A 238,443-nucleotide genomic window follows, 5' to 3' on the forward strand; every position below is an offset into this window, starting at 1 on the left:
AGGTATGTATAAATATAGCTACTAGAATACAGTTAGATACCTAGGTACTATCTATATCAAGTTATCTACTAAAACTTCCCCCATAAAATACCCACTTCCACCATTTTATCGGCAAAATCAACATTAAACGTAAATTCGCAAAGTCACCGAGGTTACGTCGTTGCCTAGCAACCAAATAACAAGATCGGATTATTACACATTTGAAAATCACTTTCAGTCCAAAAAGCTCATAGAATCGAACAGCACGCGTTCCGATTTCAAAATTCAAAGTCAAAAACAACAGAACGGTTGTTGTGACGTTTTTTTACTTTTTAAACTGTATAAGGCTTGGGTGTGAGATTGCTTTTTATTTATTAATGAGTTTAAAGTGAAAATCGATCGTGTGACCTTAACATTAAAAGTGGTGCAATGTATTGATTAAAGTTTGATACGTTGAAAGTAGGCCAGGTGAGAATTAGTATGTAGGTTTATAAGACGTACCTTCTTGGATCGTTACTTTGAGTTGAGTGTTAATAAAGTTTGACTTCGCATGTTTAGAGAAAATTCTAATATGTTGTGTTATATAATGATTTATCGTGTTTATGAAACCACGGGGTAGTTACCGGAAAAAGAGGGGTGTTAATGCTTGTCTGTGGCTGCTTAGCTCTCAAATAGATGGACCGATTTCGATGCGGTTTTTCACGTGAAAGCGAGTTTCCTTGCGGTGGATTTTAGTTATTTGGGCAGCAGCAGTTTAGGGTAGGGGGTTAGGGGTTTTTGAAGTGAAAACTTCTTTAGCGGCGCTGTGCACTTTTGGTGATGGGGAAAAAATGTTAAACTCGCGACAGGTCACGTGACCGACAGATTTGACAGATTGAAAATTCGTAAGACGGACACGTGACCTGACCGAAAAACTCTTACAATGTCATTGAGGCCAGTAGACCGCAATAAATGAATATTGTATTTTGCCACATAAATGATAGTACTTTTATACTGATAATTAAAGCAATTCGTGCAAAATTCCATCAACCGCGACAATATTTCCGTCCTAACCACTTAAAAGATGGTTGGCAGTCCTCAACTGTGCGTTTCTCCAGAAACTTCCTGCCTCGCACAGCTAAACTGTGGAATGAACTATCGCCTGCGGTATTTCCGGACCGATACGACCTTCAGACCTTCAAGAAAAGAGCGTACTCCCATCTTAAAGGCCGACAACGCACTTACAACCCCTCTGGTGTTGCAGGTGTCCATGGGCAGCGGTACTCGCTTACCATCAGGTGATCCGTCTGCTCGTTTGCCTCCTGTGTCATAAAAAAATATATTCCCTAACCATTTCAAAATATCAAAAATGCAGTTTTCACTTCTGCCGGCACTCCAGGAGTGCAAACCGTTGTTTTTTTTTTAAATAAGGAACCCTTTTTTAATTGTGTCCCTTTCCGACAGACACAAATGTCAAAATGACAGATAAGTACCAGCGATAACCAAAGGCTTGTTAGACTACTAGTTAAGTATCTAGTAAGGTCGTGGTCTTATCGTAACTCAAAGATTGTTATTATTTATTTTTAATTAAGTAAAGCTCGATGGTTCCACCCGCATCCACTCCAAGTTTCCGCTTGCTCATTTAACTTTCAAATAAGGCTACAGCTTAAGATAGGGGATCTTCATACGCTTAGAGAAATTGAAAACATTTTCTTAGTGAGTTTCTGCAAAAAATTGCATATCGTTGGCGATGTTTTCAAGGGATTGTGGAGTTTAAAAAAATCCTAAATCTGAATAAAAGCATAGTATGTAGAGCTTTACATATAATGACTATTAAAAATATATAATTATATATTTCAAAATTTCCTACGTTATATGCCAACAAAATTGATTTTATGCCCAAAAATGCCTTACATCATTTTGGAATACAGTTGATAATCTTCAAATAACTGGATCGATTTTTATGAAATGGAGCTAAAAATTACCATAAGAAAACTCGCATTTTAACATAAAAAAACCACATCGAAATCGGTCTATGCGTTGGAGAGCTGCGATGCCACAGACAGAAATTAGCGTCAAACATATAACACCCATCTATTTGCGTTGGAGTTAAACAAAAGAGAGGAAACGGTCAACGCCCTGGAAGTTGCATGGGTTTATACGCTATAGTTCATAATTATTATAGTTCATAATCAAGAAAACTGTATGCTGAAGAAGAGGTGCAGTTTGACTTTTGCTAACAAGAAATGGTCCGCGTGCAAGCACTGCACTCCCGCAGCTCGGCCTTCGGCCTCGCCGTAAACTCACCGTAATTTTATTACTAAGTTATAAATTCTGAATGAATACAACCTGTTAGATTTTAATTTTTTTGCGATATTTGGCATTATGGCATTGTCAGACTAGCGGCAAAAAAGGAACTAGCTTAGCAAGGAATAAAGAAATTATAGTACCTATACTATAAATTGTTTACCTACAGCCGACTGCTCAAAAGAGTAGTGTACAGCTTTTGGAAGGTTCAGCAACGCTCATATAATACTCCTGCTAGAATTACAGGCACTCGGATGTGACTGCTTAACATCAGGCAGGCCTGGTCATATGCTTCTTTGCCACCGACATGGTTTAATAAAAAAACCTAAAAAGTTTTGGTATCGTATTATTACGCATAAAACTTTAACAGTTTCAAAATTCTAAATACACGCAACTATCGTAAAATCAAGCATGATTTTAAACGATAAACATAAAACGACGTTTTTAATTCAGTGTCGAACAAACAACTCACGCTACACAGTGTGTGATTTTGGCTTAGTTCCGGACATCATTAATTTATTTTATATTATGACGTGTTTGGTTATAAGTAAGCCTAGAAAGAAACTCCCGTTGCAATATTTTACTTAGTTTCGTAATTATATTTTTTTTTCTGAGAGGTCAACGACCTTCATAAAAAATGTTTCGATCGAAATCTCCTAAAAAAATCCAACTACCGTTTAAAATTAAATACATAATGTTTGTCAGTTTAAAACACATTAGTTGTGATAGTTTCAGGACTCTGATGGCAAAGGATAACGGTATATTAATAAATATTAAAATCATAAAAAAGTGTTAATAAATAATTTACTACAAACGGGTCGCATTTTTTTTTACTCGTAAAATTAACTTAATAAATGTATCTTTCAACTTTGAAAATTCTGTTAAATTATCTTGCAGGAACTCGGAGATATTGCGTTTCTAAGTTTTTCTCCGATTTCTATGGAAATAGGGTTGTCACAAAATTTATGTAAAATTGATTCCATTAGTGGTTGATTTGTACTGAAAGTTTAAATTAATTGTTTATCGGGATCTATGTTATGATTTCATCTGTTCTTGTTAAAGTTATGTTATCCGTTTCACTGTTCAGTGCATGATAATGAATATTATGAGACGTTACTTTCAGTAGGCGAAGTACTTTGTTTGGTATAGGCAAACGTTTTTGTTCTTTATTTCGTAAACTGATGGAAGACAAGTAGGGGTCGGACGATTCTAAGCCTCTGTGGAACAAGTCTAAAATAGTCGTACAATTTAATTTTCTAGTATGGTGCTCCTGATCATAACGCCAGTATTTATTTCTTGACTCGCCAGCTTGCTCAGACAACATACCTATCGGCAGCGTACTAGCCTCTATAATGATTCGACCATGTATCAATATCTTATGTAACGATACTGACATGTAAAACCACTTATATTTATTTATGTATTTCTTTGCAAGTGAGTTACTAAATTCTTAAATTTTTTTCTGTATCAATATGTAACCCACTCGATAGAGCTACCAATATTGTATGTAAGTCTTCTACTAGCCACATTTTTAGACCTAAGATTTCAGCAAACGTTTTTCGATGTTCGTCCGATAATGCTGTGCGTGCGGTATTCCCATCATTTGTCGTCCCTGCATTCGGGCGAACCACATCAACTAAAAGTGACATTTTTGCTCTAATTTCCGCCTGTATTAACTTTTTTCGTTCTTCGACTATCTTTCCTTCCGGGGTGTTTTTGTTTACTCGCCACTTCATAACCGCTGGTGGCAGGACGGGTCAGTGCCTGCTGAGGCAAAGCAGTGCCATGGGTCTTTAACGGCTCCATGACACCTCACCCCCGCTTCTCTAGATATTATGTATAGGAATTGGGTTTCGACTAGTGTCTAACGAGGGCGGACCCCTTCCCAATCCCACATAATATCTTTCATCGAAGATTGTTGATGAAAACTATTGAAGATGTGATGATGAGAAAGGAACACTGTCGCTCTACCATTTTTCCTAAAAACAAAATAATTAGGTTGTAGTACTTAGACTAGAGATGTGACAACCCTAACCTAAAATTTTAAAAAATTGTATCTCCCTATTCCTGCATTGGTTGCCTTTGATATTTTTTATGGTAATAGTTATAACCTTGCTTAACATTTATGCAGTGAAAAAAAATGCGACCGTGAAGGGAATAGCCGAAAAAAAAAAGTTGTCATATCATAGAAATTAATTAATTGACGACTACGTGAGAGTATATATTTATATTTATATGCGTATAATGATGCTATTAAATCATGTCTAGCATACCAGGGAGCATTTATTGATTAATCTGCTTCGACAGAGCATAGAATGCGTTTCTCTGGTTTTTATGGACTTTTCTCGATTTTTTAAATATCTCAAAAACTATGGTACTTAAAGTCTTTGGAGTTTAAAAGCTAGCTTTTTTTGGTTATCATCTATCCAAAAAGCGCGAAATATAGGGATGGCCGCAACTAAGCCAAAATCACACACTGTGCGCTACTTAACACAAGTTATATCGAATAAACGAAACAAACGAGACTAAATTGAACCTTGTGCCCTTGTTATAAAAACTGTGACATTTAAAAGTTTTATTAATTCAATTGTATCTATTCTGTAGAACCGAGTATCTTTGTCATAAAGATTTTAATATATGGAGAGTTTTGTTAATTTTATTGTACCTATTCTGGCACGCTACGCTCGTGCCAGGCCACAGCCTTACCAGCCGTTAAATAAGACAATCAAATTAGGAATTCATTTGTTTGTACAATTAACAATTTACGGTATAGACGAATTGTTTTAAGCTTCCGTTTGTCGATGTAGAAATAATTATATGGCATACTCATATACAAACCCTGGGTTGGGATAGTGACATGAAAAATACAAACATTACATTAATAATCTTAAAATAAATAATTACTACAATACAACAGAGATTATGTAGTCTCTATGGTTAATAAATTTAATAATACATTGAATCTGGAGATGTAAAAGGTCCCCAATCTCGGAATACTAATACTTATAAGATTTTTGAGGTCTGAAGTATCTCCAAGCAGGGATCGGAACCGGTTTTTTGCAAAAACATCGAAATAAGCACCTTGCCCATTGACGGCGATTTGGGCCAAATTTTTTATCTTTAGTTTAAGTTGTTAGTAAGTTTTATTTTATTATGTATGTTTATTTCTTTGTTTTTGGATATTAAAATCATTTACTTATTATGTGGAAAGGTAATTTACCTGTCTTCAAGGAAAAATTTAAGCACACTATTCACTATCTACTACAAATTCGAAATAACTATATATTTCGGTTTATTTTATACTCTAAATGTAGGACTCGGTTGTGTTTTCAGATAACGACTTCGTATTATTAGATTGCCTAATTAGAAATGAAGTAATTAACAAAGAACGAAAACATACCGTTTTCGTTCCCATACAAAAAATACCGGTTTCCGATCCCTGTCTCCAAGTGTACAAAACGATATTTTTACCCAATCAATCGCGTCTAGACTGTTAAGCAAGCAGGCTCATAAACTAATGATACAGAATACATAAATAGTATGTATCCAACAAGTCAAGTATATTATACAATATTACAGAGACGTATAGTCTCCACGGTTAATATATTAAATTTCGAGATGTATAAGGTCCCCCTCTTCATATTGGACATTTTCCATGGTTAATAAAAAAATAATTAAGAAACAATACTCTCAATGTATTTGGGTTGGCGTTGTTCATAATTATTCCAAATTTCAAATCGATAGCTTAAGTGGTTCTCGAGATATTTAGCAATGTGACAGACAGACAGACGGACGGACAGAGTCGCACCATAAGGGTTCCTTTTATACCTTTTTGGTATGGAGCCCTAAGAACCTTCGTAATAAATTACGAACCCAACTAAAGTTGGGTTCATTGTTGCCCACCAAACTTTGGCGGGGAACAATCAACGTCTACGGTTTTGACTTGGCACTTAGTAGTTTTTAAACTGACATGAAAAGTTTTTAAAAAAATGTGACATGAAAAGGATATAAATATAAAACGAAGCGCAACTGTCTCACATTAACACGAAAGAGTGATAGAGATGACTACGTTAGGTTACGGAGCGTTAACGTTAATGTTGGCTACGCGGGCAGGTTACATTTATAGTGTGTAGAAGAAATAAGAAGCGATTTTGAAAGATTCAATAAATAAAATAGGGGATGAAATGATGTAGGTTAAGTGATACAAGTTTTATTTTAAGCTAGAAACTTGAAAATTTGTGATCAACGTTTTGAAAATTCATATAGTCACGTCTAAACGAAGATATTCGAGTTATACTAGACCATTTGGACCATATTAGGATGGTTTTACAGTACCGAAAACTGCATTGCATTGCAACAGATGTGCTAATCGGCCTGGCAGGCATGGGCTTATCACCCACAGCCCTTATCAACCCAACGGGCCGTGTCTCTTGCCCTAAGCATTCGCAATTCTGATAACAGATAACGTTCGCCGAATTAATTTAGGGGTTAAGTACTTATGTCTGTGATTTTAGGGATTTGGTTAAAGCGTAGGTGATAGGAAATGGTTTTTTATGATACCTATAGGAGGCAGACGAGTCGCCTGATGCCAAGGGTGTCGCCAGCTGATAAGGTAGCAGTGTTCTACCTTATTCTAACCCTTTCGTTAGTAGTCCCCAGTAGTCTACCCTGTAAAAAGTAGTACTTTTCCAAAGAGCGAAATGAAAATCATTATTGGCCCTTTGCTTTGTATTGTATTGACCCTTTCGTTAGCCCCCTTGGTTCTCGGTTCCCTGTCGTTGTCTAATGTTAAAATATTTCTGCAGTACCTCCTTCTCCTTGCGTCGTATTCCTCAACATTGAGGGTCGTGACCTCCCTTTTGTATCACTTTCTTCCTTATGATCTTTCTCCATCTGTTTCTGTCTCTGGTGGTGTGGAGCCATGTGAACTGTGGAATCAAGAGCGGTGCGGATCTGGCCGCGTAGCCAACGTGCAAATCGCTTACGCTCCGTAGAAACGCAACTACCACTGTCGCACTAATATGGAAGAGTGATAGAGCGACAAAGCGTTCATTGTTCTTGGCTAGGCCAACCGGTCAGACCAACGTATTGAACTGCATCCGCCTCCAGGCCTTTTCCCATATACTTTGCCGGTCACAATAAGCTTTTAGAGGTTTCCACCTTCTTTGCTTGTAATATGACCGAAGTATTCAAGGACTCTGCGTAGACATTCGGATGACAGCCGCGACGAGATCTCGAGTTCTTGCAAAAAGGACCACTGTCACACACAGACGCTGTCCCTCGCGGCCGCTATAGCTATTTCATTTTCGTATACCTACTTGTTTTTTTCTCCTGCTACTTTTCTTCTCTGCACCCCTTTCACCATCTATAGTCTACAAATTGCTGTCCAGAGGATACGGAGCCTTTCTTGCAGCACCACATCTGCAATACCTAGTCCAACCTAAAAAACGTCATTAGGCACGTGCATATGACGTCGTTTGTCACGTTAGATTACTGGGATATTCATCAATTCATTAACGTATACTTGGTGCAAAACTGTCCCAATAATAGCATCTTATTAGAATGTTGAATGGAGAAGTTGATGTCGATGATTAATGGTACACTTTTGCACCGAACTATAAGTCACCTAAAAGTAACTCCAAAAATATGCCATATTAAAACAATTTCATGATGATTTTATACAGGCAGAATTTCTTCATTATGCATGGTTCCCTATTTGGAGTTTCTATTGGAGAAAATAAAAATGCCAAGTACATCATATGTTAGGCCGATCTATAGAAAATTTCAAGGAGTACTGTTATGTATTAATCATGTGCCCCTCCCCTTGATCGACATCAACTTCTTCACATTCTCCTAAGATTCTACTATTAGGACAGTTTTGCACTTAAGTGTATATATAAACTTACTGTCAGATCTTTCGAAAATAGAGTCGCTTTCCTTGTTGGATTGTTTGAAAATGACTTTTCGCCACGCCCTACCCTTACTCCGAATGTAAAAGTCAAACAGTCCTATAGTTGTGTAACGTTACGATATCTAGCAGGCCGACTGAAAGACGTCATACGTGCGTGACTGCGGTCGTTTGCCAACTAGATTATGGGGCGAGGCGAGACCCTTGTCGCGGTTAAAATATGCAGACAGTATCTTAACTCTTTTCGTCTTGGTGTATTTGTAGCCGCCGTGCAGGTCAGGATCTCGACGACTCAAATAAAATTTCGATTCTTAGTTAAGTGTTATAATTTTCCAAATTACTGGTTACAAGGGTTTAATTGCCAAAACGGTTAAATTTAGAAAGTGGTTGGTTGTTGATAGTATGGAAAATGATGAGAGAGTGATCTTGCAATATTTGATCAGCACAAAAGGTGGTTTAAATTTAGGTGCTTCTAATTGGCCGCGATACAAAATATGTGGAGCGCTCCTATTGGTGCTTTTGAAAAGCCTCCGAATATTAGCCGAGCCCGACGGCTGCGTATAGCTACTGCATTGGGAATATTTTTATATAATAATAAGTTGCAACAGTATTTACATTTATTATTATTATTTCGGGGTGTTGTGGGCCTTTGAGTGGGCCACATCGACCAATGAATGATCTATTGTGACGGCCCTTTAAAGTTCATATCTAATGCCCGTTAAATCCAGGAAGTTCCAGATTATTTGAGCCGTAATGTTCTGTATTTACATACATTCCCTTCAATATTGTCACACCGGTTAACTCGTCAAGTGGCATATGTCGTTTTTGAGTGATTGGAATTTTGATTTTATTTCAATTACACAAATTTGAAATTTAAATGACATAATCGGTTGGGAGTCGACGGCCTGCCACTCCAAGGGTTAACCAAAGCGGTAACAACGATACCAGGTGTCGATGTCGGCCGGTTATGTATAGCTCAGATCCGGAACGTATCTAGGACTGTATCCGGAACTAGGTGATGATACGGAAATCACGTTGCTGACTGACAAGGAGACCAATTCAAACTTACATTTGACATCAAAATTATATCTAAAAACTTCATTTTGTTTTATTTAGTCCGTGTGACTCACTCGCGCCAACGAATTTACGGGCAAGTATTACATAAAAGTACTTAGTTTTGTTGCCAAAGTGTAGGTTAGAATTGGCCTAAATGATTAAGCACGATATGTTTCTGCCTAGGCGCCGCCGCCGCGGCAGCGCGCTGTTAATGTACACCGCCGGTTTCGTTGCGAGATAAGTACTTGCCCGCTAGGCTACTTTTTTGACTGTACTGTGAAATAATTGTACTGTGACCAAGGCGCGGCTTCCCCGAAGGGCCGAGTGACTGTATCATTCTTTGATTTACTAGATTAAACTTGTTTTTATTTGAGAACAATGGTTTGTTATGTAAAACCCTATCTATACCTAACGGTAGCCTATGTATAAGGGCCATACATAAATTGAGTGTTACACACAAGTTAGGTATTAACGTAATTTTTTTGTCAAAAAAAAAACAGTTTTGATAGCAGCTTTTATCGCTGACTGTACTTTTATTTCAGCAGACAACTAAAACTCGTCGAGAGAATTCTAACAACCCCAAACTCAATTAGTTTTGCGTTATTTTATCACAGAGTTCCTATAGCCATCTCCTGTCTCCATCATCAGATCACCTCGATGATACCATATGATTGCATTATCTCCCAACTTAGATTTACATTTATTTCTTTCATAATATTAAATTACAATATAAATTATTTCAAGCTAATCTATATGAATTTATATTATGATCGTCAACTATTTATTATATACAATCTCAAGTCAGAAAAAATCATCAAATGTCATTAGCAAAATAAATTCATCACAATGTCAAATAAAATAATTACGGAAAAGATGTCAATATGGCTACTTATACCTAGGTATATCGTAATGATTGTCAAATTAAAGTACATTTTTTTTATACTACGTCGGTAGCAAACAAGCATACGGCCCGCCTGATGGTAAGCAGTATCCGTAGCCTATGTACGCCTGCAACTCCAGAGGAGTTACATGCGCATTGCCGACCCTAACCCCCTCCCCCCCTCGTTGAGCTCTGGCAACCTTACTCACCGGCAGGAACACAACACTATGAGTAGGGTCTAGTGTTATTTGGCTGCGATTTTCTGTAAGGTGGAGGTACTTCCCCAGTTGGGCTCTGCTCTAGATCTGGAATGACATCCTCTGTGCTGTACCCTACCACACAGAGCGAGATGACATTCACAATGCCCATACCTCTCTTGTGGACGTAGTTTAAGGACGAAATTATTTACAATATAAGAATAAAATAACAATTATCATATATTAAAATCAATTCATAATATTACATGTCATTTCCATGTATTCTTTTACGGAATATAATAGATTATCCAATAAAAAAGATCTTAATTGGCGTTAAAATGCTTCGTCAGATGGTTCGGTTCGCAATTCTGTAGGTAGACGCTAGTAATACGTCGGCCCTATATATATTTTTTTTATTTACATATATATTTATTTTTTCACCTCACAAAGAATACATTTTAACAATTACTATTATTGAAAGTTCAGAATATATTTTGAAATATGTAAGGAATTACTATTATATAGAGCAAAGGCAGATTCGATTTATACCCGTTGTGAGAGACTGGAGTCTGAACTAGGCGTAAACCGTAAACTGAAAAAGTGCCATACGACGCGGCACTGTACGTAGTCTCCCTGTAGATCGGAGTTGCCTACCCATAACCTCGATACCTACGTTAGAACATATGTAAATTATTTCTCACGAACATTACTACTTGATATATGTATAGGGAGAAGTGTCATGATGCCATTTTGTTTAAAAAGTTCTTTACACGGATGGCCAGCATATTCTTAAACTCAGAGAGTACCATTTTGTACCTTTTGGCGTTGAAACTCTAGGTCCATGGGGTCCCAGCGCGCACAAGTTTTTTGGAGAAATCGCAATACGTCTGGTTGACGTAACTGGTGACCGAAGAGCTGGCGGCTTCCTCGCACAACGTATCAGTATTGCGATACAACGAGGAAATGCCGCCAGCATCCTTGGTACAATGCCTCAAGGGCCTATTTTAGATATAAGCTAGTTATAGTAATCATCTGTATATATCCATTATGTATATTGTTATTGTCAATAAAAAGAAAAAGATAACTCTTATATATGTATGTGAAGTTACAGCTTAATGGAATAATGGGAAGTGCATCTAATTTACCTTGTAAGATTTGACCCTAACAAACATACAAACCAAAAAACATTGCAAGTTAAATCAAAACTTGTAGAAAATAAGTATCACTATTTGTATATGTGACTGTTTGTGTTCTAAATAAATTAAAAAAAAAAAACTATACGTTCATGGTGTGAGATTTGAAGAGATTTCCGATTTCTCCATCATCAGATCCATTAATTTGACACTTTGTTCCAGTAACCATCAACCATGGACGACCGCACGGTGGACCTGATCTTCTCCGGTTCCCTGAAGTCCCTGCCTCCAGTCAGCTCCAAGATCGTGAGGATATTCACCAGCTCTACCTTCACTGGTAAGGACTTAATCAATTCCAGTGCATTCACCATGGACAATGGCACAGGATTCCATACTTTTTAAACAACGGTGGCATGATTCTGTCTACTTTATTCCCGTCCTCTTTTTAGGGTTCCGTAGTCAACTAGGAACCCTTATAGTTTCGCGATGTCCGTCTGTCTGTCTGTCTGTCTGTCTGTCTGTCTGTCTGTCTGTCTGTCTGTCCGCGGCTTTGCTCCGTGGTTGTTAATGCTAGAAAGATGAAATTGGGCATGGATATATAAATTAATAAAGCCGACAAAGTCGTATAATAAAATTTAAAAATTTAATGTTTTTAGGGTACTTCCCCTACACGTAAGGTGGGGGTGGATTTTTTTTGCTTCAACCCTACAGTGTGGGGTATCGTTGGAAAGGTCTTTCAAAACTAATTGGGGTCTTTAACAAACATTTTTTTATAAAGTGAATATATTCGGAGATAATCGCTCCGAAAGAAAAAAAATGTGTCCCCCCCCCCCCCTCTAACTTTTGAACCATAGGTCCAAAAAATATGAAAAAAATCGTGGAAGTAGAGCTTCAGAAAGACATTAAATGAAAACTGTAGCGGACATGATCAGCTTAGCTGTTTTTGAGTTATCGCAGAAACTTTCCTCTTCATAGTAAAAAGACGACATTAAATGGGTTGTTAAAGTTATTTGGTATTATTCATGTAAATAAACTAAAATTTAAGAAAAAAATCTGGTACTTTAATTAATTAGTGATTATGCAAATTTGCCCATTTGTTTAACTCGGGTGAAAGGTACCGTTTCATCCCTTCGTTAACAATCTACTATACTTTAAGCTCCAGTTTAGCTTATGCGACGGAAGAGTAACTACGGAACTCTACACTGAGCATGGCCCGACATGCTCTTGGCTGATTTTTTTGTGCTATACTTGTTTTACATTTGTACCATTTCGACGACCACCATTTCGGTGACGAGGTTGACGACCTTTCTGGCCTAGTGGGTAGTGACCCTGCCTATGCCCCGGGTTCAAATCCTGCATAATAATAAGGGCATTTATTCGTGTGATGAGCATGGACATTTGTTCCTGAGTGATGGATGTTTTCTTTGTATGTAAGTATTTATAAATATGCATATATTATATATATATATATATATATATATATATTTATATATATTTTTTAAGTTAGTTTTTTTTTTGTAATTTATTATATAAATCATTCTTTTTTTAGTTTCTGTATCTATTAATTACTATTTATTTTGAATTAAATATACTTATTATAAATTATTATAATCATAATTTGCATTGAATAAAAGTATATATATATATATATATCGTTGTCTATGTACCTACCCGGCAACACAAGCCTTATTTAGCTTACCGCGGGACTTAGTCAATTTGTGTCATAATGTCCTATAATATTTATTTATTTATCTATTTATTTCCCCATAATACTATTCCATAGCGCTGTACAGAAACAACATTGTTATGATAAACAAGTAGTGCGGTTTTGTTTGAAGTGACGGTTCTTAAATTTCAAGAGCGGAAGTTACTAAACGAAACGAAGTTGAGTTTTGTACAGACAGGCCCTAGAATTTTATGACCTAATTATCTACTGTTGCACACAATGTTTTTCTAAGACAGCAGAAAATACCTAAAATAATAAGTAAGTAAATAAAATCAAAGTAAATATTGATTTATAGATCTTTACGTTCTGTGATCTTTACCTTTCTTCTTCTTTTCCGTTCTTTAAATAGAATTAAAAAAGAACAACAGTTGCATAATATTGTATGAATATTCCTAACAACACTGCTGTTAAGATCCAGATGAGGGCCCCCGCCTCCGCGCTAAGTGCTTCTTATGAAGTTGATTTTGTTATCGCTGGCAGCCATTTAATCGAAAATCGAAAAGTGCTGGAGTAGAAAAAAGTATTAATTATACTTAACAATAACAAAGTTTGATGTATGGTGACAACCTTCTTCTTTTTTTCATCCTGTTACCCCCTGCTGGGGTGTAGGGCTCGAATCATTTTCTTCCACTGACTCCGGTCCTGGGCAGCTTGGGTAACCTCCCACCCCATCCCCAATACATCCAACTCTTGTTCCACGGAACTGCGCCAAGTAGATTTAGGGCGACCATGGTTCCGTTTTCCGGACATCTTCTAGGTCAGGGCCACCTTAAATAGGTGGGTGTCAGGCTTCCTCTACAGTTAATTAGACTTTATGATTATCATGTACCTAATCTAGTATAGCCCCACGGATCCCACAGTCAAACTGTGCAAACAAATAATAATGCCATTTGCGCGTTTGGATCTCCTTATGTACGGGTGCTTGTCCGGTTATTCTCCATAAGTGATCCAGTTAGGCCAAAAGATGCGCAAAATTTTGCCTTAAGGATTTGTTCACAAATCTTGGAGTTTTGTCATTAGGTCTTTGCAGACAAATCAGGTTGCGCATCCGTACATAACACGGCCTTTACAATGAAATTGAAAATCCTCACTTTAGTTCTTCTCGTCAGGAAGAGGAGTTCTACACAGGTTTAAGCTGGCTGAATGCGGCTCGGGCTTTGTTTATTCGTGTTTCAATGTCGGCTTCCGTTCCTCCATTCTGGTCGGCAATACTGCCCAGATAACAAAAGCTAGCCACTTGGTCAATCTGATTTCCCTCGATCTGCATTGGGGTTGAATCGGTGGTGACAACCATGCAAGTCAAATTTCTATCAAAAACTCCTTTTATGAAGTAGCTTAGGTTTTTTTATACCACGTCGGCGGCAAACTAGCATACGGCCCGCCTGATGGTAAGCAGTCTCCGTAGCCTATGTACGCCTGCAACGCCAGTAGAGTTGCATGCATGTTGCCAACCCTAACAACCCTTCCTCCCCTCGTTGAGCTCTGGCAACCTTACTCACCGGCAGGAATACAACACTATGAGTAGGATCTAGTGTTATTTGGCTGCGGTTTTCTGTAAGGTGGAGGTACTTCCCCAATTGGGCTCTGCTCTAGATCTGATGGATTCTAAAAATACCTCAAATCTGCCCGGCCGCTACCTCGCCTTAAATAATTTCTGGGCATGTGCAGCTAAAGATCGATAAACGAATACAAAGTACTGGTCATTAACAGAAACATGGCCGTTGCAGGTGTTTTCAAGTTACGGCCCGCTCACGGCCCGCTTTACTACTAGTTTTAGTGCCTGTTGGAAAAGCAATAAGCTGTTATGGACTCGTTAATGTGTATTTTGACACTGTATACCTAATATTGGATTTAGTTGTGGGGTTCTGCGGCCTTAAGACAAAAGTGGACGAACGCACGAAATCTGCTTTTGCATACAATTCTTGTCTTCCATTATCTCTGGATATTAACAGAGTACAAGCTTTTATCGCTGACTGTAAGTACTTTTATTCCACAGGCTACTAATACTCGTCAAGACAATTCTAAAAAACCCCAAACACAATTAGATCGCGTTGTTTTATCACAGAGTTCCTATGGCCACCTCCTGTCTCCATCATCAGATCAGCTCGATGGTACCATAATATTGTATTGTCACCCGACTTACGTTGCAAAATTTTAGATCAACCGGAAACCGGAAAGTGGATCTAAATTAACTTCCAAGATTTGATCCATACAAACATACATAATACATACATATACAGGGCAAGTTAAATAAAAATTGGGTTAAGAACCTAATTTTGTTCATTTTCTGTCTTAACAGAACACAACCCGTTTCTTTGAAACTGAAATGAACAAAAAAACTTCACTTCCGATTCGACTTTTTCCAAACATTTTACCACCACAGACACAGACATATATCCACAATATAAACATAGACATCACGCACCTGCCATGATTTTATTAAAATCGAATTATGTTTATGTAAGTCTGCTTAGTGTGTTACAGTCGCCATCAGATATACCGGCGCGGCCAAGGTGCTCAAAACCATCTGAACACACCTCAAATGTTAAGGCGTTAAAGTGCGTGTTCAGATATTTTTGAGCACTTTGGCCGCTCCAATATATCTGATGGTGACTGTACGATCGCAGAATTTAATAGTTGATCCATTTAGGGTTCAAGCTAATTTCCTCCGTCAGGCATCCGTCGCATAAACGAAGGACGCTGGTGCGTTTCCAGCTCTGGGCACTGGAGGCCTTGGTAATTCCTTTGAATATGACATTTATTTCATTTGGTTGTCCATACTAACGATATGAAATATCCAATCATCCAATGTAAAGTAGAAGTATACAAATGCGTATTTATCGCTTTCACTTGTCAGTTAAAACTGGATTGAGAAATTAGAGAATTCACAGAAAAGAGCTTTGTTAGCAGCACTTTTATAATAGTTTAAGTCGAATAATGAACCTGAAAAAATATGTTTACTATAGTTTTACTTATTTACTTATGAGCAAAAAAATCTCCCGTCTTCCTTTTTAGCCCGATCATTTACGATCATTGATAATCTAAACATTATCTAATTAAATAATAAGTAAATATTATAGGACAATTTTACACAGAATGACCAAGTGCCAACATTAAATTCAATAAGGCTTGTGTTTTGGGTACATAGTTATATAAAGATACTTATATATATACATAGAAAACAAACTACCAAGCGCACGCACCAAGGTGCAAGACGTCGGACACGTCATTACCAAATTAAAATGGAGCTGGGCGGGACAATTGCTAGGCAGAGTGATGGCAGGTGGGCCCAAATGTTAACGGAATGGTGGCCGCTTTCAGACAAAAGGAGAGCTCGTTGTCGTGCGAGTTGGCTCGTTGGGTGGACGACAGTCGGAACAATGCGGGTCACTTCTGGATGAGATTGGCTCAGGACCGGGATAAGTGGCGTACTCAAAGAGAGGCCTATGCGCAGCAGTGGGCGATAAAAGGCTTAAATGATGATGATGATAGAAAACAAATATATGTGATAAACACACAATTAAATGCCCTTATCAGTATCCGAATGCGAAACCTTCTGCTCCGCAGGCTGGTTACTAGGCACTAGGCTAGGCCGCCGCTAGGGATCTAATTAGAAATATATCTGTGACAGACATTCTATGCGGTTAGGGGAAACCCGGGCAATATGGACAACTTTTAATTAACGCTATTATCAGATAGTGGGTTGCCAGATTTAATTCGCGTGCCCTGAATTTTAATGTTCATGGTTAGAGGAAGTGAGGGCAATTTTAACGTGAAGAATAAATTGATATCGATTTCACTGATATTTCCGAAGTGGTTCTAAATCCTAGCGCGTTATTTATTTTAAAAATAAATATCTGAAAATTCAAAAAAAAAGAACTCTATATGGCACAGGTGGGACTTGCACGCGCAACCTTGGGTCCACCAATATATACTCTTATCTTAACCCATTTACTATATTTTGTATACTAAGTCGGTAACAAACAAGCATACGGCCCGCTTGATGGTAAGCAGTCTCCGTAGCCTAGGCTAGTCATTTACAGTTGGACCTGACAACGTGAAGAAATTGTAATGTACAGTTTTTTCCGCTATGAAGCGAAAAGTGCCTACGAACAGAAATTCGCCTAGCGGGTCACTGGCAGCGCATGACTAATATGAAATGAATAAAGCAAATACTGGCTTCATTAAGAGCTAATAACTTCCCAAAGATGTCAGTCGAAAAAAATTAAAAATGTTGTAACTTACTTTGTTTTTGTTATTAATGTACTCTCTTAAATATGAATTCCTTAATAAATATATGAATTTTCCTGCAAATCTATTCCCAGTCCACTATAACTTGGACCTTTTTAAATCGAGAGTGAATAGACATCTTTTAGGTAAGCATGTTCCATCCTAGACTACATCGGCACTTTCCATCAGGTGAGATTGTGGTCAAATGCTTACCTTTTCGGAATAAAAAAAAAATATATATATATGAAATATATATATGAATTATCTTAAAATCTTTGTCAACTCGTCTACTAAAGTATTGGTATTGTGTAAATTAAGTTTTCGTATACCAAACTATGCGCGTACTTTTCGTGTACTCAACTATAAGATTCATTTCGATACACTGTAGTCTACTGTAAAAAAAAAGTCCAATCACGTGCCGCCGCGCTTCCAGAGAAAAGACTAAACGGGCGCGGGGCGTGGGGCGTTAGTTTTATGCCTACATTGTTGTCTACTGAGGTATTTACCAATTTTCATTATTTATTTAGGTTTTATACCCGGGGACGGTCAATAAGGGTCCTGTGTTTTACGCGAAACAGCCGTAAGGGGAAAAAACATTCACGGAAAAAAACTATGAGGTCGCGCGCACGTTGCATCTCAAACGCATGCCGGAAACGAACTAGTGATATGGCGCACGCGAGGTGATTGAGTGATTGATTTAGAGTGAATGTGATGAATGGTGAGTGTATGAACGGTTCACAGACGTGATGAAGGTGTGTCTACACGTCTGTGTGGAATTGTAGGTTAAGGCGGTGCTACAGTTTTTTATTTAAAAAAAAAGTATTATTTTAGAGGGCTGGTAGAAAAAGTATTGTATACAATAATGATATAATCAAGCTTTTCAATCTCGTACCTTACTTAGGCAACTCAGCTGAAAAGCTCTCTATTATCACGATTATATAAAATACTATTCTTATAAGAATTTAAACACAGATCTTAATTCATTTTCATAATAAATTTAATACCTACTAAAGTCCTGAACTGAGCAGTGTATAACACAAAGTTCCACGGCCAGACAGTGATCGATCGACACTTACAACTCAGTTCGCAAAACATTGTATTGGACTCGAGCTTAGCACATTAGCACGAAAGGTTGATTTTTTTTATACTACGTCTGTGGCAAACAAGCATACGGCCCGCCTGACGGTAAGCGGTTACCGTAGCTTATGGACGCCTGCAACTTCAGAGGAGTTACACGCGCGTTGCCGACCCTAACACTCCGCATCCTCGTTGAGCTCTGGCAACCTTACCGGCAGTAACACAACACTATGAGTAACCACAAACCACAACTCTCACACACGGGCTAACACACTCACAACTCACGGGCTAACAAAAACAATGTTTATCAAGGCGTCAACACTGCACTGGTAACGCTGTAACAGCTATCATGATGCAGTTGTTATTGGAATGGAACCTTTATACCAAGTAACACGACGAACGGTCTGGCCTAGTAGAAGCCGATGGTCCTCGGTTCGAATCCCGGCAAGGGCATTTGTTTAAGGGCTGACTGTTTTCTATGTATTTAAGTATTTGTATATTATATATATCGTTGTCTGAGTACCCTCAACATTAGCCTTATTGGCTTACTGTGGTATTTAGTCAATTTAATAAGGTTATGGCAAAAAATTCATTTTTGGTACAAGCTTTTATCGCTGACTGTACTTGTGCCACAGGCAACTAATACTTATCGAGCCAATTCCAAAAACCCCTAACACAATTAGGTTGCGTTGTTTTATCACAGAGTTCCTATGTTCACCTCTTGTCTCCATCATCAGATCAGCTCGATGGTACCATAATATTGCATTGTCACCCGACTTACATTGATTGGGAAGTGGATCAAATTTAACTTGCAAGATTTGATTACAAACAGACAACGGTCAGGTGAATATAAATAAGTTTTTGGGAAAAATTTCATTTTTGGTACAAGGTTTTATCGCTGACTGTACTTTTCTTTCCACAAATAACTAATACTCATAGAGACAATTCTAAAAACCCCAAACACAATTAGGTTGCGTTGTTTTATCACAGAGTTCCTATGTTCACCTCCTGTCTCCATCATCAGATCAGCTCGATGGTACCATAATATTGCATTGTCACCCGACTTACATATGTATGCAAATTTTCAACTTCATCGGAAACCGGGATTTTTTTTAAATCAATTTTAACCTCCAAGATTTGATTACAAACAGACAACGGTCAGGTGAAAGTAAATAAAAGCTTGTAATAGAGCTGAGCCAGCTAAATTGGCAAAAATGTTTATAGCCCAGCCTGTGTAAGTGTTAAGTAAACGTCATAATTTCATAGAAGTTTGACGTTTAAAATAACACTTGCACTATCTGGGCTGTCAAAATAGCTGCCACCTTACTTTGGTCTGACTTTCGTAACATACTTATAGTTGAATTAGTAAATAGGTTTTGACAGTACGCCTGCCACATTACGTTAAACTTCAAGAAAGTTCCACAAACGAAACGAAAACTACATACTACTACTTGGTTACCAAATACAAGGTATCTCTACCCTTTGGATATAGATGAATAGGATGTATCGATAAGGGTATTTCTAACCTATGTACAAAGTCTCATTACAAACGCCACAGTATTAAAGGAGAAATTAGTGATTTACGATTGAATACTTCGGAACAGTCTGTATGTAGATACACGGTGATTAAAGAGTATGTCATTTCACTAATATTTACTTTAATCTTATCGTCATCGTGAACGACTAATGTATGCTCCTATTTATCGATGATTTATTTGAATCAATTTAACTACTAAAATATTTTTTAAGTGAAAACTTATTTAGTGGCGCTGTGCACTTTTTGTGATGGGGAAAAAAAATGTTAAACTCGCGACAGGTCACAGATTCGTCAGATTGAAAATTCGTAAGACGGACACGTGACCTGATCGAAAAACTCCATGATGGTTCTAGTAATGATGATGGTGTAAGAGTCGTTGAAATTATGGATGGAAGTTGATTTTTCTGAGAGATAAACTTTTTAATGTTAAACAATTGTTATAGTTCTGTACCCCTAGTGTAACTTTGATCGACATCATAACGTGACGAACGCGTTTGCGTTAAGTCTCATTTTGTATAGGATTTTGAGTTTCAAAAACGTCCCGCTTGGCGCGCTCTTTCGAAATCCAATACAAAATGAGACTAAACGCAAACGCGTACGGCACGTTTGGAAATCGAATTTATTTACACTAGGGGTACTGAAGTGTTAAATATTTAATGTAATATAAATTGTCGTGTTTGTGTACGATAGCGCAATAAATGAATATTGTATTTTACCACATAAATTATAGTACTTTTATACTGATAATTAAAGCAATTCGTGCAAAATTATTCCCTAACCATTCGATAATATAAAAAATGCACAACGTTAATATTCAAGTTTTCACTTCTGCCGGCACTCCCGGAGTGCAACCCGTAGTTTCTTTTATGTTTATCTTCTCAAATAATTTACCATGTTAGAACATTCCTGAGAAGGAACTCTACTCGGGATCTCGGCCAATATACCGACACGAACAAAAGTTGTATCTTCTGCTTCTGAAAGCTGAGTTGCCTTCTGTCCGTCCGATGTGTACTGCAGATTGGCAGATGTTAAGTCATGCAGAGTTAGCTTGTTCCGACGTTAGTAGTATTTAGAGTTCAGTAGTCAACTAGGAACCCTTATAGTTTCGCAATGTTCGTCTAGCTGTCCGTCCGCAACTTTGCTCCGTGATCGTTAGTGCTAGAAAGTTGCAATTTGGCATAGATCCATACTTAAATCAAATCATACATGGCGACGGTACGGTAAAATAAAAACAAAAAAAAATTAGCGTACTCCCATACAAAATGATTTTTGATTTTTTTTTCGTTTTAAGTCAATAGTATGGGTCAAATCCCAGACCGATTTTAGCTGGGCAAAAGCACCTTTCGTTTTCTTGATCCTCTGACACTGCCTCACAGATACTTGGTGTAAAGTCTTGTAGACGTCAGGACTGATTTGATGATAACGAGGAAACACTTAATGAATCACTTAAGAAACACTTGCCCTGTTGCGTTTGAATCGTAGTGACCAAGCAGACGCAGTCAAGCAGAATGGAACTCTTCTTCGGAGGAAAATCCCATACAAAATGATTTTTGAATATTTTTTCCGCTTTAACCCAATGGTGTGGGTCAAATCCCAGACCGGTTTTAGCTGGGCAAATCACCTTTCGCTTTCTTGATCCTCGCGTCGACGTCATCAGAACCACCACTGTTGGTCACGGTGTTGCCCAGATATGTGAACTTGGCGACCGATTTCAGCGGTGTACCATTGCGTCTGATGGGTCGTTTTTCACACGTCTGAACTCTCATTTCGACGGTCTTCCAAGCATTGACTGGTAAACCCTTTCTTGAGCTTCATCTTTTAACGAGTCCAGCTTCGTTTGGAGGTCAGGCAGTGAAGACGAAACCAACACTATGTCGTCTGTGCAGTCGAGGTCCTCCAGGTGTGAGCTTTTGTTCCATGTGATGCCCCTTAGATAATAATATATTATTCGCCTTTCGATAATAATACAGATAAAGAAACTATTAGTAAAAATAAATTGCAATTTCATTGTAAATGTTAGCTTGAAATGGCAAGCGAGCTGCAGTAATACTGAGCCGTGAATCGACCTATTTCCTACTGCATCAGTCACCCAGTAATGCAGTCTCGCATTCATCTTTATTGTAACCCGCTGCGGTTTTTAACCGACTGCACTAATTAAATTAACGAATGCAACAGGACAGGGATTACGTAAAATGAATCAGGGTAGGAACGCTTTACACGGCCGATCTTATTCATGGAAGCTTCGTATTGGCGCTTGTGAAACCTAAACCACCGTATAAGGGAGATGCCTTTTTGACCCAGTTGTCCAACTTCGAACATTTTATAATCCTCGTTCGAAATTCAAAATCTCGAACGCATTTGCTAGCTAACAGTGGTCGACTTGGCCGCGCATCTTAAGGGACCACTTAGTACCAGTAAAACCAGTTCGCCGGACGATATCGGCTTGTCAGTTATTCGCAAAAGCTGACAATCGCGAATAACTGACAGGCCGATAGCGTCCGGCGAACTGGTAATCAGTGGGTCCCTTAAGCAAACCTGCTTTTAAATATGTCGCGTCTTCACTTGTGTTTTTACTCCAGATCCGCAATTATTTTTGTTAGAATTTTGACTACACTGTATAAATCGGTGTACACTGCCCAAATCTACGTTTTTAGTACAATGTTGAAAAAGGGCAATAATAGAGAGTACTCTCTGCAGGCGGGTATTGTGCCTGGACGAAAGTTCGATGAGAGTTGGTTAGGAATAATATATAGTAATAGACAATCGGAACTCCATAAGCGCGATGTAGAACGTGCTTACGCCATCTGCTAGAATATTGTGGCACGACGTTGTCAGTGATCTGTCAACGCCACATTACAATCGTCGATTACTACGGTAGATTCTGCGAGTATTCAAGGGATGAGTCTAATAATTTTACAAACTTTTTTTTAACTTGCAATGTTTGTATGTATGTATGTTCGGATTGTTCGGGTAAAATCTTGCAAGCTAAATTAGACTCGCTTCTCATTATTCAATGAAGCTAAATCTTCACATAGGTATAAAATGTAAGTTGGATGACAATGCAATATTATGGTACCATCGAGCTGATCTGATGATGGACACATGAGGTGGCCTCTGTGATAAAACAACGCAAACTAATTGTGTTCTGCTTTGTTAGAATTGTCTCGATGAGTATTACTTTCCTGTTGAAAGAAAAGTAGATACAGTCTTGTCAAAAAGTTATTTCACATTACCTTCTATTCTTTCTAATCACATTTTTAGGGTTCCGTAGTCAACTAGGAACCCTTATAGTTTCGCCATGTCCGTCTGTCTGTCTGTCTGTCTGTCTGTCCGAGGCTTTGCTCCGTGGTCGTTAGTGCTAGAAAGCTGAAATTTGGCATGGATATATAAATCAATAAAGCCGAAAAGTCGTACAATAAAATCTAAAAATTTAATTTTTTTTAGGCTCCCCTACACGTAATGTGGAGGTGAATTTTTTTTTTCGCTTCAACCCTAGAGTGTGGGATATCGTTGGAAAGGTCTTTCAAAACTAATAAGGGTTTTCAATAAACATTTTTTGATAAAGTGAATATATTCGGAGATAATCGCTCCGAAAGAAAAAACTTTTGAACCATAGGTCCAAAAAATATGAAAAAAATCGTGGAAGTAGAGCTTAAGAAAGACATTAAATGAAAACTAAGTATAGCGGACATGATCAGTTAAACTGTTTTTGAGTTATCGCAATAAGTTTTCCCTTCATAGTAAAAAGACTTACTTTAATTAGGTACTGATTATGCACATTTGCCTATTTGTTTAATTCGGGTGAAAGGTACCGTTTCATCCCTTGGTTAACAATTTACTATACTTTAAGCTCCAGTTTAGCTTATTGTGACGGAAGAGTAACTACGGAACCCTTCATTGAGCGTGGCCCGACAAGAGCATGTCGGCCGGTTTTTTTCTATTTATTTGATGTTCATTATTTAATTAAAGCATGTATCCTTTTACAGACACAACCATGGAAAGGAACACCCTTATGGCCAAATGTTACCCTCGTATCAAGGACTATTGCCGCGAAAAACATGGCCTTGAGTTTCAGGTAAGTGCAATACGTATCTTTTTATACTAAGCTGATGGCAAACAAGCATACGGTCCGCCTGATGGTAAGCAGTCACCTTAGAAGATGTTACATGTGCGTGGCCGATCCTAACATTCCGCACCCTCGTTGAGCTCTGGCAACCTTACTCACAGGCAGGGACACAGCACTATGAGTAGGATCTGGTGTTACTTGGCTGCGGTTTTCTGTAAGGTGGAGGCACTTCCGCGGTTGGGCTCTGCTCTAGATCTGGAATGACATCCGCTGTACTGTGCCCTACCAGACAAAGCGAGATGACATTCACAGTGACTATACCTTTCTTTTGTCCTATATAGCAATAAGACATATACGTAGTCTTTTGTCACCATATTGTAAATGTTTTTTTTTTTTACTTTGCCAAGCGGATTCTCTCGATGGTCAGCTGGTAGATTCGTAGATAAGGCACAAAGTAATGTACCGTATAGGGAGAGATATAAAAGATTCGTTGGTGAGGCCGAAAATTATATACCTTATAGAAAGAGGTATAAAAGTTGATGAGGCATTATGATGAGGCGTTATTTTAAAAAACGTTCTACAGTAAAGCTAGTTTTACATGGTTTTATATATTCAAATTATTAATTTCGATACTGATTTCGACTGTAAAGCTGGCCTAAGTATATACGAATTTCAAAGATAAAACATTTTTAAACCCAAAAGAAAATTGTGGAAAATTCAACCAAAACTCAAATTATTTGTTCAACCTAACTTTAAAAGTTTAAACCGCAGCTTTCTTATCCATAATGAATCAGGTAATAACCCATCGCAGGTGGCTCTTAAACAAAATTTAACCGATATCGATTATTTATTTACTCAAGTTAATATAAGCCTTGTCCCGGGTAAATAAGGTTTAAAACCGAGCCAAATGTTTAGAATTTTGATTAAAAGATACCTAAATGGTTGTAACACTTGTATAAAGTATGTCGATTTGTAGCCGACTTCAAGATTTCAAAGCGGGATGTTTCAATTGGTCGGGATCATAGAGAACGAGCATGCGAAGCGTATCGAAGTTTTGTACATTCAATTTGGAACACACCTTGCAAGGGCCACGTCCCGGCATTTCGATGTTTTTTAACTGAGCTATCAGAGGATAGTTTGTTACACAATAACTTTAGTAAATCTGGTCTAATTTAAATGAAATTGGGTAAACATATTGTTGAGGGCATTATATTTAATTCATCAATGAATGAGAAGGAACGGTCAAGGAATTATGCAGCTACAAGAGCCTAGAAGGGCAAAAGCTATTCTTGAGGGGTCTTGCTAGTCTGGTCACTTTTTTGCAGTAAAGTATGATCGAGTTTGGTATCAAATGAAAGTGCTCGGTTTACACATTTTTAATATTGTTTTTAAATTTACTATTTTAAAATAGTTAGCTAAATAAAATCGAAATAAAATGAACATAATATAGGTATTTGACATTTGAAAAGAAACATTGCGGCTTATTTTAATCTTGGAGAAAGGGCAAGTGTCAGTGATACGTGTCAGACATTATAAGTGTTAATTCAAGGGGCTAGTGGTGGAAACGGCACCACTTTTCAGCCTGGCAACATTATGTTTCTTGAGGCCTAGGAACACTTCTACAAGAATCATAAGTCAACTGCGGTCTTATAATTATGCATACGACACAGTTCTAGAGATCCTGACCCACAATAACTATTTTATAGCATGTCGATGGTAAACAGGCATACGGCCCGCCTGATGGTAGTCTCCGTAGCCTATGTACGCCTGCCTCCGGCGCGTTACCGACCCAAACACCCCGCACCCTCGTTGTTGAGCTCTGACAACCTTACTCAACGGCAGGAACACAACACTATGAGTAGGGTCTGGTGTTATTTGGCTGCGGTTTTCTGTAAAGTACTTCCCCAGTTGGGCTCTGCTTTAGATCTGGAATGACATCCGCTGTGCTGTGCCCTACCATACAAAGCGAGATGACATTCACAGTGCCCATACCTCTCTTAGGAACCACCTCAGTTAAACAGTAGACCAATCCCGATTAGTCCTAACTATAACATGCGAACTATAACGATCTGTCTGTCTGTTACCTCTTCACGCTTAACACTGAACCGATTAATAGAAAAAAATGGTATGGGGATAGTTCGTGACCCGGAGAAGGACATAGGATAGTTTTTATTGATATTCATTCCACGCAGACGAACTCGCGGGAAGAAGCTAGTAATTTAGTGATTTTCGTGAAACGCGTATGACTTCGAATTGAAAGTAAATCGGTTGAATGCTTTCTTGGAATACTGTCTGAGAAAGTATTAGGTACGGATCATAGGATATTTAAGGGGAAGTCAGCAGACTCGGAAAAAATATTAAATTTGATTTAATCTTACTACATCATCGTATAAAGTGGAGTTCAATCGAAAAAAAATATTACTATTTCTGGGCATTTTTACCAGTTTTGGTAATATGACCACTGTTATGAACTGATGATTCTTTATTTTTATAGTAAAAATATTTTTATTGCGTTACATATAGGTAATAAGTTTTTTTTGCAAAAATATATTTTTGGCAAAAGCTTTTATCGCTGACTGTACTTTTCTTCCACAGGCAACTAACTCATCGAGATAATTCTAAAAACCCCTAACACAATTAGGTTGCGTTGTTTTATCACAGAGTTCCTATGGCTACCTCCTGTCTCCGTCATCAGATCAGCTCGATGGTACCCAGGCGCGGATACAAGGGGGGGGCCATAGGGGCAATGGCCCCCCCCTAAAACCCTGGCTCTCACATTACTAAATTGAACAAATTTTTTTTTACCTTATTTTCTGTGCAAAAATATATGATTTTCTCAAAATGGCCCCCCCCTAAGCCAAATCTTGTATCCGCGCCTGATGGTACCATAATATTAGATTGTCCTCCGACATACATATGTATGCAAATTTTCAGCTCAATCGGAAACCGGGAAGTGGATCAAATTTAACTTGCAAGATTTGATTACAAACAGACAACGGTCAGGTGAAAGTAAATAAAAGCTTGTAATAAAATAAAAGCTTGTAAAAACGGCTATCCCTTAACTAAAATGAGGATCAGAATCGGATCAAGTCGATGTTTTTTACTCGATCAACGTGCTCGCAGATTTTCGTAGAATTGCCCGCTCTCGGAATATTAATAAAAACTTCCCGGATTTTGGGAATACAATTTTGGAAGAGTTGGTTTCTTATTAAAAGGGATTATTTTTAAGCTGTTTGGTGGCTTTAAACTCTTAGAAGAGAAGAGATTTAAGAATCTTTTCGGATATTGATTGTGAAATATATTTGATAGATAACAATATTCCTTTACTTGTTTAGAAGATGGCGTTAAATTTTTTGAAACGGGTAAACGTGAATAATTTTGTAACGGTTATAGTAAGCATTTAATATTTTAGAGAGTAGTTTTGGAGAGTGTTAAATTCATTATTACCTTAATTATTTACATGCCTAACCATTCTAGTGATTAAATTAATACAGGGTTGGTCCAATATTGGTTGGTAGAAAATCTTTGCGTTTGTGTGTCAAAGCCAAAGGAGGTTTCTTCAGTTTTTGTAATTTTAATTTTAATGAAATTTTGAGCAAGTTACATTTTATTCTGACCCCCACACTAGGCAAAGCCTGTCCCGTGAGGGAAATCACATGATTTACTTAAATGTATTGCATAAGCGGCTATTGGCAACCATGTTGAACAGAAAAATAAAAAGTAGAATAAGTACATTAAAATTAATAAAGCTTAGTAATAGATAATACTAGCAGATAACTTATAAAACCTAATTCTGATTTAGTGTCAACACATTGTGTGTGTATGTGTGTGTGTGTGTGTGTGTGCGTGCGTGCGCGTGTGCGTGTGTGTGTGTGTGCGTGCGTGCGCGTGTGCGTGTGTGTGTGTGTGTGTGCGTGTGTGTGTGTGTGTGTGTGTGTGTGTGTGTGTGTGTGTGTGTGTGTGTGTGTGTGTGTGACAGTGTGTGAGTATTTACTGTTAAGAGCTTTCTTGCTAAAGGTGCTGGTGCTGAACGGACGGCGAACTTAATGCCTTTAAACATTGCATTAATACTCCCAATTGTATTAATTCATGTTATAGCCCAGTGAAACCCTCTGATAAGTTAATACATTGGTGGTCCTACTCTAACGCACTGGCATATATCAACCGAGAAACGAAATTCCTATTAAAAACAAAGCGCCTATAAATACTTGACACGTGCGTCCGTTTCCGGCCCGTGTTTACAAGTGCACTATTTGTGTATTACAAACACCGTAATACTGGTGAGTAGAGATGGACCAAATATACGGAGTAATTGGTGTTCGGTATATTCGGCATTTACAATGTTCGTATTCCGCCGAAATATTCGTTTTAAAAAAATGGATTTATTTCAGACAACTTTTTGGGTCCACATATAGGTTATAGGTATTCGCGGGCTTCGTTTCCGCAACTCGACGTCATAATATCGCGCCTATTTTGCGTGGTGGGTTGTCGGCACTACTCTTGCCAACCCAACTCTACCAAGAAGCCTAGCAGACCCTTGATGCCCTTGATGTTGCCGAGGACTTCTGGGAGAGAGGGTTTTTGGGTTTGTCTGTGCGAAAAGAAAAAATACGGCTAAGTATAAACTTCAGTAGTATATGTTGAGGGTACTATCAATTAACAATTTAGGTAAAATATCGTTATTTATAGTGTGAGGAGTTAATTATCAGAATGAAAATTGTACAACAAATCCATTTTAACTTATATTTTAATTGTTTATCGTAAAAAAGAGAAAAAAACTAACATGATCTAACTGCGTTCGAGCGCCAAACTACCTCGACAGAAATTAATGCCTTTCATCCCTAGGTCAACAATCTACTATTGTCATTTTGTCTTGTAACATTGCAACACTGTAAAAAAGTAACCTCCCCCAGTACGTTTTCCTATTGTTATTATAAAAATAATGATAAGATATTTTGAATCGATAAAATGTTGCGATTATTGAGAGAATTTTGAAAATTTGTTTAATTATTACTTGCCTTTTGAGCTGTTTGTTTCTAGGGATTTGCCTAGTTAACGATCTTTAGCCGTTAATGTTATTAAGCCGTTTTCAAATGGTTTATTATAATTAAAAATGAACCGAATAATTTAACCGAATATTCAGTTCTGAACATTCTGCCAAAATATTCGTATTCGGCAAACACTATATTCGGCCCATCTCTACTGCTTAAGTGTAAGAAATAGCTGAGCAACCGATGCATTCCAATTTATGTACAACGAGCTGCAAACGTATATGGACACATTAGGTATGGCCGGAGATCATGAATTCATTATTACATTATTATTATACGATATACATACTTGTATAGATAAATACATACTTATATGCATACGTCACTTTGATTTCTGTGCCACTTTCTGCGAGATCGAATGAGGAATGAGGAGATCCGGAAGAGAACCAAGTTAGTTCACATAGCTCAAAGAGTCACCAAACTAAAATGGCGGCCACATTGCTCGTGGGACTGATGGCCGATGAGGCAGAAAGCAGATAGGAAAGGCGACCGCGGACCGAAAAACGCAGCAATTAAAGACCCACAACAAGGTTGTCCGATGACCTGGTTAAGGTCGCAGGGAGCCGATGGGTGAGAGCGACGCAAGACCGATCGTTGTGGAGATTCATGGGGGAGGCCTATGTCCAGCAGTGGACGTCTTTCGGCTGATATGATGACTGTGACAAAGTGGCACAGAAATCAAATCTCTTGACTGTGTCGTGCGGTACTTGCCCTCAATGTGGCATTACAAAGTGCGATATTTATTTTAATTTTATTTATTTGGGAAACATACAGCACATAATAATACAATAAGGTACAAGATAAAGTTAGAACATAAGCCAAAACAGTTTCCACTTACAGCTAATACAAAATTCCTTTGCTCCGAAAAAAAAGTACAATTATTGGGTATTTTTAAATTAAAGTTGAATTTAACAGTAACATTCAGTAAATAATATAATACACGACCACGATTAACAATTATAACAAGCATACTTTCGAATTTTGAAAATAACAAGCACAATTTTTAATTTAGACTTTGAAATTTCAAATAATAGGTACAATTACAATAACAATACAAGACCAGCTTACAATAAAATTTTATTACGAGCTACGAAGTAGATAACGGAATTACTATTTTTTTGTTTTGATTTGTTTTGTTTTTTATTTTGTTTTGTTTGATGACAGAATATTTTTTTTTTTTTTTTGAAGAAGAAAGATGCTGGAACAAATCAATGTGGGAATATTTCTTGTTGTAAATATTGCATGCTCTTGCTAAAAATTTGTTGTTTACATATGTTTTGCGAGTAAATGGAACGGATAGCAAAGCAGTGCACCGCGTACGATACGTAGGACATCTAAATAACACCTTGCTGAGAAGATCTTCCGAATCAATTAAATTATTTAATAATTTGTACAAGAAAATTACATCCCGCTTTTCTCTTCTCACTTGTAAGGACTCAAAATTCTCAGACTTAAAAGATGGATTACGAACTCCATAAAAGTGGTTGGTAAGAAGTAGCTGTGCAGCCAAATTATTCAAAATTGTGTATCTACAATTTCCGGTAGTACCAAGCGAAGCGCAAGGGCACTATACGTACCTTTGCTCGAAGCGCTTCGTTGTTTTTAGAACCCTCATAACTTGAGTTTCGATTATACCCGGTTAATGAAATTTCCAGAATATTGTAAATAGTAGACTAAAACGTATAGAGTTTTAATTGCATAGATATTATAGTTGAGATTTTATAGATAGTACCTAAAAAAACTACTCACTGATGATCATCAAAATTCTTAAGGTATTTCCTGAAGTCCTAGAAAGCTGAAATTTTGTATCTAAGTTAACAACAAAAAAAAACTTAAAATTAAAAATTTGTTCCTGTTCAAAGTGAAAACAACATGTGGGGCACGCTATTATGGTCGTGTGAATTTTATGAGTTGTAATGTTCTCAATTAAAATGTATTAGAACGCCATCTTTTGGCATTTTCACGAACAGCGCATGTAACAACTTGTTTAGGGCCTCGCTCACTTGCTCTAAATGGTGTTAAAAGTTGATATTTAACCCGACAGATGCCTCTTACAGCGCTGTCTTTCACGATTATTTATGTAATGTGATTTCAATCTATGAGGAATCGAGGAAACTCCTCAAATATTAAAGGCATACATATAGTGATTTTTTGTATTTACTTTATTTATATTTCTATCCTATTTATTAAATAGAAATTGTGTTTAAATATAACTGCTATGTTTTTCGAATAATTATCTGGTGCTTTATTTCATGCATGGTGTGAAATAATTTATTTTATATACAGCCGAATACCCTATTGCGGGTCTCTTACCAGTCAACCATAGGGCAAATCTGAAATGTGTCAAGGTGGGGGTGGATTTAAACATAATTAGGCGTAGGATGCTGTATTTTTAATTTCATTGAATGCAATCCAAAATCAACAATAATCTTTCTTTCACCGCTTTTACTCATTAAAGTCAGTTTTTCTCTAAAAAAATATAATTATTACATACTGTTGCGGCAAGCAAGAAAGTTTACTCAATTTCATGGTAGATGGCCCTGCTCTGCATATACGGCCTATTCCGGCGGCGGATTGTCAAGCTTTTTATTTTTGTTCTAGAATGTTCGATGCACGATGTCTATAATCTCTCGAAAACGTAATTATTTCACTGCGATTGTTGGTTTTTCACCACTAATTCAATAAATCCGGTTCGAGGGACCACTTTGTACACTCTAGTTACTCATATTTTGTGAAATAAGAATTGAGACGCCATTTACAACACACTTTATATTATTACATATAAACGCGTATACACATACGCTAGGGTGCTTTCATTAATATGTTTTCCAATATAATATTCTATGCTCTGTCTACCGGGCTCGATTGCCAGTTAAACATTACTTGGGTGAAGTAAAAAATGTACAAGACGTTTACAATTTATTTCTGGACAAAATCTCTTTAGTTTTTGAACCATAATAAGTGCAATTTTTCTGTTCGGTCACAGGTGGTTGATATGCGCTGGGGCGTCCGAGATGAAGCCACCGATGATCACATGACCACCGAGCTGTGTATGAGAGAGATAAAAAATTGTCAGAGACTCTCCATGGGACCCAACTTCGTTGTGTTCTTAGGACAGAAGTATGGTTACAGGTATGCATGTCTACTTGACTATGTCACTATATCAGAATCCTAAGAATAACCAACAGACCAAGACAAGTATTTCGCTACGCTGGCTTGATGGAATGGCTTCTTGTCCTTCTTCTGTTTTGACCTTTACCGGATCACTACTAGACTCTACGGCTGTTAACCGGGTCTCTATTGTTTCCTATAAAGTTTTAAGTGATAATGTATTGTTTGTCCACATTTTCATTAGTCAAAATTTGCTTTTTTCTCAGAAACGTGTAACTTCTCAGGATTTCCTTAAAATAAAGCTAACTAACCTATCTATAGGATAACCATACGAAAATCCTGAGAAGTTGAAGGTTTCAGAATTATGACTAATGATAATCTGATAAACATTACATTATGACTTTCAATAATTACCTATGTCAAACAAAGGGATCCGCTGTTTAGCCTATATGTGAGCTTCGTAGAGATTTTCTAAAAATATAGCGACATCAACTTGTATAATGACTTATATGAATAGCTTTCTGTTTATTATCTATGTATCTTTTTGATTTCTGTGGTTACTTTAAAACTACGTGACGTGTTTCTTGTGGTGGATATCAGAACAAAGCCTCCGATCACCACCGAGCTGTATATGAGGGGAATAAAGAACTACCAGAAGCTCTCAATGGGACCTTATTTCGTAGTGTTCTTGGGACAGAAATATAGTTACAGGTTTCTATGGCTATTCAGTATGTCAGCCGAAATATGTACACTGATGGTACTAAAAGTATCACCAAAGATGTAATTGACAGTAATCTCATACTTCGCGAGTACCGAGTCGCTGATCTGAGGGTTTTTTTAGACATTGGAGGTTTATTGATAAAAGCGAGTATATTTTACATGTCAGGGTCAGTAGTGGTGTAGTATAGAGTAGTATTACTTTTGCCTTGAGATCTTGTGTTGATCTTCCTCGCCATCATTAATCTTCATACTAAATACCAAATTTACTAAGACGCGTCGCACAAATTTTAACATTTTGAACGCCAAGAACACCTAAAGTCGTCGTTACTTGTCGTGCCCACGGCGCCAAGGACAACTATAAATGTTATGGCGGACGCTGTCAAAGTAACCTTCACACTTTCAAGTAAGGTTTACATTAGCTCTCTTGCGCCTGGGAGCTTGGTGTTTGAGTGATTTTGTGTTTATGACATAAAGCATTCAAAATAGTATAGGAGCGAGTCGGGTTCCTTAGTTTCTACAACTATTTTTGACTTCCGTGGTCTCTTATTTACAATGTTGGAATGAGTTTCTGGCGATTTACGCTACCATTTTCATAAAAAAAAATACTTTTCAGACCTATTCCCACATACGTCCTGTCATCGGAACTACAGATGCTTCGAGACGAACTCGCTGCCGGAGGCGTCGACGTCATTTTGTTGGACACTTGGTACAAAAAGGACTCGAACGCCGTACCACCTGTCTCCGTCTTACAGCCGATTTCTTCTATACTGATCAATTTTAATAACAAAGTAAGTGCGTAGACAAAATATTCCTTTTGTAATTTTTTTTTGATATTTTTATTTATCTCAATGAGACTTGTATGAGTTTTTTGTACATTGCGGTATTTGCTCCATCGACTGAATTTACTGTACAGTCGCCATCAGATATATCGGAGCGCCCGAGGTGCTCACAAATATCCGAACACGCTTCTCTTGTCAAAGTGCTAAAGTGCGTGTTCAGATATTTCATTGTATATAAAATAAAAATAAAATTTTTGAGCAGCTTGGCCGCTCTGATATATCTGATAGCGACTGTACTCTGTAGTTAGAGTTAGTAATATATCGAATATTGCATGAAAGTTCTTGTTCTGGGTAAACAGGGCTTAAAACTCATCAAGACAATTTTGCCAAACCCAAACTACGAAATACAATTAGTTGTGTTGTTTTATCACAGAGTTCCTATGGCCTTCTCCAGAAATCAGCTCGATGGTACCACAATGTTGCATAATATGTGTAAAGTTTAAGCTCCAGAGTTCTTTATTCTTTATTATTACAAGCTTTTTAGGGTTCGTAGCCAAATGGCAAAAAACAGAACCCTTATAGATTCATCATGTCCGTCTGTCTGTCCGATTATTATTAACTTGCAATGTACCTATGTACGGGTCAAATCTTGCAAGATAAATTTGACCCACTTCCTGGTCTCCGATGAAGCTGAAAATTTGCATACATATGTAAGTTGGCTTACAATGCAATATTATGGTATCATCTAGCTGATCTGATGATGGAGACAGGAGGTGGGCATAGGAACTCTGTGATAAAACAACGCAACCTAATTGTTTGGGGTTTTTAGAATTGACTCGATGAGTATTAGTTGCCTGTGGAAAGACAAGTACAGTCAGCGATAAAAGCTTGTACAGTCAGCACGTCTGAAAATATCGATACGAAAATTGTGCCAAAAATATGTATACACTAAAGTCGTGTATTAAAATTTTTGAATTTTGAATTTTGAATTTGAATTTTGAATTTATTGCAGTCTTACTCATTATACATTAGGTGTAACAATTTTAGGCTGTAGGTAAGTACACGACACCCTGTAAGGGTACTTGATATTTCTTAAGGTGCTACCAGGCCAACACTACGTTAAAGTGTTTTATTACAACAAATTACTTATAGATCTGTGAAAATGTTGTAATTGATTCATTATTATGTCAAAATCGATTTGGTAATGACATTCAAAATTCGAACATCTCTGAAAAATAAAAGCAGTTTTTCATTTGACCTCTATTGTAATATCAGTCGAGATGACATTTTATTCGAAATTAAATGTCAATAGGGAGTATTACTGCATTGTTCTGCCGCAAGAGTGCAGCACTACCACCTATCGTAAACCATAGAGTAGAGGGACCGTGCGCGTTGAAGGGTCTGCCATCTTGTGGCCTGAATCGGAATCATAAACATGTACATTTACACGTCATGTGTTTTCTTGTGCGTAGTAGGTTCTGCCATCTTATGGTCTACATCGGAACAATAAACATCACATTTACGCCTCGTGCCAAAAATCTGACGGCTCCTGTGCTGCCTCCTACAGTTTATGCACGCTACGCTCCCTGTTTTTTGACAAGTTTTCACAGATAATAAAATATGACATTGATGCATCAAGGGCTTACCGGGAAACGTAAAGTCGAAATTCAGTTATCTGCCTCTTTATCGCTCGAATATAACGACGCTCAGATTGTGATGGATCCCCCCCCCCCCCCCGCATACGCAGAGTTTCGCGTAACATTCCCTATTGCATACAGCTTTGACAAATATCGCATGTTAGTTGGTACGATGTGGCAATCGGCCAATTAATTATTTTTGTTGGTCTTAAACTAACTATAGCAAAAGTTTCGTGTACAATGAGCGATGAAGATATTTCGGAGACGTCACTTAGACAACTTAGCAAGCTTCGTTGCCGAACACTGTACTCGACTGAAAATCTCTTTATTATATCACCATTGTATAAAGTACTATTATATGGGAGCGCGGCGGCACGTGATTTGTCAATTTTTTAGGGTTCCGTAGCCAAATGGCATAAAACGGAACCCTTATAGTTTCGCCATGTCCGTCTGTCTGTCTGTCTGTCCGAGGCTTTGCTCCGTGGTCGTTAGTGCTAGAAAGCTGAAATTTGGCATGGATATATAAATCAATAAAGCCGACAAAGTCGTACAATAAAATCTAAAAATTTAATTTTTTTTAGGGTACCTCCCCTACACGTAAAGTGGGGGTGAAATTTTTTTTTCGCTTCAACCCTAGAGTGTGGGGTATCGTTAGAAAGGTCTTTCAAAACTAATAGGGGTTTTCAAGAAACATTTTTTGATAAAGTGAATATATTCGGAGATAATCGCTCCGAAAGAAAAAAAAAATGTGTCCCCCCCCTCTAACTTTTGAACCATAGGTCCAAAAAATATGAAAAAAATCGTGGAAGTAGAGCTTAAGAAAGACATTAAATGAAAACTATAGCGGACATGATCAGTTTAGCTGTTTTTGAGTTATCGCAAAAAGTTTTCCCTTCATAGTAAAAAGACTTATTTTAATTAGGTACTGATTATGCAAATTTGCCTATTTGTTTAACTCAGGTGAAAGGTACCGTTTCATCCCTTGGTTAACAATTTACTATACTTTAAGCTCCAGTTTAGCTTATTGTGACGGAAGAGTAACTACGGAACCCTACACTGAGCGTGGCCCGACATGCTCTTGGCCGGTTATTTACAGTTGACTACAGAATGCTTCGAGCAACACCGGCTTCCGACACGTCGGAAGGGAGGAGCCTAAGCGATATCTTACTGAACAAATCATTCTGCCATTTTTTGCGGGCACGTGCACACAGTCGCACTTCTGACTCACTACATACAAAATCCAATCTGTAATGACGACACAAATACATAGAAAATGACACACGTCAAAGACAAACCTTGCACACCTCGACCTCTTTAATAAATAAATAAATAGTACCTGGGCGACCGAGCTTTGCTCGGTTATAACTATTTAGTTAATATGGTGGTGTATAGGTGATAATCTTAACTAATTTTTTTTACTAAATTAAACTTGTCTAAAACAATAAAAATTAAAAAATTATATATAAACTTGAACATATAAAAAAAAAAAACAAAAGCTAGTCATCGGGCGAGATTCGAACCCGTAACACTCGTTTAGCAGTCCGCGTCTTAACCCGCTGGACTAGACGGACAGTGGCCGGAAACACGAAATTAGCGACCATATTCTGCGTCGAAAGAAAAACGTATGAAAACTCGAAAACACGCGTTTTCCCAAACATAAGACTAATCTAGATCGATTGTATACCCCCAAAAACCCCCATATACCAAATTTCAGCGAAATCGTTAGAGCCGTTTCCGAGATCCCGGAAATATATATATATATATATACAAGAATTGCTCGTTTAAAGGTATAAGATTATAGGACATTATTACACAAATTGACTAAGTCCCACAGTAAGCTCAATAAGGCTTGTGTTGAGGGTACTTAAACAACGATATATATAATATATAAATATTTATAAATACTTAAATACATAGAAAACACCCATGACTCAGGAACAAATATCCATGCTCATTACACGAATACATGCCCTTACCAGGATTTGAACCCGGGACCATCAGCTTCGTAGGCAGGGTTACTACTCACTAGGCCAAACCGGTCTTTACAGGTACAGTTGTACAGTCAGCATCAAAAGTAGCGGATCAAATAACGCTTCATAAGTATCTACCATTCTGTTACAGCTTAACAAAAAGTGATGTCTTTAATATAGTACAACAAAGACTGTGTAAAAGATATACTTTGGAACGCGAATTCTAGAAATTGATCTATATTTGGAAAAGTTATCCCGAATATCAGATACTTTTGGCGCGTTGTTTCATCCGCTACTTTTGATGCTGACTGTACCTATGCTTCGGCAGAGGGGAAATATTATGAATGCCGTCTCTTTTCCCGGTGTTGCTCGAAGACAGAGTGTATCGAAATGAATCTTATAGTTTAGTGTCCCGTATATAAGTACATTAAAAGTACGCAATTATATTTTGGTTTACAATAACTTAATAGAATGGGATTTAGAAACAGTGCGCCAAGTGGAACGTTTTGGAAACTCAAAATCCCGTACAAAATGAGACTGAACGCAAACGTGTACGTCACGTTACGCCATCGAATAAATTTACTCTAGGAGTACTGATCGAAAAACTCCATGATGGTTCTAGTAATGATGATGGTGTAAAAGTCGTTGAAATTCTGGATGGAAGTTGATTTCTCTAAAAGATAAACTTTTTAATGTTAAATAATTGTAATAGTTCTGAAGTGTTCTGGCTCTGGTCACGTCCGTCTTATGAATTTACAATCTGAGGAATCTGGCGGTCGCGAGTTTAACATTTTTTCCCCATCACAAAAAATACACAACGCCGCTAAAGAAGTTCTCACTACAAAACTACATACATATAAATAAAGCTCATCTGCAGGCCCGAGTGATGTAAAACACCAGGCCTTGCAAAAATTGCCAATAATTTCAATTATGAGTTTTGTTTGTTGTTTTAGATATATTATAATTTTATAATTATTCCAAGACGAACAAACGTTAGCGAGATGTAACAGACAGGCAGCGCCATCTATTGACATTTCTTGTACTTGTGGAGAAAGTAAAAGGGAAAGCAGAGGACTACTTACGCCATCTATCAAAGGGTGACGAACTGCGAAGAATGTTCTAAAGCATTAATCTGGTCCAGTTATTAATTAATCTGTCGCGTCTATAAATGCGCTCAAAATAGCTTCAATTTTTTTTTGAACTATAGAAAATGGCTAGCTAATTAATTGAACTATGGAAATATCTGATAAGCGAATCTGAGGACGACTAGCGTTTACAGAATTATTTCGTGTAGCATTAACGGTGAAACCCCGCGGTAGATGGCGCTAGTCGTCCTCAGATTCGCTTACTTAAATTTTCAAGATATACTGTAGTGCGATACCTAACCTGAAAAACGTATAAAAAAGTAAAAAATATTTTCCATTTTTTTTTAACTATAGAAATTGGCTAGCGTTTACAGAATTATTTCGTGTAGGATTGTAAGAACGGTAAATCCCGCGGTAGATGGCGCTAGTCGTCCTCAGATTCGCTTATCTGATATTTCCATAGTTCAATTAATTTTCAAGATATAGTGTAGTGCGATACCTAACCTGAAAAACGTATAAAAAAGTAAAAAATATTTTCCATTTTTTTTTTACTATAGAAATTGGCTAGCGTTTACAGAATTATTTCGTGTAGGATTGTAAGAACGGTAAATCCCGCGGTAGATGGCGCTAGTCGTCCTCAGATTCGCGTCTCTGATATCTCAATAGTTCAATGAATAGTTTAGGTACCAAACTAAAAAACGGGATAAAAAAAGTCGTCCGTAAAACTTAAGGCCCGGTGAATTTAGGTTCTTCTTTCACTCTCACTGAGTGTTAGACTAGTGTGAGCGAGATGGCTGTGCGTGCCCGGGATTATCATGTTTTTGAATTGTCATTTTTTGTAAATGTAACACAAAAAACCAAGGTCAAGTGCGAGTTCGTTTTACTCGCGCACCGAGGGTTCCGTACAAACTTTGAAGTATCTCGTGTAACTATAACGGCGAAAGACTTTTGATCAGAAGTACCTATACTAAGTGTAATTGTGTACAGCGCCATCTGTCGGCAAATTGTATAACTAATATGCGCGATGTAATGCACGTTTGTTGATTTTTAGAGGATGCTCTATCGTGAGAATTGATTTCAAAAAGTGTTCTTATATTTGAAATAACCGGCCAAGAGCATGTCGGGCCACGCTCAGTGTAGGGTTACGTAGTTACTCTCCCGTCACAATAAGCTAAACTGGAGCTTAAAGTGTAGTAAAGGGTACCTTTCACCCGAGTTAAACAAATAGGCAAATTTGCATAATCAGTACCTAATTAAAGTAAGTCTTTTTACTATGAAGGGAAAACTTTTTGCGATAACTCAAAAACAGCTAAACTGATCATGTCCGCTATAGTTTTCATTTAATGTCTTTTTTAAGCTCTACTTCCACGATTTTTTCCATATTTTTTGGACCTATGGTTCAAAAGTTAGAGGGGGGGGGGACACATTTTTTTTTTCTTTCGGAGCGATTATCTCCGAATATATTTACTTTATCAAAAAATGTTTTTTGAACGACCTTTCCAACGATACCCCACACTCTAGGGTTGAAGCGTTACGTGTAGGGGAGGTACCGTAAAAAATTTTTTATCTATATTTGGAAAAGTTATCCGGAATATCAGATACTTTTGGCGCGTTGTTTCATCCGCTACTTTTGATGCTGACTGTACCTATGCTTCGGCAGAGGGGAAATATTATGAATGCCGTCTCTTTTCCCGGTGTTGCTCGAAGACAGAGTGTATCGAAATGAATCTTATAGTTTAGTGTCCCGTATATAAGTACATTAAAAGTACGCAATTATATTTTGGTTTACAATAACTTAATAGAATGGGATTTAGAAACAGTGCGCCAAGTGGAACGTTTTGGAAACTCAAAATCCCGTACAAAATGAGACTGAACGCAAACGTGTACGTTACGTTACGCCATCGAATAAATTTACTCTAGGAGTACTGATCGAAAAACTCCATGATGGTTCTAGTAATGATGATGGTGTAAAAGTCGTTGAAATTCTGGATGGAAGTTGATTTCTCTAAAAGATAAACTTTTTAATGTTAAATAATTGTAATAGTTCTGAAGTGTTCTGGCTCTGGTCACGTCCGTCTTATGAATTTACAATCTGAGGAATCTGGCGGTCGCGAGTTTAACATTTTTTCCCCATCACAAAAAATACACAACGCCGCTAAAGAAGTTCTCACTACAAAACTACATACATATAAATAAAGCTCATCTGCAGGCCCGAGTGATGTAAAACACCAGGCCTTGCAAAAATTGCCAATAATTTCAATTATGAGTTTTGTTTGTTGTTTTAGATATATTATAATTTTATAATTATTCCAAGACGAACAAACGTTAGCGAGATGTAACAGACAGGCAGCGCCATCTATTGACATTTCTTGTACTTGTGGAGAAAGTAAAAGGGAAAGCAGAGGACTACTTACGCCATCTATCAAAGGGTGACGAACTGCGAAGAATGTTCTAAAGCATTAATCTGGTCCAGTTATTAATTAATCTGTCGCGTCTATAAATGCGCTCAAAATAGCTTCTATTTTTTTTTGAACTATAGAAAATGGCTAGCTAATTAATTGAACTATGGAAATATCTGATAAGCGAATCTGAGGACGACTAGCGTTTACAGAATTATTTCGTGTAGCATTAACGGTGAAACCCCGCGGTAGATGGCGCTAGTCGTCCTCAGATTCGCTTACTTAAATTTTCAAGATATACTGTAGTGCGATACCTAACCTGAAAAACGTATAAAAAAGTAAAAAATATTTTCCATTTTTTTTTAACTATAGAAATTGGCTAGCGTTTACAGAATTATTTCGTGTAGGATTGTAAGAACGGTAAATCCCGCGGTAGATGGCGCTAGTCGTCCTCAGATTCGCTTATCTGATATTTCCATAGTTCAATTAATTTTCAAGATATAGTGTAGTGCGATACCTAACCTGAAAAACGTATAAAAAAGTAAAAAATATTTTCCATTTTTTTTTAACTATATAAATTGGCTAGCGTTTACAGAATTATTTCGTGTAGGATTGTAAGAACGGTAAATCCCGCGGTAGATGGCGCTAGTCGTCCTCAGATTCGCGTCTCTGATATCTCAATAGTTCAATGAATAGTTTAGGTACCAAACTAAAAAACGGGATAAAAAAAGTCGTCCGTAAAACTTAAGGCCCGGTGAATTTAGGTTCTTCTCTCACTCTCACTGAGTGTTAGACTAGTGTGAGCGAGATGGCTGTGCGTGCCCGGGATTATCATGTTTTTGAATTGTCATTTTTTGTAAATGTAACACAAAAAACCAAGGTCAAGTGCGAGTTCGTTTTACTCGCGCACCGAGGGTTCCGTACAAACTTTGAAGTATCTCGTGTAACTATAACGGCGAAAGACTTTTGATCAGAAGTACCTATACTAAGTGTAATTGTGTACAGCGCCATCTGTCGGCAAATTGTATAACTAATATGCGCGATGTAATGCACGTTTGTTGATTTTTAGAGGATGCTCTATCGTGAGAATTGATTTCAAAAATTGTTCTTATATTTGAAAAAAGGTGTCTATTTTGTAATATCGTTGATTAATTTCAAGTGTAAAATTCTGAAATGTTTTATGTTAGTTAAAGATAACAGTTACTACCAAGATAGAGGTCTGATTATATTTTTCCTGTAAAATTTATATTAATGTTAATATTATGTAAATTTCTCATAATTTTTCTTCCATAAACTTCGGAGATAATTTACATTTTCCTTCATAACTATTTTTGTTTGACTATGAAATAAATCTTTTGGAATGTACAATTTGAGTTCTTTCAAATGATATCCCATTTGACCTAGTCACTAGACATTGAAATTTTGCCCCCTCCTATATTGAGCAAGATCCATAGTTAATAAAAATAAAAAACCTTTCAATTATTAGCATTGTTCATAACTATTCTGCATTTCAAATCGATAGCTTAAGTGGTTTTCGAGATATTTAGCACTAAGTCACACCATAAGGTTTCCTATTGTACCTTTTTAGTACGGAACCATAAAAAGTAATCGATGAGCTGGATCTAAAATAAAATTACGCATTTTAAAAAGCAATTTCCATATAGCTTTTGTGCAAAATTTGATACAGATTTTTAAGGTTTGTTTTAGACCTAAGTTCGTGATATTTTCTACCGAGCGAGTCAAGAAATCAGGTTTCGAATCAATGAAGTTACTAGAGAAATTCCTCGTTATTTTTGTTCTAATAAAGCATCCCCGGTGTATTCGTGGCAGAGGCAGACCGAGAAAGAGATGGCGGGACGACTTGGATGCGTTTCAGCGGGACGGCGGGACCTTGCTCAGCACAGGGAGGATTGGAAAGCTAGAGGGGAGGCCTTTGCCCAGCAATGGGACACACAAATAGGCTAATAAAAAAATGTTTTTTTTTTTTTTTTAAGAGGGGAAATGCTTTTCGCCTACCACCCAGGCACGGGGACAGGCCTGGGATGGTTATGTGGGACTCCCATATAGGCTGATGAGACCCATGGTTTACCCACTAAAACCCCTCTGTTGCCGCCTCCGTGCTATAGGGCGAGGTCCCAGGAACGCCGAAGTACTTTTCCGCAACCTCGCCAGCGGCCGTCCGGGCTCGAACTCGACTCGTGGGGAATAGATCACCCCTTCATCTCAGTGGGCGCGTCGATCATATGTCGCGCCCGCCCGCGCAGGGACCCTTGTGTAGGCGGCAGACGTCCCCGAGCCTGCCGCCCACAGGTACCTTTATGGGGGTAATCGGTGGTCGTATGCTAACCGCCGCCGCCCCAAGCGCTTGCGGCGCATTGGCTGAGAGGCCGGATCTTCCTCCCTGCCACGCTCCGCCGCCTCCTTCTGCGTCATCACGTCCTCGCAGAAGGAGGCCACAGCTTACACAACACTATGAGTAGGGTCTAGTGTTATTTGGCTGCGGTTTTCAGTCGAGTACCGTGTTTAGACAACGGGGCTTGCTGAGTTGCCTAAGTAAGGTATGAGACTAAAAAGCTTGATTATGTCACTATTGTTTACAATACTTTTTCTACGAGTCATCTTAAATAATACTTTTTTAACTCTAAAAGCTAAAAAATTAATGAAAATTGGTATAGTATATCAGTAGACAAAGTTGTAAGATTGAAACAACGTTTTCGGCCATAATGCATATATTTCTTTTTCATCTTACTCGTTACTTAATTCTATTTCTATCCCTTTCATTCGATCAATCATTCTTCTCTTTCTTTCTGATGTATATTCAAGCATACTGTCTCTTTCACGCAATACGTTTCTTTCTACACAACACCTTACATGCCCTCTGAAATATATATGTGCAAAGTTATTCTTTGCACATGTATATTTCACATACCTTACAAAGTTGTAGACATATACGCGCGACTCCCGCCTCGCGCTCGGTCCCATTTAGTCTTTTCTATGGGAGCGCGGCGGCACGTGATTGCTCACTTTTTTCTGTTGACTACAGCGTATCAAAATGAATCTTATAGTTGAGTGGGACCATACATGAAAAGTACGCAATTATGGTTTGGTATACGAAATCTTAATCCAAACATTACAGTCGACCAGTAGAAAAATAAATGTTACTCTCATCTTTCAGAGGGTCCCAAAACTCCAGGCAGAAGACCAGGCAGTATGGTGGGACACGCTCGGCAAGATGCAGAAGCTGTTCCGAAAAGCTTCCCTTCAACTCTACAACAGCGGAAAGATGGACAAAGACGCCATGCATAATTACTTTATGTCTGGTAATAATAAATTCTGGGTCGTTATTCTGTTTAAGATAACGAAGAAAACTTACAACTTCAAGGGCATCAAATTATTCGAATTTAAAGATTTATTCTTATCTTATTACTCTCTCCGTTGCAACCTGGAGCTGGGGTCCTCTTTGGAAATCTAATCGGAGGAATTGGTGCATACACTGGCTTTTAGAAAAACTACTGCTATCTGTGGACTGAGGAGAAAATTGATTTATTATAATATTTTCCTTTGCTGAGTAGCAATTCAGCAAAGGAAAATATTATAATAAATCAAACAGTCGCTACTGTTCAACATATCACAATCTCTCTGCTTTGCCTAAAGGTTGACTGGTAGAGAATGCCTCATGGCATTAAGTCCGCCTTTTGTACTATAAGGTTTTCTTTTGTGCAATAAAGATTAAATAAATAATAAATAAACATAATATTACATTGTAATTGGTATGACTACGTGTTAATATTACAATACAATACAATACAAATCCTCTTTATTGCACAACCTCTGAAAATAATGTACATGGAAACACATAAAAAAACATGAAGATAGAGGTAAACAACAGGCGGCCTTATCGCTACAGAGCGATCTCTTCCAGACAACCTTTAGGTAGTGGAGAACTGAAACTTAAATTAACTAATTAGGAGGTGCAAAAAAACTAAATAGCAAACTATAATATACTATAATATTTAGATTTACTTAGATTTATTTTTTACACAGCATAATATTCCAGCCTAAATTAATTTTTTGTCAATTTATAAGAACCAATATTTTGATCATATAACGTATGTTGACGATCGTCAACAATTTTTTTTTTCATTTATTTTTCAAAGGCATATAATTATACATAATCAATTTTAAAGTTACACGCCAAACTGCTTATGCGGTTTGTTGGCGAGACAGCGCTCATTTTTTACCTTTTTTTTTCATATTAAGACGATGCATTGTACATTTTGGCATCAGGTATTTTGATATATCTCAGCAATTACAAAACCCACGAAATTATTGATTGGTGAACTGGTTATTAATGGCATCGACTTCATTTCTGTAGTTACCGACACGATTTGTTAACTTTTAAAGCAGAGAAAAACGTATCAAAAGTGCCTCTTTTTATACAAACATTTTCATTGTATAGGCAATCGCAAAGGCATTGTAAAGGCAGCCGATCCAAGCCTCTAAATTTTCGATGTAGATTAGTATACACACTTCCAATTCTGTAGTCGTGATTTTTCGATTTATTCTTGTTTTTTTTAATTACATAAACGATAAGACCCGTTTTGCCGGATACGCCTGTATAGAATAAGCAAACACAAAAGCAAATTCACTACGCGCGAAAGCAAGCAAGCAAGCATTACATTTTTAGATTTTACTGTTTAACTAAGAGTCACCTTAATGAGCAATCTCCACTTCCCAGTGACCGAACGTGAAGTAATAAACGGCGTGCTCAACGTCAAAAACACCAAGAACCACTGCCTCGCTTACGTCCGCTACATCAACAACATCAACCTGCAGAACTTGAAGAAGGCCAGCAACTTCGTGGATATCCTCAACCGGTCGCTGGACAATGAGGCCTCGAAGCTGCTCGCTGATCTGAGGGACGTCAGACTCCCGAATAAGATTGAGACTACTAATATACAGAAGTAAGATATTGTAACGCTTATGCTTCAAGTTATTTGCAATTGTTAAAAACATATTACATACATTTTCTTTGAGTATTAGCGTTGAGATCCAACGATTGCAACATTCACGAACCATTTGCAAAATTATCGCTAGGTACCTAATAACGCAGCGGAAGAATAAACTTCAAAGGAATTGTATTAACATTTTAATTTTCAGATATACAGTGGAGTGGATCGGCAGAGAGGGCCTTGACAACGAAACCCACGGAGAATACCTCAACCACTTCATTTCACACTTTTACAAGAACATCATAAAGCTAGTGGATAGGTAAGTAATGTTCAGTACTAATGGTATATAGTGTTAAGTGTTTGATAAACAGGACATAGAGAGGATGGAACCTGGAGACTCCGCAGGAACCAGGAGATGGAAGATCTGTTGTCCGAGCCGAACATCATTGGAGAAACGAAAGCCGCCAGACTCCGATGGCTCGGGCACGTAGTCCGGATGGGTGAGGTTCGTGCAGTCTGGAGGGCGTACTCTGGAGTTGCAAATGGCCGAAGACCATCTGGACGCCCTAGGTACCGCTGGAGAGGTAAAGTGCAAAAAGACCTTAGCGAACTCGACGCCGTTGATTGGACAGAAAAGGCTTTGGACAGAGAAGCATGGCGGTCTTTGGTGTCGGAGGCCAAGATCCACTTCGGGTCGCTGCGCCACAGCAGTAAGTAAGTAAGTTTGATAGACACTATTTCTGACGTATAAAGGGCAATTACCTACTCCTGAGGTCATGAGGATGTGCTATGCGAATGGCGAGTAAGCATTGCTGGAATATTATTCGTTACAGCTTGGCTACGACCTCATGCAGTAGCGGCTATTTTTTACCCTGGATTAATTCTTACCTATTGTTGTGTGTTACAATTCTATCAACTTAAAAAGATCCTGCACCTACTTCTGCTTCGGCATTTGCCCTTTCGTTGACTTGCACAGAATGCTTTAAGACATTAAGTCCACAATTTCTATTATTCTGTATTTAAAAAATTTTTTTTTTTTTTTTTTTTTTTCAGAGCAATGCGCAAAGAAGACAGCAGCGCACAAGGCCAAATTGTAACAGAAATTCTTCAGCATCTCCACGCTTGTAACAACTCAGTCAAGGTGTTCCACGGTCGAGAAGATGATCTAAACTTCGTCGAGAACTACATGAAGAATGGGTCCGATAAGCCATTGGTTTTGTACGGAGAAGGTATTTATCTGATTTTGTTGTCTGTCTACTTAGGTAGTACCCCAGGTTCATTTTTCTTGACTTGATTTTATCGGTTGAATTCTATTGATCTATTTCATTTTTATTAATTATGCCATTTTAGTGTTCCACAGCTGGGCAAAGGCTTACCATCTTTTTCTATCATTTGATTCTGTCGCTTATTTCCTAACTAGAATATGAGAAATGTGTCTAACTATTCCGCCATCTCTTTTTTACCGTTTACCTGTTTCCGATATCTCCTCAGATCGCTCTCTCGCCCTCTTCCAGACATTTTTGAGGGTTTAATTACGCAAGTAATGTCTACATACGCTCTCCTAACAGCAACATGAGTATTATTTCCAAAACCTCAAGCATCAAGCTTCCAAATCTTTTCATTCAGGTGGCTGCGGTAAAACCAGTTTACTCTCAAAGAGCGCAGCAATGTGCCTAGAGTCCTGGTTTGCTGAAGTGCGGCCCACCAATATCATCAGGTTTCTTGGAACTACTCCTGACTCCAGCGCGCTTACTCCGACGCTCATATCCATTTGCCAGCAGGTAAGAAACATGAGCTATGAAGTCCATAAAAAATAGATTTAAAAAAATCGACCCTTTTTATCAGATCGGCTCGTGTCGGTCGATAACTCAAACGATTTAAATACAAAAGCACTCAACAGTAAGATTTGTTGTTTATTGTATATCAACGATTAAGTGTCGTTGATATTTTGTTAATACATTCATTGCCACCTAGCAACATTTAACGTCAATTGTAACCCAAGGTTTTAATTAGATTATAAACGTCTACCCTTTCAAATCTGCTCTCCAGATTTCCTACAACTTTGCGCTCCCCTTCGAGAGCATCCCCGATGACCTGGTGCCTCTCACAGCGCACTTCAAGCAACTCCTCACCATGGCTACAGCTCAGCAGCCTCTGCTTCTATTCCTGGATTCTGTAGACCAGTTAACAGGAATTGGGACTGAAAATAATAAGGTGTCTTGGTTGCCATCGAGATTGCCGCCACATTGCAAGGTAGAGGATTATACTAGAGATCAAATGTATCCAATATCTGAACTTCAAAAAGGTTTAAGAAGTTATATCTTAAATTTTCGCAAGTAGCATACTTGTTATTTGACAATTTTTCTGTACCATTTCCACATATATTAGCTTGCTTTTTGACACATTATGAGCAAGTGTGCACACCAAAGACCAACAAAAACAAATTTATATTTCCAAGTGGGTAGTGTGTTCTTATGGCGTTATTCATAAACGCGTTGTTGGCCTGAATTGGGAAGGAAGAAAGGGATAAACATAATTTAACTAAATCACGCCCGTAAAGTTTTATGGAAAGTTTCAGTAGACGTTGTCATACAAGCTATTTATTTATTTGACCAAATCCTACAAGCATCTTCTTTAATAGTTTTAACATCATTAAAGATGACTCATGTTAGAACGGCCAGGGTCTGGGCCGAGGCATCAGACACTTGTCATAGAAAATGAAGCGTCGGTGGCCTCGGCCCAGACCCGGGCCGTTCTAGCGTGAGTCATCCTTTATTATGTAATACGAGACATAATTACGTAGGTACCTATAAATCTCGTGGTTCTTATTAAAAAAGTTCTGTTTTAGCCATTAATAATCAGTAAAAATCTTGAAATTTTAAATCTGACTTTTAACCTCATTACAAAACTTACAGATCATAGTAACCTGTGCTTGCGAGGAAGCCAACCCTGAGGTTTCGAAGGAGTATGACGTCCTACGCCGCATGATCGACTCTGAGGAGAACTTTCTGGAAGTCACTGCGCTGGGGGAGGATCTGGCCATGCAGATCCTGAAGTAAGTATAGTCGTAACTTTCTTCGGTAGACATACAGCGTGTCTCTCACCATGGGACTTTAAATGGCTCCCTGGCGCCAATGACCTTCGATCTGAATCCCTTAGTTTTCTAATGGTTTTTGTAGCTTATCATATTAACATCAACGGCTTTAAACAATATAGTATCCCATATTTACTTCAAAGTTCGAGATAATTGGCATCAAAGTTGAACAATTTTAGGCCAAAAAACTGGTTTCCTGGCCATAACTATTGTGTGACTCGTATACCTATGTGAGATCCTGCTCAGCAATCGAGTTATGAAAAAAGTGATTTTATACACAATATTTTTAAAAAATCGTAAAAAATAAGCACTTTTTTTCAAAATCTGGCAGAAACGAATGAGATAAAAGATTGAAGAACCGATAGCCGTTTGTCTTATCTTATAATTTTATCTGAAGTGCAAAATTGCAAATGTAAGAGTACCTCAAACCTTGTCAAAAATCTATGAAAACCGCGGGGAGCCCCTAAAATGGAGGGCTCTTAGGGACTTGCTGAACCAACCTACTTTTACTATGGCACCAACCCCGAAATCACGAAAAAAATTATGGCTTTTCCATAGAAAACATCAAAATCTTATCAGCAAAAATGTATGTAAAAAGCTAATAATTTTTTCGCGATTTCGGGACTGGTCCCACAATAAAAGTAGCTCAGTTTAGCGAATAGAATAGAACTTTGTATTTAAAAAGCTGCATGGTGGGAGACACGCTATATAGTATAGTCTTTGATATAGTCTGGCAAAGGTTTTCTGGAAGAGATTCCCTTCAAGTGATAAGTTCGCATTTGTACACATTTATTGTATTCTCTTTGACAAGTACTTGTTTTGTGCAATAAAGTGTTTTACTTCTACTACAAACCAGTTTATCAGTAAAATAACACTGTCAAAAATAATATTGGACTTGAATTGCGTGTACTTACTTTTAATGATTGATTTCATTTCATATTTTCATATCATTTCATTGCACTCGCTCAGCACACCACCAGTGCGCTCCACCACGCACGTCATCATGCAGTCGTCATTCGAATGTCACCGTATTTCTTATTATTTCCAGGTTATGGATGGCATCGGCAGCTCGGGACTTATCCAACTATCAGTGGCGTTTGGTCTCCAACGCTATAGGCAGCTGTTCCCTTCCAATCTTCGTCAAGCTGGTGTTTGCTGAAGTAATTATAATTATACTGTTATCTAACACTGTGTACGGTCAACGTGGAAAATACCGTCTGGCAGCTAAGACCGGCTATAAACTCTTTCTTCACTTTTGACCCTTTCGTTTATGCACATGCTCCACTTACAGGAGGCAGCAGGTTCGAAGGAGCGAAGCTCTTCCTCTCTGTTATATACAATAACTAGCGACCCGCCCCGGCTTCACACTGTTAAACTAATTATACACCTAAACCTTCCTCAAGAATCACTATATTGATAGGTGAAACCGCATGGAAATCCGTTTAGTAGTTTTTGAGTTTATCGCAAACATACAGACACACAGACGCGGCAGGGGATCTTGTTTTATAAGGTGTAGTGATCTAACAAGAATGCGGAATCAGCGAGAAACTAGAGAGGGCTTTTGGTGTTCAACGCTATAAGCAGCTGTTCTCTTCCGATCTTCGTCAAACTGATGTTTACTGAGGTATCTAATGTAACTATAAATAAAGTCAACGTGGATAAGACCATCTATCAGGTAAGACCGTCTACAAGCTCTTTATGTCTGAAATTTCTGAGAACTTTTATAACCTGTCGTTGACAGTCTTGGCTGGCAGTCCTCAACTGTGTATTTCTCGAGAAACTCCTGCCTCGCACAGCTAAACTGTGAATGAACTGTCGTCTGCGGTATTTATGAACCGATACGACCTCCAAACCTTCAAGAAAAGAGCGTATTCCCATCTTGAAGGCCGGCATTGCCCTTACAGTACCTTTCTTTTTGACGGATTGGGAATGCATTTACGCAGTGTGTGGGACTCTCCTGGCAAGAGGAAGAACTTGGCCCTCCCCTCTCTCTTTGCCATTTGTAAGGGCGCACTGGGATCGATGACATTCCACCACGGCGCCCTCGGCTTACAATACCTCAGGTGTTGCATAGGCGTCGGTGATCGCTTACCATCAGGCGTTTCGTTTACTCTTTTGCCTCCTATATTATAAATAAACCGAAAAACTTTCCGCAACTTCACAAACCGAATGGGAGAGGATCTTAACGTGAACATCTTGTGGCGTGTGCAGCTTTTAGTATGCCGGAGTCGCGAGTTCGAGTCTCACCCGAAGCAGTGAATTTTTCAATTTTTTATTTATTTCTAAACTTCTGCTGGATGCAGATATGTGTCTGGAGTTTAAAGATATTCCTCATGTTTTTAGGGATCACTTTGTTGTCCGTCCGTTCGTCTGTCTGTCTGTCAAGACCCTTTATCTCGGGAACGTGTGGAGGTATCTAGTTGGAAGTTAAAACCATATAGTCAGGTCTACATTCCCTTATTTTATTCGCCAGGTCTGCAGATGGAGAAGCTACACGAAACCTCAGGACACCCATCTCGCTTCCACAGTCATGGACTCCATCATGATGCTGTTCGAGAGGATCGAAAAACAGGTAAACTTCAAACGATAGTGGATTGCTGCTTCATACAAACGTAGTCCCCATTTTCCTCCATGAATATTCTAGATAAATATTGATTTTACATATTTAAAAAAAAAATATTATATTACCGCATAATATCCGGACCTGTATAGCGAGGGATCGGTCCGATATCTCCTTCGAGGGGCTTTGCTTACCAAAGCCATTCCTTACTAAAACCCTTTCATTTGGTTTTTTAAGCGCTTCATACCTAATACGGGTAAGCTGATACCCGTTTTTAAGCGCTAACCGCTGAAGGGGTATCGATTATAAATTGTAACGATTATGCCATTTTGAACTTTCTCTTCATAAAAATAGAATAGAAAATTGCTTATTTATGTATAAAGTGAATGACTGTGCGTTGACAGGACAGTTGTCATATTTTTTTGAATTGGGAAGAGGATACCCTTTTATTTTTGCGGTATCGGTATATCTTCCTTGAGCTAAGTCTTAAGCAATTCAAAAGGAAAGCCAATCATTGGGGCTATTCCATAAACGACTAACCCATTTAAAGACTTTTTTCTGAGAAGGAGTGGATGGATCCCTATTAGCGCCTACATTAGCTGTCAAATCCACACTAAGGGCTATGCATGGTTCTAATACTCGTATACGAAAAAAACATTGCAGTCTTGGCCGCCATAGGCCTCAGGCCCAGTGGTAACTAACTAGCGCCCTTTCTCAGCAGCCATCACGTAGATTGCCGCCTTGCTGCCGTCCCTTATGTCTTGCCGGCCTGGGCCCGGGCCTACTGGGCCTTAGGGTAAATCCGCCAATGATTCGTTGGTACAGGCCTCTGAAGTATGCAATATGCTTATAGAGGAAATGCCCGGTGAATATAGTATTGTCTAAACTCGATTTGTACGGTGACTAAAAACGCCAAATCTCTCAAAATTATATGGAGAACATACCGAAAGATAAAGATAGTTTTTTTTCCAAGTAGGCATATTACAATGAGCTTATGAACGTCAAATAAAGCTACGCCGGCTCTAACCCTACACCCCTGCTCCGAGAAGATTTAAACCCCTCCTAAATTGTAATCCGATATCCCAATATGGGACCGGCAAAAACCTCGGTCTATCAGCGTACCCTTCCTGTTTGAAAAGTACTAATATGGGCAAGATGTCAAGTACGAGGTTCGCACTAGAATAATTTCTATAGAAGTCTGGCCAGAGCTTATAAATGATCCGTGTATTTTGTGCTGCGATGCGAGCGACTCAATACTGCGAGCAGCTTGATAACGTCAAAAATAGTAAATGCTAAACTCTGGGAGGGTAGAGGTAAGGAGAACAATCTCTTATGGGAGAATTGTTGCTAAAGTATCCAGCTGGGAGCTGTAACTAATAGTTTGAAATCTCTCCGGTGGCGTTAGGGTATCACAAGGACATGACACGAACTTAGACGTCATTGCCGGAGTGAAGTGCGCTGTCAGTGATTTGTTTTTTTTTATTAAAGCCAAAAATTTGTTCGCGATATATTGTGGCGCCACCTATTTAATGTTTTTTGATGGATACTTTTCATACACATAGATGGTTATCCTTACCGTAGAGGTATAATCCCTATGCTAAGCATGAGGTTTGACTTATCCAATCACAACTTTTTTACAAGCTTTTATTTTGGGCTGTTAGTACGAAGTGTGGGTCAAATCAAAGCTAAATATCCACTTCCCGATTGAGATGAAAATTTGCAAACATATAACTCAGATGACAATGTAATACTATGGTACCATTGAGCTGATCTGATGATGGAGACAAGAGGTGGCCATAGGAATTTTGTGATGAAACAACGCAATCTAATTGTGCTTAGGGTTTTTAGAATAGACTCGATGAGTATTAGTTGCCCGTGGGAAGAAAAGTACAATAAGCAATAAAAGAATGTACCAAAAATTTTAATTTTTACCAAAATCTTATTCAATATCGGAAAATTATGTACTGAGTACCTAATATTCGAAACTATAGGCGAGGTATATTTAGGAGATCATATGTGACGTTATCTATGAAAAGGGACCTTATTGTTCCTGTTAAACCATTCCTTCCGATACAACGCCGCGCGACGCAGTGCGGCGTAAGCGCCATCGACAATAAGGTACCTTTTCATAGATAATGCAGTCGTATGGACCGTTTCTCGATGTCAAAAATGTATCGAGTGCTATGTGTATATGTATTCCGTGTCTGTGTACGATTTATAAGAAATATATAAGAAAATACCATACATTAATAATTCTGTTTATTTCGCACAACACCAAAGTAGGACTTTATTCCAAATCGTATCCACTACGGAGCTAGAACAAAAAAAAAACATATTAAAGTTTTTATAAAGACGATGATGATCTAGAACAATTTAGTATATTGACCCGCATGTTTCTATCTCTATGGCATTAATTTATTGGAGTATTCCATGACATTGTCTACCGTTATGCCGAACTAACGCGAATTTTGTGAGTCCCAAGATACAGGCTCAGCCTAGTTTGGGACACACAGGACAGCATTTGTGCAACTTTTACTATGTATTATTTTATGATTTTATAAATTATTCTTATTCTTATTTTCTGAAGATATTCTGTGACTAATGGTCAAAAATATGCACAGAAAAATAATCACCTGCATTAACCCTTTTCCAGGCCGCACCAATCTACAAGGTTTTTCCAAAAAATCCAAATATATTCCAATCAATCCAGCTTTGATGAATCATTTGAAGACAAGTAACATTTCCAGAAAGTGTAATCTAATTTGAACCTTAAATCGGAATGCTAACGTTGAAATTCTAATGGTGCGTATGGCGGCGGTCGATAAATCGTACTATGCCCGAAAAAAAAAGTCGCAATATAGAAAATAAAATGCGTCCGTAGGGACAACCCGTGCAATACTCCATTGCTGTCCATCGGAAGGCAATTTCCAAATACGCGATAACTTCATTCATTCATTCAAAAGGCCAACCGCGAACACCGGAATTCCCAAAATGCGGGCTTATTTCTCTGTGACTCTAATTACTCGTTAATTGGAGTAAAATAATTCGGTGTTCGGGGTAGGCCCCATCATGGGCGGGACAACAATAAAATTAGGTACGCGTGTGCGATAGAGATAAGAATAGGCGAGTCAATGTACAAATTTCTACGTGCTTAGGGTCCTTACTTTATATATGTTCGGCAATTAAAATAAAAATAAAGTTTTAAGGTAATTTAAAACTGCAGCCTGGTTGAACAATTTGTTATAGTTTTTAACTGGTTTTGATTTGGCCTTGAGGATTTCGCTGATTGACGCAGGTGAAATAAAATGACCATAACAAAATGTTAAGTCTGAATCGGGCTCCGGGCCCGACAAACATTTTTCTACAATTGTTTTCTTTTTTTTTTTTTACTACGCCGGTGGCAAACAAGCATACGGCCCGTCTGATGGTAAGCACTCTTCGTAGCCTATGTACGCCTGCAACTCCAGAGGAATTGGTTTTGGTGGTAATAAAATAATAATGAAAACTTTTGGTTTTTTTTTAAACTTACGGCTGGATCGTACACCTCCTGTAACAAGTAGTAATTTATGAAAATACTTATTTATATAGAAATATTTGTGTAATGTTGATGGTCGATTTTTACTTTATTTATTTTATATTTGTAAGATTTTCTAATAAAACGATATAGGGGACATAGGGGAGAGCGGGGCTAGAAGTTACCAGGGTAAGTTGATTCGACGATAATAACTTTGTAAGGAAGAGAGATAGCAATATATTTGAAGTGCATATTAATAATGACAGGTAACGCACAGCTCTGGCAGCCATTTTGATTACATTAGCAGCGATGGTTGACAGGGGTGGATGACATAATGTTACACTTGAAAATGTTTTTGTGTTAAAAACTAGTATATGTAAAATAAATAACTAAATCCCTACAGTAAGCTCAATAAGACTTGTGTTTTGATAGGTGTGGGTTGGCTACTTAGACAACGATATATACCTTATTCAAATACTTAAATACATATAAAATACCCATGAGTCAGGTAGTCCCTAACCACTAGGCAGACAGGTAGAATGAAAATGAAAAAATGAAAATGAAAAATGATTTATTTAGGTATCAAAATTGCAGCTTATTACACAGTAGAAAAGTATTACATTTTTAGAAGCATTCTATTGTTGGAAAGCCTAGGAATAGTGTCCTGAGCCCTAAACTAGGTAAACCTGTCTTATAGGGATCAGGGAACCACCCTTGGTACACAAATTAAAAAATTGGGTAATCATTTTGCTTAATTAAGTATATACGTATACAATATCAGCTATTGTTTGTGACAACATTTTCAACTACCCGTATTATATATGTTTATATATATTTATGATAGAATGGACCGACTCGTGTAATACTTTCCTGATAGTGAGACTAGTAATCTTATTGTTAAAGTATTTTTAAATTGATTCAGTAAGTTTTTCGGTACGTTAGTCTATGAACATAAGCTTAATTAAGGGCAAAAAGTTCCCTTCTGAAGTGACTAGTTGTTAGCACATTATTGACCTAGCTCTGGGCCAAATAAAATCTTGTCAGTCTTTACATAAATACATGCATATATTACTTATTTGCCAACGAGTGTTAAAATATAACAACGTCAGTCTTGGCATTATAATTCTGTTGTGAGTACTGGGCGTCCCAGATACCGCAGGAGTGACGAAACCTTTAAATACCTGTCCGCCCTCGGAATGCCCAACTGGCGTGAAGTGGCGCAGAACAGGGCACAGTGGCGTTCTCTTGTGTCAGAGGCCAAGATCCTGTTTGAGTCACTGAGAGTACTGGGCGTCCCAGATACCGCAGGAGTGACGAAACCTTTAAATACCTGGGCCCTTATTCGACATGCTAAAAGTGACGTTTCGTGTTGATTTCCATTTGATGTGAAAAATATTGTGACTTGTCGAATTGCTATTATCACCACCTGTCAGTGAACAATATCCACACTAGAGGCGGGGCGTTGTACCGGAATAGTTTTTGGAACAGGTTATTTGTAATAGACTACTTTTAGCTTGTCGAGTATTTAAAAGTACGGACTTTGATTTCTGAAATAAAACAAATATGAAACTTTTATCACCTCGTACCTCCATTCTTACCGTTACTTTAGGTAAAATAAAATTTTGTTAACAGATGGTCGTCTGGGTGTCTGTTGTATCTAAAAATAATGTAATAATATATAACAAAAATATGACAATAGATTCATAGGCTTCACTCAAAACGTCACCATATTTCCGACCCTTACCGAAATAATAAGTCGATATTTGTATAAATAATCCTTATTTGTAAGACGCCTAAGCACGGCAAATAAGTAAACTGCCTATTGGGGGTCATACTCGTAAAACTGGTATTTTAGACGTACTTTTGGTACGAGTAACAGAGACGTACTTTTGGTACGCAGTCCCAGCTCTAGTCAGGATTCTAGTTGTCAAATATAAGCGTGTCGAATACGTATTAGTTAACTGTCAAATGAAATTAGATCAACGGTAGACTTTTTTGTCGATGGGTATGGCTGCCATGTTTGGATTTATGACATTTAAAAGGGGATCCTAAGGCAGAGAGTAGTTTTACCTGTACGATTTTGATTCTTCTACTGGACGCAAGATGGAGTTAGCTGCCAAATTCCGATCAGGCTGACACAACTAGGAAGAAAAAAGTTTTGTATGGAATTTGTTTCGCAAATCATTGCCAACGAAGAAAAAGAAAACGTCAGTGCTATTTATTCTGTCAAGTTTACATCAAGTCTACTGTCAGCCTAATTGCTTTGTTTGTTTTGAAGGCTTCAATGTTTTGTTCGGGTATTTCGTGTAATTTCTTTATTATTTAGTGCAAAAATCGAAAATAGTCAACCGTGATCAGAGTAAAGAGCGAGTTTGTTACAATGCCAGCGAGAAAACGGTTTAGTAAGTGTGAAATATGTGGCAAGCGAGCCACTCGAGAAAATCACGAAAAAAGGGATTTTATGGCGAAATTTCCCTTGGATGAAGACTGGTAAGTATTGCTTTAGATACTTTTGACCTTATTTTGGGTCAGCAGGCTATAAACACATCGAAAATTAGATGTTTTACATTATTTTTCGATGTGAACTAGGGATGTACTATAAGTATCGATAACTGTAGTTTTATTTGTATATCAGTGTAAATAATTAAATTAAATATGTGAAATTTCCTTAGAACTAGCATGCAATATGACCATAATTAATTCGTCGAAGATTAATAATGCATAAATTATCTATTACTTATGCATTAATGGTCATTAGTTAACATATTATTTTTATCTAGTGATTATTTAATATATTAACCTAAAAGTAAGAAAATTAATCTCTGTTTTTATGATAAATAAAGAAATATTATAGGACATTATTACACAGACTGACTTAGTACTAAAGTATGAATGGCATGTGTTGTGGGTACTTAGACAACGATATATATATATATATATACCCACAACACATGCCATTCATACTTTAGTATATGTACATAGACCTAATTTATAAGTATTTATAAATACATAGAAAATACCCATGTCTCAGGAACAAATATTCATGCTCATCACACTAATAAATGCCCATTCCAGGATTTGAACCTGGGACCATCGGCTTCATAGGCAGGGTCGCTGCCAACAAGGCCAGACCCGTTCTCATTATTAACAGACATATAAATACATAAAAAGTTAAAGCATTGATAAAGGGTTGTTGATAACTGGATGCCGAAAAACATGATTTATAGATGCATATTAGCGCGAAATAATCAGTTGATCATCTCATTAGCAAACACATGGAATATAAACTGTAGATAAAGTCATGTTTTTCCAAGGCTGTATGTTTTCAGATGCAGGCAGTGGGCCAAATTTGTTGGGAACGAAGACCTGATACAGCTTCCCATAGAAAAGTTACATTTATTCAAACATGTATGTGCACATCATTATGAAAATCAAGCATTTAATAAAATAAAAAAACACGACTTAAAAACTGTATTAAAATAATTCGGGTCCACATTAAGCCCGACCAGATAGTAGTCCAATTAAGAACTATCCACTATATAACATACAACTTAAATGTGGACTCGATGCTAACCTGATTTCGAGTACAAAATTTGTAGACAGGAGCCTATGTTTCAACCCTCCCCATTTTATCGATATCGATAAGAATCGTAAGCGTGTAGCGTACTACACTATTTAAATCGCTTATGTTGGTACTATGGTTCTTTGACAGTTCTTTGTCGTACATTTTGGTAATGATTTGCGAAACAAACTGATTCCACTCGCTAGTATGAAAGTCCCGTCTCTTAAAACGTAGTGATTATATGCTCTTTGACAATGACATGCAGTTGCGTCGATGTAGATCTATCATAAAAACGTACAGGTGACGCATGTGACAATTGTCCAGGATGAAAGAAATATCTTGACAATTAACATAAAGCAATACAATACCACAAAATGTCAACAAGAAAACAGATTTATTATAAAAATACAAATTATATACAAAGCTTCATTTTAAAACCAATGGTCGTGGGTTCTAACCCCGGCTCTTAACAATGTGCATCTTGTAACATGTACCGATTGCTTTTCAGTAAAGTAAAATATATTATCATGAGGAAGATGGAGTAGCCCCAATAAGGTATATTTTCCCCTCTGGGTTAGAAGGTCAGATAGTAGTGAGACAGGGAGATATAGTGAAGAATGCGGAAAAACAAGCATTTATTGTGTTGTTAGGCTAGTTCTTTTTTTCAAAATTTGAAAACGAACGCAACATCATGCTCAAAGCCCCCTGTGAGTCAGAATCTGTTAAATTCAGGCTTAAGACGAAACAGGAGCTGAGCCCGTACACAAATTTGAGATTATTAGGTAAAAGGTAAAAAATATCGCCGTCGCGCTGACGAGTGTGGCACCCCGTACCTAGCTAGAGACTATCCCTTGTGTGTGTACCAACAAACCAAATTTTAGACAAATATGATACGTCTTCTTCTTCTTTGTCGTTGTACTCTTTGCAGAGCGTCGTGGTTAACTGCTGATATCAGGCGCAGATGTTGCTTGCCGCACGATTTCTCGCCATTTTTCGCGGTTGGGGGCCATTCTGGCAAATGCGTTCAGGGGACCCTTCATGGCAGATTTGATTTGGTCAGTCCATCGCATAGGTGGCCTTTTGCGCGGTCTTTTTCCGTTTGCTCTACCCTGCACCACTAGACGCTCTATGGAGTCGTTGTTCCTCCTCGAGACATGACCGAAAAAACTGAGTATGCGGGTCTTTACGAGAGTCGAAAGGCGCTGCTTGATACGGAGTTCTTTAAGGATGGAGACATTAGTCCGAAACTCGGTCCAGGATATCCCCAGCATTTTCCTCCAGCACCATATTTCTAGGGCGTCTATCGTCTTCTCCTCTGTCTTTCGGATAGTCCAGGTCCCGCAGCGTATAAGAATATAGGAAAAACGAGGGCCCGTACAAGCCGAACCTTCGTGGTGTTTGTGACGTTTCGGTGATACGTAGCCTATACGTAAAAACTAGCCAAGACAAATCCTTTATAATTTCAGGATTTTCTACACAGCACAGAACATGGCACCCATATAGATCTCAATTCCGTTGTCGGCGAGTCAACAACGACACATATTCTTAATATTGAACTTAATTGGCTCTCATTTCACATTTATGTTTTAAATTAATTATAGGCATAGACATACCATATCCTATTGTAAGTACAAAGTTTCAGAGCAATCTAGCAAGTCATTTTAAAATGAGAGCGTAACTACATTTGTATGGAGAACCGAATTTGCTGCGGACGCACAATGTAGCATAATCGATTAGGACCAACCTCGAAATCTCTGTAACAGTCATGAAATTTATTATGTATATAAATTAAGGGCCCCTTTTTCATGCCCAAACCATTTAACATTTGGGGACCTCGAGGAATCCGAGCCATCTTGGAAAATGTGTACCATCAACACAACAGTCAACATTAAAACTTATTAAATTCTACACAAAAAAGTCCTCGATATCTTTGCAGAACAATACATCTTGTTATAGAGAATGCTTGCTGAATCTAAGTTTAACGCTTATACACTTCCAGGGGACATTCTCTTAAAAGGAAACTCGGAGGAATATGAATTCTATTTTTAACTACTTATACATTTGTACGTGGTCTACCCCAATATTAACATTTTATTCTACTGTGACTAAACCAGAAAGAAGGGTTATGGGTGTAAGTACTGATGATTCAGTACACCCAGTAGCTAGGTATTAGGATACTGGACGGATTTTTTTAAATGATGTATCGTTAGATTCCTCTTGCCATTCACAACCTACTTTTACTTGTTCTATTAAAGAAAAATCAATACAGCCGCCTTGAGAGAACTCCGAATATTAAATCATATTTTTTCTTCTAGCGCCTAAACTATTGAGCGGAGTACAGTAAAACAGACATCAGTAGATCCACAGTTAGTATACAAGTGCTATGCAATACAAAGTTACTAAAATTAACGGAAGAAAAAGGTTTAGGGCTAAATAATACGTCATTTAAAAAATCCGTCCAGTATCCTAAGCTACAGGTTGTCCTGAATCCTCAGTACTTATACCCATAACCCTACTTTCTGGTTAAGTTGCAGTCAAGTAAAATATTGATATTGGGGTAGATTATGTACAAATGTATAGTTAAAAGTGGAATTTTTATTCTTCCAAGTTTCCTATTAAGAGAATATCCCATGAAAGGGTATAAGGGCTAAATCTGGGTTTAGCAAGTATTTTTTAAAGCAAGATCATTTTTTTTCGCAAAGATGTCTAAAACTATTTTATGTAGAATTTTATAAGCTTGAATGTTGCCTTACACGATTATTGAATAAAGAACGTAGATTTAGAGTAAAACGCGAATTCCTCCTGGATGGTCCACATTTTCCAAGATGGCTGCGGTTCCTCGAGGTCCCCAAATGTCAAATGGTGTGGGCATGAAAAAGGGGCCTTTAAGGGGCGTATATACATACCAAATTTCATGACTGTTCAGACATTTCGAGTTTGGTCCTAATCCGACTGTGCTAATGCCACTATGTACGTAAACTGTAACTGTACTGCGGACTCAACCTTCACGTTATAATTTTTTAAGTATTAACGTTGACATAGTAACGAAAATAATAAACACGTCAATTGAAGTAAACAATATTATTATATGCAAGAAAATTTTGCAAAATAGGTATATTAATGATTAATATGTAAAACACCATTAATTATTGAATTAAAATTATGATTTTGTGTTAAAAAATATGAGACCAATTATACAGCCCGATTACACGGGCAACATATTAAAAATGATTATCATGGAAACAGTAAATATACACAGGTGAACAAAGTTATAGTAAAATAGGTGCATAATTTCAGAGCTTGCCTGGCCCACCTGTACCACCTACCATGACCACGGCCGTCTCCTACTATTATTTTTTTCTAATACCTATGGCCTTACTAGCGAATAGTATTCCATGTTCTTGATCCAGAATTTAAACCCTTAACTACATATTTGTAGCACTTGGGGTTGAATTTGAAACTCTAGGGCACTAGCGTGGCTCTATGAGAGCGCCTTATATAGGCTTCTGGTGACCAGAGGATCAGCATTGTTAACCAGCGCGGAAATGCACCCAGCCTTCTGGGCACCCTACCGAGCGACCAGAATATAGGGCAAATATTTTATGTATACGTTTTTGACTTAAGTGTTTTTATCATGTTTTATATTTAAACTTACAGATGTCGAACTATCAGCAAAGTTTTTGAAGAGGTGTAGTTTTTATATTTCCTGGTACCAAACTGATACAGGAAATTGGAACATCAGTAAATAATCTACACCGAAGACAGTGAATTATAGTCACATAATACTTTAATGTTTTATTTTATTAAAGAAATCGGTAAAAAAATGTGTTAACTGAAAAAGATAAATTTTATTTTATTTGTAGTTGAATAACAAAATATGTATTTAATCTCCTTTTAACATAGGAATTCTCTTTGTGTAGGTACATATAAATAATAGGTACTTAGGTCTTGGTAAGTAATATAGACAGTACAGTAGGTCTTATCTTAATAATTTGAGATCTCATACATGCGTTCCGATATATCTGATTGCGACTGTACATACAATGGGGTCGCGTATACGAGTACAAAGAGCATTAAAATAGTTGTTGATAGACCAAGTGAGCGAGCGACTATGGTACCTATCTTTATATCAATTTTATGCATTATGTAATAGCGCAATACAGAAATGTTTTTTGACAAATGTAGTATTATTTTTATAGTAATAAAGGTTATTCATGAACCATCTCGTAATTTAAAAAAAAACGGACTTTATCTCTAAATCATATGCCATATTTACAGATGTGTTAGGTTACAACTTGGTTCGTGAATGTGGTTTAGAAGCAACTTGAGACTGGGTGCGGAGTAAATTGCATCAATTTTTTTTACAATTTTGAGCGTTTATAGGAGAATATGTGGAGCGAGCATTATTCGACGTGTAGGTGTGGGTTCAACAAAAAGATCGCATGTCAATAGTTCTTTATTGTCGTTAAAATTCAATTAATAATCGCCTTTATCGACCATCAACTGTGTGGTCACTTTTTAATTGATTGACGTTGTCAGGTACAGTTTCACTACTCGCCGCCGCATTGTTCATAGCGCATTACTTATCCTATCGAATACAAGATGTCGCTGATTCCTGTAAACTTATGTTTAAAAAAAAAAGACGCTTTACTCTATGCCATATATTGTAGGAAAGGAAGGGTATTCCCTGTCGTACGTCAAAAAATCCAAGATGGTGCCCAAGCCCATGGACAATAAAGTCTAGCAATAAAATCAACACTTGTCAAAATTTGACATTAGCAATCCACAGTCAGGTGACAATCAAATCAAATCGAACCACTTCGAGTTCAGAGCCATTTCAAACTATATAGTAGTAATAAACAAAGTTGATTTTTGTTTGATTATTTTTTCTATGAATGAGTTTTGATTGTTCCAAATGATAATATCCACAGTTGATAGAATCAACACTTGATACAATCAACATGCGATAGAATCAAGTGTTGATTTGATGTGGACGCGAAATTTGACAGTTGTGCATCTCGAATAAGGCCCCTGTCCGTTCTCGCAATGCCCAACTGGCGTGAAATGGCGCAGAACGGGGCAGAGTGGCGTTCTCTTGTGTCAGAGGCCAAGATCCTGTTTGGATCACTGAGAGTACTGGGCGTCCCAGATACCGCAGGAGTGACGAAACCTTTAAATACCTGTCCGCCCTCGGACTGTCCAACTGGCGTGAAGTGGTGCAGAATAGGGCAGAGTGGCGTTATCTTGTGCCAGAGGCCAAGATCCTGTTTGGGTCACTGAGAGTACTGGGCGTCCCAGATACTGCAGGAGTGATGAAACGTTTAAATACCTGTCCGCCCTCGGAATGCCCAACGGGCGTGAAGTGGCGCAGAATAGGGCAGAATGGCGTTCTCTTGTGTCAGAGGCCAAGATCCTGTTTAGGTCACTGAGCCAGTGTAGTAAGTTGTTTATGGTGATAGTGCTATTGTATATTAACGAAACTTGCCTTTATCTGTTTCACGCAATACTGCTTTTCGGGTGTAAACATGCACAGTGTATTTTCCTTGTTAATCTGTAATAAAAGATACTTGAACAATGATAAAAGAATAAAGTATTGTCCTCATTAACGCGATAGTTATTCATGAAATAAAACTATAAACGAATTATATCAAGAATCTTCTTCTTCCTCAGCGAGGATGCGCCCATTGTTGGGCATACGCCTCTCCAAATCATCTCCAAGCAGTCCGATTTGCTGCTTCTCTCCTCCAGAGTGGGTCCGCAATCTTTGATATGGTCCTCCCATCTAGTTGGAGGTGTGTGATCTGGTCTTGTTGAACGAAGCCTCCACCCTAAGACACGCTTGCTCCACCTCCCGTCATCTCTGCGACATACGTGCCCGGCCCAGGCCCATTTCAGAGTAACAATCTGCCGACTGATTTCTACTACTTTGGTCCGTCGTCGGATCTTCTCGTTTCGGATTCTGAGATATACCGAGCGTACTGCGATCCATTGCTCTTTTTACTACTTTGAGCCTCTTCATTCTGCACATCGTTAGCGCCACGTTTCGCAAGCGTAGGTCATGACGCATGGTCATGGATATCGCGTATTTAAACGTAATTAAAACGGGAGACGATGTGCGAAAACGGCGCCGTCGACTGGGAGACGGCTTTGGACAGAGAAGCATAGCGGTCTTTGGTGTTGGAGGCCAAGATCCACTTCAGGTTCCTACGACACAGCAGTAAGTAAGTTTGACGAATTTAAAAACCATCCCAACGGCTTAGGTACGTGGTTTCATCGTTTACTAGTACTGTTTTCCGTTGACCAAGAACACTGTTTAGGATAGGACTTTAGGATTCGAAACGTCGGCAAGTATTGTGAATTAATTATACCTGCACCCGATATAACCATAATTTTAATAAAATGAAAAACTTACGCTATCCATATCCATAAATGCCTTAGATCATTTTGGAAAAGTGCTGAATCGATTTCTATAAAACATTACTAGCTAAGAACTACCGCAAGAAAACATACTTTCACGTAAAAAAACGACAGATATCTGTACCCCTAGTGTAAATTTTATCAACATCATAACGTGACGAACGCGTTTGCGTTAAGTCTCATTTTGTATAGGATTTTGAGTTTCCAAAACGTCCCGCTTGGCGCGCTCTTTCTAAATCCAATACAAAATGAGACTAAACGCAAACGCGTACGTCACGTTTCAAAATCGAATTTATTTACACTAGGGGTACAGTTATTTTTCTACCTGATATAAATATGAATTAGCTATAATTTTAGTTATTTCAGTGAACATAATTTATGATAATGAACCTCCAGGTCTTTTTTTTTTCTCTTATTATTTATTATTGCATTCCTGATATGTTTATGACTTTTTGGTTTCTAAATAATAATAAAAACCGTGTCAAAATCGGCCCATCCAACAGCTACTACGCCACAGACATACAGACGAGAGAGAGGGAGGGGAAATCCATCTTTATGGGGTTTCTGTCTGTATTTCGGTGTTTCCGGGGTTTTAAACAAGTTGGCCATACATTTTAAGACCACATTAATCCTAATTAAATTAAACAAAATATTTGTTATACCCCAGAATTTTTAGAGGATAACCGCGTCTCATCCTGCAAATAAAGATAATCAGTAAATGAGGATACAACTTCGCATTCTTTCGAAGGGAAAGGAAAAAAAAAATCAAACACCTGTATCCTTACCACGAGTTTGACTCTGACGTATTCGCTACGCGTACATAACTTACTTTCTATGCATCTGGCATATTAGCGCGAGCGCGATGTATACACGGTGCTACATGAACATTAACTTTTTATGTACAAATACGTTCAAAATTTAAAAAAAAAAATTTTTTTTGGCGAAATTTACTGAAACTCATTTTTATTCCATCTTTTGGCCACAGACGTACGTGGCTAAAAGCTTTCGGGTTCCTCATGTAGCACCGTGTACACTTACGAGGAAAGCGGTCCAAAAATAGCTAAAAAAACCTCGAGTGATTTGTGCATATGTTTTCCCTACTCTCCTACCACCAAAATAATTTTGCCATCTAATATAAATCTAGGCCAAATTAATTTTAATAAAACAAAATAGTTTCTATACCTCAAAACTATTTCCCTGTAAATAAATCAATTAATTAAACTATTAAGAAACTGTACTTTAATTTAAAATTAAGGGTGATTTAGTTTACTTTCAAAAGCAAAGGATATTGAATTACTTATATTATATTAATATTTCATGAGCGGGATAATTTTTCCCTGATAGTTACTTTTTCAAAAATAAAAATTGCATCAGTTTTCTACTTTTTCCTATTCAGCGGTCGTAGCATGGTTCCATTTATATCACTTGTCACTACACCCGTCACTTTCGCGCTTACATAATTGTTAGAACGTGACAGGCATGGTGACAAATGATAAAGAGTCGACGATGTTAGCCCTACTGCAGTGGCAGCATGGTTCCATTTTTATCGCTTGTCACTATGCCCGTCACTTTCGCACTTAGAAACTTGTTAGAACGTGACAGGCATGGTCACAAATGATAAAGAGTCGACCATCTTAGCCCTACTGATCTCGATATACTCGATAGCTAATATGTTGTTAAACGGATTCCCACTTTTTTTTCAAAAAAGTAGGTTTTTTTTTTCGCGAAATTTTTTATGGGGCAGGTCGGCCAAGATAGCCAATCCTCCATGCAAAAGCAAAAAAAAAATACTTCTATTTTTTCATTATCAAGTAAGGCTCTTAAATGGATTCCCACTATTTTAGTCACACCTTGTAGGTACTTATATAGGCGAGGTGAAATTATTTTCCATACCGAAGAATGTGAAGCTGAAAGAAACTGCAATAAAAATCAAAGATAATTATCTCAGTAGATACAGAAATGTAATAAACTCACTCACAATAAACACACACACTCACATGCCACGCGCACACACTTATACTCACTTCTACTTGTGTTATATTATAGATTATATTTGATGAAGAATATATTTTTTGGGGTATAATGGGTCAAAATTATATTCGTTGTCTTGTTTCATATCCCCAAAAAATGTGATGGATTGTAGCTTTTTGTATGAGATGAAATTTTTTACAGTACATAATATGGTGCTACTTTATCGCACTAGTGCGATAATTAGCACATTACGTAGCTATGTCGAAAATTTAAAGGGCCTGTAAAACGTTTCCCTTGGGTCGTGTTTTAATTTCCTATTTTTCGCACTTGTATCGTAATGTACTACTACAGTTAGTACAGTTCTACTTAAAAATATAAAAAAAAAACATGTAACGTTATAACACGTCAGGGTAATGTTGGATGACCGACCTGTTTTGGACGAAGTCCCTGCAAATAAAAAAATAAACTATATTTTAACGAAAAAGACGTGAAGCAAGACCCGGTCATATAGTATAATAAATATTTATTTATTTAAACTTTATTGCACAAAATATGTACACATGGCGGACTTAATGCCAAATGGCATTCTCTACCAGACAACCATAGGGCCAAACAGAGACACAATTGGTGCAGAGAGAAAAAAAAAGTGAATGAATTAAAAATAAAAGCAAACTAATATACTTATAAACTACATATATATATATCACATAAATACAAACATACATACACACTATAGATATAATATAAGACACACATACATACATATACATTACATACATACTATAAATATAATATAATAATAATAATTCAGCCTATATACGTCCCACTGCTGGGCACAGGCCTCCTCTCATGTGCAAGAGGGCTCGGGCTATAGTCCCCACGCTAGCCCAATGCGAATTGGGGACTTTACATACACCTTTGAATTTCTTCGCAGATGTATGCAGGTTTCCTCATGATGTTTTCCTTCACCGAAAAGCTAGTGGTAAATATCAAATGACATTTCGTACATAAGTTCCGAAAAACTCATTGGTACGAGCCAGGATTTGAACCCGCGACCTCCGGATTGAAAGTCGGACGTCATATCCACTCAGCCACCACCGCTTCTAAATATAATATTGATAAATATTATTAGAACTCTATATATAGTTGACGAAATATGCATACTTTGCACTGATTAGTCATATTATCGTTTTAAGTTAAAAAAGAGCGGCAAAGTACATAGTACGAATCTACGAGTAACTAGTGGATCTGTGAGCCTTAGAAAATGTAAGAGATAATACTTAGTTCGTTAAGTCGTTACCACAGTGAATTCACAATGGTATTAAGCGCCATAGAACTTTTTGGTGCTTACGTCGTTTATGCAACTAAAAAAACTACAGGTTCCGCAAATATTCCATTCATTATTCGGATTCAGAAAAAAACTCAAGGGAGATATATATTGATTTATTATCTAATTAAGTCATAAAAAATAAGAAAGATATGTCTTTTTATTAAGTCAAGATTAAAAGAGTTATTCATTTTTTTAATCAAAATAAAGATAGTTTATTTTCCAAGTATATTGCAATGTAATTATGAACGTCAAATAAAGCTACGCCGGCTCTAACCCAACAGCTCTGACCCGAGATTTAAATCCCTCCTAAATTGTAGGAGGGTATCCCAATATGGGACCGGCAAGAAACTCGGGCCAAAAAAATGAAAACTGCATACAAACTTCTATGCAGAGGTGATACAGTCGCCATCACATATATCGGAGCGGCCAAGGTGCTCAAAAATATCTGAACACGCACTCTAACTCCTTGACAATAGAGGCGTGTTCAGATATTTGTGAGCACCTTGGCCAGTCCGATATATTTGATGACGACTGTACCTTTTCTCTGCAGCTGACTACAAATGGCTGTACAATACCACAATGTTCGAAAAAATGTTTTTTCGCTTGAGTACTTACGGAGGCCAGCTGGGATTTTTCCTGAAAATTATACTTAGATGAGATTAACTATTTCTAGTTGTTATTTGGTCCCGTCGGCCAAGAGATAATAATTACTATGGACGAACTGTTATACCCTGGTCTACTATATACATTACATTACCGAAAAAGCCTAAAATAACCACAAAAATATATTTTTGATTCTTGGGTCCCTCCAGACTCAGAGTCCTTAAAATCTGGTTAAGACACAAAACGAGAATTTAAGGAGAGACCCAGGAGAACTTAACCATGATAACGAATAACAAAAAAGTTGATTCACCCTTTTAATTACTGTAGCTAGCTTAAATACAATTAATTATAATTCGTTTTGCGCTTTTTACCCACGACTGTCATCTTGTCTAAGTCTAGTTACAAATCGAAAATCACCTTCTTTGTTCCTGAACTTTGTTAATTTACTTCTGATTGCAGAAGTTTATTTCGGTTTATTATACTGGAACAGTCAATACATGTACGGACAAATACGACCGAATAACGCTAATTGAATGACCTACCTAAGTTAGATACAATTCTGATATCAGTATACGCATTACTGGGGTAAGACCAAAATGTTATGTGGGCAAGGTACATTTAGCGAGGCCCTCCGGTGGCGTAAGAAATAACGAAAATTTTTACGTTGTCTCCGAGTTGAGAAAAATGTATTCTGCAAGTAGGCCTGAAGGGCTCTTTTACAAGTCAGTAAAACATTATAGTAACATCATATAGTGACATGAAAAATACATAACAACATTTATAAATACGACAGCCAATACCTGGGTAAACATTACATAAAATAAATAAATGGAGAAATCGCGAAACGTCTGGTTGACGTAACTGGTGACCGAAGAGCTGGCGGCTCCCTCGCACAACGTATCAGTATTGCGATACAACGAGGAAATGCCGCCAGCATCCTTGGTACAATGCCTCAAGGGCCTATTTTAGATATAAGCTAGTTATAGTAATCATCAATAATTACTACAATACAATAGAGATGTATAGTCTCTATGGTTAAAAATACATTAAATCTGGAGATGTAAAAGGTCCCCAATGTCAGAGTACTAATACTAATAAGATTTGGAGGTGTAAACTCTCTCCAAGTGTCAAAATAAAATGTATACTAAATAAATAAACCGCGTCTGGACTGTTAAACTAGATATACTCATTTGAAGCGCGAGTCCCCTCGGACCGCGAGGCCGTCGGCGGTGGCCCACGCCTAACGCCACCTCTGAGTATACGTTAAAATTGTACGCATGTTATTGGAAATAAGAAGAGTATTCTTACCACAGCAGGTTGATCGGGTGCAAGCTTCAGTTTTAACTTGAGATTCTTCGTTTCTTGCTGCATAAGGGAAATGAATTATTGCAAATTAAAAGCAAGTAGAGACCGTCTAAGCTGATTTTACACTATTTTGACTGTGGAAAAGTATAGGAGTGCCACTATAAATGTTGTATTCTCATAAAGTCATAAGAATAAATGAATACCAATAAATAAATAGTAAATATAATTTATAACTTATTAGTATAAAAAAGAAGAAAAATAACTGTTAGATATTTTATTTTATTTGAATAGAGAATCAAAGTTGTAATATCTTACTTCTACCAGTGCTTCCTTTATCTGAAATGTTTTGTATAAATTATTTATCGTTGTTTAAACAACTGTTAATAAAATTTAAATTAAAAATATATATAGGTATGAATTAAAAATGGTAAATTAGTTATTTTTACGAACCAGCTGCAATAAGAATTAATTTTCGTTTAAATAAATAAAAGTATAAGGAATTTAAAAGAAACAACTTATTTATTTAAAATTATGTTGCTGACACGTTATATTAATATGTAATATTATAGTAAAATATTTTTTTAGTAATTTGTTCGTAACCTACTTCTTGTGCTTTCTGTTCCTTTTCTGTACCATGCTGAAACATAATAGAGATTGTTAGTAGGTTAATTATTTATTTACTTTGAGTTTTATTAAACTCGTTTTGAAAATAATCGTAATGCTTTGAAAAGATGTGTCCCGCCGAGTTTCCTTCCGGTCCCATATTGGGATACCCTCCTCCAATTTAGGTGGGATTTAAATCACTTGGTGGTAACTTAATGGACAGGAACTTTACTGACACAACAAAAACAATTATGTAATAGTACATTACGATACAAGTGCAAACAATAGGAAATTCGAAACAAGTGGTGATAAATTAAAACACGGCCGAAGGGAGTGTTTTAAATCGACACGAGTTGCGAATTATGTATTGTACAACGTTTTACAGTACATATGGCCCTTTAAATGTTCGACATAGTAACGTAATGTGCTAAATTTCGCATTATTGCGGCAAAGTAGGCATATCTACTGTAAAACATAAGAAATCGCTAAAATTAAAAACTTATAAATAAAAAAATTGGAAGAATGCCGCATTGTTTAGCTGGATGGCAATGCTGATCCACTGAGCAAAATATTGGCCAGCACCAGAAGCCTCTATAAGGCGCAGCTCGTCATAGAGGCGACGCACGTTGGGCCCCCATGGCCCCAGGGTTTCTACCCTAAACGCCGCAAACATGAAGCTATTACCAAAGAAAATTTGAAATATAGGTGTATTATCAAAGAAAAGTTTGTAGCCACAGTAAATTTACTGCCATCTTTCGAAACATGATTAAAACTTTTAGAACGCTATCTAACAGATCAAAGGCCAAAGGTATAGCGACATCGTTTCGAGCGATGGCGCCATAACCTTTAGGTTGTGCCCGGTAAGATGGCGCCACTTTTTGATATTTAACATATAGGTATCAGTAAAATAATAAGGATAAAAGTCTAATGGCGTTCTAAAAGTTATAATCGTGTGTCGAAAAAGATGGCAGTAAATTTACTGTGGCTACAAAATTTTCTTTGACAATCCACCTCTATTTCAAAATCTCTTTGCTACTACCTAGTGTGACATACTGTGGTAACTTTGGATACTCCAAGGTATCTCCATTTTGATTTATTGCTCGTTTTATAGGAAATACCCTGTTTTTACTATTTATTGATTGATGCGTACCGTGGGCACAACATCTTCAATGATTGACTCTAACTTCGTACTGCCAATCTAAACAAACAAATAAAAAAATATTATCTATCGTTTAATTATTTATAGAATTGCACAAAAAATATCATGAAACTAACTAAATTAAATCTAATAAAATAATAAACATAAATAAGAATATTAAAAAAACCTCCTATTCCCCCCCCCCCCCCCCCAGGTCTGTCCCCTACGGAAGGGTGCCCATAAGGCTGGCTACGTTCCCTCGTTGAATGGCGATGCCTATTCTTTGGCATGATTGAAAAAAAATATAGTCACACAAACAGACAAAATACATAAATTACACAAAATACATCATTTTAAATTTACAGCGCAGTGTTGGCCTAAGCTTTAAAGCAATTGACCAGTAACCATTACAAATTGAACCGTAAACAGTAACCGTCCGTTACGGTTTACGGTTCAATTTGTAATGGTTATTGGCCAATCGCAGTTAACGTTCGGTCAAAACTGCTACAGCGTGTATTCATGATACGAACGCATAATCAAAGGATAGTTATTTTAAGCTTTAATGAACACACTTGTAACCGTGAACAGTAACCGTCCGTTACGGTTTACGGTTCAATTTGTAATGGTTATTGGCCAATCGCAGTTAACGTTCGGTCAAAACTGCTACAGCGTGTATTCATGATACGAACGCATAATCAAAGGATTACTTTTAGCTTTAATGAACACACTTGTATAAGTTTAAAAAAAAAACGGACGACTTTTATTTTTCCCTATAAAATAATTCAGCAAGCAATCTACCACTACTTTGTTTTAACTCAAAACGTCGCATTTAATGACGCGACAACTGTCACAAGTGACTATGACGTACGAATGAAATACTTTGCTGCTCCAAAAAAAATCCAAAATTAACTATGCTCTGGTAGAGTCTGTTCGGAAAGAGAAGAGTCGTGGAATCTATTTGGGCCCCATACATTCCACGACTCTTCTCTTTCCGCACAGACTATCGAGTTGAGACTAAATAAAAAATATTTTAGGATTGTTTTAAAGCACTAAAATTTACGTCTGGTTTTAATTTGCGGTTATATCAAAATTGCACACTGTATAATTATTAAATACAAATTAAGACATAACAATAACAATAGTCTTAGCCTGAGATTTTCAATACAGTGATTTTTTTACAGTAGTTACACTTTTTTATAACCTATTTTGTGTCCCACTGCTGGGCAAAAGCCCCCCTTTTCTTCCGCCACTTATCACGGTTTGGTGCATATTCCCGCAGTTATACCTACCTACATAAAAAAGCACAGTAAAAAGAATTTATTACCTACTGCATTTAAAAAAATAAACAAAATATTGTTTACTAAAATAGATTTGTAAAAATAAACTTATATCCATATTAATGACAACTACTTACCGCGGCCATAAATACGTTGACCTAGAATTATTCAAAATTTTATTAAAACTTGTAATAGACTTCCAAAAATAAATAAAATAAATCAAGGTTATATAATTAGTCTCTCCGTAAAGTGCCTGCACACCTTTTATGTACCTACAACTTGTACCATTAAATATGTAGTTATCTGTAGTTATCGTAAATATCTTAAAATATTACATACCAACTGAAAAATAAAAACAAATAAATTATTGAGGTATTCCAAAACGGATTTAGTAAAATTACTTATTATAGAACTGTGTAGTTATGTGAAAATAAAGGTAAGTATACACATTTAAATACCTCTAGTTCATCTTTTGTTATTTCTTGGTCCTGTGAAAATTCCAAGATTTTAATCTTTTCTACATTAAAACCTGTACATACACTTTTTTTGTACAGTGCATGGTAGACTTAAGCTTTTTTTTATAAAGATTTTATTTTAAAAGAAGACTGTATCATAAGCCCAAGAAGCAGATATAAACGGCACTAATATATAATATTTAAAAAAATTGTTAAATTTTATAACAAATAGGCAAGTTATGTAAAATAATAAATAAATTATTTACAAATTACCTTTAAACTATCTATTAATGCGGAGAGTTTCGGTTCAAGTTTTTCCTGAAACGCGAAAAATATACAGTGTGTCCCTAGCTATTGGACAAAGCCGAAATGTACATATGCATTTAGAACCAGTGTACAAAGTATCATAATAACCGGTGTAGCGGTTTCGAAGAAATTAACAAATTACCATTTTTTTACTTTGGAGCAGCCTGTATGTGTTAGTAGCTCCTCAAAGAATAGTATGGAACCTTCTTCGACCTTTTTGATTATCTTTTTTATTTATGACACTAATAAGCTTCTGACTTTTGAAAAATGTCATCATTATCAAATATTTCGAACAAATTGTCAAAAACACTGCCAAAGATTAACACAGTGTGTTTCTTTTTGTTATCGATTATTGCAAATAACTTTTATTCGCAATTTTTTTTTTATCTTGTGTTCTAATTAAAAAATATTAACGTCAGAGCATTCCTGAGAAGTAGCCCTACGTGGGATTTCAGGGTTTGTCCAATGGCTAAGGTCAACCTGTATAAACACAATAGGTATTAAGCCGCATTCTTTATTTAAGTTATTTGTATTATATTATAGGGACATTCTTGCACAAATTGACTAAGTCCCACGAAAAGAAGGCTTGTGATGTAGGTACACCGACAACGATGTATATAATACACAAATACTTAGATACATAGAAAACATCAATGACTCAGGAACAAATACCTGTGCTCATCACACAAATAAATGCCCTTACCGGGATTCGAACGCGGGACCATCGGCTTCATAAGCAGGGTCACTACCCACTAGGCCAGACCGGTCGTCAATATGGTAGTAATGATAGGTGAAAATACTCACGGCTAACTAAAATAAGATGATAAATGTATGTGTAAACTATTTAAAAAATATATAATTCTATTTCGATATTTCAAGAAAAACATATATGTATTACTTAAATTAGTTATTCAGTTCTACAGTCTCAGATCCACAAGGCTATCTAAACTTTTCTTTGTGTCATTTTTACAGTAATATTTTACCTGAAAAACACTATTCTCGTAAGGCCCAAGGTCCTACCTATAGGACTTATTCAGTTCGATGAAATTTAAATCATATTCAATTAGGACAGAGTTGCATTTGTTTTGTTTCGTGCAATTTTCAAACAAAATAAAATCTACTGTATTCCGTGCACTATAGGTTCAAATTCCAGTGGCAAATTTTGAATTGTTCATTTCTATGGCTGGGCCTTAAGAGGCTATAGTTACCTCGGGTGGTTGATGCTCGACTATTTCATTCGCCAACTGCAATTAAAACTTCATACTTAAACAGGTGATACCAAATAATGGCCATGGGGTCTATTCGGAAAAAGAAGAGTCATGGAATGCAGTGGCGGATTTAGAGTCTTGGCCTCCCTAGGTCCCCGGCCATATAGTAACTAGCCGCCCATTTCTCGGTACCCATATATAGACTGCCTTGCTACCGCCCTTAATGTCTTGCTGCTTTAGGCCTGGGTTTCAATTTCAATTTATTTATTTGTAACCAAGTACAAAACACATACGACTTAATGCTAGGTGTACGAGTACAGTACGTGGACCCTGATAGGGCGCAGCAAAACCTCATGTACTACATGAAACTAATATTAATCTAATGGTAAATAATAACAGTTTTTCTTGATATAACTTTAGATTTAAAACTCCAAATACCATTTTTGTTCTGCAGAAGAGGGCTATTAGAGCAATATATAAAATGAACCATAGAGACTCACTGAGAGATAAATTTAAGGAAATTGACAAAATGACAGTGCACTGTCAATACATTTATGAGAATATTCTGTATGTGCATAAAAATTTTGCCGATTTTAAGAAAAATTGTGACATTCATAATATTAATACTAGAAATAAACATAAGCTCGCAGTGCCCTTCACTCGGCTCGGGGATCCGGCAAACCTTGTCATAACTTAGACTCCTTTTTGAGGTACTGGCTATTTGAAGCTCAAGCACTGGGGTGAGTGGAAGAAGAGGGGGGAGGCCTTTGCCCAGCAGTGGGACACAATAGGCTCGTAATAATAATTGATCGACAAAATAAAATCCAAAAAAAGTAGCTATTAATGCATAGATACACTGCATTGGAAAAAATAAATAATATCTTCTGGGCCTTAGGGCTAATCCGCCACTGACAGAATGTATTGTTTCCCTTATATTCCATGACTCTACTCTTTCCACACAGACTCTAGTAATCAAATCACCGAATAATAACTCAACAGGCAGAAACGTTGCACTGTTTGAGGATTGAAACATATTCAATAAAGATAGCGATAGCGATAAACCGACTTAAATTATGTAACACGTTTAGTAGAATCTAAAACGGCTAGAAAATAAGAAATTGCCGGCTGAGTTATAAAGAGCGGCGCTAAAGCGAAGCGTGCCGGCAATGACTTTTTGTACAATATTGCCGGCCGGTGAACTTGAGCGCGTGTCATAAGCCGTATCGTATACTTTTAGTTTATTATTGACTATTATATTGTTTATCACTGTGTAAAGCATTGTATGTATATAACATAAACCGGGATAAAAAATACCCTTTGAAGTAATAAAATTAATATATTTCAGTCTCCGGGCGTTATATTAAATTAACTTACCTTATTTGCTCCTTCTATGTCACCTGATGCCTGTCAAAAATATTATTTACCGATGAAAAATATTATTTAGGTACAGTGATGAATCCAAAATACTTAAATTTACAGTTACTTTTTGCCTGTAACAGAGACTTCGCAAAATCCAACAACATTCAACAAATATGGCCGGTGTCCAACTTAAGAACCCACGTCGCCAACGTTTTCTATACCATAGTTAGTAAATTATGGTATAGAAAAGTGGATACGCCGCAAAGCCGCGTTCAGTTTTATGTTTTATGTTTATGCCGTGTCGTACAGCTGCGTTCGTGACCCACAAATGGTCTCGCCGGAAGATCAGCGCTGACTTTTGGGTTAGCATTAATGCTGAGGCGGGACCATTTCGTGGTAAACTATTTATTTATTCTATGTTTCTTACTTTTGTTATGTTGTTATACTTTTGTATGTCATAGTTTATCACGAATAAATGCTATGATTTCTGATTTCTGATATGATACTTAAGTTAGGGCAACAACTACCCGCCGAGGTATTTCTTGTACTTAACTTATTCGTAATTTTTATATAATGTATATTTATTTATCATATGTATCACAACAATTTGTAATGTAAAAAGTATCCACGAATGGAGTGTCGATACAAACCCGACAGGGTTTCACGGCACTTTTCTGTTTAGTTCAATGTAAGATATTTTATAGAATAAATTAAAAAAAAAAAAAAAAAACTATTTACCACTTATTTATTTCAATGGACACAATATTATGCTGCGATATTGCGTCCCAGTTAATAAATAAATAAAATAGGTAAATTTTACACAAATTGACTTAGCCCCATAGTGATTTCAATAAATCTTGTGTTGTAAGACTTGTGAGTAAGCTCATCATACAAATAAATGCCGTTATCGGGATTCGAACTCTGGACCATCGGTTTCGAAGGCCCTCAATACCGACTAGGACAGACGTCGTCAAAATCGAATCAAATTGATCCTAACTTCCATACAGATCCATATCATGTTTGCATTAAAAAAGTATTTTTTACAATTACAACTACGTTTATATAATAGAGAGCTTTTCGCCGTGTTTAGGCCACGAAGCTTATCGAGTGGCCTTAGTAGTTAAGAGATTGAAAAACTTAAATGTTACTTAAACTATATTAATATATATAAGTTACTTACTGCCAGCTATGTTCAATAAATAAATATAAAGTTAAGAACATTTAAAATTTCATTGTAATAGCTTAATGCCTAGGTGTTAGCAAGAATTAAATATAAATACATACTCAGTGCGCTTGAGTAATACAACAGCTTTGCCACGCATTGCTGAGTTCATAAGGAGCAAAAATGTGACAAAAAGAAAAAGGGTGGGTTTTTTGCACACGACACGCTATTGCGTTTTACACTTTGGCGAAAGAAAAAACAACAAATAAGTAAAGTTTTTTATTTTTATTTACAGAGGAATTTCGCGAATTTCTTTTAAAACTTTAATGTTCGTCAGTAGGTAAGTCTAAACCAAGTCACATAGTGGCATCAGCGTCGCGGCCAGAAAGGCGTTTTTCACTGTGTTACAGCAACAAATTTTCACAAAATATTACCATTATCTCTAAAATAACCGACCGATGAAATACCGATTTGAAAAAACTTGGTATGACATTTTAGTCTCTAAATGCGGTCATCTTTAAAATCAGTTGGGTTACTCCAGCCTGCGGTGTATAGGTACATTTAGTATTAAGCTAATTCTACGGATTCCAATCACGTGTTTTTAGTCACTCGCGCGACATGTTTTGGTAAGCCCAGGCACAAAATAAAAAATAAACAGAAGGTCCGTTCTCGCCGTTCGTGAAAATACATACCTAAACTTGCCCGACTGCTTGCTTGGGTTGCTTCTGTATTAATTTCGAATTTAAAAAAGGAGTAGGTAATATAAGTTTAGAGACTGCATTTTGACGTACATGACAGTAGGTCGTAGCGGCGGGGACGTCAAGTGAGCAACGCGCGCACAGCCCGACTAAGCTCTGCCCGAGAGTGCCCGAGAACGCCTGTAAATGTAACGTCTGTGTGCGTAAATGTCACGTCTGTGTGCGTAAATGTCACGTCTGGGTGCGTGCGGCGAAAATGGCACTTTGTACTGAGCGGACTCTCTGCTCCGGCGGCGCGCGCCGCTCTATTTACTTTGAGGCCCAGGTGAGCCAGGTGAGAGGAATCCGTAGAATTAGTTTAATGCTAGTATGTCTCACGGGAGGCACATAAGTGTTCAAATTAACTTACCTTTATTGTTTCAGATAGTTTCCCAATGTCAGCTTCGCTGTCTTTCTAAAATACGACCAGAATACACATGAATCACAACCATGAATTAATTGATTTTTCTCAAACTTGTAATGAAATGTTGACATGACTTACTTCAAATTAGGTCCGGAAATACTACATATCAAATGCGATGAGTGACGATGATATGTAAAGGAATTTCATACAGCCTTACACACCTAGGTCTGTAAAGCAACCTTCATTTGTTTTTAACGTCAAATTATGGCACGTCTTGGCATTCAACCATAAAAAACCTTTTATAAGATTTTATTTGACTTGCACCGTTAGTATGTAGGTATGTATGTCATTACAAGCTTTTATGTAACGTTCCCTGTTGGTATGAAGTAAGGCCTGTACTGAAAAAAACTGTAAATTTCAAACCCCTGTAATTTTGTTTCTAAGCAAGATGACTACGGCATTCTTACCGCGATAAAAAGTCTTATTATTATATTATTTATTCCAATATAAATAATTCTGGTTTTACGCTGTTCGCCTTTACACCGGTAAATAGAAGAGATCACTGAAAAGTAGGCTTATCCAAAAAGCGAGAAAATTTGCAACATTCTACATGCCTGATTTCAAAACACCTAAAATTACCTCAAAGTTTCGTGCATTTCATAATAAATAACTAATTTAGTATGTTGTCTTTTGAATAGAGGCCTCGAAGCGGCAGATCTCTAGGAACAAGTGATCCAGGGCCCATCTCAAAGATTACTAATAGAATTTGCGAAGACGAAGCATATCTGTCATAATTATCGTAAAAACTGGGGTAGATATGCGGCTAAAGTGCAAAAAACTACGATGAAAGTCAATTCAGTTCTTCGTACGAAGGTTAGGATAACTTAAGTTACAGAAAATATGTGTTACTTAATTCTAGGTCAAGTCGAAAATCATACAATTTCCTTCGTACACAAATCGCATTTGGTCGTTGACATAGAATAGAGTAAGAGCTCCAAACGTCCTGTAATGCCGTTCTCTCAACCATTATTGGGCTCAAATCAAAAGTGTATTGTGAAAAGAGAAGAATGAAACAGCCAAAAAACATGAACAATTCCAGCAGGTGACGGGCTGATGCAGGCAAATATGAAAAACGGGTCCGTAAAAAGCTGCCACTGAATGCGCTAGGAAGAAGGTGCCTATCACTCCTACAAAAAAAATATAAATAAAAAAACTGACAAATATCTAAATTAAAAGTAGCTTTTTATTGTAGTCATTCTAAAAACCTTAGTTTGTTCTCAATTGCATCAGTTTTTTTTTATTTGAAATTACCAGTTTTTTTTCGGTACACGTTATTATTTTGTTATTTACATGTGATTCTGTTAGTGTGGGTCCAATTTTGGAAGCTAAATTCATCCACTTCCTGATTTCCGATTGAGCTGAAATTTTCAATACATATGTAAATCGGATGACAATGAATTTTATGATGACACTGAGCTGATCTGATGATGGAGACAGGAGGTGGCCGTGGGAACTTTGTGATAAAACAACGCAAATTGTGTTTGGTGATGTTAGAATTGCGATGAGTATTATGTGCCTGTGGAAATAAAAGTACAGTCAGCGATTAAAGCTTGTACTAAAAAGTGTGTTTTTTTTTAAATTCACTAAATGGCGAAAACGGTTTCGTGAGGTATAAAATCTCACAGAGATAATAAATATTATCATAATTATTTTGCTCTGCACTTGACAAACTATTTTACTCAACTTACTGCAAAAGCTTCCAATTTTTTAATATCCTGTAATAATAACATACATTTATTCCTTTTATAATAAATTAATATTTTATTACAAAAGGAATAAATGAATTATTTTGTTTTTATTAGATTATCAGAAATTGTTTTTATTCTTATTGTTTTTATTTATGGACATTGTTTTCTTTATCATACAGATGATCCTTATTGGGAGATACTATTTCATTGTTTTTTATATTGTTGTGTGTTGACGATTCTTATTGGGAGATATTATTTGTGTTCTTTTATTAATTTATCGTTTTGTAAGTATTTCCCTACTTACTGTTACGAGTATTCTAATTGTATTGACAATCCTTATTTGAGCTATAATTTTATTTCATTAGTATTGTTATTATTTTCATTTTATTTTGACGATCATGATAGAAATTCTTATATTTTTGACATCAATGTAAATTTATTATGTAATTGTCTTTCATGAAATAAATCATCTAATCTAATCTAATCTTAATATAATTAGGGAGTGTATGTATTTTATATCTTTATACCTACCTCTGTTGTTTTTTGATCATGATCAATAATATCCAAGGCAATCTATAAAATAACAATAACAATTTTTTTTATTTGTCGTATTACTGATTTTTCTTATATCTTATATGCATCCAACCGTAATATAGCATGGCCACTTTACGTATGAATGTGCAACGAGGGGGGTAAGTGAAATTTTGGAAACGAGGGTGGTATTCCCGACAGCTGCAGGCTGGAGGGAATTAAAGACCCGAGTTTGCAATATTATTACCCCCGGAGTTACACACAATGTTTTTCATCACACTTGCGAAGGAAAAACTAAATTTTAAACGAAATAATTCTTAAATACGGTGATATGTCAAACATTCCTCCGCCATATTGTAATTTCTTGACAGATTAGGCATCCAACCTATTCGGCATTCAGCCACGGTTGATTAATGAGATGAAAAATTATGTAAAAATATTTGAAACGGCTCTTAAATTAATCAAATTAAACATTTTTATACATAAACAAAAATATCAAATTATAAACGTCAGTATTTTAAAAGTAAAACTCATTTACACTACTTGGTTTCTATGAATTAGTGACATAACAAAAAAAAAACACTTTTTGTCACAAGCCATAACTCCCGTGGGAACATTTTTTCATGTTGTCCTGAAGGACTATGCAGTCCTAATATGATCTTTTTCGAGCAAGGTTGATGAAAATTCATATTAATATTGTGTCCATGGAATTTTGAAGCTCGTTGTACGTATTCGCTTATATAAATATAAAAAAATATAAAAATAAGTTACCCATTATATTTTTTCTTAATTTTATACAGACTGATATTTAAGTCGTGAACAGTAACCAAATTTTCCCTTAAACTAACGCGAAGCGGAAATGCAAATGACGACACTTTTGAACAGAAAACTAAATTTTAAGCGAGATAATTATTAAATACGACGACATTTCAAACATTCGTCCGCCATATTGTCATTCTTTGACAGGTTAGGCATCGAAGGCACAGACCTATCTGACGTTCAGCCACAACTGAAAATTGTGTAAAAATATTTCAAACGGCTATAAAATTAATCAAACTAAATAATTTAAAACATAAACAATAATACTAAATTATAAACGTTAATATTTTAAAAGTAAAACTCATTTATAAATAAATAAATAAATAAAATAAAATTCATTTATTTCAAGCTACAAGGCTCATAATCAATTTTAACATGTCTTAATTCTAAATCGTATTAATGTCTATCATAAAATATTGTACAAAAATATATAAACATAATCATTTAAAATTGCTCTTAATTGAAATTATCATTATTCACAATACAATATATAAAAATTAAAATTGAAACTAACATGGGTATAAATAGAACAATACAAAATAATAATAATAATACAAATGCAATAAATTTCTACTTCACTCTCTACTCTATCCTATCCCAGTCTTAATTACATGCCTGTCACAGCAGTGCATGATGTAAGGACAGTCCAGTCTGTCCCCGATCATCGCTAGGACTGTGTTGGGGCTGGCTCGCACCCGCTGGACCATGGACGCAGCGCGCAGTCGCATCGTGGTATGGAAACACGCCGTGTGTGCCGCCGCAAACATACCCGAAGCGCTGCAGTAGCGAGGCAGCCCCATCACTGCTCGAAATGCGTTGTTGTACTGGACGCGAAGTGCATTGTATGCTTTCAGCGTATAGTTGTACCTAGTTCATTCGTATTTATACCTAGTTCATTCGTATGAATTAGTAACAAAAAAAGCTTTAACTCCCTCAGGAGTTATAGATTTTTTCACATTCCATAACTCCCGCAGGAACAATTTGCCGCCTTTGTCCAATTCAGTTCACCTGCATGAAATAAGGTATTTTTCGAGCAACTGTGATGAAAAATATATTACCTTAGCAGCAGTTTTATCTACGTTTCCTACTTTGGTTAGCTGTAAAAAATATATTAAATGAAAAAATCTGCATGAAATTCTTAAAATAGGTACTTATTATGCATATAGTAAAGGAATCGAGCGTTAATAGTAGATTATTGCAGAGGCCGGGAAAGGGCAATTCGTGGATGAGGTTCGATTTCAAAGAACACGAATCCACGAATTACTGTTCCTGCCGAGGCATATATAATGCTTTTCTCCAAACATGCGAGGAAATCAGGTAAAATAATCATAATTTAAACATGAACCAGCACTGAAATCGAACCTTCACATCAAAAACAATTTCCCTCTAATTTATTTATTTTTCAGGCTAAAAAATACAAAAAAGAATATAACTAAAGTAAAGAAACATATCTAAATACATATATTTACAAATAAAAAATGGGGGCTAGCTCGTCGCCCGATGTTAGGGTGCCCAGAAGGCTGGTGGCATTACCGCGTTGTATGGCGATGCCAATTCGCTGGGCAAGGAAAGAACCAGCCCTCTGGTCACCTTCCCTCTAATTATTTTTTAAAAATTAAAGGCACAACTATTCTGTCATTCAGTACCATTCACTATTCGCTCATTCAAAATAATTGTGCAATATAAGCTGTATTTGCACTCATGAGATCCTTAAAAAAAATATAAAAGTTATATAGTGTTCGATTTTATTAAGCAATATTCATCATTCATACACGTCGGTCTTACACGAGTCTATATATATCTTGAAATGATGCTGACCTGGTCGTGTAGACGTAGCCCGCAGCTATATTAATTGTCTGTATGCGTTTTTCTTAGTGGATACATGTTTTTAAAAAGTAAAAATAATACAGTAATAACTTTCCAGTTCCCTAAAACACGACCATAATGGTTTGAATTTTTTTAATTTGAGTTTGACCTTAAGGAAGAACTTCCCGTAACAATACTAAATTAAGTAAATATGGCGCTACTTTAACGCACTAGTGCGATAATTAGCAGGTTACGTAACTATGTCGACAATTTAAAGGATTTTAATTTTATTTTTTGTACTGTAAAACGTTGCACGATACATGTGCGAATAAGTAATTCGCAACTCGTGTCGATTGAAAACACTCCCTTCGGTCGTGTTTTAATTTATCGCTTGTTTCGAATTTCCTATTTTTCGCACTTGTATCGTAGTGCACTATTGTTTTGATAATTTTGAGAGTAAAAACTAGCCGAAAATTCCAAAGATAAATAATTTACAAAATCTCTCTTAAGCAAAAATAAAATTAATTGACTTACTGCTAGCTGTATAAAAAAAAAACAATCTTATGTTATTTGGATAAAACTTCTGTGGCACTCTAATATATTTAAAACATTAAAATAGAATATACTTATTAAATTTCATGATGCGTGGAAAATTAAATTCTGATTATGACGTTAATTGTTGCAATTAATATTATTGAGTTTTTATTTCGTACATGCCTTTTTTAATGTGTTCCGAACTTTGGGTACATGTTGTTGTTGGTTTCCTGAGTTGTCACTTCTGAGTGCCTGGAATGTTAATATAAGATAATATATTAATTAAAAAAAAATCGAACGTCGGTCTGATGTTTGAGCGAGACAATGGTATAGTTGTTATATTTGTAGCTGGCCCACAACCAATCAATCAAATCATTTATTTGTTAGAATACAGTCAAGTGGATGTTATCAAATACATTTCAAAGAACAGTGTATTCAGCCAGCTAACGGGCATACAAATCTTATATTCATAAATAAAATTAATCTAATGTATACTACAAAGGGTCGTATAATTCTAATTGGCACCTGAGCGCGGGCTAGTCTAACGCTCAAAAAACCAGTGTAGGTGTGCTCTCCGATAACGCACCTTTGTTACGCATATCGAGGACACGTTTTAGGCATTTTATCAAAATACCCGATATGATCAAATTGGAACCAAATGAAAAACAGTTTCACAAAAAATTAAAAACTTTTCCTATATACATAAATGCTACTACTCAGTGGAGGAGTTTCTAAATGATGAAACCTAGTCGCATTAGAAGAGAAGGTCACTATCAAAATTTGTCATTAACCAAACATTGCCATTCAATTTAACATTAAAATTAATAAGTACCTCATACCATATACGAAAATTTGCTTTGACTCATTTTTAATTATACCTACATTAATTCAAATACTACACATAATAGTATGCATAGCCTGTAATTTAGTATTAAGCTAGATATAAGACAATTTGTGTGCCCTGACAGGGTGTCATGGAAGCTTACTGTATAACTGTAATAACATCTTATGTACATGACTTTACAAATAAACATCTTATCTTATCTTCTCTTATTTCTTAAACTAAGTATTTATTACAATATACATTATGTACTCATTATATTATGAATTATTTAAAATAATCATGAATTGAATAAAACATTTTATTTACCAGCCATTCAGGTAGTTTTCATAAAATTAATTGGCAAGCATTTAGTGTCAGGTGGAAACTTAAATATTTCTGAGTACAATTTTTAACAATTACCCTTCAATGTGTACTGAAGGGTAATTGTTAAAAATAGCAGTTTTTTTTTCATTTTAACAAAAAAAGTCTTTCACCGTTTCTGGTATTTCTAGGGTATATCACTAGCTAATCTTCAGTAATGATGTTTTAACACGGTAACTATTAATAATGAAACTACCTTATCTGTACATAAAAAAAAAATTGCCCATTTGTCATGTTGTCTTCGCCGGAAAGCGTCAACTTTTGACACGGAATCCAGAAATGTTGAATGCAAATATTTTATTTGTTTCTTTAAAAAAAGAACTCACTATTTTAGCATTATGGCCGACAACTAAAAAGTCCGCAAAAATGCCCGTAGGCAATAAACACAGTAGAACCAAGCGCATGGTTGTGAAGCTGATGGTCTTGTGAACGATTAGTTGATATCTGCGTGTGGCACTTTAATGACGTGTCAATAAAAGAGTTATTAGTAATAGAAGAGGTGTAAAGTGTATGAAAAATTCATGCTTCGAATTTGACAGTTAAAATGTTACTTTTCGGTCCTGTGAATTAAATAGGGTATTTTACTGACTAGTCAAATCAGTCCCTTTTCGAACTGTCAAAACGGTTATTCATTCATTCATTTTTAGGGTTCCGTAGCCAAATGGCAAAAAACGGAACTCTATAGATTCGTCATGTCCGTCTGTCTGTCCGATTATATCACCGCCACTTTTTTCCGAAACTATAAGAGCTATACTGTTCAAACTTGGTAAGTAGATGTATTCTATGAACCGCATTAGGATTTTTACACAAAAATAGAAAAAAAAAACATTAAATTTTTGGGGGTTCCCCATATTTAGAACTGAAATATAAAAAATCTTTTTTCATCAAACCCATACGTGTGGGTGTGTAGTTCGGCTGCTATACGGGGCACGATTTTTTTAGACTTTACACCTCTTCAAGAACTAATACTCTTTGCTTTCGACTAATAAGATATTAGTCGCGATACCCGCGATGTTACCATGAAATAGACAATCAAATCAATTTTATCATACTAATCTATGAAATTGAATAATTTCCAATTAATCTTTTTAAGAACGACAGGTAAAGTGCATGACGAATTTAAATTAAAAGTAGGAGGCCTTTTAAAAATTAAAAAAATCTTAACACACCAATTTGCGCGAGCGACATACGTATCATATTATTACAAACTTTCATTTAACTTACAATATGTAAACTATATAATTAAACAGTCAAATCTCACAAGTTAAATTTGACCCACTTCCCCACTTCTAAATGAAGCTGAAATTTTGCATACATATGTAAATCGGATTTTATTGTAATATTATGATAATATGAAGCTGATCTGATGATGGAGACAGGAGGTAGCCATGGGAACTTTTTGATAAAACAAAGCAAACTAATTGTGTTTGGGTTAGAATTGTCTGGATGAATATTTGTTGCTTGTGGACAGAAAAGTACAGCTTTATTAGACGCGCTTATGAGTCTTTAGCAACAAATATTCATCCAGACAATTCTACCTATAAATTCAGTAAAATAATCTAAAATCATTGACATAATATCTAAGGACGGGCCTTACGGGCACTAAGAAAGGTGCTAGTTCAGTGGTGTCACTCACGAATTCGAACCAATCGTGCAGTCTAACGCAACCAGTTGCGACCAATCGCGCGCGTGGGTCGAACTCGTCAACCAATCGTGTAAAGGAGCCATAAGGCCCGTCCTTATGGCTCCTTTACACGGTGGCCCAGCGTAGGCCAGTCTCCTAGGGACGCATTTATGCGTTAGAGGGAGCAAGTGATATTGCTATCTCATTTCACCGCATAGCTGCGTCCCTTAGACTGGCCTACGCTGGGCCATCGTGTAGAGGAGCCCTCAGATATATGACTATGCTTAAAATATTGGATTGTAAATTGCCTCGGATGAAATGGGTCGCTTTATGCCCTAATAGTATAATCTACTATTTATCTACAGCATGGCCGTCTCCTAGTCTTCCACGCCCTGGCATACATCACAGCCGCCCGCAGTGGCCTCTCAGAGACGGAGCTTGAAGACCTTATCTCCTTGGACGACAGGGTGCTGGATGACGTGTACCAATACCATCTGCCGCCGGTTCGGAGGATCCCACCACTGCTGTGGACTAGGTAAGCTCAGGAGTACTGAGTAAATAGCCTTGTCTGATAACTGACACATCTTATTAGACAAGAGGTATTTTTCTTTGATTTATATATGGGACTGGGCCGGTCATGTCTGCATGCACACACAGAGGTGGGCCAAAATAACCACGGTATGGGTGCCGCAAGACGAACAAGGATCTGGTAGGCCCAGACCAAGATGGCGGGACGATCTGGACGCATATCTCAACGACTGGCCGGAGATTGCTCAAAACCGAGACGAGTAGAAATCGAGGGAGGCCTTTGCCCAGCAGTGGGACACCGTATAGGCTTATTTTTTTTTTCTGTTCCCAGGATCCGCAATGATCTCCCAAACTACTTGTCCGAGCGAGAGGCCGACGGCGTCTCTGTCATGAACTGGTAGGTAACTTATAATTTATTTGCCGAGTTTCCTGCCGGTTCCATATTGAGATACCCTCCTTAGAATTTAGGAGGGATTTAAATCTTCTCGGGTCAGAGGTGTAGGGTTAGAGCCGGCGTTTCTTTATTTAACGTTTATAAGCGCATTGTAATATGCCTACTTGGAAAATAAACTATCTTTATTTCAGATACATAACCAATTTTATCAAATATATTGTTGGTTACTTTAGAGTTTTTGTCATTTTGGTGTGAGCCATCATTAGTAATTATAATAAGCTGGCCAAGTTAGTACGTTGTTATGTAACTATTGGACATATTCCCATCCCAACGTTAGATTTAGTTCTAATTTGGTAATATCGTGCTGATCGGATGATGGAAACTTAAAAGTAGCCATAGCAATAAAGGAATGAAAGAACGCAACCTGATTGAGTAGGTAGTACAATCGGCCTTAAGAGCTTGTATCAAAATCATTAAAGGCCAAGCCAAGTAATATGTACTTAAGCGTATTTTCAATATAATAATCTCGACCAACACCTAGAGAGGCTCTCGCTGAGTGGTTGGATCAAGGGTCGGAAGGCGGTAATCATGGACACGGCGCGCATAGTACGTCGGTTCCTCACTCTGCGGCCCTGACCACCGGCAGCTTGAGCTCTGCTCCGCTGCCGGCAGCACCTTAGGTTAGGTTTTTTATAATGTGTTTATATTTTGTATGGTTTTTTGTATTTTACTTTTATATCCATATTGTAAGAAAACTTACCTAAGATCAAAACTAAATAAAGGGAATAATAACAGTAAATATTCTTTATTGTACACCACATATTGAAAAGGGAACACAGAGAAAACACCAATTACAATTAATATAAAGAATATAAACACTGTTTTATTTAACAGGTACCACCGGCAGTTCCGAGACACCGCTCGCGAGCGTTACTTCAAGAACATGAACATGGCAATGTACTTTCATTCTATGATTGCTGATTATTATCTTGGTATGTGTTCTAGGCTAATCCCATTCACCTTCTTTGTCGAGATTCATCATTGGCCTTCGAGTCTATTACACACACAAGCAGTGTCAGGTAGGGCGACAACGTTTTTCATGGCTGTGTAAGCCAATACACTGCACCGCCTGGGACACAAAATAAGAGATACAGGGTTGCCCAAGACCTGTAACTATCTCTAGACCTCACCAACTAGATCCGCGGAAAAGACAAGTCAATACGCGCGGAGTCGGATCGGCTGCAGGTGCATAACGGCTGGCACCGAGCCGGGTTTGTTTCAAGTTTTCCTTCTCTGTTGCTATATTTTCCGTTAAGCATCAGGAGGACCTCGTGCAGGCTAGATAAGCCAGGGCATAAAGATGTTATTCGTGCTCCTCCTCCCGAGATTATGAACTTAGGAAAACACTATTTGAATTAGCATAACAACCAATTTCGTGATATCTTGTATCCACTACAGGGCAAAACCACCTATCAATGTATACAATCAGTTATCAGTGAATTTGCTTCTTATTAAATACTTTCCACAATAGCTTCACATTGTCACATTTACCCCGTGAAATGAGAGTACAAGACGCTAGCCGAAGCACGCACTTACAAAATCTCCATAAGGACATTGGCAGAGCCGCCTAACGCAGTAGATAGACTTGAAGCTTGATTAGACGGCCACAACTTATTTATATAGCAATTTTACTGTCCTTGGCTGCTCTCTTATTTACTCATAGCTGCAATGAGTGTCAATTCTCTATCCTTTTTTAGGTATATGGGGCGGAGGTACCCCCAAACCCTTCAAGTACACGGAGATCCAACGTCACCGTTTCAATTTAGCTGACCGTGAAGGTGTGGCCGACAGGAAGGTACCTCTACAGCCCCTGGTCTTCACATCAGCTGATGGGTCTACCAAGAGATACAATCTGAGAAAGGTACTAATTAACATACAGTACACAGATCCAACGTCACCAGTTCAACCCGGCTGACCAAAAGAGCGTGGCTGATACATCCTTGTCTTGAGCCTGATTAATACACTTGTGTCTTGCAAATTTCAAGCAGAATAATTAATAACTTACGCGGATGGACATTGTTCATTTCGGTTAACATTAAAGACATGAATAGGTTATTTTAAGACCATGGCTTTGATCATTCGTCTCAAGTGAGTACCATTATTAGCTTATTACTGAAAGTGCTGTAGGTACCTAGATGTATCGGAAGTATTACGATAGGGTTAACCTATCAATATTCAGAGGTTTTTTAACTTCTAGAAATCAATTAGGAGCTATTTTCTGTTCGCAGTTTGGTGAGCTACCCTTCCACCTGGTCCGCTCCAAACGCTTCACCGACCTCTACGCCGAAGTTCTTTTCAATTATGAGTGGCTCCATGCGAAGCTCAACTGCTGTCCCCTGCAAGCAGTTTTAGCGGATTTTGAAGACGCCAAGCTGCATGTGAGCAAAGATGCTGTCAGGTTAGTACATCTTACGTTCACTCTTCGTGTGTCAGACGCCATTTTACACATACCTAGATATATGTCTCTTTAAAGCAAGAGTACTACTGAACCTGTGAGCTCCATCTTAGGCCCTGTCTTCACTTTCCATCAGGTGTGACCAGGGCCAATCGCCGAACAGTTTATAATAAATAAAAATGCTGTGTTCTTCCGCTGCTGCCACGAAAGAATATCGGCGCGTCTGCTTTTGTCCCGCTGCGGGACATTTTTAGGTACTTTCTCTTGACGGAGCCTTGAAGATCAAAAATTGGTCCGCATCAAAATAACATACAAGCAGAAAATTACGTTACACAGAACTAACTAAATAAATAGCGTTCTAGGTCAAATTTATGAAGCTAAAATTTTTAAAGTTATAAGTAAATATAAACCGATAGTACCGATCGAAAAACCTCTCGAGATGAGTTAAATTAGTGTCAACACTGTCAACCACATCGATGTTACTGGTTTATGTACACCCAGCTGCAAAAGTGCAAGGCCATTTTATGAATTAATTCCATTTATAATATGTCCAGTCAATGTAACTTTGCAGCTCGCTGTACCTGTTTAATTGTTACTTGTACTTTAATACACCTAGAATTGTGCATTTTTAAAATAATTCTCAAAATTTTCGAAAATTTCTCGAATCTTTCATAAGAAAAGTCTCATTCAAGTGTCCACTTAGGAAGTTTTCGTTCAGATTAGAGATCATTACTAATGTTCTTAACTGTTGACGACTGTCAAGTCAACATCGAAGCTGTAATAATCAGTAGAAAAGGTTTTTTAATAACACAGCTTCCCAAGAACGAATCTTCAATGCAGGACTTTGACTATACGGTTAACGTCTTTATATCCAACATTTTATCGTCCAGAGAACTGATGCTAGTAGCTGACGCCCTTCGCCTCGGTGGGGCAATCCTGGGCACCTACCCCGACATGTTAGCCCCCCAACTAGTCGGCAGACTCCTCCCCGAAGCTCCTCACAACCCGGCCGTCGCGTCACTGTTGAAACAGTGCCATGATAAAGGAAAGAACCACTGCGCGTTGCTGCCCTCTCATCATTGTCTGCACACTCCTGGGGGACCTTTAAAGGTGAGGATCCTCATTCCCGAACTTTATGTGTCAGTAGACTGCTTAAGTACTTAAAAGAAACAATTATCTTCAATCATTCTTACTTCCTCGGTTCCTCACTGCTAATTTATGCTGATGACTGTGGCTCTAACAGAAGTGTCTCTCCTCATTTACTGCGGTATTCAGCTGTCTGTGACATTAGTATTATAATTAACTTAACTCTTGCGTCCCCTTGGTCACCTCTATATTCGTGTATGTTGTTATGGGCTAAAAATATTTTATTTTATTTTATTTTATTTATTTATACAAGGAATTCCAACAGCTATAAAAAATACATTAAACTTTTTAGATAGTAGTACAGAGCCAATTACAGGAACTCGCAAATATAATATCTTATTTTACTTCCATCACATATTGAGCAAGTCTAGTTTCACCTCTGAGGCAGCCGCTTTCCTAAAAACGACAGCTTGTGACAAATATCTTGGGATTCAGGCTCGCTTAGCGAGCCATGGGGGAGATCCGGAACAATACTAGGAAGATAATCACTCATAACTATCACTTTCTCCTTTCCAGTACTCCCTAGAAGGCCATCAGTTCGCTGTTTTCGCGTTCCGTCTCTCCTCTGACAAGCGCTACGTCGTCTCCATCTCCAGCCGAGTGATCTCCTGGGACCTGTCCACCTCGGACCTTGCCAGGGACCTGTGTCCCCAGCTGGAGGGCATCATGCAGAACTTGGAGCTGTCCCCTGATAATAAGTGGGCTGCTGCGTCTACTAATAATTCTGTGGTAGGTATTTCCATGTTTCACGTTTGTGGTATTTTGATGTTAATTATATCAGGGGTGACGATGACCGCTTCGCATCAGGCGGATCGTCTGCACGTTAACTATTAATCAATAAAAAAATGTATTTCGTGACTAGGTAAATGTCGACTCAATTTGTTTTATGCATCGTTGTTTACTTGGCAGAGGAATAACACTCTTTTAGGATTGTATTGTGTTGAAGCGCTTGATGTTTTGCTGCCCCTCGGAAGTTTGGCTACAACATTAAACGTTTCTTGACTATTTCTTTATCTGAAGTAGCTTAACTGAGGAAATACCTCTATATTCGAGAAGACCCCAAATAAATTAATGCAGATCTGAAATGTATTAAATAGTTGGTTTCAAATAGAATCAATGAATATTGAACCTATATACATACATACATACATACTTACCTACATACAAACATACATTAACTCACGCCTGTATTCCGAAAATGGTTAGGCAGAGCACATGAAACTGCTAATTTCAGTGGCACTTCTACCAATAAAGAGGTTTTAAAAAAAGTAACGAAATTGTGATATTGCACAATGTGATAGATAGGTACAACACACTTGAAACCATATCCCACAGTCGACTTCTACGACATCCACGGGAGGAAAGGGGGTGGTGAAATTCTTAACCCGACAGACACCACACGGGGGAGAAACTATATTGTAAAATATCCCAATGTTCTTTTATATTTCAGTCAATGCTGTTGAATATGCTGACCAGTGAATACGTGACGATCGAAAATCCTCTAGACGAAGGTAAATTCAACTACACCCGAAAATAATCCGAACTCTCCACTTATCTTGTCTCATCTGGAAATCAGCTCAGGCCATCTCAAACACGAAATGACAAATCTCACTCTGACTCAAATACTGAGATAAAAGCAGAGTTAGAATTCTTCCTGTTTCTTATCTGTTTAATTAATTGCAGAATACCTAAAAGGGATTTTAGAGTCAGACCACGCTAACTTTTTAGTCAGAGTGCGGAAGACAAGTAACACCATTTGTCCAATTCCACTAAAAATATGACGCTTACAGTGTCACTTCCACACTTTGTCACTTCAAAGTCAAGCCAGATGTTAGCTTAGCCGGACTGGTTCTACTGTAAATCGATTTTCACAATTTGTCAAAGAGAACTTTCAGAAATCGCAAAGTTTCCATGGAATGTTATCGGTATCCTTTTCTGAGATTTTATTGTTACGACATTTGCTAATTAGTGACGTAAATGTTAAATGAAACAGTCGTCAATTGTTAAGAACATTAAGTACTAATCCCTTATCTGTACGGGAACTTTGTGAGTGGAAACTTACATGAGAATTTTCTCATGAAAGTTTCCATAAATTTTGTAAATTTTGAGAATGTGTCCAACGTACACATTGTTATTCTCGTCATCTCTAATCGTATTAATTCTTTTAACTATGTTCAGGAGAGACAGTCCGCGGCGTATCTGTTCTCAACCATCACATGTTCATATACGGACCAAACTCCTGGGTCCGGTTCTCCATGCGAGGAGAGCACCAAGAGACCCTACCGGCCCCAGATCCGGCACCGTATGATGACGTTACGTGGGAGATACTTTGTAAGTACACAATTAAATGACCATTCTTCTCTTCCCGGCACATTGCCATGCCCATACCATGCTCATGGGAGCCTGGGGTCCGCTTGACAACTAAGCCCAAGATTTGGCGTAGGCACTAGTTTTTTACGAAAGCGACTGCCATCTGACCTTCCAACCCAGAGGGTAAACTAGGCCTTGTTGAGATTAGTCTGTAAGAAGGATGAAGTATATTAGGGGTGAAATAACCATGTCGTCATCAGGACGAGGAGTTTACATTCATAATGCATTTTCCGACTAGGCCATACCTATCATTGAGGCGCAATAATATGACTATGAATAAAGTTAGACTCATTTTTGCATGTCTTTCTTAGAGTAACCTGGAAAGTAGCTCAACAGATGTTTACAAAAGAATATACTGCATAGCTTCTGTCAAGAGAATCATCCTTCAGAAAGAAACAGCAATTCCAGTGACGTCATTCAAGGTCATATTTCGTGCCTTAACAAAATGACAGACGGGACCGGTCTTGCTTGAACAAAAGCTTCTTGTGTCAGATATATTGGTATCCTTTTTTTTTTTCAAAATGTAAGAGAAGAAAATATTTCGGAAACTGTTCGAAAATTTTAAAATTTATGGTTTTAGGTTAGATTAGATTTGAAACTGGTGGATTGAATTTGGACTGGTGCTTTATTTTAAGATTTTATTTTATTTTATTTTATTTTAGTATATAGAAAACCAACAGCGCTATATTATATATCTAGAACTTCCAATAGAATTACAGAGCCAATTACAGGTTCTCACTTATAGAAATAGAATAAATTGTAAAAAGTTTTTGCCCATCTTAATTTACACATACAAGTTCCTATAGCATAAGAACAGATCTATATATATATATATATATGATTCATTTTTACAAAAAATAAATTAAAAAAAGAAAAAGTAGTTAAATCCTGTGAGTACATATTCAATAATGCACCGAGCCTTGTCCTGCGCCAGAATTATTGTCACCCACGAAGTGTCTAATTAATTTTTTTTTATTACTGCTATGCTATCATTATATATGTCGATATCACAATTTATAGAAACTTAAAATTGTAAGCTTACATTAAATATCTTTTGTATTTTGTTCTTTATTAACTTGATTTATATCAATGTCCAAAGCCATGGAGTTCCGTGACCTGGACAACTTCCAGCTGATTATGTGGAGCGGAGACTTGGACGAAGATCGACTGCTGGTTCACTTCAAAAAAGGGGGAGAGTGGGTCAAGCCACTAAGGTGTAGAGGTGCTCTGGCCTTTAACAAGGGATGGAATAGAATTTATACCAGTGATCCAGAGAGGGGGTATCAGGTACTGGACTATGCCATTTTCTTATAGTATAGGAGCTTTGTAAGAAATTGTGCCTACACGAACGATTAGGATGAGGTTGGCGAGCAAATCAAACCTTTTTTGGGATGCGAGAGTGGAAAGAGCTGATCTCGATCCGTTTTGAAGTTGATAACAAAATAACTAATGATTCATCTTTTTCTTAGAGGAGTGTTTGATTTTTAGAATGTTTTCTTATTAAGTATAAGCCTCCTGAGCAATTGTCGGCCTAGGAGTCATTAAAACTTTTACCCTATATTTTCACTCTCGTTGAACTTTAAAAAATATTTCTTGGTGGAGGTCTTCCAATATTTAAAGCACTCATCATTAAATTTTTCACATTTGTACGACCTATCTTTAACGATTTTTGCTTAATAATTGTCAATAAGTAGTCCTTGTGCGAATCGTTGTAGGATAAATTGAGGATTTCTTTGGCAGATATCAATCTTTGAGCTTAACGAAGAACAGCTTTGCTGGGAGAAGATCCAAGAGCTTTATCATAAAGAAACTGATACTGCTGAGGCCATGTTGCAGCTGAAGCGTGGGAAGAAGGACAGAATGCTGCTAGGTAAGTTGATAGAAATACTAATTGTCTAAAGTGCTTGGGGGTGCAAAAACTGCATCATCAAGACTGATTAGGGATTGCAATCCGGATTATTCGAACTTCGAAAATCCGGATTATCCGCCAATTTTTCAAGCCGTTTCAAAATCCGGATTTTTAAACCAAAATCCGAATTTTTGGATTTTTGTCAAACTATGATACAATTGCTTTTTGCACCATTAAAATGTTCTGATTACTGAAAATACGCGTCAAGCGAGTTGTCTGGCCGTGCTGCCACTGCTGCCCGAGCGCTCGCTCACTGGCCTTAGGCCTTACCCCCTTCTTGGGATTAGGACTTCTCTACCACTGCCACTAAAACGACACCGCGTACCGTATTACATGTTTCTCCGCGATACCTGGGCGGACCGAGAGTGAAACAATGGCAAATCTGTGAGGTGCGGTTCTGGTTGTTCTTTTTTTTTCTTGATTAGCTCTCGATGCTGTCATGTTTCGCGGCGAAATATGTAACGGGGTACTGCGGTATAGGTTCCGTAGCGGAGATGTGATAAAACCCTCAATAAATTTTGATCTCAGTGTTGTGAGGATGTAGAATTCTTAATTAAAATTATTAAAGAAGATATTTTTTTGTTCCCAAGATACTTTTGTTATTAATATAACTTGTTAATGATCATAAGATATAATATAAATATATGATATTTCAATTTATTCCTAGTACCAAGAAAAAAATCCCTAAATCCGGATTTTATCCGAAGTTCGGATTTCTGCGTAAAAATTATCCGAAAATCCGGATTTGGTGAAATAGATTCGGATTTGCAATCCCTAAGACTGATACTGTTCAGGCTTATTGACCCTACCTCAAGCGGCTCAAGCCTGCGGAGTCTAAGCTGAAGTGTCGAACTTCGGTCGACAGATAGTAAGCTAACGTGCAAGAGTACCTACGTGTATGAATTCATGGGAAAGCATCTACTTCTTGATGTGAAATGTTTAAGTTTCAGATTAAGACCACGAGGACTGCCTTCATTTTCGTACTATAAGAAAATGGCATATAATAATAACTCTCTTCCCTTTTCGTCGTCGGTAAATCAAATTCAGAAATTAGCCGTAAGATTGTCACTGTTATTGACTAAGCAGGGTCTGTCTCGTTCAACTGCTTTATGTTAAAAAGTGGCATTAGCTCTAGCTATCACGCGGTTAAATGGTGGCCATGATATTCGCATTGATCACTGAGACTAAACTCAATTGGACTAAACCATATTTCTTGTCTTTTAGCCACAACAACATACAGCTTCGTGGTGTGGGATTTTGATAGCAGGATCGACAGATCCAAACACATCGACGACAGCAAGAAAAAGAAGAAAGATAATGACGACAAGAAAGAAGAAGAGGAAGAAGTAAATACATTTTCAATTGGGCGTGAACTATTAAATAAGAAATGTTATTCGTTTGGAATACATTATGTTTCATAATAATTTGTCTTCTAGTGATTTAGGTAGTTTTAAAGTAACTCATTAGAATGTGACATTGGTAAAAGTGGAATTGCTGATTAAGATATATACCAAAAATATTAGTAAAATACTTAAAAAAAAACGTTTTTTTTTTTGGTTAACTTTCAAATGATTTCATGTTTTACCTACAGGAAGAGAAATTAGGTGACGAACCGGAAAAGGATATGTCTCTGGAAGGCATTGTGCTCAAACTTCCTCACACCATCCGTAATATTTCGACCAAAATGACGCTCTCCAACTCCTTTATGATCAGCAATAACAATACTTATGCTGTCGCTGGCGTCAGGTAACTTGACTAACACACTCTCCCTCTCCCTCTCTCACACTCATCACTCAAAATTTGTCTCGTAGCATGAGACCATGGGTACATATATCATTTTACAGAACGCTCCGTAAACCTTTCTAAAAATTAACACTCTTAACTATGGTTATATCCAAACTAAATCCTACTTCCAAATTAGGTCAGGTCCTATTATAGAGCTGCTACGTGCTACATGCATGTACCATAACATTAATCAACTCAGCCACTAACCTATCTCATTCCCTTTTTCGTATCCCTTGTCCGACACGTCATTTTGTATGACGGCTGACCGGTGAGCACTTGGAGCTTCCATAGAAAACAAAGCGCCGGAAGCTCCGGCTTGGCCCCGGCCCGGTCTAGCGTGAGTCATCCTTTAATCAGACTTAAAGTCTACTTACGGAACAATTCCAGAAAAACTTTATCACTTTCAATACAATTTTTCGCGTAAAAGATCATTTTACACTGATTTAGAAGCGTTTTTAGAATGGTTCTTTCAGAATCTCTTTAAGCAGTATTACTGTATTTACATTTTGATTTCATATTCACAGGAAAAGCCTCTACGTCTGGAGCTTAGAAACCACGCAACTAATCAAAGTGCTGGACGCGCACTTCGGCCGAATTGTCCAGTTGGAACCCCTGGCTGTGGGCAGCTGGAACAACGTCATCACCTCCTCTATCGACAGGACTGTCAAGATCTGGAACATTGACAACATCTTCGAGCAGGTCCACAAGATCGATCGCCAGGAGTTGCCCATTGATGCACAAAGGTCAGACTCATTAGGCAAGATTTGCAGGTTTCAGAAACGGTCACAGGTTTTTCCATAAGCTATTTCTCGCTAAGGAAATTGTGATCCAACAGACTACCTGATCACACAAAACTATAGCGCAAGCACTGGTTATTCGGGACAGTGGATGTCATCGTATTCGATTCGCTCCAGCCCATTCTGACTGCTCGTAGCTCGCCTTCAACGATTCGTTGCTATAAGACTCGCCTCATGCTTCTCCTTTCATTTAAGTTAACGACCGATCTGGCCTAGTGGTTAGGGACCCTGCCTACGAAGCCGATGGTCCCGGGTTCAAATCCTGGTAATGGCATTTATTCGTGTGATGGGCATGGATATTTGTTCCTGAGTCATAGGTATTTTCTATGCATTTAAGTATTTATAAATATTTATATATTATATATATCGTTGTCTAGGTACCCTCAACACAAGCCTTATTGAGATTACTGTGGGACTTAGTCAATTTGTGTAATAATGTCCTATAATATTTATTTATTACTATTATTTATTAATTAAATTTTCCATTCCGTTATAATATCAGCTGCGAAATACGACCTTGAATGACGTCATACTAATTTTGCATCCCATCCCACGAGATGATTCTTTCAGAAGTAGGACGTAGGTTTGTAAGGTCATAATTCACGCCTTGAATAGTCTCCAGGGAACGTACAGTTTGTAAGGTCCTTGCTCCATATCAGCAATCTCCCTAATAATTGCCATTGGTATTGAAGAGAATCATCTCACAGAAATAAAAATAATTCCAAGGAGACATCAGTCAAGGTCGTATTCCGAGCCTAACGGAATGGCCTAGATAGATATGTATTGAACGTCCAATTTGTAAGTTCCCTCCTGCAACCATATCTTCCTTAGGAGCAGTCATTAGCAGTACTGATATTACAAACTATAACCCCCTTATTCATAAACGTGTACTAAAGATACGATGTCGCTAATCATCGTTTGTCCGTTTCCGACGTATTGGTATGATGGAAAGGGTCAAACGATGATTAGCGGCATCGTAACTTTAGTATACGTTTATGAATAAGGGGGTAACTGTCTACAGTTTGGCCCGAGACCAGCGTCTAGCAGCCACCGTGACCCGCAGCTGCTGGGGTCTCTGGGACACCAGCACTGGCCATCTTCTTGCACAATTAGCTGATGCACCTCTAGGTGCCATCGTCACCCATGCTGTGATAACTCCAAGTGGCGAGAACGTGATTACTGCTGAGTCGGGCAATGTTATTATCTGGGATACGCAAGAAAAACAGGTATTGTATTGTAGGGCTACTATTATAGATTCACCAATTCACCATTTGACTGTGGTTTGTTAAAAGATGTTTTGGTCCTGATTGAAGGCAATCAGTCCGTAGCTGTATCTTGGCTGCATGCAACAGATTTTTATTAAATTAAGGAAGTAAAGCTGAAATACATGTATCAACAATTTATAGTCTAAAAACTCTGCTAGAAAATACCAAGCAACTGGGTCATTTGAGATTATGTATCCAACTACTCATCTGAGTTTATGTGTCCAATTGGATTACTTGTTCTTGGAATGTCAATTGCCCAGCATAATGACATTCAAGCTTATATTCCCTGAAGCAATTCCATGGGCAGCAACGTTGTTGCAGTATATGATGTTTATTTTTTTCTTTCATTGCATATTCAGGTGGTCTTCAAAGAGGAGCAGAAAGGAGTGAAGCAAGTGTTGTTCCTTGAGGATGGCGCGAAATTTGTCACTATCTCCGTTGAACTGGCCCCCGACAATATGGACAATATTGCTGTTGCCAACATTATAGCAAGGACGATACCTGGTAATAAACTACTTAAATACTTGGTAAATTTGCTAAATACGTACTTGTTCTTATTTAGATGATTTTCCAATTACTGAAGGTTAGATATCAGCTGTGTTTCTATCTGTTTTTAGCGAGAACAAGTTTTATTTTTCACTTTTTTTTTCTGCTACGTTACCCATCATTATAAGTTGCTAAAGCTCACGTCATGTCTGTGAATTAGCCATAAATACGCCCTTGCAACTTGTGCTGATCGATAGTTCCCGACACCTTGCGTGATTGACGTACTTAAATGTAGAAGTAAGTTTATTTCATTATACGTCAATCATTTCTAACCAGTCCGATGTCCGATATTTTCTCATTGGTGAAAAAAAGAAGAAGAAGAAAGAAAAGACATTCATTCCATAAGAACAACAATACAACAACAAACAAATCGCATTATCTACAATCAGCAAAACCACTGACTGAATTTAAAATATCTACATCGAAGACCCACGACCAAGAACATGCATTTAGGAACGATGAAATTATGTGTCACGATATTGAAAAAAAATTTGAATTAAAATTGAATTATCTTTCAGAAGCCAAGGTGGCTTCTGAAAGATAACAACGCTTATCATTAAAAAGAACTTTCGTTTTTCTAGATGGAGAAAAAATCTATGCCGTTGACTACGAAGTGCGAGGAACAGGGTACCGTTCAGCAGTTGTGTCTGCCGATGAACATCATCTCGTCGCGCCAGGGGTAGACAAGTCCTCAAGGGACTGTCTCCATGTTCTCCATTCTAGAACTGGTGCTAGGTTACACAGGTGGGCTACGCTGTGGCTTAAGAGGCACGCTTCTTTCACTGTTTCCTCCTCTGTTATTTTCTTTCAAGTGTTTCTTTTTAGACTGCTTCTTTTGCCGACTTTCAAAATAAAACTTGCATGCACTGGCTTCTATTTAACAACAATTTTGTTATGTCATCTTAATATAGGTATTTTGCATTAGGAAGTAAATACTTGATACAAAATGTTATGAAGTCTTACGATTTACTCAACAACGGTCAAACTTGCATATAAAATCTCTCGAAGTTTGAAACGTGCGAAGTGTTTTGACCATTTCACCCGCTTAGCCACTTCAACTGCTGACTGTCCACAGTCATTCTTCCACTCTTTAACATGTACATTTGTTCTGTAGAATCCCGATAAAGAATAGCGGCATAAAGGACATGCAGTCGATAGTGGCGCTACCACACAAGCCCAACTGGGTGGCAGTCATTGGAAACGATAAGGCCGCCATATTGGACATCAAAACTAAGAGACTTGTCAGGTAAAATAAGGCCGCCATCTTGGTTTCCTTTATTTTTGGTACGGTTGCTTTAAAAAATTATATACTCTTGTCAAAATTATAAATAAGAGCCGCCATTTATTTATTTTTATTTTTCGATCTTTCCGGTCTTGGAATAAAAAACTATTATAACCATGTTTTTAAACGCAGATTCGTCCCTCGCTGGAACGGGGCCTGCACCCGCGACGGCAAGTTCGGTCTCTGCGCGCCCTCCCGCGGCGGTCTCGACCTCATCGAACTCAAGCGAGGCACTTCTGTGCAGCAACTCATCTCCAGAGCCGCTGAAGGGGTGTTCTCTATCATTACCATGTTTAGTTCGGACGACCAGTACGTGTTTTACTACCACAGCGGAAGGAAAACGCTCAGAGTGTTCAGGTAAGACTGTTTCGTCTTAGACTTAGAAGTGTCAAGTTTACTTTGACAACGTCCGCCATAACACCTATAGTTATCCTTGGCGCTGTGGGCACGAATAGTAACGACGACTTTAGGTGTTCTTGGCGATTAAAAGGTTAAAATGCTTTCTCCTACACCTTTACTTTTCCAGTCTTATACTTTTTCCAGTCTGTTTCCTTTTAAACTGTTTTTTATGTAACTCCTTTATCTTCGCATGCTTCCTCTTTGACTATTTACTCTTAGACAGGTTCCTCATAGACTTTCCTATTAGACTGTTTCTTCTTAAAATGACCTACCTGCTCCATCTCATACTGTTTCCTCTTGAAATCCAAATGTCACCTTTATCTACTTTACTACTGCTTCTTTTTACTGTTTCGTTGACCGCATTATGTGATCACTGCAATTGCACCCTACGTTTTCGTTTCCCGTATGAAATAACGTACTGCTTTCAAATACTAAACTACTACTAAATACTTACCCCCTTATTCATAAACGTGTGCTAAAGTTGACAAGCCGCTATTAACAATCGTTTCTCCTTTTCTGACGTATTGGTACGATGGAAAGGGACAAAAGATTGTTATCGCCTTGTCAACTTTAGTACACGTTTATGAATAAGGAGGCTAGGTTTTATTTTTTTTTATATTTCAGAACAATAGACGGCAAAGCAGTCGCCGAATATAGAGCACCAGCGGAAGTGACGGGCGTGGCTAGCGCCCATGGGGGCAAAGCCGTCGCCATAGCTTCCCAAGATGGCTGCCTCACTATACTTAACATCGAGGATCCTCATGCATAGATCACCCGTATACCAAGTGGTGAATGGCCCAAGTCGAAGTGACGCTACTACGCTCAGTCTTAGCACTCATGGGAGCAAAGCCGTCGCCATAGCTTCTCAAGATGGATGCCTAACCATACTTAACATCGAGGCCATGCATAGATCATTCATATAGAAAGCGGTGAATACTGGGCCCCAGCCGAAGTAATGGGCATAGCAAGCACTTATGGAGGCAAAGCCGTCATCATAGCTTCTCAAAATGGCTGCCTAACCATATTTAACATCGAGGATCGCCATGCTAAGTTCACCCATATACAGAGCAGTAAATACCGGGCCCAAACCCAAGTGACGAGCGTAGCCAGCGCCCATGGAGGCAAAGCTGTTCCCATAGCTTCCCAAGATGTCTGCCTTACCATACTTAACATCGAGGTTCATCCAACACAGTAAATACCGGGCCCAAGCTGAAATGACCCGAGCCGTCGGCATAGCTTCCCAAGATGGACGCATCACTACTACTTACCATAGTCGATACCCAAGAAGAAGATTCTCATGTGGCTGGATATCGAGCTCCAGCAGATATAACAGGCATAGCTAGCGTTCATGGGAGCAAAGCCGTCGCCATAGCTAGCGGGCATGGGGGCAGAGCCGTCGCCATAGCTTTACATAAGATAGATGCCTCACTAAACATCAAGGATCTTGATAAATAGATTTCATAAAGAGAAAATGGCTTCTGCATCTATTCAATGAAACAAAATATGTATTACCAGAATTAAATGTACATGTCGGCGGCCGATCGTAATATCCGCAAGATCATGAAATTCCTAGGCATATCGTGAAATGCGTTATTGTCTCATTCCCTGAATCGATGGAGCACCGCTGAGTGGGGTTCCTATTTCTGGACAGTTTGCCCTTCGGGCATGCCCAAAGCGCATCTGGGCCAATCTAATGAACCTATCCTATCTTTCTATTAGTTTTATCATAAAACCAATAGAAAGGTAAGATAGATAGGAACTTCACGATCGGGCGGATTTTCCGATCGGCCGCTGACATGTCCATAGCTTCCTTCTTGTGTTTACTATAGGACTTAGTTAAATTGTGTACGAATGTCATATAATATTCATTTATTGATTTACACCGTGTCCAATAAGTTCGAATACAGTTATGATCCTTAATAAAATAAATTTACGCGTAGTTTATGTTATGAAAATTATATTAAATGAAAGCCACATTTATATACAATATTGAAACCTTTATTTCATAATACAGATATACAACTTACAGACGAACACTTTAAAAAGAACAAACACAAACCAAACTTACAACTAACTATAAAACTAAACAAGCAATAACTAGATACAATTAAAATATTAAAAATTAAAAAATAAAATAAAAAAATAAACTAAATATAAAAAAACTTCCCCAAAATCACCCGCCTCCGGAAAACTCCCCAAACTGCTAGCGACAGTCCCCCTCTGAATAGCCAAGCCTAGCCTCTGGGCAAAGAACGAGCCTGCCCTAGGGTCGCCCGAGACGCCTACCAGTCGAACCGACACTTCCTTAATAAATTTTTGGTGTCGGTCGACCAAGGACCCAATGTTTCCATTGCAAGCGCCGCAAACTCGTATTCGTTCGTTAAGAATGCATACTTGCGGCGCTTGAGTGTCTGTGCCTGGTCCGCGGCCGTCCCAGGCTTTCGAGCAGATCCCTCAACGTGGGACGGGGCCAGCGTATCGACGCAGGTGGCGTCCCATGCTAAGGGGTGACCCAGGCTCCATGGCACGAGAGTGCAGCCATCAGGTCTTTTGCCGTCAGCCGCGGAGAGGCCTGATGGCTCCAAAGTCGCGGGAAGAGAGGCGGTGCTGAGGGCGCGGCGGACTAAGTCGTTCAGGGAGGAATGCCTATAAAGACGGCCAGCGCTCAACTTGCAGTGCAGGCCATGCCGTCCTAGAGCGTCCACTGGCTGGGCGCAGCGACTGCAGGCATGGGCCTCACAGATCTTCATGCCCAGACGAAGGCAAACCGCGATCTGCAGAGCATTCGGTTCTAGTGCGGTGCCAAGGTTGCGCGAAGGGAGCGCGTGTAGCCAATAGCCCGACTCCTTCTCTGACACAGCCAGGAGTCTAGCTCGCTCATGGTGGTCACGGGCTTCCCGCACGAGGAGCTGGTGTCGCAGTTTAACGTTAATAACGTCCCACGCCGCTTGGCTTGACTTTTCCTCCGGGACCAGATCGACGGAATGATCTGCCCTCCAAGCAGCTTCTGCCTCCGCCAGGCACGACACCGTCACGTCAGCGGTTGAAGAGATACGGAGAATACCGCCGACGAGAGTGACTGTGCTGTAGGCAGACGACAAAAACGCCGGGAGTGCTAGATCTCCCGCCAAACGGATACCGAGTCCACCAAACTTTATCGGGAGGGAAGCTTGAGACCAACTCGACGGAGTAAAACTTACATTTAAAATTTTACTAACCGCCTCTTTCAGAATACGGTCAACGTTTGATGTAATCATGGGAAATTTCCAAACGGGGGCACAGCGGAGAATATACATCAAACGCGGTGAGAACAAGCAAAGGCGTAGAATGTAAATTGCCATGTGCGGATTAATTTTGAACAATAGGTCTGAACACCTATTAAAATGTTCGATCTTAGAGTCTATAGACACCGGTATAGATTCCTCAAAAATCGGAGCTCCTAGAAGCGTGAGGGTGGTGCGAGACAAGATTGATATGTTTGGTGTGAGCTGGTTTATCTCGTTTATCAATACAATATTTACAACAAATGTTTTGGAATAACTCCACCTTTAACTTTTTTTACAAGTTTCAAACGTTTCTCAAAAGAGTCACAAGCGGCACGCACCGCATCCATCGGCATATCGTCCCATATTTGCATGATAACCTTTTTAAAATGGCTCAGGTTTGCGACTTTATAATTATTTAGTTTCGAGAGCATGTATGACCATACGAAATAATCTAGTACGTTTAAATCTGGAGAACTTGGTGGCCATTCAGTTTTCGGCAAAAAATCGGTCAAATTAGCCTTGCACCAAGCTTGAACAGCGTTTGCCGTATGCGACGGAGCTCCGTCTTGTTGGAAAACATAATAATCGTCTGCAAACATATTTTTTAAATTTGGGGCAACATTTTTCTCCAAAACCTCCGATTTATAGTATGCCGCATTGATTTTGACGCCTTTATCAATAAAAACTAGAGGCAGTTTGCCCCTCTTACAAAGAGCACCCCAAACCATCACTGATGGTGAGCTCTGGAACCTAGGCACATTCTTTTCATACTCTGGAATGTCTTCTATCCGTGCTGCCCACAACCGGTCGTTCTGGGCGTTATGAGGCTGCTCTAACACAAAGAGTTTCTCGTCTGAGAAAACAAATTCGTCACCTGCGTGCCAAGAAAGTATGGTGCTACATCTTTCTACTCTCTTTTTCTTGGTTGCATCTGAAATGCCATGTACTTTTCGTTTTTTATAAGCATGACATCCAAGATCTTTTTTCAATATATTATGTACAGATCCCCTGGAAATTTTCAGATCAGCAGCTAATTTTCTAATAGATCGGTGTTTTTTCCGCCGAATTCGCTCTCTTATAGCCTTTACCACTTTTTCAGTTCTAGCTGAGCGGGGGCCGACCGGATCTTTCCTGTCCTCTGTAGAAGAGATCTCTTTATACCTTTTTATAGTAGTATAAACCAGATTCCGTTTAATTCCATGCGGTTGTAACGCCTTGAATATAGCACATGGCCTGTCGCCTTTAAGGAATTTTCTAATAATTTCTTCACGAACGTACTTCATCGTGTATTCAAGCCAAACTAAAAATACGTGACTCATGAAATTATAGTACTATGTTTATGTCAATATACTTTTTAAATTAAAATAAGAATTTTATATCCAGCGATCCGTATGTCTATACAGCAAGTGCTAAAAGTTTGTATTCGAACTTATTGGACACGGTGTATAATAGTAGTTTTTGTCACTGAAAAGTGTTAAAATGAGATTTGAAATCAAATATGAAGAAAACTGTAATGTACTTACAACTTTGAAGGGCGCGGTAGTTATATGCGATAGCAGCATTGAACGCATGCGATCACACACACACACACACACACACACACACACACACACAACACACACACACACACACACACACACACACACACACACACACACACACACACACACACACACACACACACACACACACACACACACACACACGCGCGCGCACGCACGCACGCACGCACGCACCTCTGTTCTCCTTACCTCTAGAGACTCTTCTCTTTCCGCACAGACTCTACCCTCCATACCGCTGTGTTTAGGGCATAAAATAACTGTGTGCTTAAATAGCTTTAAAAGTATTTTTGTGTAGTGTTCGCAGTGGGGCGACATTCCTTCTTTCGGGCATTCTCGGTTCCGTCCGGCTCAGCATTGCTCCGAGCAAATATAAGGGTTGGCACAACTTGATATCCCTATGCGTGCACGACCACAGATAAGATAATGACTTGAATTTTGACCAAAATTCAAATTCAAAATTCAAATTCAAAAATTTATTCTGCAAGTAGGCCTCAAGGGCTCTTTTACAAGTCAATACAACATTTATAGTAACATCATATAGTGACATGAAAAATACATAACAACATTTATAAATACAACAGCCAATACCTGGGTAAACATTACATTATAATAATCTTAAAATAAATAATTAATACAATACAATAGAGATGTATAGTCTCTATGGTTAAAAACACATTAAATCTGGAGATGTAAAAGGTCCCCAATGTCAGAGTACTAATACTAATAAAATTTGGAGGTGTAAAGTCTCTCCAAGTGTCAAAATAAAATTTATACTAAATAATAAACCGCGTCTGGACTGTTAAACTAGCAGTCTCATAAACTAATTCTACATTCTGTACATAACTAGTATGTACCAAATCAAGTATATTATACAATATGACAGAGACGTATAGTCTCCACGGTTAATACATTAAGTTTGGAGATGTATAAGGTCCCCACGGTCTGAGAAAAATAATAATACCACCCTAAATAGCCGAAAGGGATAGTGCCATACATTGAAAAGGGACAGCATGATTCGTCCCTGAATCGCTGTCAAACTTCGGTTTTGAAGAAGTGTCATTTCTGTACGGTAGTACTGTACGGTAGTACAGTCAGGTCTGAAAACATCGACACAATCTAAGTGACAAAAATATATATACACGACCTTATGGCCCATATATTAGGGTAGTGTATACCTACATATTTTTGGCACTTTGTCCGTATCGATATTTTCAGACGTGACCGTACTATTATTTTTTCTGTAGTGTAGGTAGAAGTAACAGATTTGAAAGTAGTGCATGCTTCTCCTTACAGCACCTAGTTTCGTATCTAAAGTGTGTGTATTATACCTGACGCGACGAAAGTTGATCCGTATGACAGTCGCTCCAAATAACTTTTGGATATTTTTTTGGACTTTAGGTTTTAACGTATTTTTATTAGGTACTTAATTGATACTTTTCAAAATAATATAGGGGGCGTGCATGAACTGTAGGAGGCAGCACAGGATCCGTCAGACTTTTGGCGCGAGGCGTAAATGTGATGTTTATTGTTCCGATGTAGCCCACAAGATGGCAGAACCTACTATGCACAAGAAAACACGTGACGTGTACATGTACATGTTTATGGTTCCGATTCAGGCCACAAGCTGGCAGACCCTCCAACGCGCACGGTCCCTATAAAATGGGTTAAAGTACCAAAAAGTCTAAATACATTTGACAGTTACTCCATGCAAAAATAAACTGTTATAGGGACCGTGCGTGTTGGAGGGTCTGCCATCTTGTGGCCTGAATCGGAACCATAAACATGTACATTTACACGTCACGTGTTTTCTTGTTCATAGTAGGTTCTGCCATCTTGTGTGCTGCATCGGAACAAAAAAACATCACATTTACGCCTCGCGCCAAAAATCTGACGGCTCATGTGCTGCCTCCTATAGTTTATGCACGCTCCCTATAGGGATCATCATTGGTCGCGTCAAGTATAAGTCAAGGATACACTGAGGGACAAATGTCCTGCGACACATGTCGGCGATATGTCAAGTCAAAGTTGTAATGGCGTTGACGAAACTTCACCAGTAGGGTGTCCCGTATTTGACTAATTCTTGGAACCAACATCGCAATAGGGCTCAATAGCAGCGTATTTATTTATAGATTACGGGAAAAATAACTTTAAAATTCTAGACATATAGTTTTAGGGTTCTGCCAGCCAATACGAGTAAACAATGAAATTAAGGACAGTTTTCAAAAGGTACTAAAATATTTTATATGTAATTTTTTTAAATAATTTATGAAGTTAATAAATAAAAAAGACTGTAATAAAAGAAAATTATATCATTTTTATTTATATATTTCAATATAAACCACGTAACAGTGCTTCGAAAGTTGAAAGCTCAAAATAATAAGGCGCGAAATAATAAAAATTAGGAAAATAATATTATATTTTATCCAAAAAACAACTGGTAGAGCCCTCAATATATATGTAAAAAAAAAATATTATGTTTTCTGTAATCTACAAAAAAATACACAACTTTTGAATCCTGTTGGGTTCCTGAATTCAAAATTTCTTGTTCCACGGGTCACCCTATTCACCAGGCCGCGTAGTCAAAGTGCGCTTACGCTCCGTAGCGATAGAAGTGCAACTGTCTCTGTCGCACTAATATGTAAAAGTGATAGAGACAAACCAAGATAAGACTGCAACGATTTTAATAGCCCGGTGCACGGGTTATTTTAAAACGTCAAACTTCTATTAAATAATGACGTTTATTTAACACTTGCACAGCCTGGGCTTTAAAAATGGCTGCCAACTTATCTCAGTCTGACTCTATAGAGAGCGTTTCGTTGTCGAAGCGATAGCGATTGTCACCTTCGTTACGGGCGACAAATGTCGCACGATGTTGTCAGACATGTCGAATGTTTGGCAAGTTCGGCAACGTTGCGTGTTGCGGGACATATACCGCCTAGTGTATCTCTGGCTTTAATGTAATAATAAGAATCCGTGTAGTATTTTCCCTTAGTGTATCGTGAATGTTATTTTGGTATTGAAAAAATGGCTGTGATAAGGGAATTGTGTGGATCAAAACGTATTTTATTGTTTGTTGTAGATGGTTAAATGTAGAAATCGTAGAATTGTAGACTAATAACTAGATAACCTAGAAAATGTATTAACCCTTTTTCAGGCAGAGTAAGATTTATCGATCACATACGCGCCAATAGAATTTCAACCTTAGAGATCCGATGTAAGGTACAAAATAGATTGGACTTGTATTCAAATGAATCTTCAAAGTTGAATTAACACGTTGGCTGCCCACTACACTATACCTACAGTGTTCTTCCCATGCCTCATACAAATTTAGTGATTTCACCGATGATGCTCACAGCATCGGACTATTATCGAGGTTTAAAACACGTTCACAGTATATGCCCCATATATGCGTCATGCTGAACTATCTCCACACGTTCGTGCCTCACATATGGATCACGAAGATACGACCAGGTACGCACTGAGATTAGTATATCTTTATACTGCAGGATGATATTGGAATAATTCTTATATAATAATAATTTTGGTTACAGAAAGTTATTGTTCTAATTCGAGCGTGCTCGTTTTTTTTCTTAGTGAGCCGTTTTTTTCTTAGTGAGTATGGACGTGTGATTGAAATAATTTGCTTGGAGTATGGGGACTGTTAACGTGTTAATAAAGAGGTAATGAGCTTTTGATCCCACCGGTGTTGCTCATAGCCAAACAGAGAAGATTACGTGATCCCACACCGGTGACGCTCATGGCAGTCAACGTGTTAAATGGAATATATTTGGATTTTTTGGGAAAACCGTGTGTATCGGTGCAGCCTGGACAAGTGTTAAGCTATGATTTTAATATGTTAATAGAAAGAAGTTAACCTTTATATGGATATATATCTTAACTTTGGTATGTTCACGGGGAAAACGTGAACGTAATTGCTGTGTGACACATAACAATTTAGTGTCTAAAAGTGCTTCTAGAGTAGAGACAATGCATTGTAAAACAGTTTATTATATAGTATAAATAAAGAAATAAATCTTCAAAAACATATTTTATTAACTCTAAATTATTCAGGCCTAGAAGGTACTGTATATAGAACCATTGTAATTTTCAAAATGTTTTTTGAAACGTTGAAGGTTACCTTGATATGGCGTATAGTCGTTAGATTTGTAGCAGGCCCCGAGCGGCTTAGACAAAGGATTTGTCTATTGTTAACTAAAACCGCGCGTGCCACTACTTGCATAAAAATGGTCCGGTCACTTAAACTTAACCGGTTATTGAATTACAACTCCTATGGTAATTGAAATAAGATTCAAAATGAAGAAATGGAAAAATAATTTGTGATATCTTGTGTGGGCCCTCTACGGTTACAGAGTGCCGGAGAGTGGAACGCTACCCAACCAGTCTAAAACGTGTCCTCGATATGCGGAACAAAAGCGCTTTATCAGAGAGCGCACTTACACTGGTTTTTGAGCGTTGGACTAGCCCGTGCTCAGATGCCAATTAGAATTAAACGACCCTTTTTTTGCAGGTAGTGGCACGCGCGGTTTTAGTTAACAATAGACAAAAGATTAGCCACTCCGGGCCAGCTTTAAATCGAACGACTATACCATCATTTTTAGCGCCACGCGCACGATGTAGTAGTATACATCGTATTACTTTCCGTTAATTTCAAGGGTGCATCCCTGAGTTTAAATTAAGTAACTTTCTCAAAGACACCGGTGTTCTAATTAACTCAATTTAGGAGATAAGTAATCAATCATTAATTTTTATCTAATAAGGCACTTACCGAGCGTGTACACTTGAATTAGGGCATGTTTACATATTGATTAGTGTTTAGTACAAGTTCATACATTTGCTACTAAACGTAAGTACTATCTCGGACGATCGTTGTTAGAAATGACATTGATATGTCACAGTTTTCAATTGTTTGGTTGAGTTAAATGTAATGCCCGTGTTACAACAATGCTTTATGCAACATTTAATAATTTTTTATTAAAATAAAAATAGTTCATAATTTTTTTTTTTTTAATTAATTATGCCATTTAATTTCCTGCAACGTTCTTACCGATACCCCAAAATTTACGGAATTCAATAAAAACACGGTGTATAGACTTCTTACGAGGCTTTTAACCTTTTCGCCGCCATTAAAATAATATAAAGTCAAAACATTTCGTGTCCCACACGCTACGACTTCATATCAAGTCGTGGTTTTCGTGGCGTTGATGACACTTTATTACTTCATTGACGTGACTGCGAAGAGGTTAAGGGTTCTTGGCGTTCAAAGGGTTCAAATTCTGGAACCTGAATTAATTAAGATTAATTCGATCGTAAACTATTATAATTAAATACTACTCTGATCCACGTTCCGTCACACGAGAGGATGGCGAATGTGTGCCGTACTGCCGTACGGACACCGCGTCGAGCTTTTTCTAAAATAAATATTGAATACCTGATTCTTACAAATCTGGACATTCTTGGGCTAAACCTAATCATAATCGACAACATTCTCCATCCTACCATTAAAAAAGATGTCCCTAAATGTCCATTCCATTACGTCACATTTTAGTGCAAAAATAAATTCACTTATATGTGCGTGACGTAGTGGAAACTACAATTTCCATACTTTTTTTATGATAGAGGAGGCAAACGAGCATACGGATCACCTGATGGTAAGAGATTACCGCTGCCCATGGACACCTGCAACACCAGAGGGGTTTTAAGTGTGCTGCCGGCCTTTTTGGGATTCTTTTTTAGCATCAGGATTGAATACTCGTATTCTAGTGATACCGAGTTGGAAAAACCCAAAAATATAAGGATCTGTGAGAATCAAGTCTTCAATATTTTATTTTTAAAAAGCTTGCGTGCTGTTCGAGCCCTCGTGTAGAGTGAATTTTGTTTGGAATTCGAGCTATACCAATAACTATGCCAATTTTTAAAACTACACGAAATATTTCTCCTGATTTTATTAGTTTTCTACTGAGCTATTTTAACGTTTTCTTAATCAGAACACGCGGCAAACAAGCGTACAGCTCTGCCCACCTGCTGGTAAGCGGTTACCATAGCCTTTTAACGCCTAAGTTAGATGACTCAGGCGCGTTGCAGATCGTTTGAAAACCTTGAACAAGTTTTTTAGTTAAGTGAAATTTAAACTCGATTAAATTTTGTTTTTAGATTTTAATCATATAAACATTCGTAAAAACTCTATTGGCGTAAAGAAAATAAATAACAAAACAAACAGTTACAAAACATATGCACCTACACATTTACATATAAAGAAATAAGTAGAACACAATAAAACAAAAAGAATAAGACAAAATAAAATTTCAATAAAAACAAAACCTACGAGTAAAATTTATCAAAACATTCGCTTAATTGATAATTAGTAACAATATTCGTTGTCCGTTCAATAACGGTTTATGTCAGTTTCGCGTATTTAAGAACATATATTAACCGGTTAAACTGTTACCTTAGTATACTGTTAACCAGTTAAATTGTTACTTTGGTATACTGTTAAACAGTTAAACAGCGTTAAACGTTAAAATGTTAGAGTAAATGCGGGATACACTACAAAAGTCAAGTTCAATGATTTTTTTAAAAGGTTTTATGTCAAATTTGACTTGAAAAATTTACCGTTATCCATAACTATCAACAGAGGCACATTTTATAAAACTACAAGTTACAATGTTACAAGTCCGTATGTTGTTACAAATGGTAACGATGTTTTAACCTGTAAACTTGTCTCTTGTAAGTGAACCATTTCATTTAGTTGCCCACGGTACATTTTTATTTGACAAGTTTTATATTATTTCTACTTATAATCATAAGTACTTTTGATCCTAATAGAAGAAAATAAAGTGTCAGAATTTCATTTTTCTTGCTATTATACAAAGTCTATAAATATTGAAACGGATTGGAAAGAAATACAGACCATTTTTAGGCAATAGAAAAAAAAAAAACTTTTTTGTCCTACTAGAATACATAACAGGCCAAATATTTAGTGAACTCGCGTAATACAACGGTGGTAATTCAAGCCAGGGATAGACTAGGCGACAAATATCCCTCGAGATGTGTTGCGCGATGTTGCCAGACATGTCGAGCGAAGTCCGGCAACGTCGCCCCACTTAAACCGACGTCGCTGGCGACACGTGTCGTGGGACATTAGGCATTAGGCGACCTTACGAAGGTCGATGACATCGTAAAGTATATGAGAGTAAAGTCCGGAGTGAAGCGCTGGTGGCCTAGCGGTAAGAGCGTGCGACTTGCAATCCGGAGGTCGCGGGTTCAAACCCCGGCTCGTACCAATGAGTTTTTCGGAACTTATGTACGAAATATCATTTGATATTTACCAGTCGCTTTTCGGTGAAGGAAAACATCGTGAGGAAACCGGACTAATCCCAACAAGGCCTAGTTTATCCTCTGGGTTGGAAGGTCTGATGGCAGTCGCTTTCGTAAAAACTAGTGCCTACGCCAAATCTTGGGATTAGTTGTCAAGCGGACCCCAGGCTCCCATGAGCCGTGGCAAATGCCGGGACAACGCGAGGAAGAAGAAGATGAGAGTAAAGTCCGGACTCGTTCTGAGGGTGGCGAAGTTGGAATCTCGACACAATGCGAATTTTAATTCGTTTGTGGTGAGCGTTCTAAATGAATATCTAGCGACCTTCAACAGGGAGGAGTTTTGGCCGAAGGGTGTCAAGTTTCGGCGGTTCCGAGGCCAGCTCCCTGACACTGCGGGCTTGCGTCATGCATAGCAACCATAATGTCATTTGTAGAGTTTCGTTTTGGAATATATTGTGTGTTAGTTTTTAAGGTCCAAGGATTCATGGGCCACTAGTTGCCTGAAATAAAGATTTTCATTCATTTCATTCATTCATTCATTCGTTCATTCATTAGGATCGAAAGAGCTCGTAATTCTGAGTAGAAATAATATAAAAAAATCAAATTAACTAAATTTAAGTTTACAATTCTAAACAAAATGGCACAGCTTTATAAAATGGGATTCAGCACGAGGGACCAGATCCAGATCTCAGGATTATGGATTTTCAGGACCTGGTGTCGTCGCGTCTTGTGGCTTCTTCTTGAACAGCGTGAGGACGAGGTCCTTGCCGCTGACGAAGGACCCACAGAAGAGAATGAAAACTCCGAACAGCGAGAGGATAACGGCGCGCCATATCATGAACTGCTTGTTCTTACCTAGAAAAAGCAAAATAAAATATTTTTTGCCAGCTCTAATTTTTGATACAAGCTTTTATTGCTGATTGTAGGTACTTTATTAACAGGCAAGCCTTATAGATAATTCTAACAAACCCAAAAACGATTAGGCTGCGTTGTTTTATCACAGAGTTCCCATGACCACCTCCTATCTCCGTCATCAGATCAGCTCCATGTCATTTAGTTGTATGTGGAAAGAAAAGTACAGTCAGCGATAAAAGCCTCTACAGTCAGCCAAGAAAGTGGTTTACCACTTTTCGACTCTAACTTGACAAATAGAATCGAAAAGTGGTAAACCACTTTTTTGGCTGACTGTACCAAAAGTGTTTTTTTTTCCAAAAACTAATTTAAAAAAATATTTTGTCTCCGATAGTTACTAATGAAATAAAACTATGGAAACGGATTAAGTCCTGTATAATGAATTCAAATTCTTAAGTGTTCGTGGTCAGCAAGGCAGGCTCAATTTACACATTTAGATGAACGTAGTGTAAGGCCTGAATGGACGCTCGAGCTGGGCGTGCAGCGGAGCGGAGCGTGCGGCGTGCAAGTCAAACAAATGCAAACGTATTGGAGCGTCCTTAGTGCACGCTGCTCATCACTTGTGAGCCTAACGCCACGCTGCACGCCCCGCCGAACGCTCCGCTTCAAGCGTCCACTCAGGCCTTACACTTACATAGTGTAATATTAATGAATATACCTGGTCGTTCGTAGTGCACTAATACGTAGATTGTGTTCGGACAGATGAAAGCCATGTTGGAGAGGCAGAAACAGCCCAGCTGCAAAAAATATTTTATGTTATACCTTTACTGCATTTAAAATTATGGTTGTTTAATCAGATTGAGAATCGAAGAAATCATTAGAGAAATGCTTCGAGATTACTATTCATCATTTTAGAAACCTTATTATTATTATTATAATAAATAAATAAGTAATTTCTTTATTCAGACAAAGTTGTCAGTTCTAAGATTGTCCATAGACAACCCCCAAAATGTATTGTTTTTTTTTTCTATTTTTGTATGAAAATCTTAATGCGGTTCAGAGAATACATCTACTTACCAAGTTTGAACAGTATAGTTCTTATAGTTTCGGAAAAAAGTGGCTGTGACATAAACGGACAGACAGACGGACATGACGAATCTATGGACCCTTATGAGGGTTCCGTTTTTTACCATTTGGCTACGGAACCCTAAAAATGAGACTACGAAAAGAAAAACAGTAACTGAAACCTGTGAAATTTCCTAAAATGTGCAGATAAGTTATAATTTTGCGAGTATCACTCTAAGAACAAAATATATTCCCTATTTTCGTATGAAAATATTTTAGATAGATAGATAGATAAACCATTTATTCGCTTGCCACAATACACACAACTAAACAAAAAAAATAATACAAACAATAGCAACACCAAAATAAAAATTAAATAAAGAACAAAAAGCATCAATAAAAGGTAATGTGTGGTGTGTGCGTTGCAGCAAAACGAAAAGGTTCTGGCTCAGTAATACGCTCCACTCTTTCGGGTGAAGCACTGATAATTCTGCTAGAACCCAGATCACGAACGATTCACGATGTAACAAAAAAAAAACATATATATACATAAATATTTAGTAGCATGCCTATAAAATAATAATAAGTGTCGTAGTGTGGTGCGTGTTGGTGTATAGTACCTTATTATATCAGATGTCGAGTATAAAACGGCCTACAATAATATAAAGAGTTTGTACACATACAGACTAGATTCGGTAATCTGCAACCAAGTACCCGTGCGGTATTCCTGCAATTTGTTTATTTTAATTAGTAGTACTCACAAATCCCATCAACGCATCAACGCTGGGAAACGCAATAGCGACCAAGGAGATGATGATCACGATGAGCGCCCTGAAGAAGAGCTCCATCTTGAATTGGTTCTGAGGCTTAAACTTAGGCTTCAGGTAAAAGTATACGCAGTTAAACGGCATGAAGAAGTTGACCGCGTGCGTCACGTAGATCATGATTGCTATGAAACCTTTAAGGACTTTTGGGCCCCTGAAATAAATAAATGTTGGACATCCTTACACAGATTGACTAAGCCTCACAGTAAGCTCGAAAAGGCTTGTGTTGTGTGTACTCAGACAACGATATAGCTATCCTGACAAAAACATTGTTATGTAAAATGTTGCCAAGAGGAGATCATATGTAGAGCCAAGCTTCTTACTCTATACGCCCTTACTCTAGAAGCCCTGTTAAATTCACAACCTCTACACCTTAACTTGGCCGTTTCGTTACTACAAGAACTATTGTATAACAGAAAACAGAGCTCAACGAGGGGGGGGGGGGAACTCCAGAGAAGTCACATGCACGTTGCCGACCCTAGGGCAACGCGCATGTGACTTCTCTGGAGTTGCAGGCGTACATAGGCTACGGAGACTGCTTACCATCAGGCGGGCCGTATGCTTGTTTGCCACCGACGTAGTATTAAAAAAAAAGTGATGGTGGCGTATATAATATACAAGGTGCTATAGTAAATTGTAGGAGAGGCCGGAAAACCGCTCAAAGATGGACGAGTTTGATAATACGTTTCCGGCCGGGGCATTACATAATGGTTTTCACGACTACTGCGAGGAAATAAGAGTATATATATTTTATAAATTGCTCCATTAAGGTACCTAATGTATAATATTTATTTAAACTTTATTGCACACAAAGAAAAATGTACAAATGGCGAACTTAATGCCAAAAGGCATTCTCTCCCAGTCAACCATTGGGTCAAACAGAGACATTTGTGTATGTTGGTGCAGGAAAAAATAATAACAAATAATAAGGAAAAAATTAAACGTGAAGTCAAATAATATTAAAAATATATAAATAGTTAAATACTACTACTTATATAATGTATAAAAGATAGACTAATACATATAATTATGTACATATACATGACGGTGAACCTTATTTAAGTTCTGACAGAAGATGCTTGCGAAGTAGTCGTTTGAAAACGGGTATGCTTGGGGCTTGTCGAATAAAGAGAGGGAGGGAATTCCAGAGACGGATTGCCTCAATATAATATTTTCTACCATAATACGATTCATATAGATAAATTATAATATCAATCGTCAACTTATACCTACTATGAGAATTTAAAAATACAATTAATTAATCATAAGCCAAATAATAGGGTTGTTTCCATCTACAAATCTTAAGGCAGAATTGTATCCCAATAAATTCTTTTGGATTATAAGAACATGTTAAACTACTTTTAGGGGACCTGTAATGACCATATTTTTGTAAATATTGAATTTAAAATATCTTTTGGCACACGTCACGTGACCAAACTCGAAACGTCATTAAAGATTCTGATGACGTCACAATTCTCGGATTGACACTGTTGACAGTTAGGCGATAAACAACAAATGACAAATGTCAGTTGACAGTTCGTATCTTCTACGTTTGTATGTAGTTATGTGTCAAACCGTAAACTGTGACGTCACACAATTTTCAAAGAGCGTTTTGGGCGCGAAAGCATCTGTCAAAATATATTTTGTTAATTTAACATATTTAAAGCCGTTTTTAGTATAAAAGTTGAATTTTAGGGCAACTGAGTTAATATAGAACGTAATACAAGCGTTTCGTAAAATTGGAAACAACCCTATTGTTATCTTCTTCTTCTTCCTCGCGTTGTCCCGGCATTTTGCCACGGCTCATGGGAGCCTGGGGTCCGCTTGACAACTAATCCCAAGATTTGGCGTAGGCACTAGTTTTTACGAAAGCGACTGCCATCTGACCTTCCAACCCAGAGGGTAAACTAGGCCTTGTTAGGATTAGTCCGGTTTCCTCACGATGTTTTCCTTCACCGAAAAGCGAGTGGTAAATATCAAATGATATTTCGTACATAAGTTCTGAAAACTCATTGGTACGAGCCGGGGTTTGAACCCGCGACCTCCGGATTGCAAGTCGCACGCTCTTACCGCTAGGCCACCAGCGTTTCTTTTTAATAAATGTATAAGTATTTTGGAGTAATGTGAAATACTTCGACGACCGGTTTGGCCTAGTGGGTAGTGACCCTGCCTACGAAGCTGATGGTCCCGGGTTCAAATCCTGGTAAGGGCATGTATTTGTGTGATGAGCATGGATATTTGTTCCTGAGTCATGGGTGTTTTCTATGTATTTAAGTATTTATATATTATATATATCGTTGTCTAAGTACCCTCAACACAAGCCTTATTGAGCTTACTGTGGGACTTAGTCAATTTGTGTAATAATGTCCTATAATATTTATTATTTATTATTATTATTATTATTTATACTTACATTGTCAAAGGAAAATTCATCGTTATCGGTGACTCACACTTATCCAAAAACGCGGCATAACCGAAAAATGAAGCGCAGAACACAGCACCTATGATGAAGATGTAGCCTGCAAAATAATCATTTTATGTTTTAATTAATTATTTATTAATACGCAGTTGCTTGTAGTGAGCTGTTGGGGAGTAGCGACCCCACGTAATTTCTCTAAGTTTTATCACATCGAGTTAAATTAATTGACTTGAAGAATTGTCTGTGGAGTTTTTTTTACATTCTTTTAAATACAGTCTTGTAAGTAGAAATGGTTTGTACTATCATGAGATCATGACGGTATTCCCTAGTAACAGCAACGAACAACGAAACACCTACCGAAAATAGTGCGTTTCTCTTGCAGAGTTAATTTATACTCTATAACGACAGCAACACCAACAAATGAATGTTTGTTGGTGATTTTTACACCGACATATATTCACGTCTCGCACATTCTCGTCAATCCTTACTATTTCCAACGAAGATGCGATGGGAGAGGATTGAAAATACGCTATACAAATTTCAATTCTCGCCACGCGTCGTCTCGTCTCGCCTCTCCGGTGGCGACCGGCTTTAGTCGGCCATTCTGAATGGAATCGCGAAAGCTGCTCTCTCGAGGATAAGTGTGGAAACATAAGTGGCAAGTTGACTAATTTTTTAAAGTCCAGTGACACCTTATCTAATCTCAGGCCTCACACCCTTGAGCCATCCTAGATGTCGCTTTTTTGGGAATACATCTTGTGGGGGCGAGTCACCGTCTGCCGGAAATAAAATTGCGTATCGTTTTATTAGGCAGACATCCGGTTCTATATTCCATAGCCCAGTAGCCTATTTCATTTTAGATTCCATCAACTTTCATTCGTCCTTACACCCTGGCGAGTGATGCCTCTGCGTACGTCCCATGACACGGTAAAGGGCAGTATCCTTATCCACCCATCCATCCATCCAAGCATCCATCCAACCATCCCACCAACCATTCATCCATCCATACATCCAGCCATCCATATATCCATCCAACCAGCCATCCATACATCCATCCATCCATCCAAGCATCCATCCAACCATCCATCCCTCCATCCTAGGATCCATCCAAGCATCCATCCAACCATCCCACCAACCATTCATCTATCCAACTATCCATACATCCAGCCATCCATATATCCATCCACCCATCCATCCATCCAACCTTCCTACCAATCAATTATCTATCCAACCATCCATACATCCAGCAATCTATACATCTATCCAACCAGCCATCCATACATCCATCCATCTATCCATCCATCTAAGCATCGATCCAAACATCCCACCAACCTTTCATCCAAACAACCATCCATACATCCAACTATCCATCCATCCATCCTAGCATCTATCCAACCATCCCACCATCCATTCATCCATCCATACATCCAGCCATCCATATATCCATCCAACCAGCCATCCATCCAGCCATCCATTCATCCATCCAACCATCCATACATCCATCCAACCACCCATCCATCCATCCAAGCATCCATACCTCATAGTTTAAAACTTACCGCACCCCAGCACAAGAGGAAACTTCTTGGGCTCGCTCATGTTATTTTCCACAGGTATGACGACTCCTGCGCACGACATACTGAACACCGACATGCCGGTGAATTTTATCACGTCCAGAAAACTAGTCGTCGCCACCATGTTCTCGAAACCGGGGTTGTATTTGGCTGCGTAGCAGATGGTCACGATCAACGCAATCGCTGAAAATTTCAATTTTAATTTCTGTATATATTGCTACACTAGCGACCCGCCCCGGCTTTGCGCGGGTTATACAAAAACATAACAAATTATACACCTAAACGTTCGTCAAGAATCACTCTATTGATAGATGGAAACCGCATGAAAATTCGTTCAGAAGTTTTCGAGTCTATTATACTTAGGTACACACAGACAGAGGCGGCGGGGAACTTTACTCTGAGTTGGCGGTGGATAAGCGGAAGCACGGTGGTCATAACCTGTGCTACAAGGACGTGCTCAAACGGATTCTGAGCGCTTGCGCCATCGACTCTGTGCATGGCAGAAGCTTGCTGGAAGAAGGTCTTCTTGGCGTTTTACCATCCATAACGATAGCTTACTTAATACCCTGCTTTCGAAGTTACCCCAATTCACGTTGCCTAGCTACATTAAGTAATAAATACAAGAGTAAAAAATTATGTCTACTAACCTATTACAATATTTGCAACAATCGAAAATGGCGCCAAGTATTTAATTTCAGTAATTAAACAGATGATGATAAATGGAACTATCATAAAAGCAATATAAGCTCGCAAACTTGGTAAACCTGAAAACAACAATAAGGATATATTATATCTAGACACGCGGCAGCGTATCAAAGCCAAGTTCAAAAAATCGGCCAAGAGCATGTCGGGCCATTCTCAGAGTAGGTTTCCGTAGTTACTCTTCTGCCACAATAAGCTAAACTGGAGCTTAAAGTATGGTAGATTGTTAACCAAGGGATGAACTTTGGGTGTACGTCTTTTTACTATGAAGGGGAAACTTTTTGCGATAACTCAAAAACAGCTTAACTGATCATATCCGTTATAGTTTTCTTTTAATGTCTTTCTTAAGCTCTACTTTCAAGATTTTTTCATATTTTTTGGACCTATGGTTCAAAAGATAGAGGGGGGGGGGGACACATTTTTTTTTTCTTTCGGAGCAATTATCTCCGAATATATTCACTTTATCAAGAAATGTTTGTTGGAGACCCAACGATATCCCACACTATAGGGTTGAAGCGAAAAAAAAATTCACCCCCACTTTACGTGTAGGGGAGGTACCCTAAAAAAAAAAAATAGATTTTATTGTACGACTTTGTCGTCTTTATTGATTTATATATCCATGCCAAATTTCAGCTTTCTAGCACTAACGACCACGGAGCAAAGCCTCGGACAGACAGACAGACAGACAGACAGACGGACATGGCGAAACTATAAGGGTTCCGTTTTATGCCATTTGGCTACGGAACCCTAAAAAGGGAACTGACGACGCAGCGGCCGTGTGTAAATACTTACACTAACCATTTGGAGCCACTTTTGACCCCTACGTAACTCAAAATCAAACATTTCAAATTTGGCCCACTTATTAAGACCCTTATGGTTAACTAAAACCCCAAATTTCATGAATATAGCTCAACTGGTTATTAAGATACAAACATCTAAAAATCGGGATTTTTCTCACTGACTGACTGACCTAACATCAAAAACCTAACCCACTTCCAGATGACCTAGCAAGTTGAAATTTGGCATCAACATTGGTTATAAGCCTAAGGTAAAGAAGCAGTGATTTTTTAAACTATTTATAATATTTTATTAAAACAAAAAGTAACAGTAACACTAAGCGCCTGTCAAATTTGTAATAGCAAAAGGCCTAAGGCCTAGTTTCTCCGCTGGTTGGGTTGCTTTCATAAACAGGCTAATGTCGCCCATCACGACTTCGCTCAGACACACGGCTTGATTCGAACTTTAAGAAACGTTACAATTTTCCAAAAGATACGATATGATTGGATATGTCAGTGTCAAACGTGACGTTTTTGTTTGAAGAACAAGCAACCAATAGGGAGCGTGCATGAACTGTAGGAGGCAGCACAGGAGCCGTCAGATTTTTGGCGCGAGGCGTAAATGTGATGTTTATTGTTCCGATGTAGCCCACAAGATGGCAGAACCTGGCACAAGAAAACACGTGACGTGTAAATGAACATGTGTATGGTTCCGATTCAGGCCACAAGATGGCAGACCCTCCAACGCGCACAGTCCCTATACTCATCGAAACAATTGGCTACTTGACAGTTTTTTGTAAATAATGTCAATCGATCTTGATTTTCATGAATTCATGACATTTAACCTTTTCAACGCCAAAGACCACTAAAACGGTCATCGTCTGTCGTGCCCGCGACGCCAATGACCATTAAAAAGGCTATGGCGGACGTTGTCAAAGCGACTTTCATACTGTCAGTTAAGCTTCATATTCGCTCTTCACCAGTTAACTTTTTGGCGTCTATGGCATTTCTTGACACGTGTGGAAAAGCGTTGAAAAGGTTAAGCAACACAAAGGTCAGAAATGAGAGTTAAAGTCTGACGCTCGCACTCGACTATAGAAACGCCACTAAAGTCCGACCAGGAATATATGATCATTGTCAGGACGGCTCTGTTATTCTCATGTATAGGATAACAGTTCAGTTTAGTAAGAAAAATTTAGTTCCAATGAAATTTCACAATATGGCGCGTGATCATATATTACTGGTCAGACTTTAACAAAAAAATGTGACGTCGTTAGTCTGTCCTAAATGTATGAAAGATCAAGAAAATTGCTATTTTGACCGTGAAATATTGCGTTTATGTATATAGTTGTCATACAATTTATTTTTGAATAACATTTAAGGAATCGAATGGTATAATTTTCTTTTTTATATTTGAAAGTTAAAAAAATATAAATATTTTGAGCCTTTGAAGCCTTGTATTTTTTTATAATCTCAATATGTATTTTTAAATTCCATTTTGTTATAACGAATGGCCCATTTTCTATCCATTTAGCTCAATTTTGTTATAATATTCAACATAAGTATGTCAAGTACCCAATTCTTAAAACCCCAAGCACAATAAGGGCCTCCGCTAGCTGGCGCGGGTGCACGGAGCGGACGAGCGGGTTAACGAAAAAGCGGAAGCCTTTCACCTACAAATAGCAACCGCGTGCATGCGCACGCGGAGGGCGTCCGCGTCAGCTAGCGTAGGCCCTAAGATTGCGTTGTTTTATCACAGCGTTCCTATGGCCACCTCCTGTGTCCATCATCAGATCAGCTTAATGGTACCATAATATTGCATTGTCACCTAACTAACATGTACCTATGTGAAGTATCAGCTCAATCGAATAATGGAACGTGACTCAAACAAACAACATTACAAACATGTATGTTTGCACGTTAAATAAAAGCGTGTATAATACGAACCATTTCGACCCTCTAAAATGCTCTCCTGGGTGTCTTCTGCCAATTGTTTGATAGTTTTGGCCACCATCAGTTGATACGCCGCACAAGAGCCAAACAGGTTCAAACATGTTATAACATCGATCCATTTTCTACAACAATAAGCTTTATTAACCTTTTTGCCGCCGTCGACTTGATATATTCAGTCCATTTCGTGCCCCGACACGCGACTTGATATGATATACGTACGGGCTGTTTACGTGCCATTTGTGGCTTGGCGTTGATGACTCCTTATTATTTTAACTAGTACTACTTTTCTTGGCTTCGTGCTGGATGATCATTGTAGTTGAAAAACTTTTTAACAAAAAATAAAACCGACTTCAAATATTACCAAAAGCGCCATACATGTACCTATAACATTTGAAGAGTTCCCTCGATTTCTCCAAGATTCCATCATCAGACCCCGACTTGGTGCCAACGGGACCATCTCGAAGTTATACCCGTTAGATTAAAAAAAAAATTTGAAAATCGGTTCACGATTCTCAGAGATATCGAGTAACATATCTTCCTCCTACTCCTTTTTTGAAGTCGGTTAAAAACTGCATGTTGACAAGATTTGCTCTAAAACGAATCGGTTTTTCATATGTCCTATAGCGACTTATAAGAGTAGCGGATAAAAGAACCGCCTTAAGAGCATACAACGGTTTTGCAGCATCCAACTTGCGATATGAGATATTAATATGGGGAAATTCTGTACACATTTATCGTACTTTTTTAGCACAAAAGCAATGTGTAAGAGCAATAGCCAACATTCACATACTAACATCCTGCAAGTAATATTTTATTAGCTTTAAATTACTAACAGTACACTCAATGTACATTTATAAAGTGTGTATATTTCAAATTTTATATAAAGGTTTTTTTTTTTTCATTTTTTCCTTTAATATAAAATTTGGAGTATCGCTCGCAGACGTATCTGCTTGTTAAAAAAAAACTTTAGTGTGTATATTTGTTAAGCTACACAATGAGATGTTAAAAAAAGAGATATAACAAACATTAACACACGATATCTGCTTGTGTTTCCAAAAAGCCACACTCGCCATGTCTCCTCTTTCCACCATCGCTCTACGCGACATTTCCAACAACTTACGAGTATATGGTTCGCAGTCCTCAACTGTGCGTTTCTCCAGAAACTTCCTGCCTCGCACGGCTAAACTGTGGAATGAACTGTCGCCTGTGGTATTTCTGAACCGACATGACCTTCAAACCTTCAAGAAAAGAGCGTACTTCCATCTTATAGGCCGGCAATGCACTAACGACTCCTCTTGTGTTGCAGGTATCCATAGGCGACAGTAATAGCTTACCATCAGACGGTTCGTCTGCTCGTTTGTCTTCTTCGTAATAAAAAAAAACGGTTTGATGTCAGTGCACGTTCCAAGTGGCCTGTATGTTACTGTCGAACGAGAGAGCCAGAAAAAAATTGTCTCACACTCACCTGTAGCAAGTCGACCATCTTGCAACCTTGGGATTGGGGAACAGAGCGAACGCAGCTTCGCCGACGTCGGGATACGTCATCGAAGCCACGTGACATCGGCGACACAGCCTTTGTGCGGACATTACTAAAATCTGAATTAAATAAATGAGTAAGCTTTTAAAACTTTCATTTTCGGTACGAGCTTTTATCGCTGCCTGTATTTTTCTCTCCACGTGCAGCTAAATAAATAAATAATATAGGTCATTATTACACAAATTGACTAAGTCCCACAGTAAGCTCAATAAGGCTTGTGTTGAGGGTACTTAGACAACGATATATATAATATATAAATACTTATAAATACTTAAATACATAGAAAACACCCATGACTCAGGAACAAATATCCATGCTCATCACACGAATAAATGCCCTTACCAGGATTTGAACCCGGGACCATCAGCTTCGTAGGCAGGGTCACTACCCACTAGGCCAAACCGGTCGTCAAACTAATACTCATCGAGTCAATTGTAATAGCCCCAAACACAATTAGATTGCATTGTTTTATCACAGAGTTCCCATTGCCACCTCCTGTCTCCATCATCAGATCAGCTCAATGTCCTCATAATATGGCATTATCAACCAATTTACCTAATTTATTCAAATTTAGCTTCCAAGATCCAACTACAAACAGAGCAAGTTAAATAAAAGCTTTTAATATTACTCGTAAGACATGGTAGGCGATGCGATCCGTAAATCCAAATATTACGTCCAAAATTAGGCAGTGTTTTATTTTTTCCCTTTTTTCCTCACAATGGGATGGGATTACGAACTTGTGTTAAGCCCTCACCTCCGGCTTCGAGCTTCAATTCACACTCGTTCGGAAATTCTGGTTTAAGGCGCACTTAATACACAATGTACTCATGGGTGCCCCCAGAATTACTTTCGCGCTTTAGGGAGGTGCATAAATTACTTTCAGGGAGGTGCATAATAAATGGAATAGAAGAATCGATGTAGTCATTTATTTTTCTTGTGTTATATATTGTTCCCAGTTATGCTATCAAAATCATTGCAGACTTATATTGATGCTCTAATGCTGGTGCAGAGTTTCCTGCCATGCTAGGGGGGTGCAACCTCTTGCACCCCGCTGCCGGCACCCATGAATGTACAACTTATCAATTTACCACAGTTTACCATACGATACACTCTCTCTCGCTCACTACGGCTCGCCAACACTAATACGAGTATCATATGACACGTCCGCCCTGCTCGCAGCCCGATATCGACTGACTGCTAGCGATAGGTGAGTCGAGTTATTCGAAATACAGTACAGGCGAGTCTACTCGAATCAAGTCTCTGTGCAATTCAAATCAATTCGACCTTAAAAACAATTGCGAAGACTGCTCACCTTGGGGGATTTAACAACCAGAGTCGCCTTTAAGAGCTTACCCCTCAGTCGAAAACCTCGGCCAATGGTCATATGTATTGTATGAACTGACGATTAAGTTTTTCAATAGGCATACATTTGACTTGCACCTCCCCCGCAAAAATCGGCAGACAGTTTTGTCTCCAGTCCTCCAAGCTACTGTCAGTGACGTCACCATGACGCTTGAGACGTCAATATTTAACTTACGTAAAAGTTGTAGCACATGTAGACGCCGTAGATCATGTTGAGGATGATTGCGGGTAAGTAGCCGGCCGTCATGTAGGCCACGTGACCGGCCAGAACGCCTCCGCCGAGCGCGCCCTTGGCCAGGTTCATTATCGAAAACAACACCCTGGAAAATAATGCTTTATTATTGATTTTTTCCTTTAACACTTTGAACACTTTATGTCATAAACACAAACACTCAAACGCCAAGATCCCGGGTGCAAGGGAGCTAATCAAATTTAAACTGTTGTGAGACATTCCTAAACCTTTTTTTTTCTCTGGCTTTTATTCCCTGCCAATTTGCACAGGGTGAATTCGCCAATGTCGGTGTTATTCCTAGACCTTATTCGAAAGTGTGAAGGTTACTTTGACAGCGTCCGCGCTGACACCTATAGTTGTCCTTGGCGCTGTGGGCACGACTAGTCACGACGCCTTAAGTGTTCTTGGCGTTCAAAAGGTTACGGTGCATTAGGTTCGTATTCTTCTCACTCTCACTGACTGTACATGTGAGTGAGATGGAAGTACGGTTACGTCTGAAAATATCGATACGAAAAAAGTGCCAACAATATGTATACACGACTTTATTGCCCATATATTAAGGTAGTGTATACAGCGCGGATATCATGTTTTAGAATTTGTTTGACGACCGGTCTGGCCTAATGGGTAGTGTCCTGCCTATGTAGCCGATGGTCCTGGGTTCGCATCCCGGTAAGGGCGTTTGTTTAAAAGTACCGTTATTTCGGTAGAATCGCGAAGCTATTCTTCCCTCTTAAGGGCCCAGCTACACGATGGCCCAGCGCAGGCCAGTCCAAGGAACGCATTTGTGCGTTAGAGGGAGTAAGTGATATTGCTATCTCATTCCACCGCATAGCTGCGTCCCTTACACTGGCTTACGCTGGGCCATCGTCTAGAGGAGCCCTAAGATGATACATACCCGCTCCGTACTCCTTTCCTCAAAGGTCTTACGTCGAATGCATCTTCTTCGGCTAATGACCGCGACACGATTTTGAAACGGCTCTTGTTCCCCGAGTACCGTTCATCGCTCCCTGAAATATATATATATATTTCAAATTAGTCAACTTTAATGTTACATAATGTCATTTTTATTATTTATTTATTTATTTTTATTATGAATATATTATTTTTTATTAATAATTGATTTTTTCTTTATTAATATATTATCTTTTATTATTTATTAATTAAGAGAGAAGTATACCACGTGATCGACAATACAATAAGTTTTTGGCAAAAATTTCATTTTTGGTACATGCTTTTATCGCTGACAGTACTTTTCTTTCCACAGGCAACTAATACTCATCGAGACAATTCTATAACCCCCAATCACAATTAGGTTACGTTGTTTTATCACAGAGTTCCTATGGCCACCTCCTGTCTCCATCATCAGATCAGCTCGATGGTACCATAACACCTCAATTGCATTGTCATCCAACTTACATATGTATGTTAAGTTTCAACTTAATCGATTAATGGAAAGTGTGTCTAATTTCGCTTGCAAGATTTGATCCGAACAAACATATTAATAAAAAGTTAAAAGCTTGACGCTTGAAAATATCGCTACGAAAAAAGCGCCAAAAATATGTATACACGACTTTATTGTCCATATATTAAGGTAGTGTATACATATTTTTGGCACATTTTTCGTATCGATATTTTCAGACGTGACTGTACGAAGTTGGTGTGGTCGGTGATGTAAAGAGCGATATATTATACTTACGAAACAAGTATCCTCCACCGCCTTGTCCAACCTAAAGAAAAACGCAAAGAAAATTAGCCAACATGTGTGGCTTTCCACCAGAGAAGGGTCCTTATGCCTCATATGCAAGAGATCCTCAATTCGGTTGTATGTAATTCGGTTTGATCTATTTCGTACACACCACTTATACATAAGTACATAACATACATAGTCCAAAAGTAAGTATGGTCCAAAATGAACTCAAATATATTCTAATATCTAATATAAGCTCATTGTCCCCCAACACCGATCGGGTTTCATGTCCAATTCTTTCACTGTCCAGGCAATCAGACTTTGGAATGTTCTCCCACTTTCTATCAGACAAGTGCAGACCAAATTCACAATCAAGCGCATGTTGCGCAAGTATTTCATTGGCAAACTTTCTTCTTCATCAACTTAATGATTCACACTTGGTATAATTATGTATGTATAAATATATTTATGTTTATTTGTATTAATTATATGTGTTAGTTTATCAATATATAGTTTATATTCATATATAGTCTCGGTTACAAATTCATTAAAAGACTCTGCACCTACTTAATCTTTCTGGTTTAACCCATTCCCATTATTTCTGGTTGACTGGTACAGAATGCCTTAAGGCATTAAGTCCGCCATTTGTACTTTCATGTATTGTGCAATAAAGATTAAATGAATGAATGAATCTTCTTCAGGTCTGACTATTACTTGAAGTGTGAATGGTGTGATTATTAAATATTTTATTTCTATGGCAAAGATAGCTATGGTAAACTTGTTTATCGTTTAATAATCTACAATTCACTTTCAGTTTAGGTTGCTACTCACCTGATAGTATCACTCACATACACATATTCTAGTTAAGTAGTATTCTTTCAACCGTTCTCAGAAACCATTTAAACTAACATCTTTCATTTACTTCCTCAATATACACCAACACTTACCATATTTTATTCATAAAGATTCAAATATAATACTGTAAATATAAATACAAAACTTGTTAAATGGGGCCAAAATCGTTATCAAAATATATTTCAAGATGACAATATTTGTAATGAGATTCGTTGTTTAAAGTAAGTCTGTCAGAACGACTTATTTTTCTTGATGTTTACTTTCTTTTAAAGAGGTAGAGGTGAAGTATGGACGGAGACTTTTTGCAAACGTTTTCGGAATGGGACTGGGTCGTTCTCAAATTTTATGAGTGCGGTCAAACTCAACTCCGTTAAACTCTTCATACATTTATTAAGTATGGTTTGACGAAGTTTAGACGCAGGCACAAATCTGGAGAAATGATCAGACTAAAGCCTCATTCGCATGAGCGCTCTTTCAACGCGCGCTAAAAAAAAAGCGTTTGAATGACACAAATGGATAACCATGTAGGTTTGTGTTCACACGGAGGCGGTTTTTAAGCGCGGCGCTTTTTTACCGAACACTATGATTTTGGACTTTGAGCGTGACTTTACCTTAATTGTGCATATGCAACTCGTTACGATTACGTTATGCCACCTTACCGCCTGCGGGGAGTCACCCGCATGCTGCATATCGACCGAGATATCGCCTTATGAGTTTCACTAGTCGTTATACCACCTTACCGCCTGCGGGGAGTCACCCGCATGCTGCATATCGACCGAGATATCGCCTTATGAGTTTCACTAGTCGTTATATCGCCTGCGAGGAGTCCCCGCACGCTTTATATCGACCGAGTTATCGACCAATGAAACTGATGAGCCATTACTACACTGCTGAGTGACGTTGATCAGTCTGCTAAATATGGTTGCAACTGAGGTCGTGAAATAAAAAAAATGAATAATTGAAAAATATTTATTGTCCTCCCTATTGAATATAATAAAGTACTCGTATACTTTCACTTAAAAACATTGCTTAAAACTAAGTGAAACTGTTTAAGTATTTTTTTATACACAAGCAAAAATTCATTCTCACGGAGACAAAACAAAGATGTATTTTACGTACGTAAAATATGTACATTCCATAGAAAGAAATGATTTTTGAAGTGAAAACTCCTTTAGCAGCGCTGTGCACTTTTTGTGATGGGGATAAAATGTTAAACTCGCGACACGTCACGTGACCGACAGATTCGGCAGATTAAAATTTCGTAAGACGGACACGAGACCTGATCGAAAAACTGTTACAATGCCATTGAAGCCAGTAGACCGCCGGCGCGACTTGAATATTAACGTTGTGCATTTTTAATGTTAAATAATTGTAATAGTTATGTAGTGTTAAATTTTTAATGTAATATAAATTGTCATGTGTCATTTGTGTACGTTAGCGCAATAAATGAATATTGTATTTTACCACATAAATGATAGTACTTTTATACTGATAATTAAAACAATTCGTGCAAAATTATTCCCTAACCATTCCAAAATATCAAAAATGCACAACGTTAATATTCAAGTTTTCACTTCTGCCGGTACTCCCGGAGTGCAAACCGTTGTTTTTTTTTCACAAATCTGAATCAACATCTCACGATACTAGTATTCAATACTAGCCGAGCCCGACGGCTGCGTTTAGCTACTCCAATAGAAATATATTGATTTCGCAATCCGAATTCAAGGATTCGTTGTCCACAGCAAAGGCGCGTAAGTTTACCTCATACTAAAAAGTTTTTGGTCCAAATTTCTAAAGGGGTTAAATTAAAGTGACATCGTGGACTAGAACTCGTGCTCCGACACGAAGATGAATAGTTTTGCGACAGCAATGCCGCCGAAGATGTCGCCACTGTACAGTTCCATGGATAACTCCAGTTCGATGCTCTGCGGGCCCTGCAGCGGCCGGACGAGCGACACCATGCCCTGGTGCCCGGTTTTCGTTAAACTGTAATGAAACAAGTTGAATAAATTGAAAATATTCTTCGTGTTTGGGAAAATATTACTTTTTACCAGACAACGCAACACAAAAGTGAGCAACGCAAACACACATTAACGTAAACATACACGTACGTTTGTTCCTATTCATTTCTCATGATCTGAAAGTGGGTCGGTGTCCTAAAAAGCGAGCAGAAAATAATACGTTTCTTCTCTAGAGCACTGTACTTTTTACGATAATAAATTAAAATTTTGATTTTAAATGGATTTTTGTACAATTTCCTTTCTGATAATTAACTCCCCATTCCATTAACAACGATATTTATGACCTAAATTGTTAATTGAAAGTACCCTCAAAAAATACTACTGACGTTTATAGCTAGACTTAGTCGACTTTGAGGATTTAACAACTGGAGTCGTGTTTAAGAGCTTACCCATCTGTCGAAAGCCATGGCCAATCATATGTATTGTATGGACTGATGTTTATCTGACAAGACTATTTGTTACGTACAAATATCCAAACATTTGTCGTGCCGCTCGCTCACAAAAATCGGCAGACTGTTTTGTTCAGAAAATTATAGACAAGGCGTCTCCAATTGTTCAATCCTCTAGGTTAGTCGTGTTTTTTAAATGGACAGGTATTTTACTTTCCTCGTATTCGAAATGAAAAGTAGAGTGTTAACTCGGGTGAAAGGCACCATTTCAGTCTCGAACTAGCTATTGGCCTCAATAGAAATGGATGCCTTTCATCCCTTGGTTAACAATCTATTATTGTGGCGTACTAGAGATTAAACACGTGGGTTGAATTCAAAGAGTACTATAATAGGACAGCTGAATTCAATGTTTTAGACATAAACACACCCTATTGTCTGAAATCCAGTTACATCTGCGATTAAAACTTCGATGTGTCTTTCTTGTTCAAATTGTGTCTTTAAATGTCTAGTTTGTTGGTATAGTTTTATGCTAATACAAAAAAAAATCATTTATTCTGGTAAAAAACCCTGCTTTTACAATTTTTTTCTTGTGCCAAACTGCAAGACAGTTTGTTGGCAGAGGGAACTCCCTTAAATACAGATGGGTTAGCTTATTGCCTAGTTAATAAAATTCATCAGCAGATTGGCAATAGGGTATTTGACTGTATTAAAAATAAATTATTTTACACAATGCATGATATAAAACACCAGAAAATTAATAGGCAGACGTAGATAGCAGTTGTTTTTATACACAATTCTATAAATCGTATAGAACTAACAAAAGGTAACTTCACCGTGACGTAATTTGCTAGTATTTCATACAAATTCCAAAGCGTCAAATCGTTTTGACGATTCAAAAAAAGAAGCTGATTTGACCCGTAGTCAAATATCCTATACTTACAGAAAGGCGTTGATGTCAGCCTTGTCTTTGACAGTAGGCGGCGCGTTCACGTCCTTCAGTCGAAGCTCGAAGTTCTCTCTGACGTCTTTCCACGCGGGACCTTTCATGGTGAATAGGTCTACCTGTATTACAACCAAGTCGTTAGTGAACCATAGCGTTATACTTACGAAACTTTAGTTATTGTTGTAGGTATATTTAGAATTTTCTTACTTGAATATACCAAAATTCCCCCGATGTTTTAACATGTAGAGAAAAGGAGCTCTTAACACTGCAGTGCATTGGTAACATAAATTAAATTTGGATGTACCTTCTGGTCTCAAGGGACCGGGATCGAACCTTTGGTTACAATTATTGGGGTTTTCCATTTATCCAGGTCCCAATCAACCAGGTTTAATTGTAGTTGAAAGGTAAAATGTACAGATTCTCAAACCAGAAACAGGTTGTCAGGTTCATGTGGGTTCCAAACTTTAAGACATTTTTTTTGCAATCCGCAACAGGCTTCGTCATTTTCCCCCATTTTAATTATTATAATAAAGTCATTTGGTCAGGTCAGTCAAAGGACCGCCCCGAATCGCATCCCGCCCAAAGGTTCCCATTATACTAGCAGAGTTTCCACGATGTATAGCCAACGAAATCCCCTGCACCAGATGCGACCCGGACCGTGGATCGCAGGCCCTATCCCTAAAGCCGGCGATCAAGTTCATTAATATCTAAAAATTATAGTTAAAATGAAATTAAAGACCTCACATCATATATTACGAATTCTGTACCATTGAATTGGGGACTTGCCTTGTTATCAGGAATGTACAACTTGGACACGAAAGTGATAAAATTGAAGGAGTAGGTCGTAGGCTGGTGCGCACACTCCCAGTCTGTTGGCGCACAGACCTTCTCGATCTTTGTGCAGCGGCTGAGAACAAACAGAATATAAGACCAGATATAAGATAAAAGAGAAAAAATCACTACCTCGGCCAAATCATTTGCAGACGTTCCTGCTTAATACGAAGAGAGGACAAGCCGCCGGCGGCCGTATCGCAGATGTTAGCTCATTGAGCATACACTGCCGCTAGTTCCCCGTCATTATTTAAGTCGTTTCCAAGCAAAATGTCCCACTTTTTCGCTTGCCATAAGAACGCTTTGAAAGATTATTCGTATAAAAATACAAGCAAATCTCGTCGTTATGGTAAGCGACAAAGACCTTTTAACTAGACTTCGACTCATTTTTCTCTTACCGACCATTTCTGAGAAAATATGATCTAGAACCTGACCCGTAATTATGAACGTCGTTCATCGTGCTTATTTTAAATGAAAGACAGTTATTTATCTGACTTACTGTTTACTCTCGAGCTGGTACCCCCTCGGACACGTGATTCTCTCGCAACGGTACCCGCCGCGAGTGTTGAGGCAGACGTCGCTCACGCCGCCGTAGACTGTACCCGCGGTGCTGGCGCAAGGGGCTTCGCCTGTTTCGCACTCGTCGATATCTGGTAAGGAATATTATCATTTGGAAACAAGTTATTCGGAATCAAATCAGGATGGGAGGAGATTACCCTAGCTGCGAAAGGTCGGAGTCAGTGGAAGAAAATTATTCGAGCCCTACACCCCACCTAGGATGAAAAGAAGAAGAAGAAACGGACTGATCGAATATCGATGCTTGGTGTTAAGAGCATTTAAAGCTAAGATGCATAAGTTTTTGTTTTCGACTGGCTTGTTCCATACCACACTAATACAGCTCCCCTTATCATGGAAGGGGCTATATTCCATCCAGCACGTTCCTACTCGCTGTTACCAGTGTCCTCGCCTGCAACTCGAACCTGGGTTTATTTATGCTTTGAGGGATGCAATTTTGATGACGGATGAAGATGATGTAAAGGATTCTTAGTTTCTACTCATTTGTGCAAAAACGTATTCCTCGTCGCTGAATTTTTGATGATGACGGAGGAAGATGAAGGAACTTCGCATGACAAATTGAGATATTACAGATAAGTTACGGATGGTTTCAACGATCAGTTGATAGATGACAAAAATAGACTTACCAACGCAGCTTCTCTTGTCTTCAGAGAGTCTGTAACCCGCCGGACACGTACACCTATAGCTTCCAGGCTCGTTCACGCAGCGTCCAATGCAGAGGATTTTGGACTTGTATTCTGTGCATTCGTCGACATCGGAACACGTCCTGTTAATTAGGTTGATGGGTTAAATATTGACACATTATTAGGGTTGTTGTTTAATAAATAATATTGAACCAAGGTTGAACTTTAGTATTCTAAATATAAAAAGGTTGGGGTCCCCGTTCTGGTTCATACCTGGTCCAGAAAATGTCGCTGGAACTTTTGCACCGGGTACGTGTCGTCTCGGGGATTAACGTGAAGGCAAAGGTACTAGTATTAGTTTTTTGGACAAAGCTAAAGCAAACATTTTTGACGAAGCCTGTGGCAGATTATTACTGATGTAGATTGGACGAAGTTTGTTGCGTATACCGTTTAGTACCTACGCTTTTGACGAAACCTGCCCTGTGGATTTAGATGATGGTTTGTGTTTGAAATTTAGAGATTGTTTTATTCTAAAAAGGAATTTAATGGATCTATTATATTCGTGCTTTTATTGATTACTAGTCCAATTTACTGAGAAAGATCTTCGAAGGAAATTCTGACATTAAAAGGCCTATAGCATGCAAACACCTAAAGAAGTTGAAAGATGTAGAGTGACGCGGGATTTTAGAATGACAATAACAATATTAGGTACGGGTATGCTAAAAACAATCTGGAAGTAAAGCGGACTGAAAGAGTTAAGTGTTCTGTGAACCTACCTGTTGTCTTTGTTTAATCTGTACCCGCGATGACAGGAGCATTTATAGTCTCCCCATACATTGTTGCAGCGCTGTTCGCATAGAGAGCCTACTGGAGACTCTGAACATTCGTCTACGTCCACACAAACCTGAAAAATAATAAGATACTCGTAAGCATATAATTTAGATTAAGGTACTAACGTTGAAAATGAGTGCCTCATTTCGCCGTTAAACGCAAGTTTGGCGAACCTAACACAAGTTTAAAATGTACCATACTATTTGTGATAATAAATAAAAAAATAAAAAAAGTAGGCTCTGTGAATTTCGCACCAGTATAAATCCACTCACAATTTTTCACTTACTCATACATATTAAACATAATTTTACTCGAAATACTCGGCCTACAGAGTACTACGAAAAACCGGACAAGCGCGAGTCAGACTGTACATTTTTAGGGTTCCGTAGCCAAATGGCAAAAAACGGAACCCTTATAGATTCGTCATGTCCGTCTGTCTGTCCGATTATGCAGCCACTTTTTTCCGAAACTATAAGAGCTATACTGTTCAAACTTGGTAAGTAGATGTATTCTATGAACCGCATTAAGATTTTTACACAAAAATAGAAAAAAAAACAATAAATTTTAGGGGTTCCCCATACTTAGAACTGAAACTCAAAAAATCTTTTTTCATCAAACTCATACGTGTGGGGTATCTATGGATAGGTCCCCAAAAATGATATTGAGGTTTCTAATATCATTTTTTTTAAACTGAATAGTTTGCGTGAGAGACACTTCCAAAGTAGAAAAAAGCGGCCAAGTGCGAGTCGGACTCGCCCATGAAGGGTTCCGTACCATTTATGACGAATTAAAAAAACTACTTACTAGACCTGGTTCAAACCAATTTTCGGTGGAAGTTTGCATGGTAATGTATATCATATATATTTTTTTGATTTTTCATTCTGTTATTTTAGAAGTTACAGGGGGGGGGGGACACACATTTTTTCACTTTGGAAGTGTCTCTCGCGCAAACTATTCAGTTTAGAAAAAAATTATATTAGAAACCTCAATATCATTTTTTAAGACCTATAAATAGATACCCCACACGTATGGGTTTGATGAAAAAAGATTTTTTGTGTTTCAGTTTTAAGTATGGGGAACCCCCAAAATTTATTGTTTTTTTTTTCTATTTTTGTGTAAACATCATAATGCGGTTCATAGAATACATCTACTTACCAAGTTTGAACAGTATAGCTTTTATAGTTTCGGAAAAAAGTGGCTGTGACAGAATCGGACAGACAGACGGACATGACGAATCTATAAGGGTTCCGTTTTTTGCCATTTGGCTACGGAACCCTAAAAATGTGTCCCCCCCCCCTGTAACTTCTAAAATCACAGAATGAAAAATCTAAAAAAAATATATAATATACATTATCATGCAAACTTCCACCGAAAATTGGCGAGTCCGACTCGCACTTGGTCGCTTTTTATTCTCTCGGGAGTGTCGAAATCTACGTTGTTTGTGGCATAAACGAACGTATCTTTTTTACAAGCTTTTATTTAACTTGCCCTGTTAGTATGTATGGGACAAATCTTGTAAGTTAAACTTGATCCACTTCCCGGTTTCCGATGAAGCTGAAAACTTGCATACATATGTAAGTCGGGTGACAATGCAATATTATGGTACCATCAAGCTGATCTGATGATGTAGACAGGTAGCCATAGGAACTCTGTGATAAAACAAAGCAACCTAATTGTGTTTGGGGTATTTAAAATTGTCTCGATGAGTACTTATTAGTTACCTGTTGAAAAAAAGTACAGACAGCGATAAAAGCTTTTACCAAAACTGAAATTTTTGCCCGATACCCCGATAGACCCGAGTTCGTACCGAATGCCGAAAAATGTAAAATTCATTACCACCATCACCTTTCATAACAACACAACATCACCCCAGTGTCACATAATTCATTCATTAGAGATATAAAACATCCCACAGACCTTACGGATCCAGCCGCCCGTACACTTCGCGGGGACTGGACCCAAACTGTTGGGGACAAACAACCTTTTAAACGAATAATAAAAAAAAAATTTTTAGATGACAATCGTATTGAATAAGCTTACCTTGTCGTTAGCGGGTGCCGATCTGAACCCTGTGTGGCACTGACACTGGTAGGAGCCGACTGTATTCACGCAGTTGGCATTTTGAGAGCATATCGACTGAAACAAATATAAGATTAAGTACCACATGAAACCAGATCCCCTGGTAAATGATAGATCCTACGGCTGACGATTCAAGGGAAGAATTAAATGCCAGGAGTTTTGGTCAAAGAAAACACTCGTGGTTGAAAAACCTTTGTGACTAGTTCAGTTCTGGCACTCGTCGCTATGCAAACTTCGATAAAAGAGGAACTAAATGGAGGGTATGTCCTTAAACTATGTCCAAAGGAGAGGTATGGGCACTGTGAATGGCATCTTGCTTTGTGTGGTAGGGCGCAGCACAGTGGATATCATTTCAGATGTAGAGCAGAGCCCAACTGGGCAAGTACAGTCAAGTGTAAAAATATGGGTGTACACATCTTACTCAAAAATATGTCCCATAGCATCTTATTCCAGTGTAATAAGAACGTAGTACCATATTTATGAGACGATTCTTTCGATACATATTTTTGCACTTGACTATACCTCCACCTTACAGAAAACCACAGCCAAATAACACTAGACTAGACCCTACTCATAGTTTTCTGTTCCTTAGTGTTCAACAAGGGTGCGGTATGTTAGGGTCAGCAAAGCGCATATAACACCTCTGGAGTTGCAGGCGTCTATAGGCTACGGTGACTGCTTACCATCAGTCGGGCCGTATGTTAGATTTGCCACAGACGTAGTATAAAAAAAGATGAAGAAGAAGAAGGTAGACCACCAAATTGGTTACCTACCTGGTTACCAGCTAAATCACACTCGTCGACATCTGCACACTCGTGGTCACCAGCAAGTCTATGTCCTTTAGGACAACTGCACTGGTATCCGCCTGGCAGATTGGTACAGTACTGCATTGGTCCACACTTCGCTTCACCAGTTGCGCATTCGTTAACATCTAGAAATATTAAATATGTTTTTTTGTAAAATGACCGGCTGCCGTAGATTGAAACAGCGAGGGTTAAAAAGATCCACTTTGATAGGAACCGAGCGCGTTGGAAAGCCTGCATCGGAAACATTAACAAGTCCATTGACACGTCACGCCAAAGCAAGTGCTACTATCTTCCGTTCTCGTACGTTTTCTTGTGTGCCATCTTGTAGGCTACATTAGAAGCTTAAACTTACGGTTACACTTCGCGCCAAAAACCTAAAGTCTCCTGTGCTGCCCCCTACAGTTATGCACGCTCCCTATATAATTTAGACAGCATGTATGTGAACTGTAGAGGTCAGCACATAGAGTGAAGAGCCAATATCAAGTTAATAAGTTGGAATACTCGAACAAGATAAGCACACGGTCCTTATACGGCCTGGTAACATACGATCAAAGACTCACCTTCACAAATATTGTCCATTCCCAGGCGGTAGCCCCATTGGCACTCAACCTTCCTCCGGTTGCCCAAATCAGTGACTATGGGCTTGACGTACTTTGTACCCTTATTCGCTGGAGGTTCAATCTCGATTGGAGGTTGATATACTGAAAGTAATGATAATAATAGCTTATTTTGTATTGCCACAGCTAAAAGGAGCCAAGATAGACATTGAACAAGAAACAAGGCACTACAGAGGTGGAATTTGACTTAAGAACTGGATTTAGATTTAGAACTCATGGAATTCATTTGGGGGTAGTCTCAGTAATCTCTTATTTTAAACTCAGTCGAATCTGAAGTAACCTTGTCGAGGGAGTATCTTTCAAAAGACCACAGCCCTAAAACTGGTACTTTTACTGCTGTTGCCATGTCTTAGTGTTGTGTTCCTGATAGTGATGTGGTACTCCCGCGGTAAAGTCCGTTTTTGAAGTTTTAGGTTTTTTTTATCTTCTGAGTCTTTTACCCATGCAAGTTGCTAGCGTTATGTTGCTGATAATATAAAGAGTTCCTTGGTGAAAACGCACTTAATGAGGTGAGGACCACACTCACCTGGTTCATTCCCGTACCCATGCGGGAACCCATGCGCGATCCTGGCAGGTACGCATCGGTGGCGCGTCGCATCTAACACCCACTTGGGAGGACAGTCGCACCGGTAGCCGCCCTCAGTGTTCACGCAGATTTCCACGGCGGCGCAGTTGGCCTGGCCGTTCAGGCACTCGTTGACGTCTTAAAAAAAATATATATATTATCTGATCACATAGTTGAAAGATAGGGAAGGAAGAAATAAGACGTAGAATGAAGGGAGAGAGAAGAGCGAAGAAGGAAGAGTTGATCACTAAGACAAAACTGTAATACAACACGCCGATTTTTTCGTGTTAACGAACAACACAAACACATTGACAACTCGAGTACATGAGTGTTGGAAGTTCAAACTCAGAGTAGTATGAATGAAGTTCTTGGAACTTTTACATACCTACGAAATATCATGTACCAGACTACAGACTACGAATCATCGGGAGGAACTAATGACAATAAGGCCTAGTTTTCCCTCTAGTTTGGAAGCTCTGATGGCACTATTTCTGGGGTGTGGTGTCCAAGAGTACCTACTTAAACCTTAAAGACCTGAGATATCGCTAGGAAACTTCAAAATTTAGGGAGCTTCAAAATTTTGTGGTTTGCTAAGGAAGTTACCTTCGCACTGGTCCGTGGTAGGATTAAGATGGTAGCCCACATCACAGCGAATCCGAGGTCGGAATGGTCGTGGCAGCTTACGACGAGAGCCCCAATAATCATCTGCGAAATGAGTTCAATTTCTGAATAAAATTAACATTTTAAATTTTTCTTTTGTAAGCTTTCAGCTTTATCATTTTCTTACACTTTGGTGTAGTAGCTATAGTTGGAGCCATAGTTGTACTCTGAGTAGTAGCTGGCGTTGGTGGAGTAGTAACTGGTGTGGTGGGTATGGGCCCACACATGCCGGTGATCAGGTCTCTTCTGTAACCCTCGTTACAGTCACACACATAGGCCCCCATGGTGTTGCGGCAGGTCTCAAAGTTGGTGCAGATATGGCGGTTGGTGGCGCATTCGTCGATGTCTGGAATATAGGTAAATTAACATTAAGGATGATATTAACAGAAAAACTCATTGAAATCCTATAACTTAATAAGTTTTTGGCAATCATTTCATTTTTGGTAGGTACAAGCTTTTATAGTTGACTGTCCTTTTTTTCCACAGGTATCTTATACTCAAGACAATTCTAAAAACCCCAAACACAATTAGGTTGCGTTGTCTATCACAGAGTTCCCATGGCCACCTCCTGTCTCCATCATCAGTTAAATAAAAGCTTGTAAAATATCCAGTTTTATTTTTTAGGTTTTTTTGTGCATTTTCAGAACAAAAGGCTACCGAAAAATAGCACAATTTTACTTTACCAGAATTAAAATCACCATACGCAAACTAATTCGTTATTCACACCAATAAAAGTCTTGAAATATAGTGTTAAAACTTACCAAAACAAGCTCCAAAAGAATCCAACTCAAACCCAATCTGACACTGAATGGGCTTCGCATTGATCTTCGTCCACTCGCCTTCAGGCAAATTCTGTGTATCCACAAACACTGATCCATCCTGTCTCCTCTCCGCCGCTACTGTCGCCGTTTCCTCGTCTTTCTTATTAACAAATACTATTTTAGGGCTTGTTGCTGGTATCCTGACTTCTGGTGGTAGATAGACTGGTGGTTCAACTAGATCGGGTCTTGGTTCACTTGGTCTCTCTTCAGGTTTGAGTGTTTCTGGTTCTTGTGGTCTTTCTTCTTTAGGCTGTGGTTTCTCTGGTTCTTGTGGTCTTTCTTCTTTAGGCTGTGGTTTCTCTGGTTCTTGGCTGGTTTCGTAATAGGTAGATGTTGTGGGTAATGGTCCGAAGTTGAAGTCTCTGGTGTCTGGGTCTTTGTCTGTGAAGACAAAATTGTCTTCAGGGCGCTCTGATCTCGTATCTGGGGTTGTTGATGATGTTGTAGGTGAAGTAGGACTGGTTGGTATAGGTTCTGGTTTGGGGGTGGATGGCTCTGGTCTTGCACTGGTCGTTTCTGGTAGAGTTCCGTTGATTTCTTCTTCGTCACTGTAAACAAGTTTTTTTATTATCTTCAATGAAATAGATATGACCCACACAAACCACAGCACAGGCTTTTTTAAAGAATACCTTAATCTGAGTGACAAACTCAAAAATTACGCTACGTATTCAGACAATTCTAAATTTAGAGGAGGATTTACCTTATTTCCGCCGATAGAGAGTTCATTATATCTAGGCGATATTACTAACGACTATTATGGAATGTGGGTACACATTCTTCTTGACTGTATAAATATGTGGTAGTTTATATATTGTTATTATTTATTTATGTAGTTTATAAGTATGGTTTGGAGATAATGCCATTTGGCATTAAATAAGTCCGCCATTTGTACATTGTTGTATTTTTTGCAATAAAGTATAAATAAATAAATACATTCCATGGGGCGGTATGGATAGGTTGTGATTAGTTACAAATTATTCGTGAAATGACGTCAAATATTTATTAGAATTAATTAACACAATATTTGGTACTCACGAATCGTAATAATATTCATAATCCGGGTTCTGCGTAGTGGTGGTAGTGCTGGGTAAGACCCGGGAGCACCGGAAGGATCCAGGGATGTTCACACACTTGAAGTTGGGTCCGAGCCGCTTGCAGTCATCCTGGCCGAGTGCACACTCGTTTATATCTGGAAGGGCCATTCTCTTGAGAAAAAAATTCTAGTTCCATTATTGTATACGTAACAGTCTTTAACAGTAACATTTCAATCGACAGATCAATCAATTTTCTACATTTAATGCGTCAGTAAACCAGTCAATGAAAAATGTAAATGGATACTTACCCCCTTATTCATGAACGTGTACTAAAGTTACGATGCCGCTAATCATTGTTTGTCCCTTTCCATCATACCAATACGTCGGAAAAGGACAAACGATGAATAGCGGCATCGTAACTTTAGTACACGTTTATGAATAAGGGGGTTACTCTTTCCAGATTGTACAGTCGCCATCAGATATATCGGAGCGACCGAGGTGCTCAAAAACATCTGAACACGCACTCTAACGCCTTGACAATACAAGTGTGTTCACATATTTGTAAGCACCTTAGCCGCTGCAATATATTTGATGGCGACTGTACATAAATTTTGGTGGATTCAAAGATCGGGCAGCGTAATTATATATCTTACTTACGTCTTAGAAAATACTGCAACTAAATAATATTTACAGAGAAAATGTAAATTTTATCCGAGCGCATGAACTAAAAGAGGTTGCAAAACGGTTTGAAATTTCGTTCCTATTAGACATGCGTTCCTGCTGGTGTTCAACTTCCTTTTAGCGGGTCTCTTTTTCACAAATCAATCCGCTACCGCGCACCAAAAAAAGAATTGATTGTAATAGAGAGGTAGAGTCTATGAAAACAACGTGGCCCTTAGTTTGACATCCAAACTAGATGGCGCTGTATTGCGCCATATGTTTTACGGTTACTGAATTGGCAAACATCAACTTTTGAAAATCAGAGTTACCTCAAAATGTTTGGTGCTGTACAGCGCCATCTCGTTTACCTAATTCGAAGCACAAAATTGTCTTAGATTTAACGCATCTTACTTTATCAATGTACCTGCCCGCACTCTGGATACACAGCTGTGTGATTGTAGACATTCTTAAGACAGTTAGGTCTGCTACTTATTGGACATCTTTCAGTTGAATGTTACCTACGTTACTCCCACTTAGATACAAACCCACAGGGATACAAAGTGCAGTCATGGTTATACGTGGGTTTCCAGTCTGCATGCCCTGTCGGTAGTTTCTCGTTTACAACCAGCTTGCCGGTCATTTCTTTAACCTTTTGACCACCAAAGACGTCATATGACGCGCGCGGCTACAGCCCAATATCAACCTTCATGCGTACCGACAAGGTTCACGATTACGCGCCGCGTGAGATAGGAGTGGCGTTCAAAACGTTAAGAGCAATTCCTAGCTGAGCAACTTTTCAAATCTCGAATTTTTGAAGCTATGTTTCTGTCGCGCTGCGGTGGGCGGGAGCGGAAGCTATCTAAGTGTGAGTGCGCGCACACAGATGCGAGACGCGAGCGCCCGCTCATTGCGCGCCGTTCCGTTGACATTGCCGGCTCGCCGGCCGGAATTCATCCTGCGCTGCCCGACATAAGTTGTTTTTGATGTTATCACATAATTATTATTTTGACGACCAGTTTGGCCTAGTGGGTAGTGACCCTGCCTACGAAGCTGATGGTCCCGGACTCAAATCCTGGTAAGGGCATATATTCGTGTGATTAGCATGGATATTTGTTCCCGAGTCATGGGTGTTTTCTGTGTATTTAAGTATTTATAAATATTTATATATTATATATATCGTTGTCTAAGTACCCTCAACACAAGCCTTATTGAGCTTACTGTGGTACTTGTCAATTTGAGTAATAATGTCCTATAATATTTATTTATATTGATTATTTATTTATTATATTATACTGTATCTATTAATTAATTCAGATAAAGACTACAAAAAAGAATGATGCTTCAGTCGTCGTACCTATCCGTGACAATAAGTTGGGTGTGATCATACGATGGGGCTAAACTTGTGCCGTCTTATTGAAGAACGTATCGCAATGAAATCTGGGTAAGGTATGTTGGGATAATGCCGGACAATTTTGGGACCAATTGAGAGAACTCGCGATTTTTTTTTCTAGATCGTGTCAGATTCTTGATGTACGGAGCAAATCGTTAAATAATAACCGTAGATTCAGCCTGAATTTTGGTAATCTTCAATATATAAAGGTTTTAGTTTTGTACACGTGTAAAGATGAAACATACTTTTTTTAGGGTAACGAGTGTTTTGCCATCAAGGGGTAACATCGGATGGATGAATAAAAGTTGGTTTAAATGGAAAGAGAATAAGTTATCACAAAGAATAGGTCCGGTGTTTAGCCTTCTCCTACGTATATAAATTGCAGCCAACAATACAAATTTAAAAGTTGTCATCGAATGTTCTATTTTTCGTATTTTTGTATCCGATCTTAACCCTGATACAAAAATTTGGTAAAATTGTGGCTCTCAAACTTTGATACTTATATCATAAGGCAATTTGATAAGTAAACAATGTGTTAACAATTGCGATTTTGACGGTAAAATATTGCAATTATATATATAGTTGATATACAATCTTTTTTTTGGATAAAATGTAAGGATCGTATGCAAAAGGTAAAGTAATTGAATAAAATATATAGGAAAAGAGAGCCCTCTTGAAGCATTTTAAGGAAACTAATTTCGAAGTGCTATCTCTATTTTGTATCCGAAACTAACTATATATGTGTGCGTTAACATCTACATATGCATCCGTATGTGTAGGTACTTTCGTACTACATAATATTATGTCTACTTCGGCGGTATACATGTTAGTTTTTTGTTTGATTTCTTGTAACTTTCATAGTTTTTCTGTTTACAAGATATTAAACAAAATACTAAATTGTAAGCCACCCAAGTAGACCTAATGTTATGTAGAAATGTTTTAAAAAGAATGGAATAAAAAAAACATACTTTATAGTAATGCAAGAATATGTTTATTGCTTTCAATTTGGTATACAAGATAGTACTATAACTAGGTGTTGTAAGTACTTCAGCTTCTGATTTTGTTTGGAATTGTTCTTTTTTTTTTACCTATGTTCATCTTTGTGTACAAAGCTGCATTAGCTTCGTCTTCTGTGACTTGTGTCTCAGTCTGACCTAGAACTCTTTCATGTGCTCATAACTGACTTGCCTAGTTCTCTACTGAGCGTTTCTTCTTTGACCTTAATATCCAACTGGACGTGAATTCAAGATATTCCGGAGGTAAAGTAAGGACAGGTATAGTGTATGTTAGGATAATTCCTGGTAATTTCGTCGTCGTTCGTTAGAGGAATAATAAGTTCATATCAATCATACCTGTTTAAATTTTTTTTGACAGTAAACAACAGTTGCTAGGTAACAACATTATGAATGAAGATAAGTCTTGCTCTTGACATGCGAGGTTTATGCAACCTTCTTAATGTTGTATTCAGCCTTTAAATTTTGTCAATCTTATAGTGATATCTGGTGATGTAGTTTGCATAATCGGCAGCTTCAGCTTTACGCAAAAGTATGTTATCGGATCCCATTAATAGAAGTCACCGCCATCTTTACTAATGCTAACTACATTTCTAAGTGTTGCCCCCCTGATCGTATGTTACTATTACTTAATTCCTTTTTGAAAGTTAAAAAAAATTAAATTTTGAAACTTTTAGGTCCTGTATTTTTAATCATTTCCATATAGTATTTAAATATTCATTTTATTGCGAAAAATTGCTTATTTGCTACCTATTTTACTAGATTTTGTTATAAAATTCAACATGTAGAATCATCCCTATACAATACAAATACTATAAATACAGGTAAACAACATGCGGTCTAATCGCTAAAACGCAATCTCCAGGCAACCTTTGGGCAGCGGAAATTAAAAAAATGACATTGTCAGTAAGTAGGTGTACATACACATACATACAAAATAGACTACCTAAATCTTTTCCTTTTGATTTACCGTCGCATTGGTACTGGATAATAATAACGGTACGAAAGTGTGATCAAGAAAACAATAAATGTGATAATTAATAAGTAGGTAAATTGAAGAAAATTTAAAATTTGACATACACTGCTGTTTTTTAAATGTGTAAAGATCGTATTGCTTCTTTCCGATCTTTACCTGGAAGGGTCAAAATCGGATATTGGTCTACAGCAATCCTAGGTCTGTTTTTGATTGGATTGTTTTATAAATAAACATCTAAAACGAAATTATACATTAACACAATTACAAAAACAAACACATTTTCATCACAATACACAAAATAAATTACAGGGCGAAGATCGGATACACGAAATTTACCTTGCTCTATGTGATTGCGCATAGCACAAGCCCGATATCCCTGAGTGGCGCTGGGACACTGGCAGTCGAGGCAATGAAATGGCGTCTTACACAATGTTGCCAAGATTAAAAAATAAAGCCAAATTAGGGAGAAATGAATTTGCTACGTTCTTCACCCACATCCGGTATTATCCCAACATACCTTAATCGTTGAACCGCCGCATTTCAAAATGGCCCTTATTTTGATATCGGCTAGCCGTAATGTAATACGGCGGATTATACAATACGACTGCGATACTTATATATAAATCCCCTCGTCAATGTAATTTCATTAAATTTGCTATCTAGTGGCAAACATCAAAGTAGTTATCTTTTACTTGTGACGCACAAGTGTGAGCAATGTAAAATACTATATTTCTAAAAAAAATTGCCTACTACGTAATAAAAGAAAATGTGATTATTAAATTATAATACGAAAGGTGGTCAAATCGCAAAATGCTGTCGTTTTATTTAAAATAATGAAATAATTAGACCAGTTCCGAAAGTACCGAGAAATCCCGGATCTTTAAAACAGTACCGGTTCTGCAATCCCTAATAAGGATGTTATGCCCATCACTATTCCTTCTGTGTACGTATATTTAGAAACTGTCTCCGCCTCCAATTCGTGCGATAAGGACAACTGCAGCTCGGACCGAAATTCACTCGCAAAAAACTCAAAAATCGAGGTTTCGCTCTCGACTGTTTCCTCCTCCAAAACGCAACTAATCATTATGAAATTTTGGAAATTGCAAGAGGAAGAAATAATCTATGCCGCTATGTTTTGATTTTTTGGATATTTTTTGTCATATTTGTATACTGTGCCTTTTTTTACAGCCAATTCAATTGAGCCGTTTTTGCGATTTTCGAGGCGCTGTATCTTTCTTCAAAATAAAATAATCCAAAAAAGCAAAACATAGCGGCACAGATATTGATGATATTGATCTTATTTGAAAAAATCATTGCTCTAGGTTGAAAATCCAGGGAGGAATCAGTCGAGAGCGTTTGTATGGAAAAATCGCAACTAGGAATTCCTCTTAATGTATATTATTACCTTCGCATTGACCCGTGGAATGTTGAAGGATGTAGCCAGTACCGCAGGATGTGATACGGATGCATAGATAAGACCCAACGGTATTGTCACAGCGCTGCGACTGAGGGACGCAGTCGTGGCTTTCGGTCGCACATTCATTTACATCTGAAAGAAAAAGTAGGACGGTTATGATCTGAACTAGAACAATTGAAATGAGCTACTTCAAATCTAGACCTTATTTCATTAGAATAAGTTATATTTCAGTAAACAGATAAACTTCGACGGCTAATGTTTAGCCGCATCGGCACTTGCTTTTTAGGGTTCCGTACCCAAAGGGTAAAACGGGACCCTATTACTAAGACTCCGCAGTCCGTCCGTCCGTCCGTCCGTCTGTCACCAGGCTGTATATCATGAACCGTGATAGTTAGACAGTTGAAATTTTCACAGATGATGTGTTTCTGTTGCCGCTATAACAACAAATACTAAAAAACAGAATAAAATAGTTATTTAAGGGGCTCCCATACAACAAACGTAATTTTTTTGCCGTTTTTATATATGGTACTATGGTATTCGTGCGCGAGTCCGACTCGCACTTGGCCGGTTTTTTGGAGTTATGACCAATCAGTGTAAACCAAGTGTGTAAGTAGTTGATAAGAAAATAAAGAGGCTTTTTATTTATTTATTTATTTATGACCAATCAGAACTCCCGTGTCGTTGTAGTCGTAAACGCGTTGTAGTCCCAAGACTACAACACGTTTTTGCTGATCATTGTCTCGATACAATAAATAAAGGACATTCTTACACAGATTGACTAAGTCCCACGGTAAGCCAAGAAGGCTTGTGTTGTGGGTACTCAGACAACGATATATATAATATATAAACACTTAAATATATAGAAAACACCCATGACTCAGGAACAAACATCTATGCTCATCACATAAATAAATGCCCTTACCGGGATTCGAACCCAGGACCATCATGGTCTTAAATTAGAACAATGACTTTATTTAGAACAAGCCTTGCTAAACCATGCTCTAATCAGCAGATCAGCTGATTTCATCGGCATTCGTGTTTGTATTTCGTCTAATAATAGGCCTGGTATTGGTGGAGCCGTAAGATCCAAACCCACAGTAATCTAAACTTTATGTCGTTGCAATAAGACTTACCAACGCATGCTCCAGTTAACAGATCAGCTTCGAAGCCCTGCTTGCATCGGCACTCATGACTGCCGTTTGTGTTGTGACAAGTTTGGTACTGGTCGCAAAGATGGGTGCCTTCCAAACATTCGTCGATATCTGTAAAACGAAAGAGGATCTGCTATGCATATGGTGCCGGAGGTCTACTCCAAACCTCAACTATAAAATCAATCAATCACTCGATGAGCAAGAGCATTAGAGATGTAAATAGATGAACAAGTGTAGAAAACTGTTTGCGGTCCAGACTAGTATGGATCTGACAAATTCGCCGGAACTTTCAACCGATCATATACTGGATGGATATTGAATGTTATTCGGGGTGCATTGGCCAGATGTGGACGAACCTTAAGATACTTATAATGAAAAGTTAAGAATTTATGTACCTACTATATTCATCTATCTCTGTGGAAAGACATCTTACTTTTTTAGTAAATCGATGTCTTTCAATATTTATAGGGTTTTTGCAATTTGTATGGTAAAATCACCGTAAGTATTACATACCTGTTACATCTATGGTCTAAGTATATATTAACAAAGATTTAATTACCTTCGCAAATGCTAGTTCCTCTTCTAAGTCGCATACCATCGGGACATTGGTTTCTGAAAGAAAGAGAAAAAAAACAAACAAATATAGGGGCGCCACAATCTGATATTCAAGTTATATTCAATAACAATAATTGAAAATCCTTTACCTACACTCCTATATGAAACAACTAGTACCTACTACATATTTCTGTCTCTCGAGAATACTGCCGAAATATACTTATCTTATCCTATGATTTTCAGAGGCCCTTGCGGATACACTGTGATCCATAGATATTTTCGACCATCTCCATGTGCCGGATGATGGAGTTCATGGGTAGCATTTTGAATTCCTTTGGCTCCAGATAGCCTGCTCCTAAGTCCTTCATTCTTTGCCTGGCGATGGCGTGACATTCAGACATGAGGTCTTTTATTGTATCTTCCTCTTCGCCACACTTTCGACAATCGGTGTTGTCAGAGTGCCCCATTTTGGCCAAAACTGCTTTGATAACGTAATGGCCAGTAAACACCCCTGTTATAATTTGGAGTTGTCTTTTGCATATTTTTCCATAGCTTTTTGCTCCAGCCTGAGTCTACTTTTTGCATAAAGAGTTTTGATTGCTTTAGATCCGTCAGACTGTCCCATTCTTTTTGATTTTTGTACGATCTGTCTTAGTACGATCTACATACACACACTAAATGTATCGTTTTATTCAAACTGCAGGAGTAAGAATCTGGTAAGTAAATAGAACTCACTTTCTCCGGTCCCGTTTCTGCTGGCACGTATACTGTCCCAATAGATTAGTACACGTCAGATCTCCGCACAGCTCCTCGTCTTCGCATTCATTGATATCTGCAAATAATTTGTTAATGAGTTGTCAAAGAGGCTTCTGGTGACCAGAGAGCTGGCCAATATTTTGCTCAGCGGATCAACATTGCCATCCAGCGGGGCAATGCGGCCAGCCTTCTGGGCACCCTACCGAGCGACTCCGACTTAGGCCAAGTTTTGAATTTAAGTGTTTTTATTATATTTTACATACTTGGTTTTTGTTGTGTCAAAAATATAATTAATTAATTTGTTCATTCGTTTACATCCGATCATGTCTTAAGCTTATCAGGAACGTCAAGAAATTCACACTTGAACCTCAAACATCGATTCTGGATCGAAGTTTCAGAAGGATAATTAGTGGCGTGACCAGGCTTTAAAAACATTGATTCAATTCCAGGCAAACCTAAGTCTTCCTAAGCTACCTACAATATATGTTACTCTCCGAAGGCCGCAAAAATATGTGACACACTCTTATGGCTCTACAAATAAGATCGTGTCAGATATTTTTGCGTCCTTCGTTGTGTAACATATTACTGCATGCTACTATTCTATATACTACTATTCTTGCCGCTTTTTCGTTTGTTCCACAGGATTCCAGGGTATACTTTATGACAACTAGAAATTTGGGAACGATATCCAAAAATAAATTAGTTGAAACGGCAGGGATCTGGTCGCGATACACCGCAACGATTGGCATTGATTAGAGGAGTTACACACATTGTTTCTAGGATTCTAGGATTAGGATTACCTAACCGTAAAACGGTATCTTGACACTCTTATATTACCTTCACACATGTTAGTCCTAGGATCAATCTTGAAACCTGGTGGGCAGTATTTGGAAGCCTGGTCCTGGCAGTAGAAGGAGCCATGAGTGTTGATGCAAAATTGGGAGAGATGGTTGCAATCGTCTTTTTGTTCCGCACATTCGTCCACGTCTGAAAAAGAGCTGTTCATGTAATCACTATTTTTAATGCTGATAGTTACAAAGATATTTTATAATGAACTCCGGCGTGACGCGATAAGTAGGTGTGCGTTCCGCGAGCCGTCATTTCGATTCTGACCGTCCTCCCGTGGACCTGCCCCAGTCCCCGTCGCTGGCCAACCGGTCCGGTGACATGACAGTGGACGTCATCGCTGTTGCTCTGGAGTTAATTTGATGCGGCGGCGGTATTGTCGCAAACACTTTCATTTTAGATCTAAATGTTATGAACTGTCGGATTTTATTGTATCTAAAGAATTTCGGACACGTGAAAGTGACATGTTACGCTAGGCCATTTTCGGAGTACAATAAAAGCTGACGGGAATATTTACGCCCAGCGAAAGAGACTTGGTTTATCCAAGAAAATATTGGGAGTAAAATATTAGCCGCTATAACCCAAGAGCCTTACCATCGCACTCCTCATTCATGCCAGTCTTGAACCCAGTGGGGCACCTCTCTTCTACAACCCTAGGTCTGTTGGCCAGGTTCGCCGGGTCTCCCGACACGCCGTCGCATTTGTACCCCCCTATCGTGTTCTCGCAGAGATACGACGGACAGGGAGGGTTCGGGAGGAGGCATTCGTTGACGTCTGAAATAGAAAGTTCATACCGTTAACTATCAATTCGTTAACCTTAGGCCTGGGTCTCCTCATCACTCTTGACAGAGTGGTCGCAGTTATATGATGACTTGATGAGACTTATCTATTGTGGATAATGCAGCTCTCGCAATGCGCGTCTACTTGCCACGATCTTCAACATTAGAAGAACATTGGACTTCAGTGGTGTACGTGTGTGTCTCAGCTTTTAGCAGTCTGTCTAACGCGTTGGTGATCGACTTCAAGACATCTCTCAGTCGTTCTTGGACGTCCGAAGTATTCTCAATCAATTTTGTATGGGTCTTTTAGACGCGCCGTCCATGTTTTGTATAGGCATAAGATCCACCAAAGGTCGGGTAAGTGTTATACTTGAATGATGGAGATAAAATAAAAGTATCTAGCTTTTAAGCTCAAAGTACAGTCCCAATCTGAAGGAAAATGAACCTATGTGGATATATAGTGCGGAAAAAAATAATGGGCCCTGAAGGGAAAGTACCTCAAAATCTTAAGTTAGCTCATTTTACTTTCTTTTATTTTTAAAAAGAAACAAAACTGCATACAAAGATTTTTTCAATTCGCTTCTCTCGTCCAGGAATCGAACCGACTACTTTTATGGTTTTAAGGCACTTTCCCTCCAGGGCTTCATTTTTCGACACTGTATACGCTGACAGCAGTAGATCAGTCTACGAATTGTGGTTTATTTAGGTAACTGTCATTGACACTTACCATCACAAGCAAAGTTCACCAGATTCCTAGTGAACCCTGGAGGGCACTGTCCCTTCTCAGCAGCATGGTTCTTCACGGGAATACACTTGTAGGAGCCGTGGACGTTGTAACACTTCGTGCCGGGCAGGCACACTGGCGGGTCATGCGTACACTCGTCTATATCTGGAATAAAGATTAATAAGTCCTAAACCATTGGGACTTGTAAAAGAAAGATCTTCGTCGAAGTTTTTCATTTTGTTGTTGTTTTTGTGTATCATGCTACATTGGTTGCTTCAAGCCCAACCCAAACCAGGGCTTAGATTGGCGAAAGCGATTGTGGTTCAAAGGTCGCAATCGCTTTCACGCCAGGGTACTTAGCCAACATGCAAATCGCTTGCTCTTCCATATTAGTGCAACAGTGACAGTTGCGTTTCGTTCACTGCAGAGCGTAAACGATAGGCATGTTGACTACGTACCCTGGGCTCATTTAGTGAGGACTAGCAAAAATTTATTGCCTGTGCCAGTTCCTAGGATAATGTTACCAAAAGAGGAGCTGAGTCTCCTTTAGGATACAAGCGAAAGCGGACAAAATAACCAATTAGGTACACCTACCTTGACAACTCTTCCCATCCGCCATCAGCTCGTACCCCCGTTTACACGAGCACTGGACGTCAGCTCCGCCGTTATCGTAGCACTTATGCTGGCAGGGATTACGGGGTTTGCAGCGATTTTTCGTTACCTGCGAGTATGGTCAAGTTTTAATGAGTTAAAGTTAAAAAAATCTTTGATTCCTAGAAGTAATACTGAATATTCCGCACTAACTAAGATGTGTGAATGTCACGCCCTCGCCAGACAAAGAATGAAGGATTTCGGAGCAGGCTATCTGGATCTGTTTACTGGAACCAAAGGAATTCAAAAAGCTACCCATGAGCTCCATCATCCGACATATAGAGATGATTGGAAAAGCTCTTGAGTAGCTGACGGATCTTTCCTAAGGGGACAACCACACAAAAGATCCCTATGGGTCGAAGTGTATCCGCAAGGGCCCCCGAAAATCACAAGTTAAGATAAGAAGGTCGTGGGGGCAAGGCAGCCGGTATAAACATTGACTTGAAAATTAAAATGTCAAAATCGTTTATTGCATATAACATAGCCGGTTTAGGTGTTCTTAAATATAAGGCTGTTCATGTGACCCCCTTTTTGGACACGGCAACATACAGACTTTACCTATTATTTACATATATGTCTAATAATTAATTCATTATTTCATCAAGATGTGAAAACTAGAAAACTAATTCCTACGCTAATTCTCGGGATAAATTGCCAAGCGGACCCCAGGCTCCCATGCGCCGTGGCAAAATGCCGGGAGTTGTCTCGCATTAGCGAGGAAGAACCAGATTTTAAGACCTGGTCAAAGGGCTATTGTGGGACCTTCATTTCAACAGAATGTCAACATACCTCCTTGCAGTTCTTCCCATCAGGCATGAGCTTATATCCTGGGTTACACTCGCATTTATATGAGCCCGGTACTGGGATACAGTGATGCGCGCACAGCTCATTCGGGGCATACTCTTCACACAGCGAGGATACCTCTGGACAACACAATTGACGCGATACAATTATTAAGTACGCTTCTGGATTTCTTCAAAAGTGGGAAAGCAAATCCTTATTTTTTTTCTCAACAGCGATAATTTATTGCGTGACATATAAGATGATAATTTAACGACATGTAATTACACATTTAAAAAAATATTTCGGCTTCTGTACGGTCGAGTTCCCAAACATCTTTACAAGCCAAAATTCCAGGAATATATTTACGCGACCTTATTGTCAGTGCCTTAGAGGCCTGTCTATGACTTCTCTATAGGTAGAGAAATCATACCAAACAACGAAAGTGTCGCATCGCAACCTGTACCACGCGACCAAAACGCCATAAGCGCCGTAATATTCATGGCGCTTACGCGTTTAGGTCGCTAGATCCACGCTCTGCTTCTATGGTTGCAGAACAACAACTTATGGCGCAAAATACTGGTTCTATACGTAGTCGAACGAGCGAGCAGATTGCAGCGAAGTTCTTACATGGAACTTGAAACAGTGCTGGCTAGGGACACGTCCTGGCATTTCAATTATTTTAAGGAACTATCAGACGATAGTTTGATGGACAATCACTTAAGAGAATGTGTTCTAATTTACATGATATTAGGTAAACGTGTAGCTGAGGCTAGTAATTAAATTATGAGCAGGCTCGATCACATGGTCATGGAGCTAGAAGAGGCTAGAAAGCCCAAAAGCTATTTGTGAGGGGTCCCGCTATTCTGGTCACCTCCTTTTCAAGAAAATATGAGTGGCCATATCAGAGACAACAACCACTCATATTTTCAAGAAAATATGAGTGGTTGTTGATACATTTATAGGGACTGTGAGTTCCCAGTTCGGGGCGAACTTCTAGTAATAATAGTTCAATGGTAATTAGGTATATAAAGGACTAAGTGACTGTGGGATTGTTCAGGTGTCTACTAGGCTATGAGCTAAAGTAAGTCCTGATTTACCTTTTGATGAAGGTAAAGCGGGGTACACATGATGCGCGGGTTTCCCCACGGTGGTGTGGTTCAAGGGTTCTATGTGCAACTTCTTGTTGTGATCAACGGTTTTCTGAAAGTGTACAAAAAGGTTTATTTAAATTTTTCATATTATCTTATTTTAACTTTACTTTAAAGTTAAGGTTTTTGTCGCCAATTTTCGACATCCGTTAGTTGGTGATCGATTGCTTATGGCGACCAACAACTTTCGTAAAAGAGTTGATATGCAGTGGTTATTACCATGGTGCATGAAACAGTACGTCTATTTTTTCGAGATATAACCTTAATTTTCAAATTTTTGAGTTATAAAGGTAAAAATTGTACTGAATTAGAGTGAAGGGAATCATTCATTACTTCGTCATAACGAGGTTAAATATTTCAAATTATATTTCATGGGAATAGCGTTATATTTCATGTTAACGCGGATTTAACCGTATCGAGCTTCAAGTTATCGAGGTTCCACTGTATATACATCCAAGTCCAGGTGGGAAACTTACATAGGCTTACTGTAAAAACATATATTACCACACAACACTGCTTAAAAGCGTCTCCAGAAAGCAGCTGGTCCGGGCTTTCTCCTTCTGGGGCAGTGCAGGAGTTCCCACTCCCAGCAGCTTCTATCCCTCTCTTGCACTCACTGCAGCATGACTAGGAAAGAGATAAAATACCATTAAAAAAATCTGATAATGTGCACCGAAGTTGACTGGAATTTTATAATACCTAAAGGGATCGTGCGCGTTAGGTCTGCCATCTTGTGACCTGAATCGGAAACATAAACATGTACATTGACACTTCACGTCAAAGTAAGTGCTGCCATCTACCGTTCTCGTACGTTTTCTTGTGCATAGTAGATTCTGCCATCTTGTGGGCTACATTGGAAGCATAAACTTCACATTTACACCTCGCGCCAAAAATCTGACGTTTCCTGAGCTGCCCCCTACAGTTTACGCACTCTCTCTGAACATCTGAGCCGATTTTGTTGAATGAATTGTCAATCTATTTGTCAGTGACAATTATACAGCTGGTACAATTTTATCAGCCATTAAAAAAAGAATTATAGGTACGAAATAAATCCTTCATCATTAACATCTTCCTCGCGTTGTCCCGGCATTTTTCCACGGCTCATGGGAGCCTGGGGTCCGCTTGGCAATTAATCCCAAAAATTGGCGTAGACACTAGTTTTTACGAAAGCGACTGCCACCGGACCTTCCAACCCAGAGGGTAAACTAGGCTTTATTGGGATTAGTCCGGTTTCCTCGCGATGTTTTCCTTCACTGAAAAGCGGCTGGTAAATATGAAATGATATTTCGTGCATAAGTTCCGAAAAACTCATGGGTACGAGCCAGGGTTTGATCCCGCGATATCCGGAATGCAAGTCACACGCTCTTACCGCTAGGCCACCAGCACCAGCGCTTCGACAAATTAAATCCTACAATGGATTTAAATTGGTCTATTATTAATTTATTACAGTAGTGGCAGCCTGGTTCCATTTTTATCACTTGTCACTATGCCCGTCACTTTCGCACTTACATACTTGTCAGAACGTGACAGACATGGTGACAAATGATAAAGAGCCAACCATCTTAGCCCTACAGGACATAGAAGTTTTCGTGGCAAAATAAAGTGATTGACAAAATCAAATATCGACATGTCTATTATCGATGTTGCCTTAGCGTTATAGATATTTTTAACATTGTATAAAAAGATAGCTACCGCGAAATACACAACACATTCGATATCTTCTTTCATGTACCCATCGGTAGTTTTCTTATTTTTTGACACTGTATTCTACAGTTAACGTTTTTATTTTTCAATACTTAATATATGTGTTCGATATACACCTCAAATTAAGCTCTTCTGATGAAGAATGAAGAACTCCAGGATAGTACTATCGTAATTTTTTTAATTAACTTAATAAGTTTTTGATAATATATAAAATATATAAAATATGTGTAGCCGCTTCGGCTGTACGGTGCAGTCTAATTTAGGTACACGGAGCGGGGAGCCGTGACGTATGTGTGTGACGTCATGTGTCGTCAACCAGTCTTAATATGTAATAAAGAAATTATGGTCGGATTTGTAATTGATTTGCATTCTTGAAATTTCCCGGCAAAATACAGCAAGTAGAATTTACATCTTTTAATTATTAATCTATGACTTATCGATGTTATTATTTGTCGATGTTTCATTTTCTCAAGCACTCGTTTTTGCCACAAAAACTTCTATGTCTGATTATTACTTGTTTAATCCGAGATAATGCAACATTTACGTTACAATATAGTACAATATCGATGTTGACACTGACATAATTTACCACAGCACTAACCTCAACATTCTCATAATATTGTCAACACAACTTGCTCATGACAAAATGTCTTATCGTAATAAAACAATTTGTCTCTTAGACCCTTTCCTATATCAGAACGTTATCTAGTGATAAGCATTCCTAATTACCTAGTATCATGTTTAGCTAACCGATACTAGAATACGAGAATGTTAGGTAATTGGGTTAATTTAATTAGGTAACTGTAATTTCGATTTGATAAGATCTAAGTGCTTATAACGAGATTGCATGGGAATGGGTTAGGGTCGGCAAAGCACATGTAACTCCTCTGGAGTTGCAGGCGTACATAGGCTACGGAGACTGCTTACCATCAGGCGGGGCGTATGCCTGATTGCCACCGACGTAGTATTAAATAAAAGTGTATTGACCATTGACCTATATCTAAGGAGGAGCCTTATGGGCAATAGTATTGACCAAGCTAACGCTGGATTCTTAGTAATAGGATCCATTACTAAGAATTCACTGTCCCTCCGTATGTCTGTCTGTCTGTCTGTCTGTCGGTCTGTCTGTCTGTGTGTCGGTCAGACAGTGGAAATTTTCAGAGATAATGTATTTATATTGCCGCTATAACAACAAATACTAAAAACTGAATAAAATAAATATTTAAGTGGGGCTCGCATACAACAAACGTGATTTTTTTGAAACTGCAACGCTTACCAAGGCATTCTGCTTATCATTGCTTTTGCTTCTAGTTTTAAATCAAATGCTTTGCTCATTGCAGGATTGCGTTGTGTGTTAATGGCCTTACCTGTACTGTCTCAATGGTCCCGTCACAATTTTGTTCATTGGTTGCAACATCTACACCTGTGTCACACTCTTTCTTCTTCCTGAAAGTAGCAAGATGAAGGTTAAGAATCAACACTCACACTTTACAGAAAACCGCGGCCAAATAACACTAGACCATACTCATAGTCTTGTGTTCCTGCCGGTGCACGGCAGCAACTCAACGAGGGTGCAGTGTTAGGGTCAGCAACGCGCACGTAACTCCTCTGGAATTTCAGACGTACATAGGCTACGGAGACTGCTTACCATCAGGCGGGCCGTATGCTTGTTTGCCACCGACGTAGTATAAAAAAACTCACAGTGCATTTTCCTTTTGGAACATTTCCATCACAAATACAACACTACATGTACCCAACATGTTGTTATAGCTGCGGTTTCTATCACCCATCGGAACGTTAACATCAGGAACACAAATCGGAATAAATGTCATAAACTAAGAAAAAGTGACCAAGGCTTCCAGTGCCTAGGGCTGGAATCAAACCAGCGTCAAAAATACTTTAATTTTTTCTAATAGTGCCAGCGCCATCTCTCTCGCTAGCCTGGAATCACCTGAGTTGATTTGGTTAGGAGATCAAACCATAGTGACCTTAGGAATGGCCAGGGGGCGCCACACTTGAAAAAAATCGACCTACGCCTCATGGCCTGGGTAGCCGAAGGGCTGAGGCAACTACAGCGATAGCAGAGGAAGCTGGTTCGATTCCAGCCCCTGGCTCTGGAAGCTTTGGTCACTTTTTCTTAGTATATGATGTATATTTCGATTTATAATTTATATAGCAGTCTTTCTACTTGAAATAACAATTTGTTCTAATAGTCTCAGGAACACAAGTTAACGCAACTCTTTTATGGCTATGGTCTCCAATAAGATGGAGGATGGAGGTCCCCATTTGACTTTACTTACTGAAAGTATTACTTGCAACGAGAATCCATGATATAGAGTCAAAATAGCCTTAAACCCTCTGCGGATATCGCGGAAGATGTATATACATTTTGTTGTTCTTGTCATCCTAAAGGAAGACTCACACTATACCGGGCCGGGGCCGGGCCGGAGCTTCCGGCGCTTTGTTTTCTATGGAAAGCACCACGTGATCACCGATCAGCCGTCATTGAAATTGACGTGTCGGCCGCCTCGCCGGATCCTCAATGGGGTGTATTAGATGCAGAGGGCTTTCATAAGCTCGTCGCTCGTATTCCTATCCTCAGCAACATCTAAGTCCAATTGTACCAAGCTCGCTATCGACGGTGCCATGAGTGTAAGACGAGACGTTACAATCCATCCGGCGTTTACCATCCAAAAGCGATGATATTATTCCCTTCTCTAAATACGGATAATGAATAAACGGGAATGGTGATAAAAACTGGATAATCACTGACGTAACCCAAATAGCTGACGTGGCTGAAACAGCCGCCAAGCTGAAGTGGAACTGGGCGGGAGACGTTTGCCGTATACCAGATGACTTGTGTGCTAAATCAACCACCAATTGGGCCCCACAAAATAGAACCCGAGATCGCGCAAACCTCGACGGCGTTGGCGAGATAACCTTGATACTTTCGACAGGAACTGGTGGGAGACAGGTCAAAATCGGGATACATGGAAAGGGTGGAGGGAGGTTTGCCCAGCAGCGGGATACTCTAGGCTCATATAAATAAATAAATAAAATCACTTACTGGAAATACTGTTTACAGCAAGCGTCCATGGCATAAATGCACAGTGGCCCTAAATCCCGTGCCACAGGTGGGGGAGCTGATGATGAGCAGTCCTCGGAAGTATGCAGTCTGGCGTAGGACGTGCCCTGGTCGCAACATAATTTCGATATTCTGGGGATATCGTCCACGAATCCTGGGAAATAAAGACGCTGACATCAGCAGCAGCACATGAAGGTATACACAGTGGGCCAATTAAACCCCACAGATTTTAAAGTTGTATTCTTCACAATTACTGGCTCCTTTACTCCTTTTTTTACTATTTTCTACTGCATGTCTGACAACCCCGATACTTACCTAGTTCCAAAAACAATTGTTATATGTGATTTTAATTGTATACATATCTTATATTATTAGACTTACTTAAATTTTGTGTGACAATCTGTAAGTTTTGTGTGACAATCTGTAAATTAAGGAAGAGCGGTGTTGCCCAATACAGGCAAATTTTGCTTACCGGGTAGCACTATCCCCTACTTTATAAACACCTGTATATTTTAGAAAAATATTTTTTTTTTTTTTTTAATTTTAATTCTTGAAATTTAGAGAATAAAATGTCATTGATCTGGTTTTAGAGATTATGAAATTTTTTGAGAAAATTTGCTTCTATTATAACTTAGTGAAAATCTTTTTAGCTATAACGCTGCCACTATGTGACTTGGTTTAGATAATACCTGCTGACAGACATTTAAGTTTTAAAGTAAACTTGCAATTTTTATCTGTACCCCTAGTGTAAATTTTATCGACATCATAACGTGACGAACGCGTTTGCGTTAAGTCTCATTTTGTATAGGATTTTGAGTTTCCAAAACGTCCCGCTTGGCGCGCTCTTTCTAAATCCAATACAAAATGAGACTAAACGCAAACGCGTACGTCACGTTTCAAAATCGAATTTATTTACACTAGGGGTACTTTAATTAAAAAAAAAACTTATTCGTTGTTTTTTTTTTCATCCAGGTGTAAAAATAAATAACGTGTCGTGTGAAGAATTCGCAAAAAAAATAGTTAAAAATTAAAATGTGGTATTTATTGTTGTCATCTTAAATATCCCTGCACGCCAATAGTTAAGTTCATCGCAAACCACAAGACGATTATATTGAATAAACAAACATGCATCAATGTCGCATTTCTGGGTCAGTGGAATGGGAGCAGATTCTTGGGAGGAAACTTGTGCCCACGCGATATTGCAGCATATTTATGGGGAAGTTATTCTCACTCAAAATGTATGATCGGATCCTGAGTTATCTGGGAAGGTCCGACCGAGATTTGCGTCTTAAATATATTAAAAAACCGGCTAAGACCAAGTCGGGCCATGCTCAGTGTAGGATTTCGTAGTTCCCATTCTGTCATGTCAGTATCATGTACATTACAAGCATACGGGAGGGAGTACCATTGCAGCGCTTTGTACGCCTTTTTACAAAGATGAGATTTTTTTTGCAATAACTCAAATACGGCTGGGCCAATCATGTTCGCTATAGTTTTAAATGAACATTTACTGAGCTTTTGTTTCACGATTTTTTCATATTTTTTGGACCCATGGTTCAAAACATACAAAGGGGGACACATTTGTTGAAGTGAAAACTTCTTTAGCGGCGCTGTGCACTTTTTGTGATGGGGAAAAAATGTTAAACTCGCGACAAGTCACGTGTCCGACTGATTCGGCAGATTGAAAATTCGTAAGTCGGACACGAGACCTGATCGAAAAACTGTTACAATGTCATTGAAGCCAGAGACCGCCGGCGCGACTTGAATATTAACGTTGTACATTTTTAATGTTAATGATTGTAATAGTTCTGAAGTGTTAAATTATTAATGTATAATATAAATTGTCATGTTTGTGTACGATAGCGCAATAAATGAATATTGTACCTATTTTACCACTTAAACCATAGTACTTTTATACTGATAATTATAGCAATTCGTGCAAAATTATTCCCTAACCATTCCAAAATATCAAAAATGCACAACGTTAATATTCAAATTTTCACGTCAATCCGTTGTTTTTTTCTTTCGGATCGATTATTTTAGAAAATATTAACTTCATGAAAAACTAGTTTTAGGAGACCCTTATTCGTTTTGAAAACTTATCAATCGATACCCCACACTGAAAGCAAAAAAAAATAAGAAAAATATAATTTTGTATTAGGTACCCAAATTTTTTTTTTGTTTTTATTTTAACGTTCTGTCGCAATGCATTATTTATGTATCCATGCCAAATTGCAGTTTTCTAGCCCTACCGATCACGGAGAAAAGCCGCGGAAAGACGGACAGGCGGACATGAGGAAACTATACGGGTTTCTAGGTGAATACGAAACCCTAAAACGCGCGGTATCGGCAAAAATAGGTCGAGATTCTCAACTCTCTCAAGTCTCAATTCTCAAGATAGTCAACTATGCAATGATTCGACACTATTGAGTTTGAATTTTACCCAACACCTCCAAACGATGCATTGTTTGTTATTAATCAGTAAATAACATACGTCTACGTTCCAAACGAAGGTTGGAAGTGAAGCTCGTTTGATTACTACGATTACCAAACCGTGGACTAAAGACAATTAGATCATTTAATAAAGGATCTATTGAACGGAGATAGGTATGTGACCAACGGTATATACCATCGTCGACCACACCGTTAACTGTCAATTCGGAAACCTTACTGAAAATATACACCTTGTTTTTATTGGATTCCGTTAACTTCGGGGCATGAGTAAGTACGTTTAAGGAAAATAAATAGCATCGGCAAATAAATAAAAAACCGGACAAGTGCGAGTCGGACTCGCAAACCGAGGGTTCCGTACTTTTTAGTATTTGTTGTTATAGCGGCAACATAAATACATCATCTGTGAAAATTTCAACTGTCTAGCTATCACGGTTCATGAGATACAGCCTGGTGACAGACGGACGGACGGACGGACAGCGGAGTCTTAGTAATAGGGTCCCGTTTTGATACGGAGCCCTAAAAATATTTTTTTTTTAAAGTAGGTAATTAAATGTTACATGTAGCTTTGTTGTAATACGGGCATTACATTTAACTCAACCAAACAATTGAAAACGACATTTCAAACATCGATCGTCCGAGATAGTACTTAGGTTTAGTAGGTAGCAAATGTATTAACTCGTACGTGCTCGTACTAAACACTAATCAATATGTAAATAGGCCCTAAGGCAAGTGTACACGCTCTTAGGGGCCTTATAAGATAAAAATAAATTATTGATTATCTCCGAAATGAAGCTAATTAGTATACCGGTGTCCTTGAGAATTAATATAAGCTCAGGAATGCACCCTAGAAATTAACGAAGTATAAAAAAACACGGTGCATAAATAGTACGGGTCACCGATGTTCCGTTGAATAGTCTTGCGGTTAGTATACCTAAATAAACTAGTTTTATTATATTTATAAGTACCTACTTTTAATAGCTTACCGCCAAGTGACCTAATTGTTATAATCAATTAAGTAATTCATCGTAAATTGAACAATAAAAATAAATGGCAATAGTTCTCAAGTAACCTACTCATAAAATTGCAATGAATATGCATTACCTACGCAATTACAATTTAAACAGGTTAGTATTAAATCGATTACAATTGGGTTCAATTAACATCAAAAGTATTCTGTAATAATAAATTAACAATAAGTTTCTGACAAAGATTCATTTTTGGTTTTATCGCTGACTGTACTTTTCTTACCGCAAGCACACTAACTAACAAACCAACTCATATACTAACAAGGCAAGTTAAATAATAGTACATTTCGATGCTAGTGCGGAAAGTATGGAAGAATGACATTTCTGCACGTGTATCGGCGGTGTTTTGAGCTTACTGTGGGACTTAGTCAATTTGTGTAAGAATATCCTATAATATTTATTTATTTATCGGACGACGTTTTTTAATAAAGTTGCGAAAAAATAATAAAAACAACAAGTATTTTTTATGAATATTCTATAACACAGAAACAATTGTAAATATAAACATTGTACTATTATTACCTAAGTATCGTTATTGTTGATTATTTGCGTATCGTATATTTAAATTGTATAAAAACAATAACGAAACCTTTGTTTGTGTTGCCTTTGGAAACTCTAAAAATGCTTGCATTAAGAAAAAACGCCTCTTCATTTACAGGCATTTCGGCAGCTATTCCGTTCCATTCAGGCAACTTATTAAGAATTATATTTATAATAATAAAATATGAAATATGTATATTTTTATTATTCTGACATTAACAGTAGGTTTTTATGTCCATTGAGACTTTTAAAGGAAACTAACATTAACACTCATCAATAAGTAGTCTTGAATTGGAACAAGTATAAATTTAAAAAAAATGGAAAAGTGAATATCACTACATAGTTTGCGAAATCAAACTTTCCGCACGCTAAACAGCTACATAAAGTAGCACTTTTTGAGCAACTGTATTAAAAAAGCTTTTTTAAAAAGAAGTCAAGAAAACAAACGCTTATTTACGTAATGACATCTACCATTTGCGTACCTACCTATTGGGACCGTGCGAAGTGCATGGTGGGGGTAAGTAAAGCGATCCCAGCGCATAAGGTGGTAAAAATTAGAGCTGCGGATAGCGTCTCGAAGCGTTTGAGATGTCTGTGCATTTCGTACAAGTTATATGACTCGAAATGAAACTTTAATATACGATTACTCCTTAAATATTCGTTTATATTGTATGGTATAAGGACCCACTGTAATCTGTATGAAATACTTAATATAACTAACGTATTTTATTTGATAATGATTAATACTGTATCCGTGTAAATACTCGTAGCTTTGCAAATGCCTCATACTATGTGATATTTTTCTAGAAGTTAAGAATGGTTATAGTAAGTTATCCTTAAAAGATAGACATTCAACATCGCGGACTTTTTTGTAGACCCATGACAGAGAGACAACCCCACCATACATTGTGTTGTTATAGCTCAAACGGATTAGGCAGCACTTTCGATTAAGGAGCTTTAATATAGCCAGCGTGTTTTTTTCCATCAACATCGTTATATTTCAACCAATTTACACAAAACCTTAACAAGTTTTATACCTAAACGTTCCTCAAGAATCACTCTATTGATAGATGAAAGTCGTATGAAAATCCGTTCAGTAGGTTTTAGTTTTGGAGTAGTTTTATAAGATGTAGTGCATTGACGTGTTCCCCTAGACTTGCGGACGCTAGGTGTGCGACAGTAATGCACATAGCGAATAAATTCACTTAAAATATTACTAGAAGTAATAATATATAATCAATATATTAAATTTGAAATCGCGAAACGTCTGGTTGACGTAACTGGTGACCGAAGAGCGGCGGCTTCCTCGCACAACGTATCAGTATTGCGATACAACCAGGAAATGCCGCCAGCATCCTTGGTACAATGCCTCAAGGGCCTATTTTAGATATAAGCTAGTTATAGTAATCATCTCTATATATCCATTATGTATATTGTTATTGTAAATAAATATATCGTTATATCAATATTAATACCAGTGGTAGTAATTATTATTAGGTACTTAAATGTTAATATTTTCATTTTTCAACTATGGGATGTTTTAGCTAGTGTTGTGTGTTTTATTGTGTTTTGGCTAGTGCTGCGATCTGGCGGCAGAACATTGCAGTAATACTCCATATCGGTAACGCGTTGGACCGATAATTTAAAGATGTGGGATCGAGTCCCACGCTGGCCAGAAGTGATCACCGTGGATTTTTTCTTTATGATTGACATCTCCATATATAATTTATTACTTATTAGGTACTTAATAAGTAAATTATGAAGAATTTTTGAAGTGAAAACTTTTTTAGTGGCGGTGTGCTCTTTTTGTGATGGGGAAAAAATGTTAAACTCGCGACAGATCACGTGACCGACAGATTCGTCAGATTGAAAATTCGTAAGACGGACACGTGACCTGATCGAAAAACTGTTACAATGTCATTGTAGCCAGTAGACCGCCGGCGCGGCGCAGGAGAGGAAGTATTGTAATTTACCACATAAATGATAGTACTTTTATACCGATAATTATAGCAATTCGTGCAAAATTATTCCCTAACCATTCCAAAATATCAAACATGCACAACGTTAATATTCAAATTTTGACTTCTGAAGGCACTCCCGGAGTGCAACCCGTTGTTTTTTTTTACGAAGGCCACAGTTTTTATTCTCAAATCATTAATCGTAATAATGTAACATATAATCGTCTCACTGCTCTGAATTGGCCATTTTTTATAGTCACCAGATGGACTGACATCTGGATGGGTTTCAACACTCACATGTTCTTATAAAAACATTGCGAATTGCTAACAGATTGTCCTAATTGTATACCATCATCCTCACTGTTAAGGGGAGACTAACTCAAAATTGTAAAAACAAAAAAAAATTGTTTTACGGTTATATTATTTTTTACACTTTTGTGTCATTTTACTTTGTAAATTCTCTATGTATCACGTTATTTTATATGGGTGCTTGCCTGAAATAAAATCAAATTTATTTATTTCCTTTCTTTATTTATCTTGTGTCTTAGATTAGGCATTTTATTATATGAATATAAAAGTAAAATACAACAAAGCATACAAAAATAATACAAAATACATATAAACTTATAAAAAACCTAACCTAGGGTGCCGCCAGCAGCGAGGCAGGGCCCAAGCTGCCGGTGGTCAGGGCCGCAGAGAGAGGAACCGGCGGACTATCCGCGCCGTGTCCAAGATCACCGCCTTCTGCATCTGACCCTTGATCCAACCACCTAGCGAGAGTCTCTCAAGGTGTTGATCGAGACTCTTCGCTATGAGACCATTCGCTGAAACGACTATCGGGACAATGATCGTCGAATCAACATCCCACATGGCGGTTATCTCGTGGGCCAAGTCTAGGTACTTACTTATTTTATTATTAAATAAGTTTATTTCATTGATATGCATGTGGTAAGCGGACCACAAATATCGATCTGTTGTAAGCCGCATTCATTTTATGCATGTGCGCGTAAGCAAATGCAAGAGTAAAACCGGCCAAGAGCATGTCGGGCCATGCTCAGTGTAGGGTTCCGTAGTTACTCTTCCGTCACAATAAGCTAAACTGGAGCTTAAAGTATAGTAAATTGTTAACCAAGGAATGAAACGGTACCTTTCACCCGAGTTAAACAAATAGGCATATTTGCATAATCAGTACCTAATTAAAGTAAGTCTTTTTACTATGAAGGGGAAACTTTTTGCGATAACTCAAAAACAGCTAAACTGATCATGTCCACTATAGTTCTCATTTAATGTATTTCTTAAGCTTTACTTCCACGATTTTTTTCATATTTTTTGGACCTATGGTTGAAAACTTAGAGGGGGGGACACATTTTTTTTTTCTTTTGGAGCGATTATCTTCGAATATATTCACTATATCAAAAAATGTTTATTGAAGACCCCTATTAGTTTTGAAAGACCTTTCCAACGATACCCACACTGTAGGGTTGAAGCAAAAAAAAAATTCACCCCCTATTTACGTGTAGGGGAGGTGAGACTTAGTCAATTTGTGCGATAATGTCCTATAATATTTATTTATTTATAAAAAATAATATAAAATAGCTACTGATATTGCCTAGGGATCAGACAAGCAAAATTTTTAAACATAAATATAATTTTGTTTCTTTAAATCCTGGCGTTACACCCACTCTTAATCACTGTTGATTTTGGAATTTAAACCTTCCTGCTTTAACAAATGATTGACTCTTGAAAGAAGTGACGTTTAAACTTTGTTTCAAATTAATTTAATGCTTTTGACAGTTAAGTAGGTCGGACTGTCAAGGTCAATGCTCAGAATAAATAACAGTACTACTGTACAGAAATGACACTTCCTACAAAACCGAAGTTTGACAGCGATTCAAGGACGAATCATGTTGTCCCTTTCTAATGTATAGCATAGTAAATAGACTCTCTCATAGGACATTTCAACATCAGACCAGCAAAATGTATGATACAGCAAAATTTTTTTTCGCGTTTTCATGGTTGGTCTCATATTAAAAGTTGTTCAGAATGACCTATATCTTCTTTTCTTCCTCAGCAAGTATGCGCACACTGTTCGGCATACGCCTCTCCAAATCACCTCCAAGCAGCCCGATTTGCTGCTATATTTTGACCATATCATGATTATGACATTTATGACAAGAACGTTGATTTAAGAAAAAACGGCCTTGCCATGTTTAAGAATACCGAAGATGTTAATAAAAGTTTGGAGGTCACTTTAGTTAACACATGTATGTTAGAAAGTGATATTCTCATTAAGTTTGAGCTACAAGCTACATTAGGATCGCTAATCCGGAAAATAACAGCCGTTGACGGTTGACGGATTACAGAGGTTTTCGGATTATCATCTGCAAAATGCTCAATTGACAACATTTCAATTTTTCAGACCCTATAATTTTATTGGTTCTCTACATTTTAATTAAAACGAGGAATACGCTAATAGTTTATTTTTTTCACTAGGATTTGTATTTACTTTTTTTTTAATGTGTACTTATTCTAAAATGGTGGAGGGTTGCCGACTGGATTAAGCTGGGCAAGGACAGGGAGGCATGGAAGAGGATGGAGGAGGCCTTTACCCAGAAGGGGTCCATATTTCATTAGCATTAAGACTAACAAATTAATTTATGTACTTTTTTTTTTCTTTCTACTACAACCAACTAACAAAATTTAAATGTACCTATATATGCGAAATATGGAATAAATGGCTTTATTATTATTCTAAAATGGCGTAACTCCAGTTCTACGCTAGAAGCTAGGTCTTATAATCTGACGTTGTCTGTCATTTTCAATGTTTTAAACTGGTCCGTTGTTGTTTTAAAACAATTTAGACAAAATATCAGATTTCTACGACGATTTGGATATTATAACGGATACTGATACACGAATACGATACCAGGCTTTCATACGGATACGACGGATCAACGGATAAACACTAACGAATGTAATGTAATTAATTGTTTGTACCTATCGATATCTTCGACGAATCATTTTTGCTATTTTTGCAGTAGGTAAGGGACGAAACAGTATTTGGTATGCTTCGGCTTTGTCAATTTTAAAAACGATTAGTAGATAGTAACTTAACTATCTATAAATAAATTTATCTTTGTTTTGAAATTCAATCAATACGTCGTATTTAATTGACAATGTCAAATCCAATATTATGACAGTTAATTTTTTTTCGTGATGAATGGCAATGGCATTTTACGTATTGTGCCGTAGAATTGTTACCAATTACAACATTTTTTTTTATTCTTATGTAATTTTTGAAATTAGCCATATTAATATATTGCAGTGTTCAGGAAGCAAAATACTTACAAATTATATATAAAATTTCAGGTTTTATAAAAATGAAATGTCAATTATGTTATAATAGTACATTACAATATAAGTGCGAAAGATAGAAAATTCGCAACTAGTGTTTTAAATCGACACGAGTTGCGAATTGCCTATTCGCTCGTATATCGCACAACGTTTTACAGCACATATGGCCTTTTAAATTTTTGACATAGTTAAGAAATGTGCTAATTATCGCACTAGTGCGATAAAGTAGCACCATATTACTGTAAAATTGGTTATAATGATAAACTTTGTAAATGCTAACGTAACATTTTTAATGTTGTCCTTGTGTCTAAAATACCTATTGATCGGTTAGTTGCGTACCTATTCTGTTTAAAACGTCTTTAAATGTTAATGTATTTATTACTGACCGAGCGTTAGCCAAGGTATCCGTTTCTTGGGCAAAAATGCTTTCGAATGTTCGGATATTCTGTTCTGCAGGTCGCAATTTCTCACTCGATTCTAGAGATTTTTTGTGAGCAGGTTTGTGTGTCATTTTATTTAAAACTTAAGCGGCAGTATGGACTATGACGTGTACGACTATTGCGAGGTCGCTGTGAGAATGAATGACTACCCCAAGTAAATGTTTCTTATTTTTTAAACTTTTGGCGAGGTCTACAACTCAAGGAAAATACTAACTATGAAATACCAAAAAAACCGGCAAAGTGCGAGTCGGACTCGCGCACCGAGGGTTCCGTACAAACATGTAGGTATAAGTAAAAGTTCACCCATCACGACAATCGAGTCATATCAATTATTAAAAATATTTTTATTATATGATGTAACTAAAAATTTAGGGTTATCGCAATTTTTTTTATCTGTGCTCTAAGACGTTACTTCGTACCAAATTTCAAGAATCTGAGTTCACGGGAAGTACCATGTAGGTTTTGATTCCCTTGCGAGTGTCGAAAATTTGCGGAAATTTGCGGCATAAACGGCTCTATCTTTTGATTGCGTTGACTTAGAAGTTTGATTTTTTTCACAGCTCCAAGGGACAGCATTTGAGTATTTGATATAAATTTCAGCTTGATACCTCCACGCGTTCCTGGGGAAAAGGGTCTTGAGAGACAGACAGACGGACGGACGGACGGACAACAAAGTGATCCTATAAGGGTTCCGTTTTTTTCCTTTCGTGGCACGGAACCCTAAAAATCAAACCAAATCAAATCCAAATGAACGCAATAAAAAAATTATCATCATTTAGAGTATTTGTATTGTATTGTATCATTCAAATTTATCATTTAAAAGTCAATTCTGCCCGCTAACATAAGGAAACAACTCAAAATATGCATCTGATTACTTTGCCCCACATGTGGATAAAATGCAACTTTCTCATTAGTTTTACCAGTTGGTGTGGTGGAAAAAAAATCTAACCATATTGTGACAAGGGGATGGGCTGCGCACATCTTACAAATCGTGATATCACATGTAAAACTCTGTAGAACACAATCCTCGGTGCGCGAGTCGAGGTTATTGTCCGAAAAATAACAAATATTTAAAAAAAAAAAGTTAGTTAGAACTCCTACTTATTACTGGACTTAATATTAAACAGTTAGTGATTTCGATATGAACTCTCAAGAAAAAGGGGGGGGGGGGGGGGGGGGGGGGGGGTGGGTTGTTATAAAATCACAAAATTCGTAATTTTGGATTAATTTTTTCGTGGCGTAACTTTTGAATGACCTCTTATGTTGTTTTTTTCAGGCGCACCTAATCTTACAATTCGATTTATTTTTTTCCCTTAATCTGTCCTTTATAATTAAGTGATCGTCACAGCCTAAAAATAATTAATTATATTAATTTAAGCTATATTCATTCATTCCTTCAAATTTAAATATGAAGTAATTAATAACTTTGCCGCTCAATCATTCAATTAAACGTTTCATTAATTAATTTAAATAGCGAATGTGTGATGAATGAAATAAGCAAAATAATTGCATTAATTCCAACTTAATCAGCGCAATGTAACCCAATGCACTATTTACGCAAGAATTATCAGCACTATCATAAAGTAAACAATACATACCGTAAGCAAAACTACATAACACGAATACACACACAACACTTAACTTCTTATTAAATTCCATTTTGTTCACTTAACAGTTATTTTGATCGAGAGAATTCTATAAAGAGTTCCATTTCAGTTTGAAAGTTCGATTTTTAAATTAGGAACGCTCCATGGATCCTTGCGCGAACGGCGTGCGCCTGAGTCGATCTATTTCGGTCGCGCATGCACCTCTCTGTCTTGGCAAAGATTAGGAAAATACAGACAGCCTAGTGAGACAAAGGCTTATCATAAGAAGTAGTGACCCTGCCTACGAAGCCGATGGTCCCGGGTTCAAATCCTGGTAAGGACATTTATTCGTGTGATGAGCCCATGCTCATCACACGAATATTTGTTCCTGAGTCATGGGTGTTTTCTATGTATTTAAGTATTTATAAATATTTATATATTATTTATATCGTTGTCTAAGTACCCTCAACACAAGCCTTATTGAGCTTACTAAATAATGTCCTATAATATTTATTTTTTATTTATTTATTTTATTTTAAATGCATTTCTTATTCTCATAAAGTTTTTTGTTTAGGTTTTATTGCAATCTTAGGCTAGATATGCCTCTTAATTGCCTGTTTACCCGCGAAGAGAAACAGTACTTAAAGAAAATTTTAATAGCATCTCCTGTGAATAATGTATAGACACTTGACTTAACATCTGGCTCTTAATTATCAGCAGCAGGCATACGTAGTCGGCCGGGCATGATTGTCTCGGAAGTTGGTTTTCACAACGACCATAATATGAATAATATAAGCCACTAAATTCATGACAAAGTCCATCGACTCATCCATTTCATACATTGTAGAAGGAGGCCTCTTGCAATCTTTCGACGCCGGTAAATTACCTTTTTTAATCCGTTTAGTTGTTTATACCTAATGGCTGCTGTGACAACCAACTATATCCGCATGGATTGTGATTACAACAGAGCCCCTAGTGTAAATCTATTCGATTTCGTGACGTGACGTACGCGTTTGCGTTAAGTCTCACTTAGTATGGGATTTAGAAACAGCGCGCCAAGCGAGACATTTAGAAACTCAAAACTCCCCATACAAAATGAGACTAAACGCAAACGCGTACGTCACGTTTCGCTATCGAATAAATGTACACTAGGGGTACAGTACAGTATTATAATAAATAATAAATCTTTATTGCTTTAAACCTTACATTACAATTCATATTGTAAAATTTTGTAGGTAAGACAGGTGTATTAGGTTTGTAACACATTTAGGTAGTGGGGTTGAGCCTCTGCCTCCCGAAGTAGGTCTAAGCCTGTGACTCGGGAGTCAGCGATTCCTCCTTGATTTGGTAACAATGGTATCAGCAAATAAATTCGATTTTGAAACGTGACGTACGCGTTTGCGTTTAGTCTCATTTTGTATTGGATTTAGAAAGAGCGCGCCAAGTGGGACGTTTTGGAAACTCAAAATCCTATACAAAATGAGACTTAACGCAAACGCGTTCGTCACGTTATGATGTCGATAAAAATATACACTAGGGGTACAGGTATCAATGAATGTCGCCGAAACCGAAAATCCAATTCACATCGTGTATGTTACGTGCTGACCTGATCAATCAATCAATCATATCATTTATTTCAGGTCAAAATAGGCCCATTAGTCTGATAGTTATTACTTAAAATACTAGATTAGATTATACATTAACATTATTCAAAATATAAAATCATATCCGTTTTTGATGAGTAAGTAAATGTTAAATGTACATTATAGGAACAAACTGATAAAAATGGAATATAAGTTTAAATAATATTATATGCAGATGACACGACAATTATTGTAAATGATGAATGTGATGACAAATTAACTAATAAAATACATTCATTATAAATTAAACTTAACCTAAACTAAAGCCTAAAAACTATTCGAACAACCCACCCCGCATCGTTCCCGGCGCAAAGGTGCCCATTACGCTTGCCGCGTTTCCGCGTTGAACCGCGATAGACAATCTCTGCGCCAGGAACGACCCGGAGCGGGGGTCGAGACCTCTCTCCCGCAGGCGACGCCCCAGCTCCCCGAGAAAAATTTTCCCCTCCGCGCACCAGCAAATATAAAATTGGCATTAAAATAAAACAATATATTAAATTGGTAATCAGATTAAAACAATAATCATACCTTCATTGCAGTTAAATATAAAAAGGGACAAAATGAATAATTAAATTAAATCGTAATTATTTTTGTAAAAGGTCAAATATGTACCTATAGACATGCATATACAAGTATTTATGTCGATAATTGTAAATTCAATTAAAATGATCAAGTTGATAAATTAGGTCAAAACATTCGCAACTAGATATCTCAATAACCTATCCCAGTTGCTAAGGTTAGCTAGAATCTCTCCCTTTACTATTCTCATGTGTGTAATGGTCAAAAATCATTGGTTCAAAGTGTTCAAACTTCTAAGCATAACATGTCTTGATAAAAAAGAAACACTAAAAATTCGGCCAGGATTTCTGAGGGGTTCGGTCGTTCACCAATTTATTTCGGTTATTGTCTAATGATAAAAACATGTGTCGCATCTGCTTATTATTTTAATCTTTGCACCTCCCACTCGGTTGCAGCCTGAGTTATGGGACGCTCAGGACGTTCTACGTCTTCAGAAGAACAAGGTCCTAACTCTCTACCAGCTGCATATATTCTTAGGCCTTTTTAATTTGTCTAGTTGCATTTTGCTACACAGGAGAAGAAAGTAGTAACAGTCTGTGATATTCATACGTTGTTAGTTCTTTTTTGTTTGGTTAGTTATCTCAGGGCTTATAGTTTTGTATTTTGTTTATCTTAAAGACAAAAGCAAACAAAAAATATATGGAAGGTAGAGACAAGGAACAAAATCTCGATATACCAAAAAGTGTCCGACAAAAAACCATAAATAGGTGGCGCTACAATACCTAGAATACTTGAGAAAAAAATCTAATCATAGACAGCGCACTTCACTCCGTCAATAACGCCTAGGTTCTTAGCTACTCTAGCGCTACTCGGGAGAGGTTTGGAACTATTATTTATAGCTGACAGCTGGACACTTTTGCAACAGTTCTGCCTAAGGAGATTCTGTTCCTTGCCTCTACCTTCCATAAAAACATACTTTAACGGTGAACTTTTGACAGGTTTGAGATTAGAAGCCAAATGTCAAAGAAGATAAGTATACCGTATATTTAGTATGGTACCGAACTATTTGGCCACTTTGACTGCTACAAAGTATTTGACGCTGACTGTACAGCAAGAGCATTGATAAAAATTTCACCTCACCAATTGGTAAAGGCCCTCTTGAGTGTTCAAAAACTAATGGGAAAATTGCATTTTATCCACATGTGGGGCACATGCACATTTTGAGTTGTTTCTTTGTGTCAATGGTGGAATTGACTTTTAAATGATGATTTTGAATGATAATTTTTTTTTATTACTTTTATTTGGATTTGATTTGATTTTTTTTTGTTTTTGGTATTTTATAGTTAGTATTATCCTCGCGTTGGTGTCTGTCGTGAAAATTTTGTGTTTCATTAGGAGGCAATGTTGTATTTAACATTTAACCCTAGTGGGTTGAGCTAACATAAATAAACAACTCAAAATTTGCATCTGATTACTTTGCCCAACATGTGGATAAAATGCAACTTTCTCATTCGTTTTTGAACAATGAAGAGGGCCTTTACCAGTTAGTGTGGTGAAAACCTATTTAATCAATCCACTGTATAAACATAAAAGTGTCAGACCATGTACCGTCGCCATCAGATATATCGGAGCGACCAAGGTGGTCAGAAATATCTGAACACGCCTCTATTGCCAAGGCGTTAGAGTGCGTGTTCAGATATTTGTGACCACCTTGGCTGCTCCGATATATCTGATGGCGACTGTACCTAACCGCGAAGTGATTCTTGGAACAGTTAAACCGTACTGACATCAACCATTTTAAATGATTCTAAGTGAACCTTAATGCCTTTAAAATAAGGTGTAATATCAGTGAACAATGGACAATTATATCTAAACAACATTTAATTGCTTCCAGTTGGATTGTGTTTATGTCTGACTTGTCTGATTTATTTCTGTTCATTATTTGCGTAATGTTTGATGAGTTTCTTGGAATTTTACGTGAGAAACATTATCATTTGATATTTACCAGTCGTTTTTAGGGTTCCGTAGTTTGGTGAAGGAAAACAGCATGAGGTTTCGTCAGGACAGCAGGAGATAATACGTATTATTATATGTTTATTAAAGAAATGCAAAGGAAGATGAGAAGGAAGGAAACCAAATTTCAATTGATTATCATAAAAAAGGTACTTGCAAAGTAAAAAGCCCTAGTGCACAAACGTATCACTTTCTGCACACTTTTTAGAACAAGAATGACCCTCTTTCAGAGCATGAGAAATGAAAAATGTTCTTCATCACACTTGCCCGAAATAGATCTTATTTCATGCAGGTATACTGAAGGACAAAGGCATGTATTGTTCCCGTAGGAGTTATGGATTGAAAAAGCTATAACTCCTGAGGGAAAGGCACTCATTTCTGCCAGGTAGTTTGGTGCTGGAAAGCAGTAAGAGCGCTTACAGTCCGGGGCTGAAATGATGCCTTTCACCCGAGTTAAATGCTCTACTTTTTATTTCAAATACGAGGAAAGTAAAATATATGAGTTTTTTTTAAACATGACTAAGTATAATATTTTATAGCATTTCTTGAAAGTACTATCAATTAACCATTTAGGTAAAAGTATCGTTATTTATGGAATGAGGAGTAATATCAGATTGGAAATTGCATAAAATCCATTTAAAATCAAATTTTAATTGGGTATCGTAAAAAAAAAAACCTTACTTGGAAAGTGAAATGCTCTAGTGCAGAAACATATCACTTTTTGCATACTTTTTAGATCAACAATGACCCTGTTTCAGAGCATGAGAAATGTAAAGTGTCTTACAATAATAATAGGTAATGATCAATAACCATAATTTATTTTGTCATAATGTTTTTATTGTCCTAATATTATTTCTCCTAAGATCACCCGTATAAATGCGTTGATAGGTTTATTTATAGGCTTTTCACATAACTTGGGTACGGTGACAGCTGTCATCTCAATACAATTTTGCATTAAGGATATAAATTGTATGTAGATGACAGCTGTCTCCATACTCAAGCTATGCAAAACATAGTCCTTCTTCCTCGCGTTGTCCCGGCATTTTGCCATGGCTCAAGGGAGCCTGGGGTCCGCTTGACAAATAATCTCAAGATTTGGCGTAGGCACTAGTTTTTAAGAAAGCGACTGCCATCTGACCTTCCAACCCAGAGCGTAAACTAGGCCTGGTTGGGATTAGTTCGGTTTCCTCACGATGTTTTCCTTCACCGAGAAGCGACTGGTAAATATCAAATGCTATTTCATTCATAAGTTTCGAAAAACTCATTGGTACGAGCCGGGTTTGAATTTGAACCCGCGACCTCCGTATTGCAAGTCGCACGCTCTTACCGCTAGGCCACCAGCGCCCTACGCAAAACATATTATAGTAATGTTTTAAATAACTTGGGGTTTCAAATAAGCTTCTAGATTACTGAAGAATTCGCTCTAAATATATAAAATTAATATGAAAATACCACAAATCAGTCTGAGCGTGTCTCACCTTAAATGAAACCTGAATTTGCATGAATTTTAAATACCCAAGGTCTCTGTGAATGAATTAAATACAATAGTATTAATTTTATGACTTCCATATGAATACAATTTAATGGCTATCGTCAAGGCGATGTTACATCACCCCCCTTATAAGGAGTGTCTGGTTATTATTTAGAATACCTTCCAAACTTTTGGAGGACCAGTATAATAAGATCCCCTAGGCAGGTAGGTACAGAACGGTGCACAGAATACATCATCAGACCTCGATCTTGACAAAAACGTGGCTTCAAAACCTGCATGCTCAATAAACATAACGAAGAGAACACGCCAACCGTGAACTATGCGTCGTTGAAGAGTTCCGCTCTGATCATCATCAGCAGTTCCACTTCATCAAATGTCACTTCTACAAATGTAAATACTTTGTTGTATGAATAATTGTTGATGAAAATGCAAAAATTACTACATGTCTGTCTATAAGATTTGAGGAGTTCCTTCGGTTCTTCATGGATCCCATCATCAGAACTAGAGCTTGGCTAAAAAACCTAACTTGCTTAACAAACGTAACGAAGAGGACTAATCGCCAAACGTGAACTATGCGTCGTTGAAGAGTTCCGTTTTTATCATCATCAGCAGTTCCACTTCATCAAATGTCACTTTCTTTTAATGTAAATCCTTGATTTGCTAATGAAAATACAATAATCACTATATGTATGCCTTTAAGAGGGGGAGCGCTGGTGGCCTAGCGGTAAGAGCGTGCGACTTGCAATCCGGAGGTCGCGGGTTCAAACCCTGGCTCGTACCAATGAGTTTTTCGGAACTTACGTACGAAATATCATTTGATATTTACCAGTCGCTTTTCGGTGAAGGAAAACATCGTGAGGAAACCGGACTAATCCCAACAAGGCCGTGTTTACCCCTCTGGGTTGGAAGGTCAGGTGGCAGTCGCTTTCGTAAAAACTAGTGCCTACGCCAAATCTTGGGATTAGTTGTCAAGCGGACCCCAGGCTCCCATGAGCCGTGGCAAAATGCCGGGACAACGCGAGGAAGAAGAAGATGTATGCCTTTAAGATTTGAGGAGTTCCATCGGTTCCTTACAGAAATGGATCCAATTTGAGATCTTGAAGTCAATTGATAAATATTTACCCAAATCGGCTAATCATACTTAACTATTTTTGCCTCATCCATGCACGATTATAAGCTATTAGTAACTTATTATTTTGTTACTAACCATGCTATGGAACGTACACGTGTTCTGAAAATAAAGTGAAATGAATTGAATGAAGCTTTTTAAATACTTCGGGTTTCTCCCGAGCATTCTGTCAATAAATAAATAAATAAATAAATATTATAGGACCTTATTACACAAATTGACTAAGTCCCACAGTAAGCTCAATAAGGCTTGTGTTGAGGGTACTTAGACAACGATATATATAATATATAAATATTTATAAATACTTAAATACATAGAAAACACCCATGACTCAGGAACAAATATCCATGCTCATCACACGAATAAATGCCCTTACCAGGATTTGAACCCGGGACCATCAGCTTCGTAGGCAGGGTCACTACCCACTAGGCCAAACCGGTAGTAAATATATATTAGAATGAGGCGAGTGGACGGTAAGCTGTAGAAATCACAGGGTCTGAGCAGATGTGCTAAAAGGTCCGAAAGCTACTAATTTTTTGACCAAACTTTTCTGACACAGTCTCCTGGCCTCTGCAAAATTACGAAAATGCACAGATTAAAGCAGCGTAGGTGATCATAAGGTACCCAAGGTACCAAGCAGGCCAGTCGTATTTTTAGGGTTCCGTAGCCAAATGGCAAAAAACGGAACCCTTATACTCGTAGATTCGTCATGTCCGTCTGTATTGTTATATTGTTCAAACTTGGCAAGTAGATGTATTCTATGAACCGCATTAAGATTTTTACACAAAAATAGAAAAAAATACAATAAATTTTGGGGGTTCCCCATATTTAGAACTGAAACTCAAAAAATCTTTTTTCATCAAACCGTATGGGTGTGGGATAGGTCTTCGAAACTGATATTGAGGTTTCTAATATAATTTTTTTCTAAACTGAATAGTTTGCGCAAGAGACCTTCCAAAGTGGTAAAATGTGTGCCCCCCCCCCTCCCCCCTGTAACTTCGAAAATAACAGAATGAAAAATCTAAAAAATATATATATTACCATGCAAACTTCCACCGAAAATTGATTTGAACGAGATCTAGTGAGTAGTTTTTTTTAATACGTCACAAATGGTACGGAACCCTTCATGGGCGAGTCCGACTCGCACTTGGCCGCTTTTTCTTGAGTTTAATATTAACATGCAGTTTTGTTTACTATGGTACCTATTAGCGAACATGGACGCAATATTTGAACCTTTTTACACCCAATTACAACCCACACTTATAAAAGTATGATATTATGAAAGCAGTATCTCCTTCTGTATGGCTATCCAAATTTATAACCAGCTGCCTAAATGTATCTTAGAATGTCCTACAAACCACTTTAAGAAAACACTAACCACTTACTTGCTTTTGGTAACTGTAGTTACCAGCTGTCACCCTTATTTTATTATAATAATAAATTCTTTATTTCGAAGCAAGTAACTCCATAGGTGTTAGTGTACAAATTCGAAATTAGAATAATTAAAAACTATGTTAGTACTTAGACTAAGATAGATTAAAATTAAAACTACGAACATATTAAATATAAGTATAAGTATAGCTAAATATATGTATATATATATATATATATATATATATATATATATATATATATATATATATATACATACACATATATTTAGCTAATCAATAAAATTTACAGCTACACTCTTTACTTGCCCTATCCAGTAAGCAAGAATCGGGCAATAAAACTTGACAGCAATCACATTCAGAATGCTATTGGGACTCTGTCTCACTCGCGTCAGCAGGGATGCAATCTTTTTTCGCATGATTGCAGGAAACCCATCAGTGCGTGCCTCGCAAAACATGCCTGACGCGCTACACCTGCTGGGCAAGCCCAACAACATTCTGAATGTGTTGTTGTACTGGACTCTCAGGGCACTGTAGGCACGCTTGGTATACCTCACCCACAGGCTGCTCGAGTAAAAAGATTGGCAATAAGCTTTAAAAAGCGTTATTTTTACTTCATTGGAACATCGAGCAAACCTGCGGGCAAGCATATTTCCACGTACCGCCAGTGCCCTGCGCTCTCGCTCTATATCCCGGTCATCACTCAAGTCATCTGTAATAATAGAAGTCACTGAAAAATATGAAGCATGTGAGTGGCTAACGGAATGGCTACTAGACTAATGTTTTTAACTCAGTAAAGGACTATTTAGCAAATGTACCAAATATCTAATCGCCACGAATTATTACTATAAAATTGTTACCTATTTTTTTGACTTGTAAATAATTATTGTTAAATATTGCATGCCTTCGGTGGTAGAACATAAGACACTTTTTCTAATCACCACCTTATGTAATTTAATTATGTTCTTGCAATAAATTATATTGATTGATTGATAGGCAAGCTTAAAAACCGTGCCTTTGACGCACGTACCTTACTTACAAATAAAACTGGGGAAATTCACATTATTATAAAAAAACACGATTTGTCCAGCATCAAAATGTTTGGTATATTTCGAATAGAACAAATTTATATAGGTGTCCAACTATTTGCCACAAAATATTGAGATAAACACTTTTAGTTTCCCTTCAAGAACATTCGTATTCTGTGAATTTCCGATTTTTTTTTATGAAAACTATGTCACAACCTCATTTAAGTTTTATCGACTAGGTACCATAATGTAATAAGTTTAAAATTTTGATTGAATTTTGAATTTTGTAGCAAAGTAGCCATATTTTACGGTAGCATGTCTCCCTCTATTAACTTCATCCTAAAACTAGTTAATGATTTCTGTACCCCTAGTGTAAATAAATTCGATTTCTAAACGTGACGTACGCGTTTGCGTTTAGTCTCATTTTGTATTGGTTTTAGAAAGAGCGCGCCAAGCGGGACGTTTTGGAAACTCAAAATCCTATACAAAATGAGACTTAACGCAAACGCGTTCGTCACGTTATGATGTCGATTAAATTTACACTAGGGGTACTGTTCTTAAAATAAATTTAAAAGTGGAAAAAATTATTGCCTTGGGTAAGACTTGAACTCACGGCCTCTGGATTTCTATTCTGACGAAGCGAAGAGACTAATAATTTATAAACGAAACTAGCTGTAATTAAGATAGCTGTGACAAATCACACGTGGGCGATAACATCAAACAAACGTGTATGATATAAATATAATACACGTTACTGGCTACAGATACGACACTCTTTAACAAATGGTCGGTTTTTTTTATTTAGTTATAGTATATAATAATTTTTATTTATATACGTGAGATATTTTACATATGCGCATCATAAACTGAACATGTAGCAAAAGATGGGACGATTCTATAATTTTTGACGACCGGTTTGGCCTAGTGGGTAGTGACCCTGCCTGCGAAGCTGATGGTCCCGGGTTCAAATCCTGGTAAGGGCATTTCTTCGTGTGATGAGGATGGATATTTGTTCCTGAGTCATGGGTGTTTTCTATGTATTTAAGTATTTATAAATATTTATATATTATATATATCGTTTTCTAAGTACCCTCAACACAAGCTTATTGAGCTTACTGTGGGGCTTAGTCAATTTGTGTAATAATGTCCTATAATATTTATTTATTTATTTATAATTGGACCCTGAGCGCAGTGAGAAATTCAAGTGCTAACGCCCAAGGTGGAAATAATATTAATGATTTTGTTCAGTATTTTTGTCTCATTAATTATCTGGGGGCACGGCAGTGCCCCCACCAAGTCGAGCAAAAAAGCACGGCCGTACCATCCTTTTCTCGAAGCAATTCAGACCATTTTCGACCCCCTGTAACTTCGTTGTGGATAAAACTAGAAGACTGAACAGCATCTTATAGTGACGCATATCAATATTAAAATTCTTTAATGTTTTATATAAATATATTGAGACTTGGCCATCGCACTAAATAATTGAATTTACATGTGTTTTCAGGCGATTGAATTTACACGTGTTTTCAGGCGATGGCCAAGTCTCAATATATTTATATAAAACATTAAAGAATTTTAATATTGATATGCGTCACTATAAGATGCTGTTAATTATTACGTAACAACTTAATGCTTCGAGTACGGAGATTCCAGACACAATTGATTTTCAATTGTTATGGACCACGATCGTGGTCTTAGAGACTGGACGTATTAAGACAGAAAGTCGCTTAAGTAGAGACTGAATAAATTAATAACCGACTTGGTATTACATGGATCTCACAACTTTTTACCGCAGAACAACTGAGTTGCGAGACTTGGTTTTTTTGACAAGTATTGTTTTTGATGGGATTCCTCTTAGACGTAACTAGTTTTCTTATTTGTGTACACGTCTCTCATTTCTGGTGGTTTTTATAAATAAATAAATAGGATAATTTTACAGAGATCGACCTAGTCTCACAATTAGCTCAATAAGGCTTGTGTTGTGGGTAGTACACTATATAATATATACTTATATATAAATACTGATACACACAGAAAACATCTATAACTCAGGAACAAATATTTGTGATAAGCACACAAAAAAATGCCCTTACCAGGATTCGAACCCTCCTGCTTCATAGGCAGGGTCACTACCGACTAACAAATTTAACACATACCAGTGAAAGAATAAGATTCAAAGTCAAATGGCGTTATAAAAGTTATCATGTGTTGAAAGATGGCAGTAAATATACGGGGCTACAAAGTTTTCTTTGACAATACAACTCTATTTCAAATTCTCTTTGCTAAGGAGTAGGCTAGTAGCGTATAAAGTATTAGTATGGCGGTTTTACCTTAAGAAGTCCCGCCCAGCTCCATTAAAGCTAAAGATATTTAGAATTAAAGACAAACACGATTTATTAACTATTTAATGAAATATATAAATTACGTTGTTTACTATTTCTGTTATGGCAACACTTAAAAATATAATATGAATGTATAACGATAAAACACAACATTTGATATGTGACAGTTTTTGGATGTACAACAAAAATTCAGATCATGTTTTAAGTTTCATATTTTTTCACATAATTTTAATTGACATAATTTGTCATATTCTTTCACAATTGTAGCGTAATTTATTACTTAGATTAAAATAAAGTACACAAAAGTATGCAACTAAATTTAAATCTAAAATATCTATATTTTAGTATTTAAAATACATGGAAGCACATTCATCTTAAACCACATTGCTCGCTAGGCTGAAATAAGTATATTGTCATAATATCTTTCGTTAAAAGTTCACAATTAGTCGAAAAAATATTATCAGAAATGTAGAGTTCAAAAATTATAGTATTTTTGGGGTTTCATTTAAATTACATCAAATTCAATTGCCAGTTTCTAAATGAATTACATTTATAATTTGAAGTTATATAATATTATAAATAAGTCTAAATTGGCACTAAACATAAGTAAATGGATTGTATTAAGCAAAGTAGGAATATATTTTTATAATAATTTACTACCATAATACATTTATACTTTATATCTTCTAATAAACAACTACGAATGTTCACTATATTTTATATCATTATTTAATTAAATTGACGATAGTACAATAAGTGAAAAGTTAATTATAATTTGAACACGATTTAAGTTCTTTGTGTTTATAAGAGTATTTTTATTGGACTAGTGACAATCTCCGATGGTTTTGAACATCTAATTTTTGATACGGTTTCGTTGTCATATCTTTTGGCCGATTTTGCTCCTCTATTAAAAGCCCTGTATACAACTTCACTCGACTATTAGTACATTTATTGTAATTGTTCTATTTGTGTAGAAAATCTACAGTAGATGTCATCTGAAATATAATTTATAGAATTTTGGTCTCTGACGGAACACGAAATTTTACTACAAATACCCTTACGAAAAATATGATTAGGTAAAACGCATTTATATATAAAACGAAATCATTAGGAATTACAAAATAAATATTAAAATGCATTTTATCGGATATGCAAAATAATTAGCGATTATTTAATCGACTAGTAACATAAACTAATACAATAATTAAAGCTGATTAACCAAATACGAGTAAATAGGTATAAAAAATAACAATAAAACTAAAATAACAATTATATCGTAATTTATATCTCGACTTATCTATTTAAATATTTGTATTCATTCAAGATTATGTAAAACAATTTGTAAATAATATTAATATCATTTAAACTCTTGCATTCGTGTAAATAATTTAGTGATTAAATAGTTTCAGTTATAGACAATATATTATCTTAAAATACTTTTCCTAAAACACCATACAGATTCAAAAACACGCGTCCCGTTGCGTTTATAATATTTTTAATTTAAACATTTAAACTACCAAAACACCAATCAAAACTATACCTAATTCCTTTAAGGATAACAAGATTAAATAGCAGGACACACACACAAACAGGCGTTTATATACTGTATTATATCTGATCCATTTACGAACACATAAAGTCAATACGTTCATCACTACATCTCTTTTCTAGATAAAATTGTAATATTTAATTTTGGCAACTTTGCTTGTTAAACGCTCACAGGTTACTGGACTCTTAGAAATATTGACTATAATTATAAAATACAATTGAATACAAGCTTAAATACAATCTAAGCACTAAGCTTCATGGAAGACAACAATAGTAACAGAGTTTATACTTCGTAACATAGTCCCACACATACGGTTCGCTTAAATTTTAAATGTTCTTAAAACACAACTTCTAAATATAGAAATATAGCATAAAAATCTAACATACATGAACGCGTCGCAACGCACCCAAAAGAGTCACAAATTAAAATTACATTAACTCATAAAAATATTTTAAATATTTCTGAGTATTTAATCAAACCGAGTAGTTCATCGAGTTCCTACAACGGTAATTAATTATTATTTCTAATTTATGACACATTACACACCGAATAAGGTGTTAAAATTGTGCGTGGATTTAGAATATCATTTCAACTCTTGTTCGAACTTGTGTAGTCAAATTTAAGATTAGATGAAACTAAATTATATCATCTCAGAATCGTTCTAAAGAGAATCTTATGTCAAACTACACAAGGTTGGAATCCCGAAAGTCCTTGAGATCGCGGTCATAAGACTACTCGTAGCTTAAGCTGAAGCTGCCCCGTGCTTCTGAATCTCCTCGGCCTGCATCTTGGTGCGCAGCGACGGCACATCCTCGGGGATGCGGACAATCTTGTGGAATTTCTGGAAATACAAATAAGTTTTTGGCACTAATTCCATTTTTTGTACGAGCTTTTATCGCTGACTGTACTTTTGTTTCCACAGATAACTAATGCACATCGAGATAATTCTGACCACCCCAAAATCCCCAAATACAATTATTTTGCGTTGTTTTATCACACAGTTCCCATGGCTACTTCCTGAGTCCATCATCAGATCAGCTCGATGGTTCCATAATACTGCACTCTCACCCAACTTACACATGTACTGCTAAGTTTCAGCTCAATCGAATAATAAGAAGTGGGCCTAATTAAGCTTGCAAAATTTGATTCGAAAACATACACATAAGTTAAATAAAAGCCTGAAAATAAAAAAAACATACCTAAATTTCCAAATCAAATAGTGGTTTGTACAATTTCCATAACAGTAATCAAGAATTTTGGAAGTGTGTTAATAGAGGAAATGTTTGTCTCTAAAATATACATTTACACGGAGTACGATCAAAAGCTTGACATTTAATGACTCAAAGACTCATTTAATATCCAAGGGCTTCTGTCCAAATATAACAGCAGTAGTATTTTTGGGACAGGCACAGTAATTTGAATATCAACAGTAGTAGCTAAGTAACATCAAAATTGGACGACATCAAGAATCTCAATAAAGGTATTGGCTTATAAGATTAAGATGGCAAAGTCAGAGTCTTGAAATGGACTTTCGGAAATGCCACATCTCTATGGTCGCTATTTATTCTCTTTTACCAGGACATTGATAGTATTGATACATGGAATAAACGCACCTCGCTCGTAGTACCCGGCGTGACTCGCCACAGATACACCATGTACCCTGGGATACACAGCATGGAGGACAACGCCGTGAACCAGCCGAACGCGTGCGCCCACCACGGGTACTCGTAGTTCATGTATTTGATTGGAGTCCATTGCACCAAGTTGAAAATGAACACGCTCTGTTGGAGGAAGAAAACGATATATTTAGTTTATTATTCTCATATTATTTATTTAATCGTATGGCGTTTCATATAGTAGGCATATAATATAATATAAATAAAAAATAGACTTATATATCCAAATCGAGATAGCACAACCAATCCACGGCTTCTGGTGTTAGATTATAGAGGTCCCCAGGATCGCCCTGATAGCATCTTTTAGGGCATCGTTTCACGATATGGTCTATGGTTTGATCTTCTATACCGCAGTCACACAATGGGCTGTCTGTTCATCCCCATATTCTCATATTCATATTTTATTGTGTATTCTCATATTAAGAAATACTGTTAAAACTAAAAACAAAAGCTTATTTAATTTACAATATTTTGAGAAAATCATTAACATTTACTCTATGTTAAACTTTTGGAATGCTGGTCAATAGAGCAACTACGTACGAGTATTAAAGTGTCCTGGTTTTAAATACATGTAATCAGAAGTCTTAGCACATTTTGGTAACAAAGGACAAGAGTTTAACACCGTTTCAATCTATTTGATGAATGTATACTGTTCATCAAATGTATCTAAATTTCAATCCACTTTGCCACAAGTGGGGATGGAGCGAATCCGGATAAGACTATACACCACATGGTGTTCGAGTGACCCATCACCAAATACACTGAAGATTTCAAAAACCTAAATGCATAATTTAAATTTTGAATACTTTCTGTATTTTCTTTTAACCAGTCTGTAACCGCCATACGATTAATAATCCAAACTAAGCGATAATTACCAATACATATATATTACACATACTTGCGATCATTTATTACCTATTCATTAATATATACCCTGTACATGTAATATTTTCAGTTAAAGTTGTACCGTTTACTTTTTTCCAAAAACCATCAACTTTTCGGTTATTTCTACTCAAAATCACGAGGTCTATCGATTTAAAAAGGAAAAAAAATACAGTTTTGTGACGCATTTTTCCATACATTTTGTAAAACACCCCCAAAATTTGTATGAAAAACTGGGGAGTCTTTTTTTCTTTGTTTCAATTAATAGTCCTCGTAATTCTGAACGAAATAACCCAAAAGTGTTTAGGTTATGGAAAAAAGTAAATGATACACTTTTTTTCTGAAAATCCACATAAATGTTCATCCGTTGCACTTTTTTAATTTGGGGTCTGTACAGCTTCTGACTGATATGATCCAAAAGATTAACTTACAAGCAGAACTATTTTAAGAAATTGACACAAACGGAAAAAAACTTACAATACAAATAGCAGGCGTGAATCCGACCCAGCAGAACTTCCACCAAATAGTGGGGTAGTAACCGATCATCTCCTTGATGCCGTCGTAGAAGCGGTTGACGCCGAAGGCCCAGGAGATGGAGACGCACTCGAAGAAGATGAGGAACAGCAGACAGAAGCCGGACACGGCGTACGAGTCCAGGATTTGGAACACGTACATACCGCCCTGGAGAAATAACATGATATTTCAAATACCTAACTTACCGCCACCTATCAAAAACTTAAATACAATTAGTACTTTAAAATTTAAACTCAAACAACAACTTCTAGAATTTCAAAGCATGCTACCTCCTGGTACTAGAGTAAAGCCGTCGTATCTGTAGTGGTCGAAATCGTTCTTATGCGCCGTTCAACTTTGTTAATCTCGGTACTTACTTATAGTAAAATTATTACATTCATTTATTTCCTCAATATATACTTTATTACCCAACGTATTTATTTAGCCTAAACATTAAACCTACTATCACATATGTCATAGTATCATACAGTATAATCTTATAAATATATCCATAAACATAAACATATATTTGCATACCTATATTATTTTCTACACAAACTAAAACAGTCTTAGCCATACAGTTTCCGACAAGCAGCAAGTAAATTCGTATTGTACGAAGGGTCGGCCTGAAAACCAGCGTTGTAGTAGGTAAGCCTGCTGCAACACATGCTGAGGTTCGCTCCTTTTTAGCATCATAATTTTAAAAGTTTTTTATATCTACATGTAAACATAAATTTGTGCCTAATTAAGTTTCATTTTAAGGCTTGTAATGTTTTGTAGTATTGCCTGTAAACATGTTTCAATGTGGTGTTAAATAAATAAATTCTATGTCTATGTCTAACCTAATGCAATACACACAAAATATTGAAGGAATTATATGCAATACATTCAATGTATTAATATTACATAATTATATTATAACATACCAAAATAAGTGATTTATCTGTTGACGAAGGTTTCATTTTACCTAATCATTCAAGGTTATAATTTAATTTTCAAATACCACAACTCATAGTAATATCGTCAAAGTTAGAGAATTAGACCATATAAACTCATCTATTTCTAACTATTTTAAATCTTGGTATAGTTCCTAACTCGCATTTAACTATAGCCCCAACTCTCGGCTTAACTGTAGTCAGTAGTAGTAAGATCAGCATCAAAAATGGCGGATCAAATAACGATATGCTTTTTAACGTGAATTTTAGAGATTTATCTGTATTGGGAAAAGTTATACGGTACGTCAGATAATTTTGGAGCGTTGTTTTATACGCTACTATTGATACTGACTATACGTATAGAAGTTGAGAATGATGATAACAAATATTTAATCATAAAGTAACCTCTCACCTCAGATATACAAGACAGCCCAACCAAATACGAAATGACACACGTAATCGCAATGAAAATTTCCTTCCTCCTCCTCAGTAGCTTCGGCCACTCATCAATAACGGCTGTGATGAAGCCCTCCATGGTGCAGAACTGGCTGTCCAGGCCGATGAGGAGCAGCATGAAGAAGAAGAGGCAGGACCAGAGCGGGGCACCCGGGAGCTGGAGAACCGCCGATGGGTAGGCGAGGAAGGCTAGACCAGGACCTGGAATGTAAGGGGATTCATGTAATATTCGCCAACAAACTGTCTTCAGTTTGGCGAAAATATTGTATTGTATACCTAACCTTGACCCAGATGAGCTGGCTCTGAGTTGAAAGGTCAGATGGTCTATCGCAATTATTGGGATCAGTAGCCAAGCGGCACTCAGTCTCCCAGCATGAGCCGGGAGAACGCGAGGTAGATGATGATTGTATGCTTAGCCTTAAGTATTTTTTTAATAAATCTATTTAAAAAATGTAGTGACTGAAGTAATTAAAGGAAATATGAGAATTTTGAATAAAATGTATAATTATTGTGATCAGCTTCGAAATATAGCAGGACTTTTTAATGACGATATTCATTTGTCATTGTACTAGAACATTATTTGCATTCCAAAGGATTCAAGCATTCTCTGCATTCTCGAAGACAAACTCACGATTGTAACCTATGCCTACCGGCATCGAAAGTATCTGAATTACCTTTCAGCAAGAGATTCTTTTAAAAAGATCCTACAGATTTTTAAAGGCATCATTAGCCCTGATATTTCAAGGGTCCAGAGGCTGTGGTTACCGATTTTCACCAAGTAGGCTTTTAACGGTGTGGCATTGTATAACCTGCCCTTAATTCTTCGACCGCTTCCATTAATAGTAAACTTTGGATTGAAAATGATAATCTGAAATTGTGTTAATTTTTTTTTAAATATTGGAGGCAACTAACAGACTAATCGTCTGATGGTTAGCAATCACCATAGCCCAGGAACGCCTGCAACACCTGAGGGGTTGCAATTTCGTTGCCGGCCTATAAGGCCGCGTTGTCACTATGTCGAAACGACAGTAATTGTACCGTACTATATGTGAATACCTCCGTTTAAATATACAAGCCACGACAGGACGATAACCATCATCGTGTCAACTGTCGTGTGAACACCTCCATTGAAATATTCAGACCACGATGCCTGACTATCTGTCGTTACGACTTCGTGGGAAGGAGGCCTAAGATTTTCTTGAAGGTCTGAAGGTCATATTGGTCAGGAAATAGTGCAGGTTCATTCCACGGTTTAGCTGTGCGAGGCAGGATGTTTACCTGAGGCAGCAACTTCAGCGACGGGTCTTTGCTGCTCGTGGGCCATGAAGCCAACGACAGAGAAGATGACGAAGCCGGCGAACATGGACGTACTGGAGTTGACGGTACATACTATCAACGCGTCTCTGGAACAGGGCATTAAGACAAAGATAGTTTATTTTCCAATGAGGAATATCACAATGCACTTATGGACACCAAATAAAGATCTCATCAATCAGCAGGCTAATATTAATTTAGTTACACTAACCAACGATTTTTATAATTAAATCCATACCTAATGACACAAGAAAGATACAAAAAAGAGTAGTGAATCAAAAGTCGTGATGATTTGCGTTAGGAAAAATTTTAAAAGAGGGTCAAAAGTTATGTTTATTTATTTCCTTTTGCTTTATTGCATATAAAATATTAAGTACAAATGATGGACTTAATGCCTTAAGGCATTCTCTACCAGTCAAAAACTGGGTTAAAAAGAGACGTTTGTTAGGTCTGTACCTAACAAACTTTGTACTCACTGTAACCTTGTCTGTGTGCTGTGTTATGTTCACTTTGCTGTCGAATTAAGAGCTAAAGGTCATTCTAAAGCAACTGCTATATATTCTATTTTTGTCTTAATTAATATAAAGTATTCATCAACGCCACCGAGGCTCCAAAACTGTAGGTATACTCGATATTTAAAAAAACGATTTACACGTATTATAGATAGGTCTCGAATTGAACTTACCTACTAAGTATAATTTTAAATTCATTTTCATCAACTCATTACTATGTCAATACTAAGCGCCGAATAATCATTGTTTAAATACGATTTAAGTACATACTTATGTAAAGAGATAAAATGTTATACTCGTTTCCTGATACTTCTCGGAAATATTGTTATCGGAAGCAAAATAATGATACATAAACATTACGTCTGGAGTTTCGCGGTATCTACTTAGATTAAAAATATAAACAATGGTTGTGTCAGATACCGCATTATCAAGGTAAAATTTACAGATGTGTAATAAGACTAAAATAGTACATTACGACACAAGTGTGAAAAGTAGGGAATTCGCAACGAGTGGCGATAAATTAAAATACGACCGTATGGAGTGTTTTAAATCGACACGAGTTGCGAATTACCTTATTCCTTATCCTTTATTCACGTGTATTGTACAAAGTTTTACAGTACATATATATGGCCCTTTCATTTTTCGACATACGCACGCGCACTAGAGCGGTATATTAATACATTAACAATTTGTTGTTTTTGAAATGATTTTGATACGATTTTCACTTAATTTCGCATGCCGCAATCATCGTCAGCGATCTTAAAGGTCGTGTCAAAACCAGATCAAAGCGCGCACCAGGTCTAATCATGATCCCATTTATTTCACAATTCAAATTGTCTCTACAGCTCATCAAAATAACTATTCAATTAAAAAATATCCACTTTAGACCACAAATACCTTGGAAAAGAGCTGATACTTTTCAAACTGCTGGATTGATTTCTATCAAACATAGCTTTTTTTTATACTACGTCGGTGGCAAACAAGCATACGGCCCGCCTGATGGTAAGCAGTTTCCGTAGCCTATGTACGCCTGCAACTCCAGAGGAGTTAGATACGCGTTGCCGACCCTAAACGCGCCCCCCCTAGTTAAGCTCTGGCAACCTTACTCACCGGCAGGAACACAACACTATGAGTAGGGTCTAGTGTTATTTGGCTGCTGTTTTCTGTAAGGTGGAGGTACTTCCCCAGTTGGGCTCCGCTCTAGATCTGGAATGACATCCGCTGTGCTGTGCCCTACCACACAAAGCGAGATGACATTGACAATGCCCATACCTCTCTTTTGGACGTAGTTTAAGGACGTACCTGAGTCCAAAAGCTAAGAACCACCAACCGTCATTAAGCTCGCTTTCATGTTAAAAAAACTGCATAGAAATCGGTCCATCCGTTGGAGAGCTACGATGCCACAGATATACAGACATTGGCGTTAAACATATCAACCCCTCTTTTTGCATCAACAACAATAAGATAACAAAAAACTTAACAACAGTTGCCTACTGGCGGTTAAAATTTGGTATTTTAAGCCATACTGTATTTCGCTTTGACCATCATCATCGGCCACTGCTGAGCCTTCCTGTTCAACAGTTGCCTACTGGCGGTTAAAATTTGGTATTTTAAGCCATACTGTATTTCGCTTTGACCATCATCATCGGCCACTGCTGAGCCTTCCTGTTCGCCACTTATCCCGGTCCTGGGTGTGTCTCATCTAGAAGTGCCCCGCTTTGTTGCAGCAAGTTAACGATTCTTTACGAGTTTTATTGCCAACCAAAATTACGTTTTACGAAATTATGTCAAACGCAATTATGCGAAAATAATTATATCAAGCTAAACTTACTTGTACACGTTATTAGTGAACTTGTTATAACTGCCGAGGGCCACGAGAGTGCCAAGGCCAAGTCCGTACGAGAAGAAGATCTGCGTGACGGCGTCGATCCACACTTCTGACTCGAACAGCTTGGACATGTTGGGCATCACGTAGAACTTGATGCCTTCCATCGCGCCGGGGAGGGTAATACCTGGAACATGAAAAAAATGGTTATAAGCAATCATAGGTTTTAGTAATAGAGTCCGTATAAGCTAACTTTGCAACGACTATAGAACAATGTGAGCAAATGTCATTATAGACATTATCTTTTCATAGATTTTTTTTATACTACTTCGGTGGCAAACAAGCATACGGCCCGCCTGATGGTAAGCAGTCTCCAGAGGAGTTACATGCGCGTTGCCGACCCTATTACTCCGCACAATCATTGAGCTAATTTAATATTAATGATGACATTGTCATACTTTCTCATTCCAAATATCATGCAGAGCTAGCTAGGTCTTAATTTTCCAGTCAACCGCACGCCTTTCCACCACCAGCAGTCTTCTAGAGATCGAAAGGAATTGTTGAATAACTACTGAGCACGGTGAGAAGGAAGTACAGGCAAAGCGCAGTCAAGTAGACAAATTTTCCGGTCCACCGCACGCCCTTCCAGGTACAGAAGTTCCATAAAACCAAACCCCAGCAGGTGCCTTCTACATATCTAGAGGAATTGTTGACTAACCTCTGATCAGTAGCACAGTCAGAAGAAAGTACGGGAACAGAGCAGTAAAGTAGACAACTTTTCCGGTCCACCGCACGCCCTTCCAGATGCAAAAGTAGCATAACACCCACACCAGCAGCAAGGTACCGGCCAGCTCCCAACGGATGTTTCCGATGTGTTCGATACCGCTGGAGATTTGAAGGGCTCGTCGTCTGTAAGGAAGAAATTACAGATTGTTAAGGATAGTATGGACTGTAAAAACTTTATTCAGAAATGCTTTATTTTGACCATGGAGTATAAAATCTGAAGACAGTAAGGGGCATTGTTGATGGACATTAGCTGTTGAAGTTCTCGTGTTTGTATTGGATACAAAAGATAAAATAAATGATGACTTACTCCCAAGAATCCTTGACAGGTTTGGTAAGAGCGACTTTAGTAATATTTTGGCCGCTGAGCATGCAGTAGATGGTCTTGTCGGAAGACGACAAGCAATCGAATTTCTTGTAATTGTTGAGACCATCTGTGGTTATATTAATGGTAATAGGGATGCTGAAGATAACTTACTCCCAGAACTCTTTGACGGGGTCAGAAAGGGCGACTTTAGTAATGTTTTGTCCGTTGAGCACGCAGTAGGTGGTCTTGTTGAAGGAGGACCAGCAGTTGAGGTTCTTGCGGTCATACGGGTTCACGCAAGAAGCCGTGTTCCAGTAATTGTCACAGTTTCTCCATGGAACCTCTGGAAAAATGACAAATTCTCTGTCGTATTTCGGATTTGGAAAGTTCAACTAATGTAGTTAAGACAATGCTTTATTTATTCTCAATATAAGTACTTGAATCTCAGGTCTACTAAATTAGTGATAGCTGTATAATTAATCAAAGTTATAAAAGGCTTGGCAAGGTGTTTACTATAACAGTTCTGATTGATTCAGGGTTAGTTTCACTAGACTTAAATCGACCTTTGTATTGTGTTAGACATATTTCGACTTCCGAATATCGGGAGCTCGAAAACAATTCAAAAGGTAATCACAGTCCATATCCCGATCTATTTAAGTATGGTGTTTACGATTCTAATACCAAAGTGAATTCTTGTTTTTGTTTGCATGTAAAACATCTTCAATTATGAATACCTATTAGTACATTACGATACAAGTGCGAAAAATAGGAAATTCGAAACGAGTGGCGATAAATTAAAACACGACCGAAGGGAGTGTTTTAAATCGACACGAGTTGCGAATTACCTATTCGCACATGTATCGTACAACGTTTTACAGTACATATGGCCCTTTAAATGTTCGACACAGTAACGTAATATGCTACTTCTCGCACTAGTGCTATAAAGTAGCCCCATATGTACTGTAAATTATTTTAAAACTTAATTTTATATCAAAAAAGATATCGCCATTAGCACATATTGAGGGCGAACGCCGAAACACAAATCGAAATTTCGGTATCTGCCTCTCTATCACTCTTGCATATTCGAGCGACAGAGAAGTAGATAACGCAATTGTGATTTTCGCGTTTCGCGATAGACTCTCTGTAAACCGCCTTGATGCATCAATGTCATAATGAAAACTTCTCAAAAAACTGTTTAAGGCATTGTATGTATAAGTTACAATATGTGCTAGTGCTGCACTCTGGCGGCAGAACATTACAATAATACCCCCTATTGAATGATACGTTTTCTAATGCTTTTCTTCATAAATGACGGTTTTTGTTAACATATAATGTTTGAACGATTATGATGAAGAGAAACATCATTCGACATTGATGTAAAACAGTGTTATATTTTTCAATCATGAAATAAAGATATCTATCTATCTATATGACATGTATTCTTAAAAAAAAAATAACGGAAGATCAAAACGACTAACATTATTATAATTTTACCTGATCGCATAGACATGAAGAAGTAGAAGATAGCCCACGCGAGGATCACGATGTAGTACACGTTCATCCAGCAGGACATCACGGCTGCCGCGTAGCCGATGCCTGAACAATAATTATTCTATTACTCATGTCTCTAGGACTCCTAGGCAAAAGACATCGCTTCACGCTTTTGAAAGAGCTTGTTTTTATTTTTACACACTTTTTTTTACACACTTTTATTTAGCTCCACCGCGTATCTTTTTTGTATATTTCTACATATATATATATATATATATGTGCTTCAAATCTTGTAACTTAAATTTGAACCACTTCCTGGTGTCTGTTTGAGCTGAAATTTGGTATACTTCTGTATTTCCGATGACAATGCAATAGTATACTAAAATGGAGCTGATCTGATGATGCAGTCGGAAGGTAGCCAAAGCAACTCTTCGATGGGAAAACTTACACATTGAGTTTAGGCTCATTTGAAAGGTCTCGAGAAGTACTTGATAGACATACAAAAAAGAGAAAGTGCAGTCGGCAATAAAAGTGTGTCAAAAATATTTTTACAGTACATATGGGGCTACTTTATAGCACTAGTGCGAAAAGTAGCATATTATGTTACTGTGTCGAACATTTAAAGGGCCATATGTACTGTTAAACGTTGTACGATACATGTGCGAATAGGTAATTCGCAACTCGTGTCGATTTAAAACACTCCCTTCGGTCGTGTTTTAATTTATCGCCACTCGTTTCGAATTTCCTATTTTTCGCACTTGTATCGTAATGTACTATTGACGGTTACTTGTAAATATTTTATTTTAATAATTCATTATCATAAAAGTCATTCATTAACATATAACCGACCGGTCTGGCCTAGTGGATAGTGACCCTGCCTATGAAGCCGAGTGTACTGTTATTTTTATCGTTGTCTGAGTACCCACAGCCTTCTTGAGCGTAGGTACTATGGGGCTTAGTCAATTTGTGTAATAATGTCCAATATTTAATATAATATAACCATTAATTATGTTACAGCAGTTCGTTGGGTATAGCCCATTCACAGACAGAAAACTTCGTAATATCATATTTTTTGTTCAAAACCTCAAATTAAAACATCTGAAAAATAAGTTTTTGGCAACCCCAACACAATAACGTTGCGTTGATTGATCACAGACTTCCTATATCCATCTCCTGTCTCCATCATCAGATCAGCTTGATGGTACCATAATATTGCATTGTCACCCGACTTACATATGTATGCAAATTTTCATCTTCATCGGAAACCGGGAAGTGGGTCAAATTTGATTTGCAAGACTTGGTTGTCAGACAACGGAACAGGTGAAAGTATTGAAATAAAAGCTTGTAAAATACTGTTTACCTACACCTGCGTGATACACTTACTGACAGACAGACTGGAAGCAGAAGCTTAGGAATAGGGTCCCTACCTACCTAAAAACATAACTGATCGCAAAGTAACGACGCACTGTGGGCTGTAAAGAGGACATTCGTACTTTTTTGAGAAATTAATTTTATTAAGGAACAATAAATGTAGTGGATTTTTTATTTCAAAATGAGGCATTTTAAAAGCAGAAAAAAATAAAGTCTGTTTTTTTTTGTATGGTACCCAAAAATATGTAAGTATCTTGTTTCTCGGAAACTAGTAGCTAACCCGTCTTCTTCGTTTCAGAACTTTATTTTCCTACTTTTATAGAATACGAAATGATAAGCAGGTTTGTTCTATCAAAAGTCCACATACATTCGATTTTTTTTACAGTATTTTTCTATAGTTAAATGCTATAATAATAATCACAAGTTAAGAGTGTGTCGTCTTATTGACCACATTATAAAAAAAGTGTTTTTTTGTTCAAGTTTATTACTAGTTGGAATATTCGTTTAAAAAATGAAAGAAATATATTTGTTTTTTTTTTCTTTCTCATATACCCTAATACACGTCATATCCATAACTTGTTATGATTAGTATACTATTTAACTATCGAAAAATAATGTAAAATTTTTCATCGAATAGCATTTTTTGAAAAATTATTTTCTCAAAAAAGTACGAATGTCCTCTTTTTGGCAGAACCAGCCCAAAGTGCGACGTTCATTTGCTCTTCTTAAAACAGATCTTTGGTAAAATATCGTCCCTTTCCCGCCCCAAATTGAAAGCATTCCGCAAATCATTGGATTCCAAAAGATGACAAATGTTTTCAAATACTTTGCGGAAAACAGCGAGGGTCGAGATCCGAATTTAAAATGGGCTCTTCTGAATAAAATATACGTCTTTGTTTAACTTGTCGTTTCTACTGAGTACTTTTTAGAAATGGATGAATTGTTTTACTAAATTGGGCTTTTTGTTAACTACGTTTTGAATTTTAAATAACCGATTGAATTGAAAACTTGTGAAAGAATTACAAAAATCTGTTTCATTCAAACAATATTTAAATGACATACAATTTGCGAGCTTGCATGTAATATAAGGATGTCATATCATTCAATTCTTGATACACCTAACTTAATTCAGTTGTCCTCCCGTATTTTTTTTTACTTTAGTGTTTTTTAGAAGGATAAAATGTAACAGAAGAAAAAGTGTTAGAAACTATGATTTATAAATGAGGTTAGTAATTTTGATAAACCTGACCTCCTTCTTCTTCCTCGCGTTGTCCCGGCATTTGCCACGGCTCATGGGAGCCTGGGGTCCGCTTGACAACTAATCCCAAGATTTGGCGTAGGCACTAGTTTTTACGAAAGCGACTGCCATCAGACCTTCCAACCCAGAGGATAAACTAGGCCTTGTTGGGATTAGTCCGGTTTCCTCACGATGTTTTCCTTCACCGAAAAGCGACTGGTAAATATCAAATGATATTTCGTACATAAGTTCCGAAAAACTCATTGGTACGAGCCGGGGTTTGAACCCGCGACCTCCGGATTGCAAGTCGCACGCTCTTACCGCTAGGCCACCAGCGCTTCAATAAACCTGACCAATAAACCTGACCAATAAATAAATATCAGGAGACATCTTACACATATCAACCTAGCCCCAAACTAAGCAAAGGTTGTAGGTACAGTGACGTCTGAAAATACCGCTACGAAGAGAGTCCTAAAAATATGTATAAGACCTACACACACGATCTTACACGGCCACACACACACACACGCAACCTTATTGCCTTATTATACACGACCTTATTGCCCATATATACATATTTTTGGCACATTATCGTCCATATCTGTATTTTCAGACTTGACCGTACAATGAGTACTTAGGCGACGATGGAACATTCTTATATAGATAAATACATACTTATATAAATAGAATACACCCATGATTCGGGAACAAATATCTGTGTTCATCACACAAATAAATGCCCTTACCGGGATTAGAACCCAGGACCATCGGCTTCTTATGCAGGATCACTACCCACTAGGCCAGACCGGTCGTCTGAATGAAAGGAGCCCACCTTTAAAAATCGGCGCAATCTTGAACACGCCCAGCCCACCAATCGTCAGCATCTGCCCCATAGCCAGCTCCATGAAGAACATGGGTATACCAGCCAGGAACAGCGTCAGGAAGTAGGGTATCAGGAACGCGCCACCACCATTCTTGTAGCAGAGGTACGGGAACCGCCACACGTTCCCGAGGCCGATGGCGAGGCCCACCACGGAGAGGATGAAGTCCAGCTTGGAGGCCCAGGAGCCTCTCTCTGGGAGGTCTGATTTTAAGGCGACATCGCTGAAAAATAGGGAGAGTAATTTGACTTTGTTTAAAATGAAGGGATTAGTATTATTAGGTCAGTCCATAAGTCCGTGCGTATTTTGTACATGTGAAAAATAAAACTTAAATATATTTAATTTTCCCTTAGGTCGCATGGTCCGACTGGCTAGTCCGATCAATCGGAATACGAATATATTTTTTTCCCGCTGGCTCGATTGATCGGAGTATAAGGACTTCTCTAATTCTCGTAGTCCTACTATCGGAGTAACGGGATTTTAAAAGTTCGTCTAGTTCGATCGACCGAACCACGAGGTCGTGTTTTCTTCCTGTTGGATCGATTGATCGGACATAACTGTAGACTTGATATTATTGCTAAGTCCGGCTAATGACACGTAAACGTTATCTCATCTTAACTCACTACTAGACACTGGCAATTGGTAAGTTTTCTATATTTTCTCTGATAAATATGTAAGATTTTAAATTAAAATAAAATTTGGGTTAAGAATATACCTACACTACCTACAGGGTGGAATTAGATTTTGGGTCAGTAAGGGTAGCTACCAGATCCCGTGCTGCTAGGTAAAAATGGCCTTAAGAGACCATCCCTCGATTTCAAATTGATGAAAATTGGCGGTAACAGATTTCCGGTAAAACATACAGGGTGCGAGAAAAAGGTCATTTTGTTGTTGTTTTTGATGCCAATCGACTCCATTCCTACCCAGGATCACGTCGAAAGTAACAAAACACTTTTGTTACCAGAAAAGTGTTAAAAACCAGATGTTGGTAGAGTACAAAATTAACCAAAAAATATCGGTCGGACTAACAGGAAAAATAAAAGTTGTGTGATCGGATTAAGAGGATTTTTCAAGGTCTCGTGGTTCGATCGATCGAACTAGACGAACTTTTAAAATCCCGTTACTCCGATAGTAGGACTACGAGAATTAGAGAAGTCCTTATATTCCGATCAATCGAGCCAGCGGGAAAAAAATATATTCGTATTCCGATTGATCGGACTAGTCAGTCGGACCATGCGACCTAAGGGTTAATTTTTAACAAGCAGAAACGTCTATACAAATTGTCAAAAGCTGCAAGTTCTGAATGAATACATAATTTTGGTTGAAAAATAAGAAAAGTTCCCTCGATTGAGAACTGAGTTTTGACAAAAACGGGACCAATCTGTATATGTATAAATTAGATCATTTATTTTTATAATCGGTTCAGAAATGACGGAGTTATGAAGTAACAAACATCAAAAACAAAACAAAATAATAACATACAACCGAATCGAGAACCTCCTCCTTTAGAAATCTTGAAGTCGGTTAAAAATTAGAGAAGTTTTCCCATGTGGAATAATTTGCAAATTTTAAAATACCTGGGTTTATTGCTCGTCCCCTGAGCGCTGAGCTCGATATCTTGCGTCTCGTTCTTCGCGTCCATCTTGTTCACTCTAACAAAACAAGTTCCGATCACTTCTCTAGGGGACTATCACCATTTTGGCAGTGCCTGACAGTCGGGAAGCGTTTTGTGGATGTCTGCAACAATAGGAAAATAACATTTAATTTTTTAAACCTTAGACAAAATTGTTACAGAGCAGAAATAGTAGATTGTTAACCAAGCGATGAAAGGCACTTATTTCTGTCGAGGCAGTTTGGCGCTCAAACGCAGTGAGAGCGCCAATAGTCCGAGACTGAAATGGTGCCTTTAAACACTCTTCTTTTCATTTAGAATGCGAGGAGAGTAAAATACAGATGTATTTAATACTTGTATAGTTTTTCTTGAGGGTATTTTCAATCAACAATTTAGGTAAAAATATCGTGATTTATGGAATGGGGAGTTAAATATAAAACAGGAAATTTTATTTGCTTATCGTAATATAAACGAAAAAACGTACTGGGAAAGTAAAATGCTCTAGTACAGAAACTTATAATTTTCTGCACTTTTTAGAACACCAACGATCCACTTTCAAAGCATGAGAAATTAAAAAATCATTTCTCATCAAAAACAATATTTAAGAAGTTTGTTATTAATTAGATGCGCTAACCCAAGTTAGTATATTTAGTTTAATAATCAGTATGCACTCAGGAACAGTTAAGATGGGTCACTTGGTAAGGAAATATCTAAACAAGGCGACCTGTTTTCATAGTGCTTGGTTGTTGGTTTGGTTATTAATTAGGTTAGACAGTAAACGCAAGTATAAATTGGGTGTATTTCATTCGCCAAAAAACTGTTTCGTAGTTTGGTGAAGTTTTAAGTGTTTTTTAGGGTTCCGTACCTCGAAGTGGCAAAAACGGAACCCCTATAGCTTATAGGATCCCTTTGTTGACCGTCCGTCCGTCTGTCTGTCAAGACCCTTTTTCACAGGAACGTGAAAGCGTGGAGGTATCAAGCTGGACTTTATATCAAATACTCAGGTCTACTGTCCCTTGGAGCTGTGAAAAAATCAAACTTCTAAGCCAACGCAATCAAAAGATACAGCAGTTTATGCCGCAAATTTTCGACACTCGCAAGGGAATCAAAACCTACAGGGTACTTCCCGTGAACTCAGAATCTTGAAATTTGGTACGAAGCACACACACACACACACGCGCGTAAGTTTTTTGGAGAAATCGCGAAACGTCTGGTTGACGTAACTGGTGACCGAAGAGCTGGCGGCTTCCTCGCACAACGTACGAGGAAATGCCGCCAGCATCCTTGGTACAATGCCTCAAGGGCCTATTTTAGATATAAGCTAGTTATAGTAATCATCTGTATATATCCATTATGTATATTGTTATTGTCAATAAATATTTTTTTAAGAAAGTGAAAAAAAAAGCAATGTCTTATAACACAGATAAAGGAGAAATATTGAAAACTGTAAATTTTTGTACGGAACCCTTGGGCGAGTCCGACTCGCACTTGGCCGGTTTTCTATTTTTTAGGGTTCCGTAGCCAAATGGCAAAAAACGGAACCCTTATAGATTCGTCATGTCCGTCTGTCTGTCCGATTATGTCACAGCCACTTTTTTCCGAAACTATAAGAGCTATACTGTTCAAACTTGGTAAGTAGATGTATTCTATAAACCGCATTAAGATTTTTACACAAAAATAGAAAAAAAAACAATAAATTTTAGGGGTTCCCCATACTTAGAACTGAAACTCAAAAAATCTTTTTTCATCAAACCCATACGTGTGGGGTATCTATGGATAGGTCTTCAAAAATAATATTTAGGTTTCTAATATCATTTTTTTCTAAACTGAATAGTTTGCGCGAGAGACACTTCCAAAGTGAAAAAAATTGTGTCCCCCCCCCCCCCCCCGTAACTTCTAAAATAACAGAATGAAAAATCTAAAAAAAATATATGATATACATTACCATGCAAACTTCCACCGAAAATTGGTTTGAACGAGATCTAGTAAGTACCTAGTTTTTTTTAATACGTCATAAAATTAAAAAAAAAAAATTTCATCAAACCCATACGTGTGGGGTATCTACGGATAGGTCTTCAAAAATTATATTGAGGTTTCTAATATCATTTTTTTCTAAACTGAATAGTTTGCGCGAGAGACACTTCTAAAGTGGTGTATGTATGTATTATGTATGTATGGTATGTTATTGTATTATATTTGGTTGTTGTTGTTAAAGTAGCACCGCCCACAATCTCTCTGCTTTGCCCAAAGGTTGACTGGTAGAGAATGCCTTATGGCATTAAGTCCGCCTTTTGTACTATAAGGTTTTCTTTTGTGCAATAAAGATTAAATAAATAAATAAATATAATGTCTGTCCAAAGTGGTAAAATGTTGAACGAGATCTAGTAAGTAGATTTTTTTTAATACGTCATAAATGGTACGGAACCCTTCATGCGCGAGTCCGACTCGCACTTGGCCGCTTTTTGTTTATTAGCAATAACTAATAAAAAAAATTAAAAATAATTAGGTCAGGATCATTATCATACACAGATAAGAGTTTAGCTTTAAACCACGACCCGTTGTGCAGCAGTGAATGCTTTCAAGAGAACAAAGTCATTCTGTCTGTTCCATTTACACTGCAGAGTCATACTATTACTATATATTCAGCACAAAGCTGCCCATAAATAATGGTCTCAGGCGCACCTGATCTCGTGTTTATGAGTGCGTGGATACGATTCTCGGTAATGTAATGTTCGTGGGGAGGAATTTATTCACCATTTTGACGACCGGTCTGGTCTAGTGGGTGACCCTGCCTATGAAGCCGATGGTCCCGGGTTCAAATCCTGGTAAGGGCATTTATTCGTGTGATGAGCATGGATATTTGTTCCTGAGTCATGGGTGTTTTCTATGTATTTAAGTATTTATAAATATTGATATATTATATATATCGTTGTCTAAGTACCCTCAACACAAGCCTTATTGAGCTTACTGTGGGACTTAGTCAATTTGTGTAATAATGTCCTATAATATTTATTTTATTTATTTATTTTATAGAATAGAATAGAATAGAATTTCTTTATTTGCCAGAATACGTATGGTACAAGATGATAACAGAAAAGGTTTTACATGTAAGTGTCAGTATTCAGTCGAAGACACGACATGCAAAAATTAACATAAAATAAATCAGTATAGAAAAATTAAGAAAATAAAATAGTGGCTAAATTTTTCATAGTAAAATAATAATAATAATAACATCCACTTGTAACAATTCGAAAATTAAATAATAGAATGTCCAAGAATAAATAAAACTTATAAAACTAACATCGATAAATTAAAATTTGATATTAAAAGTAAAATTGCAAAATGGATGTCGTATATAATTTATTTTAAAGTCATTGGGAGAATACATTAAAAATAAGATGTAAGAAATATACATAAACACTACTACTGAAAATTTTACTTTACTAATTTCTGCTCTAAAAATTCCCTAACACTGTAAAAGCAATTTTCAGACAGCCATTTTGTAATCTTATTACTAAATTGGTTACTATTAATTTGCTTTAGCTCATCAGGAAGACTGTTGAATATGAATGAATAGAATAGAATGAATGAATGAATAGAGCTTTATTAATTCCATACAGATTGACTTAAATTAAGAAAGACTGTTGAATATAACTATACACATATTGTATGCATTTTTGTGGTATACAGTAGAATGTGAAGGAGGCTGATATAACAAGTCCTTATATTGCGCTCTACGATTTCCGGCAAAAACATCAAATCTCTTTTTAAAAAGTCCAGGGTGTTTTTTCACAAATAGACATGCTTTTTTGTTGTACATGCAAGGCAAAGATTAAGATTATATTAAGATTAAGATTAAGATTAAGATATTTATTAATAAAATTATAAATAATTTTACATGTCACACAGTAGTATATACATAATTATCACAACATATTATTATTACTAGCTGTTATCGTTAGGTACAGTTTTAGCAGATTTGGTCAGATATAATAGGCAAAACATTAAATTTCCTAAACAGTGGTTTACAGCTGTCCGTGATCCAAGCGTTGGCTGTCGCACGAATGCACTTTTTCTGTCGAATGAACGCTTTTTCAATGTCGACCAAATTGCTCCAAATTAAAAGACCGTAGTTAAGTATAAATAAATAAGGCGTCGTCCATTAATTACGTCACACAAAATATCGACTGTTTGGATCCGGCCTCCCCCTTTGTCAGGTTTTTTTCCTATTTCTTTAGGACGAAAGTGGAGGACCCGCACGAAACCACCTTTTCATATAAACGTGGTCCTCATTTTCCTCTCTGAATATTAGAATTATTGAAAATATTTTGACAAAATTTGTTGTATATCAACCACAGCTATTTGCAACCACAACCATTTTTTTCAATTTTTTAATTTTAAATGCTTCTAATTCCTATATATGTAATAATATAGGAGTTTTATTTTGTATGTAATCTGTTTTTCGCTCCTAATTTTTATAATACTACAAAATTCGAAAAAACTGGAACGTAGGGGCATAGCTATGGTTAATATATTTATATATCAAATGATGTCAAAATATTCTCCAAAATATCAATATCCTGTGAGTAAAATGGGCACTTTGTATGGAGATAGGCCGTCTTTCCTCTTAACATGCACTGTCACATTTGGCATGACTCCCCCTCCCCCTATTGCTGTGACGTAATATGTCGGTGACCCCTATGCTTTATTTTTCTCTAAGACTATTTTGAATTGAAGGCAACCTAAGGCGGGTGGGTCAAACACATTTTAAAATAACTAAATACCTAAATTAAACATATTATAAACCTATGCATTATGCCAAAAAATCCATTGTATGCCAAAAATGCTTAACATTATTTTGGAAAAAGGGTGATCCTCCTCGATCGATCGATTTTTATCAAACATAGACAAGAACCACTGCAAAGAAGCTCGCTTTCTCCCAAAAAAACCCGCATCGAAATCGGTCCATCCGTTGGAGAGCTACGATGCCACAGACAGATAAACATTGGCGTCAAACATATAATACCCCTCTTTATGCGTCGGGAGTTAAAAAGGTCACTTTTGTGGACATACATATCACATTTTTCTTATTTGAGTCTCAAGTACTGAAAAAACTGGACAAGTGCGAGTCGGACCCGCCCATCGAGGGTTCCGTACTTTTTAGTATTTGTCGTTAAAGCGGCAACAGAAATACATTATCTGTGAAAATTTCAACTGTTTAGCTATCACGGTTCATGAGATACAGCCTAGCAACAGACGGACGGATAGCAGAGTCTTAGTAATAGGGTCCCGTTTTACCCTTTGGGTACGGAACCCTGAAAATATATACCGTTTGTAACGGTGCAGCGGTAAAAATAGCTTTAGATTCTATTAACTTTGCGATATCTACAGTAAAGTATACGTAAAATATGCATGATACTTTTCTGCAGCATTTTAGAGTATGTCGGGATGTTTTTCGTATTATTACTGTCATGTCATGTTGAGCCTAGACCACCGTAGAAAGGTAGCCTGTTTATCGGTATTCTACAGGATACATTTCGGGGAGTGTGTGTGTGTGGGATTACATAATCTTATCCCCCCATCTCCGTTCTGCCACCGTGGGACTAGACGCGGACTTGCGTTTCACCCTTACGTCGTTACTTTACCACTGATTCACACTAAACGCTACGCTTCCAGAACTCCAGCTTTATCATGCGAACGGCTAAGGAGTGGAATTCACTTCCTGCAAATCTATTCCCGGTCCACTATAACTTGGATCTTTTTAAATCGAGAGTGAATAGACATCTTTTAGGTAAGCATGTTCCATCCTAGACTGCATCGGCACTTTCCATCAGGTGAGATTGTGGTCAAATGCTTACCTTTTCGTAATAAAGAAAAATGTTTTATTCAACTGGCAAACTAACTATTTGTGCGAATTAAAAAAAATGTGCATTTTAGGAAACTATTAAATTATTTTCGCAACATTCGTTTCTAAACATTAAAAAGTCTGATTTCTCATTTTGGTGCTGTGATTGCAAACAGTAAAACAATAATACTCGTACTTAACACAAAATATAAAACAAATACGCCTTTATAATAAAGCTTTAAAAACTTACTATTCAGTAGACCTCGATACGCAAAAATATCAAGAAAAATAAAAGAAAAAGTGTAATAAAAAACAACTTTGATCCTAGTTAATTGCTTTTATTTTCACAAGTAACAAGTTTGCAAAAAAGCTAAAAAGTACGGAACCCTCGGTGGGCGAGTCCGACTCGCACTAGCCCGGTTTTTTTATATTGTTTATTCTTTTTTTATCTGTGAATAAGTACCTGTAGATTTGTAACCTAAATATGCATAATGTTTTTGTAGGCCTTGGTACTCCTTAGAATAAATAAATAAAGGCAGCAATGCAGTCGGCAGTAATGTCGCAGCACTTTACTACAACATATATAGTCCTTCATGTCGTATCCGACAATGGCGACCTTTATAATTTCCTCTGATGAGCACGTATATGGCTCGCAAAACCGAACTAAGTCTTAAATGTCCGGTCGCACTGTGCACAATAAAGCTGCCCTTGGTCGTTATATGTGTATGCGTGGGACAGCTTACGAGGGTCATGCCAAAAGAAGTTAGATACTCTATGGTCATTTGATCGATACTGGCCAGTTATACACCATTGTAAAGGTAGGTTATTTGCTAATAAATTCAAATATGGAACACTCGGAAAATGTTAGGATTCCTTTTTTAATTATTTTTTTTCTGGGTAATTTTGGAGGGAAATTTTCGCAACAATGGAGCTCACTCGACGTGATTTTCGTGTTATGATTTATTATGATTTTAAAAAAGGTTTAAAACCTCAAGAGTGTTTTGAACTTTTAGTTTCAACTTTTGGCGAGTCTGCTTGTTCACGTGCAACTGTTTTTAATTGGTTTGCTGAATTTAAAAGGGGACGAGAGACCTTTGAAGATGAGGCGAAGACCGGACGGCCGCCAACCGCAGTCACTCAAGAAAACGTACAGGCTGTGGAAAAAAATGTTCGTGCGAACCGACGAATTACATATGCAGAGCTCGAGCGTGAGCTGGGTATTGGATCAGCAGCATTGCAAACTATAATTCATTATCATCTGGCCCTTCATAAGCGTTGTTCAAGATGGGTGCCGCACAAACTCACCGATTTGCAAAAAGACCGCCGCGTAGATTGGTGCAAATTTATGATAGATAAATTCGACGCTGGCGAGAAAAAAAATGTATATGATATACTTACAGGTGACGAAACATGGCTATATAACTACGACCCCGAAACAAAGCGGCAGTCCACAGTATGGTGTTTTGAAGATGAGCCGACGCCAACAAAATGTCGCCGAACCCGAAGTACACAAAAACAAATGATTGCCTCATTTTTCTGCAAGACGGGACATATTGCTACGATAGTGCTAGAAGATCAAAGGACAGTCAACTCTGAATGGTATGTGACAGTTTGTGCCCCCAGAGTACTGTCAGCTTGGTGTGACAAGCGGCCGAAATCGGGAACTCAGCACCTGCTCTGGCACCATGACAACGCTGCCCCTCACACTTCTGCTAGAACACTTGACTATTTCAGCTCAAAAAACGTGACTATCTTGCCCCACCCGCCATATTCCCCCGACCTAGCCCCTTGCGATTTTTACTTATTTCCCAAAATTAAAGAAAAATTAAAAGGAAGGCGATTTGAGAACAAAGAAGATGCCCTGGCTGCGTATAATTATGAAATTTCTGAGGTATCTAAAGAAGAGTGGTCATCGGTATTTTCTAAGTGGTTTAGACGGATGGAAAAGTGTATACGTGTTCACGGTGACTACTTCGAAAAAATAGATAGCTGTAATAAAGAATAAAGTCGGTAACTTTTGAGTATCTAATTTCTTTTGGCATGACCCTCGTATGTCGAGACTTCCGTTAAAGGCGCTTTTGGTCCAGGTGTTCAAGTCGAGCTTCTTCGAAAGTAGCTACACCTTCTCTTACCTTATTGCGCCATTCTGATTTCTGAACCTTAAGCTTCTCCCAACGCTTTATTACAACAGTAATGCTGGTGAAGTCTGTATTCGCACGGTACCTTTAAATATCATCAGTGTCTTTGCGGATCCATAAATTGTCTTTTTTGCCGTTGGCGTGACTTTTTTTCGGCTGACAAGTCGTTTTCAGAAGATAATTTATAACTTAGTCTGAAACTTTGACAAGTTCTTCGAAGCCTTTTTTATTTTTAACCAAGTTAAGAGTTTGGAAGTAAATTAACATTTCTTTTTTCGACTTAATGCCAGTGGGTGAAATGCCCGGTATTTAAAATAAAGGGTGTAAGTGTGAGGGATGGAAGTAGGGATTGCAATCCGGTCCGGCGGATCCGGTAATCTGGCCGGATCCGGCACTTTTCAGGAGCTACCGGATCCGGTAAAAATCACCGGATCCGGACCGGATCCGGTATAATAAAAAAACGCCTAAATACAGCACGCGCTGTGCGTTTCAGATGAAGAAAAGGCAACGGATACGAGGTATGAAGTTGAACAGAACAAAAAACGAATGAAAAAGTTTAAATTTAGTAAGATAAACATATATTTATTATGACGATGACTGGGAACAGAAGAGGATTTCTTTTTCTTTCATGTTGGTGGCACGATATGACGATTACATAAATACTGTAATAGAAGGAAAAATGAAAGGATGGAGATGCCATGGAAGGCATTTGTAATTTATGCTAAAGAGAAGGTTCATGTCGTGTCATAATGTTGTGATAGGAGATTAACCGACTACAGTTGGGCTCATCAATATGTGTGAATGAAGAATATATGATAATATTGATAAACTTTAGTTTTCTCCGATATATGTATATATATGATAAAATATAGATTCTTTTCTATTCAAATTTAAGAGAGAATCTTTTGTCTTTACAATTTCATCCAATCTTATGCAATTTCCTTCATCTCCTGGTACATGCTACTCTACGTCCAGCCAATTCTTTATTTGATCTATGTAACTTTCCCTTTCCGCGATGGTTTTCAATCCTACATTCTATTATTTTTCGCATGAGATCGTCGTGTCGTGTGTTGTTCTTTATAATTTGACCAATATACTTTTCCATAAATTAAAAAAAGTACAATTTTTTAAGTCATACAGTCTACTACTTTTTCGGACAAATAAATTGGAGCAAGATAATACTAGAGCGCATTTAATATCATAATTGGTTAAAAGTAAAATATCTTCGTTCAAAGTAATAAATAATAGTAAGCGTAGGAGTTGAAAATAGAGTTCCGGTTACTTAGAGTTACGGTTACTATATTAGCGGAAAATCGTTGAGCATTAGACTTTTTGTTTGCCGCGATATCTATTGTCGAGTAGCAGTCCTGAGAGTTCCGCTACTCGATGCTAAATAGATGTCGACTACGAAAATAATAAGCGTTTTGGTACCAAAACTGATGTATCGAGTGTGCAATCTATGTAATTCTTATTTCTCTATGCTAGAATGGATGTCAACGTTAGAGTTTGTGAGGAAAGAGAAGAGTCGTGGAATGTATGGAGCCCAATACATTCCACGACTCTTCTCTTTCCGAACAGACTCTCCAAAGAATTCAATCAATGAACAGTTACGAAAACTTGTCCGTTCAAGGAGCTCTAATTCCCACCCCACATCCCATCATCAGGCTTTGGAAACTAAGCAAATTTATAATTGTAAACGAAAATCTGAGCACTTTTGAATGGTTAAATATAATAAATTACCGATTTAAAATTTTTGTTTTTAAAGTGATATTGACATTGTGACACTTTTTACTACCAAGTTCTATTTTATTGTTGAGAAGTTATTTATTAACTGCAAATTATAGATTTAGGAATACGTATTACGCAAAAAACTAGAAAAATATGTCATTTAATTAACTTTTATATCCCTATACCAAACCGGATCCGGTCCGGCCGGATCCGGCCGGACTACGGCCAAAATCCGGCCGGATCCGGCCGGATTGAAAACCAATCCGGTTTGCAATCCCTAGATGGAAGTGCATTCCTGGGAGCGCGGATATCATGTTTTTTACAAGCTTTTATTTAACTTGCCCTGTTAACTGTATGGGACAAATCTTGCAAGTTAAATTTGACCCACTTCCAGGTTTCCGATGAAGCTGAAAATTTGCATACATATGTTAAAGTCGGGTGACGATGCCATATTATGGTACCATCGAGATGATCAGATGATGGAGACAGGAGATGGCCATAGGAACTCTGTGATAAAACAACGCAACCCAATTATGTTTAGGGTTTTTAGAATTGTCTCGATGAGTATTAGTTGCCTGTGGAAAAAAAAGTACAGTCAGCGATAAAAGCTTGTACCAAAAATGAAATTTTTGCCAAAAACTTATTTTCGATCGAGCGAAGGTCACTCAGGATTCTAATCGATACAGGCCCTCTAGAAAGGTCTCAAGATTGCTAATCAAATTTATGGCAGTCGTAGTGTGACCCAAAAAAGTGCTACGACTTTTTAGGGTTCCAGCCAAATGGCAAAAAACGGAACCGTCCTGTCCGTCCGTATGTCAGCCACTTTTTTAGTGGCCTAGCGGTAAGAGCGTGCGACTTGCAATCCGGAGGTCGCGGGTTCAAACCCCGGCTCGTACCAATGAGTTTTTCGGAACTTATGTACGAAATATCATTTGATATTTACCAGTCGCTTTTCGGTGAAGGAAAACATCGTGAGGAAACCGGACTAATCCCAACAAGGCCTAGTTTATCCTCTGGGTTGGAAGGTCTGATGGCAGTCGCTTTCGTAAAAACTAGTGCCTACGCCAAATCTTGGGATTAGTTGTCAAGCGGACCCCAGGCTCCCATGAGCCGTGGCAAATGCCGGGACAACGCGAGGAAGAAGAGATACTTTTTCATTCCTCATGCCCTGAAAGTGGGTTGTTGTTGTTCTAAAAAGCGTGCAAAAAATAATACGTTTCTGCTCTAGAGCACTGTACTTTCTAAGTACGTTTTATTTTCTCTTTTTATTAGCAAATAACGTTTTTGTTTTAAATGGATTTGTTGTACAATTTCCATTCTGATAATTAACTCCCCATTCCATAAATAACGATATTTTTTACCGAAATTGTTAATTGAAAGTAATATCCTCAAGAATACTACTGATGTTTATACTTAGCCGTATTTTTAAAATTCACCTGTATTTTACTTTCCTCGTATTCGAAATGAAAATAGAGTGTTGAACTCGGGTGAAATGCACCATTTCAGTCTCGGACTATTGGCCCTCAGAAATGAGTGCCGTTCATCCCTTATTTAACAATCTACTATTAACGCGTTGTTTTATACGCTACTATTTCTGATGTCTGTACCAATTTAAACTTTAAATGGTGGTATTTAAGAAAAATAAAAGGTTAATTGAATAACAAATTCACCTAGTCTAAATCGAGCCCGACCAGCTATTATCCCATTAGGTAGGGCAAACCAGGGGGCCTACCGCGAAAACCGAAATTCGCAAATTGTGGAGATCTTTCTCTTTTACTCTCACTAAGACGTATTTAGAGTGACAGAGAAAAATGCCCGCAATTAACGAACTTCGATTTTCGCGGTTATAGCCCTGGGCTATTCGGTGATACTTGGTTATTCAGTGATAGTCAGTTTTATTGTCTTTTGGCCGAGTTGCCCTGTAATTATATTGCTTAAAACGATCTCTAAGAAATAGCACGAATGTGGCTAATGTGGTGTAATATGGTTCCAAGTCATAAAATTACCAGGTAACTTGGCTAAAATACAATAAAACTGACTATCACCGAATAACTATGTATCACCAAATAGCCAAGGTTTGCCCTAGGTAACAAAGCTCGTTGCAACGATTTAAACGGTCATTACTAGTTTGCAACGTGTATGGCTGAATAAATATAGAAATAGAAAATGGATCGTTAAAATTTGCCTTTGATAGAATATTCCTCGCCTCGGCGGGACTCGAAATTTAACGATTTTAGTGCAATAAAAAATGCAATTAGATCGATTATTTTAGTGCAAGTAGCAGTTCTTATAAATTCGCTTCTTGACGCTAGATGTTGACTACGAAAATAAGCAGGGTTTATGTAAGAACATTGATGTATGGAGTTGCTAACTTATTTCTTTATGGTATATGTACTATAGATATTAGATATACGTAGACTCTTCAAAACTTAAAAACGCTTTTGTGTTTGCAAGTTTAAAAACGCCTGGTGTCGGCGTTCAGTGTCAGACCGGCATGGGTTGTGTTCTCGCGCGCGAGTCCATACTTGAAGTCGCCAAAATGTATGGAGTCGCGTGCGAGAACGCAACTCGTGGTAGCAGGCCAGAAACATCAATATTGCCGGTTTCTTGAAGATTCCTTAAGATCAATCGGTTTTATTCTACGATTATGGACTTTACACGGTTTAGCACTAAATCTTCATTCTTTTTGAAATTTTGGAGAAAATATCAAAAAATCGCAAGATATAGGTAAGATTCCGTTTGTTGTTTGCCAATGAACGGGTACCTATTTCAAGACTTATCTTTTAACCAATTTTGTATCAGTAAGTCACATCACGACATGAAATGACGGGTTCAAAGTTTGTTAAGTGGCCGGTACCGTATCTGTAGGTAACTCAGTGAATAAAACAAACTTAACATAGCTTCAGCTCACAAATCCACAAAACTACCAACACCTTACCACAACAAACACAAAAACTTACTTTAAACACACACAGCGTCAGCTACACACACACATCACAAGCATTGTCCAACACGGTCGCGTTTAAAACTCGCAAAACGCTTCTTAGCTTGGCTTAAAGGACTTGCATCCAGGCCATTACTGTTTAAAAAAAAAAGGCAAGGCGTGCGGCGCGGCCTCATGCCGTGCTCCGAATGTGGTTTCAACCGGGCTCGTATACGTTACATGACATGTGAACGCGTCAACTGTCAGAGATGGAAAGAATTATGGGCATCGGTAACGAGATTGGGCCCCTCCGGAAGCTGATATGACGCCGGATGATACGTTATTGGCGGTACATAGCTGAGCAGTTATACATAATATGCGTTCTGTTGCCGATTTCGATATGACTGGTCAAGAGCTTGAGCGTTTTCTGACAGAGTTGACGTTTGAAATCGTCCAGGCCAGTCGCTACCAAAAGGTCACTAGCAAAAGGTCACTAGCAAAAACAAACGTATGGCAAAATTACCGCTATTCTGCATGCTATGAGGCTCGGCATACCTAATCGTTACTACAAGGGCTTGCTTTCATGCGAGGCCATAGGCTGACTTACAAGAAATCCAAGAAGACACAGATCGGACGCACGCTAATACTAAAAGGCCTAATGGCTGTATTAAAAACTTAAAAGTGAGCTTTGAGACACCTGTAGGCCAAGCTCTGCATCATACCTTAACTACTCCCTTCGTGCTCAATACTCGAGACCCTCGCGCCGTGGCGGAGGCGCCTGTATTTACGCCAGGACCGAACTAATAACGATAGAGCGACCAGAAGTTGGAAACCTGTCAGTTGAGATGCACTTCGAAACCTGTGCCGTCGAGTGCATCGGCGCCGACCTCATCGTAGTGTGCATTTACAGACCTCCTAGCGGTGACGTACAATTATATTTTTCTAAGCTAACCGAATTATTAAATATGACAATTATGCAAAATTACAAGATCTTGTTAGTCGGTGATATTAACATAGATTTATTGACTAAATGTACCCTGACATGTAAAATGAATGATATTATAAAACAATATGGATTTAGACAATTAATTAATATGCCTACTAGAATAAGCACTTTATCTAGCACCTGTATCGATCACGCATGTACGAATGTTCCGAAATCTGACATCCAGAATGTATCTTGTATTGAGCTTAACTTGTCTGACCACGTAAGCATAAATGTTTCTGTAAATATTAAAAATAACTTAAATACTGGTAGTAATCATGTATTAAAACGAACTTTTTCAAATAACAACATAAATCATTTTATTTCTAATTTGGAACAATATAATTGGGCTGAAATTCATGATAAACGTATATGTCCTGGTGATAAGATAGGTTTAGTTATGAACGTAATAAAGCATTATTTTGACATATGTTTCCCACTTAGAAAACAGTTGGTAAAAAACAATGTAAAAATCTGGGTTACCGATACGGTTCGACAAATTCGCTACCGAATACACAAACTTAAGTTAGAAATATCTAGAGCACCTAATGATTGCGAGTTACGCCTGACCCTTGAAAAAATGGAAGTACTGTATTGGTCCACATTAAAAACGACTCGTTGTGAATATGTAAACAGTCAGATAGCTAGATCGAATGAAAACTTGTCTCGATGCATATGGCGCGTTATCGCCTCCGAAACATGCAAAAACTCGAATAAAAATAATAGTGCCTTAAACATATTTATTTCTAAAACAGCTGGTGAGAGCGATACCGCGCGCGCCGTCGCTGCCGCCGACCGCCTGAACCGGTACTATATACAAACAAATGTAAACAATACAAAGCCGTGTAATCGCTCTGCTCTTATCTATTTGTATAACTATTTACCAATATATGTGCCTACATTCCAGTTTGAACCCTACACTCTAACTGAAATAGTTAAAGCCTTTAAAATAATTAAGCGAAAAAAATCCCAAGATATTAACGACATGTCTACTTGCGTGCTGGACTACCTACCGCCAGTGGTCGTGTCATTATTCCTGCTTTTATTCAACGAGTGCCTACTTAATGGAGTATATCCAGATATATTGAAACTTATAAAAGTACAACCTATATATAAAGGGAAGGGTGAAATGGAGCTTGAGAAATGTTTCCGACCAATATCTCTAATACCCATTATGTCTAAGGTTTTCGAGTATCTTATGAGTTCATCACTTATGAGATATTTCATAGGTAATGGTTTATTAAATGCGCAACAGTATGCATATCAAGCGGGGCGGTCGACGACTGACGCGACGCGCGATGTCGTGGCGCGGACGCTGACTCATCTCGACGCCGGGCGACAAGTCGCTGCTATATTTTGCGATTTGTCGCGCGCCTTCGAGCTGATCGACCACTCTTTGCTCCTTGAAAAATTATCTAGGTATGGTGTCGGAGGCCAGTTTCATAATACTATACGCTCCTTTCTAAATAACCGCAAACAGAGTACATGCGTTATGAACTCTAAATCGAATTTAGAAAATATAGGCAATACGGCTGTACCACAGGGATCCACAATGGGAAATGTCCTATTTTTAATCCTGGTAAACGACATCTCATCGGCTAGTCCTGATTTAGAGTTCATAACTTATGCCGATGACACATGCATCCTGGTGAGCGCTGACAACCTTCAAATTTTAAATTCTAAGGTCGAAATTGCTATGCAACTAATATCTCAATGGTTTGCTGCAAACGGTATGCTATTAAATCTAGAAAAAACCAATATTTTATATTTCCAGCTTAGACATAACATTAACAACAAACTACTTATAAAGCTAAATGACGTCGAAGTACCACAAGCTAAAGAGGTAAAATACCTAGGCTTCATCCTAGATTCCGGTCTCACGTGGTCCCCTCACATCGACTGCTTGTGCGACAAACTGTCTTCCGCATGCTATGCGCTTTCCAGGATAGCACCGACCTTGTCTCATGAAAATGTGATAAAAGCGTACTATGGGTATTTTCATTCGCTTCTTATTATGGGTGCTGACCTGTGGGCGACGGCGGCTGACCGCGAAAGGCCTTTCAAATTACAAAAACGTGCTGTTCGTATTATCAGCGGAAAGTCATATGATCATCCCGCAAAAAGTTTATTTAAAGAGTATAAGATTCTCACTCTTCCGAGTGTTTACATATTAAGCGCATGTAAGTATGTTAGAGCTAACGTGGATCAATACGCTACCCATTCGCAGGCCCGTAGAATTAACCGGTTAATCGTCCCGCGGTGCAGGCTCGCAAGGGCCCGAAAGTCACTTGGGATCTTAGGCGTAAAATTGTATAACTTGCTACCTGAGGAAATAAAACTAGCAAAAATGAATAAAAAGTTTGACCAAAATCTTAAAGCAATGTTAACTGACTTAGCATGCTACAGCGTCGACGAATTTGTTGAATCGTGTACTAACCCTAAGTAGTTAAATTATATATAAACACGTTTTTAATTGTTTACCTTATAAATAACATGATGAATTGAAAGACATATGCGACCTATTAAATACTGATTATGTATTTGTTCTGCTTTAAACATATTTTTATTTTATAATAAGTGACATTTATCCAAAAAATGCTGTGTACCTACTAGTATTAGCTGAATATGTACCTAACTCAAAATGACCTGTAAAACATTGACTTTTACCAATAAATTTCTTGTATCTTGTATCTTGTATACCGAAGGCTGGCCTAATTTCGGTGGTAAAGACCATGAATTTTGAGGACCTGCGAAGCCTGAGACCGAGCATTTCGTAGCCCAGTTTGCTTTCCAGCGAGGCCGAAGGCTAAGCACAGGAGGCCCGAAATTGGAAATAGAGCTTATTGTACACAAAACGTTTAGATCGGGGGCGCGCCGGCAGGGCTGGCTGACAGTATGGCAGATGCAGAACTTTATTGTTAAGTTAATAAAGGTCGTGATAGATGATTATACTTTATGCTCTAGAGCACAATAAGCAATTTTATGTAGCTTACACGCGCCTTAAATGTCAATTTTACGAGCATGAAAAATGAAAAAAAAATGTATTTAAGCAGAAACGCAAAGCTGACCCACAAAGCTGAGACATAAATGAAAAGTGGAAAAAACCACTGTCTCGGACGAGACTCGTACTCGCGACTCTGGATCCCTAGACTATCGGACTAAGTTGCAAATCCAAGGACCTCGCCAGTAGGTAACGTAGTGGCACCAGGAACCGACAAGAACCTATATCCGATACTTTCATTTTATTTTTTTAGTAGCCGCACAGTGTTGCCTATCAAGAAATCGGGTTTCCACCCCTATTTTTTCCGTAGTTTCGCCCTAACATTTTGTCCTACTTGGCTCATGTTTACACGTTATACAGGGCCCTTCGCTACTTAGACACTAATTGTAATGTAATTGTAGATTTTAATCAAGGGTTGAAAGGCACCCATTTCTGTCGAGGTAGTTTGGCGCTCGAGGAATACGAGGAAAGTAAAATACTCGTACATGTGCATTTAAAAAACACGGCTAAATATAAACTTCAGTAGTATTTCTTGAGGGTACTTTCAATTAACAATTTAAGTAAAAATATCATTATTTATGGGATGGGGAATTATCAGAATGAAAATTATGCAACGAATCCATTAAAAACCAAAATTGTTATTGATATCATAAAAAAAAGAGAAAACGTACTCAGAAATTATAGTCCTCTCGAGCAGAAACGTATCGTTTTTTGCACACTTTTTAGACACCCACCCACTTTCAGACCATGAGAAATGAAAAGTGTTAAAATGATTTCTATTAAAGCATATCGTTGAGCGTCCCACATCATCGACTCGCGCGCCCCGCGTTCCGTACCGGATGTAGTTACTACTACCGTCTAGCCGGTAAGGGCCGCCGTCCATTGTTTTATGAGATTTATGAGCTATATTTTTTTATGTGGGACCGTTTTCAAATTTTCATATAATGGTGTATTCACGTAATTTTAAATATTGAAAACCGTCGGATAATTCCGAAAAGGATGATGTTATGATGGAATTTTGGGTGAAATTCATGTAGTTTTAGAATATATCCGACATACGAAATTACCCGAATAGTATACATACCTATGAAAATCTGTAAATGTGTTAATTTTATCTTCGAAATGGCTTACCTATCGCAGACAATTTTTTTCGTAGAAGTTTGCTTATTAAAATAATTTTACATTTCATAAAAATCCGTTTGTTTTTTGGAGCAGCTCCGTTTGCACCGATAGTAAAAAAATTAAAATAAAAAGAAAAGAAAAAAACACTGGTTTGGACAGTGCTTTGGACATGATTCGAACCCGCTTCTTTTCGTAACACCGGTGGAATCGTTCTTAACCAATCGAGAAACTTTCGAATAGGCCTCGTCGAGACTGAAATGGTGCCTTTCACCCGAGTTAAACACTCTACTTTTCATTTCGAATACGAGGAAAGTAAATAATTACATTTATTGTATTCAATTGAATTGATAATACATGTGCGTTAAAAAAACACGGCTAAGTCACTTCACTAGTATTTCTTGAGGGTACTTTTTTTACCCTACAGTGTGGGGTATTGTTAGAAAGGCCTTTTAAAATTAATCGGGATCTTCAACAATTTGATCAAGTGAAGATATTCGGAGATAATTGCTCCGAAAGAAAAAAAATGTGTCTCCCCCTCTAACTTTTGAAGCATAGGTCCAAATAATGCAAATGCTGATTATGCAAAAAAATTACATCCCTTGCTTAACAATTTACTGTTTCTGTCCTCCATCTTTAAGTCAGTCAGTACCTCTTAAAAAATTTGACTATATACAGTCAAACCTGAGTAAGAGAGAACTGGGTAAGCGAGAAAACTCTATAAGTGAGAATAATTCTCAGGTCCCGGACTTTGACCCCCCAAAAACCTCTATAAGTGAGAAGCAAAAACCTGTATAAGCGACAGTCGTTTTTCTCGCCCTGACCTCTATAACTGAGAGCCTCTCTTGCCTGAACCTCTATAAGCGGCAGTTTAATACTGGCAATGTATGACTCATTCTTTACAGGAACTGTGTATATTTTTGTTTTCTTTATAGTTCGAAGAATATAATAAACTATCCTAACTAATTTGTAATCAATAATACTTACAGAGGAAGGCTCGGTACAAAAAATGTCAAAACGAAAAATAAACGTGTTGTCGTTAAATGATAAGCTCAGAATTGTTAATGCTTTTGAATCGGGCAAGATACGTAATGAAATACGAAGTGAATTTGGATTAGCAGAATCTACCTTTTATAAAATTATAAAATTCAAATATTCGATAAAGTCTCAGTTCTCCGAAGGAAAGGCTTTTAAAAGGCTTTGGAAACGCTCCACAAGTTTTTTGAATACTCAGCAGTTGTTGATAGGGCTATGTTTATTTAAATTTATGATTTGGAAAAATGTGCACTAAATATAAAATTAAACACAAAAAAAAACGGATTTCTTTAAATAAAATTGTTAGATTATTTGATTTCATTGTAAACTAATTACTCTAATAAATTATGCTTATCTCGTTTATAACAAAATATTTTGCATATTATTGAATAACCTCTGTAAGTGAGAAAGACTTTTCTTGTACCTCTATAAGCTAGAAACTCGGATTAGTGAGAAACCTCTATAAGCTAAAAAAAAATGACGGTCCCTTGAACTCTCTCTTAACCAGGTTTCACTGTATACAACATAATCTCCAAATATAGAGATTGTAACTGAGTGCAGACTGTACCTCAACAAAAACAAACGCTGAAATAAACAGATTTTTTTTTTTTATATAAGCTCGGCTTCAAACCTCTCTCTTAAGTGCTCTCTCTTTGACGAGCGGTCTGGCCTAGTGGGTAGTGACCATGCCTACGAATCCGACGCCGAAGCCATGGGTGTTTTCTATGTATTTAAGTATTTATATATTATATATATCGTTGTCTAAGTACCCTCAACACAAACCTTATTGAGCTTACTGTGGGACTTAGTCAATTAGTGTAATAATGTCCTATAATATTTATTTATTATCTCCCTCTTACACGGGCGAGGCTACATACAATTAGTATAAAGTTCATTTCAGTTTAATCACAAAGGATTAGTCTTAGTCTCCATGGTTGATTGCAACTATAAACTAACACCTCTGTCCTCTGAGAGATTCCATTAGACAAGGCTTCGTTTGGTGTAGGAAATTAATCTAACCTCATACATCGTTTCATTGTTCACGGTAGCCTTCCAGTTGGGTATATGTTGCTATATATTTTTCATCACACTTGTTCGAAAAAGATCTTATTTCATCCAGGTGTGCTGAAGGACAAAAGCCTATTTTGTTCCCGTGGGAGTTAAGGATTGTAAAAAAAGCTATAACTCCCAAGGGAGCTATAGCTTTTTTCTTTAATTATGTCGCTTATTCATTAGCATAAATGAGTTTTACTTTTAAAACACTGACGTTTATAATTTAGTATTTTCGTTTATGTTTAAAAATATTTAATTCGTTTATTTAACAGCCGTTTACATAATTTTCAATCGTGGCTGAATGCCGAATAGGTCTGTGCCCTCGATGCCTCGCCTGCCAAGAAATTACAAAATGGCGGACGAATGTTTGATATGTCACCGTATTTCAGAATTATTTCGCTTAAAATTTAGTTTTTCCTTCCCAAGTGTGCCACCCGCGTATCCAAAATTTCACTTACCCCCCTCGTTGCACAATGTATTATTTCATCATACTTGCTCGAAAAAGATCTTATTTCATGCAGGTATACCGAAGAATAAAGGCATGTATTGTTCCCACGGGATTTATGTACTTATTGTGAAAAAAAAGAGTTATACCTTTTCTGTTTAAATTGTGTCACTAATCCATACGAACCAAGTAAGTATAATATGATTTATTTTTATTGTTCACGTAAAAAAAAAAAAAATTTTTTTTCAATCGCGTCCGAATGCCGGATAGGTCCATGTCTTCGATGCCTACCTGTCAAAGAATGACAATATGGCGGACGCATAATTGAAATGTTACCTTATTTAGGAATTATTTCGCTTTAAATATAGTTTATTCTTTGCAAGTTTGATGAAAAAACACCGTGTGTAACTCCGGGGTAACAATATTGCACACTCGGGCCTTTAATTATCACCCTCGTATCCAAAATTTCACTTACTCCCCTCGTTGCACAATGTACTATTGTTTAACAAATTAGGGGTTTGAGCTCAAGATATCACCTCAGAAAATTCCGGCTATATATACAGGGCGTCCCAAGACTATGGGACATCAAGAGAAAGTACTTTAAATATCGTAGATAGGGTATTTTGCTGAAATAAGACTATTTCATTTTTAAAAGTAAGTAATATTGCATTTAAAGAATTTCTAAAAAAAAATTAAAAATTGCTTACTTTTTCTGAGAATTAAACCGCAACTTGAAATTTTAATCAAAAATTTTACTCTATTCATTTCTTTTGCGATATCATATTTCTGAGATGACTTATTTTTTATGCATTCTTTCGATTGGCATCATAAAAATACAGGATGTTTTTTTTTCACATTTGAGTCGGTTCGATTTGCAGACAAAGTAACTTATTTTTTTAAATCTTTGAATGCAGTATTACTCAGTTTCGAAAATAAAATAAAGTCTCCTTTTAGCAAAATATCCTATGTCTTATATTTAAGGTACTTTCCCTTGATGTCCCATAGTCTTGGGACGCCCTGTATACTTATATTTATACGTTTTATTAGACTTAATCTACCGTCGTCTCTGACCCTACTCTCATGATTGTCACGTCAATTCCCGTCAAGCGTGACACTAAATAGATTTCCGAACGACGGAGAAAAATATATTTCGCGGACGGGCTTGAAAGAAAAAATGCGGTATTTTGCTGACGATATACGATGACATCACAAAAGCCAGATTTGTATTTTTTGTGTGACGCATATTTTATATTTTAAGAACACATAGTATATACACATAGTTGCACATATGCACATAGTTGACGACCGGTTTGGCCTAGTGGGTAAGTGACCCTGCCTACAAAGCTGATGGTCCCGGGTTCAAATCCTGGTAAGGGCATTTATTTGTGTGATGAGCATGGATATTTGTTCCTGACTTCCTGAGTCATGGGTGTTTTCTATGTATTTTAAGTATTTATAAATATTTATATATTATATATATCGTTGTCTATGTACTCTCAACACAAGCCTTATTGAGCTTACTGTGGGACTTAGTCAATTGGTGTAATAATGTCCTATAATATTTATTTATTTTTATAGTAGATCGGGAAAAAACATATGCATTCGACGTTTTCTACAGTTTTGCCGAAAGGCAAAGCATCAAGGAAAGAGAGGTATGGGCACTGTGAATGTCATCTCGCTTTGTGTGGTAGTGCACAGCAGATGTCATTCCAGATCTAGAGCAGAGCTCAACTGGGGAAGTACCTCCACCGTACAGAAAACTGCAGCCAAACACTAGACCCTACTCATAGTGTTGTGTTCCTGCCGGTGAGTAAGGTTGCTAGATTTCAACTGGGGTGTCAGGAACGGCACCGCGCATATAACACCTCTGGCGTCCATAGGCTACGGTAACTGCTTACCACCAGGCGAGCCGTATGCTCGTTTGACACTGACGTAGTATAAAAAAAATGAGAATCAGCTTTTTGCCTCTTTTTCATTGTAACATGGCTTATAAAGTGATCACCAAAACCAAGTTTTTATTCTTCTTTTTATTTATTTATTTATTATCGGCAAGGTACACTATTTTCTGAAAACTACCACCTATCAGACCATAATTTTAGTACAATCTTTTAACGAAAAATAACCAACCTTCAAAACTTTAAAATGCATCAGTTTTCTCAGTCCTCATCCATCAAAAGGAAGAAGAATACAATATGACAGCTGACGCAGATTTCTAAACAATTTTGATTGATGTTAGAGGGTTATTCGACAGGTGCCAAACTTAGGTACAGTCGCCTACAGATTTATCGGAGCGACCGAGCTCAAAATATTTTACAGTACCTACATATGGTGCTACTTTCGCTTACCTTGCGGGAACGAGCACTTTCCGTGCATATGTCGAAACTTTAAAGAGTTATGTTTTTTTTGTAATTATGTAACTAATTCATACGAACCCAGTAGCGTAAATGAGTTTTACTTTTATACTGATAATCTAATATTTTAGTTTAAGTTTCACAATATTTAATTTGATTAATTTAATAGGAGTTTAAAGTAATTTTACACCATCTTTTTGTATTATTTTCGTAGGTATATCATTGTTTTGCTCTATCAGGTGCAAGAAAAGCTTGAACTCATGTTTTTTTTTTTAATTTTGCCAAAAAAGGGTTAAGAACCGACTTATTAAAAAGAGTTTTTGGGAATCGGTCGAAAATGTAGCTTTTCATCATACCTAAGCCATAAGACGAGTCGACTCATTTATCAAAATGTATGGTTGAACATACCTACATACTACACAAATATACCCATTAATCAACATACAGTCAAAGAATTAAATTTTCAACTCTCATGCTCTGAAAGTGGGTTGTTGTTGATCTAAGAAGTGTGCAGAAAATGATACGTTTCTGCACTAGAGCATTTTACTTTGCCAGTACATTTTTTCTTTTATATTACTATAATTAATTAAAATTTGAGATTAAATAGATCTATTGTACAACTTACATTCTGATATTGAACTTTAACTCGGGTGAAAGGCACCTTTTCTAATCTCGGACTATTGGAACTCGAACGCAGTGAGTTTACCTCGACAGAAATGAGTGCCTTTCATTCCTTGGTTAACAATCGACTATTTCGTACAGTCGAGTTCATAAATATGTATACATTTTATCACCGTATTGCAATGGATTAACGTGCAGAAATGTATACATATTTATGAACTTGGCTGTACCATTTTGTACCCTGTTACAGTGACAATCAATATAAATTTTTTTGGGACCTCATATCACCGTGACAAAGTACGAAATGGTACTGAAATTAAATTCCTTAACCCTACATAGACTGCAAGAATTCTTCAAAGTCAGGTAAAAAGCATTTACGCATACTACACCAAATACCCCGAATACTACGAACGAATTCATCTCAAATGTGCCGAATCATAATAAACCTAACCTCAACACCACACAGTCCAAATTCCCACCACACTTCCTTTCTAATAAAACAGTTCTTAAAATTTTGGTGAATTGATTAACTGACCTTAAGCCTTATTCAGTACGAATAAGGTGCAAATATACTTAAAGTGACCAAACTATTAGAAATCTGGATTTCGTACTCACGTTTTTCGTGGCGGTGTAGCTGGCGTGGTAAACGGAGCGGTGCAGCCGACGTGCGGGGAGGGTATGGACAAAGGACTCAGGGTTTGGTCCTGGGCGCATGCGTGGTTGGTCAGTACCATAAGGAGCGTAGATGCTGTAGAGATAGATGCGAGAGAATCTTTACTACGACGCGAAGGGCGTCTTGCAGCGTAAGTTTCTTCGTTTAAAAGCAAGATAATAATGCATTGGAGTAACTCTAACTTTGTAAGCTGGATCTCTAACTGGAAAATCTCTACTAACCTAGAAGCACAATCAGTTTAGCAACAGTAAATAGCCAAGATACCTTGGTAAGCGTTGCAATGTTGTAAATATTGCTAAGGTATGAAGTGCTTCTGGTTTACATATAGACCGCAAGCCAGGAACATATTTCCATGACCAATCGCCTCCCTATGTATGATGAACCCTCGTGGACGTCAGCTGCCGCTCCGTTGGTGGGTTGAGAAATGGCAGCATCCGAAACACGTAAAAAAATTGTCATCGCCTCCCGTTTGATAATTTGACAGATGTTAGTTTAGATGCTATTGTGAATATAAAAATCGTCAGCCGGTTGTAGCGCGGTGGAAAGAACGTCAGCTGGTCGCATGATAGTTATAACAAAATCATGAAACTTTACATGTAGCATTCCATCAGGCGTTTCAACGCTTTACGCATATTTTGCGGTCATAAGTGGCAATGTGATTAGCTGACGGTCTTTCCACCGCGATACAACTGGCTGACCATTTTTTTAATTCATGATAGCATCTAAATTATCATCTGACAAAGCATCAGCCGGGAGGCGATGACTCTATATGCTCCTGGCCCGCGGTCTAATAGGTACACACACATATGTACAATTAATTATTTTCGGACCCGGGTTCGTCCTTAAACTACGTCCATAAGAGAGGTATGGGCATTGTGAATGTCATCTCGCTTTGTGTGGTAGGACACAGCCAGTGGATGTCATTCCAGATCTAGAGCAGAGCCCAACTGGGGAAGTACCTCCACCTTACAGAAAACAGCAGCCAAATAACACTAGACCCTACTCATAGTGTTGTGTTCCTGCCGGTGAGTAAGGTTGCCAGAGCTCAACGAGGGGGGGCGGGTTTAGGGTCGGCAACGCGCATGTAACTCATCTGGAGTTGCAGGCGTACATAGGCTACGGAGACTGCTTACCATCAGGCGGGCCGTATGCTTGTTTGCCACCGACGTAGTATAAAAAAAAATCGCTATCTGAGTCATTTCATTTCATCTATTTGTTCTTAAACAATTATTTCATCATCAGTTACTCCAATGGACCTTTAACAATGGACCTTTAAAAAAATGGTAACTTCTTTAGGTTCTTCTCAATATGTTACCTAAATAAAGATTTAGGTATACGAATACGTGTCACTCGCGGGTACTTAGTCGAAAGCTTGAGACGTGTCGACTGAAAACGTGAGTGACCCGAGTAATACAATCAATACGCCAGAGTTTCACAGAAGTTTTGTATTCATAACGTGCATATTGAGGCTCAAGATTCCGTCGAGTTTAAGAAAACTTAGAATAGTTTAGTGAACACGCAAAAAACTCTGGTGGCCTAGCGGTAAGAGCGTGCGACCTGTAGGGCTAAGATGGTCGGCTCTTTATCATTTGTCACCATACCTGTCACGTTCTAACGAGTATGCAAGCGAGAAAGTGACGGGCATAGTGACAAGTGATAAAAATGGAACCATGCTGCCACTGCTGTAGGGCTAAGATGGTCGGCTCTTTATCATTTGTCACCATGCCTGTCACGTTCTAACAAGTATGTAAGTGCGAAAGTGACGGGCATAGTGACAAGCGATAAAAATGGAACCATGCTGCCACTGCTGCAATCCGGAGGTCGCGGGTTCTAACCCCGGCTGGTACCAATGAGTTTTTCGGAACTTATTATGTACGAAATATCAATATTATTTTTATCTTTATATTACGCCAATTCTCGGGATTAGTTGCCAAGCGGACCTCAGGCTCCCATGAGCCGTGGCAAATTACCGGAACAACGCGAAGAAGAAGAGTGTAGTCAACACGCATCTACCCTTCAAATATTTAAATCCTACATAAGTTAGTACCATAGCCTCCTTCCAAACAAAAACAGCCGTTATTACCATTACAGAAGGTTCTTGTCAATATCACAGATATCTAATCCATTTGTATTGTGGCTTCTGAGCTTCGCAAAAAACAATAACAACAACATACAAACATAATATACAATGCAGTTTATATATATTTATAGCGGGTCGCAGATTACTTGCAATAGATAGAGCAGAATTTCGTACTTTCTGTGCCCGTCTCTGACAAGAGGGTCAGTTGAGCAAACCGGGGTGGCAGATGGAGGAAGGAATACATGAGTAGGTCTACTTCTAAAGTCTAAAACAGAAATTTATGTTCGAATAGATGGCGATATAACTTTGGCCTATACTCGAGTAGATGGCGACACCGTTTGATATTTAACACATTTCAATTTAGAGAATTTAACCGACTGGAATCGCTTTGTCTGTAATATTCTGTACAAACAGTCTGACGATTTTTGCGGGGGAGGAGCACGTCAAATGTTTTCGCGTGTACTATTTGTACGTAACGTACAAATAGTAATTTTAGATAAACGCCAGTCCCTACACTATACATGACCATTGGCCGAGGTTTTCGAGAGAGTGGTAAAGTTCTTAAGTAAGGCGACTCCGGTTGGTCAAATGCTCTAAGCATATCGGTGAAATAACATGGGCCAAATAGCCATATGTCATTCTAAGAGTTTAAGTCCTGTGTCGAAAGATGGCAGTAAATTTAGTAGACTACAATTTTACATGAGTGTACTGATGGTGTCAAGCCACTAGGCAACTAATGATTTTCTTTCTTTTTTATCGAAATACACCAGGGTTGGCATTCGGTTCGATAGTTCTTTTTTTTATTCCACGACGGTGGCAAGCAAGCATGCGGCCCGCCTGATGGTAAGCAGTCACCGTAGCCTATGGACGCTTGCAACTCCAGAGGTGTTACATGCGCGTTGCCGACCCATTAAAAATCTGTACACTCCTTTTTTGAAGAACCTCATACTGTAGACCCTCGGGAAAACCTCGGCATTTAAGAGCAATTCCTAGCTGAGCAACTTTTCAAATCTCGAATTTTTGAAGCTATGTTTCTGTCGCGCTGCGGTGGGCGGGAGCGGGAGCTATCTAAGTGTGAGTGCGCGCACACAGATGCGAGACTCCAGTGCCCGCTCATTGCGCGCCGTTCCGTCGACACGACATCGCCCGCGAGCCGAACGGAATTTATCCTGCGCTGCCCGATGCAAGTTGTTTTTGTTGTTATCACATAAATTAATATTGTTTTTCATTTTTATATTATACTGTATCTATTAATTACCATATAGGTAAAAACTGCAAAAAATAATGATGTCCCTGCTTCGGTCGTCGTCGTACAGTCAAGTGCAAAAATATGTATCGAAAGAATCGTCTCATAAATATGGTACTACGCTCTTACTACACTGGAATAAGATGCTGGGACATATTTTTGAGTAAGATGTGTACACCCATATTTTTACACTTGACTGTCCCTATCCGTTTTTGTAAGTAGGTATAAATATATGGCTAAACTACAATCTATTTAACTTGTAATACCTACGATGGGGCTAGACTTGGGCCGCCTTATTGAAGAACGTATCGCAATGACAATCTGGGTAAAGAATGTTGGGATAATGCCGGACAATTTTGGGACCAATTGAGAGAACTCGTGAGAAAACGTTTTTTCGAGATCTCAGCACGTGACAGATTCTTGTAGTACGGAGCGAATCGTTAAATAATAACCGTAGATTCGTTCGTATTCGTAGGTCCGGTGTCTACCCTTCTCCAATGTATATAAATTACATTACAGCCACCAATAATTACAAACTTAAAAGTTGTCAACGAAAGTTTTTTTTTCGTATTTTTGTATCCGATCTTAACCCTGATACAAAAATTGGTAAAATTGTGGCTCTCAAACTTTGATACCTATGTCATAAGGCAATTTGATAAGTAAACAATGTGCTAAGAAACCTCTTATTGTAAGGTTTACCCGAAGTAATAAAGTAAGAAAAACCACTAAAATAATAGATAGGTTTCGAAGTTTTGACAATTTAAGATCTCGTGAACTGTACAGGTTTAGTGAAAGTGTAAATGTATTGTTTATTGAAAGGAATGTACTGGAAGATATTAAGTACTTAAGTAGGAGGGACAAAAATCAAAATAAAAAATAATCGTGCCCAGTCATTTTTAATGAAGGTCGCCAAAAAAATAAGAATCAAACTTAGAAATCAAAAAGATTAAGTAGTTCTTTAAAAAGGTCAAGGTTTTTTTTATACTACGTCGGTGGCAAACAAGCATACGGCCCGCCTGATGGTAAGCAGTATCCGTAGCCTATGTACGCCTGCAACTCTAGAGGAGTTACATGCGCGTTGCCGACCCTAACCCCCTCCCACCCCTCGTTGAGCTCACTGAGAGCCCATCTTGAAGTATAGAAAATAAGTAAAATTGCGATTTTGTTGGTATAATTTTGCAATTATGTATATATTATATAGTTGATATACAATCTTTTTTTTATAAAATGTAAGGATCGTATGTAAAGAGTAAAGTAAATATATAGGAAAAGAGAGCCCTCTTGAAGCATTTTAAGGGAACTAATTTCGAAGCCCTATCTCTATTTTGTATCCTAAACTAGCTATGTATGTATGCGTGCACATCTACATATGCATCCGTATGTGTAGGTACTTTATTGCGAAAAATTGCTCATTTGCTATCTATTTTACTCGATTTTGTTATACAATTCAACATGTATCATCATCCCTATACAATATAAATACTCTTTATTGCACACCTCAATAAAAGAAAACAGAAACATAAGCACAGGTAAACAACAAGCGGTCTTATCGCTAAAAAGCGATCTCTTCCAGGCAACCTTTGGGTTGCGGAAATTAAAAAAATTACATTGTCAGTAAGTAGGTGTCATTGTCACTAAACATACACATACAATATACAAACATACAAAATAGACTGCCAAAATCTCTTCCTTTTGATTTACCGTCGCGCTGGTAGTGGTACTGGATAAAAATAGTGGTACGAAAGTGTGATCAAGAAAACAATAAATGTGATAATTAAGTAGGTCAGTAGGTAAATTGAAGAAAATTTAAAGTTTGACAATCACTGCTGTTTTTGAATTAGGTAAAGATCGGATTGTTTCTTTCCGATCTTTACCTGGAAGGGTCAAGATCGGATAGCGGTCTACAGCAGTGCTAGGTCTGTTAACACAATTACAAAAACAAACACAGTTTCATCACAATACGCAAAATAAATTACAGGTCGAAGATCGGATAGAAGAAAGAATTCGCGAAATTTACCTTGCTCTCTGTGATTGCGCATAGCACAAGCCCGACTCCCTGAGCGACGCGGGAACACTGGCAGTCGAGGCGCAATGAAATGGCGTCTGACACAATGTTGCCAATATTAAAAAAATAAAGCCAAATTAGGGAGAAATGAATGTCCGACGTTCTTCACCCGCATCCGGTATTTACCCAACATACCTTAATCGTTGAACCGCCGCATTTCAAAATGGCCCTTATTTTGATATCGGCTAGCCGTAATGTAATACGGCGGATTATACAATACGACTGCGATACTTATATGTATATAAATCCCCTTATCAATGTAATTTCATTTAATTTGCTATCTAGTGGCAAACATCAATGTAGTTATCTTTTACTTGTGACGCACAAGTATGAGCAATGTAAACTACTATATTTCTAAAAAAAATTTACTTGTTTATTGTGATTATACGTAGTAAAAGAAAATGTGATTATTAAATTATAATACGAAAGGTGGTCAAATCGCAAAATGCTGTCGTTTTATTTAAAATAATGAAATAATTAGACCAGTTCCGAAAGTACCGTGAAATCCCGGTTCTTTAAAACAGTACCGGTTCTGCAATCCCTAATAAGGATGTTATGCCCATCACTATTCCTTCTGTGTACGTATATTTAGAAACTGTCTCCGCCTCCAATTCGTGCGATAAGGACAACTGCAGCTCGGACCGAAATTCACACGCAAAAAACTCAAAAATCGAGGTTTCGCTCTCGACTGTTTCCTCCTCCAAATCACAACCAATCATTATGAAATTTTGGGAATTGCAAGAGGAAGAAATAATCTATGCCGCTATGTTTTGATTTTTTGGATATTTGTTGTCATATTTGTATACTGTGCCTTTTTTTACAGCCAATTCAATTAAGCCGATTTTGCGATTTTCGAGGCGCTGTAATTTTCTTCAAAATAAAATAATCCAAAAAAGCAAAACATAGCGGCACAGATATTGATGATATTGATCTTATTTGAAAAAATCATTGCTCTAGGTTAAAAATCCAGGAAGGAAACAGTCGAGAGCGTTTGTATGGGAAAATCACAACTAGGAATTCCTCTTAACGCATTCCACAACCAGAGCGTGCGCGGGAGGAAGTTCCTCTTAAACCGCACAGTGCGTGACCATTTGGCTTGGCACCGACTTGACACTTCAGTTGCTAGCGCGTATAAAACGAATAATATTTTATTTTATCCGTTTTGAAGTCAATTTTTCTATTTTTTTAAGTTAATATTTAATTATGACGTATGATAAAATACAAAAATCTTATCATGTCAGTACAGTCAAGGTATTAAATATCGACACGGACAAAGTGCCAAAAATATGTATACACTACTTTAATGTATAGGCAATAAGGTCGTGTGTACATATTTTTGGCACTTTGTACGTGTCGATATTTAATACCTTGACTGTACATGTGAAAGTTTACGATCGAGATAAATGCACACATTTACAGAATACCTACCTCTCAAACGTGCAGAAAACATTACGTCAATAGAACGACGTAACCACCACACGATAGCACCGAATTTGAATCCTATAATAAAAGTGATAAAAATCAAAATCGGTCAATGGTAACTTCTGAAGTATAACGATTTCTTATTGTCGTAAACTTTCAGAGGCGTTATTGTGATTTTGGACTTTAAGTGGAAGTTATTAAAGTTGCATTTTGTAAGTTGCGGAGCTCAAATAACTTAGCTTAGGGTAATGTTTTTGGTAAGTGCAATTTGTTGAATACAGCACGTTAGTAGTTAGTGGTTTTTGTTGTGATTAGGATATTTCATTGGAAATTTTTCCTCCCTGTATATGTACATAAAGTATGCTACATTCGCCAAATATATATTACATCTATATAATTAAAAAACTTAGCTAACGAGGATACCCCTAATTGTACTTCATTCCAGATAACGTTACACTCTAGACGATCATAGTCAGAAAATCTAATGCTTTCTGTGAACTACTTCATTCCAAATAACGTTACACTCCAGACGATCATAGTCAGAAAATCTAAAGCTTTTCTGTGAACTGTACAGCAAACAACTTCGACTTTGATAAAAAAAGACAACGGGTTGCACTCCGGGAGTGCCGGCAGAAGTGAAAACTTGAATATTAACGTTGTGCATTTTTGATATTTCCATGCCACTCGTCGAGTATGTGGCCGGGATCGACAAATAACCATGCATAAAATATCCGAAACATGAATGTTTCGGATTTATTGGTTTCTGCCCACTTCCGTGATATAAACTAACCGATGTCCTTCCTCGGGAATCCAACTTTCTCCATGTTCTTTTTCCAGTGCCGAAGCTCATGCCCAACTGGGCATAGCTATATATACTAGCTCATGTACAACTGGGTATAGCTATGCCGACGATATGGTGCTGCTGAGCCCCTCAATAAACGCATTAAAAGTCTTGCTGGGTATATGTGAGAGATACTCTGTGGCCCACGGGCTCAAATATAATGTCAAGAAGAGTGAGATCTTAGTCTTTAAGTCTGGTACTAAAACGTATTCTATACCACCTATTAACCTAGACGGTTCTCCTCTTCAGACAGTTACAAAATTTAAATATTTGGGCCATTGGGTCACAGACACTCTAAAAGATAATGAAGACCTGGAGAGGGAACGCAGAGCACTATCGGTTAGGGGTAACATGTTGTCACGCAGGTTTGCTCGCTGTTCCCGTGAGGTAAAAATTACATTATTTAAAACCTACTGCCAAAACCTGTACACGTGCAACCTGTGGAGCAACTACACCCAAAAAACCTTTAGTGCTCTGCGTGTCCAGTACAACAACGCTTTCAGGGGTTTATTGGGGCTGCCCTGGCGCTGCAGCGCGTCAGCAATGTTCGCTGAGTGGAGCACAGACGGCTTCCACGCAGTGCTGCGTAAGAGGGTGGCGTCCCTGTGGGACCGCGTGCGGGGCAGCACCAACACTCTCCTGAGGGTGATTGCGGAAAGGGTGGATAGCCCCCTTATAACTCACTGGATGACAATGCATGTTAGATCCAATGAGCATTATGTGTTCCACTAACACTAACATTAATGTTAACTTTATTTTTAAGATTTTTCTTGTTATTTTACTAACACAGTCTTGTAGACAAAAATATGGATACTTGGTGTCTGAATTAAATATTTTCATTTTCATTTCATTTATAGCGAGATGCGGGTTGTGTCTCGTCCTTACACGGCGTACGATCGAGGTGTGCTGTGTGTGATTTGTCTTTGACGTGTGTTATTTTCTATGTACTTATTTCCTAGTTGACTACGGAACCCTAAAAATCTAAGAATGGCCGCAAAGTCGCGTTCAGTTTTATGCCGTGTCGTACAGCTGCGTTCGTGACATCGTGACCCACAAATGGTGTAGCCGGGAGATCAGCGTTGACTTTTGGGTTAGCATTTATGCTGAGGCGGGACCATTTCGTGGTACTATTTATTTATTCTATGTTTCAAATTTTATTTCTTTTGTTATGCTATACTTTTGTATGTTATAGTTTATCACGAATAAATTCAATGATTTCTGATTTCGGAAAAAACGAAGGGGCATAGCTGTGAGTATACATCAAATAGGGTTGTTTCCATCTACAAATCTTAGGGCAGAATTGTATCCCAATAAATTCTTTTGGATTATAAGAACATATGTTAAACTACTTTTACGGGACCTGTAATGACCATATTTTTGTAAATATTGAATTTAAAATATCTTTTAGCACACGTCACGTGACCGAACTTGAAACGTCATTGAAGATTCTGATGACGTCACAACTCTCGGATTGACACTGTTGACAGTTAGGCGATAAACAACAAATGACAAATATCAGTTGACAGCTCGTATCTTCTACGTGGGTATGTAGTTATGTGTCAAACCGTAAACTGTGACGTCACACAATTTTCAAAGAGCGTTTTGGGCGCGAAAGCATCCGTCAAAATATATTTTGTTATTTTAACATATTTAAAGCCATTTTTAGTATAAAAGTCGAATTTTAGGGCAAATTTTAGTTAATATAGAACGTAATAAGAGCGTTTCAAAAAATTGGAAATAACCCTATTGCAAAAACATATGATAATATTCAGAGAGGAAAAGGGGGACTACGTTTGTATGGAAAAGTAGTCACGTGACTGTGTCCCCATTCGTTTTAACGATAGGCCACCAAAGCTTATTACATACTGCTAGTATATATTTATGTTAATAGAACTAATGGAACAAGTTTGCGAAAAGCCACTCAGTAATATGATTCAGTTATTGAGATGGAGATGCAACCAAAAGTAGGTCAAACGATCGATACACACCGAACTTGAACGTACCGCCCTATCCCACTGCTGGGCTTATTTATATACCTTATGCAAGATCACCTTTAATCTTTACTGCACCGGGAAAAACATATTGTCTAAGAAAAACTTCTGAACAATTTAGGGGTCTGTTAGGTCTGTTAATAGGGATGATGATATTGATGACAAATGTTGTGTTATATATATATTTGTTTTTTAAAACGAAACCTAGAATATATTACGCTGAAGCGACCGACATCAAAATCAAAGTAATTTGTCAAAATTTGGTTGGTCGAAAACGTTTTCTCCCGAAAAGGAATTTCATAGAAAAAGTACCGTTATTTCGTTAGATTAAAGCTATTTCTTCCCTCTTAAACCGAGAGAAATTTAGCAATTTATCGCAGTAAATTGGACACTAAAATGATAAAAAATAAACGACTTCAAAGATTCAAAAAAGTTTCATTGTAACTATCAAAATGAATATACAAAATTGTATTGCATCTTATTAAAAAATCGTTTTTTAAGTAATTAAACGTAAATGCAATATTTCACCGTCTAAATCACATTTTTCTGTTTTCCATAGCTAGTTCATTGCTTCCACTTGATTATGACGTCACGACCAATAACCGTTTAGTACGTTGTTTAAGGAAAGATGTCTTAATTTCTCCTTTGGAATTTTTTTATATGCCTAGTTTTTTGACAATTTGAGTTTGTCATCCCTAAGAAAATTAAAAAGTGTTAAAAAGGTTTAGGGTTAAATATATTGACATACTTAAACAAATTGATGAATAAAGTCAGATCTAGAGCAGAGCCCAACTGGGAACCTTACAGGAAACCGCAGCTAAATAACACTAGACCCTACTCATAGTGTTGTGTTCCTGCCGGTAAGTAAGGTTGCCAAAGCTCAACGAGGGTGCGGAGTGTTAGAGTCGGCAACGCGCATGTAACACCTCTAGAGTTGCAGGCGTTTATAGGCTACGTACTGGTTTGCCACCGACGTAGTATAAAAGCTTTTGTTAAATTTTGTCCCTCTCTTACAAACATAATTGTCAAAATGATGGATAGGAACAAACTGCCACACTGGACACAACTGGACAGGGGTTGCCAGAGCTCAACGAGGGGGGGGCGGGTTTATGGTCAGCAACGCGCATGTAACACCTCTGGAGTTGCAGGCGTACATAGGCTACGGAGACTGCTTACCATCAGGCGGGCCGTATGCTTGTTTGCCACCGACGTAGTATAAAAAAAAAAAAAAACCATTATCAACTGTTTGCTAGTCCATAAACCCTTTTAGAATATGCAAAAATTGAAAAATCTATGGGCACTCAGATAAAACCAGCCGAGTGATCTCCCTTCCAATGTCAGTTAATAATTCCTTATCTATTTATAACACCGCTATTACAGGGGATTTTAAATGTCACGATCAAGTACGCTACCTTGCGGCACCCCTAAAAGGGCATAATAAAGTACAAAATCCCTGTTACTTACGACCTTCTGTTTAATGTTGTTTTGTTATGGTGTCCCGGTACGGAGGCTGGATGCAATGGAAATGGGGTCACGGGATCGATACACGCCTGAAATGTCCTGGGTTTGTCTTTTGCAATTATTTTATTAGCTAGAATGACTCAAATGCTTCTTAAAGTTCAAAATTTAGTTCAAAATAAGAAAAAGGCTTTCTTAAAATAAAATAGTAGATTATCATTTACCTGTAGCTACTTCTTATGTTTCATGGAGGCAAATGACCCGATGAATCGCCTGATGGTAAGCGATTACCGACGCACATCACAACACCAGAAGGATTGTAAGTGCGTTGCCGGAATTTAAGATGGGAGTATGCTCTTTTCTTGAAGGTTTGAAGGTCGTATCGGTCGGAAAATACCACAGGCACGCAAAAAACGAGTTGGGTTGAATCATACGAACGCTAAAACTAATTATCGTTGTATTGACATACACTACATCGCCTAAAACTGATCCTTGCGTTAAGTAAATATCAAAATCTAATGTATATATCCTTAATCATTACTTCATCGGCAAGTTTACTTCGTTGGCCGTATCATCAACATCGCTGAAGCACGATAGAGAGTTGTTAATTAGGTATGCACATATCTGATCTGCTATCACCGACGATACTTGGCCTATACTCTCCTGCGTTCGAGCTCGGTTAGCATATTGTTTATTTAAAATGTTTAAATACAGTTAAGAGAAATATATACATATTTATGCCCGTCAAGGGCATGTAGATGATTGTGATCTGTTTTTCCTAGTATGTAATCCTATCATATAATCTGAATTGTACAGTGCTTTGGTCTCGACTGTAATGCTGTATATATATATTAAAATATTAAATTAAAAAAATTAAATGTACATGTTACTGTCGTAAATAAGGTACTTGTACAGTCGAGGAAATTGATTCTTTAGCAGTTAACGTGTCACTTTACAATGGAGAGCTCTTACCATAAGCCTTATGTACAACCAAATTTACTTGAACCGCAAGTTGCTAAAGAATCAATTTCCGCGACCGTACTTACCTACTTGCCCACTATTACTTGTATTCATGAAACTACGGGCTGCAGGCTGGGCTCGCTACCTAGCCGGAGGAAAAAGCGGGAAAACCAACGACCAATTTGTTTATTGATTAAAGAAACAAGTCCTGGGGTCCCAGCGCGCACAAGTTATTTGCAGAAATCGCGGCCATAACTGGGGAGCGGCGAGCTGGCGGCTTCCACGCACAACGTATCAGTATTGCAATACAATGAGGAAATGCCGCCAGCATCCTTGGTACATTGCCTCAAGGGCATATTTTAGATTTAAGCTAGTTATAGTAGTAGTAGTTACTCTTTATATATCCATTATGTATATTGTTATTATAAATAAAAAGTTTTATCTTATACAAAAAAAAAAGAAACAAGTTCCCCATTCCATAAATAACCATATTTTTACCTAAATTGTAAATTAAAAGTACCCTCAAGAAATACTACTTAGCCGTGTTATTTAAATGCACATATACCTACTTATAGGCTAAATGCACATATACTTATGAAGCGGTGGTAGCCGAGTGGATATGACGTCCGACTTTCAATTCAATCCGGAGGTCGCGGGTTCAAATCCTGGCTCGTACCAATGAGTTTTTCGGAACTTATGTACGAAATGTAATTTGATATTTACCACTAGCTTTTCGGTGAAGGAAAACATCGTGAGGAAACCTGCATACATCTGCGAAGAAATTCAAAGGTGTATGTGAAGTCCCCAATCCGCATTGGGCTAGCGTGGGGACTATAGCCCGAGCCCTCTCGCGCATGAGAGGAGGCCTGTGCTCAGCAATGGGACGTATATAGGCTGAATTATTATATACTTACATTTTACTTTCCTCGTATTCAAAATTAAAAGTAGCGTGTTTAACTCGGGTGAAAGGCACCATTTCATCCCTTGGTTAACAATCTACTATTACCTACTTTTGGAGGCTCAGTTGGTAGATCTCTACGAGTAAGCCAGAGTCCAAGAGCCACGTGTTAAAAATTACAAAGCACCGAAATTTTGCAATTTTTTTAATTTCTTTGATATTCCATTTCCGGAAATAAAGCCTCGAGGCAGCAGCTTTAGCAACCATAATTTCATAGAAGTTTACACAACTAATAAACATTATTTCGAATAATCAGATTATGTATTTTTTAGGGTTCCGTAGCCAAATGGCAAAAAACGGAACCCTTATAGATTCGTCATGTCCGTCTGTCTGTCCGATTATGTCACAGCCACTTTTTTTTATGTCCGTTCAGTAAGTATGTTCACTTTGTATACATTTCCACACAAAGAAACCCATTTTGTTGCTGTTTGATTTATTATCATAACCACATTTGGTTTGCTGTAAATAAAAATTACATTTTTGTATATAATAAAATGACCCTGTTTATTATTTATAAACAAACAAAGGTTTTTATAAATGGCACCAGCAAATATTTCCTGTTTCTAGTTTTGCTCCACGTAATTTATCTAAAAAGGCTAACGTCCGAATCATAAAATACCAAAATAAAAACAATTATTTGACACTGCATATTGTTAGAATTGACTCGGAAACTTGAGTTGAGAGAGCGCTGGTGGCCTAGCGGTAAGAGCGTGCGACTTACAATCCGGAGGTCGCGGGTTCAAACCCCGGCTCGCACCAATGAGTTTTTCGGAACTTATGTACGAAATATCATTTGATATTTACCAGTCGCTTTTCGGTGAAGGAAAACATCGTGAGGAAACCGGACTAATCCCAACAAGGCCTATGTTTAAACGTATCTATGCATATATATGTAGCCATAGTAGATCATTAACTCAGTTGCAATTACA

General features: G+C 37.7%; 5 protein-coding genes and 3 long non-coding RNA genes across 10 annotated transcripts; 2 read left to right on the forward strand and 6 right to left on the reverse strand.

Moving 5' to 3' along the window:
- The first annotated feature begins 322 nt into the window (after positions 1 to 322).
- LOC133530600 (NACHT and WD repeat domain-containing protein 2) lies at positions 323 to 103,576 on the forward strand. Its single transcript, XM_061868568.1, has 34 exons — positions 323 to 447; positions 11,662 to 11,776; positions 23,996 to 24,084; positions 32,113 to 32,258; positions 33,571 to 33,745; positions 44,003 to 44,147; positions 45,566 to 45,791; positions 45,988 to 46,098; positions 46,833 to 47,008; positions 47,406 to 47,560; positions 47,829 to 48,032; positions 48,695 to 48,834; positions 49,922 to 50,033; positions 51,347 to 51,445; positions 87,376 to 87,545; positions 87,870 to 87,935; positions 88,827 to 88,924; positions 89,690 to 89,853; positions 90,221 to 90,390; positions 91,278 to 91,497; positions 92,050 to 92,262; positions 92,984 to 93,044; positions 93,712 to 93,864; positions 95,003 to 95,190; positions 95,644 to 95,773; positions 97,037 to 97,158; positions 97,404 to 97,558; positions 98,122 to 98,340; positions 99,416 to 99,620; positions 100,019 to 100,163; positions 100,787 to 100,949; positions 101,320 to 101,451; positions 101,620 to 101,844; positions 102,511 to 103,576. The coding sequence occupies exons 2-34, from the start codon at positions 11,674 to 11,676 to the stop codon at positions 102,653 to 102,655; spliced, it is 5,025 nt and encodes a 1,674-aa protein (XP_061724552.1). The 5' UTR covers positions 323 to 447; positions 11,662 to 11,673; the 3' UTR covers positions 102,656 to 103,576.
- On the reverse strand, positions 66,819 to 70,169 carry LOC133530660 (uncharacterized). The gene is made up of 4 exons (XR_009801351.1): positions 70,139 to 70,169; positions 68,843 to 68,863; positions 67,327 to 67,344; positions 66,819 to 66,843 (listed from the first exon to the last, which is right to left on the reverse strand). It is a non-coding gene; the product is annotated as an uncharacterized LOC133530660 (long non-coding RNA).
- On the reverse strand, positions 70,740 to 73,312 carry LOC133530563 (uncharacterized). Its single transcript, XR_009801338.1, has 3 exons — positions 73,291 to 73,312; positions 71,889 to 71,936; positions 70,740 to 70,772 (listed from the first exon to the last, which is right to left on the reverse strand). It is a non-coding gene; the product is annotated as an uncharacterized LOC133530563 (long non-coding RNA).
- Positions 78,751 to 82,939, reverse strand: LOC133530796 (uncharacterized). The gene is made up of 4 exons (XR_009801378.1): positions 82,901 to 82,939; positions 81,024 to 81,065; positions 80,493 to 80,519; positions 78,751 to 78,795 (listed from the first exon to the last, which is right to left on the reverse strand). It is a non-coding gene; the product is annotated as an uncharacterized LOC133530796 (long non-coding RNA).
- Positions 103,577 to 113,939: 10,363 nt separating the features above from the next.
- On the reverse strand, positions 113,940 to 130,760 carry LOC133530650 (proton-coupled amino acid transporter-like protein pathetic). The gene is made up of 12 exons (XM_061868668.1): positions 129,977 to 130,760; positions 129,039 to 129,069; positions 128,238 to 128,349; positions 127,286 to 127,430; positions 125,677 to 125,807; positions 124,206 to 124,333; positions 121,428 to 121,544; positions 120,766 to 120,963; positions 119,204 to 119,309; positions 116,728 to 116,944; positions 115,620 to 115,698; positions 113,940 to 114,904 (listed from the first exon to the last, which is right to left on the reverse strand). The coding sequence occupies exons 1-12, from the start codon at positions 129,977 to 129,979 to the stop codon at positions 114,744 to 114,746; spliced, it is 1,428 nt and encodes a 475-aa protein (XP_061724652.1). The 5' UTR covers positions 129,980 to 130,760; the 3' UTR covers positions 113,940 to 114,743.
- A 79-nt stretch (positions 130,761 to 130,839) lies between these two features.
- Positions 130,840 to 171,880, reverse strand: LOC133530602 (fibrillin-1-like). Of its 3 annotated transcripts, XM_061868578.1 has the most exons (29): positions 171,688 to 171,880; positions 160,301 to 160,472; positions 158,601 to 158,679; positions 156,034 to 156,156; positions 155,479 to 155,581; positions 154,388 to 154,521; positions 153,542 to 153,668; positions 152,951 to 153,112; positions 152,039 to 152,218; positions 151,436 to 151,585; positions 150,578 to 150,674; positions 149,847 to 149,899; positions 149,270 to 149,398; positions 148,125 to 148,268; positions 142,682 to 142,835; positions 141,935 to 142,194; positions 141,587 to 141,895; positions 140,953 to 141,171; positions 140,769 to 140,870; positions 140,127 to 140,303; positions 139,544 to 139,684; positions 138,951 to 139,108; positions 138,139 to 138,234; positions 136,044 to 136,171; positions 135,271 to 135,410; positions 134,568 to 134,718; positions 134,024 to 134,144; positions 133,235 to 133,356; positions 130,840 to 131,870 (listed from the first exon to the last, which is right to left on the reverse strand). In XM_061868578.1, exons 1-29 carry the CDS (start codon positions 171,746 to 171,748, stop codon positions 131,708 to 131,710), a joined length of 4,155 nt encoding a protein of 1,384 aa, XP_061724562.1. In that variant the 5' UTR covers positions 171,749 to 171,880; the 3' UTR covers positions 130,840 to 131,707. The 3 variants fall into 3 exon arrangements, with proteins under 3 accessions (XP_061724562.1, XP_061724561.1, XP_061724560.1); XM_061868577.1 differs by having other exon boundaries at positions 133,235 to 133,352; positions 134,020 to 134,144; positions 141,587 to 142,194; XM_061868576.1 differs by having other exon boundaries at positions 141,587 to 142,194; positions 171,688 to 171,879.
- Positions 171,881 to 183,279: 11,399 nt separating this feature from the next.
- On the reverse strand, positions 183,280 to 213,481 carry LOC133530615 (sodium- and chloride-dependent GABA transporter 1). The gene is made up of 12 exons (XM_061868617.1): positions 213,248 to 213,481; positions 200,542 to 200,701; positions 198,916 to 199,187; positions 195,479 to 195,580; positions 194,156 to 194,327; positions 193,613 to 193,803; positions 192,901 to 193,081; positions 190,522 to 190,646; positions 189,200 to 189,444; positions 187,817 to 188,020; positions 186,395 to 186,562; positions 183,280 to 185,622 (listed from the first exon to the last, which is right to left on the reverse strand). The coding sequence occupies exons 2-12, from the start codon at positions 200,604 to 200,606 to the stop codon at positions 185,524 to 185,526; spliced, it is 1,824 nt and encodes a 607-aa protein (XP_061724601.1). The 5' UTR covers positions 200,607 to 200,701; positions 213,248 to 213,481; the 3' UTR covers positions 183,280 to 185,523.
- An 18,738-nt stretch (positions 213,482 to 232,219) lies between these two features.
- LOC133530804 (uncharacterized) lies at positions 232,220 to 232,879 on the forward strand. Its single transcript, XM_061868869.1, has one exon. The coding sequence runs from the start codon at positions 232,220 to 232,222 to the stop codon at positions 232,877 to 232,879; it is 660 nt and encodes a 219-aa protein (XP_061724853.1).
- The last annotated feature ends 5,564 nt before the right edge of the window (positions 232,880 to 238,443 follow it).

This window comes from Cydia pomonella, chromosome 23 (assembly GCF_033807575.1).
Source record: "Cydia pomonella isolate Wapato2018A chromosome 23, ilCydPomo1, whole genome shotgun sequence".
NCBI classification, from domain to species: Eukaryota; Metazoa; Arthropoda; class Insecta; order Lepidoptera; family Tortricidae; genus Cydia; species Cydia pomonella.

Excerpts from the sequence above, each read along its gene's own strand:
- LOC133530600 (XM_061868568.1), top strand. The coding sequence starts at position 11,674 with ATGGACGACCGCACGGTGGACCTGATCTTCTCCGGTTCCCTGAAGTCC. Across the intron at positions 92,263-92,983 it reads CGTCTACTAATAATTCTGTG|TCAATGCTGTTGAATATGCT; the intron begins GTAGGTATTTCC and ends TTTATATTTCAG. Across the intron at positions 100,164-100,786 it reads TATAGCAAGGACGATACCTG|ATGGAGAAAAAATCTATGCC; the intron begins GTAATAAACTAC and ends TCGTTTTTCTAG.
- LOC133530650 (XM_061868668.1), bottom strand. Across the intron at positions 128,350-129,038 it reads CGGTGGAGGATACTTGTTTC|GGAGCGATGAACGGTACTCG; the intron begins GTAAGTATAATA and ends TATATATTTCAG. Across the intron at positions 121,545-124,205 it reads CATTTTAGAGGGTCGAAATG|GTTTACCAAGTTTGCGAGCT; the intron begins GTTCGTATTATA and ends TGTTGTTTTCAG.
- LOC133530602 (XM_061868577.1), bottom strand. The coding sequence starts at position 171,748 with ATGGAATTTAATAAGAAGTTAAGTGTTGTGTGTGTATTCGTGTTATGT. Across the intron at positions 149,399-149,846 it reads AGGAACTAGCATTTGCGAAG|ATATCGACGAATGTTTGGAA; the intron begins GTAATTAAATCT and ends TTCGTTTTACAG. Across the intron at positions 139,685-140,126 it reads TGGGTACGGGAATGAACCAG|TATATCAACCTCCAATCGAG; the intron begins GTGAGTGTGGTC and ends CATTACTTTCAG.
- LOC133530615 (XM_061868617.1), bottom strand. The coding sequence starts at position 200,606 with ATGGACGCGAAGAACGAGACGCAAGATATCGAGCTCAGCGCTCAGGGG. Across the intron at positions 190,647-192,900 it reads TTCACTAATAACGTGTACAA|AGACGCGTTGATAGTATGTA; the intron begins GTAAGTTTAGCT and ends GCCCTGTTCCAG. Across the intron at positions 185,623-186,394 it reads CGCCGGGTACTACGAGCGAG|AAATTCCACAAGATTGTCCG; the intron begins GTGCGTTTATTC and ends TTGTATTTCCAG.
- LOC133530804 (XM_061868869.1), top strand. The coding sequence starts at position 232,220 with ATGGTGCTGCTGAGCCCCTCAATAAACGCATTAAAAGTCTTGCTGGGT.